Below are 232,668 nucleotides of genomic sequence, written 5' to 3' on the forward strand. Positions count from 1 at the left end.
ACAGATTCTGGATGGAAGTTGCAGTTTTCTAAAAGGTGCATCACCTTTAGACAAATCCTGAACTTGTCATTAGCCCAGGAGATTAATAAGAAAAGGCCCAAGGCCACATCTCAGTGGGCAAAGTCAGCCAGGACGAAGTGTTCCTGATTCTCAAAAGTCTTCTCTCCAATCATTCGTGTCGAGCTCTCTCTGTCCCCTTCTGATTAAATATCGCCTTGAACAACCACCAACAACTCCGCAGCAATATGCTTTTTCTTTTTTTATTCTCTCCATTATTATCACTCTTACTGTTGTTATTCTAGACATCCAAGAAAGAGGGTTCCTGTCCGATGACAGAGGTGACCCTGCCGAGGGCCCTGGAGCGCTACAAGAGTTTCTTCGAAGAGCTGCACGAGAACTGCTAGAAGGGTGCGGGGACCCAGCAAGTCGGAGACGTCTTCTACCCAACACTAGAGCCGGTTCTGATGGAAAACTGCAAAGCTGCCACAGAGCGACAGCATAACGTGAATGTGTTAGAGTGTATTATCAGATATTTATGTCTTATCGCAGGTATTAATGTATATATTTAATTTATGGAGAGCTTTCGTATTTTTTCAGAGTCCTAATGTTCAAAGAATAAAAGAACTTAAAATTATTATTTCTATTGCGGGTTTTGTGCACTATAATAATTAGAGTATATATCAAGGCTTGAATAAAGCTATGTGGGTGAAATTAATAAAATACTGATCAGAAGGCAGATCCATTACTCTGCTTTCCTGCGGACATTTACAAAATTGTCAGAATCTCTATTTTCTGAAGGCAGGAGAAAAAAAAATTTAAAAGGCTGTCTTTTAAATATGGGTATAATTAAGTTTGAAATCAGAGGTTTTTTTTCCTGAAATTCTGCAACATAATTGCAGTGCAGTATACCTGCGTGGTACGCATTCTTTGTTTATTTAATGTATTTATTGCGACAGCAGATCCTATTTATTTTAATATTACTCCAAATTTATTTTCAAACCGTGTTTATCTTCAAACTTTGGAGCAAAGAGTGAGGAATTTGTGTTTGTTGGCTCAGTGTCGGGCCAAAATGAGACCCTGAGCTGGTCTCGGGCTATTGCCGTAGAAACGTCGTAACGACTGTTGTAACAACAGAAACAACAGTGGTAGTAAGGGATGTCTAATTCGGGATGGATTTGTTGGTTCCCCCCCCCCCTTCAGGATTGCCTTAACTGACGTTTTCATGAAGTGAAGAATGTATTTGTGAGTTACTTTTCCTAAATAAAGATATTACATTTTTCTAGAATCTGAAGCGTCAGAGGAAAACGACACTTTTGCTAACGTTCGGAACTGTACGCTGGTTTCCAACTGAAACGGGGTGGATCCACCAAGCTCGCTTTTGGGGCATGAGCTACTGTGAGGACCTGCCCAGCTAGGCATTGCCTAAGTTTTAATTCAAAGATACTTAGCGTATATGTATTTTTGAGACGCCACAGGCCCTTGCTGATAAAGTAAACCATGCTGAAAAGTAATTGAGCGTAATTATGGCCAAAGAACCACCAGGGTTGTGAAGATCGTGATAGATAGTCAAGGCATGAAAAATAGAGAAATGACAGGGTGGTGCACTGAGAGGCGATTCCCACCTTGGTGACAGATTAAAGCCGGGATGAAACCAGACACTATTATTAGCAGGGTGGCAGTGGCTAATCCATTGGGTTGTGAAACTAATAAACCATAGTAAAGAGGGAAGGCAAAGGACACTCTCCCAACAAGCCAATATCCGCACCGATAGTCACTGCTGGAGGTTTAGCAAGAGCAGGTAACAGCGACACATAGAATTTTGAAAGAACCCAACACCAGAAGGTGCCTCTCCAAACAGCACCCCTCTGAGCCAGCTCCCAGGGAATGGCAGCACATTCTTGGAGATGCAATAAGCCGGGAAACCTGACCCGTACAGAGTGGGTAATAAGTACCTGAATGACAGCTTTCACGGGTAACTGTAAATGATGCGCAGCTGCTAAAATTGACGCAAGACTGGACAGCATCACTTTTTTCTTTTATTTTATGGTTTGTGCCGGCTTTCTGCATAAAGCTGAAAAATAGCAACAAAGTTGGCATTTTTACCGCGATTGTTTGCAGGAACTATATAATCTTAAAACAAACAAAAAACCCCTTTCAACCACGCATTGCTAAGTGACTGTAATGTTACTGCAGGACATGCTGAAACCACCCCTTCCCTTCCAAACCATGTTAAAACACGTTGAAAGTGTCAGCAGTAATGTGATGTACCCATGGGTGGGGAGGATATTGCTCACCCACGCCAAGCTAAACCTCACGGGGCGAGCACAGACAAATTCTACTGACAGCTTGAAAGACCACACTGGACCTTAATTAACTAATTAAGCAGGGGAGATCTCTAGTTATGTCATATTTTAATGCAACCTTGTGTAAGCTCAGCCCATACCTACAGGTGTATTCTTTCACTAGTCCTTCGCATTACCTTGTGGTGGGTCCATCCACATAGGGCAAAGCACAGGCAAATCTGTTTTCTTTCCATTTTGCTCTTCTGGAAGCATTTGACTTCCTGTGCTAGTACAGGTTAACAGAGTTTGGAGCACCTGGAATTCTCATTTTACGCTATCTGCTCTTTGGGAATACGGGTGTCAGGATTATAAGACAATTGGGAGCATTTTGAAATACCCTGAGTGGGAGAAATGGATTTTTGGTGTGCTGCCAACGCAGTGTATCATCCGTTTGCCAACCGGCCAACCTATGGAAAAGTCATTTGAGAAGAGACAGGAAAGATGTTGTCCCAAACCAGTCACCAAGGAACATAAATGAGGTTTTCAGGAGCCCGGGGAGGGAAAGGCTGTACAGGCAAGGGCAGAGGGAGTGACGAGCCTGGCTGGGCAACCTCTAAAATTCAGTCAACATACACAAGGCTGTTCAGCCCTCTGAGTGGAGAAGAAAAGCCTTAAGGCTTTCGTTCTCAAGACGTAGAGGCAAAAAAAGAAAAAAAACCTCGGGCAGAACCCGCTCTGGGGAAGGTCTCTAGCCCAATGCAGAGGACAGGCTCCTGCAGAGCGTGATGTGTGGTGTTGGAACTGAAACCCCACAATAAAAAAATCAGAAAACAAAGAAACAAAAAGCTATAAACAAATATACTGAATTGTCTAGGCGGAAAGAGCTATAATCACGGGTTTCTGAGCTCCTACCAGTTTTTGTTTTCTGGCTGGGGGAGCCAAAGGCTTTTGGAAAGCAGAAGAGATGTTGAAGCTGCCCAGAAGTAATTGCCGGGATGTGAAGAGGTGAGCATCCCACTGCTGCTCCTCTGCCTCGCCACTTCAGGCAGTTACAGGACAACAGTTTAGGGGGTTTTTTTAAACTATTCTGGTTGCCATTCCCGCTGACATTTCCCAGGAGGCTGAAAAGCTTTCCAGTGCAGCCTGGGCCAGCCAGCGGCCATGCCTTTGCTGCAGGCTGGGGCAGAGAGCGAGCCGCAGACACCTACATTTCCATTAGTTTTGGCTGAGTCCTGAGCAACAACTGGCTCCTCTGGGTCACCTTCCTTCCCCTGGCTTTCGTCTTCCCTTCCTCTGTAGGAAGCGTCCCATGTTGTGCAATGGCTCAGTCAAGCTGAGTGTGGGGTGGCATCTGACAGAGTCCCACCGCCAGCAGCGTCCAGAGTGGGATTGGGACCATGCTGCACTCCTCACCTACCTGAGCAGGAGCAGCAACAGTGGACAGCAAATGACGGAGTCAAGGCCACCTGGCCAATGTTTTTTCTTTTCTTCCAGGTGTCTTCCATACCACCAAGGAGCCTGGCAAAAACAACACAAAACTAGGTGCTTCTTGCTACGGGTCACTTTGTGCAGAACAAGGGAAAATCTGTGAAAATAAAAGGCTTGGTTAGTCCTTGCATTTAAAATCATGTATGCTTTTGTGGTGTATTTGGTAATACATACTTAATAAGTTACATACATTAATTAGTACATACTCAATAAACCTTACATACTAAACACTGTAAAAACCAGTCAGACCATCGTTCCCAGTGTACCCCTGACCCAGTCCACCTCTGCCTGGTGGGCTCCAGTCTCCCCAAGCAGAGTTAAAACTTTTCTCCCCCTCCAAAAATTGGTCAGATACTGCGCATGTTGTTCCCAGTGAGCAATCACTCCCATGGACTGTTACAGAACTGCAAACGACATTCCTCTTGACAGCCCCTTTCCTAAGAAAAGATTTTAGTTCGTGTAATTTAGGTCAAGACCAGTCTTTACAAAACTTCTCAATTTTCCCAGCTTGGGACCAGCCTTTGACCGAGCAGCAGAGCTGTTTCTGTGGCAGAGATGCTCCAGGCTCCACCTTGTGGAGCGGCACCACTTCGGGATGCTCTTCTAGCAAAAAAAAAAAAAAACCAAACCCTCTGGGGTTTATCTTTTATCTCCATTGCACGAGGCAGGATTCCTGCTGGCTGCTGGAGCATCCCAGCCTGGCTTTGCCCATGAGTGCATCCCTCGCTTTACCAGCTGCCGTGACACGGCGTGGGCAGGCTGGAAGGCAGCAAATAGCCACATATTTGTTCCCTAAATCCTGTGAACATGACTCAGGGCCTCCTGCTCATGACCTGCTGTTTGCACTCACCTGCCTTTTCTCTGTTGCTGCCTGTTAGAGGCGAGAGTGTCACTAGAGGTTAAAACAGTCTCTACAACCCCAGGAGATTGTTTGGGGTCAGAAAACTTGCCAGGATAAGAAAAAACTCCATTTCAGCCAAATTGCTTTAAACTAAGGCCCCAGAATAAAATATTATCATAGAATCAGAGAATGGTTTGGGTTGGAAGTGACCTTAAAGCCCACCCAGTGCCACCCCCTGCCCTGGGCAGGGACACCTCCCACCACACCAGGTTGCTCCAAGCCCCCTCCAACCTGGCCTTGAACCCCTCCAGGGATGGGGCAGCCACAGCTTCTCTGGGCAACCTGGGCCAGGGGCTCACCACCCTCACAGCAAAGAATTTCTTCCTAATCTCTAACCTAAATCTCCCCTCTTTTTGTTTAAAACCATTCCCCCTCATCCTATGGCTCCCCTCCCTGATCAAGGGTCCCTCCCCAGCTCTTGAAACATAACCACTGAGAGAACGCATTTCAGAGGGTTAGTAAAAGCATATTCATACTCTAATAGGAATGACAGCAGGTGGCTGCGAGCCCTCCTGGCCCCACCAAGTCACCTCCTCGTCGTCTCCAGGCATTGGGCTGGATGCGACTCAGGGAGGCAAACCCCGCGGTCCCCAGCAGCTCTGCTGTCCCAGGAGCGGGGAGAAGAGCCAGGCAGGAGGGATTCCAGCAAACCACGGCTGCAGCTTTTTATGCCGTCAACTACAAGGCACTGGCTGCAGCTGAAATCCCTTCGGGGCCACCGAGCATCTGCTCAGGTGGCTCCAAATCACATCACAACCTCTTCAGAGATGGCCAGGAAGCACTTATCTTTAACAAACGAGAGATAACATTTACTAATGAAGTTAACTGCTGAAATGTAGTTTCCAAGTATGAGATTATGTTAGTCAAAAGGTGCCCATTCATTAAGGACGGTTTAAAAAACAAGATATAGTCTCCAAAGCCGCAGTATCTCCTCACACATCTAGCCTGCCCTTTCAGATAGGGTCTTGCTGTCTCCAAAGGAAAGATGGTTAAAGAAATGAAGTCTGTTCCCTGATTTTTAGAAGTTTCCATTCCCTTGAGCCTGGCAGGCCGGAGAGGCACAGGTTACTGCACCATATCCATGCTGTGTTACATGCTCGCACCGGTACAAAAACCTTATCTGAGCATCATAACTTCACGCTTATCTAGATGAAGGAGGAAAACCACCCACTGCAAATGGTTGCAGCTTCCAGCTAATGATGCCAGCAGAAAGCTGTGAAGGTGACAGTAGCACACGATAGCTCACTAGTTCCTGTGTGCCACCTCAGGTCCACCTCTCCTGGGCACCGCGGTGTTTTAAGCTGCCATGGTTTCCACGGGGGCTGTGTGGCCCTGCTACAGCCGGGGGGGTCAATCCTGCCCCGGGGGCCGGGCAGCAAGCGCTGGCAGCTCTCACAGCTGCCCAGGCGCTGGTAATGCCCCCAAGCCAGGAGCAGGGTCAGAAAAGCTCACGCTTAGGCAAGGCCAGCACCGGTCTCGCCCGTTATGGGCTCAGCCAGCGGCCACGGTGCCAGACTGACCCGTTCCGTTCATCTGAGCATCCGCCACGTCCCTCCAGCCCCTCAGCAAGGCGCCTGCCCACAGAATCACCATTTCTGGGTGCAGAGAAGCCCTCACCCCAAGCGATGATCCCAGCTCCGGCATCAGCAGCACCCTGCACAGCTTTCGAGGTAGCTTTGTCTTCACGTTCATAGTGTCATCTGATTCTTTTTTCAATAATATTCCTGAATCAGCTATAACAGGAACATGGCTTATCACACCCTGACTCCCACTGAAATACCTTTTTCATTAGTATCAGAATTCGTGAATTCACTAATTAATCATATTATTTATTCACTTCCATACTCCTGATCATTCCAAATTCAAACTGAGTCACTTTGGATTAATCCAACAGTTTGGATTTCCACCTGCTGCCTTTTTCTCCAGCCTCCAGAGTTTCTTCTGAAATATTTTCTTTTTCCTTTTCTTTTTCCTTTTCTTTTTCCTTTTCTTTTTCCTTTTCTTTTTCCTTTTCTTTTTCTTTTCCTTTTCTTTTCCTTTTTTCCTTTTCTTTTTCCTTTCCTTTTTCATTTTCCTTTTCTTTTCCTTTTTTCCTTTTCTTTGTCCTTTTCCTTTCCTTCTCTTTTTTTTTTCTTTTTTTTTTTTTTTTCCTTTTTCCTTTTCTTTTCCTTTTCCTACCAATTCGGTCAGTGTTTGTGGTGCCTTTGCTCTGCCCGTACTCACAGACGAGACAAATTCTAGAGCTATAGGGATCAAAGGTGTACAGCATCGAGACGGTCGGGACCTGTTGCTTAACGTTGCCCTATTTTGTTCTTAACATCATCGTTCAGCTTCTTAACCCTGCATTCACATGTGAAAAAAACCCCAAACCATCCGAACAGTAACAAATTTGAAGCTGGAAGATGCGACTACAGTTTGTGTAGGGACACTGAGCCGGCTGAGAGAGAAAAACTAGCATTTGAGCAGTTCTCTTAACTCAAGCAGAACAGAGAAAAAAAAAAAGGAAAAAAACAAGGAAAAAACCCCTCCCTGCATTGCGAAGTCTGCGAAGTCTAATGATTTTGGAGTCTGTCACAAGAAGACAGAGTGGTCACACAGTGCTGAAGCACCAATCTTGTTTCCTTTGTGAGCCAGCCAAAGCCCTGCCGAAAGACCATCAGCTGCTACTGATACGTGCAACAAAAATACCCTTCAGTTCTTGGGAACTGGGAATTATCTCCCAAACACAAAAAGCCACGAAATTTTCAAAGGGAAAAAAAAATAAATAATAATTGCAGAGTTCATGCAATGTCCTGGAGCAGTGCCAGGATTTTTGCAGAAGTGGTCAAAAATCCCAAATGCAAGGAGGGGGCGGGGGGGAGGGGGGAAGGAAGGAGAGCTCTGAGACATAAAACCCATCGGCAGCTGTGCCAGGAGAGGAGGTGGGACAGATGTGCTCTTGGTGACCAGCGGCCGTGGCGCGGGGACATCCAAGGTGGGGACACCACGGCAGCGGCAGGTGGCTCCGTGGGCGATCCCTCACGGAAGTGACGGGAACCGCTGTGATACAGGACGGACCAACCGTCGGCTGAGGAAAAAGTGAAACAGAGAAATTTCCCATTACCAATCCTGAGGTCCCGCAGGAATTCCAAACCAAGCTGTGCACGGAGGTCTCCAGCGGTGGGGTCAGACCTCACCGGGCTGGTACAGCCCCAGCGCCAGCCAAAGGGGAGAGGAGGCTTTGCCCGAAAAATCAGTATGAGTTTGTGGGAGACCAAAAGAAACGAGCTGTAAAACGCCAAAAACACAGCGGACCAAGAATGGGGCTTAATATTTTCTGCTGCGTGACTTACAAATTCAGCCCGAGGGCAACTGTTAGCTCCAGGCAGGTTCTCTGCGGAGCTCCCAGCGGTGCGCTGGCGCAGAGTCCCCGTTCCTGCAAGGATATGACCCTTGGAGTTGTGTGATGGGAAAGCTCTAGAGCTAGGCATGCAACGTGAAAGAAAGCACACTATCCCTGTTCGAGACGGCAGAGCGGGTATAGCGAGAGGGCAGCGACCAGCTTGTAGGTTAGCTTGAGTGAAGCCACACGACCGCTGCTGACTTTTGACTTCCCCAATTCAAAGTATTGAGATGTTGAGGCACTTACACGTAACTGCTGCGGCACCGGGCTGGGTGCCACGCAGAACGGGGCCAGCAGATCTGCTCCAGCCCAGCAGAAGTGGGGCCGGACCTCCTGCTACCGCTGCCCTCGCCGGAACGCGTGGGCAGAAGGCAAACGATAGCACTTTTATGAAAAAGAACACCGTTCTTTTCGAAAAAGGAATCGAAAAAGGCTTTTTTCCCAGCTTCCAGGAAAGAGGAGAAAACAAGTCACCGAGTTAATTAATTTGGCCAGATAAGAAGTCACAATGCCTTCAGTGAATGAAGGGCTTGGCCCCAACCCTTGCAAACCCGCGGGGCTCCCCCCCATGCCAGTGCCCGGCTGCGAGTGGGGCAGCGGGGGCACCATCGTCCCGGCACAAAACCAACTCCCTCCCCCCCCCGCGGAGTCCGGGCTGAGACACTCGGAGCATCCCACATCCCTCCTTCTCCAGCCAAAAGGAGCCGCTTCCCTCTCCCATCCCCAGGGCCACCCTCCCGTGCCAGGGCAGTGGCTTCTCCTGCTGTAAATTAACGAATTCCTACAGAATACATGCATTTTAACAAACTTTTGCCACAGGTAGTGCACAAAGGCTGTCATTTTCCCCTTCTAGGCAGTGCTCCACATATTTTCCATGGGGTTTTGGTGTTCTTTGTTTTGGTTTTTTTTTCTCTTACACCACAGTCTTTTTCCCTCATTATCTATCAGAAGATTGCATGCTGTTATCAGAGGAGTTCCGATTTCTAGAGAAGCGCCCTCTGCTTGGTCATGGTTTTGATCATTCGATGTTTTACTGATTCGAAAATCAAAAGGCCACAACCTTATATCTTTATGATCTACTTCTGTGGAAATGCTGATGGGGTAAGGAGTTTGCCCCAAGGTTAAGTGCCAAATTTACCGGAACCTTCCTCTTTCAGAAAATCTCAACAAATGGCCTTTTTTCTATCAGTTTAAAAAATCAACTTAAAATGCTGTTTCCCTGTAGGGAGGCCATAAAATGACAAAGGACCGGCCCAGAAGCACTTACAGGTTCTCTGAGCGCATCAGGAGGATGAAGACCCATCTCTACCTTCTTTTGCTGGCTGCAAGCATCTCTGCTGCTCCCCACATGAGCAGCGTGTCTGAACTACTGACGTTATTACAGGAGATGTGGGACTCAACGACAAAGGACAATCTGGTAAGTTCAATGGCCACATCACTAATCTAGAAATCTGACAAACTGAATCCTCTTGTTCTCAAATATTTAACTTTTCTGAAAGTCAATCTGTTTATGTGACATCTTGTTTTTGTTAGCGTTAATGACGATGATATTTGAAAGGCTTAATTGATGTACTGTTTTTCAGGCTCTGAGGATTGAAACTCCAGACAACATAGATGTAAGTGAAACCCCTTTTTTAAAAAAATAAAATTAATTTTTTCATAAATGTAGTCATTGGAAATTGAAATAGCTTAAAAATTGCTATCTCCTAAAATAGTCTGTTTGCATTTAAGGACAAACAATGACTTTAAATGTAGCTATTACAAGATATAAAATGTTATTAAAGATATTAAATGTTATCATAAGATATAAAATGTTATTTTAAAAAATTGAATGTTGAGCCAAAAAAAAATGCTGTGATATAACTGTCGCCAAGGTCAGCGATTATTCTTCTTCTATGTTTTGGTAACCTCCTGCAGAGCACACACAGAGTGATTTTCTGAATCAGCTTTTTAAGCCTGGGACAGTTAGAAAGGAAAGAACAAACTCGGTCACGTCTCTTGCTTGTCCGTCTGCAAAAATACTTCTTTTTAGTCTGCTTTGTTTAGTCTGCTTTTAGAAATGGCTTTTTATACCTTTACCATCAGTATGGGATTAAATAGTTGTATTACCATGTCTTGGCTGAAGGATTCCTTGTAATTGAGGTGTAAAGCTCCCAGCTGTGTCACTTCCCTTACACCGAAAGGGTTGTCAAGCATTGGAACCCGCTGCCCAGGGAAGGGGCTGAGGCACCATCCCTGGAGGTATTCAAAAGCCGGGCAGACGTGGTGCTTAGAGATACGGTTTAGTGATGGTTTTGTCAGTGTTATGTTGATGGTTGGCCTCAATGATCTGAAAGGTCCCTTCCAGCTGAGACAATTCTACAATTCCCTCTGGCTCCTGCCTGAAGAGCTCTGTTCCCAGGCTGGGGCTTGGGCTGGGTTGAACCCTGACGTTTTAATAAGGAAAAGAGACCCTGGAATCAGCGGTGCCAGGTGCCGTCAGCTCACTTGTCCCTTTCCCTGACGAGGTCCCCGGTGGTGCCACCGCAGGCCACCGCGCTGGTGCCTGGGGATAAGAGCTGCTTCGCTCTCACCCGCGCTTTGAATACGGGGATAACGGAGAATTTCCCCATGTTTCTGTGTTTGGTGTCGGTCAGTGTCAGAAGTGAGCAGCTTCCAGGCAAGGTCACAGGAAAAATTATCTTCCTTGTCATGCAGCATCCAGGAATGACTTGCAGGAGACCACGCGTTGGTTGAGAATGCCGTGGGCATGACGCTGGCCTTTGGCAGCTGTCTGCATTTCCTCCCACCTTCACTAATGAGTTTTTGCTTCATTTTTCATCACTCTCTTCTATTACACTTCAATCTGTTCTTACCACGGGCAGTGGTGTCCTCTCCTTCCTTCCTTCTCCATCACTTTAGCTGATCTCTTCCAAAACAGCTCGGCACTGGCGAGTGCAAACACCATCACCTTTGCCCTGCTTCCATCCCGCGGCCCCTCTGGCCACCTTGCCCAGACCACAAGGTCTTGGAGACAAAACCCAGCCACTGTTTTGTAGAAGAGGACCAGTGTGCCCAGTGCATGGCCACCATTGGGATGGGACAAGGGCTGTGAGACGAGAGTGTGACCATTGTCCCCACCTCTCCTGGGAGGCAGATGTCAGCCGTCACAGAGGTTAATGCTTGGAGTAGTGTCAGGTTCATCTATTTTCTCTCTCTCGTGTTCAGACAGCTCTAGCTTCTGGCACAGAAAGCATCTCATATCCAAACTGAAGAGGCGAACCAGAATTATCTGCTGACACGAGCAGATGTAAGAAATCAAACCATTCTTCAGATGGCTGCAGAAGAGATAGAACCAAGTCTTGAAATAATTATATGGTTCCTCTGGACATTACAAAACATATCCTAGCAGAAACTATCACCTGCCAGGCTTCTGTCTGCAGAGTAAGATGTCCCTGCTTATGGCAGGGGGTTGGACGAGGTGACCTTTAAAGGTCCCTTCCAGCCCAACACATTCTATGATTCTAAATGAATGTGCACATCAGTTAAGCACGCTTGCTTAAGTGTTTGCAAATATAAGCCCAAAAGTCAATACCAATTCATTCCCACCCAGGCAGCCGGATGTAATGCAAGATGAGTTTTAATAAACTTATTGTAGCTGTAGCTCACGGTTACCAATTCTTGTATCTCAGTTTTGCTGTTTCTTCCATCTTAGGATGTGAATTGTGTCAGCACAATCTTTGAAGGAACAGAACAGCTGAAACATAATCCAGCTATGAAGAAATTCAGTGTTTTTTTCCACAAATTTGAAAGACTGAAGAAGTTTCTTGCACCAAACCTGGCCAAAGAGGTAGGAATTTATTTCTTGTGTATCAGAGATCATGCAGCAGAGATGTAATAAAATTTCACATTTCTACCTTTCCCTTGCTCTGCAAGGCCTGCAGCTTGACTCACCTCTGAAAAAAGGATTTGTATGTGTGATCAGCATATTTAAGGTTTAAGGAAAATCATATCAGATGATTTCAAGATGAAAAAGCTCTACATAATGGTTAAATACTAAGTAATTTCATTTTCTTGTTTGACTTTTCAGGGGAAATGTGATACAGAAAGAAAGACTGCAAGAATGTTCATAGAAAAGCTGATGACGTTCATCCGAAAAGCATCAAAAAATGCAAGAGCGTAGAGTTATAAGTTTCTAGAATAGCTATAAATTTAAACAAGCAGTAAAATGTAGATTTGTTTTAAAAGTACCCTTTCTTCGTGTTAAAACGTGGCAGGGCACATCTTCAGTTTCAGCAGTATTGTTCCAGTTTGTGTTTGACATGTAATCTCTGAAAGTATCAATGGCGAAATGACACCTGTATTTCCAGATGAAAATTTAAACCCTCGACAAAGCAAATCATGTAGGGGACGATGGAAGGACCTGACTAAGCAGAAAACTCTTGGGTTTATCCTGAAAAGGTCAAGTCAACTTCTGAACAGTCACAGCGAGACTGAAGGCAGAGGGATGCGAATGAAAGCGGGGGGGTCACCCAACGCGCCTCAACTGAGCATCGCCTGGCCCCCGGGGTTTCGCAAGCTCCAACTCCGTGGACCAGTTTCGGGGCCGGGGCGGGGGGGCGGGCATTCACTCTAGCAATGGAGGTTTGGGGAATCTTCTAACTTTTCACGTGTAAGGTCAAATTTCTGCTGGAAAGTTTTGCTGGTGTCGCACAACCTCAGCGCAACGGGTATTATTCTCGATAGCACATCTGGAAGAACGAGAACCCCCGTACAGACCGTTAAACCAGCACACAACGGACGCTGCTGAAAGAGGTGATTTAGCTCAGGGAACTGCTAGGGCTGTGCTGGGAAAATCTCAGCATTGTAATAGCCATCTACCATACAGAGGATTAATCAATATAATTTTACGAGCAAAACTTTTCCAGCACGGAGCTGGCTTTGCCTCTGCTTTGAAGCCAGATGAGGAAGCACAGCAAAAGTCATATTCACCCAATATTCCACCTCTTGAGCTCTGCCTGCGCTTCTCTATGTTTATGTGTATCACTGATCAGCAAGGCGTACAAGAACATTGCGCTCAGACGTGTAGGATCACCTGGATTTCGTATGCTTAGCACCCCGTCCAAGATCTTCCACAACCACTGAGAAACGTCCTGAGATTTCCCTCTGCCTGCAGCTTTGGGGCGTCAGGGTAAATTTGGCAGCTAAGGATTTGTAAGGCCATCTGGCACATGCCACTTAGAGAACTGATGTTTTTTTCTAAAGCTAACTGTGACAATAAGAATGTTTAGATCAGTATGAATTTATTTCTATGGTGTCAATTAAATTATATTTAATTTTATAGATGTAGGTATTTTGGAGAAAATATTTATTCTGTATTTTTACTATTTTTAATAAAGTGAATAAATGTTTGTCTCTGCTTTTTTTTTTCCCCCCAAAAAAATTTCTTCTGAGCTATTTCCACACTTGAGCAAATCTAGTTATTGTAAAATCTCTGATGGCCAAGGGAATGAGATCCTTGAGGTGAATGAGTGAGTGTATTGCTAGAAGCTATTTCTAATTAAAACCCAGGGAGACATTTAAAGTGCACACCTCTGTGATGGAGCTGAGCTTGTGTGTTCAGTTTTGCTTGAGCAGAGCTGTTGAGGAGCCCCTGGTAGAACATGGACTGATGGGCCACGGAGACCGAAGTGGCTGGTCATGGGGAAGGCGACTGGTCGTTCTCCCTCCTTTTCAACAACTAAAACAGAAGGGGGGAGCATCCACGCAACAGTCCAACTGCAGAACTTGCTCCAGCCTACGTAAAATAAATACCTTTTTATCAATAAGTGAGCATCTCCTCAGATTTGCAACAGAAATTACAGCCCTTGCCCTTCACAAATAAACATTGGCAAAGAAAGTACCTTTGGTGAAAAATGCTTTCACCCTCCCGGAAGCAGGAGGCTGCCATGATGAGAGCATCCCCCGAGCCGGGATCCACACCTCCGGAGCCCCCAGCGAAGCAGGACCCCCACCAGCACCAAAATGCCGTAACCGACCTCGATTGCTCTTGTAGCTCAAAACAAAATCCCAATCTGCGTAACCCCCGGGTGATAGCTTCCGCATGTTGCAGTCTGCTTGTTAAAAATATTGGAAATCGGATGTTGTAATGAAAAAGATGGAATAAAGCAGGGGACGCAGAAGCTGGATGCTGGCCAAAGGTTCCTCCCGCGCTAATTGTACGTCATCCAGAGCGAGCGCAGCCCTCCCCGGCCCTGCAGAGGGTTTTAGATACCCAGGTACGACCAGCACTCCAAGCAGGCAGGGAAAATTAATAGCAATTAGAAATGATTAGGGAAAAAAAAGAAAAACAAAACAAAAAAAGACCCAGAAGAGATTTTTCAGCATTTTGGTCTGAATTGGGATAAGACAAATTATCTAAATATTTAACATGAACAAAAACTAAGGCAGTGGGGGGGTCGCCGGGCAGGCAGGCAGCACCATGGGCTTGCTGTGCCCTCCAGCGTTACGGCGGGGATGCCCATGGTACACGAACCTGCATTTACTTCTTTCAGTTTGGGCTGTGCCCAGCCTGGGACATGAGCTCCCACTGCCGGGTGTCCCTGGGGAGGCTGAAAAATAATTTATGCCTTTTTTTTTTTTTTTTAATTGTTCCTTAGTCTCTTTTTGTTTGCACAATGGTGATTCTGCCTTTAATCTGCCTTTTATCTGCCAAGTGACCACCTGGATGCCATTTGGAGACAGTTTCAGTCTTCTGAAGATGCTTTCCAGCTTGGAATGCTCTCCCCTGCCCTGCTGCATAGTTTTTTCTGCATTTCTTTCACATTTTCTCAAGATATTTTGGTAGATATGGACTTGTACACTGACTTCAAAATATATGTGTTTAAACAGCTTCCTGACCGCCTGCAAAAATTTGGGCACAAACAGATGAAATAAATGGTTCTGATTCTTGTATCAGCTCCTAGAAAGCACAGTAGGCTGGATAACGGTCGGATGGTTTGCAAAACAGCCCGAAACAGGCTTATGAATAAAATAAAATAAATAAAATCTGGCACACAGCCTGACATGAGCAGAGCATGGAGGAGGCAGGACACCGGTAATACTGTCACTCTGTTACACTGTGCCAGGTATATTTAAAATCCCATTATTAACCTGGTATCACCTACCTTCATCCCAAATTTCATTCTTCACTGCAGGAACGGCTCCGATTTCAGCTGGAAAACACAAAGCAGAGCTCCAGAGAAACGCTTGGGCTGCCTTATAGATGGGTTTCCTTTAGCTCCCTGGATGATGGTTGCATTTTTTGCTATAAGTATCCCAGTGTAAATTAACTCTTTCTTAAAAAAAAAAAAGTTTTAAACATAGGAGAAAGGAATGAGAAGAAAACTGAAAAGAGATTTTTGGTGAGAAAGAGAGGTGGGTTCCTCCAGTCTCCTTCTAATTACAGAAAAAGCTTCCTGCAAAACTTACCGATTTTAACATCGTAAAAGAAGCAGCCTAGCATCTGAGCTGGCAGTCACAGTGTTTCCAAACTCTTGATCACATTTTTTCTGAATTTCCCGAGTCTCACATGTCCCGATGCAACATGTCAGCTTCACTGCTCCTTTTTCGGGTGCTTCCCCAGAGATCTTCGCGGAAGCAGGGGCGAGAATCCTGCGATACCAGAACAAATCTGCAGAAGTAAAACATGCTCTTGTCACATCAATACCCATTTTCCCAGTGTTTCCAAGTGTTATCAGACAACTTTTGTAATGGAAAAATACAGTTTTTCACATTACGGCTCCATAAGATGGGGGGAGCCAGCACAGTTGCTGGTGAAACAAGGATTAATCAGCAAAATTATTTACAAATTATTTGTGCAGACAATGATCTGTAAGACTTTTTTGCTAAAGGAGGAGCTGCTGCCCGAGCATTCACGCACCAGTCATGGTGTCACACACACACACGCTCTTGGGTGCGCTCCCTTCTTCTTCAGGCTCAACCCGCGGTTTCCTGCGGCAGTCTCAGGCGGCAGATTTTATAAAATAATTAATTTAATTGAGATTAATAAGCAGCAGCAAGGACAGCCCAGGCTGGGTGCCTCCAAAGAGAGAAATCCCTGGGCAATGACACCCTTGTGATCCCTCCACCTCCCCCGCACGTGCCCTTCATACGCTGTTCACATGTCTTTTAGTCCAAAGGTGATTTTTGGTCTGGGGTCTTGTAACATCTTGTCAGATTCTTTTCCTGTGTCCACTCTTGCCTTGTTGATCTGCATTTTCAGATGTCGGTTGGAGCCTCCGTATCTTCTGGTTCACCCGCCTTGTGCACCCACACTCCCTGGAGAACGGAAGAGTCCCAGAGTTGGGAAAAACCCTACCAGAACATCAGGGTGATATCAGCATCTTCCCATACTAAAAGACACAGACTGAAAGACACAGCACTGTACCAGCTGCTAGGAAAATTACTAAGAAAAATAACTCCATTGCAGCCTAAAGGCTCTGGCAAATCGAGCTACTCCTGCCAAGTAAAGCCGGGCATACAACCCAAATCACACCATATTATAAATCTAAGTATTTTATTCTAATTAAAACTTACTTATTTACATTAAACGAGTAATATCCCTCAACATCTTCCCCTCCCTGGCAGCCCCCCGGCCTCCCAACCGGAGCAGCCTCCCGTGGGGGAGCAGAGCCGGGCGGCCGGGGCTACCGGCAGGTGGCAGCGGGCGACCAGAAATGCGACCCTGACCGTGGCTGCCGGGCGAGGGGTGGGCAGGAGCCCCCCCAGACGGGGAGGGGGTCCCTCCGGGCTGTGCGGGGCCGCCGGCGCGTTCGGAAAACGAACGACTGAAGGCTGAGAGAGCTGGGGGGGTTCAGCCTGGAGAAGAGAAGGCTCCGGGGAGACCTCGGAGCCCCTTCCAGTCCCTCAAGGGGCTCCAGGAGAGCTGGGGAGGGACTCACAGCACCGCTGCAGCCTGGAAAAGCAAAAGGCTGTTTCTGAGTAGTACTCCGTAAGACGTACAGACAGCCCAGAAAAATGCCAAGCACAGCACAAGAAAACCTCCAAAAGAAGCTCCTAATGACACCAGATCTTTTAATAAGTTAGGCTTTCCCATATTTTTATTATTTTCTCTATTATTTTTTATTTTCCATGTTATTTTTTATTATCCCTTAAAGAGATCGCGTGCAGAGATGTGGACAGGATGCTATGCCAGCACAGGAGACTGTTCTCACCATATTTTCACATAGCTACCATGCTTCTTTTAATTCCTGCTACCTCTTATTCAATTAACTGTTCCTGCAAGGCAGGTGAACGCTATTATAGCCCTGTCCCTGGCTGCAGGTGGAGCAATGAACCCGCTCCAAGCAGAATCTGGCCCAGTGCTCAGATGCACTGGATCGGTCTCCCCGGCTCCAGCCTCCGCGCCCAAGCACTTGCATGAGGGAGATGGTCCTCGGGGCGATGCCCAGGCATGTCCTGAGAGCTCAGCCCAGTTATGTTTGTTACAACTAAGAAAAAAAGGCAAAGGAAGGAAAAAAACCATTTCTTCCCTTGTCTACCCGCATTTTCGTTCTATGAAGGAATGTCACGGTGGTGCTCCTCTAAGGCAACCGCCCCATTTCTCAGCGATTCTGATTTCTGAGATGAGACGAAGTCCCGTTGGTGTTCAGTACAGAACACTCCCTGCCTCCCGCAGCCTGCCTGGTGCCCACGCTGCCGCGCCGGAACCACGGCAGCCCCAGAGGAGAGCAGTGCTGGGGGGATGCCAGCCACCGCATTCATCCCCACAAACCTTCTCCCTCAGGTGTAACTGGAGCAGGAAGGATGCGGCTCCTGAAAATATAAAGTCACTGAGTAGAAAACAAGGGGGCATGAGCATAATACAACCCCTCAATACAATCATGGCATAACAGTTAAATAAAGGCAAAGGAATAATTACTGCGAAGATGCCAGGTCAGATTTCATTGGGTTTCGTCATCATTCGCTTCCCGAGGGCTGGAAAGGTGGAGAAAAGGAAAGGCCTGAGCAGCCACCAGCTGTGCACAGCTATGGAAAACACCACCGCAATGACAAGAAATGAGTGTGTAAAAAAATTTAAAAGGTCGCGATAAAACTACCTGCGACAACGACAACAAACCACTCTATATCACTTAATACGAGTCGAGCGGGACAAGTTGAGTATCACTCCAAGAAACGGGATTTTTTAAACTTTAAAGCATCCAGCAGCTCTGCCTGGAAAGCAGCCTGCTGGGCATCCTGCCCCCACATACCTGCCCCCCGCCCCCGTCCACCTGGATTCTTTTTCAGATGTAAACAGTTCCACCTATATTTTAGATATTAACTTTGACTTTACACAGAAAGTTGCAAATAATAGTCTTTTCTAGCATGCACGGGAAAAATCAGCATATACGTAACATAAAACAACACTTTTTTTCCTTAATTAACCTTTTAATACTTTACTTTTATACTTTAATTGACCCTGGTATGTATTACTCATTTCCAGAGAGTAATTCTCTATTTTTTATTACTATTATTTCTGCTGCAAATACAGACGGTGTCTATAAAATGTTGGTTTCAGAAGCCCTGGGTGGCTTGGAGAGGGTGTCGGCCACAGACTCTTCCAAGAGGGACCTCCCCAAGCACAGCTGGGATCTGTGCTGCCTTCTCTGCCTGTCACTGGAGCAGGGACATCCCTTCCCACCTCCCCATCACCTCCTGGTCCAGCTTGGCCCTGCCGGGCTGACCATCAGCTGCAAGCCCCAGACAAGACACCTACGTTCTTCAGCCATGGGGACTCCAGCCACCAGCTCTTGCTGGGGAGCCTCTGTCACCTCCTTGCTGTCACAGGACAGCCCAGCAATGGGGAGACAGAGAAAACTCTTCCATCGCGGGTCAAACACAGTGGCTGACCACTCCAACCCACCTGAAAGCCAGCTGGTGTTTTGCAGACGTTGTGCTCCTTGTTGATCTTCCAGAACACAATTAACCAGCAAAAAATCCAACCTCTGGGATGTATCCTGTGGGTACGGCAGCCCCCGCGGAGCTGTGAACCTGGCTGAAGGCTGCGCCCTCCAGGCGGTGAACCATCAACACCAGCCTCCATCTGCCAAGGGGGGGTTCTGGGGGAGATGGAGCACAGCTGACACCACAGTGGGTCGGGGGTACCCGGAGGAAGAGGGCACGGGGAGAGGGAAGTGCCAGCGGGGTCCCATAGAACCGGCATAATGGAGTCAAGGGACACGACCCGCATGCATGGATTTGGTCTATAAAGGTTTTTACCAGCATCTTTATTTTGGGGAACTCGCAAGACCTCCCCAGTTCTTTCTGGCCGGAAAGCTCCATTTCTCCGAGAAACAAGTGAAGACGCCCAGAGTTTTCTCAGCACCTCCCCCGGCCGGGGACAGGGACCCCGCAACCGCCACCCCCGGGCACCCACCGGCGGCTTTGCTCCAATTCCACCTGTAATTTCACCTTCCTGAAATAAGCAGAGATTTGTGAGACAAATTAGAGGCGCCAGATAACGACCCGCCGTAGCGCAGAGGGTTGTGGGGGTAATTAATCAGCTCATTAGCGGCGCAGCAGCCAGCGGCGGGGGCGGGCACACCGGTGCTGCTGGCACCGCTCAAACCCAACGGCTGCTCGGGGCGTTTTGTTGTTGTTTGGTCGGTTTTTGGGTTGTTCGCGGGGTTTTTTGGCTCGCCCGGGGGGCAGCGGATGGCCGCGGTGCCGGTGACGCCCCCCCGGGGCACAGTGCACATCCCGGTGCCTCGAGGGGGTTTTCCCGGCGCGGGCGGGTTTTCCCGGGGTGGGGGGGACCAGCTGGAATTCCCGGCGCATTCCTGCCCCTGACTCACGGCCCGGCCCGGCCTTCCCCCGGCCCCCCCCCGCCCGGGCCCCAGCCGCCCCCCCGGGTGTGGCGCCCCCCCGCGGTCTCGCGTGGCCCCACCGATTCCCGGAAGCGGCTCGCGCCGCCCGCGCCGCTCCCGCTGCGGGAAACCGAAACTCGCCGGCGGCGGCGAGGGGAGGAAGGAGGACACGACGCGGGAGGCGGGGCCCGGGGGCACCGGCTGCGCTCGCGGCCGGGCCGCGGTTTGGGGAGGAACAGGGTGAATCCGTTCTGCCAAAGGACATCAATAAAGAAATAGGGTGCGAACAGCCGGCAACGGCAAAAGCCCCACCCCAGGCAAAAAAAAAAAAGGGGGGGGGGGGGGGAAAGAGGGGGTGGACAAAAAAAGGGGGGGGCAGAAAAAAAAGGGGGGGAGGAGGGCAAAGAAGGGGGGAAGTAGGGCAAAAAAAAGGGGGGGCAAAAAAAAAAGGGGGTGAGAAAAAGGGGGGAAAAAAAAAGGGGGTTGAGAAAAAGGGGGAAAAAAAAAAGGGGGTTGAGAAAAAGGGGGGAAAAAAAAAGGGGGGTTGAGAAAAAGGGCAGGAGGAGCAGCCTGAGCCCCCCCACTCACTGCCCTTCCCCAGCCCCACTTGGAGCCCCACTGTCACCAGGAAGGGACCGGGTCTGCCCGGGCGGGGGCCCAGCGGCCCCCCCAAAGTGCGGACTTGCCACTTGCCCCAGCAGCGCCTCGCCAGCCCCGGCCAGACGGGAACTTCTCCATTCCAGACCGAAAAGTCAGCGATTCTGCGAGGGAACCCAGCAGGGAGTCACATGCTGCGGGGCATCGCTGCCACCCACGGCGGGGGCGTAGGGAGCAAACACGGGTGGCATGGTCTCTCCTGCCCTCCCCAAAGGAGGCGAGGGTGGCTGTGTGGCGGGGACGGCCACCCTGCTCTGAGATTTCAGCCACAGAAGGTGAATCGGTGGCTGGCGGTCTCCAGTGGGGCATCAGAAGATGTTAAAAAACAATAATTAAAAAAAAAAAAAAAAATCTGTGCTTCTTTCAGAAGAAATCACTCACTCCCATGAGACCCCCCCTGCAGTGCTGCCTCCAGCTCTGGGGCACCAACAGCAGAAGGACACGGAGCTGTTGGAGCGGGGCCAGAGGAGGCCCCGGAGATGCTGGGAGGGCTGGAGCCCCTCTGCTGTGAGGACAGGCTGAGAGAGCTGGGGGGGTTCAGCCTGGAGAAGAGAAGGCTCCGGGGAGACCTTGGAGCCCCTTCCAGTCCCTCAAGGGGCTCCAGGAAAGCTGGGGAGGGACTCTGGAGCAGGGAGGGGAGCCATAGGATGAGGGGGAACAGTTTTACACTGAAAGAGGGGAGATTTAGATGAGATCTCAGGAAGAAATTCTTTGCTGTGAGGGTGGTGAGCCCCTGGCCCAGGTTGCCCAGAGAAGCTGTGGCTGCCCCATCCCTGGAGGTGTTCAAGGCCAGGTTGGACGGGGCTTGGAGCAACCTGGTGTGGTGGGAGGTGTCCCTGCTCAGGGCAGGGGGTGGCACTGGGTGGGCTTTAAGGTCCCTTCCAACCCAAACCAGTCTATGAAATCACACCTGTTTGACAGGGGAAGGTGATGCATTTGTACAGGGGACCCACATGGGACAGCCATTCCCTGCAAGGTGTCCCCTTGCCCTGGGTGTCACACCTGGCTGGCGGGTGCTGTTTCAGGGTGTCCCTCCATTCCTCAGTGTAGAAAAGGATGCGAGGGGTCCTTGGCCCTGCCACAGACCCACCGATGTCCCTCCAGCACATGGGACATGGTCATCCGAACTACGACAAGCTCTCCGACGTCCAGCTGGGCACGTCCCTTAGCTTTTCCCTTTTCAGGGGAAAGGCCAGCACACACAGCACCCCCTTTTACAGTGTCTAAAAGCAATGCCCGAAAGTGACATTATTTTAAAATTATTTTAAATAATTATTTTAAAATTGCATTGTTATCAAATAAGGCTGCTGTTCTCACCTGTGGTCTATATTTGGAGAGAGATGTTTACAGTCAGCATGAAGGTTAATAGCCAATAAATAATAATAAACAAAACAGGGAATAAGACTCAAATATTTTAACATCTGTTGCTTGCAGCACAACATTTTCACTATTTGCTGAGGTCGCCCTATGAGGTCCTCGATACCAACCTGCCCTGGTCCCCTCCCAGTGCCTCCCAGCACAACCCGGGCTCCTGTCCTGCCGCAGGACCTAGCTCAGGCTGGGTGCCAGCCACCATCCCAGCACATCCCGCCTTCGCTGCCCCGTCCCTTGGCTCCCAACGGTGCTAACGTGACAAGCCCAGCAGCGCTTTTTCAGCATCTCCAAGGGCTTCCTTTTTTGGCAGCGCCCTTGCACAAGGCTGGGATGGAGCATTTCAAACACCCCGAGGCAGAGCAGAGGTGACACACTCAGGGGTCACCGCACTGCAGCCTCCGCACCAAGACGGCTTTTCCTGAAGAGTTACAGTAAGGTCCCATGGTGTCCCTGCCTCTGTGCTCGCAGGTACCCTGGCCCTCTCCAGCTGTCAGGCTCGGCCGGTCGGCAACAGCGCGGTGCAGGCGGGAGCTCCATGGGTGCAGTAGTGTGGAGAGGGTGGGCAGGAGGCGGGTGGTGGCCCTGATGAGCCCCCAGCCCAAGCATGGTGCGAGCGGGACCTTGCCTACGCCTGCGATGGGCTGGAGGCACAGCACCACGCGGCCGCTGGCTCTGCTGGCCTGTCCTTCCCCTTCCCACAGCTGGGAAGTTCGGCACCTTTTCCCATCAGTCCAGGAAAGAGAAAACCCTCCCAGCTCAGAGCCAGGCAAGAAGCACAGCCAGCCTTGCCCACAGTGTGCCGCTTGTCCTGCGGGCTGCGGCTCCCTTTGGCTTCACTCCTGCTCTTCAGGTGGCCGCTTGGGTGAGTGGGTTCATCCAGAGCTGTTACCTTCAGGCGGATACTCTAAGGGCATGTAAGAAAATAAACCTTTAGCACCCAACTCACCTCATTTTTCTACCGTCATCAGCCTCAGCTGCATCGGTGGGACTTCAGCAGTGTGAAATGAATGGATGCCCCATTCAGCTTCACATGGGTCAGCTACCAGGATGCCCAGGCACCTCGGGACAGCATTGCCCCACTGCTGCCCCTGGCTGGGCTGGCAGAGCAGCTCAGCCATGGCCATGACCCACAGGCACCGAGAGAGAACCCCCCTCTCTCTGACCTTTGGCAGGGAGGCTCATAGGCTGTTGCAGGTCTGCACCCTCGTTAGGCAAACTCATCACAGCTGCCAGGTGCCTGCAGCTCACAGGGCTTTCCTTGGCAAATAGGTCGTGAAAGGTCCACATCCTCCTGCAAGGTTGAGGGAAAAGTAAAGAGTGGGGGAAGTCCGGGGACACAAATCAAATTCTTGGAATTTCCTTTTTTCCCACCAAACCAAGCCCAGAAGCTCATTTTGGTTTAGTTTAATAATTCACCGTGCCATCAGTGGGGAGAATTGAATTGATTTTGGGTCCTGAGATAGGTCTGTCCAGTTCCAGGAAACCGTAAACGGCCCATCCCAGGATATATTTATTGTAGCCTATGGATCAGAGCGTTTGCTAGTATTACCTCATGCCATCTGGGCAGAGTTTCAACATTGCTGATATTATTCATTCTCCTGCATGTGCTTCAACCAAACTTCCTTTTTGTAAGAGAGGCATTTATAAGAAATGGAAACAGCTCGCAGCAAGTCCTGCACTCTCAGGGCTACCAACTGAGAAGCAGCTATTTATTTTTTTTTTGGCTTTTAGCGGTTTTTGAGGCTGGCACTCCATCTCTGCTCCTCGAGTCTGCCCTGCATTAACCCCTCTCAGCCCAGAGAGCCCAGGAGGGACGTGCGCTGGCATGAGGCTGTGACAGTTTTCGGTACTCGTTAGCAGGCAACCGTGGCATTCCCCAGGTGACGGTGAATGCTCCGCACCCATTTTGTATGCCCCAGTTAGCCATGCTGAAAAGAAATAATCATTTCTGAGTGTGATGGGGAAAGGGGAGGAAGGCAAGTGGGGGAGAAAGTGACAAAGGGTTTGCATTAGAGCGGGTTTGTCCCAAAACAGGTAGAAAGGAGGAACAAACCCCCAGCAGAGCGGGGTGTGGAAGGACTGTTGAGTGCTGGTGGGCATGGAGAGGTCACGATACAGCGATGGAAGGAAGCAGCCAGGGCCCGCGAGGAAGCAGATAAGAGGCTCTCTCTCGCGGTGGTCCCGCTCTTCCCCTCCGCAAACCCCTGCTCCATCCTGTGGCTGTTCACTCCCCCCACCCAAATACTGCCCGGGCATGCAGACCTTGGCTCCGCTCCCTCCCAGGGCTCGCTGCCATCTGCCAGAGGCAGCTTTCTGTGGCAGCCCCCATCCCCATCTCCCCATGTTCCCATCCCCCCCTCCTTCTCCCCATCTCCCCACCTCCCCTCTCCCACCTCCCCCTCTCCCACTCTTCCCATCTCCCATCTCCCCATCTTCTATCTCCCATCTCCCACCTCCCCATATCCCCTCTCCCCAACTCCCCATCTCCCATCTGCCAGTCTCCCCATCACTGGAGCAGGGATTCCCCGCTTCTCCCCAGCTTCTCCACTGGTTGGATTCAGAGTCCCGGGGCAGAAAAACCTTCAAAGCAAAGACAGCCATCAACACTTGACATTGAGCTCAAGCTCTTTCCCCCCAAGACCAAGACACCTTCGGGATTTACAACTTGAGGATCATTTGCCCTTTCCACACCTCGTGGAGCGCAGGGCCGGTGCCTTTGCTGCATGGCATGTGCAGTAAACGAGGTGCTACGGGGCATCCCCGCCCTGCCGCACACACCCCCATGCTCCTGCAGCATCGCCTCCCGTGAGGGAAGGGCAATCTACCTCCTGCTCGGCTTGGAAGGGAGGCCTGGGCTGGGAAGTTATCAGAAAGCTGAGTGATAGACTCCTATGCTGCTGCTCCGGCAAACCTGGAGGTGGACATGGCTCGGGAGTGTGCAGCCGCCTCTGCAACAGCTTTTGCACTGGAGTGTGCTGGTTTTCTCCCCTTCACTCCCCAGCTCCTCAGAAAGTATTTCTGGATGTTCAGAGCCCTGTTTGCCTGGGGGTTACCCCCGCGTTTGCCTGGGGGTAAAGCATGGAAGGTCTCATGGAAGGTCTCATCCCCACAATGGAGGAGCATCGCAGAGACAGGTGGAAAAGACGCTGCTTTTGCACTGCCAGAAAAGCAGCCTGCTCTGGGCAGTCCTGGCTCCAGGCTGGGCACCCACGGGCAAGAACGTTTGTGCCACTTGTCACTGGGGGGGGACAGCTGGGCCTTCAGCTGGAGGCAGCAGGCTGGGCTGGCGGGGAACAGCACCGCCGGCTGGGCACTGCCCGTTCCGCTGCACACGCCGTTCAGTATTAACCACCGTTTGTTTCACACAGCACAGGAGCGAAGGCATCTTGAGCTGCTTTTTATAGCAGATTAACCAACCGTGGCAGCAAAGACAGGGAACAAAGGACCACCTTGGAGCAAGTGTGCCCAGTTCCTAACCCTCCTTTCTCGTGGGCATCGCCAGGGTCTCTGCGGCCGGTGCCACGCGGTTCCTGCTTTTTAGCATTACTTGAAATACAGTCTTCCTAAAAGCACCTTATTTCAGGGCACTGCTGACGGAGACAGAGAGGTGCATGTTACCGAATAACAAATACCACTTGCTGGAGCATCAGTTGGGGATTTGGTTTTATTTTAAATAAAAATGTTATTAAATATTTCCTCTGCATTAGGAAAACAAGCCCAGACTTGGGATCTCCCTGGATCGGGTAAACGTGATCAAATATTTTAGCCATCTGTTTCTCCGTGTCTCAATTTACCATTAAACCAAGAGAACGGGCAAATCACAGGGGTAATACTGAAAAGGGGGGAGGTTAAGGGAGTTGAGAGCCAAAAGGAGGTAAGAAGGCTGTGAAATAAAGCTGGAGCAGGGCTGCAACTCTGCAGAGTGTCAGAGATGGTGGCGTTCATGGCAGCTCTTGCTGGGTGATAACCTGGGTGGAGCAGAACAGGTTTATGGCCAACCATTTATTGACTCCTTGAGGTGCATGGATTATTCCTTCTTCATACTTTTATACAAGTACATGGCAAATTTAGGTGCATATTCTTGCTACATTGCTGAAACAGCAGTGGTATAGCGGTATACATGGGAGGAAGGAGTCAGTTTTGTGAGGAGAAGGATTTGTAACCGTGGCGTAAAGTGTAAGGAGAACCCGACACACAATAACATGGGTAAGAGACAACTTGTTATTTCCTTGTTTCAGCCCAGAGATAACAAAGAAGCAAACAAACACAAGGCATCCCAGCTTGGGCAGGTCATGTTCCATGGAAACCTGCTGTGCAGATATGGGAAAGAGCACGGATATACATGTCAATTAAGTTCCACTGAGTAGGATCTCTGTGGGCTGAAGCCAGAGCAAAGAAGTGGAGGTTTAGGGCTGGGACTGTTAACCTCCCTTTGTGCGTTTCTATTCTAGGTCTATGGGTCTGTCACCGGGTGCCATTTCCTGGCAATGAGACATACTAAAACCAGCCAGTAAGGATCATAGCAGTGCTGAACTCATATATCAAACAAGCCACCGTAGTCATTTAAAGTACCTCAGATACATTTAGTGTACGCACACTTTGGCCCATCAGACCAGGAAGCTCAGAATTCATTTTTCTCAAAGCTGGCTGAGGGGGTAAAAACAAACCATGGGCGGTTGGAGCTTGAAAGGAAGGGCAACCTGATCTTTTTTGTCAATATTTAGGTTGTATAAGAGGTGTTGTGACTATTTTTGTGGGGGACATTTGCACTGGAACCTCAAATACCTTCTGTCATCTCTTTTTCAAGCTACTTTTATGTTACTTCTTCCTACTTTAGATTTCTGGACATGTTACGCTGAGGAGTGAACCTATGCCTCTCACACAGCTATAAATGTCCCCACCTTGTCTGTGCCACTCTCCTTCTTTTATTATTTGTTTAATTTCCCTAACATGTTATATCTTTCTTTACACTGAAAGCGCTCTGGCAAATGGTGCCTCACCCAGCACCAAAGCCCTGACTGGAGGACACTACCACAAGATAAAGTGTCAAGCAGACAAAAAAAAATAAGTTTACAGAAAGCACATGACACCTACAGGGTGGGTGGTTTTTTTTTTTTCTGCACTTAAATCCACGATTGGGCTTTTCTTTTATCTTTATATTAAAAAAGGAGAACCCTTGCCAGTCCAGGCAGTGTGAGTGTGTCCTGCTCTTTGCCTGGGCATCTCTCTGCTTTTCTCACAATATACCTCTCTCCTGTTGCGTACGACCTCAGACCTGCCTTGAAAGTATTGAAAATTAAAGAATAAATAAAAATGCTCTCCTATTCTGCTGGACTGAAGGCTGGATTGAAGGCATTGAGTGCAAATCTAATCTCACTCTCATCCAGATCCAGTGGATTGGAGAGAAATCCTGATGGTTTCAGTAGCCTTCTATCAAGCCACCATTTCTCTTACACGGTCTTCATCCACAAACGGTAGGAGAGGACAATACCAGTGGTCACCCTTTATGCCTCCTAACACAGTTCTTCTGGATCAGCTCAGCCCAGGCCAGGGGAAGATGGAAGAAAAAAAATTCCCCGGGTTTTGCAAAATGCCTGCCTTGCCCTGCATTGCCGTTCACACAAGAGGGGACGATGGGCAGCACATCTCATGCTGTAAGCTATTGCACAACCTATGGCAAACGCGTGCTGTGAAATCAGAGCCTCCGCAAATCTTAAACCCCTGCAGCAAAGTGACCGAGACCGGATCTTAGCTGGGAGCTTTATGGGAAGAAGCACTGAAACCAGACTGTGCTACAGCTCTAACTAGGCTGAGCAATCCCGTTTGACTGTTGAGTTTCAAACCTATGACGGAACAAGCCCTGGCAGTGTCTGGAGCACCACTTCTCACCAGAAAAGTGGTCTGCTGAGACCCTGTGGAGACCTGTGTGACAGGCCAGTCCCCTGGCTTAGGAGGACCGCGACACGCAGAGGAATTGCTCTGGTGACTCCACTGACCCATTTCTTCCAGCCTCTGCTGCCACCACTGGGGGGAATCGGGCTGACACTGGACAACTCGTTGCATCTGACCACGACACACCATGAAAGCGTAAATGCAGAGGAGATTGTCAGGAGCATTGCTCACCACCTTCATATATTTCCTTTTCTATTGACCCGACCTTCTTTCTACCACCCGTGACCCTCTAGGCCCTACCGCATCCCTTCTGCAAATTGCTAAATCTGAATAAATAAAAATACAGCTCTGTCGCTCCCTGTTCATTAGTCCTGCTGTCAATAGCAAGACTGTGCCCTTTGCAGCCGGTACCAGCCCAGAGTCCCGCGGCCATGCTCTGGGAAACCGGGCTGCTCAGAGGTGACACCGGGGCCGGTTCCTCGATGTGCTGCAGCAGGGTGACTGGGAGCAGCCCAGCTGCTGGCCGAGCTCCCACCTGGCTCACAATCGCCTCATCGGGACCCTGTTTTTCATTCACTTCCTTTCCACATTTTTGCGGGTTGCTCTGGGCTGGCGGAATGTCTGGGAGTCTGCATATTGGGATTGCCGGGCTGCATCCAGCTGCCCGGGATGTGCCTAAACAGTGGCTGCAGAGGGGGAGCATGGGCCGGGGCTGAGCCCCTTTGGGGGGATTGGGGTTGGATCCCTCGGGGGATGGATCCCTTGGCGTGATGGGGGCTGGATCCCTGCATGGGATGGGGGCTGGCTCCCTCCGTGGGGATGGGGGCTGGATCGCTGCATGGGACGGGGGGCTGCATCCCTCAGGGGACTGGGGCTGGCTCCCTCCGTGGGATGGAGGCTGGATCCCTGGGTTGGATGCGTGCTGGATCCCTCCATGGGGATGGGGGCTGGATCCCTCGGTGGGACGGGGCAGGATCCCTCCGTGTGGTGGGCGCTGGATCCCGCGGTGGGATGGGGGCTGCACCTCTCAGGGGGACAGGGGCTGGATCCCTCCGGGGGCTGGGGGCCGGATCCCGTGTGCCGGGGCCCGTCCCCGGCGGCGCCGCCTGGGCGTTGCTCGAGGCGCCCCGCGCCCGCCGAGCCGCCCCCGCGCTGCCGGAGCCGCCCCCACGCGGGACAGCGGCCAGGGGGGGCGGGGCCGTGGCGCGCGGCGGGGGGCGGTGCTCTCCCTCCCGCTCCCCCCCCCCCCCCGCGCCGCTGGTGCTACAACAGCGTGATTTCCCCGAAGTGATGCCGCCGGCGGCAGCCAATGGGAGGCGCGGCCGCCCCCCGCGGCGGCGCTGATTGGCTGGGCCGCAGTCGGGCCCGGGGCGGCGGGGAATCCCGGGCCCCGCCGCGTTATACCCGAGGGCGCGTCCCGCGGGCGGCAGAGGTGGGACGGCGGGCGGCGGTGTCGGACCGGTGCGCTCCCATCGGCTCGTCTCACCGCGGAACGCACGGCACGGCACAGCCAGGTGGGTCCCGGGGCGTCCGCTCCCGTCGAGGAGCTCATCCCCCCCCCACCCCGGCTTTGCAGCGTAGCGGGGGCTCCAGAAGAAGGCGTGCCCCGCAGGATCCCGGGGAGCGGCCGCGGGAGCACGGCACGGCTCCGCTCGCACAAGAAGGCGGGTTAAGGGAGCGGGGCTCGTCGCCCCCGCGGGCATCGGGCATCCCTGCGGCCCATTGCCCGACCCGCGGGAGGGGACGGGACGGGGCGGGATGTCCTCCCGTACCGCGGGGACGGGCACGTCCGGGCGTGGCTGCCGGAGGCTCCGCTCCGCCGTTGAGCCGCTGCCAGCGCCGAGCCCCGGGGCCGGATCCAGCGTCGCGGAGCCGCGGTCCCCGCGGGGTGACCCCGCGCCTCCCCGGGGTTGCGAGGGCGGGTGGGGGGGGACGCACCTTGTCCCGCCGCTGCCGAGCGCGTCGCTGGTGCGAGTTAGAAATGTGTTGTTTGGGAAATCTGTCTTGAAAAAAAACCACCGCAAACAGGAAATTTTTGTTCTGCAGAGGAAGGGCTGGGAGCGCCGGGCTGCCCCGCTCCGCCTGCGCGGCGGGGAGCAGGGTGGCGGGGGGGGGGGGCTGCTAATTGGGGATTCCCCCCTGCAGCAAGGCCGGGCTCCCCCCCAACCTTGCGCAATTTAATTAATAATAAACTTTTAAGAAGGCGACTGTACAGTTAGTGCGTGTCTACGGTCGCGGGGGAGGGTCCGGCAGCCCCGCACCGGTCCCGGCGGGGAGACCCGCTCCCGGGAGAACCGGGCCGGTGCTGCCCGTGGGATCCATCTCCGGGCGGGGGTCGGGGCCACGCAAAGCGCCCTCCGCAGCAGGGGCCATCGAACAGCCCCTGCGAACAGCCCCTTTCCAGGGTTCCAAGCTCCGGGGGTATTTTTGGCGCTCCCCGGGCAGAGCGGGAAGCGCGCCCCTCCGGGAGCAGGTGGAAGATGCCGAAAATGAGTTAAAATGCTGGAAAAGTAGTTTTGTTTGCATCGGTGGCGTTAGTGGCAGTGCCTGCCGTGCGGGGGGAAGGGAGGGGTGGCATTGCAGGGTGGTTAAAGTAGTGATGAGGTTTTTGCTGATCTGTTAATTCTTCCACAGACACCATGCCGGTATCAAGAATGCGCATGAGGCCCTGGTTGGAAATGCAGATTAATTCCAATCAAATACCAGGACTGATATGGATTAACAAGGTGAGGGTTGCTTATTACTGTTATTATCATTATTATTATTACTTCTGTATCGTTAACCATTCTTGTTCTTAGATTACACTAAACATTGGTCAAGATCATAAAGGAAAGAAGAACATGGAGAAAACTTGCAAACTTTCTACTTAAAAACCAGCTAGTTTTGCTTTCAGAGAAGGTAGCTCTGGTTGGTACAGAATGTAGTAGTTCCATTTTTTGCCTGGGAAATGATAAATTAAATGCAATCTGAACATGATGGAGAGCCATGAGAACTCCAAGATCTCTTTTAACTCCTGCAGCCAGCTTGAGCCAAGTCACCTGCTGTCCCAGTTCAGTAGCTACTGTTACACTCCCAGTTGTTCCCAGTTTTAAGATTTGGCCTGAAGGAAACCCTGGATTTGTCTCACTTTGCTCGAAGGCACATCCCTGTACCTGTAGCCCAGGGTGAGATCACTGGGCTAATCGAGCCAGGTCTCTTTCTCTGAGGTCTCCATATCCGTCCCAAGATGATATTTAAGCTAGGACATGTTTTTCTTCGGGTTCCTGCAGGATCTTATGGGCAACTTTAAAAAGGGATTGTCAACCAAAGTGTACCTGGAAAATATACTGTGCTTGATGATAGACTAATAGATTAGATGCAATGTATTTAAATGATTCTGGGGTAAAATTGGTACTTCTATTGTACCATGCCAGGTGTGGCTTTCCCAGTTTCAGAACTCTTAAACAGCCTCCTATGCATTGGGCAACATAGATGGATGGACCAATGGATGGACCAATGGATGCTTAATTAAGACACAGGGCAGAGGGTTCATAAAGTTTCTGAGCTGCTACTGAGAAGTCTTTGATTAACTCTGTCATTGCAAACTGGCATGTAATGCTTCTTTTTCAATTAAAATCTCTATTGGTTTAACTTCAGGATAAGATGATGTTTCAAATCCCATGGAAACATGCAGCTAAGCATGGCTGGGACATGGAGAAAGACGCCTGCCTTTTCCGCAGCTGGGCCATTCATACAGGTGCGTGCTGGCTTTACGTTTCCATCAGTCAGATCAATATCTTGGGTTTTTTGTCTTGACTTGGGTAGTTATATTAACTACTAATATATATATCAGAGAAAATAGAGATTTTTTTAAAATTTTTGGTGGGAAGAGCTAGCACAGAAAAGTCTAAACACTCATCCCATCTCTTATTTATAGGAAGATATAAAGTAGGTGAGAAAGACCCTGATCCGAAAACCTGGAAGGCGAATTTCCGCTGTGCCATGAATTCCCTGCCTGACATCGAAGAAGTGAAGGATAAAAGCATCAACAAAGGCTCCAGTGCTGTCAGGGTTTACAGGATGCTGCCGCCCCTGACAAAGGATCAGAAGAAAGGTAAGCCCTCAGCAATCCAACTGGGGTTACGCAGCTTAAACGCCACTTAAATTCCCTGCTCCACTTGGGAAGACCTGTTGGTAGCACTGGTGCTACTGGGGTTACTCACTGGTTATTGCCATGTGTAATAGTTTGCACAAATGGTTCATTTTAGCCCAGATTCTTTAAATGTTTCTAAAGGCATCATGAGGAGGAGATGGGGACTTGCTGCTGAGCGGGGCTCAAAGCTGCAAGAGCTCGCGCTCGCCTAAAATGTCAGCCCTGCAGCCCTTTCTCACACTCGTCTTATTTTTATTTAACAGAAAGGAAGTCAAAGTCTTCAAGAGAAGCAAGAAACAAGAGCAAGAGAAAGGTATGTGTCTGCAGAGGCAGCTGAAGAAGCTAGAGGTTTTGGTGGTTTTCATGCTTAAATTTTTTTCGTCTGGGAACTTGTGCATTCTTAGACAAGTCTTTTATTCTCTGCCCTTATTTTTGTAGTCGTATGAAGACATGAGGACGGAGGAGTCAGCAGAAAGACTAACCAACACTCCTCTGCCAGATGACCACAGTGGCTACACCGTGCACGACTACACGGGGCAGGAAGTGGAAGTTGAGAGCACGTCCATCACCTTAGGTGAGACTCAGTTTTTATCTCTCTGAGCAGAGTGGAAAGTGCCGTTCATGTTAAACCCACAATCTCTGCACCAAAAGACAAAGATGACTCTTGGGGCTGGGCCCGGCTGCACCGTCAGACGGGCAGGGAGAAAACAGAGGTGGTTGTGTCTTCTCCCATGAGTGCCAACTCCTCCTGGTGCATCCCACAGACCTCTCCTCCTGCGAGGTGAGCGGCTCCCTGACCGACTGGAGGCCACCGATGGAAATCACCATGGCTGACAGCACCAACGACCTCTACCAGCTCCAGGTGTCTCCCCTGGCTTCGTCCTCAGAAGGTGGGTATTTCTTTATTCCTACCTTGGTCTTTCATCGGTCTATTGGTTGGAGGCAAGGCAGTGCAGTGAAGGAGTGCCTGGAGGGACCAGGAGAGACAAGAGTTGGTTTGCAGAAAGAAACCCAACCTCCTCCTGATGGATTTGGGTGTCTGGAGCTCTCAAATGGGCCAGGTTAAAGGACATGCGCCACCTGCTCATGGGTGAAAGGTCCCTGAAATGCCATTTACTTTGCACATGTGGGCCCAGGGGCAGGCTTTGTCTCGCAGGCCCAACGTGATGGCTCAGACAGGTCAGCCTGTAAAGAAGAGGAGAGATTTGTGAGCTGGGAGGGTGGGACTGGGGGTTCCCGAAGCAGCTGGAAGTAGGCCAGGCCAGAAGCAGGACACAGTCGGGTACAACAGTGACAGCGGAGGTCACCACGCTTCCCAGTGGGACAAAAAAATCAACATGGCTGTATCAGAGTGGTTCTTAATTGGGGTGCAAGTCATCTTCCTCGTGCATCCCAAGTGGGCTCTGCTTTGGTCTCTTGGGGCGACCTCAGAGCTGGCTGGAGCCATGCGCCCCGACATGTGGGTGATGAAGGGCTGGGGGGCACAGAGCTGCTGATGGGCCTCCCCACATCAAACCCATGAGCCCCTCCTCGGTGTCCCTCATGGTGGGGGGGACAGTAAAAGGCAGTGGTGTTGTGTGACAAGAGAATATGAAGTGGGTTGTGTGGTGAAGAAGCAGAAGTGTGAGAGCAAAAAGTTGACATCTACATCTGTTTTCTTCTCTTTTTTTTTTTTTTTTTTTTGTGCTTACAAAACAGTCACAGATGAAGATGAAGAGGAAATTAATTCAGACATTTTTAAGGTAAAACTACCCCTTATGGTTGGAAAAAAGTTGCCCAAAGTTGCTGTTTGCACCAAGCAAGGAAGGGAAGCAATTATCTGATCCAGTCCTATACAAGCTGAACATACATTTATGTAATCCAAGACCCTTATTTAGTGAAGAAGCCTGAAAAATTAATTATAAAAAGAAGGCTACTTCACAAACACGAGCTGGGGATGACACATCCATGGAAATGTTTACTCTTCCTGTGAAAGTCAGAGAAAGCTGCTAGAGGTGAAGGTTGCTGTATTAGAGTCTGCAAAGGTTCTCCAGACTTTATTTTGCTCTTCCTCCACCTCTGACACAGACGGCCCTTAATCTGTGTTTCCAGACATGTCACGCTTATCCCACTGATAAAGACGGGGGTTTCATCACCAAAGGTGCTCCGGCCCTCCCTGTTTTGCATTAACTTTTTTTTTTTTAAACTGGGAGTAAAACAAGTTTATATAATTTAGCATGAGAAGATATAATTTGATCTTTTTTGATTACCTGTCCTCTAACGAAGAGAAAGGAATAAAATATTGGCAGAAGGAGCAGTTTTTACCGTCTTACTATTCTCTTACAGCTGCTCGAACCAGCCCAAGACTGGCACACCACCAGCGTGGGGGGGAAAGGCTTCCTCACCAACGAGCCGGGCACGCAGACCATGGGCACTTACAGCTACAAGGAGCAGGACAGGGAGATCGACACGACTTCAGGTAGGGATGACTTGGCTCTCGCTGATGGTCAAGGCCATGGGGTGACGCAGACGAGGGTTTTCATGCCAGATGCTAATGGGGAGGGAGAAAAGCAAATGGAGGAATTCACGCATCCCGGTGTTAGATTTCCAAGTAGCCTGTCGAAAGGCTGTGAGGAGTTTGTTGATATGAAGGAAAAGGAGAAAAATGCCTCCAGTCAGAGTTTTGTACAGATTTGTCTTAGGGTTAGACACATGCAAGTTATACCAGCTTTCAGGAGCTCCTTGCAATGTAACTGAAGAATTTCCACTAGCAATAGCTTAAATGGGATAGAATTGTAGAATCAGAGAATGGTTTGGGTTGGAAGGGACCTTAAAGCCCACCCAGTGCCACCCCCTGCCCTGGGCAGGGACACCTCCCACCACACCAGGTTGCTCCAAGCCCCGTCCAACCTGGCCTTGAACCCCTCCAGGGATGGGGCAGCCACAGCTTCTCTGGGCAACCTGGGCCAGGGGCTCACTGCCCTCACAGCAAACAGTTTCTTCCTGAGGTCTCATCTAAAGCTCCCCTCTTTCAGTGTAAAACCATTACCTGTCGGTCTTATCACTACAGACTTATCGTTTAATAGCGCTTAGAGTATTTTAGCAAAATATGAGGCTAAAGCATTTACTCGTATCTGAGAAATATCTTGATTTTTAGATATATTTATATATACACACACACACAATCTTGCTCTTGCTGCATGTGATTCAGTACTCATTCTTATTTTATTTTATCTAGGAGACCTGGAGTTCAGGTTCTTCGACCAGAAGAGCAGCCTAGACTTCTCCTGGATGGAGACAATGAGACCTTCCATGCAAGTCATTCACTGCGGGTTGTAAACTCCTGGCTTCCTCCCACCACGAACTGCTCTGGGGTAGAAACTTTGACAAGCCTGAAGAGAATGGAAGAAATTGTTTGTTACTGACTGAATGAAGAAGAAAGTAGCTTTTATATTCCGTTTAACTTTTAGGCCTGGAAAGGCTGGCAAGAAAAACCTCCATTATAAATATTAAAACAAAAAGGGCCCCCGTCTCACTAGCAGGAGCGCTGGCGCAGAGGATGCTCAGCTGCAGTACGCACCTGGTCATGGTGTCGGAGGTGAAGCGCTTGCTGGAAGGTTGTCGATGTGGGGTACCGTGGGATGGGGGGGGTTCCTGGGGAGGAGGGTACTGGCCTCCCCCTGCGAGCACTTTACCCAGGGAGTGCTCAGCAGAGACACTGCAGAGGAGTCTCTTACCTTCTAGTTTGGGTTGCTGCTTACCTGTGCAACACTGGTGATGTCGAGCTTAATGACTGTCGTTACACTTACTCAGAAAAATTGCACTAATTGGCCTGCTCTTCTTTGATTTACTGCATCACATATAGTTCACCTTTCAGATCTTTCAAAACTCTGTAAATACTTTAGACCAGTAAAATGTGAAAATTCAGTTTAGGCTTTGCTTCCATGCAGGACGTTTATCCCGGTCCACTCGTAGGACGTTATCAGCTGGTAGGCATGCCAGAGCTATTTCCACGTAATAGTTGAAGAGCTGCTGCATGAAGCCATGGGTTTTTTTGCACTGATAGGGGCAGAGCTCTTTATTTATAGGCCGTGCCTTTGTGAGATCCCATCTAGCACTCCGCCGTGATACCCACAGTACTGTACGTAGCCAGCTGCATCGCCCCACAGACCCCCCGGGGCTGGCGCGAGTTGGGGCGCAGGATGGAGGAGGTTCTAGTTGTTGGTGTCTAGTACATAAGAATCAAGTCACTAAGCTGTAATAGACTATTTTCCTGTACATTTTATTTTTGTATATAAAGTGTTGTATATTTGTTTTAATAAAAATGTTTTATATATGACATGTTTACTTGTTCTCATGGGAGAGCTCGGAGACTGCATTCCAGATTCCTTGAAAATACCCAAACAGCTGTGCTGTAGACAGAGGCAGTTGGAGGGGTTTTTTTTCATGAGTCACGGAAGCACAGGGAATTTAGTACAGTTTGCTCCCGTTTCTCCACCCCTTTCTCTTCCCAGTGCAGCTAATGGGTGGAATCCTGCTTGTCCAGATCCTCTGTGTGTGTGTGTGGGGGGGGTAGTTGCTTTGCATCTGCCATCGTCTGCAACAGTCAGACTTAACGTTACAGTCTATAGAGCAAAGTTAGAGCCTATACTATTAAAAAATATGCACCAAATCCCTGCCGTGGATCTCCCCATCAGCAACACCATCAGCTGCTGTGATAAGATGAGCAGTGAAGCCCTAGCTGAATTACAGAATGGTAGGGGTTGGAAGGGACATTTGGAGATCATCTAGTCTGACCCCCTGCCAAAGCAGCTCCACCTAGAGCAGGTAATATCTCAGGTTTGCCTAAAAAGAGCACATGCACAATTCAGAAGGCAAAAGGAGAAAGCAAGCTTGTTTCCCCCCCGTATTTTATTCATTTGCCATACTCAGGCTGCAAAGGTCTGATGTCTGGGGTGGGAGACAGAGACAAGAGTGGCTGACGCAATGTGTCTCCAGCTGCGGCCACCAGCATCTGACACTGCCTGGAAAGCCCCCGTAGGGAACAAAGCCTTTGGGGAATAACTTAATTCACTGAGCGAGGGAGGACCGAGGAGAATAGCAGGCTGCAGAAGAGGAAGACCCAACCCAGAGGGACAAAGCAGACATTTCCTACTGCCTTTGGCACAGGCTCTGCTGCGACTCAACCTGCAGACACGTGGGGACACATTTGGGTTTACCCAGGGAAGAGGGGAAAAAAAAAAAGCTGTGGCTACAGCGGGGGTGGAGGGGCAGTCCGGGGAGGGGGAGCCTGGGCAGGGCTCCCACAGCACCTGTTCATCACGAACTGGCCCGATCTCGGGGACAACCCAAAGTGGGCACTGCAAGCAGCACCAGGCAGAGAGCAGCTTCCTACAGCCCCATCCTGGCTCTGTGTGGGTGGCAGTGATGGCCTTGCTGTCCCCCCGCCGTGGTCACACTCCCCGGCAGGGTATCTCACCCCGAGGGTCCAGCTTCCGGGAAAGGATCCAGCCAGCCAGGAACCCCCCCCGAGTACCAGGGCTGCCTGGGATCACACCCACCTAAAATCCTGCACGGCCACCCCCCCCCATCATCTGGAGCAGGAACGTTTTGTGCCAAGAAATCACCCACCAGACCCGCTTTGTGCCCTGGCTACTGCCAGGGAGAGCACGGGGCTGCTGGACCCAGAGCCACCCTAGGGAGGGACAGCATCTCGGTGTCATCAGCATCGCCAGAGGAAATTGGTTTTGTTTAGGATCCGCTGCAAGTTTGTCACACACAGGGGGAGGTTAGGGGGCAGGGGAGAGAGAAGGGGAACTTTCTATGATGCAAACAGTGCTAAAAATAAAGTAGAGATTAATTTGCCCGTTCATGCGTTAAAAAGAGCAAGTTTTTCACATTTATGCTCAGATTAAAAAAAAAAAACACAACAAAACAAAAAGAAACAAAACAACCCAGCACCAAAATTTCCTCAGATAAGAGGTTTGCCCAAGACTTAGGGACAGCAGAAAACAGCAGGTTGTGCCTCACACCCAGGGACCACAGACACGCTCCGAGTGTTTTTACCGGGACAGAGGAGCCGCTTCCCTTCCTCACCTGCCAAGGAACCTGCGTGACCGACTGCACCTGGGGTGTTCTCCCAGTGAAAAGTGGTGAAATCACAGGATCGGGTGGAGTTTATCCGTCCGGTTTCTTCGCTGGGTGAATAACTGCCAACTTCAAAGTATTTTGTTGCTAGTTTTGTTGTTTTGAACTTTTTGGGAGGGGGAAGGAGAACGAACAGAGTGATGCTCTGCAGCTCGGGCGGGCTGCAAGTGCCAAAACCACTGCGCCAGCTCAGTGCCTCACCAGCTCCTCCATCACCTCCAGGGCAGGTGGGATTTGTAGAAGCTCCATTTCTTCTCCCAGTGCGAACTGAGGCGGCCTTTAGGCTGCTTGTACCCAGAGGAGCCTCACGAGCTCTTCAGGATAAACTTCCTGCAATTAAAACAGTTTTAAAACCTTGACATTGGCTTCTTCTGAACTTGCCTATCCTAATTGAGCTCTTCATAAACTTCAGCTGGCTTTCCTGTGTTGGAATAAGGGTTGTTTTCACCTTTGAGATGCTCACAGCTACTTTCAGCTGGGAAGAAATTCCATACTAGGAGAGCAGGTCACTGGGAAAGCTCACCTCTGCCAAACCCAGACAAAGGAATAAAAGGGGAGTCTTTCTGGGCAGGGCTTGAAGGGCAAAGCGGCTCTTTCTTGTGCTATGAACTTCGCGTGACAGTGAGAAAGATGTATAGGCAATGCAACTGCTGTAAAAATAAAGACAGTTCACCTCTCTGTGGTGGAAAACAAAAAGGAGTCGTCGTGTAACCTGCGCTCATTTGGGAAACGAGTGGAGCTGATGCTGCAGGCTTGGCAGGCGGGCCATCACCCGCGCCACGCTCCCACCACCATCACTGCCAGCCGCTCACCCACAAACCTCGAAACCATTTGAAAAAACAAATCCAAAATTCTCCCTACTTAGTTTCAGAGCTTCAAGCTGTCAACGGGGCAAAACCTCCTGAAAATAATAGGACAGCCTCGGAAACAGCCCCACAGCCCCAGCCTGGGAGAGCCCTGCAGTGACTCAGGCACAGACTCTGCTGCTGCAGCAGCTGCATGAAGAAGACAGACCTTGCGTCATGCCAACAGGAGATTTGCAGCGCTGCAGAGGCAGGGACAGCACACAGCTGTTAAGTGCAGCTTTTCCCAGTGAAAACCCTTCACCTATAAATAAAGAGTTGTTGCTTTTCCCCCCTCCGATCTTTGTCCAAACGCCTTGTCAAGATGCATTTCCATAATTAGAAGGGGAAGGTAACTTCCTCCCCTGTGGTCCACTCAGCACATTGCTCATCGTTTAATCGCTCATTAGGAGCAACCTGTGAGCGGCTCAGCACCAAACCAGCCTTTTGCTCTTGGTTGCCCAGAGCGGTGGCACCTTGCGTGAGCTTTGCCCAGCAGGCAGCGGCGCCTGCAATTATAGTTTCACCTTTATTTGCCATGGTGATTGAATCCTGATAATTGGACGCATTTCCAGGCAGTCACATGATTTGCGGTGTCAGGATTAGCAGTGCTTCAGACCAAAGGTATGGATTTATAACTGCAAAAAATAGTATAATATTTGTTTGTGGTGCAAAGGCAAACTATTGCTTAGATAGCAACTGAGCGTCTTGGACTGCAAACGTTATTTCTCTGCTGTTGTGCTGGCTCATTCCTCCTCTCAAGTTCCCCAAGGGTCCATTTCTCCCCCCGTGTTTGTACAAACAAAGCAAGGGCAGAAACTTCTGCAGGACTGAAACCTCTCCCAGAGGCTCTCGAGGGCCAAGGGAAGAAGTGTTGTCTGTACAAAAGTCAGGTTTAGGTCTTAGATGAGGGCAAAGCTTCCCTAGACAGTGGGAAAGGGAGGAAAGTCACATTTTCATAGAGGAATTATATCCAAGTTGTGCTTTCTCCTACACCAAGTGCTTCAGTCCACTCCATACCCTCTTCCACCACAGCATCGTCCTTCAGAGCTCCTTTTCCTCCCACATTTTTCCATCCCCTTCAATATTTCTCTCTCTATCAAATTCACCCCCCTCTCTCCCCAGCCTTCCCGCATGCAAAAGAAATGAGGCAATAATAAAAGCGCGCTCATGCAGGCAGCACGGTACGTGCAGGTCAAGCTATCTGCATGCTACCTCCCTCCTCTCCAACCTTTGCTCTTACTGTTCTGATAACGCCAGGATGCGAATCCAGCCCGCGCGGGTCCCTGCCGTGCTGGGCTGCGGGCGACCATGCTGTCCCAGCAGCTGGGAAGGGTCGGGGAAAGCTTCCCATGGCCCTTTTCAGAGCTTAAACAGGAGCATGGCGTGCACTGCCACCGAGCGGAACACGCCTAAGGGCCACACGAACCCAAGCTGGAAAACCAGCTCATCCTGCTGGCAGATAGATTTGGTCACCAGTTGGATGTCAAACCATGGTATTAAGGATTTGGGGCTGCCAGGCAGGGAGAATCATACGCTCATTCCAGCAACTGCCCCACTGACCAGGGCGAAGAGTGGTGCCAAATCACAGGCAGCACGACAGGAGTAACCAGGAGGATGGGGTGGCCAGGACGATCTGTAGCCACAGGGCTAGGAGACGATGCAGGCCAGGGAGCAGATCCCATCACCCACCCACCACGGCACCCAGGTGCCAGAAGTCACCAGGGGTGGCCTCTGCATGAACACAAAGGCAGTGAATCGTCCCTTCTGGTATATAAGGCTGGTAAACAAAGTCAGGACAGATGCATGGATGGAATAGGCATTGGACAACGGTTGTCGGTTTTCCAGGCATAAGGAATCCAGTCTGCAGGGAGCAAAGAGGAGCGCGGCCCCTGCCTCTCTCCCTGCCCTCTGACAGCGCTCGGGCTCTCTTAGAATCATAGAATCGTCTTGGTTTGAAGGGACCTTTCAGATCATCGAGTCCAACCATCAACCTAACACTGGCAAAAACCATCACTAACCCATGTCCCTCAGCACCACGTCTGCCCGGCTTTTAAATACCTCCAGGGACGGTGGTTCCACTACTTCCCTGGGCAGCCTGTTCCAATGCTTGACAACCCTCTCAGCCTCTTCAAGCTTCAGGATGATCCACCCTGTTCACTTCACTCATGATTCATATAGAAACTTCACTTTGAAACCTTTGGAGAGCCTGACAGTGGGTACCTGGCCAGCCTGGGCACGGCTGGGTGCGGCCACTGTCACCTGCCGGCGAGGGACAGCAGGCGGGGTTAGGGGCGAGATGCTGTCACAGCCCCACCTCTGCTGTCTCCTCAGCCGACAAAAGGCTGCAGGGAGGAGAAGGCCGAGCCAGCGGCATGTCAGGTTGCCAGTGGCTCTCCCCTGGCAAGCGGCACCCAGCTCCCGGGCCAGAATGGCAACACCGTGCATTACTCCTACAACACAAGCATCCTGCGCGGCGGATGCTCAGCTGTCGCACACGAGCTCACAACCTATTTCAGTATAGGAAATTTCACACTTCAAATCAGCGCTCCTGCCTCTTGCGCATCACTCCCCCGCCACGTGACCGCGCCATGGGCACATGGCCACAGCACCAACGTGCAGAAACGCCGGGGCAAGCTGAGATGCACGATGGCTTCTGGGCACCTTCCCGGGGAATTCAACCTCGTCAGCTCCACGCGACTGCCATGGCAGAAACAGCTGCCTCGCCTGCCACTGGGAGAGGGAAGGACTTTGTTTTCTGTGTTTACGTGGAACAATGGTAAAAGACACAAAAGCAAGGGAGCGGCTAAAAGGCAGGTTTTGCTGGGAGGAGCCAGGGGTAGTCGTCTGGGCAGCTCTGGGCAACCGGAAAGTCTGTGGGGGTTTTGCTCCTCTCAACGCATGCGGTGCTTTAGCAGGGATGGGATGGAGAATTGATGACAGAAAACAGCATCAGGATGCTGGCCCTAATTCAAAATGAATCCAGCAGAAGCATTACGCATATTAGCTATTTGCAAGGAGGGCTATTAAATAACAAGACGCAGGCCAACCACAGGCACAAACACTGAACGTGCCCGGTTTTAATGTCTGCGCTGCAAGAATACATTTCACTAAGTTTGTTTTGTCATGAGCTAAATACTATAAAGTTTTCACCAACAGTCTTCAGGCAGAAAAAAAAATTCATTGAGAAGCCAAGTCCAGACAGGTACAACTTTGTTTTCACCAACTGTACTGCTGAAGAAAGCAGAGGGAGCAGAGCGCGGAGGGACTGCGCTGGCCTGTTCCCAGCCTTGTGGCTGGTAAATTTCTTTTGGTTTAGGATATTTTTTAAAAACTCTGGAGGGAGATGACATAGATCACCAGTGGCATTGTTTCAAATCAGCAAGTGAACCATGTTAGCATCTCTACGTTTCGCACGGAAATAATAATTCAGCAGGATAGCCAGCAGCTGCCATTCCTGCCCAGGGCAATCCTCTGCCAACAGCTTCGGAAGAGCCTGGCTGGGGCGGCTCCAGCTCCCCACGCTTCTGGAAGGCCAGGGACAGATGTTCCCAGGGCCACCTGCCTCGGCGCGAGTGATTCACCCCACCGTTTGCTCTGCCCCACAGACCCACGCGCCTCCCACCCTCACCCCACGGTGAGGTTCCAGCTCCCGGTGGGACTGGGGACCGTGGCAAAGCCGTGCTTCCATTGCCCAGTGCTCACGCGATGGCTGCATCGCCCCAGGCTGCGTGGCAAAGCCCCCGCACAAGCTGCATCACATCAAGACATCTCATGTAGTTTGTATTTACTAATGGATAACTTCCATCAAGCTCACACCAACAATCAACAGCTGCATCCGGAGCCACAGCAAAAGCATCTTAGAAGTTGCCGACAAAATATTATCTGAACCACCAGGGTTGCAAAAGTTCTACGACAAACAGCTGCATCAGAAACGTGCTGCTTCCCTGCTGCTGTGCGGAATGCCACCAGGCTGGGCAAGAGGAATGGTCCAAACCAGCTCCGCTCACCGCCGCCGCACGGGCAGTTCCCAGGCAGCTTCTCTCATTGCGTGGCTGCTTCTCCACGAGGCAGGGAGAGGAAGGCAATCATCAAGAAGAGGAAGAGGATGTAAAAAGCCCATAGCAATTAATGGGTATGTTCTTGGACCTATTTTTAGTTTACATCTTGTGACTGACCAGATTTCAGATTGGTGGCGTCTTAAATTAAGGCACTATTACTGAAACTGCCCTTTCTTAGCTGACTTAATGTTAGCTTCCCTTTGAGCTAATGACAACAGAAGTTTTTTCCATTGATTTTAAAATGCTTGGACCCACCTAGGTTATACCCTTGCCCAGCTGCCTAATATTTAGGCCTTAATTCAGGGATCCTGTTTGCTGCTGGGTTCATCCCCACAGTTCAGAACACGATGCCGTGTTTAAAGGTGGTGGGGCTCACATTGCAGCAGGGGCATTTCCCTGCTGAGCCCCAGCACGATCCTGCACCCTGCGGTGCCACCTTCAGCAACCAGCTGCATTTCACTGCCTGGCTGCTGCGGGGATTCTGCATCGCTGGCCATTCCAAAGGGCTGGCTGAAGCCCACCTGCAGAGAGCCCCGGCTCAACTCTCCAGGGTTTCCAGCATTTGCCAAACCCACACTTTACAAATCAGAAGGTCTCTGCAACTGCAGAAAGAAGTGGCGGGAGCTGCCATGCCAGGGGACTGTGCTCCAGCTTCCCTGGGGGCCTTGGCTGGAAGGAGACGCTCCATCATAGAGTCACAGAATGGTTTGGGTTGGAAGGGACCTTAAAGCCCACCCAGTGCCACCCCCTGCCCTGGGCAGGGACACCTCCCACCACACCAAGTTGCTCCAAGCCCCGTCCAACCTGGCCTTGAACACCTCCAGGGATGGGGCAGCCACAGCTTCTCTGGGCAACCTGGGCCAGGGGCTCACCACCCTCACAGCAGAGAATTCCTTCCCAATCTCTCATCTAAATCTCCCCTCTTTCAGTTAAAACCTGATCCCTCTCATCCCATGGCTCCCCTCCCTGATCCAGAGTCGCTCCCCAGCTTTCCTGGAGCCCCTTGAGGGACTGGAAGGGGCTCCAAGGTCTCCCCGGAGCCTTCTCTTCTCCAGGCTGAACCCCCCCAACCAACTCTCTCAGCCTGTCCTCACAGCAGAGGGGCTCCAGCCCTCCAATCACCTTTGTGGCCCTCCACCGGACCTGTTCCAACAGGTCCATGTCCTTCTTGAGCTGAGGAGTCATTCCCATGACTTTTCCACACGGCCCTTGTAAAGGCAAAGAGGAAGACGCTGGTCTTCCAGCTTGTTTTGTTTTGCTTTGCTTTCAGTGCAGGACTTGGTGAGCTGCAAGACAGAGGACCCAGGTGTTGTCCCTACCACGGTTCTCCCCTGGAAGCCGAGAGGATGGCACGGGAAACCCACTGATGCCCTCCCGGCCCTGGGGTGGGCACAGCATCCACCCAGCCCTGCCCCTGCCCCCTGACTTCTTGGTAAGGGCCTGGAAGGGATTGGCTTCGCCCCGCTTTACAGAATCACAAACAACCCAGGGGCGGCTGAAGACACACCGGTGGCACAGTTTCACAATGAACTCGCTGCGGTTCAGCAAACCTCAGGCACCTTGTGTCTGAGGAACAGGAACCTTGGCCACCGAGGTCTGCAGGACGCGAGCCCAGCCCTGCAGGAAAACGAACTCACTATGGTGTCAAAAAGCCAACAAAACTCTCGAGAACCTGGCATTTGGGACGTGTCCCCCACTGCGGGTACCCTGGGCCTGCAGGTGCCACCTGAGGTACACCAGTGCCCTCTGGGCAGGGCCCAGGACAGCTTTCTGCTCTGGAAAACAAACTCAAGATCAAGAAAACTACGGAAAAGGCTAATGTTATACTCGATAACAGCTTGCTGCCTCCTGCACCTCTGCTGCGCAAACCACTGTTTCCTGAATTGAGGTATCAGGCATGAAATATTTCACATGCTGGAGCAACCGTCACCATCTGCTAAGTGACAAACAGAACTTAAGCCTTTCCTGGTATTTAATGCATAAATCAGGGCGCGTCCTGTGTGGCTGTTTGTGATTCTGTAATTGAAAACTCCCAGTCTTGCTTGGGGAGGCGGCAGTACGAATGCTCGCACAGCCGGCGTAGCTGCAGTCTAAACCACTTTCTATGGAAGCGTTTCCACGGCATGCCCGACTGGGGTGTGCGCCTGATGCTGCTGCAGCAGGAGGGTTGCAGTGGCAGCAGAAGTGCCTGTGAGCAGCAGGTAAGGCCATACCTGAAGAACCAAGGACTTGCTTCCTCGGCTATCCTCTTTTCCCCACAGCTAATATGGTTTTATCCTTTCCTTCCACTCCACATCTCACCAACCAGGTGAGTAGCGACTCGACCATTACTCATGGCCCCGTGGGTCTGGCCCGCTGATCATACGCATTTATTTCTGCTCTTATCCCTCCAGACGCTCATCGATTACCCTACCAAGCCCATACGCCAGAAGCAGATACCATTGCCTGGGGCCAACAGGCCCCGTGCAGTCAAAGTGAGAAGACAGATCTCCATGCTTGGAGAGCATTGGCTTTGCATGGTAACCCCCTACCCCCAGGAGCTCCTGGGAGGTCTCCTGTGCAAAAGCCGCATGTTATATATTGTCACCTAAAAATATGCTTCACCAACACTACACACAGCACTTGCAGGCAGCAGAGAGGAAAGGCTGATGGCTGGTGTCAGGGAGGGTTCGTGCCGTGGGGGGAACGGGACAGGTCTGGCCCTACCTGCTGCGGTCACGAGGACACAGCACTCGGTGTGTCTGATATTTATGCCCCAGTTCGGCACTTCCCCTGCTCCGCTCTCCACCGCAGAGCACCAGCTCACCTCCCTCTCACGCCTCCAGTCACACAGGCTCCGCATCGATACACACGAACAGAAGCACATGCAGCAGATGGAAGGAAGGGATTACCCCCTCCACCCAGCAGGTCACACCTGGAACACTGCACCCCCTTTTGAGTCGTGTTCCCCCCCAGCACAAGAAAGCTCTTGACAAACTGGAGCAATAAGCCCAAAAACCTTGAAGCCACCAGGCCAGCCAGGGGCAGAGAGCCCCTCCTGTGAGAGGAGGGGAAGTGGGGTTGTTCTGCTGGAAGGGAGGTTTTGGGGGGGCTCATAGCACCCTCCTGCTGGGGGCTTGTCGAGAAAGTGGAGCCAGCCTCTTTCGAGGGTGCACAGCAGGAGCACAAGAGAGAAAAACTGAAATGAGAGGTTCAGCCTGGGTATCAGGGGGTGTTTTTACCTGCAAGGACAGTCCAGCAGCGGGACAGGTCACCTGGGAGGTTTCCATCCTTAAGAGGTTTCCATCCCTGGAGGTTTCCAGGAGTCAAAACAGCCCAGGGCAACTTGGTCTGATCTTGTGCCTGAGCAGGAGGTTGAACTAGAGCCCTCCCTTCCCACATGAATCATCCTTCAAGCCCGCTCTGCTGTGTTCTTCTAACTGCAAGCAGATCATCACAGGTGGTGCAGCTCACCAGAAGCTCTTTGCATTCTCCTCCTGCTGAGTGCACTGATTTACCATCTGTTTATCATCATTATTCAATCAGCAGCTGGCTTCCAGACCACGCTTTCAGAAGAGCTCTTTTCTTGTCAAGTTTTGATTATGTTTCAGATAAGTTCTGGTAGTAAGTCTCTTCTCCCACACCTCACAGCCATAGAAACAGAGCTGCTGGTGGCTGTTCCCTCCCTTGTCTGCTGTTTCTCTGCTGCACAGAAGTGCAGAAGCATAAAGCTCCCAGGTGAAACCACCTACATCAGCTCCAACAGCAGAGCCGAATCCACTTTACATGGCATTTCCACCTAAGTCTTTCACACTAGTGATGGCGTTCTATGCACCGGGGTGCTGCCTTAATATTTGCTTTATCAAGCTCCAAAAAAAAAGGACTCTAAACTTACTATCAGAGGAAAGCTGAATCATCAGTAACAAGAAATCTGCCCTCCCCCAACCAAGAAACATCAGACCAAAAGCTTTCACTAAACTGGAATGGGGAATAACCTTCCCGGGCTGGCGGTGCTGCTGCTGGAAGACAAAGAGGTCCCTCTGGTCACACTCTTTCTGTCCCCAGAGGGACACTGGGAGAGCACAGCCAGCAATTCTGAGTCTTGAGAAGCCCTGCCTGCCCCGGGCTTTGGTGTTATTGCAGCCCTGCACAAAGTGCTTTTAGTTCCTCAGGAAGCCTCTCAAACTAAATAACCCAGATGCAGAAAACTAAAGCACAAGAGATCCCTTGCCCTCCACACAATGCGGGTAACTCCTCTGAATGCACTTTTAATGCACGTTATTACTAGAATAAGCCACAGTAGAAAACTCCTCGTTTCTTACTGAAGTATGTAGGAGCGGAGGGCAATTGGCATAGACGGGTTAGGAAGAGGCATTCGGTGCCTTGGAATTTCTTCCCTTGTTTGAATGACATTCCCATTCATACAGGGGCAGACATGAGCTGCCCTCAGGCCCCCATCCAGAGGACAGGAGAAATATCCACAGAAGTGTCCTGTACAGTGGAAACAAAGAAAAGAACAGGTGCAGTGAAAGAAAGAGAGGAAAACCCAGAAATATTGAGTAAAAAAATAGAAGAGGAAAGCCTAGAGCCGGTAGAATTTGGCTTCTGTCTATGAATGAAAAAATAAAAAAGGAAGAAACAGTTTCATTTTGTCTTACAATGCAACACGCTTAATGTGCTAGAGACACATCTGTGCACTCAGCTCCACCAGTAATGTTTTCCTCGTTTCCCTCTCCATTTCAGGGCACCCAGTAATGCTCTTCAATCGTTTCGATTTATGCCAGCCGATGATGGCCCACAGCACCCACTGCAGGGAAATGACTGTTTATTTACTAATCTTCTGAGGGTAAAATGGAATTAAACCCAAGAATGACTGCAGCAGTTTTAAGCCACGTGTAGTTCAAACAACAAGATGCAAACTTCCTTAGATATATCCCTAAAATAGGTGTTAGAAACCCCAGATCAAGAGTTATTAAATCCCAGACTCTGTAGTTTACCTGCCCTTATTTCTCAATGCAATGTCCCAGTAAATTAGCCTGGGGTCTCCTCTCTAACCCCAGGACATCAGCAAACCAGTGCATCCCCACATCGGGATTGCACTCCTCAGTTCTCTCCACCACTTCAGTAAGAAGCAATAAAAATGTCAAACAGCCTCAGAGTCCCTGGTGCAGAAGAGCTGATGGGCTGCAGCAGGGGCTCAGCCCACGGCTGGGGCTTTGCTGGCTGATAAATGGGCCAATGGACCTCCTGGCTCCTTCCCTCCCTCCCTCCCTCCCTGTGCTAGACATCAGCACCACAAAGCCCTTGCTGATGGCAGGATGCAGCCACCGCCACATGCCCCTGCCGAAACTGCCCCATGGAAAACCCCGCCTGTGGCAGACTGCTGAGCTCAGGTGAATCATGGAATCACAGAATGGTTACAGTTGGAAAGGACCTTAAAGATCACCTTGTTCCACTCCCTGCCCTGGGCAGGGACACCTCCCACCAGACCAGGTTGCTCCAAGCCCCGTCCAACCTGGCCTTGAACCCCTCCAGGGATGGGGCAGCCACAGCTTCTCTGGGCAACCTGGGCCAGGGGCTCACCACCCTCACAGCAAAGAATTTCTTCCCAATATCTCATCTAAATCTCCCCTTTCAGTTAAAACCTGATCCCTCTCATCCCATGGCTCCCCTCCCTGATCCAGAGTCCCTCCCCAGCTTTCCTGGAGCCCCTTGAGGGACTGGAAGGGGCTCCAAGGTCCCCCCGGAGCCTTCTCTTCTCCAGGCTGAACCCCCCCAGCTCTCTCAGCCTGTCCTCACAGCAGAGGGGCTCCAGCCCTCCCAGCATCTCCGGGGCCTCCTCTGGCCCCGCTCCAACAGCTCCGTGTCCTTCTTGTGCTGAGGACTCCAAAGCTGGACACTCCAGCTCCAGTGAAGAGCTCCAGCTGCCGATTACAACATTCAAATACCAACGGACACAAAAACCAGTCGCAAGGTAAACAGCAACATGCTGGATCATACCAGAACCCAGCAGCTGTACAAAAAAAAAATGCATTACGGCAGCTCTACTTCCTATTTCCTTTTCCTTACAGCTCTGAAAATAATAGCTGCAAAGGTCAGGGGGTTTTGGGACAGTTGCTCCTCACCAGGCTGTTGCTGCCGTGGGACCAGCCGAGCACCCTCCAGAGCCAGGTCCCAAAGCCCCAGCCTCATCTTTCCTCCTGATTTCCCACCTGCTTTACCATCGGGGGGCAAAGCAGCGCAGCGCAGAAGCTGGTTGATGAGAGGAGCTTTGGTGATGGTGCCCCAGCGCTGGCGGTGGGGCACGGAAATGTCCGGGGTGGGGAGGGACCAGCCCTGGGCGGTCAGGGCTGAATCTGCTCCTCTCTGGTAGCGCCTGATGAAGGCTCTCTCAGAAACAAGCAAATTCTTACTGAATTTTTACGTTGAAGCAATACTAAGGCTCCTGGCCAAAATCAACACTGAACTGGGTTATTTTCTGTACAGCTACAGGGAGCGTTCGGTCTAAGAGCCTGCGGCAGGGAAAGCACAAGCATCGTAGGAGCAAGAATTAACACCCAGACCCTGGGCGCAACTTGCACCACCAGAAAAACCACTTTCCTCCTCCCTCCTCACCATTGTGCGCTATGAGCCCAAAATGGCAGCACCATCCCTGGTGGAAAATGAGGCCCCTGGGCACAGTGGTGGAACCAGAATTAATTAAATATGCAAAACCTCACAAACTTGCAGAAGCAGCAATATAGCGCTGGGATGACGGGAGCGCGACTGGGCCGGCTCCAGTCTGAGTCACTGCCAGGTATCCGCGCAATTTTCTAATGACCTGAGACGGGCAAATTTTACAGGGTATTTGAGATTCAAATTGGTGTCCGTTTTGCTTTAATATTAAAGGACAGGGAGGTGGCACAAGGTTTGATAGAAGAGAAAGCTGGCAGAAGGGGCTAGCTAAAAGGAAGAGTGGGGAAAAGTCGGGTGTAGGCAAGAGGAGAGGAGGACAGGGATTATTTCCATGGCCAGAGCACAGCAGATCGCACAGTGTAAATATCTTACTCTAGCTTGTATTGCTTGCAGTCTTAAAGGAGGGAAAGATTTTGTAGAAAGGATTATAAATGCCCATTTGAAGACAAAAAAGCAATAGGAACATCAAAGATTTAATTTAAAATAGCTTTTATATTTATATTTAAAATAGATTTCTATTTTAATCTATATTTAAATCTATATTTGATCTATATTTCTATTTAATCTATATTTAGAATAGATTTCATTTAAAGTATGTCTTGGTCCAAGGCTCAGAAGCCCTTGATAAGCAACTGGTGAAAAGGGCCTGAAGCCAATGACAGAGGCAGTGTGAGGAAATGGGAACTGAAGCAACATCTACTGATGGGAAAAGAGAAGTGGCCAGGATATTCCTCAGCTGGTTTCACATCCAGGCACCTCCTTTCACGCAAGGTCACTCCAGCTTTACGATGAGTGGCAAAGCGAGAGGTCCGGGCCAGCGCCAGGTGTCCAAGGGTGTCAGGGTGCCCATGGAAACACACCATCGTGTGGGGGCTGATTCACGGGGCACTTCTTGTTTAAGATACCATTTCCCCTCCTGTACAAAAACTGCAATAGGGAAAGTAACCTCTTGGTTGTAAAATCTGGAGAAAAGGAGGCCGAGGGGAGACCTCGCTCTCTACAGCTCCCTGAAAGGAGGGTGTAGCCAGGGCGGGTCGGTCTCTTCTCCCAAGGAACAGGCGATGGGACAAGAGGAAACGGCCTCAAGGTGAGCCAGGGGAGGTTTAGGATGGGTATTAGGAAAATATCTTCCCTGAAAGGGTTATCAAGCACTGGAACGGGCTGCCCAGGGAAGTGGTGGAATTGCCATCCCTGGAGGTATTTAAAAGCCGGGCAGACGTGGTGCTGAGGGACGTGGGTTAGTGGGGGTTTTTGTCAGTGTTAGGTTGATGGTTGGACTTGATGATCTGAAAGGTCCCTTCCAACCCAGGCAATTCCATGATTCTATGATTCTACCACTGCCAAACTTTACTTGTTTTCTACCCAGGAGAGAAAATACTGAAAACAAAGCAATCTGTAACTTGTACTAGGTTTTAAGAACTATTTCGGATTAGTAAAAGAAAGTGTAATGATAGAAGCAAGGCTGTGGCGGTGTGCTCTCCCCTTTTCCCCCACGCGGCTCCTGCTCGAGCCATGGCCATCAGCGGGAGTCGTGATGAGTTGCACTTGAACTATGGGGGATGGCTGGCAACATAATCAAAACACTGTCTGGAGTGGGAACCTAGGTATCTCGTTCCCATGCGAATATGACTACAGGTCAATTATCTTACTCCATAAATAGTGGACAGCCCAAGAGCCCTTGGAGCTCTCCTGCACGGCAGCGGGCTGCACGCCAGGATCTCCCCTTGAGTGGGGACGCTTGCTTAAGGTTCTACTCCTCGAGGTTGAGACATTCCTTGCCGCAACAGATTCTCGGTAAGTGACTAATAGCACGCTAAACTTTGAAATCTTAGCTAAGCGATATAAAGGATTGATTGCGCATATATAATCCTTTAGACATAAACCGCTGACCAAGTCTGGGACTAGGACTGGATCCAGCCTAGACTCCTCTCTGAGAAGGAGTTTAGAAAGCCAGGGGGTCCTTTCTGAACCTCGCGACCCAACAGGAGGGTCTCCCTGACGGCGTGTCTGGCCCTGGCCTCTATGCAGTAAATAATCAAGCATACCCTGGCATCGAAACTCATAGAACACTGTCCCATTCACTACTAACTTTGTTAAATCACTGTTTTATGTTAATAAATATTTCACCACTACTCTCCTTACAAGTGAAGTTAATCACTTCGCCCGCGACACCGGTGCAGAGTAAAGGGCACTGCAGGCCCGGGGGACACGTTGCAGTTTGGTGCCAAGAGGCAGATGGATGCAGGGGGCGTTGCAGAAGTCACGGTGCAAATGAGCACCCAACTCCTATCCATAGGTACCCGACCCACGCCTAAAGCACCAGGAGGTGCCCCGGGATGCGGATGCACCTCAGGTCTGCTCATGGGGCCCACAGGGCACCCCCAGAATAGCGTAACCCCAGACTCGTGCCCGCGGGGACAGCACAAGCCAGCGCAGCAGCCTGCGAGCACTTGTCGTGGCTGCAGCATCTGCGTTACCTCCCTCACAATGCGTGGTTGTGTGGGTTTGTTCCAGACCAGCCACGTACAGGGGAGGGTTTGTGTTTCTGCTTGCTTATATTTACATACAAGAAAACACATCGATATACCCCAGCACCACAACAACCAGCTGCCTGCAAGAGGCAGCAGGGACAGCCCTGGCTGTACCCTGAGACCGGGCTTGCTTTGATTCCTAACCTAACTCTGCCCAGCAGGGACTCCCCGCTTCTTCCCCGTGTAACCCACAGCGATGTACATCATTTAAAGACGCGCATGGAGAGAACCCACAGCGATGTACATCATTTAAAGACGCGCATGGAGAGGCTTTTGAATTGCAAGCATTTCTTCAGCAGCAATTTGTCACCCATATTCTCACCTATCGGCTGCTCCCTCTCCAACTTCTTTGGATTTTGGCAACAAAGTTTAATGCGGTTAAAGTAAAGCCTCTCAAAGATTCAGAGGGAAAAAGCTCTTTGCGTTTTGGAAAGAAAGGGGTTTAAAGGGCGGTTGCACAGCTCTGAGCAGAGGCAGCGAGAGGCTGGAGGGCTGTTCTGGGCACCCTGGGCTCAGACGGGTCCCACACTTGTGGGTGACGGGGTCCCGTGCATGGGGGCTGGGGGCTCCCCCCCACCACAGCCGCTTCATCTGCCACCAGAGAGAAATCCAGCATCTCCATCAGCACCAGCTGCTGCCAAACTCCTACTGCAAAGAGGAGAGGGGCACGGCTAGAGCCACACGGTTACATAATTAATTTGCAATTAATTACCCAGTTAATTCAGGCAGAGGGTTGGCACCCACCCTGGGCTGGGCTGAGGCGGAGGAGAGCGGGGGGAGGCCAAGCGTGACCCGGATATGCAGCTCGTGGCGTGTCCCCATCTTAAAACGCATAGCGAGGATGATGCAATTTACCACAGGTCCACTTTTCACAGTCTTTTATCAGAGTCATTTAGAAACGGCAGCGGAGACTGGTGAGGCAGCGCCGCGAGGACTGAACTCACACTCACCTCGAAGCAGCCTGGGAAATATTAACCACAAACTTGAAGTGAATAAATCCAAAGCCGCAGGGTGTTTTTTTTTCTTTTTTCTTTTCTTTTCTTTTTTTTTTTTTTTAAATCTCATCAGCCATGATACTTTATAAAGGCATTAGTAATACTGCAGAAAAGGAGAACTGAGAATTCCAGAGGTGCATTTTATGCAGTATGAAATATGGTCTCCTCCAGTTTCATATCTTAAATTCAACTTTTGCTCTATTCTAGTATAAAATTCAGTTTGAAAGGAGCTGTACAATGGCACAGATGAACAAATATGTTACATGTACACAGGAGAAATGAATCCTGCCAACATCTTTGAGGAGATTTAAATGTACTATATCGTAGGTTGAGAAATGTATATGGAGTTGCACAGTTCGTTAAGTGAGGACCCAGGGCCTCGTCTGAGGTAAAACTGGTCCCTGTTTCAAACCTCCTTCAAAAAGCCTGACAACCCCAGAAGACTACCTTACCAAGATACAACATGCACATTCATTCCGCCACGTCCCCACGTGCCTGTGGGAATGAGAGCTCTACATTCCTAATACATGCAAAAGCCCCATTTCTAACAAACCAGGTGGTTCCAGGAAAGCAAAGAGACCTTCTGAAGAGAGGGATCGAATTAGTTCAGCCCAGGTTGGTCTTTGTTTTAGTGTTAGGCAGAGGAAGCCCTTGCTGGGGGCTCCTGTTTTTAAGCATTTGGCCACTGAAATCCAGAGATGGTCTGACAATGATCGTGGTAGGGTCCGAGTCTGAGCGTCAGTGAAGATAAATCAAGCAGTAACACACGTGCGAGCGAGGTCAAAACCTCCCGGTGGAAACCGTCCTCCATCCCCATCACAACATGTCTGAGTGCCAAGGCATTGGCTGGTTCCATCGAAATGAATCCACTTCTCTGGAAGTGACCTAAAAATACACACCTGGCACGCCAGCGTTCCCAAAGCTCTTACACAGAGCAGAAACAGGCCGAGTTCTGGCTCCAGAACGCACAAGAAATGCCAAAATGAAGATCTTTATCTATAACAGTTGCAAAGCACGTGGCTGTGAACCTGAATTCAGATTCAGGACTAACTCAACCGTCTTTCTTCCACTTTCCCCCATGGTGTCCCCATCTCATGTTGGACACCCGGTTGGCCGTTGCCCAGTCACTGGTGGGGAGCCCTGGAGCTGCTGGGTGTGCGGACCATCGACCGCCGCTCCACCAGAAACCACCACCACTTCCACGGCGGAGGTTTCCCATGGCTTCATCCCATGCCTCTTCTGGGTATAAACCATGTATCAAGCGCTGAAAGGGAAGGGAAAATGTTAATATATTGAATATTACTTTATATCTAGTTCACCTTATAAAAAGTGTTCCTTCTTTGCCAAAGTGTATTCAGATCTTCACATCCTGATATCTATTCTCCCTGCAAGTGTTACGGGTGTGTACATCTATCTGTCTGTCTGTCTATCTATCTATCCATAACACACACATACATACATATATATATGTTTTTACAACACTGGCATCAAGACAGCTGGCAGCGTGTTACCTTTGGTATATTTTACAAAGCTCTTCTGCAAACACTGTTGCTCTGTTGCTGAAGCAGCCGCTGACAGGTCTGGCAACACCCTGCCAACCACCCTCCCGTCTCACAACCTTATTCCGGCCATATTCCCTTCCGCTGGGGAAGCACCATCGTCTTCCTCACTGCAGGACCCAACCCGTGTGGGACGGAATGCAGGGTCTGCCTTGCAAAAAGCTTCAGCACGGCAAGACGTGAAGACGGAGAACTGCATTTTTCTAATGCTCCTACCCCAAGGTCACCTCCAAGACAAAAATTCTCTCCTTCCAGTCTGACTGGAAAATGAAAACTTAGATCAGGGACCCTAAAATTTTGTAACCCTCCACCAACAGCTGTGGGAGTCCTTGCCACAGTCTTTGCTTCCCTAAATTTTATCCATTCCAGCCTACCCAGCTCACCATGGAAAATAACTGCCCCCATTCCTCATCTCCTGCACTGTCTTGAGGTGCTTTAACTGTCTAAGATCTGCTTTCCCCATGACGATGTTCAAGCACCTGGAGGACAGACCTCACACACCATCCAGTGTGTAACCAGGACCAGTGTCTGACCGCACTGGGACTCGCAGGCTGCCCACGCCTTGTCCTGGGCGATGGCCCGGAGCACCACGAAGTGTGAAGTGACTAATGCAGGGCTCGCTGCTGGCGAGGAGGTAGCTGAAGCTCTAGAGTTTATGGCTACCTGAGCAATAAAATCCAAGCAAGTTGTGTATAATGAGAAATATGAACCACGCTGGGGAGTTGTGTGCTGCTGAAGATCTGAGAGACGGACACGGGGATAAGCTCCAGCCTCTGGGTGATTATTTCCCAGACACGCTTCACAGGGTGCAGCACCCAGACATGCTTTTAAATAAATGCGAGGGCTGGTGTGTCAGAGATGAGGGCACAGAGATGGTGTCTCCCAAACCCCGAGTCCCTCCCAGAAGCTGCGCCCCCCAGCAGCACCGCTCCGGGTGCCCGTCCGCACAGCGGCTCCTGAGGTTTCATGCAGTTCCATCTCAGGAACTCCCCTCCTCAGCTTGCTCAGAGTCTGCGGCAGCTTTTTCGAAGCACCGCTTATTTCTCTGGCTCGTACCTTTCCCACAAGCTGCTTCCCCTCGCACAGCCCAGCTCCGCTGCGACGTGCGAATCCACCACGGAAGCCCGAAGTTCCACCCCCAAGTAAGGAAGCTGCGATTCCCCCGGAGGAGGGCGGCTGGGTACAGAAATGCAAAGGGACCGAGGGATTTGCTCCAAAGTCGCAGAGGATGCTGGGCTGGGCAGGAGCGGGGCAGATGCAGCATCTCCCGACACTCGGGCCATGCACAGAGAGTTTCCCCTCTTCACACTCCATCCCCGAGCCCGTAACGCTCCATGCAGCCAGGAGAGGATGAAGGTCCACAGGGGAAACCCACTGAGCCCGGGAACGAAGATCTACCGGGGGAAAACACAAAAGGAGCAGTCTCCTGAGCAATAATTCGCATTTTCTCACAAAATAAACAGATCTAAGTCACCACTGGAATGATTCTGTCCCCTAACAAAGGAGGGACAGTAAAAGGGCTCAGGAAAACGAGGGCGCTTGCGGAGGAAAAATAGCCGATGCGAAAGAAATTTTCGCTTTGCCTCAAAAGGAAAAAAAAAAAACAACAACCCAGCACAAATGATACCTAGCTTTCTTCAGCAGAAAACCGGAAAACTTTGTCTGAAAAGCATAGAAAAAGTGGTTTGGATCAGAAGAGGAGCAAAGCAGTTTTCCACAAATCACAAAAACCATGGACAACTTCCGTGGAAAGCAGATAATTTATGCAATTACTTTTGTTGCTGAGGTCTCTTTGCTTCCCCTCACTGCTGTGGATGGCTGTGCTGGGCTCTCTTCCTGCCGGTGGGAGCTGATGGACACACAGAGGACTCCTGACCTAACCCTTAAGTCAAGTTGATGGTGGACTCCAGGATCTTGTTGACAACCACCAGAAAAGAAACGTGCTCTAATACGAAATGAGCCAGAAGCATTCCCGCGGGAAGGTAAGACCTGATCTCCTGGTGGTTTCAGTCTTGGATCTACCACTGGCATCGTCCAAGCTCAAGACCAAATCTGAATTTTTCCCTTTTGAGCTCTTGAAGCGTGCAACATCTCCACGTGAGCCATGTCTGGCGTGGGAAGCAGAACTAGAGAAGAGCCTGACATTTAAGGGCAGAAGTCACCATTCCTGCGCAGCATCTGCAGAGAGGTCTTGGCCTTGAAACAACCCTTCTAGTACAGGGCTCCAACAGCTCTGTGTCACATCAGATGGACTAATCTTCATGACCGCAAGATCAGATCCATCAAATTTATCATCCTCTTGCAAAAGAAGATAAATCTGTATTACCCTGAGACTCCTTGCTGACTGAATAAACCATTCTATCATTCTGGATAAAATGAGCCTGGTTTTTTGTCATATAAGTAAGAATTAATTTAAGTGGTGTAATTAAGATTATATCAGTGCTAAAAAATAACATCAGAATCCAAAAGCCTGTCCTTATTTCAAGACAAATACTGTGACGATGAATGGCCACTTGAAAATACCACTTATTTGTGATACATTTCTAAATTCTGTTGTACAGAGCCATGAAGTTCTGCATTACCACGATGAAAAACTCATACTTTGAAGAACAGCTGTACGAAGCAGAGGTCAAATGCTAATCCAGATACAAATATAAAACTGAACAAATAAATCAATAGGCTTGAAATAAATATTACACATTACAGCTGCAAGTCTTCATGTCCTGTTATCTTGCACATTAAAAAAACAATTACAATTTTTTTTTCTTGCTCAGCAATGTCTGCCCGTGCGTGTTGGAGGAGCAGGACGGAAGAAGTCCAACAGCTGATCTAACTGCAGTGTTTACGTGGGGGGCCAATCCAAAACGCAATGAGACAGAACAGGGGAATGATGCAGAAACTCTCCCCACCACCTCCCAGACAGCTTAGCGACAGTCTCTGAGCACCTGCGCTGCTCATCTCCCGTAATCAAATTTTTTATTTTCTTTTTTTAGCCTATGCAAAGAACTTGATTTAAAGTGTTTTATTTGATGGAGGAACAGCCCAGTCTCATACCTGCATCCTCTCCAGCACATGGGACCGCTGACACGACCGGGCAGACGGACCAGCTCCTGACCGACAGACGCTATTAAAGATAGTCCATGCGGCCACAGGTGCGTCTCCCAAAACCCATTGACTTGAGTCTGACGTCTCGATCCAAAGTCCTGGTGAGCCACCAGACTGTGAACACGTCGGGAGCTGGTTCCAGCTTCGGCTGCTCCCTGTGACACCAGCTGGACGGACGAGCCCCCAGCTTCGCCAGTGGCCGCTTCCCGGGGCAGATTTCTACAAATTTGAAATTCAATCTGTAAAACTGATGGCAATTCAGCAAAGTAGCTCCTCTCCTTTATTTCCGGCATTTTCACTCTCTGGAAAAGGGCATGTAAATAACAAGCAGTAAGTCAGATTGTTCTGGTCCTCTAAAAACTTCGTATTTGATACGTATTTCAGATTATTTTTTTTAACAGTGGTGAAGACACTGCTTAGAATCATAGAATCTTCATGGTTGGAAAGGACCTTTAAGATCATCAAGTCCAACCAAAAGATCATCGAGTCCAACAAAAATGCTTAATGGTATCCTGTCAACAGCCAGCTGGACGTTCCCCCTCCAATGCAAAACAGGCCCTTTGCATGATGCAAAACTCCTTCAACAATATTGATAAGCGACAACCATGAGACAGAATCATACTGGAAAAATGAAAGAACAAATTCTTGCAAAGCCTCTAGTTGGTGATGTCGGAATAATGATTTCGACAAGTGGCATAAAAAGGCAACCCCTTCTTTAAGGTCTCTTTCCTTACCAGTATTTCCCGTGCAGCCACAACCAGGTGCATCCGCCACCCGTTTAAACAAGGTCTATAAATCCAAAGGGATGGTACCACTTTCAGGACACCTTCACACGTATCTTCCATGCAGGAACACCGAGGTCCTACAGTGCACACACGTTCCTTGGGTTCCTCAGCCCAGCTCCTCCTCCTGTTGTCCTCTACATCAGAATTGCCCATATTCCTATTTCACAACTTATTTACCTACACAAAATGTTTAGAGATGAAAGCCAGTGTGACGGCCGTTTCAAGGACAGCCTCCAAGACTTTGAGCTGTATTACCTGTGAAAATGGCTCACAACAGCAGATGGACTTTCCTCAGTCAGAGGGTAAACAGTTTCAAAGACTATATTTAGATATTTTATTTTTTTTGGCTAGTTGGAGTAGTTACTCTGCCAGTAACAAAAGGCACAGCCGCTAAAGAGAAAGGTGGAAATAGCTGATGTAAACTTCAGGACAAGCCTTTGGAGCAGCTTGATCGCTTCTCAGCCCCTTACGTTGGGCTGGGATTGACTCATGCGTCGTCCTGAGAAGGAGCTGCAGTTGTACTCTGTATTTACAGGGCTTCAGACCACGTTTAGGCTGAATTTCCCTGTACAACAGCAGTGGCTGGTGGCAGTCCTACTTGTTTAGGTAGCTAATGGGATGTCATAGAAACTGGCATCGCTCTCATGGCATCTGTCACCTGCACCTTGCACCCAGCCACCACCAGCCAACCGGCAATAACAAGCATATGGGCATGCAGGGATCACTCCGTTACATCACGAAACAAGATGAAATCAAATACTTCCATGTGCAGAGCATTGTTTGTCTCAAATAACTAAAACAAATGTTGAAATGTGAGTTGTTTGGCACTTTGTCATCACAGCGCTTTCGTCTCAGAAAACATGACTTAGATCAGAAGGGAATTTCCCCAAGTACATTTGAATTTTTGCTTAAATCACCCCATAGAAATATAAAATAAAAATAAAGTGTTTCAGTTGTGTTTATTAAAATAAACACAAAAGAATATCTGTCTTGTTAAAATGAACAGAAATATTTAATTTTTGCTCAGCCTGACTGTGACACGTCCACCTGAGCTACCATCAAGCCATGACATTTCTGAGTAATTTTTGCATCTCCTGACTCCACTTCTGTGGTCAGAGTCCTTAACCTGACTACGCTGCTTATAACACAATCTATTTAACCTTTAATTACAACTTGGTGCCACCCCATGGATGTTCATCACCACTAATGAGACCGTTCCCATGGGATGAAACCCTGCTTCCCCATGCACTCCGCTCTGTTTTGGTGTTGAGGAGCACCGCGGTGGGTGACTGCCCCCAGAGTGGGGTTCAGTGGAGACCCTTCTTATGTTGTATATTGAAAGGGTGACTGAAAAACCTGCAAATTTGGATTTTCAGCTTCATACCTGCCATTCGTTTATCTCTGTTAATGCCCAGTAGTGCAGGCACAAGACAAGAAGAAAGCGCCGAGACCAGCAGTTACATAATACAGCTAATATTAATCAGTTGAGTCACAGTAACTATGTCAAAATTTCCTGCGGGGAATGTGTTTCGTTTGCTTATGGTTTGTATTGTTAGTTGTTTTTTTTTTTTCAAAGTTCATGCAAATACCTTTGGAACTTGTCTACAACCAAGCCAATAAAAGCAAGCTGACCTTCACACGCGCAAGATGCTGGAGCAGGTGAACTCAGGACAGAGCAAGCCCTCTCCATGAGATGTGGCATCACCTTCCTCCTGTGTCCCCCGCCCTGCTCCTCACACTTCGGCAGAAGCCGCAGCTCTCTCAAGCTTTGCTCACCACGACGCAGCTCGGGTTTTTGCAGCTATTTTCGGCACCGCCGCTGTACAGCAGCCAAGTTCACAGGCGCATTTGTGTGATTTTTTTTTTTTTTTCATAACTTCCTCCAAGTAGGTCTTTTTTCTCCATACTAAGCCCAACATTTTTACTCTTCCTAGGTCAACCAAAAGGCATCTTGTCTTGGCATCGCGCCTATCTGCCGGGGCCAGTTGCAGCATTTCTTATGAACGGTGCCAGCTCCCAGGGCGGGGAGAGCAGGCTGGGAGGTGGGGATCTGGCTTATTTACCAAAAGCCCATCAAAAACTATCTCTGTAGTGCAGACTCAGCGCCTTCAGAGCTAAAAGGGTAAGGATTTGAGTGCTTCCCCACGGGAAGGCAGCTCCCACTGGGTACACACTTTGGGGACTGAAGACAAGCTATTTTTGTTCCATTTTTATGGCTGTTGTTGAGTCCACGTTGGGTTCCCCATCCTACCGTGGACTTCACCGAGCCCCTGGTATGTGCCAAGGCTGAGTTATTGCACTGCTTGAAAGCAGAGGGGAAGGCGGAGGAAACGACACTGGCGGGGCGTTAGTGCACGAGCAGACGCATGCTCCGGATGTACGATAACAACATCCTGCCAAGTGCAGGAAGCTCTGTTTGCTGGCAGCCCTACAGCTCTCCAGCTTGAACCCCATGGTACCCAAAGTTCATGCATGGTGGTACCCAAGCTCTTGGATGTACATGAAACAGCCTCAAGTTGCGCCAGGGGAGGTTTAGGATGGATACTGGGAAAAATTTCTTCCCTGAAAGGGCTATCAAGCATCGGAACAGGCTGCCCAGGGAAGTGGTGGAGTCACCATCCATGGAGGTGTTTAAAAGCCGGGCAGACGTGGTGCTGAGGGACATGGGTTAGTGGTGGATTTGGCAGTGCAAGGTTAACACTTGGACTCAATGATCTTAAAGGTCTTTTCCAACCTAAATGACTCCATGATCAACCAAGTGCTGATATTACGCCTACACATGCCAGTTTACAGCAGCAGAGGATTGACCTCTAACCCTCTGCTCTCGCACGTTAATAAAGCACTAAGCGAAGGTTTGGAGCAGGCTGGGGGTGCCCGGCGCTGCAGGGAGCGCTGCAGCTGAACTCCGGCTCTGGAACCAGCGTCACGTCCCAATGGCTGCCGATGAGGAGTCTCTCCTAGAGGTTTTTCCCAGGTGTTAATTCACCTCGTGGGGTCCGGAGCTGCTCTGGGCTGCAGCTCCCCGCCCTGGAGAGCTCTCCATGTCGCGCAAGTTCAGAGGTTATTAATAAACCACACAAGGGAAGGGTGGAGGGAGAACGTACTTGTGCTCAGAGCATCAAACACGAGCAGACATTTGATGTACTCAAGTGTTTTTCTTCCCTTTTTCAATTGCTGCTTTGATTCTTTGACTTTTTTTTTTTTTTTTAGTATGCAAACATTACTTTCAAGCTCTTCCTGTTCTCACATCAAGGTGTATGCAGTTGGCTTTCTCACAGCAAAATTGCCCAAAAGCTTTAAAACCTAAAGGTCAGGGGCATTGCCAAGGAGAGATTTCCATGTGTACCCTCGTCTGACGCTCTCAGCTCCAGAAAAGCTCCACAGTGGCTCCTGAAGCAGCCTGGCCCAGCCTGCAGCCAACAGCCCCTTTCCAGAGATAGAATCACAGAATGGTTTGGGCTGGAAGGGACCTTAAAGGCCATCCAGTGCCACCCCCTGCCCTGGGCAGGGACATTGCCCACCACACCAGGTTGCTCCAAGGCCCATCCAACCTGGCCTTGAACACCTCCAGGTATGGAGCACCCACAACCTTGCTGGGCAACCTGTTCCAGTGCCTCACCACCCTTACAGTGAAGAATTTTCTCCTAATATCCAATTTAAATCTACCCTCCCTCAGTTTGAAACCCTTACCCCTCATCCCATCATTACTCTCCCTGATAGACTCCCTCCCCACCCTTCCTGTGAGCCCCCTTTAGGTACTGGAAGGCTGCAAGATGTGGATGAGGTGTTTGCTTTTGAGGATCGACCAGGAGAGCCTAGTTCTCAGCTGATCCCCCAAAACTTGCTTCCTCGTCCACCTTAACCAGCTGCAAACCCAAAATCTGCTCTTCTTGGATGTACACCACTCAGCCACCAAGCCTCCCCCAAAACCCAGAGCTTTCTAGTTCAATGACCAGTGCATAACAATGGTCTCAGCCCCAGCTCCTCCGCACCGCTGTAACCCCCCAGCACATGCAATCCCCCCCGCGCACCCTTCCCATGCAGAAAAACTAGCCACAACATCACTGGGGTATGAACACTACCATAAGAAATTCACTGTGATGCTACTGGAAACACACTGTGGTTACCAAAAATAAAATAAAAGAAAATAAAATATCAACAAACTGAAATGCAGAAACAGGTGTCAGGGTCTGTGCAGCCCCCAGTGCTTGGGGTAGTTGGTTGATGGATCAAAAATCTCAAGAATTGCCAACCCAGTCACGGCCCCACAGACCTGGGGCACCCACCCTTTACTTCCAGCTTCCTGAGAGACGTGCTGGGCAAAGCTTTGGCCATCGCCGATGATGCCCTTCCAGCTCCAGGTGGCTCGATCTCAATATTCCTTTATAGCATTGAATATTGGCCGCTCGAGCTCCCGGCCCAGGCTCAGCCCCGTCCCCCAGCAGCACCCGCCTGCAAAGGCTGGGCAGGGTGGCAGGAGGGACAGGGCACAGCCAGCAGCTACTGCAGCCCCCAGAAACACCCGAGTCAGCCTCACGCGTGATAAAGCCTTGACTCATACTTTCAGGTTCTTCTGGTTTTGATCAAAACGCATCTGTTGCAAATTCACGCGATGCCACGCTGTCCCATGAAACCCCCCCGCGCAGATTTGCATCATTTGGAGTAAAGCCCATCCTCCTCCCTTATTACCTAATTACCTTAATATGTTTATCACGGCGTTTCTCAGTAGCAAATGCAATTCCTAAGGTCATGTTTTCTAAAAGAGCCCGGATACCCCATGAGGATACAGATGTTGATGAGGATGAGCTAAAGCCATCGCCCACGGCTCTCACAGACGAAGCCCCCCGCGAGCAGGGAGACCTCAGCCCTGCAGTCCTGAAGGCGCAGCAGAAAGCAAAAGACAATTCAAAGACAGTTACACGAGAACAATTAATCAGAAACAGAAAGCAGCACACATCAAGGGAGTTAACCACAGGAGCATGCCTCCAGTGCTACCCGCCAGGATCACAAACACCAGCAGGTGAGCTGGAAAACCAGCGCCTTGCTGGAAGCCTCCACCAGCTTCGTGGCATTCACTCCTTTGTCTGCAGTCCTTTGCCACGTGGGCCTGATCCAGCACACAGACACACGTTCTCCTGCTTTCCCAGCAGGTTTGTTTCTATTTTTCGAGGATGCAAAAGGCTTGTAATCCCTGTGTGTGCCAACGTGCAGCAAAACACTGACTCTGAAGAAACCCCTACCCAGGCACTTCCTACGCTCCTCTGGTGTGTTCAGCATCTGCTCCTGGTAGATATTTCATAGAAGCACAGAATGGTTTGGGTTGGAAGGGACTGTAAAGACCATCCAGTGCCACCCCCTGCCCTGGGCAGGGACACCTCCCACCACACCAGGTTGCTCCAAGCCCCGTCCAACCTGGCCTTGAACCCCTCCAGGGATGGGGCAGCCACAGCTTCTCTGGGCAACCTGGGCCAGGGGCTCACCACCCTCACAGCAAAGAATTCCTTCCTAATCTCTCATCTAAATCTCCCCTCTTTCAGTGTAAAACCGTTCCCCCTCCTCCCATGGCTCCCCTCCCTGATCCAGAGTCCCTCCCCAGCTTTCCTGGAGCCCCTTGAGGGACTGGAAGGGGCTCCAAGGTCTCCCCGGAGCCTTCTCTTCTCCAGGCTGAACCCCCCCAACTCTCTCAACCTGTCCTCCAACAGCTCCCAGAAGTTGCCCAGCCTGTCGCCACTTCTGCAGGCTACCGGGGATGATGGGCAGCAGCTCCTTCTGCGCAACCTGTCAGCGGTGCACATGTATGTCCATATGCCCAACAGCATCCAGCTCCCATTTTCCCCATGCAACACACCATTTATTTCTTAGCTGCCTCAGAATTTCTGTAGGAATAGTGCTTCATCTCAGGAATGCCTGAATATCTAATTATCACCTTAACTGAGGCTTGATTCGTTCTAGCAATTAAATTAAGGCAACAAAGCAAACCCAAGAGTATGGAAGCATCTAGGCCGCCTGAGTGTCTAGCTAAGTAACTCCCAATAATTTCATTCACCTAAATCATGTGAATCAACAAGATAATGAAGGCCATCAGGGAACCGCTCGGTATCAACAGGAAGCGTGATGCGATGCTTAAAGCAGAAGATTAGCCACTATTTGCTCTTCCTCTCTATTCCGCGCTTTCATCATCTATAAAACAGGAATATTGACATTTTTCCTAGCCTGTAGGTGCATATTAAACCACTTCCTTAATGTTTATGGGGCAATCGAAGAGGTTCAGAAGAAAAGAGCTGAAGATGTGAAACCAGAGAAGGTTGGGAGTGACTCCGAAGAGTCGGTGCCAGACAAGCACCAAACCAGGGGCGAGACGTGCTCTGGAAACAGATGAGAGCAGGCAAAAAGCTACGGCTAAGCACCTCAGAAAGCGTCCCCAGTGGAATATCTCTTTTCAAATGTATTACGTTACAAGGCTGTTAGATATATCCAATGGGAAGACTTTAATTTCCCCTCGCTGCCTGCAAGTCGCACTTAACTTCAGCCATTTCTTCCTATCGCTGGAGCCTGGGACAAGAAAAGATGCTCTACGTGGCAGCTGAGAGGCTTATTATGGGGTTAAAATACTAAGACCAAAATAAAGCTAAATTATATAAATAAGTCAAGGAAATACTGGCTGCAACTCAATTCCAAAACCAAAGCACCAGCCAGATTTGTTAAATAGTCATAATTAAATCAAATAGATCTCCATCAGCAACTTACTATGCTGTAGAGCAGGATTTATTTAGCAAGATGGTTCCAATTTTTTATGAGTGCATTTTATAATACCTGGACACCAGAGCAGTTTTCTCTGTACATAGGCCAGCAGTCAAAATTATGACTGTTATTAGGCTGCAATTAGTTGGGTCGGAAGCGCTCTGCCCACTTCACCGCATAAGCATGAGGACGAGCCAAACCTTTCTGTCAATCTGCCTTTTTTTTTTAGCAGAAAACTGAATTTCTGACATAACCGTTTCCTTGCAGCCATTATTTGCTTTCCAAGAAAGCTCCCTTAACGATGTTTTTAATTTTCAGTGGGTTAAATGCTGCTGCAGCTTTCTGTAAGAGAATTAAAATAGGGTGGGGTGGGGTTTTTGCCAGTTTTCTGGCAAACGGGAACGCGTTTGTGCCCCAGTTTGGGATTGTTGCTTTATTTCTCAGACCTGCCCGGCACAGCCCATTAGCCGCCTGCCTCTGCTGCTTCGCCCTGCGTTTTGGGGAGCAATATTTCACACCCTGCTGACTCGAGGTCCGCGCGGCACACGGTAACTGCTTATTTATGGCTCCAGTGGCACCTCCCGCCCCCGTGGGTGTGAAGCGCCCATGGATGCTCCTTGACACAGTGACCCTCATCGCCATGGTTTGGGTTGGTTCCTTCCAACGACGGGATTTACTCCCAGGGTACTCCCTAGAGTTTTTATTCTCTAATTTACTCCCTAATTCCTGCTAAATTCAGGCTCTCCCGTCCCCGTGGCCAGGCGCGTGGAGCAGAGCCACGGTGATGGTGGCAGCGGGGGGTCCTGCCCGCCCGCTGTGGTACCCGCATGCACCGAGCGACTTCTCATTCCCTTATGGCCATCAGCCGGACAGGATTTGATGACACACTTATCAGCAGTAACAATCAGATCATGGCAGCAGTTATCAATGACCCAGCAGCGGTAACCCCAGGTCCATCACCTCGCCCGCCTCCTGCCAGCTCTCCCTGCTTTTACCTTAGATTTCCTTCCAACCAACGTTGAAGCCAACGCAGAATACTGCTTCATCCTTTTTTGTTTCCTTTTTTTTTTTTCTCCTTTTCCTACGCTTCCCTCTGCCGCCCCCCCCCCCCTTTTTTTTTTTTTAAATTTCCTTAGCAGGGTGTTTTTCCCAGGATCACAACAGCAGCAAAGGAAAGCTGCTGCTAACGCGGCCTCGGCCGTCAGGGCTCTCTCCGCATCGCCATGCAATCTCTTCTCAGGAGTGGCAGCACCAAGAGGAAACCAGACACAATCACAGGTATGTGCCCAAATCAAACATGTCAACATTACAAGCCCTAACAAACAAAAAACTCACGTGGAAGCTCCAGTTCTTCCTGCTCAAGGCCATAATACAGTCGTGTTCTTGGGCTCACCTTCATCGGGCTCAAAATAGCTTGAAAGTCCCCAGATCCCTGCAGTCACTGCCAGCGCCCAGCAGCACCAGCCCAGCTCCCGCGGTGGGACCGTAGGGCACGTGGGGAAGGCAAAACTCATCTCAGGGCACGCACAGGGTCAGAAACACGGCTGCAAGGTCTGCAAGGTCAGCCAGCCTTGAGTGAACTGAGAAGGTGACCCGGCAAGCCTGGCTCCGCTTCTCCAGCTGCCTCCGTTGGGATGGAGACCTGGATGCTCCAAGTCCAGCCCAAATGCCCATCCCAAATGCCCTCTAAGGGAAAGCAGGGCATGAGGAGAGGGGGCACGGGGTGTTACCAAAGACAGGCCTCTGTTTTGTTTCTAAAATAATTGTTTCTTACTAACCTTCTTCCTGTGTGAGAAAATAGCTAATTACTGACCTTCTTACTGTGTAGAAATAGTTATTCGCTGAGCTGATGTTACAGATAGCGATAATGAGGAGACAACCAGAAGCAGTTAATCACCAAGGATGGAATAACAAGAACTAGTTAATCACTCCAAGGTTCTTCTATACGCCAAGTATGTACTCCTATACCAATTAGGACAGAGTTATGGCTACTTCAAAGACCATCCTTATTAAGTTGGCAAACTTACAGCAAACATTTACTGTCCTGAGATGACTCAATACCTTAAAAGGATAACGTGAGGAAGGGTCTCCTTACCCAAACGACCACCGAGACACTCACGCTTGCACAGAAGTGTTTTGCAGACGCAGCAAAACTTGATACGCATGGGCAACAAGACTATTCGGTCATCTAATGAATATGTAAGCCTAGGTGGAGTTATGTATTAGGTAGGCGGAATAATGAGAATATTTTGTGTACAAATAACGGGCGAATATCCCCAGAAAGGTGTGCTAGATTTGTGGGGTTTCTCCCTAGCACCCAACTTCAAATAAAGCAGTATCTTCTCTCTAAATTACTTTTGGTTTCGAGGGCTTTTATTTCAGGTAACAAGGGCAATGGTCCACCCTCTGCCTGGACTTGAGGGAGACCCAAGACCAGGACTCCCACAGCCCAGAGCGTACAGCCACCAGCAGCTACAGACACGACTCCCAGTCCAAAAGCTTATCCATACTCCAGCTGCATCTCTTAAATAAAAAAAACAGTCTCAGCCACCAGGGATATTTTTTTTCTTTTTCCTACCACGGCAAAAAAACAGAGGTTTTCAAGCAAGTTTGCCAATTATAATAGAGAAAACTTGTATCATTAAACACTCACACAGACTTTTTTGTCCCTTATTTCGTGTATGCTCTTGGTTCTAAACAAAGGATAACAGACAAGATAAGTTAGGGAGGAAGATGTACTTCAACAAATAAATACACTTTTTAATTTTTTTTTCTAAAACCGTCTCGATTCTGTTTATACTGGCTAGCAGACAGCATCCTCTATTCTTCTCCAACATCCCAAACAAAACCCGAGCTAATGACGTGATTCCCGTAATCAAGGTCACGGGCCTGGTTTTGCTGGAGCATGCAGCTGGATGTTATACCCAGGGCGGAACCCAAAACTTCATTTAAAATGGGCCAAGTATCAAAAACTTAAATAATTTGCTTAGCAGGAGGAAAAGCACTTAGGGAATGCTTTTTGCTCAGAAGAAAGGAGGAGAGCTGGAAAGCTCCCAGGTCCTGTTGAGGATCCTTCTTCCATCCAGTGGACGCTGCAGGGTGAGCTGTGATGCTGCTAAAGGCAACGGCAAAGCCCCTTTCCACTGGGGTGAAACTGGGATTTTGCTCCGTCTCCTTTGGGCTACACCCAATGAGGGGGGAGGGTGGTTCGGAGAGAGAAAGGCTGGCTCACTACGCAAACATGATGTCAAAAAATAAAGCCATTTCCCAGCTGAGAAACTCACCTGGGGGATCAGAGCCTTGAAATAGCAGCAGTGACTCTGCCCTCGCAAACAGCGGCCGCTCCCTGCACGCGCCGCACACGAGGGATGCACGGGGCGGCAGACGGGCAATTTCCCTCTAAATAAGGAAATCACCACACGAGGAAGACTTGCAGACTGGGTTGTTGACACAAGAAAACCTGCCTTAGCTCTTAAGTCCATAGTTTGCTCAACGGAGAAGAAAACAAATCAGATTTGAAGCCAACAGTGCCGGTGACAAGGCGGGGAGAGCTCGGGGTGTGGATGGCGGGAGTGCGGTACCCGGGGATTTGCGCCGTGGCTGGTGGAAAACGTGTGACCGCGAGTCCATCCCTCCTCTCCTGCCAGCCTGGCTGACCGTGCCACTGCATGTGCCAGCTGGAGAGGGATGCCCGGGGCTGGCAGGAGCTCTCGGAAGGAGAGAGGGGAACGGCTGTTCTGCGGGTGATTCCAGCTTCAAGTGTTTGTGAAACGCTGTATCTTGGCACCAGACAGAGGTGGCTGGTGTTTCTCGAGGTGAGCTTGCATGAATCATACAAGGAAATACAACCATATTAACCATACATACAACTGTATACGACTGGCAAAGCTGAAACGAGTGCGGAGAAGGCAGCGTTTTCAAAGATGGGTATTCTTCTGCGCCTAGACCTATATTGGGGTGTGGGAGCGCTGTGGGACATGTCCACCCTGAGCTCTCTGCAGAAGACCACGGAGGCACCAGAGAGCTCATTACCTCTGATGAGCAAGGCTGCAGACGTTTAGATGATGAGTGTGCTGCTGCTGACTCTCTCCAAGGCAAGAGGGAAGGGACTCTTGCTCTGCTCTCCCCAATAGACTTTGGTCATGAGGAATAACAGACCATTTGAGTCATTGCCACTGATCCATCATTCAGGAGAAAAAAAAACAGCTTTCTTTTCCTTGCTGTATTGCAGCAGCAAAGATAAGCGGGGGGGGGGGGGGGGGAAAGCCACAGGGAATCCCACACGAGTTTCTTACAGTGCTCCGTACTTCAGCTATCGGAACTAATAAAAGCAGTTACAGCTGCGGGGCACGTACTCACACAGCTAGATATGAAGTAGCACAGTTGCTGCAAGGAAACACCTCGGCAGCACTATTAGAACAGGCTGCCCTTTGCTTTCAGACCAGCTTCTGGTCTTCCATTAATCCAGCCGGAGGGGCAGGAGCATCCCCTGAAGCAGCTCCCATAGTCCGTCCCTCCATGAGGCCGGCTGCGGGTGCTACCTGTGCCCACCACGCTTCCTGCACAGCACCAGCCACTTTTATTCACGCTATATTTGATATAAATCAAAGCTCATTTAGAGACAGCTCTTCCAGAGCACCTTTGTGTGCTGAGGGACCTCCCGTATTCATGCTCGTTATCGCCGGCCTGTCACACACTACATTTTTATTAACCACAATACTTGTTCAGAGGAAGATGATGCAACGGCTGCGTGGGAAGTGTCAGCTCTTTTGTACAATGCTGTTTATTGTTTCAGAAAAGAGACTCTCAGAATGGAACGGACGCTGCCATGTTTACTGACCTCCTCAAGAAGGCTTCTGGCCATGCCTTTTTTGTCCTAAGAGGGAGGCGAAAATATCAGGATGCAGAAATCAGTGCGTGCCGGCGAAGGGGCGAAATCAAGCAGCGCCATCCCTGACCCGGGGTCCCCCCGCACTGCAGCTGCTTGGCCTCCTCCCAGGGGCTGAACTCCAAGGGTTGAGCGGATAAGATGATCCTTTTTCTCTATCTAATCGCTCCCCTGGTGCGATAATTATCTCGGCATGAACACACGCTGGCTCCTCCTCGCGCAGTTCAACACCCTGGTGGGCGCAGCGGCCTCGGTGCTGCCGGGCTGTGGGAGACGGTCCATCCTCCGTCCTACACTGCTGACAAGGAGCGGAGGTGGCATTGCCCTCCCCAGGGCAAATAACACATGTGGAATTAAAACACCTGCCTGCTGTCTTTTATGCAGCTTGCAGTCACCCTTCTCTCCTCAGGGGCACAAAATCAGCTTGGCTTCATCAGTTCCAGCCACCTCCATCATCACCAACCTCACCGGAGCCCGCTGCATCCAGACATACTACAGCATACATCGACAGAGGAAGGATTTAAACCACAACGTAATACATTGATAAACACAGATGTAGGTGATAAGCAATAACTTCTGAATGTGTCAGAATAACTTTCTGAATTGAAAGCAGGTGGGTATGATAATGAATCATCAGAAGCAAAGTTGTTATTATTATTAAACAAGAAGGCAGGGCTGGACCTGGAGTCCCTGCCCCTGGCAGATGGGTTGGAACAAGGTGATCTTTAATGTCCCTTCCAATACAAGCCATTCTAGGATTCTATGATTCTATAAGCCCCTTCCTTGGCGGCAGAGCCTGGCATGGCGAGCACCGAGCAGAAAGCAGTGGCCACAGTGGCCACATTGGCAGGCGAAGCAGAGCTGCTCCGTGCCATGCCGCTGCTCCGGTGACATTAAATAGAGCCAGCAATGTAACCTTTCCACTCTACAGCCTGCCTGGGAGCCATTAGCTTTTATTGCCCTCTGGAAATCTTTAACTCTATATCCAAAAGCCTGTTGAAGGCAGGAGCAGGATAAATGGAGATTGATAAACCTCAATTTTCTCCAGATTAAAACTAAATTCAGTTTTCAGACTTCTAGTGTATTCTCACTCTCAAAAGTGGAATTGTGTGGATGCCCTTCACCTAGCAGCTGCTTAATAATCCCTTATATATGCAAAAATCACAATTAGCATAAGGAGACACAGGGAGCCAGCTGCAGGTGCAGGTTGCCTGCAGGACCTGCCGGCAGCCACTGCGGGACGTGGGCTCCTGCGACAAACGTTCACAGAATCACAGAATGGTTCAGGTTGGAAGGGATCTTAGAGATCACCTAGTTCCAACCCCCTGCCCTGGGCAGGGACACCTCCCACTAGATTCCTGCAGCCCCTCGCTGGGCTTCGGTCCAGACATGCAAGGATGGCTACGGCCAAATTAATTAAGGCATAAATGACATCACATTAAAACCGATTCCACGCTTCTAGAAAGCAACATCAGGCCAGTTCAGTGCTTCCCATCAGTGGGCATCACCTGCATCAATAACGACCCCCGGGTAATTAGGGGGCTGTCCAAGCCCACGCGCTGGCGGCTGGCAGGACCACGGCGCCTGTCCCCCGGCCTGGGCAGTCCCCCAGCATCACGGCTCAGCAGGATACGGGCAGGGGGAAACCCAGGACCCGTGCAATCTTTCATTTCCAAGGCTCACAGCCCACGTTCCCCAGGAAGGAACACGCCATTTTTCAAGCCTACAGAAACGCTGCGGGACACGGGGGTTACCGTATTCCGGTAATCCTGCAGGCAAGTGCTTCAGGCGGACAGAATACAACTAATGCTTTTCAACGGTTATCATGGGAACGCCAGCAAAAAAAAAGTAGAGGTTTAAAGTTGGACACCTCCGGATTTCCCCGTTCTGCACCTTCCACCACCAGACGAGGCAAAGGCAAAAGCTGTTTCATCTGTGGAGCCAAGAGCAGCCAAAGCTGCTGCGTGGCACCGCGGCGACAGCAGACACCTCTGATTCACACCACGCTGCCTGGTGAGAATCTGGTATTTGTGGCGATCCCTTTCCTGTAAAAGAGCGGCAGAACTGGTTTTGCAGCCCTTGGCTGGTGCTAACTCGCTGATGGAAAACAAAGTGCTTGTAAGGGAGAGTGAGCAAGCAAGTCAGTTTTATTCAGCTTAATCACTGGGTTAATTACTTGTACACCAGATGAACACCATCTAAGTTGTATAACTAGTGTAAAACCTCCTCAAGTAGGGTTCACTTCAAACAAGAGGCTCTCACCCATGAAACCATAGCCTTCCCTCCAGCAGCAGGGGACATCCATGCTCCTGACTGCTGGCAGAGGTAAAGAAAAGAGAAGAACCTGCCCTGAGGCTTTTTACCAGAACAACTGAGGTCAACAAGTCACACAAGGTGACTCCAGGGACACGTCTCAGCTGGGAGAGACTTATTTGGGCTCTTAAACTTAGCAGCACAAGGAGAAGTTACGGGTGTGTTTTGCTAAGATAAATGCAAAGGCTCTATACGGCAAAGGGGACTGATCCAAACTCCCCCAAAGTCACTGAGCACTTTTACCAGCAGCTTAATCTCCCCTCAGGCGAGGAAATCCCCCATTCCCCGCAGATTTGCCTCTCACAGCAAAGGAAACAACTCTGAGCATTGTGATGAACAAAGGTATGGGCTCCTGATGGGGGAAAAGCAAAACAGGATCCATATTGGGGGTTTACTGGGACATTGCACAGAGAAAACCCTAAAGCAAATCGGCACAGACCCTGCACTGCTGCAGATGTCTCGGCTCTTTCCCCAGCGCACAGACTCCTCCGTGGCCACGTGAGAACGGCTGCACTGGAGGAGGAATGGATTATATATCGGTGGATTTGCGGGGATTGACGGGATCCTTAGCAGAGTAATTTAATATGCTCATGAACGCAACTTCTATGCAGCAGAACATTGACTGGGCAGCAAGATGGTGGTTACAGGAGTTCTGCGTCATGATGAATCCATCTTGCAGCGGCGGCTGAATGGTATCTCTGTGAATGGAGCTTCCTTTTGTGGCCTCAGACACCAACCCCGCGGGAGGGGATGGCAGAGGACAAGCCCACAGAGGCAGGGATGGCTCCACTCCGATGGACCTCTGCAACCACTGCCTTGGCAGCCAGGGCCTGGCCAGTAACAGCAGAGTAACGAACTGGAGTCATTTTTATTAATCCACTGCAGAATGACTGCACGGTGAGCGTATCTGAGCTAGGGAGGGAAGAACTTCCTCATCCCTTCCTCAACCACAGCGTGCCAGCGAGGGCAAACAGCACTTGACATCTCCTTTGCCTGTTTCTTCAATCAAATCCACCTGGATTTTCTCCACCAGATCTGGCCCATTGCTGCAAACCCCTCTGCTCCATCTCTCTTCTACAAATCATAGGATCCTAGAGTGGTTAGAGTTGAAAGGGACCTTAAAGATCAACTTGTTCCACCCCCTGCCCTGGGCAGGGACACCTCCCACCACACCAGGTTGCTCCAAGCCCCGTCCAACCTGGCCTTGAACACCTCCAGGGATGGAGCAGCCACAGCTTCTCTGGGCACCCTGGGCCAGGGGCTCACCACCCTCACAGCAAACAATTTCTTCCCGAGATTTCATCTAAATCTCCCCTCTTTCATTTTAAAACAGTTCCCCCTCCTCCCATGGCTCCCCTCCCTGCTCCAGAGTCCCTCCCCAGCTTTCCTGGAGCCCCTTTGGGGACTGGAAGGGGCTCCAAGGTCTCCCCGGAGCCTTCTCTTCTCCAGGCTGAACCCCCCCAACTCTCTCAGCCTGTCCTCACAGCAGAGGGGCTCCAGCCCTCCCAGCATCTCCAGGGCCTCCTCTGGCCCCGCTCCAACAGCTCCGTGTCCTTCCTGTGCTGAGGATGCCAAAGCTGCCTGTAGTACTCCAGGTGCGGTCTCACAAGAGTGGAGCAGAAGGGTAGAATCCCCTCCCTCAACCCACTGATCACACTTCTTCTGATGCAGCCCAGGATGCGGGTGGCTAAACCCCCTTCCAGGTCTCCTCCCGTCTCCAGAGCTCTGCCTACATTCAGCATCCAGTGATTCCCCCGCAACGCTCTGTAGCAGCTATATTGAAAAGCCTGGAGCATTTTTTAAAAAAAATTACTGTATTTGCTTTTTTTTCTTTTTAAGCTATTGTAGCTGCGCTGGCTCCAGCATGGGGCTGTGTTTGGCAGATGTCCATGGCTGCTGCGGAGCGATAAGCGTGGCTGCCACAGCAGCTCGCCTTCCCCCACAGCAGCTCGCAATGAGACAGGAAGGGGTGGGATGGGTGTCAGCTCGAGAACAAGCTGTGACAAACACGAGGCAGGAGACCGAAACTCCCGAGATGCTGAAAGGGCGACCGCAGACCTCCTGGCCCACGAGGGAAAAGGAGCCCTGCAGAGCTGCCCGGCACGCGTTATGGGTCCCAGATCCAAACCCAGTTGTGTTTGCCGTGCCTTTCTACACCTTTCTCTCCAGCCATGCTGCAGCCGATGTAAAAGCTCTCTACTGTCATGCCGTAGACCTCAACTTGACCTCCAGCCCTGGAGATGAGCTCAACGTGGGGGTGAAGCCAAGGGTTTCCGTGCAAGGGTCCCAGGACAACAAGGAGATGTGGCTCCCACACCGCAGCTTAAAGCCAGTGCTGGAACCTGACTTTGGCTTCCAGAGGGAAAAAATGGGCTGAAACAAAATGAAACCATGCCCAGACTTTCCAAACTGGGGCTGGCAGCTGGAGGCCCCAAGGGCGAGAAGGCCATTGTGGGCACACGCTTGGCAGGGGCTGAGGGAGGACAGCAGAGACTCCCTCGCGCCGGCCAGACAGCGTGACTACTGTGTACAGCAATTACTGGGATTAAATTAGAACAGAGAAATGTTCTGCTGAGGAATAGTGATGACTACAAGCTGCGCTCCTAGCAGGCGAGAGAAAAGAAGATGAGGAAAATCAAGTGCAGAGAAGGGCAAAAAGACGGGCAGTAAACCACAGGCTCTTCCAAGTGCTCGAGGCAAAGCTCTGTCACAGGATTTTGATCACAAACAGGTAAAACTGAAGTCAGTACATTCATTTCTTCCTGACAGCTCTGACAGGACCAGCAGCTCTCTGCCCTCATCCCGAGATCTTCCTCTAAGACCTGTCAGAGCTGCTGATCTTCTCCCAGGACCCCTCAGATCTGGAGGCTCTTCAGTGTGTCCAAGTCCCCCAAAGGCAACAAGTGTCGGGGTCTCCTCACTGACCTCCTCCCTCAAACCCTTCCTTCAGATGCAGATGTGGAGGCTACTCTGAAGAATCAGACGACGGTGGGTGTCTCCAAGGTCTGAGACCACATGGACTGCATGACCACGGGCGCTCCTTGGTTGCCCTTTGAGCATCTTCCAGTCTCTCTGCCTCCTCACCCACATGCTTGTGCCCCCCTCACACCCTGCCCAGGCAGACGATAGCTGCTGCTCCCCTCGGTATTTCTGCATGAGCCATCAGCACCCGCAAAGAGAGCCCGAGACTGCCAGGCCCCTCATCTCTGGGGAAAACGGGCTCTGTGTCTGCTCTGCAGCTGTTTTAACCCACACCTCGCTCCAGGCACTCGGAGACTCCTTCCCATGGGAGCTGGCTCCGGTAATCACGCCACCGGGGGAAGGAGAGAGAAGGCAGGAGGGAAGGGCGCGCTGCACTTGGTTCACATTGCTTTTTGAGCTTTGCTGATCTCGACTGCAGCTGTTTCTCATTCCTGCGGACAGATGACCGTGTTTGCCATCGGGGCAGCGTAAGAGAAGCATCACGGAGGTGGAAACTCGTGTCTTGAGTGGATGTTCTCCACTGCCCTGGCCGGGAGGGATGGCAGCCCAGAGGCCGGGACACCAGGGCAGCCCCTGGCAGCCACCGGCAAACCCCAGGATGTGCAGTAACTTGCAGAGACGCTGCAGGGGAAGGTGACCCCAGCAGAAAGATGGAGCCCAGCAAGCGATGCAGGGACCCGCACTGCTGCCCAGGACCACCCCAGGGCTCCCACCCTGCCTGCCAGGACCTGCCGCGGGGCAGCTCCTCCAGCCGGCACCCAGGGCCACCCGCGCTTCTCGTGGGTGCCACTGCCCTCTGCAGTCCCCAGAGGAACACGCAGCTCACACCCACGCAGCCGGGACGTCCCTCCGGCGTCCTCCTCTCCTTCCAGCCTCACCTCACACTCGTTTCCCTAAGAAGTCCCAGCCCAGAAGATAATTAACCTGAAGAAATGCATTTACCCACAGTGGGACCATTGGACGCGGCGCTGGGGGGAAGCAAAGTCCCTGACCCCCCACCCCATGCATCGCCCCCACTGGGAACTCCCCACCCCAGCAGCGGTTCCCGCAGAAGGTGCCAAGGAATGGCCGAAAGCCCCAGCAGAGAGCTCACTACCCGCACCAATCCCTCCACCCCTGTCTTTTGCAGGAAAACTTCCCTCTTCCAGCCAGAGCCGAGAATGCAGCGAAACCCACCCCATGCATGCAAGAGCAGAGCTGTGACCACGCGCTGCCTTTGGTCACTTAGTTTGGGACATGACTGGCTCAACATGGATGTCTCCGTCTACACAAGCTGCTTTAGGCTGGGTTTAGAGTCAGTAGAGACTCAGCGGAGTGTAACACACACGGCTGGAGCTGAAAGCGGACGTGGGAGCAGTCGAGGTGAGGAGGTGGAGAGCTGCACCAGGAGGGAACACGCTGCGGAGGGACAACAGCTTTGGCAACTCATGCGAAGGTCCTTCTTGAAGCTTTCTGGACCGCTGAGACCTAGCTGGGTCCGATCAGGGCAGGACAGAGGGCTGCGCGGTGACAGCGCAGAGGGAGCCGGCACATCTTCAGCCACCTGTGGAGATGCATGGCTCCAGAGGCAGGGAACCATCATCAGGACACCTCCAGCATCCCTCCGGCTGGCTGCTCAGGGAGGGGACAGTGGCTGGGAGCTCCCAGGGAGCCGCAGGGGATGGTGCTGGGTTCTCCCTTTTTCCAGGCATTGGGATCATGAGGTCTCAGCATCTCCTGGGCTCCCCGAGGCTTTGGGGAATGTGGCATTAGGCTGCTGCCCACCAGCCTTGCCCCGTCCTGCCCCGGCTCTGCCATGGGGGACACTGCCCCTGCACAATTCCTGCTCCTTCTGCCCAGGGCTGGTGGGCCCTCTGCAAACGAAACCCAATCCCTCCCACCAGCACATTCCCGCTCCGCAGAGCAGGGCTCCGCACACTTGGCAAGCCTCACGGCTTTCTCCTCATCCTTCTGCTGCAAAGACACAATCCCTGCGGTGCAGCTGAGAGCGAGGACCATCCTCGGGAGCACCCCTCTGAACCCCCACGCTGCACGGGGAGACCAGAAGTCCCCAGGAAGTCCGCTAGCTGCGGGGGACCGGTGTTGGAGGTGTCCTGGGAAGCCTGGCAGGCTGCCAGCCAGGATGGACCTTGCTCTGAGCACGGTGGCCATGCTGGTGTGCGAGCAGCTAGGGTTTGGGAATAAACATTTCTGCTTTGAAGGAAGGCTTTTCGTAGTAAGCCAGTCAGATTATTACATCTAAAATCTACACCTTCATGCAAAAAGTGGAAATTAGAGCCTCTTGGTCTGTGTGTGTATGGGCACAAGCGCTGAGCAGCGTTTGCTTTGTAGCAGCAAGTTAATCGAAAAAGCCGTCTGGTCTGCGGCTTGTTTGCGAAACGGAAAGCAGAAGATAAGAAAGGGCATGGGTGCCAAGGGCGCTGGCACCACCAGCTGCTTTCTCCATGGCTGGAACAGGGACTAACACCGCCCCCGGCGCCCCCGCCACTGCACCCGCCACCCCCACCCCCAGCCCTGCATCCCCCGCGCAGTTTTAAAAGCTCTGAGAATATTGCTGTTATAAACACGATACAGGTAAGAAAGACGGTGAAGCTGGGCTGATTCCTGGGGGAGAAGTGGAAGAAGGATGTTCCCTGCCAGAACTGGAGATTCACACATCCACCACCGCCCCCCGATCCCAGCGCAGAGCCCTCAGGTCCCAGTACCATGCACTGGTGCCAATAATCAAGACCCGATAAGCTGAACAAGAGCGCGTGGGCCAAATTCATCCAAACTTTAGCTCTGTCAAAGCTTGTACAGTTTTACCAGCGATGAATTTGTATCTTTAGGTACAGAATCTTGAGTGCTCTGGGAGCAATGTCTCGATGGAGAAACACCACCACAACATCACAAACTCAGACTCCGAACACTGAAATCCCCCAACTCGCATCGTTACAAGACACTCAGGAACACAAACGTGTCTCTGCTGTCGCTCAGCCATTCCCTGCCACAGATGAAAGGTGCAGATGAACGGTGCTCACTTGCTGTACACTGTTTCTCCACGCTGCTGTGGAGCCCGGCATTCTCTACGTGCTGGTAAAACCCTGATCTGAGGACAGATCGCATCGTCTCACCAGCTCCACCGAGGTGCCCATTGCCAGAATATTCATTGCGTGATGCCAGGGCTTGGCCTCACAGTCTCATTTCTTATGCCGAGACAGAGCAGTGACAATAACGCTGCCATTTTAGTGACTGACCTAAACCACATAATTTTCACATGACATTGACAGGCACTTTACATACACAAAGCTCAGCTCTCTCTCAGCTCCGTGGCTGCTCCGAGAACTCGGCACTTCCAAAGAGCGACTCCCCGGCTGCTGCTCCTGCTGCACTGTCACCACCAATCACGCTGGGACAGCGGGTCAGGCTCGGGAGACATACGCCGCCTCCAGCTGCAGCTCCCTCCATCCCCCCTCCTGGGCATCACAGACATGCCAGGGACAGGGATGTCGGAGCAACCTTAACTCTACCACTGCCTGGAGCGTGCCCGTGACCCCGCTGTGGCTGTGTCAGTGCCAGCACGGTACCTGGGGCCAAGCACGTACCTGAGGTCAGCACACGCACTTGGTTTAAAAATAAGCCCCTGTGAGCACACGGTGACAGCCAGCGGTGGGAATGGTGGCTGAACACAGACTGCCTCTCCAAACACGGGAATGGGATTTTCTCCCCATTTCTGCTTGCCCCCACCGCCCTTTGCCGGGGCAGCAGAAGGATGCTACTTGCTCTTCATTAAGCTACAGCTGGGTGGGGGGAAAGGCAGGTCCTGCGCACAGCTGAGGAGGTGCTGAGGGCTCTGTTCTCAAGGGGAGAGCAGGCAGAGATCACAGCTCCTGCTGGAGGAACAGACTGCATTTCGTCTGCCAAAGGAAAGGGTGAAGCCTGGGGCGCTCGGCTCCCGCAGCGGCTGCCTGCACGGGGACCCTGTCCCCAGGGGTCTCCATCCTCAGCAGCTCTTGGTCCAGTCTTGTCCAGCCCCAGCCTCACCCCCTTGTCCCAGCCCCCAGATCACACAGTTCCACTGCTCTCCTCTAAATCCACGTCTATTTTTCATCCTTTTCAGGTTCCTGACCTTGACCTATTCTTCCTGCTGTGGCACCACCAGCAGCTGTGTGTGCCACAGCTACAATTAATAAACTTGACCTGACATAGAACAGATAGAAATTAAGCTTTTATTTTATTATGATGTCTTTAAATCAGCTTATATTTAGGCAACAGATCTTCACAAAATCCGTTCTCCCTTCCCAAATGCAAATTCCCTACTGGGAGCTGCTGGGCGGGCAGCGCTGCTCCAAGGAAAGGTCACCAGAACTATGGCCAGCTGAGAGACAAAGGTCAAGCCTTGGAATAAAATAAATAACCACAAAAATGAAAGCCAAGCTGAGGCGGACATCCAGGACAGAACATTTTCAGCTCAAGCAACTACAGTTATCAGAGTTCTAAGCAACTGGGAACTCGAAAACAGGAACTTGCCGTGGGATAAACCGAACCACCGGAGCGAGGGGCAGCAGTGCCCGGCTCCTCAACAGCCTGTGGGAACCTGCCGTCTCTGAGAGCACACGCACCAAAGAAAATTCCCAAATTATAATTGAAAAGTCAGCCTTTCAGAAGTGCCAGCTCCAGCAGGAGCTCCCAGCAGCCGGACAATCCGGCCCTTGGGGTGCAGGGGGACCACCGGGAGCAGACGGACGGAGGCGGCGGGGACGGGGGAAGCTTTATCACTGTCTTATTTGCCAAATACGCAATTATTTCACCCAAATTCGCACCTGCCCACAGCAGAGAAGAGCACCGAGGAGCCAAGAAGGGAACCGGAGGCAGCAGCTCCCCTCCATCCCCGGCAGCGAACCCTCCCCCGCCCCGGCACCCAGCCCCTGCGCGGAGGTACCTGTACATCCACATGCGCTGCCTCCCGCCGGGCTCAGCCCCGCTCCCCGGCCGCACGCAGCCCCTTCCCGGAGCATCCCGACCCTCCATTCCCCACCCCCGGCTCCCCCCTCCCTGGAGCCCGCGGAGGATGCCCGGGGACCGGCGAGAGCAGGCGCTTACCTCCAGCTGCCGCGGGGCGAGCGGGGATGCTCCGGCGGGGGAGGATGCTCCGGGGTGGGTACCCCGGGGGGGATGCTCCGGCCAGGGATGCTCCAGGCGGGGTGCTCCGGAGGGGTTGCTCCGGCCGGGGATGCTCCCGGGGTGATGCCCCGGGGGGGATGCGGTGCCGGCCGAACGCCCGCCGCCCCCGGCCCCGCTCCGCAGTGACACCGCGCTTCGCTTTCGCTTTCCCTTTCCCTGCAAAGAAGGGGCGGCCCCGGCTGCCGGCCGCCCCCGGGAAGGGGCTTGAGGCGGGTCGGGGGGGGCGCTCGGCTCTCGCACCCCCAGGGGCTGGGCTGGGGGAGCCCGGGGGGATGAGGAACCTGAGCCGGGGCCAAGGGTACCCAAGGTCAGTGGGCAAAGCGACTCCTCGCTCACATATTACACGAATTTATTTCTTCCCGAGCTGCCTAAATGCGATGATTCCCGTGACTCGCAGCACAGCGGGTAAAGAGGGACGTTAGCTCTCCACCAAAGAGCCCAGAGTCCCCCCAGGTGTGACAGAGCTGGCCCCCACCAGGTGATTTCCCGCGTGGGGCTTGAAGCAGAGGTGACTTCCTTCAAGGGAAAGCAGTCCCGTACCAAAAGAGAGCTCCTTCTGACCAGCCCCTCTCTGCAATCATAAGCAGGAGCTGTATGGACACTGGTAGCTTGGAAAAAGCTCTCAGAGCCACAAGATTTCTGATGGCTGAGGACAATTAACAAATAAGTCAAAAGGAAATTAAGTTGGTTCACCCCAGGGTCAAAGAACGCTCCAGGTGGTCGCAATTAAAACGCCTCGAGAAGCCTCAATTCCAGCAGGGAGTCAATAGAGAAAGAGCTTCCCCCCAGCAACACGGCCATGGGGAGAAGAGCTGGGGCTCTCACCAGCAATTAGCAATAACCACGCACCTCATCAGCTGCTCGGCTTTAGCCCTCCTGCACGGCTGCAGCTCCAGGAGGGAACCTGCTGCTACAGGGAACGCACACTTAATGACTGCATGATATATAGCTATTTTCTTCAGGAATTTAATCAGTTGCCTGGTTTTCTTGGGTAATTTCCTGCTCATTGCTCTTATTATTTACCTTGCCTCAAAGTGAAGCTACTAGAGGAGCTAGCAGCAGGTACAACTGCAGGGCAACAGAGCTGGTGAGGGGTCTGGAGCACAAGTCCTGTGAGGAGCGGCTGAGGGAGCTGGGGGTGTTCAGCCTGGAGAAAAGGAGGCCGAGGGGAGACCTTCTCGCTCTCTACAACTCCCTGAAAGGAGCGGGTAGCCGCGAGGGTCGGTCTCTTCTCCCAAGGAACAGGCGACAGGACAAGAGGGGAGGTTTAGGATGGATATTAGGAAAAATTTTTACACCGAAAGGGTTGTCAAGCATTGGAACAGGCTGCCCAGGGAAGGGGTTGAGGCACCATCCCTGCCGGGTAGATGTGGTGCTTAGAGATACCGCTTAGTGATGGTTTTTGTCGGAGTTAGGTTGATGGTTGGACTCGGTATCTGAAAGGTCCCTTCCAGCCTAGGCAATTCTATGATTATTATGCAGGTGGAAAAACTGAGCTGTGGGAAATAAGAACTTCCCAAGGAACCAGCCCTGGAGCCCCCAGTCCTGATCCAGCGTCCCATGGACTGCACAGCATTCCAAGAAATGCTTAAGTGACCTGGGAATCCCAGGCACTGCTGCAAAGGTGACTTGCTACCCCAAATTCTAGCTGCTGGGGAGGCTTCCTGCAAAACTTCAGTTATCTGAATCATATTTGAAATGTGGTTCATGGGAACCAGTCGCCCAGGCTGCTACTTGCCTTGGCAATACCGGGAGATGCCGCCTCGGGGCTGGGTTTGGTCCTGGCCCTTGTGCCTTGGAAAGGTTCAGATCCAGACCCAAGATCTGTTCCTGGCTGCCAAAAGATCTCCTGGTGACACCTGGTGCACGGCTCAGGTCTCTGCATCTCTACAAGGCTGTTTTAACCTATATCCTTGACAGAATTGAAGGGGAAAATAGAGATCTTGGGAGCAATCGTTTAGATTGCTAGATGCAGAAAGTGTATTTTATGATGTATTCATAAAACCCTCAAAAAACTTGTAGTCCTGCTTTACTTGAGTCACGGTTCTAGACTTCTCCAAATATTCAAGGGTAAAGCACCCTATTCCCTCCGCTATCGCCGGTTCTCAGGACAGTGTCTTCCTACCATGGGAGAGACACAGGGCCATGAACACGCATCTCATCGTACGGAGATGCTCGTGCCCCCTCTGAAATAAAAGCCAGATCCCTTCTACGGCGTAGGAGGTTTGTCTCAAAGACATGCGTTTCTCACCACGCCCCAGGATTTCTGCACCACTTCATTTGTTTTAAAGAAAACAAAACCGAAAATAAACCAGCCCACAACCAAGCTTTCACATATCGTCGCGGGGGGGAATGTCACCCCTGTGCCCGTCAGAGAGGGGGATGCCCACCCTCACCCCCAGCCTCCATGGTCCTTCCAGACAAGGGGGGCGTTTCTTGAAAGCCAACTGGGAACCAGCTCTCCAGGGGCCCTCCCACTGGATAAAGGCTTCTTCTCCCCTTCTGCTGGCCTCATCTCCACCCCTCCCTGAAGGATTGAAACGAGCAATTTACGGCCAGCAGGGGTTTATTTGTAGACAGCCACGTATTTAGGTCTGTAAACATCTTAAGCAAATTCCTGGTGCCCCATCATCTCACTTTCACACTTCCTCACCGTTTTACTGAATTTTTTTAAAAGGAAGAAATGACCCAAAGATAGTTTGTAGAGGTTGGTCCGAACTCAGAGGAGCTATTTCTTTCACAAGATGAGCAAAGATTTTTACAGATAAACCAGACCCACGTGTCCCACGTACAAGATGGGCCAAACGCTAACGACTGAGTAAGAAAAAGCAGGCAGAGTCCCAAAATTGTTAAACCTCCCGGTATATCAAACTCAGCCGGCCTTGCCAGCGGTACTTCTGCTTACCTAGAAGCACACAGCTGAACACAGCACGTGTTGGGGAACACCCAAAAAACCCCAGAGACTGAATCTAGGGGCTATGTTTGCGTGGCTCCTTGTCTCGGGCCAAATGAAAACTCCCGTACAGTTTTACACCAAACACTTAAGTAGCACCTCAGAGAAACTCCTTACAATTTTTCAACAACCTGCCATTTCTAAATAAATGTTGAATTACTGGTTCACTGCCTTGCTGACATTTGGAAAATGCTCCAGGAGAACAGGACCCACACGAAGACCTTTCGGCAGATCATTCTCCGCAGGGAGGAGGGGAAGTCAGTGTCCCCGCTGTGGCTCCAGCACCCACCTCCCCGTCACCTCGTTCACAGGCAGCAGCCACAGGCAGCGCTCAAGTCAGGAAGACCAAGCTTGGAACAAGTATTTAAAAAAAAAAATATGAAAAAAAGTCATTATATATAACACAAAATTAATCAAGGTAAAGCCTACAAGTTCATAAAATACAAAGCAGCTCTGTTATAAAAAAAAAAAACCCTTAAAACACGAAGATATAAAAAAAAAAATTAGAATACTTCATTTTAAAGGTAATTCAGATATGATTTTATTCTGAATTTTACAAATAACAAGCATTTTTCTATAAAAAAACTAGGGTAAGAATCAATTCAGTTAGAGTTAGGAATATTTACATTCTTAGAAGAAACTTCTATATCTTTCGATATACAAGGCTGTGGCTGTTACTAGTTTAAGGTACCCCCAAAGGCATTTGTAAGTAAGGCATTATGGTGCACGAGCCGATTTGATGCTTTGAGAAAACCGTTCACAACTGCCAAGACTGAGGTTCTATTCTACAAATACTGAAACACAAGTTTCTCCGCAGAGACAGTCCCATCAGGTTCCTCACATCCACGTGCCCCTGGAGAGCGTTAAAAGAAGAGCCCTCTGGGTGAGGCTGTAAAACGGAGCCGGCTGTAAAGCAGAGATGGGTAGAACCCACGTTAATCTCCAATTCCATCAGATCAGCAATACAGTGTTAGCATCCTTCTACCTCAAAATGAAAATCCTCTGAACAAACCAGTATTTTTACAATGTAGTTGGGTGCACAGTGACAATGTTCAGTAACCTCTCACCGGCAGCACACCACAGGCAGTTTTCTGTAGAACTATGAAGGGGTTGTGCAATTAAAAGAATATAATTAAGCATTCAAAACCCAATCCTTGCTTGATTTACTGCAGTCCAATTCCCTGGGCAATGCACCACCTCCCCACGTGTCCTTCTTCCAAACGGTAACTTGGAAACGGGGGAGGAGGGGTTCACACCTCCTAACAAAAATAGCATCAGAAATCATCCAAAGTTTCCCGTTTCCGAAAGATGAAATACTAAATGGTGCTCACATGAGCGTTACATTCACCGCCAGGGGAGTCAAACAGAGAATCTTAACGGATACAGACTGTGGAGCGTGAATATCACAAGAAATTATGTTGCCTTTTGAGTCAACGGCATTTCCACTGGCAAGCAAAGAAACTGAAGTCACGGGATTAGGCAACATGGCCAAGGTGACGAAAGGAGCCGGTCTGAGAGCTGGAAGGCAGACATGGTGCTGAGGGACGTGGTTTGGTGGTGGACTTGGCAGTGCAACGTTAACAGTTGGATTTGATCGTAAAGGTCTTTTCCAGCCTAAGGGATTCTGCGATTCCATGTTGGCATGTCACCCTGTGTTATGCTGCTGTGCAGCAGGACCGGCACTGACTCTCTGATCTTCCGCTGCAAACAGACCACTATGTAACTTACATTTTTGAGACATGTTTCACCCACCCCCGCAGAGCTGTTGTGTGAGTGTTGTGAAATGAGTCACGGTCCACGTGGGAGATTCTTCTCTTGGCCTCATGGTGAGTGAGGGATGCACGGGAGAGCCTTGAGTCCCACCTCACATACAGATTATCCCTTCTTTAAAGGGTTGATAGTTTTTAGTACCAGTATTTTAATGCACCTAAATACCAGTCTTGCCTAGCGTGCTGGCTTGTGGTGAAGGACCTGCTCTGCTGTGCTCTGGGAAAGCCAGGGCTTTTCATAGAATCACAGAATTGTCTTGGTTGGAAGGGACCTTTCAGACCATCAAGTCCAACCATCAACCTACCACTGACAAAAACCATCACTAACCCATGTCCCTCAGCACCACGTCTGCCCGACTTTTAAATACCTCCAGGGATGGTGCCTCAAACCCTTCCCTGGGCAGCCTGTTCCAATGCTTGACAACCCTTTCAGGGAAGGAATTTTTCCTAATATCCATCCTAAACCTCCCCTGGCACAACTTGAGGCCGTTTCCTCTTGTCCCATCGCCTGTTCCTTGGGAGAAGAGACCGACCCCCCTGGCTACACCCTCCTTTCAGGCAGTTGTAGAGAGCGAGAAGGTCTCCCCTCGGCCTCCTTTTCTCCAGGCTGAACACCCCCAGCTCCCTCAGTCGCTCCTCACAAGACTTGTGCCCCAGACCCCTCGCCAGCTCCGTTGCCCTTCTCTGGACACGCTCCAGCACCTCAAGGTCTTTCCTGTTGTGAGGGGCCCAAACCTGGACACAGCACTCGAGGTGGGGCCTCCCCAGAGCCCAGTACAGGGGGACGGTCACTGCCCTGGTCCTGCTGGCCACACTTTTGCTGACACAGGCCGGGATGCTGGTGGGCACCTTGGCACACTGCTGGCTTGTATTCAGCCGTCTGTCGACCAACATCCCCAGCTCCTTTTCCGCTGGGCAGCTTTCCAGCCACTCTTCCCCAAGCATGTCTATTAATTAATTAAACAAACATGTCTATTAATGAAACCATATGTCACTTAGGAGCTGGTCACATCTGAAAATGTGACGCTCGGCAGGCACCTCCCAAAGCCGGTGCTTGGTTCTGCAGGTCTATCTGCAGCCACGCTTCGTACTGCCAACCCGACCTCTAGGACGGGCCAACAACTGGATCAGGTCCTTTTATCTACAGCGTATCTGCACAGATCACATCACCTACCCATATTAAAATATTCCCCCAATTTCTTTTGGAAATACCTGTTAGCTGGATTCTGCCTACCCACTAGAACAAGCTCCTTGTTTTAGAGACAAACTTGCAAATACAAAATAACTCAGGATGCTATATTAAATATATTCTACATTTCTGAGTCATACTTTTTGTTTTTTAAAAAAAAATGAGAAAGGACAAAAAAAAAAAGTATTTTTTTGACACAAAAGATTGCCATTATGTTTTGCAGTATGTCATAACCAGGAAGTTCCCCAATTTGTCTGGATTAACAAAAAAAAACCAACAAAAAACCAAAAAAACCCACAAAAACCTTTAGTAAATATTAGACTATTTAAACATTCAAGAACAAAAGTCTCACTGTCAAGGCACATACCTGGATAAAACAGTGGATAAGAAGTTACAGCTAAATCAGACGTTAATAGGACTCTGCACTTCAGGACAGGAATTTCCATACTAGATCATGTATCAGGCAAGCACGTATCTTACATTTCAGGATATTTTCTGAAACAGTTTACAGGAAGAGACTTATGGGACACAGTTGTTTACATTGGCAAACGCATTACAAGGAAGCTGCAGTTAAATGTGTTTTGTCTCAGATTCCTGCGGTTATCAGATAATTCTTCTGCAACACACAGAATAAAAGCTGCTTCTAAGTGTTCCAGTTCCTAGAAATAAGGTTTACAAAGAAAAATGTCTGCAACAAGTCTCAGAACATATTCTAAATGAATATTTCAAAAAAAGTGATAAGCCTGACAAATTCTATCATGTCTTTTGGGCAGGGAAGACTGGCTGTTACATGCACTCTCCTGACACATATTTGCTCATGTCAAGGCTGTTATAAGATGTGCAGCGAGGCTTGCAAAATCCAGATTCTCATTTTTTGCACTGGCTTCAAATCACATGCTGCATTTTAAACCTGCCTGCCAACGCCCCGTCAACCCATCAAACAGGAGTGACACCGAACCTGCCCAAACGTTGGGATTTTTCTTCTTAGAAGAGCTGATGGTATGAGAAAACTATGTTTCTGGGTATCATTCTCTGAGCCGGTAACACTGGCTAACTTCCTGCTGCATCCACAAATTAAAATACTAAACGAGTAGGTAAGACAATGCAGGGAAAGCAGAGCAAACCGTAAAGCTCAAGACACTGGTAGGAAGAGTTTAAAAAAAAACCCAAAACACCACAAAACCCAAACAAAACATTATAGTCTATGCAGGTTTTTTTAATTTCTAGTTTTTAAGAGGAGCTGCGCACACACCAGCACATCAGTCCCTCTACTGCAGCCGGTTCCCATGGCCAGAATCCGGGGTATCGCTTAACAAAAGACTAGAATCAGCCGACGCTACCTATTTAAATACTGTCGGAAAAAGCCACAGCAGAGAGTAAGGCCCCTAAGCTTTGGCTACAAAGGTTTAGGTTCTGTTTATTAGGTCTCTACAAGATAGAACAAAACACAAACAGGTGCCACAAGACAAATCTTTCGCCACTCACATCTGTCAAAGTATAAGCAGAATAGCACAAGCGAGACTTGCTGTAGGCATATACTGTATATATTTAAAGAAACACAGGTAATGCCAAGGGTGCTTCCACAGCCCAAGGAACAATTTCTTGGCAGATTGTCAACAAGATTATTATTATTATTTTTTTTTAAGCAATTTGAAAACAATTCAGCGATATATGAGTTAAGTGAAATAACAGACCTCACAGAGATCGTACAGTTGGCACTTGAGAATGGAGAGCCAGAGGTCAGAGATGTATTCTGAATTCTGTTCTCAGGACATTCCACCATGAGGTCAATGCACTGGCATAGATTAACACAAAAATTTATCTCTAAATACATTAATTGTGTGCGTGTATATGTGCACGTGTGTGAAAAGCGCAGAACAAAGACCGGAGAATTGTTTCCATCATTCAAATGGCACAGAAGACATTAAAATGATTCAGACGTAAAACTTCCACCACACATCGAAAGAGAAGAACCCCAAATTAACACCGCTCCCTCCACACACAGATGAAACCTTTTGCATCATTTAAAATAAATACAGTGCAGGGTCAGATGTAAACAGCTTCACCACATGGGTACAGTTGAAAACCAGCATTGGAACCAAGTGAATTTTACGAGCAAAACTTCAGTGCTACAAATCCTTTGTGCAAGACAGCCCTACGTTGAGTTAAAACACAGCAAGTCAGAATTAATTCTCAAAATCTTCCTTTGCATCTTTCTGAATTTGGTAACAAATTCAGCATGTGCAAAGTCATTTGAGTAAGATCACAGGGAGGCACGTTCTCATAACCTTTGCTCTAATAAATAAGTTTCCTGCCCAGAGACAGAAGTCAAGGAATCAAAACCAATTAGCAGCTTTTTCTGGCAATTTTTGCTTGTTGATGTCCATTAGCTCTGGAGAAGGTTCACTGAGAAATCCAGGCTCCCTGCCAGCCCTTCAACTCATTTTCAAGTATCTTTCAGCTGAACTATACACTTAAAATTACAAAGGATTGATCAGATACTGTTCCATGTTACTGCATTAAAACAACTGGAGCTGAAAAATCTCATTAAAGGCTATACAGTATTTATCTTCATATAAAAAGAGAATGTACAGAACACAGTGTTTAAATTAATAAATAAGGTTAAAATTACAGGAAACAAAGTGTTGCCACTAGCCCTTTCTAGAACGAATTTTAGAAGAAAAGTCCATTTAACTTTCAGTCCGCCAGGAAGTACACAGGAGTTCCATCAAAAAGCTGTGCTTTTAAAAATCTCCGGATTTTCTTCTTCCTCCTTGGAATCCCTTGTGCTACTAGATGCAGGCCTGTATTCTAATCTGGGTCAAAAAAAAGAAAAAAAGAAAAGAAAGAAAAAAGAAAATAACTTAAAAAATAGATGAGAGAACAGAGGAAAAAGAAAACATCTTGGGTCGTCTGAGCCCTACTTGACATTACAGCTTCCTAATTTGAATATCCCGATGACTTCCGTGGACACGTCCCTTTCTTACACCAGGTGTGTGGTTATGTGCCATCTTCAATCAGAGCCACGGCAAAGGGTCGAACGCTCTCAATGCCCTTTTACGCCAGTTGAACTAAATTGCAAGAGTTCAGCCCTTCACCTTGCCTTATATGACTTTCAGAACCTAGAAAGATAGATTATAACCTACAGAGTGTCCCTATGCATTTACCAAGCAAGACGCTTTTACAAATGCATTCCTCGTATCTACTTCTATTCAGTCCTCAGAGTCAAATGATAAATTCGGAGCCGAGAGATGTACAGACATACACACTTGGGAAGAGGGACCAGGATTCCAGCCAAGCTCTTATATCTTCAGCAGAGCACTAACCACACTACCGAAACCAGCCCCTCCGTCTGACAATACCTAACTCAGTCCACTCCTCAGAACAGCGAACAGGCGTGTTAACATCAGAAGGCGACACTTACCCTTTCACCAACAGCATTTGCTCGATTGTGTCCGGAAGAGGCCTGCCGTAGCTTTCTGGCAGAAATAAAGTCAGAATTCCTGACAGCACAGTCAGGCTCCCCATCAGGATGTAAGGCAGGAATCGATCGTAGGCACCTAATAGAGTAAAAAAAAAAAAAAAAAAAAAAAAAAGTGCTCGCATCAGCTCTAAGTTTCTGATAATGTTTGCACCTAGGTACAGGGCTTTATCCAAGCAAGATTTATGCTTTCAGTGAAAAACCAACCAAGCAAGCCCCCTCACCGTCTAGCACTCAAAGCATGTTGCTATAAATGTGGTTTTAGGAACTCGAGAGACTGGGAAACAGTGGCTATAAGAGCTGTCCCTTTTGAGTCAGTAAGATGGTGAGTCTTCAGAGCACCTCTTCAACAGGACACAACCCCCCATTTCTCTGCAGTATGGCCATTCCTCAGAGATGCTGAGACCCTGCCGCTACCCGCGCTTTCACAAGACACCTGCACCTGGAAGCAGAGAACAGCAGAAATGCCCAACGACCCCCAGAGGCAAGGCACCGATCTGGGTAAAAGCCATGGCTTTCCAACCACCTGCATCTCCCCCGCACATGCACAGACTCGTTAACTTACCGAGGTAAACGAAGTAAGGCGAGAGGATGCTGCCCAGTCTAGAGGCCATGGAACTGGCTCCAACTCCCATGTTTCTCACCACCGTTGGGTAGAGCTCAGCAGTATAAACATAAACCATTGAAAAGGCTGACGTGATCCCAAATTTCCCTAACATCACCAGCAGAATAGATACTGCACGAATATCTGAAATCAAAACACAGTCAGGACTTCAATAAAGTTCTGATAATTCATGGTAGCTCTTAATTCCATTGTGTTTGTATAACTCCTGCCTAATTAATTCCACTATCTGGTGTCCTTTTCCCCCGTACATGTCCTACAAGCATGGGCAACATTTTTTATTTTCTTTTAAAATTACTAGGATTCAACATTTTCTTTTCCTCTTGAGGATGGGCTTCCTGCCAAGGAAAAAATGAGGAGAAGAGAGGAAGAACTGGAGAGATACTCTCAGATTTCAGGGGCCAGGTCTCTGCTATCGCAAAGAATGCCATATATCCCTGTTTAATAAAGCGAACGAAGTTAAACATTTGAAACAAGTTATTTTTGGTTTCCTGCCCTGGTTTCTCGTTAACATTCCTAGCTACAAGTCAATAATTTAATTATAGGAAGGTGGGTTGACTTTAGCTGGGAGGGTTAGATTTGAAAATCAAAACAGATCATATCAGTGCCAACTGACTCAAAGGACATGAGGGGAAAAAAAAAAAAAGAGGATATAACATATATTACCTATATAAAATACGCAAGGCAGTACTTGCACATTCTCTTCTATTCTTTGATTTGTAAACAAGTGCTAAGCAACAACACCTCCCCCATCACATTCATTATCAGTAACAAGTCCATAACCCTATTAATCTGACTTAAAGATAGATATAGTGTGATACCCAATAAATGTTATTTTGTCCTCTCTAGTTGTGAAATATTATTTTAACTATCAACACTAATTCAGCACAAGCAGCTTTGCTTATCAAAAATGCCTCTAGAATGACTCCCTTGAATAGAACTGTTTAAACAAGCCATAAACAGAGAGTCGTCAACTGCTGTTTGGGAAGCGAGTTCTGCGGCATCTTGGTAACCTCCGCTCACCAAGTTCTGGTTGGTCTCATCCTCGTTTTACACTTAGACGTTACCAGGGTCCAAGGGATGTACATTAAAGCAGAACTGGACTACAGAGCTGACCCCAACAGACCACAAAGCCAATGACCCACCTTTAAAAATATATCTGAATTGATGTGTTGTGTGAGCTCCCTGTGCAGCAGCACTGAGAACCATGGAAGAGGGGCAAAGATAGGGAACAAATATCTGTATTTAGTCCCCTCAGGACACTTTTCCTCCACATCTGCCCAGTGCATGGTACTGCACTTCACCTATCATACATATTTGAGATCAACTAACGATTCCATACGTGAAGGCACCAGCTGAATGAAGAGAAGAACACAGCCTCCCAAGAATAACGCGGCAGCCATTGAATACCGTCGGGGCAGGTTTCGAAGCAGCAGCCAGGAAATAATGTAGGCTGGAACTTCAATCACTGCCGAGAGGAAGCAGTTCACAAAGACATCTCCGTGCAAGTTAGGTGTGTCCAGAGAAAGTCCAAAATAACCAACAGAGATTATCATCCTGAAAGAAGCAGAATAACATGATCAGATGAATTCCTCTTCTTCCTGAGGTTGCCACGAACCTCTTTTAGATCTCTGAAGCAGAGAAATCACTATGTAAGGTAAATTTATCATGTCAATTTGTTCACCTCAGAAGCATATTTTAAAAAAATAATTAAAATTCCCTATTCAGCATTAACACAATTAGATAACTCCAGAGCCGAGGCACAGGCCTACAAGCCCATGGTCATAGGTGGTGGATGGTCCTGCAGCTGTAGAGGTCACACTTCTTTCCTGATGCCATCCCGTGACTTTACAACTGTCCATCCCGCTCTCATTCAGACCTTGCAAGGAAGCTCTGGGTATTTGTCACTTTTAGACATCGCATTTGTCTCTACAAGTCACGCTGCTGCAGAGGGGCCGGCTACTTCTAGTACCTCTGCATCTCAGGTCACCCCTGGGAGGTAAGCGATGATCATTCCCAAGGCAGTGACACAGCACTTCCTATTACTAGTAGTTATAGCCTTAGCCTGAAAGTTCAGACTACTGAATCTTACCCCTGCCGAGGCGTTTTCATTATGTTTACAAGGGAGCTCTGGGTGGAGAACATTGTTTCTGGGTCATTACCCTCCATGCTCTGTGTTTAAAGTCAGAGAGGAGGAGTATGGCATCCCAGCAGACCCGAACAATGCAGGATTTTCTCTGCCATGCCCCAGGCTGGCTGGGCAGCATTCAAGTCACATTTGTGTGGCTCAGTGCCTGGGTCGGTCGGTGTGGCAGGACAGGCCTTGGAAGCCAGGAACGCTGACATCTTAATTGTGCCGCTGCCAGATGAGAGCTGGCTTCCATGGGATCAAGGGAAACACACAACTGGCCCTGGACACAAATCCCATCCTGTCTTGGGAGGAGCTGGGAAGAGAAGGTTATGCTTCACCAACGAGTAACACACGGTAAACAAGGGAACAGCGGGCACGGGATCAGGACGTTCAGCCTGGAGAAAAGGAGGCCGAGGGGAGACCTCGCTCTCTACAACTCCCTGAAAGGAGGGGGTAGCCGGGGGGCGTCGGTCTCTTCTCCCAAGGAATGGGCGACGGGACAAGAGGAAAAAGCCTCAAGTTGCACCAGGGGAGGTTTAGGATGGGTATTAGGAAAAATTCCTTCACTGAAAGGGTTATTAAGCATTGGAACAGGCTGCCCAGGGATGCGGTTGAGGCACCATCCCTGGAGGTATTTAAAAGCCGGGCAGACGTGGTGCTTAGAGATATGTTTTAGTGGTGGTTTTTGTCAGAGTTAGGTTGATGGTTGGACTCGATGATCTGAAAGGTCCCTTCCAACCGAGATGATTCTCTGATTCTATGACGCGTGAGGTGTGACAGAGAGGCACAGAGCACCCAACACTTCATCTCCTTCAGCATCTATGTTGATAACGAAACCTCGAGCAAAATCACTGCATAGCACGAAGCAGATCACTGACCAAAGATTAGCTCTTCCTCCTCCTCCTTACTTCACACGGGAAGAGCCTTCACAGTCCAATTGCTTAAAATAAGTTGCCTGGTGTACCTGGGAAGGTATGAAGTCATACACTAGAGGGTAACCCCCCCGCTGCGGTGTCTGCCCTGCCAGCTAACGCTATTCTTCTCAGCGGTAGTTCTGCAGCATTTTCCATGATGCCGTGCAACATGCCCAGCCCTGTGCTCCCAGGAGTTATTGTTATATACAATGAACTGTGCTTGATGGAACTCACTTTCAATAGCAGTTTGCCTTAGCTGATCACCTTGGCAAACTTTGACACAGTTATATATTTTCTAGGAAAACTTCAGGGGTATTTACACATCTGAAGTGTAAATAGAGTGAAGAGATGCCAAACTTCCTCCTCCCTGATGCAAACCCAGCAAAGGGATTAGTTTAAAGGCCTGTTACTTACTCAAAATTAACAAAACACTCAGCAATATGTAAAGGTGATATAACCCTTTCTGCAACCATCTTTTTCTACAGAGCTTCTTTCATGAGGTCTTTCAATTCATAATGCAGAATATACCACGGGTATCCTATGGGTTGGAAAACATTTCTGTGAGTCAGCACAGGATGCTTTATATTTTGGGAAGTTAATTAAAAGGAGGTTAGGCAACTGACATACAAGGCAAAAATAGTGGAAAAATTGCCCAAATCAACTGAATACTCTTCTGCAAGAGGAGATAAGATTGTGTAAGTCAGCTGCACGTGTTTGACTTGTCCTCCCTATCATAAAAATTCATTTATCATGTGGTAAGAAGCCCTCCAGCACATGGAATGAATTACATACTGCCACGTAACTCTGTTTCTCTGAGATGTTTGTCCTACCAGAAATGCTGTTCAAGCAGGTTCTGCATTTGATTTCTACAACCACATATGCAAAATTGGCTGTGCCTAAGAACTCGCTACTGATCTAAGCCATGCAGATCAGAAGTAGGGCAGTCTCAATGCTCTACCTCACTTCCAATTAAAGGTGAGAGTCAGCAATTGGAGTTGGAGGTAAGACAACAGTACATGGAAACTGTATGGACATCTCTGAAAGAACCAGCATTACTTTTGGTTTTTGAGCTGTCTTCTGCTCAAGTTCCTTTCTCAGTGCGTTTATAGCACTGTGCTTGGTAATGGGCAAAGGAATCTGGCTTAAATATTAGCCGAGTCATCCTTTGGCCCAAAAAGCCACATCAGCTTGTACGCACTGGCAGGTCAGTGGACTGAACTACAAAGCTTTGCCTCACCAAAGCATAGGAACATTATTCAATGAGGCAGTAAATAGACTTAGTTAGCTCCAAAGCACTCGAGGGACCTTCTTGGTTAGGACACTGTAGGTACATGCGCTAATTAAACCTCACTTTTATAGCCTCTGGCAGGCTATAAGTTACCCTCTCCATTTCTCTCTTCTGAGCAATTACAGACAGCTTCATTGAGGTTTGCAGTAAAAGAAAATTACAACCATTTAATCAAATTGAGCATAAAGTATGGCTTCAGCTAGTGCAAAACCAAGCTGAAGATGGCAGGTAGACAGAACAGCTAGCAGGAAAGTCCAGGGAAATCTCAGATTAGAACTTCAAAGGCAGCTTTATCCCTTTAAGAGACAATACAAAAGAGACTGGAAGATTCTCCTGGTAAGTCAGGCTTTGCTGTGCTGGGACCCCTGGGCAGCATTCTCTGATTGCAGGACAGGGCATGACTCATTCCTCTTAGAAGACTTCGTTACAGTCAGATGAGGATTCCCCAAGGCCCAATATCAGGCAGGATTCCCATGCATCACTGCCAGCTGATCTGATTCTTGCTCAGTTCAGGATACGCCCGACTGCTTCAGAAAGACATAACAATCCAGATGTGTTTCTAGACTGTTACTGAAACGAAGAACCTACATCACCAGAATTTTGCGGCTTCGGCCAGCAGGTCGTTGGGTTTTGAGCTGCTGGTTTTGTCCATATCTCTTCAGAATACCTTAGTTTTCAAAGAACAGTTTTTGTTTTGCTGCTTTTGTGCTTACATACTCCAGAACCACACTTGCTTACCAAAGAATCACTGACATAATTGTGATAGTTAGGATATTCCGGGTTCTCATTAGATCCAAAATGGTGTACGTCTGCTGCTTCTGGGAATTCATATCTTGCAGCTGGAAATAAACAAACAAACCAACCATGGGAACATTAACTTCCTGCGAGCAGAATTAGTGTGGAAATAAGTCTCCCCCAACTTATACATCAGTATTTTGATACGCTGCAGAGCTGAAACAGGTGCCTCACTTTTAACCAAACGCGTGTAAGCTATAAGAGCCAACTACCTGTGAAAGTAGTTGCTCCTCCCTAATTTAAAGTCACTTAAAATTTAGGCGGAAATTTGTCACCATTTTCTCTGCCTGAGGCTCCACAAAGCAACTGCTTATTGTTACATTGATATTTGAATTATAAAGTGACAATGCTAATTCACAATTTATATGTTACTACTGGCGGGGCTCTTAGGTGCCGTCCGTTTTGAGCAGCGCACCTTGAGGATCATGGAAATCAACTGCACCCAGGCAAGTGGAGAACAAGGATGATGAGGCATTTGAAAAATGTGTTCTGTAAACACAGAGGGTTTATTTAGCCCCAAGACCAAGAATGGTCTTCAAGGACCAGCAAAAAGAAGTGATAAACTGTCCTCTATGTCCACTGCATACAAGGCAAGAAATAAGACTAAACTGCAGCAGGACAGATTTAGTAAATGACTCCTCATGCTGAACCTAACAGTAACGTATTTTAAACTGAGACAAACTGGCTAATGAGCTGAAAAATCCCCATCATTATCTAGCCTGGTTTTCAGATCTTCTTCTAAGATTATAAGCAAAAAGACAACAAGCTTCTTTCCTCATGAAACTTTCCAGCTCCTCAAAATAAAACCACTTCCATGTAAACAATGCAAAGAGATTCACCCAGGAAGCACGCAAACAAGTTTTGTGCTCAATAAGACTGCAAAAAAGGAAAGAATTTAAGTTTGTTTTTTTTTTTTTTTAATTTAGGACTTTAATTTAGACCCCTAACAAGGGAGAGATTTTTTCAAAATATGTAAAAGGTGATCTAAGAGAGCAAGTTCCACTATTAAAACTATCAACTCTGATAAAGCAAGGCTATATGGCGGAAGAACCACAGTTTTCTAGACATGTCATATTTTTGTTATTGCAAAAGATGGTATGCTTTAAGGATTTAGCGCAGCCTACTTACTCATCAGTTTAATGGTATTTTTAACAGTCTTACAGTAAAAGCATTAACAAGATTTTGATTTTACAATCTTCCACAGAGACTCTTTTTCCTGATATTTGAGGACTTCTCCTTCCACAACCAGAAGAATCACTCTTGTCTGACAGACCTCTATTATGTGCCAACACAATAAGCTGTATGCAAAGATTACTTCCTCCCTTGATTTTTTTTAAGTCAGCGTGACCTGAGAACGTCAAAATAAATTTTAACACTTTTAAAGACTGAATGCCTTCTGTTGGCACTCCTTCATGGTATGTACAAATCGTTATCAATAAAAGTAAGCTATGATTGTAGCTTGAAAACAGCGCCATTAAAAACTTTTCTGAACTCTTTCCACCTAGTCTAATATACCGTCCTCTACTCTCTATTAGTTCAATTTACAAGACTTTTTTCCCCTAAAACTGGTCCAGCAGAGGTAGCTGGATGTATTGCAGGACACAACACACCAATAACAAGACAAAAGCAACCATTAGTGGAACTTAATTCCTCATCAATCTCTCTTCCATATTCAGTTAGTGATGGGTTTTTTTGGCAAGTTAGTTGATGGACACCGATTTGGGGCCCTCAACCTTGTCCTTCAACTCAAAATATACATCACCTCCTTAATATCTAGTAAACTGTATCTGAGCTAATGGGAACATGAGGTTTACGTAACTTCGGGTGAAAATTTTTTCTGAATGCTATTTTGTTCTGATGACACAGAGTATAAAATAGCAGCCTGATGCTCGTGCAGGCCGAACTTCAGTGTATTTATTTTCACAAGTCTTCATTTTCTAGGAAAGGCAAACAGTTCTTTACATTTGATAGCTGTAATTCTGCCTGAAGCCAACGCTCCCAGCACACAGGCAGCTTTACAGCTCACAGCCCCTTCTCATAAATCACATGATCTTTCCTAAGCACTCTCCAGTTTTGCCACTATTCGTTTCCAAGAAACCAGCAAACAGGAAACAAAAAAAAAGGAGAAACCCCAAACAAACCACAAAACAAAACCAGGAACAGTAACATGCAGAGAGTCACAGCTGATGAGAAAAAAGGACCCTGCCTTTTAGGAGCTGGATAAGGAGAGAATGGAATCCTTAACAGACAGGTTAGAACAAGAAGCTATGAGGAGGGCAGGGAGGGGAAAAAGATGATTCGAAAATAAACCTACCATCCAAACATTTTTATCCCCCTCGCATGGGATAATTTCAGCCAACCAGGCCCTATTTGTGCTCTGTAGCCTGTTTGGGACTAGTCACCTGCTGGATCCTAACTGGTTTTGAAGCCTCTGGAGCCTGAATGTTGCAGGTGCTGCTCTCAGCTGCACGGGGTTGAGGAACGCTCTGAACATGAGCTCAGGGGGCTCCTACATCCAGGACTCACATTCCAACTGCAGGAGGGGGGCCAAGGGCCAGCCGGATTTCTGAGAACCTCTCTGCAGCGTAAACATGCTTCCTAAAAACTCACGAGAGGCCGCAAGCCTTCTGCTTTACAGCTGTCCAGAACGCAAACACAAGAACAGCATAAACAGACCACTGATGAAGAAAAGTTTTGCACAGATTTTTTGGTCACTGCGTTACTTTTACCTTAAAAAGTAAGAAGAGGGATAGGAGTTCATCATTTAACCAGTGCCTGCTCATCGAGCTCATTTTCCTTCCAGTGTCACAATGTCAATCTGTGCTTCTGACAGCTGACATGCAATGATTTATCCATAAATAAGCACTGTGTTCTCCACCCCACCCTGCTGCAGAAGTCCACATTTCCCCTCAACCAGTGTTCCCTGGGGTAACATCCCTACTCTTGCCCCTGCCTTCTGCTGCTTCGTAATCCAACCCCGTTCAGAGATGGCAAACAGATCAATATTTTGTTCTAAGAGCGGGAGATAGAGGATTCCAGGGACAGTGACCTTAAGCAGATCTTGGAGCCAGAGCTTATTTTCCATTCTCCTGCTGTAGTGCTGGCAATGGGTGAGTTTTCATGCCTACAGCATAACGAAGGGGAAAAAAAAGGAAAAAAAAGCATGTTCTAATGAAACGCCAGGGTAAAAGCTATCATAAGAAGGTCTGGGTTTTCCTGGCACTCTCACTCAGTTCCAGCAAGAGCAAAATGTCTGTCCTACTACCTACAAACAAGTCTGGACAAACAGCTTTCTTTGCACCTCAGCTAACTTCAACCCAAGAGAAGCCGTTTCAATCCCAATAGCAAACACACTACAGTTTAACGGCTCACCATTTTCCTTAGTCTGGTACAGATGCCTTGTAAAGCAAGTGAATATGCAAAGTATTTTCATGTAAATGACAAGACAATGTCAACTGCCAACCAGAACACAATTAGGCAACGGCCCAGACAGTCTCTACAGATCTGCCTGGAGGTGCCCATTCTCCTAGATTATGTAAACAGTTTGTCTGTCTGCCCTTTGGAGGTCATGTTTGAATGAATGTGGAACTGCTTCTACATCTTAAGGTCACCAACAGCCCAGGCAAAGGGGAGACACCTAGAGGAAACAAGAAGAAACCGATGGGGAAGAAAAGCTACTGCTCACCACTCCACCCGAAAGGAGCTCAGGTTTTGCTCTCCTTAAGATAGAGTAGAAATTGGAGCTGAACTCTGAATTGAACTAGAATGACATTCTTTACACTACCACTGGCCAGGATGAGTCCTGTGTTAGACTTTTATAGAACTATATTAGGCTGCGCAAGCATAAAGTCTGCTCAGCGTAAGTACTTAGATCACAAAGCAGTAAGTACCTCAAATTCATTACCTTCCCCCAAAAACTAGAGTTTAAAAGGAAAAAGGCGGCCGTAAACTGGATCAAAACGATGTTTGCATTAGAACGCATGTTGGCATTCCCATGGGAATGGGACACCAAGGTCTTTACAAATCTTGGTGAAGTGGGGAAAGGATATTCTGCTTTTCAGGAAAAGGTGGACCTTTTACCCATTTGAGAAGTACGTGATACACTGCAGGCATAACTCAATTCATACGTCTGGAAATTAATCACTTTACATGGTCATCGATAGGTCCAGCAAACAACTGGACTGCTAAATGACTCTTACCTCACTAGGGTCAAATATAACATCTGGGGCTGTAATGCCATTAATTTTTGCGGCCTTTCGGATGATGTCTTCTGCCTCTTGAAATCTTCCCTGGGAGATCAGCCACCGCGGAGATTCCGGAATGATCCTGAAAAAAAGGTTCAGAATAATGAGGCTGCATTTCCACAGAAAGCACTGCTACAGGCACCCACCGATACACGCTGTTCCAGGCACAAAGAGCTCAAAACTTGCCATATCTTGCACACGTTAAAGCAATCACAACAGAGGTCAGATTTACAAGAGCAGACTAGCACACCAAACAAAACCAGATTAAAAAGCCATTGTGGATTTTAGAAATACTACAGAAATAAGCAATGACTCGGAAAAAAGAGCAACCAGAGCCTTCAAAGTATGGCAAAACAGTTTAATTAAATGAATTCAGAAACGTGAATACACAAGCAGCACACTGTACATTAAGAAGCATATCCTTAGAGAATAACACTTATAAAATCACTAATTGTAAATACTGTCATATAAAGGCAAGTCAGAAAGTAGAATTTGCCTGAGTCATGCAACTTCGGAAGAAGCTGGATGGAATCACAAACAGATATGTTGCTGTAAGTGAAGAAACACCACCACCATGTGGGCTGTTTAAACTTTACAGCCACCTAAAAGTAGTATTTCATTAGCTATAGAAGAAAACATGGAAGTCTCACAGACGTGCATGTAGGGTTTTGTAGCTTGTCATATCTATGCCACCCCAGCATCGCCCAGGTTCCCAAAGCAACTGGTTTCTCCTTGTGCCTTTAGTTAGTTCAGGCCTACTCTTTGAAAGTTCATGGATTTCAGCTGGTGTAGAAGGATGAGGTTTTTTGACTTTATATTTTTTTTCTTTGCATGTGCATCACTTCATTTTACAGAAGCCTACAGAAAATGAAGAACAGGCTTTTCAGGCCTGAGTCAGATCACCCACGAAGCTATGGACTTGCAGCGAAACGACTGGGAAGAATAAAGGACACAACGTCCATCTGTCACCTGCCTATTCCTGAATTTCATTGGTAAAAGCTGGTTGGCATGGAGCCTGGATCTTAAAAATCTGCAGACAGGATCTTCTAAAGACTAAGGTCTTTTAAATTAGTTATACTCACCACCAGAGCGGGATGCAGAGCAGCCCAGGTAAAGTAAGCGCCAGCAGCAGCATCCGCCAGTCTCTGATGAAGTAAGCAAACAGGGGCAGCAACATGTAGCCAAATGCATAAAATATGCAAACGCCCAGCGTGCAGAACAGCACACGAATTGATTTGCCAAGAATTTCTGTGCCTGTTCAAAACAACAGAGTGAAGATTAGTATTTTACCTTAATAGCAACCAAGTAACTTATAAAAATACCTGTAAAAAATGGCTTTGAAATGTGCTACCCCGGGTAGCTACAGCATACAGCACACTCTGCCAACCAATTTTAGAGGCTCCGCACATCTGCTTCATGCAGTGATCCTGCATCAATGCACGTAAATATTAAAGGAATCAGGCCATACAGTATTTCTGTAGCCCAAAGTAGCTAAAACCCCTATAATTTGGTGTTTTTAGCATTTCCCATTTTACTTAAGGAGCTAAAACCAACCTAACATGCTACACAACGCTCACAACACTTAACCTCAGCTTGATCTCTACAGGGTCCTCTCCAGCTTATGGAGCGAGACCAACTTCTTTAATGGATAATTCAGAGATGCCTAAATTAGGTTCCTGACCCGTATCACCTTCTAAAGGACTATTTTGCTATTAACCAAAAATTGTGCATTTTTTTTTGGCGTATACACGTAGAGGGTCACTAACAAAAGCCAGGCTACTGAGAGAGGAATTAATGCACTAACCCGAGCCAATGCTTCCCTTTGAAATGCTTTGGGACCCGCAAATCAAGAGACGTTGTAAGAGATATTATCTTCCTCATTTCCACAGAAATGGAGGAAGACGGACAGAAGTTGCAGCAGGATGTCTGCAGGGAGGTTAGCTAAACACTGCTTCCACAGCTCAACTGCTCCTCTTTGGCCCAAAAGGAATTCTTGCCAACATTTGGTACTTTGTACAGTGAGGCCACTGCAAATAACATTAATTTAAAAAAACCCTGATTTTTAAAAAAAGTCTCAGATTCATAAGGTAATTCACGTTTCCATCTGATCAAATACGGTCGTAGTTAAATTGAAAGCAGACCAAGCAGGAATCATTATGCTTTTTAATTTTTTACTATAGGCTGTTTTAAGGAGACTTTATAACACTTACTTGATTTTTTTTTCGTTTACAAGTTTTTACATCAAATACGGATTTAGGCCCCAAAATGGACAACACAAATCCCTGAAAAATCATGTCTTGCTCATCTTAACTTTCCATCTGGAAGGCAGATTTTTGTTTTGACTGACCAGTTTCTGGTTTTTTGCCTTTTTAGGATGGTAAGCCACCGATTTAATTCAAATTGAGCTTCTATCAACTGGAAACTTCCAAGGAGAGCATGAGTTATCCATGTGTGGTGAGGACACACTCCTAACAGTGTTGCCTGGCAAAACAAATCAACCCTAAGCCAGTACTGAAAAGGAGCAGAAAAAGCACAAGACTAAAGAACACATCCTGTGCCCAGCAGGACTTTCATACCAAGAACAAACGCTGCCACGTAGTTAGAGATCTGTCCCATGCCGACCAGCACAAAGAACACCGAAAACATCTCCCAGCTGGTAGAGAAGACCTGTACGAAGCTGAAGCCAGTCTGCATTGCCAGAGTCGCAAACAGCACATTTTTCCTGCCAAACCTTCCACGGACAGATTAAAAAAAAAAAAAAAAAAAAAAAAAAAAGAACAGAAAAAAAATGATTATACAACAGCATGAACGAAATCTTCAGAAACAGAAAAATAAGATTACTCATATGCATACTTAAGGAGATACAAAACATCTGCAAAAAGCAGAGGTTCAGGAAACGTGACACAGGCACAACTATTCTAAATACATTAAAAAAATCCACTGCCCAAGAGAAAATAATATTCCAAGGGCTGCTAGTGAAGTTGCCTTTAAGTATGTGCTGGAGCACTATTCCTTTCTTACTGATAGGATGAGCAGGGAGACAAATCATCGGGAACAAATTATTTAAAATGCAAGAGTATGAGACACTCCTTCTCCTCTAAGGAGCACACAGCTCATGACACAGATCAGCATGTTAAAAAAAGAAAAAGAAGGAAAATTTCTGAAAGAGAGGTAAAACTCAGCTTTGTAAGACACTATTATCAGTAAGTGATCCCAGGCTACAGTCTTCATTCCACTTGGTTGAAAAATGAATGAATTTAAGGGATTCTAACAATTACACTGATGAAGTATTAAAAAAAAAAGAAAAGAAATTAAACTAAACCCAACTCATCGAGCTGCTCTAAGAGCTAATGCCAATGTCCTGGGCAGCCCCACACAGCAAGCAGACTTTGTGACCCAGGACAGGACATCTGCTGAGCACGGGCTGGCACAACCCCACTCCCAAGTTAGGCTTAAGCAGGAGGTCTACAAAAGCCTCAGGTAGATCACAATGCATTAAGAACAGAACTTGAACCTGCAAAATATTTTGTCAATCTCACTGTCACGTCTGGCTCAGGCTTGTCACAGGACTTTCTGTACCAGATGGGCAGATGGGAGCAGCAAAGCACCGCACACAGCCTTGCTGGAGTAGTGTCTTCACGGGGCTGCTGGATGTACTCAATCTCTTGACCATGAGCTAGCTGCAGGTCAGTGGCTATGGGAGGGACTGGATGAGCTGTGCTGATGGCCTCCTCAGCTGCACCTGGGGCACTTGGGGAGGATCTGAGTGACCATGTGAAGAAGGAGCTGCAAAAGGAGACTCCCATGATGGAAACTCATGGCTTCTGGCACCAGAAGAACCGCTCCCGCTTCACCTGATGGTTAGTCACCATGGAAGACACTCGGCATCCTCGTAGCAGACGAAGGGCTGAGAGCTCTGTTGAACGAAGCACCCGAGCCCTGCAGTAGCACCGGGATGAAGCAGTGGGAGACTCTCTGCAGCAAACGGAAAAATCCCCCCTCCCGTGAGAGAGCAGCTGGAAGGCACAGAGTTCTGCCTGGGGATGGATGACGACCCAGCTGAGAGCTTATGGGTCAGGATGGGCAGGAAGACCGATGCTGGCACTGCTGTGGGTGTCTGCTGCAGACCACCCGATCAGAAAGAAGTAAACGAGACCTTCTTCACACAACCAAAGGAAGCCTCATGTTCAAAGGCACTGGAGATCATGGGGGACTTCAACCACTCCAATACCTGCTGGAGGGACAACACCCCAGCATTTTCTGAAATGCATCAATAACAACTTCCTAACACAGATGTCTGAGGAGGTGACAAGGGGAGATGCTGCTGGGCCTTGTACTTGTGTTTGGGGATAGGAAGGTCGGCAGCAGCCATGACTGCTGGCTGTGCGATGGTGAAGTGCAGCATGGTGAGGGGAGGAACAAGGCAGAAGGCAGGATCACAGGGAGAACAAACACTGGCCTGATCAGGGATCTGCTTAGAAAAATCCCTTGGCACAGGGCTCTGGAGAGAAGTCCAGTAGCACTGGCTGATTTTCAAGGATCATTATCTCCAAGCTCAAGATTGGTCCAACCTGATAAGCAGGAAACCACGCAAAGGACCTGCATGGATCCTACAATCCCTGTGCCACAAATCTTATGTTTCAAAGAAATATAAACTCCACAAGTAAATCAGCACATTAGATGACCACATATTGTTCTCTGGGAATCAGGAAGACAGCACAGCAAATCTCAGGGAGATATCAGAAAACCTGAGCTTTAAGAGAAAAAAACAAACCCAACCCCAAATCCAACAACCTGTCAACATCACAAAAAATTCATGGTGTCTTCCATTCTTTCGTGTTTGTACTGATAAATAAGAAAGCCGGTGTACTTTGGGACTAAAAATTAAAAATAAATGTAAGAAGAAAAGAAAGCCTTGCTTCTCTGAAGTACAGCTGAACAGCATTCATGCTTTGCAGCTTCCACAAACACAGGTCATTGGACTTAGATGCGGTATTGGATGAGGAGGAAAAGAAGCTATGGGTTCTCTTCAAAAAGAGAATTTTAAATTTGACCTCAAAAAAAAGGAAAACAAGCTTCAGGGAACTCTCTGTACATAGTCCAAAGTAATTATAAGAGAATGTCACTGTTCTGATTTTTCCAGATGAAACTTATCTCCTACACCTGTTTTCTGGCATAAAAAGTTTGCTCCAGGAGAGAGTTCACTGAAAAAATAAACAGATAAAGGTAACACTCACTAACAATCTTTGTAACATCCTGTTCTACTTCAGAACATTTATTCTATACACTCTGTGTACGTTCAGATTAGACAGTGACAAAACAAAGACATGTTAGTAGTTGCAGAAAGACACTTATAGCAAACTTCACATACAAGAATTGCTTACAAACAGCATCAAACAGAGAGCCAGCAGCTCTGGTGTATATACTTTACTTGTCTGAGAGCTGTCCTGAGACAAAAGATCCAAGCAGGACACCCACGAAGAACAGGGAGGTGCTGAGGGGTCCCTTCCAGTCGTTGTCACAGACCAGGTTCCACTGTGGGGAGAGAGAACATGAAAGTCTTCTAATAAACAGGATTTTCCCTCCTTCCTTCTGAATGCCTTGGCTAAGCCCAGATGAAAGTGTATCCTTTGGGCAGGAAACCTCCACAGCAGAGTAGCCAACCCACGGGACAGACGCAGCCCCATGAAATGACAGGGGGGGATGCTGGGCAGCAGAGGGGGAAAAGCCACCCGCCCTGAGCCACCTCAGCAGCGACGACCCCGAGGCCCCAACACCACCTTCAGGTGTGACCCCTGTGGCTTTCTTTACACAGTCCGTAGCTGTGGTGTTTCCCCTACACGCATATGTGAGTGACGGTAACTAATAATTTCATGAAGCACTTGGTTCAGCTCCCTTTCAAAGGCTCTGCTGCCCCTTAAACTGTGGCAGTTCTGCTGGTTTTGGAAAGAGCGAGAACAGACCCCAAAACTTGATTTCCCTGCACACGGGAAAGTTTGCCATTAAAAATTCACATTTCTAATTTAAGAGAAATTAAACTATACAAACAAGAATACAGCAAAAAAAACCCACAGCCTCCTCCTCTATTACATTTTAATATGATTTTGAGAGACTGGAGACTGCTCACTGGGAATCTAACAAACAATTATAATCTGTGGTATATAAACTGAAATACACACCAAACAAACCAAGATTTCCAAAAGGAAAACAAAAAAAGAAGAACAAGATATTTATTAAATGAAAACGGCAACAGTTTCCAATCTCCTGCCGGCTTCAGCCTGATGTTTTTGAAACAGCCCTGGTGTTATTTTTGTATGCGCACCAACAGCTATTTATTACAAATAAAACTTCACTTTATTTTGGTTATCTGGGGGGAAAAAAAGTATGTAAATATTAGAAGAAAGGAAAAAACCAAGCCTGTCCTGCCAGGCTCACCCAGCAGCCTGCTGGTGGAGGGCAGGAGGTGCTGCAGCCCCACCGGAGAGGAATTTGGAGGCAATCAGTGCTTCTGATGTGAGGCCAAAGCCTCCTGAGCTCAGTTATTCAAACAGCTCCCACAGGGCCCCTCCTGATGTTTTAGGGATGGAAACTTTTAAGTTTTAATCACTATTAAAAAAGTTGACACAAAAAGAAAATATTCACCTTGACCCCAATAATTAATCCCCCTTGCTCCCTAGTAACAAATAGTTAGGTATGGTGTGTTTTCCTCTTAGTTTTTTTTTTAAATTTGTACTGGAACACCCCATAAGATCTGTCCCTGCAGCTGCTGCGTGTCCCAGCTCCACCATCCACCCCGTCTGGGGTCCCACACGTGGGACACCACTGTTCTGCTTTGTCTGGCATCACTGTCCCCTTAGCATTGAGCTTTCAACTCCAGGAATCTCACAGCCCCCAGTCTATTAACAGTTCAGACCACAACTACCCCCAGCATGTGTTTTAAGGTTGGGGGATCACTAAAAACCCTGCACTGAATGAACAACACCAGCAAGGGGCTTCCACCACCAGATCCTCGTGGCAAAACTCAACTGAACCGCCACTGCCTTCATGAAAGAACATCCAGCTTTGAGTTACAACAGGATTTTTTTCTGGAGGTGAATGATGCTCATTCATACAGGCTGCATTCATTCTCATCGGCCTTTGTGTAACTTTAGCTGCCAACCCTTAGACTATCTGATGAATTCATCTCATCATTACTAGTTTTTTGAAGGTCATGGGAGCAAACAAAATGCACCTTTTTCCAATTTATAACCATATTCAAGCCATTTCTTAACCTCTCCTTTGATAAACCTCTCCTTTGATTGTGGGTTTGTGTCTGAAGCACCTCCCCTTGTATCAGAGTTCGTAGTCCTCAACGTTATTCTTGTACTTATTCCCCAAACCTTCCCAGCCTCACACCACCTGCAGCCCCGGCACCAGCACCTAACGCAGGGCTCCAATAAATCCTACCGACACCATCAATTATGCATCATTATGGATGCAGATTTCAGAATTGTGGGTTTCTAATGTGCTAACAAATTTATAGCACTCCTGTAAGGGGCTTAACTTACTATAGTTATCAATATGATTTGGATTAAAAACTGTAATTAACATTTATAATTAAATCTGTATTTATTAAACAAAATCTGTACTTCATTATAAAGAAAGCTTGAGCAGTTCTGTGACAGCCACAGAGGCTAATCCAGCCAGAAAGCTTCAGTAAATCGTGTCTGGCACCTTGGAAATATGCAGCAAACGATCGTTATCAAGTTTATATAGGCCAAGGTTTCAGTGGTTATCATATGCTTCACACGGTGACACTTGTTTGGAGAACAAATACCATTCCCAGTACACATCCTGCAATAAGGAAGACTTTCCTACTCACAAAGAATCGTCTTTGTATCAGCTACTGGAACCAGACATCTTCAATAACACAACTAAAATCTAACTAACCAAATATCTAGCTCAGTGATTTATAGTCTGTTGTTTTCCAGCCGATCACCCTGTCTGTGATTTAGCCGTCCCCTCTCAGCCACCTCACGCTGTACTTTGGCACAAGGCTGCGTGACATGTGGCTTTCCAAACACTGGCACGTTGTTGTGCCCAGAAACAAACATTTTCTCCAGACCACTGAGGTAGAGACATTGCTTGGAAAAGTTCATGGTATTAACATGTTTTGCAGTGTTCTGCCAAAAGTTTCTTGCATTGGCAAGGTGGAAACATTAGTTCTTAAAATGTGGCAATGACTACCAGCTTGTTTTTCTGTCTGCTCTATTAAAGCAATGTTAGGAGCTGTTATGCTGAAAATCACTTGAACCAGGCCCCAAAGTGGACTTCAATATCAAATTTCCAAGGGAAAACTACCTTGGTTGTGCAATACCAGTTATTTACAGGCTCCAGAGATGGACAACAATCAGAGAAAGGGGACTTTAAGGTCTGTTACCCCTTGCCCCAGTAAATGAAGGCTGAAGACTTCAACTTTTTAATGACTCACCAAGCGGGTCTTACTGTATTGCTTGAGTGATGGTGGCATCAGTCTTCCAGAACCATTCTGCAACCATACCCTTCCCTCAACTGTACGTTGCCCAAGAAGTAGTCACCAAAGTGCCACTGTTGGAAGACCAGCATTGCTAAGAGCCAGGAGTAGTTACTGATTGAACCCTGCTGCTGGCACTGCTGTTTGGACATAGTATACCCTGACCCAGTGCTCTAAAATCATGTGCTATTTTCACTTCTTAGTATCCTTTGAGGTAGCCTGCCAGCTCTAATGGCCTTTGCCCCAGTGAATGAGATAAGGTTAACGTCAGCAAGGTACGGACTGGGGCTCCAAACAGGAGAAAAAGCTTCCAACTTTTTTCAAACAGCTGCTGATATTGCAAGGCATCGAGCTCCTAAACGCTGGTACCCAATGCTCAAGGCACAGCACAGAGCACTCTTGCCCAGTTCTATTACAACTTTAGAAATGACATCTTTCTATTGCAGTTCAAACTTATCTCCTTACTCAAACAGCCTGCACATACTGTGGGCTGTAGCTACTTCCCAAACAGTTCATCCGGTCAGGGTGATGTCTTCATCAGCAGCCTCATGCCTACCAGAAATAATCGCTTATGCATCGGAGCTGAGATGAGCTCCACCCCTCCATAAAGGATTCCTGGATGAAACCAGCCACTGGTGAGGACAGGTGGGAAGAGGGGATGGGGAAAGGAGGACAGGCTGTGGAGATGGCCAGAAAATGTGGACAGCTTGGGGGAGAAGGCAGGGGGATACCACAAGGGAAAGCGACTGAAGCAGTTGCTTCTTGAGCACAGAATATGAAACAATCCCAGGTATTTACAGTCATCATTTGAGCATCTCTTCAGGAGAAGACTTTCCAAGTTCTGCTTCATCTCTTACGCGGCAAGTCAGGTACCCAGAACCACAACCCCAAACCCCTTGCTATAAGGCAAGCCCAGTTAGGAAACTGAAAAGAATAAAAAACCTCGACTACTCCCTCAGACCTCTTTCTTCCCCCAAACACAAGACCCTTACCAACCACATTTTATTGGCTTCCGGCCTTTTATCACAACACAACCTAAATAAGAAGCATTACTGCAGGTTTAGCTAGAATTACACTAAGCAGCATAGGGAGAAGTATGTGCTCAGTGTCAGGGCAAGCGTCAGGCTGGCTAGACTCGTATTTCCTGCACTCTGTCTTACGCCTTCCTGATATTAAACTGAACTTATTAATGTAACACCTCTACCCAAAAAGAAAATGAGCCTACAATTTTCACACAAACCACAATCACAATGAAATTCAGACCCCAGAGGAAATATTTGAATTCTTTAAACTGCAAACCACAGGACAACATTCAAAGCATAAAACAACGGTATCAAACTGAAACTGGAAGGCAAGTTTAGGCAGACAGGATGCCACGAGCCCAGCTGAAGATACTGCCATACCACAAGTGAAAAACATCATTCCTCTAAGCTCTCTAGGCACTTCAAAACCTTCAGGGGTAAAGACTAATTTCTGCATAGAGGCTCTGCATCCACCGCCCTTGCAGAATACCACTTGCCTCGAAAGGAGAGCCGGCACTTCATGAATTACTAACAGTAAATCCCGCAGGGGCTCTCATCCAGGCATCGATGCAGATCCCTCATCCTGCTTCACTTTCACTGCAGTTTTGTCATCTCTTACAAGATGGTATAACGGGGATAACAAAATTCTAGCTGCTAATAATTAGACGTCTATATTGTTTGAGCATAACATTTGCCCAATATTTTTAATGCATCACAACATGGAAATCACAAGTCCAATTACAGGGGAGCTCTTCAATATGTCAAAAGTTCTTGCAATACAGCATCAGAGCAAACAAATATATACCACTGACAAATATACACCACTACAAAATATGTTTGGAAAATTACAGAGGTAGCTGCAAGGCCACCAAGAATGTAATTTAGGACCTCACTTGAAAAAAGTGTGTTTCTCAGATTACAGAGAACTGTTCCACCGCAGGAACACTCACGCTTCCCTAATGCCATTACTAAAACCCGAAACAACAATCAACTATGACAAATACTAAACACTTTGAGATCCTTACGCTGTTACACCCTTATGATACAATGAAGAGCCTTATAAGAAAAGGAATTTTTACAGCTACATCATGTCCTCACACTCCTGTATCTTTTTTTTTTTTTTCAAAAGAAACTGTTTTCTTCTCTTGTGCAGAACAATACACACAATTGAAAAATGAAGTGGGATAGTCCCACGTGCTAATATTTTCTTTTTAAAAATCAACATGTTAGCAAGAATTTTTGAAGTTAATCCGACACACTGTATTCTCTCCTACCACTTGCTTCTGTCTGCAAATAGAGACAGGTTCTTCAAAAAAATCTCGCAGTCTCACAACTGACTACCTAAGACCTTGATTCAGAATCTGGTCTTGTTTATACCCATATAAATATTCTCTGCATACTTGAGAGCTATGAGTGTTATTAAGCACCCTTTCCTCTGAAAATGCATTTGTATATTCCAAATACTTAGAAGTTCCAGATGTTACCTTAAAGCTTATATCCAAATGTAAACAGAAGTCTGTATCTACAAAATATACAATCTGCTCAATTTCTCCCCTTGTAGTTGCTTTAAATGTTTACAGAGGTAAAACTTGCATAGAACAGGAAGGAAAGTGCCAAATGTTTTATAATTCCAGTACAGAAACTTAACTCTCCCCCATACATCACATTTTTGAGATGTCTGAAGAAAAAGGAGACAGGGCACTGACATGAGAAACTGAGAAACATGAGCTAAGTTTTAATGTAAAAGTAAAGACAGCGTAATGGGAACATTACCCTAATTGCCCATGGTACCTCTAAAAGAGCATCGTTTCCATTTTAATGATATCAGCTGCAGGCCGGCCTACCATTCTTTAATAATACTAACTCTATTTGATGTTGCAAGGTCAGAAGTGTCTGTACTTTGTACAATTCTGAAGAGTCATGCACTATGTGCTTCTTAAATCACACCTTGAAAACCTCAGCATTTCAGAAGTGCTTTCGTACATCTGCCAGCCATTTATATTTACTTATTAAATGAAAACTAGACTTTTTTTCCTTCTTCTGACAAGACTATTAATACTAAGATTTCGTACCTGCAAACCACCTAAAGGTCTTTCAACAGCCTTATCAGCTCCTGGGGCTAGAGAAGTTGTCAATAGAACTTCAGGCAGAAAAACAAGCAGATGGTAATCTACAGCAAGACAGAGGATGCACTGATTTTAAAGGATGAAGAATAACGGAGGTGACTTCTTGTCTTTGGGGCCACTGCACTAACATGAACGAAGAGATCAAGAGCTGGACCTGGATGACACGGGCTTGATTTGCACTTCATCTGCCAGCTGCACTCTTAGAAAAGCCCATGGAAATTACAACGTCTAGCATGAGCCTCTTTTTTTATTTTGGTAAAGCAAAACAATAGAATCCTCTTTGTCTTCCAACAGAGAGTGAACATCACAACCGTGAGTTTGACAGCCACAGTGCCCATTTGCGTCTTTCCAGATGTCACCACTGCAGTCTCCACTTGTTTCGTGAAGGTCTCGCATAACCCACTGATAGAATCACAGCATTGCCTAGGTTGGAAGGGACCTTTCAGATCATCCAGTCCAACCATTAACCTAACACTGACAAACCCACCACTAACCCATGTCCCTCAGCACCACGTCTGCCTGGCTTTTAAATACCTCCAGGGATGGCAATTCCACCACTTCCCTGGGCAGCGTGTTCCAATGCTTGACAACCCTTTCAGTGAAGGAATTTTTCCTAATATCCACCCTAAACCTCCCCTCAGGGACAGGGGTCTGACAGCACAGCAGGGCGCCTCAATCCCTGGTGTAAAGGGAATGGAAACCTCAGGGCACTAATACTGGCCCAGAACTTTCTCTCCCTGCATGTCACACAGGACGGAGTGCCAGCCCTGCACCAAGCCTCTGCACACTCGGCAATTCCCACCATGTGCATCCTTCCTCCGCAAAAGCCAAACAGGCCCTGAAGCTTGTTAAGAGCACGACTAGCATAAAACATGCAGCTCTGGAACACAGCCCCTGCACTGAACTGATTTCCAATCGGTGAACAGTGCAACATATTTTTACAAGTTAAGGATTAATATGTGTATACAAAATTCACCGTCTACTTATGTTTCAGCATGTAAGAATTACTCCCGTATGGGCTAAAACATTTTGAATGCCATATCATCTAACATCTCATTAAATCGTATTTCATGCTCTTAGTAACTCCACTGCTCAATTCTATTCCCACTTACTCAGCATAGCCCAATAACAAACGACTGGCAGAAGTTGTTAGCCTTTTCCCTTAATTACCCCTGGTTTTATTCCTTTTACTACCACGTATGAACTTTTATTGCTCCTACATTCTTTTTTTTATGGGACTTACAAAGGAGTAAAAATGACACAGATGGCTTCTGGAGCCAAAGCAAAGCTTTTCTTATTCCCTGAGCTCCAGCATTTCAAAAAGTAAAAGACGTAAAGGGATTCTGTCACACGGGAGCTGGTTAAATACTGCAGACCGGCTAATAACAACCTTCTGTTGTTAGTCTGTGTGAGAAAAGGAAGTCTCTCTTCAAATGAGAGGGAACTGAATGTTTTAAGTCTCCCCTGAAAAGCAGAACCATAACCAAGAGCTTTCTCTAGAATCATGAGAGATTCAGCAATAAGCTTTCTTAAAAAAAAAATTTCCCCCTTCCCCCTCCCAGTGCCGGCTACAGAAATCTGGGACAAAGGTCCTCATGACTATTCAACAAGTTAGAGATATGCAACCAAACACAAGATTAGTGAATCATAAAAGCAGCAGCAGCAAGCCAAGAAATTAAACCAGTTTAACACTGAAAACCTGCAAGTATGTGAAAGGCCACAGCTCTTGCAAAACTTGCTCAGAAGCATTAATATTAAAAGGAAAAAAAATACTGCCTCAGTGCATGATGTCTGGGCAGACAAACATTACCTCCCACAGACACAAAACATCTGCCAAACCATACAGACAACAGGCCAGAGCTGCTGGGGAATCTCAGCAAAATGTCAGCAGCTCCTGGTTCTTATAAGAAAACCTTTTATAAGACTCCTCAATGATACTCTGGTAGCTCAAGACACTTTAATTTCCACCGAGACAATGCTCAGTGATGAAGCTCCAGAGACAAAGTTCTGCCTGAAACCATGTCTAAATCAGGTCAACCATTATATTAAGGTGCTGGGAACAAAACCCGTATGTTCACCTGTGAATGGGACTGCCCCGAGAAGATGCCAATTGCCTTACTCTGCCCTAAGAGCGGCTCAGCCTTTCACAACAGTGCATTTCAGCAATGGCCAGGGTCTAGAAATCCAGAACGGCTTTCCTCTCCAGGAAGCCAGCAGTTCTTCAGAAGCAGGTGAGGCAAGGCCTTGTACCACTTGTCAGAATCACTCGTGCCCCTGCTGCTGTGCCTGTTCAAGGGAAGTTTCCAACAACGCCAGTGTCACCATTTCCATGCCTCCCTGTGCTGCCGCGGCTCCCCTCCCATACTTCCTTCCTCACCCCAGTCCTCCTGAGGAAGATTTCTGTGCTCAGATCAGCTTACAGTGATCATTAAGTACTCACACCCATCACTATCCAAACACCCATCACAACCCATTTTTCCAAAGCAAGGAATAAAGCCAAATATAGTTACAGCTTTGTAAAACTCGTCCACAGGCACAATCAGGCAATGGGACCGCACAAATGGTTTGTAAGCCTGCTTGAAAAACTTATACAGGCTTTGAAATTCAAGTATTCCCTAAAACACATGCCCTTGTATCTTAAGTCATCCAGCACCTGTGGGTCTGTACAGCTGCCACCTGAAAGAAGAGGGACAATCCGCACAGCTTCACCTTTCCTGGGTTGCCCTGACCAAGGACTTGACTGGAGGGGTGGGTCTGAGCAAACGAGAACCTGACCTGTCCTGGCAGGTGAGTGGGGAGACCAAAGCAGTGGGCACGACCAAACCAGAGGCGTTGTGGGGACACAGCAAAGTTCAGGGTCCCTTTGGACACAGCATCAAACCAGGGCCCCCTGACTGCTGCACCTTGCACAACTCAGGGTGACTTCAACTGCCTTTTTTTTTTTAATAACAAAAGGAAAAAACAAATGCTTCTGATCTCCTGAGTTCAAAGAAACATCTCTGAACCACCGGGCGAGCTGAACCCATCGATCCTGACTGTCCCTTGCTTCAAGCCACTTGTACAGATACCAGATGAAACCCATTAAGCAGTTATGGTACACATGCTGCGCTAGTTAAGGAAAAGTGCTGTCTTTGGAGATTACTTTTTGCAAGTGGAATCGAACAAAAGATCTCAAAATAAATTTAGCGTGCCAGACTCAACAGCATGGTGATGCCCAAGCAGGGACTGTAGGCCACGGGAAAGATGTGATAACCACAAACTTAGAATCATGGAATCATAGAATGGTTCAGGTTGGAAGGGGCCTCAAAGATCATCCAGTGCCACCCCCTGCCCTGGGCAGGGACACCTCCCACCACACCAGGTTGCTCCAAGCCCCGTCCAGCCTGGCATTGAACCCCTCCAGGGATGGGGCAGCCACAGCTTCTCTGGGCAACCTGGGCCAGGGGATCACTGCCCTCAGAGTGAAAAACTTCTTCCTTATATCTAGTCTAAATCTTCCCTCTTTTAGTCGACAGCCATTACCCCTTTTCCTATCACAACAGACCCTGCAAAAAAGTTTGTCCCCATCTTTCTTATAAGCCCCTTTAGGGACTGGAAGGGGCTCCAAGGTCTCCCCGGAGCCTTCTCTTCTCCAGGCTGAACCCCCCCAACTCTCTCAGCCTGTCCTCACAGCAGAGGGGCTCCAGCCCTCGCAGCATCTCCGGGGCCTCCTCTGGCCCCGCTCCAACAGCTCCGTGTCCTTCTGCTGTTGGTGCCCCAGAGCCGGAGGCAGCACTGCAGGGGGGTCTCCCCAGATTCAGAGGGGCAGAATCCCCTCCCTCGACCACCCCCCTCCGGGACAACCCCTCTCCCGCCGGCCCCCGCCGCCCCGCACCTGGGTGACGATGGTGGAGCGATAGACGTCGCGGCTGTACTCCCAGCCGTCCAGGCACGGCTCCTGCTCCAGCGACGCCAGCTCCACGTCGAAGCCGGGCCGCAGCCCCAGCGCCGAGAAATTGGCCAGCGCGGCCAGGCGGTACCGGCGGCAGCGGCTCGGCGCCGCCTGCCCGTCCCGCAGCTCCAGCGGGATGCTGGCGTTGCGCCACTCGCCGCTCAGGTTGGCCCCGCGGGGCACGGCGCAGCGGTGCTCGGGGGTGCCGGCCAGGAAGACGATGGAGAGGCCGTTGAAGCCGTTGGGGACGATGCTGGCGCTGAGGAGGAAGAAGACGAGGCGCTGGAAGCGGCCCCACTCGCCCAGGAAGGCGGTCACCTCCTCGTAGTCGCGCATGGCGCAGCCGAGCTGCGGCCGCCGTTACCTGCGGGCCCGACTGGTGTGGGCAGGAAGCGGCCGCCCCGAGCCGCCGCGCAGCCCGCCGAGCGCCGGGCCATGGGCCGGGCCTGGCCGGCGGGGGAGCGGCCGGGGGTGGGGTTTGCAGGCGGAGGCCCCTCAGGTGGGGCCGGCCGCCGCCACGGGAGAACCGCCGCGGCCCTGCCCTGCCCTGCCCTGCCGCCTCGTCCCGGCGCCGGCGGCTCCCGGCATGCTCTTCGCCCGCCGGCCGGGAGGCGCGGCAGGGGCTCGGCTACTGAGGGGAGGCCGGGCCCGGTGCCGGCTCCAGCTCCAGCACCAGCGCTCTCAGCGCCGCTGCCATGGCCGGGCCGCGGCGGCCCTGTGAGGCTGAAGGGAGGGCCCAGGCCTGGCTCCGGCCGGGGTTGTGTTCCCGGCGGCGGCTGGCGGAGGCGAGCCCCGTGTGCTGGGAGGTGCCGGGCACACGCCTGCAGGCAGAGCTCTGCCTGCTCCTGCCTGTGCTCCCCGCCTGCCGAGGGCTCGGCGGCGGGCTCCGGGTGAGCATCTGGGACTGCAGCATCTCTGTGCTGAGGAAAGGCTGAGAGCCCTGGAGCTGTTCGGCCTGGAGAAGGCTGAGGGAGGATCTCATCAACGCTCAGCAATACCTAAAGGTCGGATGGCAAGAGAATGGGGCCAGACTCTTCTCAGTGGTGCCCAGTGACAGGACAAGGGGCAACAGACACAAACTGGAACATGGGAAATTCCGCCTCAACACAAGGAAAAACTTCTTTACTTTGAGGGTGGCAGAGCACTGGCACAGGCTGTCCAGAGAGGCTGTGGATTCTTCCCTGGGGTTATTCAAACCCCACCTGGACACATTCCTGTCCGACCTGCTCTTGGTGACCCTGCTCTGGCAGGGGGTTGGGTGAAATGATCTCCAGAGGTCCCTTCCCACACCAGCCGTTCTGCTGCCTGCAGCCCCCAGGGGGCTACCCGTTTCAGGTAAACCAGCCCAGAGTTCCTTAGTAAGGCCTTGGTTTGGGTCACGAACCACGTATGAGCCAAGACCCTCCATCCGTCGTTCTGCTCCTTGCAGGATCAAAGGCAGGCGGCTTTCTGCGAGTCCGAGTGATAAATGGTTCCTTGCCTTGTTTCTGTCCACAGCGGCACATTCCCACACCTGCCGTCATCACTTCAGCAGGATTGGTTGGCTGTAAGAAGTATTTGCTGACAACGATGCTATTTTCTGAGGGAACATGTACTATGTGTTTGACAATTAATAAACATTATAATTAATATTCTAGTCTTTGGCCAAAAATCCCAGCTTATTACTTAGTGGCACTGTCAGGAAGATCATGTCTCTGTGGTGTTACAACCCCCCAGCTCCTTCAGGCCACTCGGTGCTTGGCGTGACGTCCCTCCCAACTCGGGCCACAGAACAATACCACGGACCAGAATGTAACATCATGGTCTGACATGAAAGAATTAAAAGGTAGAGAGCAACAGAGCAGAACACAATAGTGTGCCTGGTCCCCATGGCTCCTACCGTTTGAAGATAATAACTATAGTTCATCACTCCTGACAACAGATGGATCATGGCCACAGAGGGGGGAATACCAGCATCCCAAGACCTAGCAAGCTCTGGGCTTGCGTAACCGGTAGAAAGTTACGGAATATTCCATTGTCTGAGCTGGGCCAGAGTGAAAAAGCATCTGATGAAAGTCAGTTATCTCGAATCCTATAAGTAATGATTCTAGTAAAGACCCTTTGAGCTCTTCTGGATGGCTGCGGGCTGTGGCCAGTGTGTCCCCTGAGCTGGGATGCTGCTTGGGCTGACACCTCCAGACCCGAGCGAGAGAATCCTTCTCCAGCCTCAACTACCACCCACCAATGCATTGTGAGTATTTACCCTAAATTCGAGTAAGGGAAATTCTAACTATAGGCTAGTCTCTCCATCTATATGCTTGTGATACATATATACATTAGCTTTATGGATGTCCATGCACGTGTAGGACTTAAAGTTGCCCACTGTTAAGAAATTCCTGATTTTAGCAATCAGAGACCTTTGTGTATGTGTGTACATGCACTTATATTTTGCTCATATGTATTAATTTGAGATCTGTGCTTTTACCCATATGTATATGTATTGATTTGGGATACCTTATAGTAAGTCAGTGTGAATCTTGCCATCTTCAAATCTGTAACTGAGACACTGTTCAATTACTTCGTTCACTCACTTTGTAAACCTCTAAATCAATTAATGATTAAGTGCTGCCAAAATTCAACCTCTAAATCTACCATGCACCATTAATAAATTTTGAATTGCTACTAAATCATAACTGTGCCAAATATTTCCATCCATGGCAGTCTCCCATAGAGCTAAGTTTAGAAGTTGCATGATTATCCCTGCAGAAATTGGCCCTGCTCTCCATAAGGCTAATTCACGTTTCCGACTGGCTTTTTATGTCTGATATTTTCTTCACCTCTATTTGAGAAAAGCCAAACGTATACTGTTTACAGCATTTTTGAATGCTCGTATTTAAAAAAAAAACACCTTCTGTTTCATTTTGGAACTGCACAGCTGTGAAAAATCTCAACAGTGGGAAATGAAATGGAGAAAATAGAAGTTTAACCTCAAAATCATCCTTGAGCCTGGCCAGGGTCTGCATCAGGGACTGTGTCAGACCCCAGAGTCAGGAATGAACCATCTGAAAGCCAGGAAAACTGTACTACCATAACAGTCTTCCAGTGTGGAAAAGCTTATTTTAGGGGGTTATTTTCATACTTTATCCATGCTAAATACATTTTAAATTGCTTCTTTAAACTTCTTTGCACAAAGCATTAAAGTTAGGAGACTTTATTCTTCAATTACAATCCACACAGAAAGCAGGTTATACAACGCCAGCACACAGTTTTATTACAATGAAGACAGAAGTTAACGAGTGACAATTACTAGTTTCTTGTATGCTTTAGCAGACCCAACAAGCCAGCCGAAGATCAAAGGTTGCACAGAGAGACCCAAGTAAAGGTGACAGATGAGGCACGGTGACATGTCCCCTGCGGTCAGTGGGAATGATCCAGCTGGCGCTTCCCTCCCGTCCTCGGGGCAGAGCCTTACAGGCACCCCCGGCTGCAGGTGAGCACCCAGCTCCCGTCCTGAGCCCCACCGCGCATCTGACACAGAAAACTCACTGAAGATGGCAGTGAGAGGCTGAAACAGCTCACTAGCAATACATTTCATTTTCACCAGTAGCCGTTTCCTTCAGCTTTACAATTAAAAAAATAGTAACTTGCCAGAAACGGGCAATCCTGCCTTCCAGCTTCGTCCCTGTTTGATTCTTCCGTCAACTGTTGCTCTTTGATCGAGCCTGGGAAAGGTACTGGCAGAGGACTGAAATTCTCCTTGCAAATGCTTTATCAGCTGAGTCACCTTCCTTTTCTCATTTTTATTGTGCTCAGACGCCGTAAGGCCTTATAACAACACACACACTTTTCAGAAAGGCATTACACTCTTGTGAAAGGTTTCTTTTTTTAAATCTGCCACTAAAAATACTAAAATGTGACGCTAGCGTGAGATCAATGGTATGAGCAAGAAAAATTAGACTGATTAAAACAAAGTATTTAAAAAAACCCAACCCTTCTTCTTATTTAAAAAAGGAAAACTAGGTTTTAAGATGCTACAAAGTTCAAGAGTACAAAAATATTTACCTTTTAGAAATACCCAAGCCTACAATCACATAGAATAAGTATCAACCTAATATAAAAATCTTCATAAAAATACGGCCACCTATATTTAACCAAGTCCTCAAACCTGTCCTACCCTGATACAAAGGCTCTGTTGAGAAATTTAGTTATGTCTGAACAGCTGTTCTGTAGATTAACTTTGTAATAAGTAAGAACAAGATTAAATAATTAGAGAAATTCCAGCTTGGGAAGGGATGAGAACGTCAGGGGTCACAGGATAATGGTTGCCTCATGCCATATTACATTTATGGCAAAAGCATAACTGCTGCAAATTATATATGAAAGGAAATAGTATTTCCGCATCCCAAAGAGCAGCTTGATATAATTGCACGAGTTCCTTGCATTTAAAGGTTATAAAGCTTTATATTTGTGCTTGAACTTCCAGGAAGAGCCTCATTCCTCTGCCAAGTGCCAGCACAAGACAACTTGCCCTGAACTCTCACATTAGAGATGAGAACAGTGTGCTTTTGGTGGCCCTTACAGAAGGTACATCACGGCTAATAGTTATTTATAGAGGATAAAAATCAGTCTACCAGGTCTGATAGACTTTATGTGGCCAAGAAGTGCACGTACAGCCAATAAATAGAAAAATAAAAGGTATTACACTTTTTTCAAAGTCTGTAGTGTTCATAAAACAGTAGTAGCACAACTCTAAGCTCTACATTTGAGTTTTCATCCAATCTAGCTTTGCTGAACTTTTAAAAAAATGCATACATAACCTGTAGGATTTGAAAAACAAAACACTGGCTTTGTTGGTGTGGGTTTTTTTTTGTTTTGAAAAAACTGTGGTCCCAAGTTAGCCCTTTTGCGTCTTTAATAACTGCAAGCGAACATCTGCAGTGCAAAACGTGAGCTTTTTGCTCATCAAATCCCCTTTAAATTTGTAAATGGTACAAAGGTTTTGCAGAGGCTTTTGAAACTGCAATGAGCTTTCTCTGAAGGTACAAAACAATGCGGTGTATAGTCAAAGGAGAAATTAAACGCTTTGAAAAAAAATCCCAAAAGATCTGAAAAACTGCTTATGCCAATATACCATGAAAAACATGAACGCTGAAACGGCATGGCACAGGATAGGATCACTGACTTGCGAAAGCCCATGTATCTTTTGAAAGCGGGCACGGCCCATCAGGTCAGCAAGCTGTGCTCATTTCTGCATTAAAGGCTGCCCCTGTCCCCAAAGCCGTGGAACATTCATGAAGCCCAGGGATGTCAGTGGGCTCAGGCTTTATGAAAAAGCAGCAGCTTTTACAGGGACAAGCGGATCAGAAGTGGATCCCAGGTCCTGGGAAAAGCAAGCCGCATTGAAAGATACTCCGATGTCTTGTTTAAAAAACATGTCCTTACAGTGAAACCTACGTCTGCTTTGCTACAGCTAAATCCTGATCCCACTTGGTCCATCGGGCTTTGGGCACAGATTTCAAAGGAAGCCAGGATCTTTTCTTTAGGGGCATGTGCTGAGATTTTCAAAGACACCCAGCTCCCCTTCATCCAGTCAAAATGCACAGTGAGAAAAAACATCAGCATTATGTTTTCTATATTTGTTTTTTTCTTCAAGCAGCTTTCATTGAGAACCTGACTGACTGGAGTCATTCTGTATTATTCCTAAGGCTCATTTCTAGCTTACTCCTCAAATCAATTGACTTTAGCATAGGCAGGCCCCCATTTCTCAACAGGGACTGTATCTGCTGACAAACCCCAGGTATCAGGATGCTGAATTACAGACTAAGAGTCCTATGGGAGTAGACAGCATCTGTTCAGTAAACTATGTATTTGGGTACAGTAGCACAGGGGATAATATCTATGGTGCAGTAGCATTGACTGTTGGGTTTTGTTTGTTTTCCTCTGGCAGAAAATGCATTTTCAGAAGATCTTGTTCTTCTTACAGCCCCTCTGAGAGCGTGCATCCTCCTTCACAAAGGTGTTACCAGAATTTTAGGACTCTCCTTTGAATTCCTAATGCCAGTGGTTTGTTGCTCATTTCTGAAACTGAAAGCAAGTAAAAAACCTGAGAAGCTAGAGAACATTTTGCAGGGTGACACCAGACACTTCCCCCTCCTAATCAGCACTGCTAAAATAACCAGGTTACTCACTACTAATATACTATAACTACTAATACAAACATTAGAAAAAAGCAAATGCTCTGTAAAGTTTGCCTTTCCAGAAGGCAGAAGCAGTGCAGCAAACAACACTTGGAACTTGAATGCAATTCAGTGACTGTAATTCAGTTACTTCAGACTGTTTACACAAGAAGCCCGCGAAGGGAATCTGGTTCGACTCTAGGATTTCTAGCTACCGTTTGTCCACTGCAAAGTCGAAAATCCACAGGTCAGACATATGAGAAGCCCCTAATTGTGATAAAGAGCAGCATGCCCTTCTCAAGGAACCTGGCCTGAGAATTCTTCTTATTCTGGAAGCATAATGACAGCTTCTTATACCAACCAGGGATTAGATACAGGCAGCTTATACTATTGCTTATAAGGGCACATTCTATTCAGTACAAATTCTCGGTAAGCTGGATGGCAGCTGTGCAGCTGCACTTTGGCTAATTCAGTTTCCCTCTGCTGCTCCTAAGAGTTTTCCTCCCACGATAGTAACTCGCAAACTCCAGCCATCTCCTCTGCACCAGCACTACAATGTACCTGCACAGATTTCAGTGGAGGTGTTTGCTCAGCGTACCCTAAGTAGCAACGGTGGGGGGGGCAAGAGAACTGTCGTTGCTTACAGCTAAACCAAATAAAGCAAGAGAAAAGCTGTCCTGGCATGACTCTAGCCTCCCAAATGAAAGAGGCCAGAATACTGAAATCCTGTATTTAATTTGGAGTAGTACCTAATGAACTTGCACTGAAAGAGACGAGTGTTTTTAAATGTAAACCATCCTACTAAATGAATAGTTTAAATGAAGAGTTAAGGATAGTGAGCAATTTAAAAGGATGGAAAGTGTTGGGAGATATGAAGCAACAGCTTCAAGGTGATGTGAAGGTCAGCCTTGCTTTGAGAGAGCCCACTTCCATGCACATCAGCTCTCAGGTTCAGAGATTCTACAGAAACTGCGTAATGTCAACATCTATCAAATTAACAACCAAAAAAGAAATATCTAAAGGGGACTTTGAAAGTTTTGATGTTTTGCAGCGGATCTGATGAAACATGTTTACTGATTGTGAAAAGGGACTATGTAGAAAGAGGTCCTGAATTCTCATGAAGCCTGGGATGAGCGTAAGCTGCCTTACCATTTCACCTTCAGCATTTGCTCAAAGCTCTCGGGCAGGGGACTACCGTAGCTCTCTGGGAGGAACAGGGTAAGGATCCCGATCAGCACAGTCAGGCTTCCCATCAGGATGTACGGTAGGAATCTGTCGTAGGCACCTGGCAGAACACAGGACATGACAAAAGTACTTAATGCAACAAACCCAAGTGTAAAATTTATATTCCAGACATTGCTGTAATGCAAAATTAATTTGGAATAATTAGCTGAAATCTTCATAAATATCAAAGGTGAATCCCAAAGTGAGTTACGTCTGTTATCTGCCAGCAAACAAAGGGATTTTTCAATTTTAAAACTACAACGTGCGCTCTAGGATGCTCAACGCCTATCATCAGTTTCACACCGTCCCGCGCATTTGTGTAGCAGCTAAACAGTTTTTTGGTACATCTTCAACTGGGACAGCCAACATCTTTGCAAGGTAACAACTCTGCTGGGATCACTGCTGGAGTCTTCAGCACTACACTGTCAACGGGAACCAAATCCTCCCTTAAATAATTCAATGTGAGGGAACAGAAGTGCTCATAAGCAACCAAGCCCATCAGCTGCCTAGGACTGTGCATCCTGCTGGGTTTGTGCAAAAGAAGGGAAGAGACTGATGGCAGCTGAATCGGACAGTTTCAGGCTAATAGGCCATTGACGGGGGGAATCCTTAAATACCTTCGTTATTGCACGGGGAGAAAGCATCAGGCCTCCCGTAACAGACAAAAGGCTCTGACCTTGGTCTACTCAGAATATTATTTTGGACTGGAAGGCAGCGGCCCCTGCCAGCAGCCTGAAGCTAGTGCACAAGTGCTTGGGCAGGATGCAAGATCTTCAGAAGTCACAATAGCACAGCAATGAAAAGGTCTTTCAGGAAAGGGATTAGCTAGGATTTAAAGTATTTAAGGTAGAGAAAATACCAAACTGGACTTGACAGCTTTATTTTTTAGTTGGGATAGAGCAGCATGCTTTATAATGTACGGAATAAACTAGGATTAAAGTGAAGCCCCCTGCATATTTCACATCGAGCCAAAGTTTGTGATTTGATCTCTTCTGTGTTCATGAGCTGGATGAACCGCGAGGTCCTAATTTAGCTGTAGCAAATACCAGCAGCTGACGAGTTTCTCCTAAAACCTCCTAAAGTTTAGGAAACTATTCTGATGACTGGAAGATCTTTTTTTAAAGGTTGAGCCTATGGAAACCTGGGACAAACAAAAAAAAAAATACCCCAACAGTAAAAACTTTATCCTGTCTACATCTCTCCATTACTGTTGCCTGTGCTGCAACAGAGACTGAAGACCTGAAGAAACATCACTGTCCTGCTGTCCCTTTTACTTTAGGTTTGCACTGTACAAGTACGAAATAAAGACAATGTATTTTCATCATTTTTGGTACAGTGTGTTAGTGTCACACTGGAACGTAGAGATGAGCTACAGCTAGTAGTCTCCTCTCCCCGTTCCCGGCATGGTGGACCAGATTAACCCCTTAGCTGTACACCAGCGATGCTCCGCCAGAGTCAGCAGTCATCCTCATTTCTTATCAAAGGTCTCAGCAGGAAGCAAAACTCATTAGGCGCAGGGGAGAGCTGAGACGGGTCCAGTGATGGTAGATGGAAATGTGTGATGTGTGAGCGACAGAAACAGGAGATTGAGTACCCCGGACTGAGCAGCCGGTATTCGCAGATACTTCCGCCCTTAATCCCCTAATCTCTGTCACCCTTCCCTGTCTGCTACATGAGGATCATTTCCGTGTACTCCAAAAAAAAAGAAAAAAAAAGATTTATCAATTAATATTTGTGCAGCACACAGAACGTGATGGTAATAAGTGTCAAAAAAAGCATATGAGGAAATCAGTAATTCTGCTTATAGAACAAGGTGTGAACAATAAGAAAAAGCAAAATGAGTGCTGAGGTGCCTGGCTTAATAACTCAAAAAAAATCACTTCATGAAGGTCACAACTAAACATGCTTTTGTGCTGCTTAATCTGCATATTTTCCATGGATTGCTCTGGAAAGCACAGATTCAGGGGATGTTTGGATTCCCACCTGGTTCCTGACATACCCACCTCGGGATGCGCATGAAGAGTACAATGCAATGGATTTCCTCCTGCTAGAGTTCCTTAATTGCAGTATCACTTCTTGTCACGCTCTTCTTGGGAAACTAACTGGCATCCCAGGAGTAACACCCATTGCCAAGATGTGACCAGTTATCATCCCAACCGCTCCACTTGCATGGTTTATAAACACCATCACTGTCTTGGAGCAGCTCTGCCCACTCTGGTGCCGTATGAACGGTCCCTACCCTCAATGAAGGACAAAAGTGCCTGATTCTTCTGTGAAACCCCAAGACCTCTGCTTCATTTTTACAGCGCACGACTAAGAACTCAGACCCAAGGTGAGAGAAGGGACTTAAAAGACAACAAATGATGGGATTTAAAGCTGAGCCCACACTGCAGAAGCTCCAATAACGTCTCCCGGCAGTTGTGTAGTGCAAGGCAAGAAAGGCAAGATATCTCACCCAGGTACACAAAATAAGGAGCAAGGATGCTGCCCAGCCTGGACGCCGTGGACGTGGCTCCGACTGCCATGTTCCGCACTAGCGTCGGGTATAGCTCTACATTGTAGACATAAAGCATTGAAAACGCAGCTGTGATGCCGAATTTTCCGAGCATCACCAGGCCAACTGACAGGACGTTAAAATCTGGAGGAGAAGAAAAATAAAATCAAGGTGAATAAACAACACCCTGCACTTATTACTTGTATTTCTTTTACATCCCAAAGAACATATCGCTGTTTTTAAAGAACTTATCGCTGTTTTTTTCCTAGCTGCGTGTTCTTTTGTTTTTGTTTTTTTTAATTATACAATGTATTAGCCCCATCCCTAGATGACTTGGCTCCGAACTTCCCACTGAGCATAATGTTGATGCTCAGGTTATTTGTACCTTTCAGATTTTCGTTGTCTCCCAGAAAAACAGCATTCTTGAAATGGAACAAAATTCCAGACATTATACAGCAACAAAGCACAAGCTCAAATCCACCCCTTTTTCACAAAATCCCAGAGAGATTTACACGCAGTGAAACCTGGAAGACTTGCAGGGTTTTTTAGCCTGTATGCACACCCAGATAAATCACAGTACACTTTTGGTTCTCATTTTACAAGCTGGTTCCCCTGGACTATAAAAAGCTCAGTAATTCGACACAATAAATGAGAGCCGTGCATGACTCAGCATATGCATACACGTATCAAAAAAATAATTCATGCTTGCAAGTGGTCAGCATAAACTTGACCTCAAATTCTAAATTTGATCATGGTTTCCAGTAATTTTACAGAAATACTAGATAGTATCGTAAAATATTTCTAACATTTTATATACTTATGTATTGCATTTTGTACCTGCAGGAACCAGCTGAATGAAGAGCACAACGCCTCCCCCTAAAAACAAGGTGCCAGATACGGAGTAGCGCCGAGGCAAGGAGCGGAGGAGAAGCCAGGCAATCACATATGCTGGAACTTCAACAACGGCCGAGAGGAAACAGTTGATATAGACATTTCCATGCCAGTTTGGAGTGCTGAGGGACAGGCTGAAGTAACCAACAGATGTGAAAAACCTGAGAAAAGCAATAAAACCAAATGATTCCAGAAACACAAGCCTCTGAACGCCTCCAGTGTTGCCTCAGATGTTGTTACAAAAATAGGATGTCACAATGCATTGCCACAGGCATCGTGGCTTAAGAAAAATAGCGGCAACCCCATCTTTCTAATTCTGTCATCCCTTCCAGGGATCATATCCACAGCGGCTTGAAGAGACCTCTGATTTCTCTGTCCCTCTGTCCTTCCTGCATACACTACACCAAGTAAAAGGCTTTGTGGAAGACGTTCACAAAGGCTTTTCACTGCAATGGACTTGTTAACGGCACAATGAAATAACTCCTGAGAGCCTCCCATGCCAACTACGTTCCTACTTGTAGCCAACTCCAGTGACAGGATCTCCCACCCTCAGCAGTTCCATTACATCATATTTAATCTTCATGAGAGAGCTGGATGTTCAGGTTTCAAAGCTCAAGAGTGCCCTGCTATGGCATGCCAAGTGTGCTAGGCTGTTCCTTTCTGGGGGAAATATGTACAGAAAAAGGTCCTGGTTTGGCTATATGGTATTATTGGGTCCTCATTCCTTGTGGCTGCCCAGGCAGGGACCAGGATCTCACTGAGATGGGCACTGCACAGAAACACAACACAACCGCTGGCCACGGGTCTCGTTCTTGTTACATTACTGAGTTGCTGCCTCTGCTTCAAGAAGGACATTTCTCTTCAAATAGAGATTACCGAGATGGGAGCTTCTTTAAAAATCAAACCCAAGAAGCAACAGAATTCAAAATACACAAGTTGTTACATATAGTTTCCTAACTATTTTACATCTGAGTCAAGGCTCCATACTTGTGTATTAATGCAGTGCAGGTGCAAGGACACTGAGGGCCACGAACTGGCCAAGGACCGTGTGTCGATGGGCTTCGAGGCTGAGACTTATTATCTAAACCTGTGGCATGTGCCCTCAAATCAGAAATTGTTCTATTGCCTGGGTACTTTAGGAATACACATTTCCTTACCACAAAAGTAATGACATAATAGTAATAGTTGCAATGTTTCGGGTTCGAAATAGGTCCAGAAGGATAGCCTTCTGCTGCTGCTGAGGCTTCGAATCCTGCATCTGAAGGAAAAAGGAAAACAAAACCAAAAAAATTCCCACACACCTAAGAGCAAAACAACCTCTGCACACCCACGAGTCTGGGCAGTTAGGAAGTTACCACTACATCGGGGGACAACCAGTCAGCCCAAGCGCCAGTGCTGCACCAGCGAGGGTGGTCCTTAGGTAGAGCTTGTCTCTGCACCCAGCTGAACTCCGCAGTAGTTTCCAGTTTTTTGTTAAAAAAAAAAGGTAGCACCGAGACCCTGCAGCACGCTGACTAATTAAAAAGGAATATCAGCTGACAAGAAAGAGGCATTAACACTTCCTTAAGGATCTAACACAGTACTTCCAGGAGTAACCTCATTACCAAAGGCATTTTTCTGCGCACTGGCCACGCAACTCTCTTCTCTCTCTTCTCTTCAACCTTCACAACCGACGTGAAATAAATGCAGAAAATCACCCGGTTTTGCTGCCTGCCTGCCAGTGCCCTGCCAGGGAGGGGGACAGATGCCAGAGCTCGGCGTGGTGGCCAGGGCATATCGCGGGAGCATCCATCACCCCAGATCGGAGACGGAGGGTCAGTTTGAACTTGAAGCAGGAATCCTCTGGGTGGCCCTCTGCCTGCATGGAGAGCCCTCACCGCGGCAAAGCCAGCGCTCGTGGCCAGGCTTCTCCCCAAGAGCGAACCACCCTGGCCCTCCCTATGGGGCTACCTGGGAGATTTCCTTTCCTAGGAAAAGAGGACGGTTTCCGAGGAATGTCTTTCTAGCAATGTTTGAAAAATACTTCCAACGGAGGGCTTAACGTGCAAACATCATCCTCAGGCTTTTGTGGACGGACGCTTTGGCACACAAGATTCCCATGAAGTAAAGGACAGCTGAGCTGCTGCTTGGTCTCAAAAATACGCAGGAGTGATGAAAAGCAAAAGTCACGCGCTGGAGCCTGAAAAAGTCATGTTCAGTATGAAAGACATTTGAACTCTGTCTGTGAAGTAAGGAAAGTGCTTTCCCATGGTTTCTGTAGGATGACCTTCCCGTAGCTGGAACATGCACTTCAATTTACACTAGAACATACATTTGGAAAAGAGATCTTCAGCAGCTCAGCCAAAATGCAAGCATGACATTCAAGAGATGGATCCTGCCCACAGGAGGTGTAGCACCAGCATCTTTCTCCTGCAAGTACTACGAAGGAGCACGCGGTGCTTTGCTTTCTGCTCTGTCAGGAGACATCAGGAGGCACCAAACGCAGGTGCTGGTATAACGCAGTGAAGTCAGACCTGACATACAGACACACGGTCGTTGCTGACGCAAGGCTGGAAGCGTTGCTGGTTTCTTTGCACAAGAAAAATGTTTGTGCCTCTTCAGCAGAAGCTCCGTCTAGGGCAGAGCCACTAGAGGGGGAGATAAGCACAAGCACCAGCTGTCCCCGATGCGGCCATGCTGCACGCCAGCTTGCTTGGGGTGCTGGCTTTGTGTTAGGCTTTCTCCTTTTAACCAATAAACATGAAATACGAGAAAAAAAAAAAAAAAACAGACCCGAAGAAGAGCTTAATTAATGTTCTTCACCGCCTTTGCTGCTGTCGTGGTTTTCAAGTGCCCTTGTAGCACTTGGGCGCTTTGGCTGGTTTGTGCAACCTGAGGAGTCCCTCGGGCTCCATGGAGCCCCGGCACACGTGGGTGCCGATTTAGGTTCCCCTACACAGCCCCCCTGTGAAGGGCTGCTCTTAAACTGCAAATTGCTGATACCACACCAGGCTGAAATGGGGACAAACGCGTCTTCCTTGGGTCTTCTCAGTGCCCAGAGGATGGAGCAATCTGGGTCACCCTTGCTCTGAAAACCACAACCGACCACTGCCGAGGCAGAGAATTTTACCGTAAAAAACAAACAAATAAAAAACCCCTCTGGCTTCTCCTTTTGAACTCGCTAACCCTGCACTTACCTCACACCAACAGTCACTGCCAGCCTCTCAGAGCTGCTGGTGCAAGCCATTTCCCTGCTGGCATTTCCCAACAAGTCAACTGGCCAAAGGGGGAAACTGCCAGCGAGGTGAAGTACCAGGATGTATGAAACATACCTCCGCGGTGTCGAAAAGCTCAGCTGGGACTGGAACGCCATTTATTTTTGCAGCCTTTCGGATAATAACTTCTGCCTCCTTATATCTTCCCTGGGAGATCAGCCACCGAGGGGATTCAGGAATGATCCTGCAATAAGTTTCAGAATAAATGACTCAATGCTTTCACAAAAGTAAAGAGTTATTAAAACCACATGTATCATTTTTTATGAGTTATGCTCTCATCTCCCAGATTGCTTGCAGCAAGAGACAGTCAGCACAGATGCACGTGGGCAATGTAATTCATGGATTTGTCCCACTGGGATCAGTGGGAAAATTCAAATATATGGGACGTGTTTATTCTCGTGCAGAAGGAGATGCACGCTTGGGCCCTTGTCCTGGGTGGTTGGTTTTTAAGGAATAATTGATGTCCACCAGAAAAAAACCCTGATGTCACCAGATAGACAGCAAAGATGGGGGTAGCTTAGCCAGTGTTGAGCAAAAATATTCTTAGGAAACTGCACACAATATGGAAACGCTTTAAATATGCACAGGGTATATTTAAAGGCTCTGTGTCATAGGAATCTCATATACAAACCTCATACCACAACTCTGAGGCAGGCTCTCCCAGGCAGAGGACGCTGGCAGTGTCCCCTTGCAGAGCTGATGACATTTTCTAACCAATTCCAGGCACACGTTGAGTGAATTAACACCAAACACAGGACAGAAAATCTCACCTTTCCTTAACTAAATCCTTTGAGCTTAACAGTTGCTACCTTCCTCCCTTTAGCCAGCAGCACTTTTTCCTCTCCTTGGAAAAAAGCAGGTCAGACACTCTATGTCTGATGAACTCCCTAAAAGACTGACCCAAAGCCGTGTCAACGGTTTCGACCATCAGATGATTCATAACAGATCGTTCAAGCACTAACGTGACCTTCTTCGAGGCGAGCTGTCTCCTCTGCTCCTCTTTTCTGGGCAAGCCGCGGAACACAAGACTGCAGAGATAATGCTGGGAACCTTCTGGAGAATTTGGAAGAGGAATAAATAAAAAAGCAACTATGGCACGGAGCAGTGGGATGTGTGAGTCCCATCGCCCATGGAAGCAGTGGGTCCGGATGCCCAAACACCAGCTAAAACCAACCTGCCTCAGCAGAGCTTTGCCAGTGCACCTTGTTCACCATCTACCACCACATTGGCCCCAGAATGGAAGTGCCATCCATGGAAATTTTTGTCATGCTTTACAATGTATGCTTTTAAAAAGCATGGAAACTCCCAGCAAATACATTTCAAAGCAGGAGTCTGAAGCCATGCCTTGAGGACAAATTTCATGTGCCTCATAGTGCCTGTTCCATAGCAGGTATCTAAGAGGCTTCCACTCAAAGCCAACCCCCCCAAAGAGCAGCTGCTTGATGCAGAGAAAAATGCCGCTGTGTTGAAGGAGTCTGAAACATTTTGAGTTGAATAAGCAAATTGACCCTTAAACAGAATCAGACTATCTTTAAAATCAGATGATAGCAGAGGTGGAGCTGAAAACCATTTTAAAGGTTTGGTTTGGTTTGATTTGATTTAAGACTAAGATAAAAAAAAAAAAAAACAAACAAACCAAAACGATCAGCAGAGACTTCTTACAAGACTGAGATCTGCAGGAGGTCTTTTAGACTTCATAGAAGAGTGGGTCTACATCACTTAACTGTTATAAAGACATTAATTTCTTACTTAGAGGTATAACTCATTCAAGATAACAGGAAGAAAGGAGTTCCCCAGACGAGACTAATATGAAAGAAAGGAATTCTTTTTGGTGTAAATTACCCTTATTTTAAGAGCATGAGTGATACCTTGCCTTTCCCTTCCTATTTTCTAAACATCTTCCTCTTCAGAAAACAGATGACCAAGGCAGCAATAGAACAAGGATATCTGCCCTTCTTTAATGCCTCTATCCAGCTGAAAAGAGCAGGGAATTTTCCTAAACTATTTCTCATTCCACCAGGGCTGAGCACCCATGGCAAGGAGGGGATGAACCGATGTGGCCACCAGTGCGTTAGAGCAGGGGTGGGTGAGTGCAATGGAAAGACGAAAGAAAACGTGGACTCAGCCACCAAGAAGACAGCGTGGGATGGCTGAGAGGAGCATGGTGAGGAAAAGCCAACCTTTGGCTTAGCCAGAGTTACTATGGGCCGAAGGAGCTCCCAAATTGAAGTCCTGCTCCAGCAGCCAAAGCAAAGCCTGGGAGGACACATGCCTCCCGGCACGCAGAGCCCATGGGACAGGGCTGGCCCAGCAATCTCTGCCGGCAAACGCCTCTGCTTAACAACATGTAGTGCAATGAAGTGCTTAATGACATCGAGTGCCATAAACTGCCAGCTGCTGCGCGCTGAGTGACCGGGCTCAGCCTATCACTGAGATTATAGTACCGACCAGCAGGTCAATCCGCGTTAAAAAAATCACTTCAGGAAAAAAGGAAGGAAGAAAAGTTAGAACAACTCACCCAGTGGTACTACAGGGGTAAAACTAGAGGCGATTAACAGTGTCCAGAGTTAGGAGTCAAACACAGAATTCCCAAGCAGCTCTGGAAAGCCAGTGGAAAAGCGGCTTCAAGTGCAGGGCCAGCACCAGCGAAGCTCTGCAGGTACTTAATTTGACTTAAAACTGGCAAAAAAAAACCCAAAGAAAAAAAATCCCCCCAACTCCTGCCTCAAGGCAAAGCCTCCTCATGTGGCAAATGGGAAAAAAAAAAAAACAAACTAAAGAGGAGAAATGGGATCCCTCCCGCCCCCCAGCACCGGGAGAGGGGAGGTGGGGAGCGTGGCCTCGCGGCGCGGGGGGCACTCACCACCAGAGCGGGATGCAGAACAGCCCCGGGACAGTGAGCGCCAGCAGCAGCATCCGCCAGTCTCTGATGAAGTAAGCAAACAGGGGCAGCAACATGTAGCCAATTGCAAAAAATATGCAAACTCCTAACGTAGAGAATATAATACGAACTGATTTGCCAAGAATTTCTGTTCCTGTTTAAAACAAGGGAGGTTGGATTAGCATTTTAACTCTTTCTATTCAATCACGACTAAATACTTTACTGCATTCACAAAAAAAATAAGCTAAACAATCTTAGAAAAGAGCAGTTTCTTTTATAATACTTAAAGGGACACTTCCAAGGAGTAATGGACCAGGAAATGATGATCATCACAGTGATATGAATCTGGCGGGAGATTCCTCCAGATTTCTGTTGTGCGTCAACCCTGGAGCTGCCATTGAAGCACCATGAGACCAGCACCATCGGGGCTCTTCCAGTGCCCCATCAGTCCAGCAGAGTCTCATATAAAACCGGTTTCAATGCTAAACATAGCTGTAACAGCAACATCCAGTTTCTCTGTTATTACCATCGTTATTTGCTCACAGGTCTAGCAGAGAATTCAAAGACCCGCGGCTCAGTGAGTTCCCTAATGCAAAAGTTGGCAAAGTAAAAGAGAAACAACTGACAGTGGCCTTTTAAATGAAATCGTCTTGTTCACGTCTGCTGGGAGTTTAAGTGTGCTGGAAACAAAAAATTAAGGCCATGGTGTGGAAGCACACAGCGCGTGGTGAACCCTCTGTGGTTTGCTCCAAGGACACCAGGATGAAGGACTCCCAGTCCTGGCTGATGGAGTGCCCAGTCCGGCTCCCACCCGCAGTCAGAGGCACGATGGTACCGGCAGTACTGGGGGGACAGGACCGAGCCTGCTGGTCACCTACTGCAAACAGGCTGAGCTTGGAGCGCAAGGGTTTATGTCACCTTTTTTGTCCTTTGTTTCAGCCTAGGAACACGCACCCGGACAGTTAAAGCAGCTCAGCGGATGGGCAGTCACTTGAATGTATGTTTAAAGCCCAAATACTGCGTGGCACTGCAGTACTTCCTCACGAGCCCTGTACATTCCAGCTGCATTAAAGAGCTCATAACATCCCCTCCACACGGGAAGGACGGAGCAGAGAGGACTTCAGTTATCCCCATTAGCCTTATCTCCAAAACACTGAACCCCAGCACTAACCCCACGCAAACTACTGATGAACTGAAAGAGTTGTGAGGAACCGAAGGCGCTATACTCCTCCCCAGTCCTTTTTCCTGCCTGGCAAATCTGCTTCTGTCCCAGGCAGCGGTCTGTGGGGTGGCAGAGGGTGCCCGCGGTGCCCCACCAGCGACTGCAGAGTCACCTGCGGCACCGCACTGACCCACCCGGCACAGAAAAGCTGCTGGGGTTATCGGGGACCTTCAGATGAGGGAGCCACTTCTGTTTGCTTTGATTAATGCATTGTCCGAGACAGATAAGGGCAGGCACGGGGAACGGCAGACAGACTTCCAGGAGCCTTCCCGACATGCCTGGCTGGGACACAGCCTGCTCCCCCCTTAGCCCATTGGGATTTCAGGTGCTGAGCGCTTCTGGAGGAGAGCAGCTCTGCGGATGGCGGACTGACACGGGTGCTTTGGGATGAAAGGACGTGAATTTACAGTGAGGTGAGAACAAATTTCACATTTATTTTTTGGAATAGAAGGCTGGAATGTTGTAAAAGAAGTTCTTTACAATGAGGGTGGTGAGACACTGGCACAGGTTGCCCAGAGAGGTGGTGGAGGCCCCATCCCTGGAGACATTCAAGGCCAGGCTGGATGAGGCTCTGAGCAACCTGATCTAGTTAAAGATGCCCCTGCTGACTGCAGGGGGGTTGGACTAGATGACCTTTAAAGGTCCCTTCCAACCCAACACATTCCATGATTCTATGATTAATGTCAGACCAGCACATCATGGGCTGTGGGACGCAACCGGGGAAGCTGCCATCTTCTAACAACCCTGCTGCTCCAGCACTCGATGAAAGCATCCTACAACTCCTGCGTCACGCGCAGCCTAGTGCCATCCTAATATCTAGGAATAAAAATTGAGACTGTTGTAAGCCTTCAAGAGCACCTAATGCCTTTTCCGATAAAATACCCAGCCATTGCTTAACAAAATCCATGGACACCCTCAGGTCCACCTCACTTCTCGCTGAGCTCTCAGCCCCGGGGCTACAGAGCTCTCCTCTCCATCTGGAGCACCACAAGTTTGACCCGGACTCGATTAAAAAGCAAATAACACTGAGCGAACAGGAGGGTCTCAGGAAATCTGGAGAGTGTATTTTGGTTATGTAGCATGGTGTAAATGCCAGCATTTAATATTGCAGAGAAAATGGAAAAAAATACCCAAGACTAAAAAAATAAATCCTATTTGACAGCTACATGAATTTTCATTTTAGGAACTTAGAGTAACTGAATAAAGTCACAGCAAGAAAGCTGAAAATAAGAACTCCGAGGGACTGAAATGGTGTGTGGGGATAAGTTGTATCATCTTTCTGTACTGACTGCTCCTGTTTAGAGGGGCTCTCCTGAGAGAGGTCTGATACTGGAAACATTGGTTTATAGCTATTAAATGTTATGTTATAATTTGTGGCAATCCAAAGCCCATATGAGACGACATGTTTCAACTACAATTATCTTCTCTCCTGCCTCTCCTCCCTCGTTCTGCCAGCCAGGAAAATAACAGTTCTGGGATGCTACCAACATGCCTTCACAAATCTATGTTGTGTTTTAAACTCCCAGAACTTGAACACAACAGCTTTAAGTGCTGAAAACAACCGAGACCTAAAGCTAAGGAAAACAATGCAGAGAGAAATTTCACAGGATGTGGTTGAAAAAAAAAAAAAAAAAAAAGTCAGTCTCTACAGAGTTTCACCAGCAGGTTATGGGGAAAACTACTGTCATGAAGGTGGGCAGCCACAGAACCAAGGGCAGGAAGGGCCCGGGTGGACGAGGATGCTGGAGCAGGGTCTGAGCTGTGCACAGGGAGGGGACACGGGTTCAGATGTTGAAAGCTGGAATGACAGGAGAAACCTGAGCTCAAGTGGCCACTCAAATAAGAAAAACCTCACTTGGGGACAGAGGGTGAGGGCTGCAGCACAGCCAGCGTCAACAAGGACTGTATTCATGCCAGCGTCACTGCTCCTGTCCTGAGCCCCGACTGCCGTTGGATGAAACAATGGAAGCATCTCCAGCACATCCATAATCAGGATGGGCTTTCTTAAGTTCTTTTCTTTTTACGGGTATATTCTTCTATCCAGCACCTCTGTTGCGTGTGGCTCCCTGGAAGCCTTGGGGTTTGCCTTGCAGGGGACAGGGCACTCGTTGGGGCACAGCGACCACGCAGCTACGCGGTGGTGGTGGAGGATGGGGAGGACCATGCTCCATTCTTGCCTCCCTCCTTACTGATGACTCACTTTAATTAGGAAATCAATGTCTAAGTTATTTTAGATAAATCCTGCCCTTAGTAACAGCCTCAAGGCTATTGGGGGAACGGCCAGCACGGCAAGTGCCCAAGGCACCCGCTCCTCTGCTGCCAGGGAGACATCACCACTGCAACAACTCCAGAGATAACAGGATGGCGGAAGGGACAACACAACGGGTAAAGTGTCAGCAAACTGCAGCCATGCAATTAAGGCAATCTAACATTGTTTTGGGAGACCCAGTCCCCTCTCTCAGTGGTGGGGACATTTGGCCAGTGGGGTGCTCCGGGCCCCCCCCGCCGCAGCTTTGCCTCTGCCGAGTGCCGAGGCAGCACCCCCATCTGCATCCAGCGCTGCCCCGCTTTCCTGGGGGAGCTGCGGAGCGAAATTCCTGCCTGAGCAGACCCCACAGTTGTGCTACACAAACCCCACGTGCTTCTAAGAGGGTTTTCAGCCAAACCAGCGCTCCTGACCCAGCGCCGGACCTCCCAGCCTTCCCACGGCCGGTGGTCGCTCCGGCTCCCTCGCTCCGCACTGGAGTTAACTGCCAGGATGAAGGGAGCAGTGGCAATGGCAACGGCAAGGGATATCCCTGACGTACTTATCCTCCCTCCGCCACTCGCAGCGGTGACCCAGGGCTGCCTGGGGACACGATGCCATATCCCCTCCCAAGCACTGATGTCACATCAGGCTCTTCTGCTCTATTTTCACCCCCTGTCAAAGCCTCACAGGGGTAGGACAGAAGAGCATTAACTATTAGTATACAGTTTTAATTTAGACTAGCTCATCTGCAAATTATAATTGTGACACCATTGGTTTAAAAGCTGACATAAACGCATACGTGCATATTTTAAAGACAGCTCTTGCAAGTGCCAGCTCCCCTCCGAGGTCTTCATCAGTCATCCCAGTAATTCACCCATGCAGTTGCCTTTCCTGAAAACCCCATGACTAGCGGGAGACGCTGCAGGGTCCCCTTCCCCACAGGGTCCCCCCTTCCCTATGGGGTCCCCAGGCAGCGACCACAGCCGTGCAGCCTCCGCGCAGCCGCTGGCACTTTCTTCCTACGCTCCCCATAGAAAAAAACAAACTTGGTCTCTAAAGTTAGGGACTTTATCGCCAACCTCAGCACTGGGACCAGTGACTTTATGGCTCATGGGGCTCTGACACCCACCCAGCTCCTCCACTCCGGTCCCCCCATGTTGGCGGTGCCTGGAAAGGCGGGTTTGCTCCAAGGCTTTGCACCTGGGAACGCACCGACCCCTCTGCAACGGGGCGCAGAGGTGGGGAGGGACCCAAATGCCTTCTCCGTGTCAGACCTGCTGCTGCTAATAACAAACCCTGAACGCTGCCTTGAACTTCTTCCCCAGAGAGGGAAATGAATGTTTACTTAGAGTCATCCTGCTCTCTTTTTCTTCTCTAAACCTATAGAAAGTATAGGCTTGAAATATCCAAGAGGAAAAAAAAAAAATCATGCTGGCCTAAATTAGGAATTGTACCAGTGAGGATATACCACTGTCTAATTAAATGCTGCCCGTTCAGAGTAAAAGAAAACAAACAAACAACAATACATTAAGGAAGCATTTAGCCTAACGCAGACATATTCATACCCAGTATGAAGGCCACCACGTAGTTAGAGATCTGTCCCATCCCCACTATGAGAAAGAGCACTGTGAACATCTCCCAGCTGGTAGAGAAGATCTGCAGGAAGCTGAAGCCCGTCTGCACAGCCATCGTCAAAAATAGGATATTCTTCCTGCCAAACCTTTTGCAAAAGATAAAGGAGATTATTACTGAAACAGCATTTATTTGTGGAGCAGGTCTACATAAGAGAGCAGGAGGGAGCACACATATCCAGCCTCAAGAGATGCAGCTTAGAACAACCTGAAGTTTCATTCATTTTAAAGAATTTTTGTCATAAGTGATAAAAAAATATAAAGAAGTAAAATTTCCAAACTTCCAAGACCCAGGAAATAAACCAAAGAAGACAAATTAAGAGCAGAAACTTCAGGGAGCCACGAGGCAGGGACTAAAGAGACTGGACAACAGTACACAAGCGAGGGAGACAAGAAGATTGCAAACCACGCAGCCGACAATCAGGAAACGATGGCGTTCAGGCTACTGGCATCTATACACTGCAACACCTTTACACTCTGAATCACGGGATTTAGTGATTATCTCGTCTCCTTTTCAAACACTAACACCCACTGACTTCTGCACCGGGGGCAGGAGTCGGGAGATTAAATTCAGATCACATGGAATTTAATGCCGGAGGCTTCAGGATTAAGACTGCCATCGAGTTTTGAAACCCCTCTGCTTAACTCCCAGCAGAGCGCGGCCGCTCGTACGAATTCCTCACTAACAGGCAGCAGCCACAGCCGTACTGGAGACCCCACCGTAATGACATGGAGAAAAAGGCTCAGGGCTCCATAAAGAGGGAAGCAGAGACTCGTGGAAGAAATTCTGCATTCAACACTTGTACGGCCAAAATTTCAATACTGCTGAGATATTATCAAACGTCTCTAATGATTTTTTGATATTTTACATCTACTTAGTTAGATGGTATGACATGACTGCTATCCATTTACGGGTTATCTTTTTTTCTTCCTCTTGGCTATGGTTACCAGCAAACCACCTCTTCTAAGCAGAGCTTCCATTCAAAGGACAAGTTTCTATCCTGCAGCTCTAAGAATGGCCTGCCAGTTAGTGTGTGACAAATAACATCACCTTTTAAACTACTAAAAAGGCCGAATAAAGAAACAAACGTGGTATTGAAGTGAAAACCACTACATCAATCTGCAAAGCATCCATGTGGGCTCCTTGCGGAGACCAGCTCTTGGTCTCCTAAAGCATCCAAGAAGCTCTGGGCTAGATCAAGGTTGGGATTTTTAGGATCTTTTTGATCAGAACTCAGAGAACTGGACATTTAACTCCCTTACACCAGCCGTGGCAGCAGGTCTGCCCTGCTCTGTGTTACCTGTCCGAGAGCTGCCCCGAGATGAAGGAGCCGATGAGGACCCCCACGTAGAAGAGGGAGGTGGTCAGGGGGGCTTTCCAGTCGTCCTCGCACACCAGGTTCCACTGCAAGAGAAAGGCTCGTGCTCAGACACAGCTGCAATGCCGCGTCCAGCCTCCCCCAAGCACAGGGGTTATTGGCTGGAGACACACACATCTTGCTGTGGAATTTCATTTAGTTTCCCCACACCCGTGTTTTTGCCCATCGCTGGCACCAGCGCTATTTCCACAGTGAAGGTCGCTGCCAGGATGCCCTGCTTAAAGCATAACAAAAAGGGAAAGCATTGCCTTCCCCGGCAAGCCCCATCAGGCCAGAGTTCCCCAGAACACTAGCAGCCATCTTAGGGGACGGCAGAGCCCCCCAAAACACTGGCAGCTGCCTGATGGGACCCCATCACCTCTGAAGTGAGCAATGCCAAACCCGACAGGCAGTCAGTGTGTGCAGCCCAGGGGATGCTCCAGCACGAGCTCCCCACCAGGTGCCCACCAGGCCCCCCGAACACCCAGGACCTGGCTCCCCACCAGAATAGCAGAGCGATGGAGAAAGCTGAAGGACCACCCCATCCCCAGTTAAGGACAGTTTCCAGTTTACCTGACCTCTGCCAGCACAAAAACTGCTGCATTTCTACAACTTCTGGGTTTGATGAAACATAGGTGGCTGACACCCCAGAGGGCCATGCTGCCATCCAGCGTGACCTAGGCAGGCTGGAGAGGTGGGCAGAGAAGAATCTAATGAGGTTCAACAAAGGACAAGTGTAGGGTCCTGCACCTGGGGAGGAAGAATGTCAGGCACCAGTACAGGTTAGGGGTGAACCTGCTGGAAAGCAGCTCTGAAGAAAAGGGTCTGGGGGTCTTGGTAGACAATAAATTATCCATGAGCCAGCAATGTGCCCTTGTTGCCAAGAAGGCCACTGGAATTCTGGGCTGCATAGGGAAGAGTGTGGCCAGCAGGTCAAGGGAGGTCATTCTCCCCCTCTACTCTGCCCTGGTGAGGCCACAACTGGAATACTGTGTCCAATTCTAGGCTCCCCAGTTCAAGAGAGACAGGGAACTACTGGAGAGAGTCCAGCGAAGGGCAACAAAGATGACTGAGGGATTGGAGCATCTCCCTTATGAGGAAAGGCTGAGAGAGCTGGGACTCTTTAGCCTGGAGAAGAGAAGGCTGAGGGGAGACCTTATTAACATTTACAAGTATCTAAAGGGTGGGTTTAAGAAGGATGGAGCCAGATTCTTTTCAGTGGTTCCCAGTAACAGGACAAGGGGTAACGGGCACAAGCTGGAACTCAGGAAGTTCCAAACAAATATGAGAAAAAACTTCTTTACGGTGAGGGTGACAGAGCACTGGAACAGGCTGCCCAGGGAGGTTGTGGAGTCCCCTTCCCTGGAGACTTTCAAGACTCACCTGGATGCAGCCCTGAGTAATGTGCTCTGGGCAATCCTGCTTCAGCAGGGGAGTTGGACTACATGATCTCTAGAGGTCCCTTCCAACTCTGAAAATTCCATGATTCTGTGATAGGCAAGAAGATGCATGGAATAAAATCTTTTTTCCCCCGCACTGATGTGTTTCCAAATTCCTTTTCATCCCCACAACCTGCAGGGCTGACTCACTGCCCATCGCTCAGCCTCGCGACCGGATCCGGCTGGGGCGGGAGGCTTAGGACAGGAGCCAGCATGGAAACTTCCACCTAAAGCCATTTGTAACCCCAGACAAGGTTTAAAAAAAATAATAAATAAAACCAGCGTTATGAGTCTCTGTCCACAGAAGTTACGGCTGAGCATGTTTCTGCCGCGGCTTGCACCCGTCCCGGTGACTAATCTCCTGGTGAAGGGATGTCTGCCAGGAGAGCTTATGGATAGACTTCAAAGATGTCAGTCCCAGATCAGATAATTCTACCACAAAGATAATTAGATCACAGATCAAAGTATAGCATAATTTTAATAATTAGCCATGCTATCAGAGAGTGGTGCCTGCACCAGTGCTCACCCTGTGCCCGGGGATCGGAGGGCCCCGAGCCCAGGCAAAGGCCGGGGTGGTGGAGCAGAACCCCCTGCTCTGGGCTGCTCTGGCTCCTCCGCTCAGCTGCAGGTGACAGCGAGGAGCAATTCTTGCATTACAGAGAGACCCCGGTACCATCTGACAGCACCGTGAGCCCAGCCCAAACCAGATGGCCAGTGAGTCAGCGGTTGGGCTTCACTTCTGCTGCAGAACAAGCAGAACTGAACCCCAAAGCAAGGCGGGGATGTGGTGCGGTTCCATGCAGTTTGCTCCAGGCTATGATTTAGGAAAGCAATGCAATCACTGCCTATTTTCAGGCAGAACGAAGGTACGCTGCCAGCGGCGGGGAGCTGGGTACCCCTGCCCCTCAGCCCAGCCTGCAAAGTAACACCAGCTACGGGGCAAAAAGGGATGAATTGAGTTTAAAACTGCAGCCCATGCCTCTTCCTGCGAAACACAGAGGCTTTAACACGGGAACACGGAGATTTGAGGGCTGAAACGTGTCTCCAATACTTAAATCCGATTAATAACAAAAAGAAACCTATGGCAGTTGTTTCTGTAAGGTATTTTCTGGTCCCTGCTGGGAAGGGAGGGTGGCCAGGTGGGGGCTTATCTTTGCTGGATGTGATGGGGTGGATGGGAGCATGGGGGTCAGTGGGGCTCCGATACGCTCAAGGATGCTAGTCCTGCAAAATATACGCTGGGATCTGTTTCACGTGTCAAAGAAAACTGAGATTTCTGTACAGCAACCTGGTGGACACCAAGCCCCCTATTTAAAAACAAATTAAAATTCAGCTTCAGGAAACACGGCATTAAAAAGAAGAGTTTCTCTACAGAATGCAAGGGGGGAAGAAGGAAAGCTGGCGGAGGAGCAGCCTCTGCGAGCTGTGGCAGCTCCACGCCAGCCCCACGCTACAGAGAGGTTCTGCCGTGTCCTGCTGCACCTCCCTTTCCCCGCTCCGGGAAAGCTGATGGCTAACGAGGTGCCAGAATTTACAGCCGATACAGACTATTATTAATTATCTGGGAGCTGAGCACCCCGCTCTGGGGCTGCACCCGCTCCTGGACCTTCAGACTTCAGTCCCTTGAGGTTAAGGGTCGGTGTTTTTAAAATGCCTCCACCACGCCAAAGGCACTTTGGCTGCAAAATAAACCCAGCTAAATAATAACTTGCCCGTGAAACTCAATTGCTTCCTGTGTTTCCTCAGTGCCAAATGCCTCCTGCCCAGCTGTTCACCCTACCTTTTCCCATGACATACTGCACAGACAGCAAAAATGCACGATACGGGGTTGAGTCTTCAAAATTTGCGGGATGTGGTAAATGGCACGCAGCAGCCGGATGGCTGGAGAGCGGTCACTGTCTATAGGAAGTCGCTGTATTTGACCAGAAAACACACAAGCTCATGAAATCCAGCCAACTCCAAGTATAGCTGAAGCTGCTGAGTGAAAACACCACGCCGCCTATTCTAGATCCCACATCACACACATCATGCAGGACCCAGGGATGATCTATAGGCCCCACTCCATAGGTACACCCCATCTTCTCCCGAAATTCCAGCCTCCCCACCCCAAAGACGCCCACCCTGACGGAGGCTCATGCCCCAGCGCTGCATAGGGATCCAGCGTGTGTCGACATGGTAAGATTTCGCTCGGGCTTGAGTTTGGAGGGCTTTAAGGTATTCGCTGCATGCTGACTCCTCGCAAGCTGTACTTGGGAAATAATGAAATTTAGCTTAATTGGCCTCTTCCTCAGAGCCTGCCTCCATCATAGCCAGCACCGAGCACACCACGGGCACAGCCCGGCCACAGCTAAACTACCTACAGCAACTTCAAAACTGTCCGTACTGGACTAATTATTCATTAACCAGAAAATAAGTCATTCTGTAATGTCCCTGACTAAGCATACTGGAGAGCAAAGTTCATGTAAGCTTCCAAGCAAGTGATCTGAACGCTAGGAGTAAGAGCTGCTCAAGAAGAACACTGTCAAATCACTTTAGTACCATCAAATCCCTCTGACCTTTACCCATAAGCTCGCAGCTACTGGAGGAGCCAATTCTGCCGGTGGGAATGCTATGGATGGACAAGCTTTCCAGAAAACTGAAACTGCTGGAGAAGGTGCCCTGGCTGCCTGAACCAACCCTGCTGCCTGCGTTCTCAATCAGAAATCACTAATTAACCATCCGGAGTATCAGCCCGTTCACATCAGAGATGCAGAGCCTCGTGTAAATGGCCGAGGCTGTAAACCAGGGAACATCTGACCTTGTTTCTAAGAGTAAATCTGAAGATGAAGAGCTCAAGAGATACTAAAAAACCTCCGTGGGTTGCTCGATGGCAGCAGCAGGGTGAGCTGCACCGTGGGCACCACGTCCAGCAATGAGACCGGCTCCACTCAGTGCACAAGTGACAAGCGCACACACCTCCGTGCCCAAGCACAGGGCGGGCTACCAGGGTTGGGTAGGGCTGCTCACTGGAAAAAGCCATAAGGGAACACAAAAATCCTTCGGATGCCTTCAAACCACAGCAGTTCCCATCTAGCTTCTCACCTCTGCCAGGCCCAAAAGTTTCTGGTTTCTGCCTTGCCTGAGAAGTCAGGGGCAGGGCTGGGACAGGGGGGCTGAGGAGCCACAGCAAAAGCCGCCGGCACTCGCTCTGCCCTTCACAGGGGTCTTGCGAGGGGCCGGGGGGACGTGCCATGCCCTGGCAGTGGCCAGAAGCCCAGCAAGGGTGTCCCTGGGGAGCGGTGCTGGGAGACAACCCGGCTCAAGGGAATTAACAGGATGCTCACACCTCGCTCCGGAGAGCAAAACTGGTGCTGGAACCTCTAATTACAGTCAGATCTCAGCGCCGTTATCCGGAATTAAAGCAGAAGTAGGTTAAGTTCCAGACAAACAAACCCAATAATAGAAATATGTATGTTAATGTTTAAATGAATTCCAAAGCACAGCTGGTAGAAAGCGGGAGGGTGGTGAGAAAGGAACGGCCCCGCTCTGGGGCCAGGACCTGCTAGATGGGCTCAAGCCCTCTTGTGCAAGCACAGGTGGCACCAACGGGACACAGCGGCCACCCGATTAGGTGGAAAACAGGGATTTTATGTCAGGACACCTGTAGAAGCTGCAGCAGCCAGGGAGCTGCTCAGGAGGCGGGGGGGGGTTGGCTGGGCCAAGGGGTTCCTGTGCCCTGGAGCCCACCGAGGCGCCCAGTTGAGCCATGCAGAGCAAAAGGGAACGTTGCAGCCCTCTCATCTCAGCCGTGGGATCACGCCCAACCCCCACTGGCTCCCCCCTTCCACTGACAGACTCATTCCTATCACCCCAGCCTGACGATCTCCTTCTTCACCCGCACTGTGGACACACTGGCTTCTCCGCCATCACCTGCGTTTTAAGCCCAAGGAGAAGACTGAGTCTGGGACCCGCTGTTCCCGGGGTTCAGCACGTCCCCGCAGCCCACGGCACACCGGTGCTGAGCTGGCATCCCCCAGCCTGTTCCTGTCAACAGCAGTAATTACAGGATTTGATGCAACTGCACAAATCAAAACCTCCAGCGCTTAATCCTGTACCATCAAGTTTTGCTCCTCAATTGGGTTCTTGAACTGAAGAGGTTTTTTCACTGAGCTTTCCCGATGGCGTGCCCTGGCTTGTCTTTCCTAATACAGAGAAAAGTGTTGGGTACAAAATTAATCATCTCACGTTTAACTGAACTGCTGCTTTTCAGCGTTTCATCAGCGCCTGTTTTCCTTGTTTCAAAACCAAAATTCTGTATTTTTTCCAAATGTCCATGACAATTTTAAAACAAAACAAGTGTCCTTTTTTCCCCATCTGGCGTACAGATGGGAACCTGGCACTTGGTTTCCATCTCTGAATGTGCTGTTGCCTCTCTGGCGTGCCCCGGGCCTCGTGGCAAACCCCACCACTGCATCCCATCCCAGTCCGGCACAGGACGCACTGGTTTGGCATCTGCCAACACAAGCTGTTTGCTGGTCATTAAGGAGGAATAACATTTCTCCTTGTTTTGCTTCATTTATTGTCTCCCTTAGAGCAATTGCTAACTCCAAACCCCAGATTACGATTCCATGGCTGCCCTGGAATAACCTCCCTCCCTCCCTCCCTCCCTCCGGCAGTGAGCCCTGCTGCACAGCCTGTACGGGGGCTACCAGCCACCCACCACACGGCCATGCCAGCCCCCGGGTTATATCTGCATGCAGCACGTGGGCTGCAGCCGTGCTGCTGCTCACCCAAAGCTGGGAGTAGGACCAGCCTCCCAATCACCCCCGCCTTCATCTGGTGTTGCGAGAGATTCCTGGCGACCGAGCACGACCGCCAGCGCAAATGGCAAGAGACATGCACGCACAGGCATCATGCGGGCCGGCGGCTTTGCTTCGGGCATGTAAGAAGTAGCTGGTGTCCCCTGCCCACACCCTGCCCCCCCCAGCCTGGAGCCGTTCCCTGCTCACCTCCGCCCCGCACGCTTCAGCGAGGCTGAGCCCGTGTCTGCACAGCCCTGGCACAGACCCTGGCCATGCCCGGGGCACAGAACCTGACCGTGTTCCCGGGGCACGGACTCACAGCCACGTGCCTCTCGGTCGGGACCTTTCCTGGCTGTGCCCCCATGCAACGTTTTTTGCTGGCAGATGTTGCTGCTGAGTCACAGGGACTCAGGACAAGGGCCACACACTCCCTGCCGTGCCCCCCCCCCCAGCGTGAACCATTGGCATCCCTCAGCTACCCGGGACATGCTGCTCGGCCAAACGGTGCCCGTCAACTGCCAAACACCCACGCTGGATGGAATAAGGATGAGCCTGTTATTCCTTAACCCCTCTCACACAACACAAAAGAGCAGCAGCCCCGCAGCTTCAGGGGAATCGCGTTTCCATCTCTACCAGAGCTCCGTGCTCCCCGCCAGCCGGGGCAGACAGACAGCGTGTCCCTGCTGCAGCATCACGGCACAGACAGAAAACCCAAACAAGTGCTTACACGACCTGTCACCGTCGGCGTTCCCACAATACACTCTGTACAAACGACGCCACTGTACAGTGTTGAAAACCCAGTGGCAGCTTGGCCACAGCCTGGGGCCAGGCTCAGGCAGGAGCCTGTCACAGCACACCGGTGGCCATGCACCGCGAGCAGCCACCACGGCACCTACCTTGCACCAGCCTTGCACCAGCTCACCTAACCCAGTGACGACGGCCACCAAAGACACCAGTGGCAGCTCTGGCACTGGGTGCTGGGGCCAGCAAGGGCCCACCACTGCTCTAGAGCCAGCCAGACTGTCTGTGTGGTTACCAAAAAGCGTCCATGTCCCCATCCAGAGAGACTGGGAACAGGGATTCCATCAGATGGAAAGTTTGCCAGGACAGTCAGTGCGCCAGCAGAAGGAAACTACTGTGCTTCTATTTTCAGCCTGTGCCTCCTCCTCCCCAGAAAAACCCTCCCTAAACAAAACAGGTTGATGTTTCAATGGAAAATACAGTGAGGGAACACGGATGGGCAGCCCTTCTGGGGCCATTCACTCCACATATCCCCCTGTCTCTCTGGAGCATCGTGCCCACCTGCACCCCCTCCCTGCTGGCTGCTGCTCCCTCATCATCCCCACCCAAGGCACAACGAACCCTCAAAGCCCAGCACAGCCTCCCGGCAGCTGCGCACCTGGGTGTCGCTGCCCAGCTTTCCTGGAGCCCTTTGAGGGACTGGAAGGGGCTCCAAGGTCTCCCCGGAGCCTTCTCTTCTCCAGGCTGAACCCCCCCAGCTCTCTCAGCCTGTCCTCACAGCAGAGGGGCTCCAGCCCTCCCAGCATCTCCGGGGCCTCCTCTGGCCCCGCTCCAACAGCTCCGTGTCCTTCTGCTGTTGGTGCCCCAGAGCTGGAGGCAGCACTGCAGGGGGGTCTCCCCAGAGCGGAGCAGAGGGGCAGAATCCCCTCCCTCGACCACCCCCCTCCGGGACAACCCCTCTCCCGCCGGCCCCCGCCGCCCCGCACCTGGGTGACGATGGTGGAGCGATAGACGTCGCGGCTGTACTCCCAGCCGTCCAGGCACGGCTCCTGCTCCAGCGACGCCAGCTCCACGTCGAAGCCGGGCCGCAGCCCCAGCGCCGAGAAATTGGCCAGCGCGGCCAGGCGGTACCGGCGGCAGCGGCTCGGCGCCGCCTGCCCGTCCCGCAGCTCCAGCGGGATGCTGGCGTTGCGCCACTCGCCGCTCAGGTTGGCCCCGCGGGGCACGGCGCAGCGGTGCTCGGGGGTGCCGGCCAGGAAGACGGCCGACATCCCGTTGAAGCCGTTGGGGACGATGCTGGCGCTGAGGAGGAAGAAGACGAGGCGCTGGAAGCGGCCCCACTCGCCCAGGAAGGCGGTGGCCGCGTCGTAGTCCCGCATAGCGCGCTTCATTCCGCCGCTCGGCGCGCGCCCGCGGAAGCCCCCGCGCGCCGGCCACGCCCCGCCCCGCCCCGGCCCCGCCCCGTTCCCGTTGTTGCCGGGGGGGATGCTCCCGGTCCTCCCTCCCCTCGCCCCGCAGCATCCACCCGCAGCCGCCGCCCGTGGGGAAGCAGCTCCCGGTGGGGTCGCCCCGGAGCCGGGCGGTGGCTCCGCCGCCCCCAGTCGTCCCCCCCCCTCCGAGCCCGGCATCCGGCCCCCGCCGGAGCCCAAGCGCGGCTCCCCCCTGTAACGCTGCTGCAAGATGGACGAACGCCACCGCACAAGGCGCTCAAAGCTCGGAGTCGCGATAATCGTTAATAGATCGGAAACTGGGGCGGTTATCGGGCAAGGCAGGGGCTGGGGGGGCTGCTGCGGGGGTGGGGGCACAGCCGGAGGGCAGCGGGTTGTCTGCCCCCGGAGCTCCCCCGCAGCAGTGATGTGATGTGAGCCCCCCCCCCGGCACTGGCACAGGGGAAAAATAAGCACCAGACGCAGCTTCAGAAATCAAATGCTCCCAGCCCCCCCCCCGCCCCCGACCCGTCCCTCTCTGCAGCCCGCGGCTTTTCCCAGCAGTGTTGGCTCCGCGCAGCAGCCAAGGTCAGGGGAGGCAGCTCTGAAGAAGCCCGTACCAGCTCCGGCCTCGGGAGAGGAGCTTTTTATATTCCGGTTTTCCTACCTGTTAACGATTATTGCTGTACATGTGACTCTCGGCTTTGCCCGGAGTCAGATGCGCAGATAGCTGGGAAAGTCATTTCAGAAATCTGAGCAATGCTGTCATCTTCTGAAATGAGTCAAGGGGCACTCAGAAACGCGGCAGGGTTTCAAATGTGCACTGTGCTTGAATTGTTTGGGTGATACAGTGATCCCGGGGGGGCATAGCAAGGTGCTCGCCCAGGGCTGAGGGTGCCTGTGCCGGTGGCCGGCAAGGGCAGGCCGGGATAGCACCTCTCCAGCAGAGATGATCAGAGGGTGACCTGGACGGTGGAGGCAGAGATGGGGCACGATGGCTGCGGCAGTGCCCGGGGAGGAGAAGCAGATGGCAGCATTTATCCAGGCCAGGCAGAACCCGCTGCTGCTCGGGATGAGAGATGGAGAGCCGATGTCATGCAGAAAATGGGGAAGGTTTAGATCCCTCCTGCTCGGAGAGAGGCTGGAGGTGGCATTTCCACGCCAGGCCTGGGCCACCCCACAGACGAAGGTGTCCCCAGTGATAAGAGTGGAGCCGGAGCCGGGGTGGGGGCCGATTGGGGCAGATCAGGGGCTGGCAGGCGGCTGTGGCCTGCCCTGCCCTGCCCCGGGGCTCCGCAAGAACCGCGGTAAAAACAGGCCACGCATGCCTGCTCCTACGAGGAAACAAGGAATTGGGAATGTATTGTCTTAAGCATTAACATTAATGCAATCTTAATAATTATTCAGTCATCAGTAATTGTTTACAGAGGAATAATTTGCAGTGCTCATAAATAACTGTGGTTATGCTGCAAATTTAGCGTGTTAAAAGTAAGCGGTAGGCATGTATGACGTAGTCAAGTTTACCTGGTTTGCAGGTGAATCCTTACTGTATTATAAATTCCATGTGTTCAACAGGAAAACACCATGGGGTTTTCTCTTAGATTGTGAATATCCATAAATGAGTAGTTATAGAAACACCTCGTGTTCTGGCCGGCTCTGCCCCAGCACCGCTGGCTGCTGCATACCATCAAGTGAGCCCAGGGCGATGCCGCTCTCCTGCCAGCCTTTGCTGGGTGCTCCCCAGACTGCAAACCCCACTTAGGAGCCGACAGCAGGGATGCTTCGAGCCAGGCACGGAGATGATGGAATTAGCGGCCAGTAAATGGCTGGAGCAGCCATGGAGCAAATTGGCTGCGGAGGAAGGTCGAGTCCCAGTTCTCCCAAATGACCCCTCTGAAAGTGGCCGGTACATTTCACCACCGCCTTCTCGAGCACACTGTCGGCTGTCAGAGGAAGAGCAGCGTCTGGGAAACGAGGTCGGGGAGATTCCAGTAAAGTGAAATGAGATGCTGAGGAGCTGGCGGAGCAAAGGAGGAGCACCTCCGTCACGGGAGGAGAAGGAGAGAATCTTCGAATAGCTGAGAAACCGCCACTTGTGCAAATACTTTGTTCTTGTGCAAACGGATTTTCCAACATGGACCAAACCGGTCCGGCAGGGGTCGGCTGGGGCAGCGGCACCGACGGGCTGCAGTGATGCTGCAAGTGGCCATGGAGCAGCCCAGCTCCTGCTCGTGTGCGGTCACATCACACTCACCCTGTGATACGGCCACCAGCATGGATGTCACCAGAAGCCCTGGTCTGCTCCGGGATGGGGTGGTTGTTGCCCACAGTGGCTCCGCTCTTCCTCTTCTGTTTGGGCAAGGCCCCTCTCCAGGGATCCTCTGCTGTGGTGGGACTACCGTGTCACCCTCCCAGTCGCCATCTTGAGAGCTGGGAATTAACAAAACACGTGGTAATTTAGACTTTTGTAGTTCTGTGCTGTTTGCGTAGCACTCGGACCATGTGGAAGCTTGCTTATTGATGGGGCGAAGCAGAATCCATTTTGTAAGTGTGTGTGCTGAGTCCGCAGAGTGTCCCCTGAGGGGGTCCTTGTGCCACCCGGCGAGAGCGTGGCACAGCCGTGCTCTGCCCAAAGCCCCATTTTCCCCCCACCTGCCCGCTCTCCACCCTGCAGCGGCTGGAGCCGGTGATCGTGTCCTTTAGGGTCACATCCCACCAGGCTGACGGCATCTGGGAAAAAGTTATTTTCGGCAACTCTTGGAAAGGCTCTTGACTCATTTCAGCCCCGCTGCTCTCCCAGCAATGCCGTGCATGTACCCATGGGGCCGTGCTGAGCATTGCCCGCTGCAAGGCTCACTTGAAACCATATTAATTTACGGGATGTAGAGCTATTAGGGGCGGTTGTGGCCATCGCTTCCCAGCTGCTGGCAGTGGTGTGTGAACTTTTCCCCTCCTGAGCAGAGCTGGGCAGACAAGCACTTAGCGCCATTATTTTTCAGGCAATTTGCGGTAGAATTTCAGGCAATTCAGATATTTGTGGTAGAAATCCCATAAAAGAGATGGAGCCAGGGTGCCTGCCTGTAGCACATGTGTGAGGATTTGGGATAAAAAAGCCCAAATGCACCTGCTTAAGTAGCGTCAGCTTTCCCAGGACCATCCACCACTCACCAAGGACTTAATTAATTTTACCTGGTGCAATGTCACTCCAATCAAGGTAAAATGCACCAGTTTGGCCCTGCTGGCTAACAGGGCACCAGCACTGGCTTCCAGCGCAGCCCTGCAGCAGGAGTGGATGCACTGAGGTGCCCTGCGCCGCGGAGCAGCACCCGCACCCTGTGGCAGCACCACCCCGTCCTGCTCCCTGGCCCCTCAGCCTTTGGGTCAGGGCACAGAGATGTGGGTCAGGGCAAGGAAAAGCTCTGGCATCAGAGCAAGGAAAAGCAATGGGTCTTGCCAGAGACGGGCCGAGATGTCTGGCGGCACCCAAGCGCCCAGGGGACAGGCTCAAACCCATCGCTGCGCCTTCACCCGCCTCCCCCGGAGCATCTTTGCCGGAGGTTTCCAGAGGCGCTGCCCCCCGGGATGGATTTGGCTGATCCCACCCGGGACCCACCCCCACAACGCCGGCAATCCTCACAGTGCGGTTCTCTTCCTACCCAGCCTGAAACCGCTGGATATTCCCGTTTCCAGCACTAGGTGGTGCCGGAGACAGGCGCAGCGCCCGCGGGGCCGGGCTGAGGCTGGGCTGGTCCCCACGGCCCTGCACCCCGGGCACCCCCTGTGTCCCAAGCCACCCCCTGTACCCCCATTATGTGGCAACCCCCAGCACAAATCCGGGCTGGGGAATGAAGGGATGGAGAGCAGCCCTGAGGAGAAGGACTTGGGGGTGTTGGTGGATGAGAAGCCCCACATGAGCCAGCAACATGCGCTGGCAGCCCAGAAACCCCCCGCAGCCTGGGCTGCATCCCCAGCAGCGTGGGCAACAGGGCGAGGGGGGGATTCTGCCCCTCTGCTCCGCTCTGGGGAGACCCCCCTGCAGTGCTGCCTCCAGCTCTGGGGCACCAACAGCAGAAGGACACGGAGCTGTTGGAGCGGGGCCAGAGGAGGCCCCGGAGATGCTGGGAGGGCTGGAGCCCCTCTGCTGTGAGGACAGGCTGAGAGAGCTGGGGGGGTTCAGCCTGGAGAAGAGAAGGCTCCGGGGAGACCTTGGAGCCCCTTCCAGTCCCTCAAGGGGCTCCAGGAGAGCTGGGGAGGGACTCTGGAGCAGGGAGGGGAGGCATGGGACAAGGGGGAATGGTTTTAAACGAAAAGAGGGGAGATTTAGATGAGATCTCAGGAAGAAATTCTTTGCTGTGAGGGTGGTGAGCCCCTGGCCCAGGTTGCCCAGAGAAGCTGTGGCTGCCCCATCCCTGGAGGGGTTCAAGGCCAGGTTGGACGGGGCTTGGAGCAGCCTGGTGTGGTGGGAGGTGTCCCTGCCCAGGGCAGGGGGTGGCACTGGGTGAGCTTTGAGGTCCCTTCCAACCCAAACTATTCTATGATTCTGTGATGATTCTACATGCCCCTGTGCACACCAGCACCCCCATGCACCCCTGCACATCCCATATAGCCCCATGCCCCAACCTCAGGCTTTCCCAGGCACCCCCATTTACCATATCTACCCCACGCGCCCCATACATTCCTCTGCACATCGTGCACCCACCCGTGCCCCCCCCGTATGTTTGGAAACACCCTGGATCAGTGCCTGGGGAGCTGTGAGTCTCCATCCTGAGGATAGACTGGACATCTCCCGTGGGACACGGGTGGCTGGCACTGCCTGGGGACAGGAGCAGGGAGCAGGTGGCCTCCTGCGGCCCCCTCCAGACGGCTTTTCCAAGGATGGTGCCCACTGTCCCTCGTGTGAGCCCCAGCCACTGCTCGCCCCTGGCCTCCTGGCACCTCTCAGGTTTGGGACTGAAGAACTAAAGTGTTTCTTCCAAAAAAAAAAAAAGTAGTTATTTTCATTAAAAGCCTGAAGTGTGCTCGAGCACCGTCTTTGCACAGCAAGAGAGTGACCCTGTGCACATCAGCTGCCCGAAGCAGCAGCGTGTGTCCCCCCACCGTCTCTCCCTGCACGAAGGAGCTGCTTTAGGCCTCCGTAAAAATTCAGGATATTTCAATGTCCCAGTGTGAGAAGCTGCTCTGGGGCTGGGGGAGCTCCGTGGGTGTTTCCTCACAGCCTGTGCTTTCCCGAGGAGACACAGGGAGGCAAAATAACTTGCAGATAAATTCCCTTACAGTCAGGAGCAGTTTTGTGTGTTTTATTATACGTGCGGGGAAGATTTTTTTTTCCCTGAAGTAATTAAAAATAGCCTCTTTCACACATGAGAAAGGGAGGAGAGGGAACTTTTCCAAAGAGCCTCTTTCCCTCTGCATCCCCTCCTATGTCACAAGGACTTTTACCCTAATACAGATGGACTGGCTGAGATTTTTGTTTAAGGTCCCTGGGGCAGCCATCCAATAACAAAAGCAAAGTTAAACAACTCCGAACAAAAGCAGCAGAAGAAAGGGGGTGTGGTGGTGGAAATAATGCCCGGCTAAGTAGGAAATTTTAATGATGATACATGGAAAAAGTTAAACAATTAGAACCTGAACCAGTTTGGCCCTGCTCCCGCCTCGGTTAGTTAATAAACGGTGCCCTTCGTCATCTTTGATCTCAGGAGGTGTGTTTTCCCCAGCAGCGAGGAGCCGGGGGAGGCTCCCGGGGTTGGGCAGGTCGGACGGCAGCAGCTGCATGAGCCGGGGCTGCCACGGGGATGGGGGGGCTCTCTGGGGGGCCCCAGGGCTGCCCAGGCACCTTGTGTCCCCCACCTCCAGTCTCCCACCCGGGGATGGGCCCCCAGAGCTCGGCCGTGGGGCTGGAGCCCCACAGCAGCGGTGCCCAGGGAGAGGGGCTGGTGGCTATAGCATATAAACCCACCCGACTATGTATGCGTTCAAGGGTGAATAGAAAAATTACTAATTGGAGAGCCATAAGCATGTTAATTATTTGCATATGTGCACTAATTAGGCATGGAGTTACACAGACCCAAACCGTATGTAATTCTTTCTTGCCACATGCAGATCCTCAGAGGCTTTGTCGTTTAAAATATTTTAGGCACATACAAGCAACAACTTCCATATAGGAACGCTTTTCAAATAAAGCTGTTTAGATTAAATATCTTTTGGAGGCACTTAACTCGCATTACTTCTGACTTTCCCACGTACCAGTGCATCAAATACCAATCCACCATTAAAACCAGCCCTATCGGGATCTACCTACAGAAGCAGACACCCCTCTCTGGTGCAGCTGCTGCACCCAGCGCGCCTGCCCCCTCCCTCCCCATCGCCATGCTCCTGCTCCTGCCCTCTCCCTCCCCATCGCCATGCTCCTGCTCCTGCCCTCTCCCTCCCCATCGCCATACTCCTGCCCTCTCCCTCCCCATCGCTATGCTCCTGCTCCTGCCCTCTCCCTCCCCATCGCCATGCTCCTGCTCCTGCCCTCTCCCTCCCCATCGCCATGCTCCTGCCCCGGCAGGTTCCTGTGGTTGGAGTGACAGCAGCGACAGGGTGGAACAGGGCTTTTGGGACCGGTTTTGCCCCACCCTGTGCTGGTGCGGTAGCTCCAGGCTCCCAGTGCTGGTTCATGGGGAAGGAGACATAGCGGAGACACAGCCGGTGCCACGTGAGGGGATTTTCTGGAGCGCTGTTTGCTTACAGCTGTACCGCTGTTTACATCAGCCTTGGGGAGAAGGGTGTTTTCCAGCTCAGATCCCTCCCGTGGTGACAGCACGGGCGACATCTCCAGCCCCGCAGAGCTGCGGCTCGGCATCCAGTGAGAGCCCGGGCCACCAGGCAGGAGAAGGTGCCTTCGGGGCAGCACCGTGGCTGGGAAAATGCTGCTCATTAATCCAACCCCTGGGCCTTACGCAGGGACAGCTGCAGCAGAGCTGTGGCCGCCACAGGATGAGCTGGGTCACAGCGGTGGGCAGCAGCCGGGCACCGGTGGCGGTCACAGAACGGGCAGTGACACAACAGCCCATCCCGTCCCTGCACCCGCCGCGAGCCAGGTCCCAGCAAGGTCTCGGGAGTTAAAAAACCCAACCAACATCCCGCCAAAACACAGACCAAAACCTCAAACAAGGCTCTCAATGCACAACGCCGTGAGAAACGCAGCTCTCTGTCTCCGAGACACTTTTTAAAGTTTATCCAGTGTCCCCTCACCTGGATACCGAGGGACCCCCGCACGCGTGGACACTGCCATAGGACAGACCCAGCCGGGAACCAGGCAAAGGCCAGACATAAAACATGAGACATAAAAATGACAATACAATTTTATTTTGTATTTCATACAAACGGCACCCTCCCCACGTTTTGCAGCGTTAAACAGCGTTACTCACTGAGAGGGGGGGCTCCCAGCTCCTGCAGCCCCTGCGACGGCAACGGGGTGGCCTGAAGCCGGGAATCCCCATGCGCCAGGATGGGGTTGTGCGAGGCGGGTCCAGCTTTAGGCTCCTTGGGGGCAATCAAACGAGTTGATTACTCCTAAGGAAGGGTATCACGAGACAACCGTGTGGAAAAATTGGTTTGTGGGAACTTGCTTTCAAATTAAAAAGAAAAGCCCAGTGCTCCCACTGCTGTACTGGTACAGCGGCCGGGCGAGACCACCAAGGATGCCCTGTGAGTAGCCCGCTCAGGTGTTCAAAATGAGGGTAATTAAACAATTTAGGAATTTCTGAGGTGTTCCCTGTGCCAGGGCGACAGGATGCCTGGCACCCCAGCAGGACGCAACCGCCACGCAGATGGAGTCGATCGGGGACAAGAGCTGCAGAGTGAAACACAGCCCCGGCTAGCAGCGGCCGTCAGCCATGGTAAATGGGAAAAGCCCCCCTGTGCCATTCATGTCATGAGTTTTCCATTGCTCAGCCGAGCTGGATTCAGTCCTGGGTTTGGGTGAAGCCTGAGCTTTCAAGCTACAGGCACCGGAGCTCAGCCCAGCAAGGCAGGAGGTTAATGGAGGAATTCAGAACAAATGTTTCTGACAATGACACCAACCAGCTCCAAGCAGGGGCCTGCAAAGAAGGGCAGCAACTGCTTCCCACCTGGTTATTGTTAGTCTCCTCATCAGTTACGGTTGTCCCAAGTATTCCCCTTCAGATGGTCCAAACTACTGCGCAAGAAAAACAAAGCTGAGCGCTGTGATAAAAATTTCCACATTTCTTGTACTTTAACAATTAAAAATCCTGATGGCAGAAGGAGGGGAGGTGGATGTTCTGCTGCTAGCAGGACCCGGCAGAGCCAGCATCCCTCCGGCTGCGAGGCTGTACCCAGCGGGATGCAGGAGCGCGATGCAGCCCTGCGGGACAGGGCAGGAGCTGCCTAAATCCCTACCTATAAGGCACCATATAAGAAAAGGTCTAGATGTGCCCCTGTAACACCCCAAAATCCTTAGTCCCTCTGGGGTACAGCACCCGTAGGAAGAAATTGCACGCCCAGCCCCAACCGGGATAATGCTCCCGACCCTCCTCCAGTCCCGGATTTCTCAGACCCCTGTTATGGAGAGCCAGAAGGGGAAGAAGTGCTTTGGCCATCACTCCATCTCTTATTTTCTTTTCCATGGAAGAGAAGCGAGCGCAGACATTTCTTTTTCTCCCCTCCATCCTCCCTCTCTGAATTGAGGAGGAGGAAGCAGAAATAACCTCGTGGTATCAAACACACGGCTCCTACCTCTACCCGCAGCGGCACACAGCAGCTGGGTGACTCAACCCTCTCTCTCCTCCAACCACTAACGTGAAAAAAACATTTCCCCAACAAAGCAACATCCCAAGATCCTCAAAATCATTTTCCTGGCAAATAAAGCGGGCAATGGAGCTGGCGGAAAGCGCAGCCTTGGGATGGGGGTACAAATCCGCACCCGCTGCCCCTGGATGGGGGCTCGCAGCTGGGTCACCCCTCGCTCCAGTTACTTCTTTAAGGGCCTGGAGGGATTTCATCGCCGCCTCCCGCTGCGGGGCAGACCCCATGGCAGCAGTCTGGGGATCTAGAAATAAAGGACTGCAAAAATATAGCAAAAGCTGGGGAAGAAGAGTCAGAACGGCCAAAGCAGGGACAGCCGTGAGGCAGGAGCGGGGAGGTGGGAATAGCCGAGGTGGGCTCCGTGCTATTTCAGTGTCCTTTGAAGGTGCTGCTCGGGTGATTAGATGATAGAGAACAACTGGACTAGGAGTGAGGGAAGGAAGAAAAAAAGCCTCGTCGCACGCGCACTGTGGAGATCTCTCGGGGAACTCGGATCGGTCCGTGTCAGCCTCAAACTGCAGTGCCCTGATCCAGGGAATTTCACAGCGAATACTGTTTTAAGAGACCGCCCTTTCCCCGGCACATCTGCTGGGATGGGGCTGAGCTGGGGACCCCCAACCTCCGGTACCGTGTCCCAGACTCCTCGGAGGGGTCGGTTTTTAATCACCGGGGCAGCCGGAGGGCAGGAGATTAAGGTCAGGACATAGGAGTCAGCTTCTTTTGTTAAAGTGCCTTATTTTCTTTGAGCTTTTAAAACGTCTTCCTTGCTTTTTCAGAAGAAGAGAGGGGAGAAAAAAAAAAAAAAAAGGAATACTGGTTTTATATGAAACAAAGTAGAGAATTAATCAGTATTTACACAGATCTTGGATAAGGTTAAGGCACAGACTAATAACCCAACACAGCAACCCAAAAAGCGGAGTGTCAAAAAGAAGGGAAAAACCTGTTCGTATGCTTTCAACACCATCCCCCAGGAGATCCCAAGTGTAAACGGTTTTATCTAGGAAAAAGGCATTTTAACTTGGGCTTTGGTAATCGGGGTTGATTGTAGCCACATTGCGCAGCCGGCGGGGAGGACGTGGGTGGGCGCGCGGCCGCCGACCTCTCCAGAGCGCAGCCCGGGGTTTAGACGAGTTCAACCTTGGCGTTGGGATAAACAGCCACCACGTCATATCCCTCGGGGGGCTTAACCCTCTCCTTGGCGTGCGTCTCGCAGTACAGCTGCTCTTCAATGAAGAAATAGCCTCTCTGCTTCAGGTTGAGCCCACAGTCGTCGCACATGAAGCACTCGGGGTGGTAGAGCTTGTCCCGAGCTTTGACAATGGTGCCCCTGGTGAGAGACGGGGAGAGCTCGGCTGAGATGGAGAAACAAGGAGCATGAACAGCTTTTACAGCTGCCTCGAGTTAAACAGATTCAGTGAAGGGAAGCGGCGTGTCAAGGCACGCAAAGATGTTATCCTGAGTTCCCGTCCCAACGTCTCAGCCCACCCAGAGCTGCCACCCTGCTCCAGGCGTGGCTCCACCATAGAATCCCAGAATGGTTTGGGTTGGAAGGGACCTTAAAGCCCACCCAGTGCCACCCCCTGCCCTGGGCAGGGACACCTCCCACCACACCAGGCTGCTCCAAGCCCCATCCAGCCTGTCCGTATTTCCATAGGAAGGGATGCTCCATTCCCCTTTGTCCGCACCTGCCCTGTGGCACCACTCCATGGCTCAATGCCAAGCGGAGCCTCTGATGTCTACGCTCAGCTCGGACCCAAACATGGGAAGCCAGCACCCACCATGTGCCACACGCAGCCACCGCGGGTGCTGGGGCACCCACCTCAGCTCACAGCACCAGCAAGGACCCGGGGACAGGCGCCTGCCGAGCAGGCTCTCAGCCAGCATATCCGTCTGCGGCACAACGGGAATTACCACAGAGCATAAATCACAACACAAGGGAGCAGAAAAAGGCCTATATTCTCTGAAATCAGACCCAAACGCCATCCCTCGCAGAGGAAATCTTCAACAAACAAACAAGAATAACCCGCAGACCTCTTCTACTTGACCCTAGAAGCGTTTCTCCTTCCATAAGGTAGTGAAAGAGTGCCAACGCCGCCAGTGCTATTCATAGTCCCCAGGCAGTTACTCTGATAAGCAGGACAGAAACCATCCCATGAATCATCCCTGTTTTGCTGCGAGATTCCCTTAAAAGGGGTAATTCAAACCGTATTCCTCAATTCCAGGTTTATATATACGGTTAGCAAAACAACAGAAAGAGATTCAAGGTATTCCGCTATGAATTCAAGGTGTTCTGCTATAAATTCGAGGTGTTCTGCTACAAATTCTAACCCGCGTGGCTGGCAGGATCTGATCCAGCCGTGTCTCCGCGTTACCGTCCCCGCCGAACCGGAGGCTCCGGGGCGATGCGACACTTACACGATGCCGTTCCCGCAGCGGGTGCACTCGGGGAGCATCTGCAGCCCGGACATGGCACCGCCAAGCTTTGACACCGGGGACTTGACGTTTCGGGGGTTGCTCAGTTTGTCGAGTTTTTCACCTGCCAAGAATTTGAAACAGACACAGATTGAAAACTCGTCCTCTTGGGGCTTTTTTTTCTTTTTCTTTTTTTTTTTCCCTTTATTTTTTCCCCCCTTAAGGAGTCAGATGAGTCTCTGCGTGTCACAACAGAACCCGCAATTTGCTTGTAAGGAAGTAAAAAGCAAGCAGTGAGACCAATTATCTCAAAAGTCACCCAGCATTCAGGTTTGCAGATGATGGCAGGACACATCACTGACCCTCTCCTCATCCTAACGAAGCACGGATTGTGGCAGAAGCCCTTGGCTGCATCAGCAGAGCATCTATCCCTGTACTGTGATAGCACCAGCTCAGTAAATACACCTTATCAAAAGGCAAAGCAGCCTTATTCTACAGATGAGAGATTAATTTGGCTGCAATACTATTTAGTGAGTTGAGAAATATAAATAGCAAAAGTCTCTGAAATGCTCCAGAAAGAAGAGTTTCTATCACACCAACACTTCAGCTGCACTTTGTAGATCCACCACCAGTGAAGGAGACAAAGATGAAGGCCTTCTGGAGAATTAGGCAAATTAAAGCAAACAATAACAGAATTACATGCATTTTTCTCCTTAGAACAATCACTTAATCTAAAATAATCTAAAACAAAACATTGTGATAGAAGATAAGGTGTTCTGGGGCACAAAGCCTCCTTTCATAAAGGTCCAATGACAGGAAAGGAAACACTGCAAATTTTGGGCATATGAACAATGTCATGGCAAAGTTTTCCATGTTGCAGCTCTTGTCCCTACAGACCATCTATCATCTGCCCTGGCGCTTCGGACAAGACAAACGCGCTTGTTGCCAACCACTGGGACACTTAAAGGCTTCCAGTATTGACTGCATGGGTTTTCATGGCTCACAACTGACTGGTCTTTTGGGAATCTATTGATCTGTGGTTTCTCTGTGATGGCCTACAGTTATAGAAAGGAAAAGCCCATGAAGAAGAACAATGTGTTTTATTCCGTTAGCTGACACAGTTTGGAAAAGCAGCAGAGGAGCTCTCGGATTCTTCATTCTTCAGCGTTGGGGCTTCCTGCACTCCCTGAGCTTCCAGAGCACTTCAGCCCACGGTCAATCTTAAACATGCGCCTAAAGCCCGCGATGCCCAGGAGGTCTCAGCAGGGTCCCGGATGCTTTCTGACCCACGTGTCCATACGCACTGTGCTAGTTTTGGAAACTTCCACCTGGATCTTGCTCTGAAGTGTCCACCACAGCTCCAGGAACATCTCTGTGTGAACTGTTAGGACCTAGAGACTAGGAGGCTGAGGGGAGACCTTATCAATCTCTACAACTCCCTGAAAGGAGGGTGTAGCCAGTGGGGGTCGGTCTCTGCTCCCAAGAAACAGGTGATAGGACAAGAGGAAACGGCCTCAAGTTGCACCAGGGGAGGTTTAGGATGGATATTAGGAAAAATTCCTTCACTGAAAGGGTTATCAAGCATTGGAACAGGCTGCCCAGGGAAGGGGCTGAGGCACCATCCCTGGAGGTATTTAAAAGCCGGGCAGACGTGGTGCTTAGAGATATGTTTTAGTGGGGCTTTTGTCAGTGTTAGGTTGGTGGTTGGACTCGATGATCTGAAAGGTCCCTTCCAACCCAGGCAATTCTATGATTCGGTGACCTGGAACCGCTGCATCATCGCTGGTGGTTGCTCACAGATCCCGTGCAGGTTCACACGGTACATTCTGAAGGACACTGCTTGGCAGAGCTTCCCTCCACAGAGACATCCCGCTCCCCCATCCAGCTCGGCTCAGGACCAATGCTGTGCTGGGCTCGGCTGGGGCGGAGGGAGCATCCGACCCTGGCCCTCGGCATTACCCTGGGGATGCGCAGGTGTCCTCACACAGCAGAACCCATCTCAGCCATCATCTCATCTCATCTCTGACCCAGAGACCGACGCTGCCAATGGTTCTTGCCAAGCGAGTGAACACAAAAGGACTAATTTCCCACCAAAGCCCACTTTCCCAAGATACAATAGGATGTTTGGAAATGCTGAGAGCCTTGATATGTGTGTGACTGCCTGCCCAGGATGGACTGGGGCTGCTCCAACCCGGGGTGCTCCAGTGGGCTCCAGCCCAGCTTGCCTGCCGAGTCCTTCCGCTGCCTTGCTGGGAACGAACCAAAACAACTGCTGGAGCTGTTGGCTTAGCCCAGCGTGAGATACGGCGTGCTTAGACTAGACACGCTCATCTGCCAACATTTAACAGTTAAGCTGTCACTGTCTGTCAGACGGAGCGCTTGGATAAGCTGTTTAAAAGAGAGGGCGGGGGGCAGGAAAGAGATTTCACAGCAAAACCAGCCCTGCAGAGGGCTGCTTCCCATCTTCCCAAATGACGGATCATTTCCTTCTATTTACCAGCCCACCGCCTCATCGTAATTTATGGTCCTCAGCAAGGCAGCGAGATGCTGTAACTCCACAATCCCAACCATCGCCATCCTCGTTTGTGGCTGCAGGGCTCATCCGTCCTGCGCTGAGGGCACCTACGGAGACGACTGCTGTGATTCCTCCAGCCTCTGCCGATCCTTGGCACGAAGCTCCTTACAGGCATGGTACAGGGCTAGCGATGCTGAAGAAAATACAGCTCCCAGTAGAAACACCTTCCATATAAGACAGCTGGCTCCTCGGGAGAGGAGGTCTTGACTTTAAAAGGACAACGCACAGCAGGCTCGGGCCAAAATGTATAATTTTAAGCTTAGGGAAAAAGGAGCAAGGGTGGAAGCTGTAAAACAACCTAGCAGGAACACTCCTGGGGATTTAAACCACGCTGAGAAATCACAGAGCTTTATGCCAGGAGATGCTTTTCACTTAATTTCTCATCCTTTATGAAATAAACAGCATCGTAATGACTGAGGCATGAGCAAGACTGTGCCCGCAGCCGGTTACACATCCTCTCTGCCCGCTGCACAGCGCAGCTGAGAGCGAATGGGCCAGTGGAAGAGCTCTGGGAGGTGGTGGCAAGGTGACCTCTCCAGCCGTCCACCACACTGGCTGGTAGCCATCAGCATCATCTCAGCCCCAGGCTCTAAACACGCGGTGCTACATCGGTGACGGGCTGGTGCTGAGACACTGCCGGGGTGAGCAGACATCCAGGACTGGCTGGGACAGCCCCAGGGTCTGGGGACCATCCTGGCACCTCTTTGTCCTCCCCTTTTCCCGTCCTTTCCTTTCTCCCGAAGGGCAGCGCTGGGTTTCTCCCACCCCAGGGCCATGGGATGCAAGGGGAGGCAGCAGCAAACCAGCAAAGCTTGTTTTGTTCCCTTTCCCTGGCACAGAGAAGGCAGGAAGGCAGCAGCGTTATTAATTGGGATTACCACAGTCACTTCCTATTTGCTTCTTCCTAACGAGGAGACCTGGGGGTGCAGGAGGCACCTCACTGGGAAGGCGCTCGTTCTTGCTCTTGCTGAAGGACCTGAAGGTACAGCTGGAACTTGTAATTAACATCACTTTTCCTGCCAGCCTCAAAGGGGCTGCAATATTTACGCCCAGTGAATACTTCCAAGGCCGATCCCATCTCATGCTTTGCGGACGTGCCTAAGTACCACTGAGTAAAACTGGTAGAAACTCTTGATGCTCAGAAGTTACCCACGATCGTGGTTCTTCTTGTGAAGCAAGAAGCAATACCCTTCTAGTCAAAGAATATCCTTTGCCATCATTTATATACACAGAGGTTGAAGTGCAACAGCCCGACTTGCTGCCTCTTGCAGCTTCGTAATGAGATGTGCAGTAGCTGGTATTTTCCCATAAAATCTAAGTTCCTGGATTCACATGATTGGAGTACGAGGCTCTTGGAAGGAAGCAGAAAGAAGAGTCTTGCCCTAATGATTGTAAAGCGAAGCCTGAAAGTTTGAACATAAAAGCCCCAATGGACTTAAAGTTGAAAGGCAAATAAAAAGAAGCTGAAATGTATGGTTTGGGGATCTTATTATTTAATGCTCGGAGTTGGCTCCTGCCTGCGTTAACGACAGAGGCAGGAAGCTGTGACAGACCTGAGAAGTGAGCCAAGAGCTCCTGATCTCTATCCCTGCGTGTCTGAGGACCATCCCACGTCCTTATGCAAATGCCATTTACTTAAACAGGCCTCCGGTTCTCCACCCGTGCTCTTACACAACCGCTTTAGGCCATTGCATTTCACAAACCGTCTCAGGAAAACAGCTGCTGTGCAGAAGCTCTTTGCAAATCCAATTTTCACACGATGCTCAAGTGGCCACAAAATTTGGTAAGCCCCCAGATGCTGGCCCGAGCCTCTGCCTTGAGCATCTGAAACCCTGATTTGAAACCTGCCGCCCGGGTGTTCCCCTTCGCAGGGCGCCTGGCCCTTCCCGTGGGGCCGAGCTGCCTCAGCACCCAAGCGACGTGGCGTAAAACTATCGAGAGTGGGGGAGTTTGCAAACCCACCCCGTCAGCTCTCGCAGACAGGTCCTTTAGAGGCTTTTCAAGCTTCTGGACCTCAGCAAGGCAAAGAGAAGGAGGTTAAGTCTGCAACTCGGTGGGTGTGGGACCACAGAATGGGGTGCAGAGGGACCGAATGATGGTTGCAGCCCCGCAGCAGTGCGGTGCCGCAGCCCCGGGGAATCGCGGGGAGACCCTCTGGGTGCCAACCTCCTTACCGTTCTCACCAGCCTCCAACATGCCCTGCAAGTACCGGAAGGATCCGGACTGCTTCGGCTCCGAAACGGGTTTTTCATAATCCTGAAGCATCTTGTAGACATCTGACTCCACATCAATCCCGTTTCTGTTCCGTGGGAGAGACTTCAAGGGGTCGAGGCTTTTTTAAGGAAAAGCAAGAAAGGCTCAGGTCAAATGGAAACAGAGATTGTCAGCTCATCAGGGAGGTACTGAAACCTCCACATTCCCACAGAGTCAATTAAACACCTCTCTGTTCCCATGGGTTTCTCTGCCTGGAGGTATGTCTGTCCCAGGAACAGCCATTGATCCAGGGAAGTTGAACTTGTTCCTGTGGGGCTCCGATTAAGCAACACAGTTAGGGCTGGCCCAGTTACCAGATGCCCCCAGGAAAGAGGGCAGCTGCTTACAAGCACTGTAAATTGCTCAGCCACACATGGAATTTATGGAAAAAATGGGTAAAACAATGCATTTCATTAATTACATCGGGCCAGGGCTTCCACCCACCCCTTGTACTGCTCTCAGGGCAGTTCTGCCAGGCAGCAAATCCCCTTCCCATCCAACAAACGCCTCTACTGAAGTTAGTGTTTCTGTAGGTGACTGCATTAAAAGATACATTTGCCAGCCCCAGCCCACGGCCGAAATGGGAAAACCACACCACGGGGCTGCCCAGCCCCAAGGACGGGACACGAGAGCAGCCCCCTCGTTACCCCTGGCCACCTTCAGCACCCAGACCTGAAGCTGCTCCTTGTCCGTGTGCGCCGTGACTGGCGTACAACAGACAACAAATAGTCATTTAAACCCTTTTTCCAGTTCATTCGATACATCAAAACATGAAAAGTGTACTTGGGAATCAAAAATATTTCAGGTGCGCGTTTAGGCGTCCTGCTGAGTAGAGACGGATTCAAGTGCTGTTGTGCTTCGCTGCAGCCCCACAGCCCAGCAGGGCTTCGCGGGAAGGGGCTCCTTTTCCTTTTTAAGGAGAAGGTCATCAAGGTCATTATAAACCCAATAAAAATAGCAAGAGCCCTGAATCCCATCAGACAGCTTCACACACTTTAGCCATCATCTGACTCATTTTCTCCACCAGCATTATATTCGTACCCGCTTAGGAAAAAAATAAAAAAAAATAATAAAAAAAAGAGAAATAAAATTCACTTTCACAAACAAAGGAAAAAATAAAGCTCTGTTTCCTGGGAGTTACCCACCAGCTTCTCCTGCGGCTCCGACCTCTTGAGACAAGGGGCAGAAGTGCCGCTGCCACAGGAGGGGACCAATCCCTGTGCCTCCGGCCAGCCCAAACCCTCCCCGCGTGCCCCGAGCGCCCGCCTGCCCTGCTACAGCCCCCTCCTGCATCGATCCACACCTTTTCACTGAAAAAGGGCAGGTTTTGACCAGTCCTGCCCAATCAAGCCCAAATTCAAAAAGAATGCACTTCTGACCCAATTCCACTCAAACACCCAAGTTAATCTCCAGCCTTTTGGCTCACACACAGATAACATCAGATTTTGTTCTCCGTGGTTTTTTGTGCTGTTCTCTTCTTTCCAACTTCATTAACTTTCCTGGAGCAGCACAGGGAATAAGCTGGCTCACGGCGTCACTGAAATATGAATTCTGTGCAGGCACAGAGTTCCTGAGCTGAAAAGGAACTCTCTTCCCTCTTTGTATTTGATACAGACGTTGCTTTCTTGCAGAGTATTTTGCCAGTCTGGAGGAGCATAAATCATCAGCAGCGTAAGCTGTGCGACAGCATCCCAGCCCACAATCTGGCCTGCCTCAAAGTCCCAGTTATCCGCCCAAACCGTTCCTGGCTACACAAAAGCTTTCTCTTTCCTACGAGCGTTATTTATTTCCCAGCCTCCCGGAGAGCTGCATGGAGCAGATCTTAACATTTCTAAACATCCCGAGTTTATTGGGGTTAATTTTCTCTGTGGATCCCTCCCGCTCCCAGGCCAAGTGTTCGCTCTGGGGTCCGTGGAATTGTGATCCCCGGTCCTAGGAGGGCAAGCTTCTTCCATCCTGCCTTGAATATACACTTTGAAAAAACAGGATACTAACGTCTGTGACACTCCCTGGCATTAATCCCAGCCTCAGGACTGGATCTGATGCCGCTAATCCACCTACCCCCATCGGCAGCGGAAGGATCTTATGTGGATCTGGAAAACCAGCACCTGCACCCATCTCTGAGATAAATGGTTGAATGTTGCCTTCAGCATCATGAGCTTAAATTCAGCGTGGCAGTTGCTACATACATACGTGTGGCCATTCTGTTCCAAACTTGGCATCTCCAAAACCTCTATTTTTTTGGCTTTTTTAGATTTTTTTCCTCCCATCTGCGCTTAGCTAATGGAGCAGGAGCTGCACCCAGCATCTCTGGAGCTGTGGGAGCACCACAGCCTCAACAACCCCCACCCGAAATGGAATTTGCACCACCAGCAGCGATACCCAGAGCCTGGGCAAGGATGTCCTCCTACCTCTGGGCAGGGGCGATGTGGAGCCCGCTCAGCTGGCCCGGCAGAGCCGCCTCGGGGCCGCTGTTGGCGTAGAGCCGGGTTGGGTGGTGATGCTGCACGTTCACCATCTGCTTGGTCTCCATGGGGTTGCCCCCAGCCCCATGGGGCATCGGCCTCCTGCTCTGGGCAGGCCCGTTGTCCTGGAAGAGAAGAAAAAGCAGAAGAACCTGTGAGGTTTATAGTTTTTAGTACGATACACATGGAGAGGCTGCGTTGGGACGTGCAGTTCGCAGTAATATTTTATATGTTCTATGGAAAACAGAGATATGCAGCGGGACAAGGAAAACTCAGGCTTGACCTGCAGTTAAATCTTGCTGAATCTATGCAGCTTTCCTTGGTTTTCCACCAAACGAACTTGCCTGTTTCTCCCCAGCGAGCCGCCGCCAAGTATTCCGCATTTATTCTCCTGTAAAAGCATATTTGTTATTTCCGCAAAAGAAAGGCTGCGAGTCTGCTTCTCATTTCGCCTTACATCACTCCGAGAGCACTTAGCGCTCTCCCGACTGCGGGGCAATCGCTCCTGATTTATATTAGCAAAACGCGATAAACCCCAAGCTCTGCAGCCACGGGTACGGGCTGGGCAAGACCCGGAGCCAAGGGGCCACTCCTGGTTATTTTCCCTTATTTCCAACTACCCTCGTCCACACGCATCCCTGTTCATTTTGGGGAGGTTTTCTCCCAAAATAAGGTCAGTCCTTAACAGTGTGAGAAACGCACTGGTTTAGCTTGGGATTCATATTTTCATTGGCTTTTTAATTCCCAAGGCAAACTACGGAAATATTTTTGCCGTATGACCTCAAGTCAGGAACTCAGATGCCATTAAAACGCAAGTTTTCCATATTATTTCACCGACGTAAAACATTACCTATGTGTTTTTCCAAGGCTTTGTTCGCCAGCCCGGCACACACCCATAAATCCAACAGTACCTGCTGCTAATCTTGCCACAAACCACCCGGCTCAGCCTGGGGAGCCACCAGCACCCCCTTCCCCAGAGCGGGGCTAATTCCAGCCACCGGGAAAAGCAGCCGAAAGCTGGACCCAGCCTAAGGACACCCTGCTATTTCCAGCCACGTGGGCCAGAAACATGCCCAAACCGAGGGAAGAAATAGATGCTTCTATAAGAGGCTGTAATCTGTTTAATCTGGATTAATCTTTGGGGGCAGATCCCCCGCGATGCTGCCTTGCACCAGTTTTTCAGTAGACTGGAGCGCATGCAAAAACCAAGCAGAAAATGAAAACACCGTCCTGTGAACAAATAACAAAGTGCATATTGCGGGGCTGTGATACAAAGCTTACTTTTGACTAAAATAATCCAATAAATACTAATTGGAAACAAATGCCTATCACTGGTGCAGAGCAGAAAACACTAGTTCTCCCAAGCCTTGTGAAAACGAGCGGCTAACAGAAATAAAAACCAGATCCTGCTAGAAAAAGATCTGGAAAGTCCAATCCTTCAGTTCTTCCTAAGGCAAAACTCCCATTGATAAAAACCGGGCTTAATTAAGAACTGCAAAACAGTGCCTTTGAGGTTTTTTTTTTTTTTCTTTTTTTGCCTGCCACCAGCTGAAAAACTGCAGACTCCGACAAGCTCCTGCACTGCCACCGCCTCGGGAGCCCCCACAGCCGCCCCGAGCCCTCTCGGCGCGGCTCCTTCTGCGCCGTGCACGCACACACACGCAGGGAAAGCCGCTTCCAACAGAATAACTTCAAATTATCTATTAAAAAAGGAATTTCGCTGCCAGGAATAATGTAATTTTAACTGTTCCCCAATTTATATTCTTTGGAAAAAATAATAAATATACACATACAACCAGGCTATGGGTTTCCAGTTCCCAGATTTACATTGCGATTTCAAGGGAAATAAAGAAAACACTTTCAACTGTGATGCAGAGGGGAAAAGAAGGATCATAAACATTTCGGGGAAAAACGCAATGGGCCGTGCTGCCTGGCAGGCCATTGTGAGCTAGAGAGTTATGCTTTTAAAAAGCCATTATTGTTAATTAGCTGTGCATCAGGGCCCAGTCCTCTGCTCCTGCGGGCTCCTCGGCATCATGGACACCCCGAGCCTCACCAGGGAGCACGGCAGCTATGTCTGGCAAGAAAACCTCCCCCATCAAAGGGCCTGGAGACCATAATCTCCATGAACTTGCCTTAATCCAAGGTAGTGTGTAAAGCGTTGGCCATTCATTCCTGTTAAACTCAGCAATTTGTCCATGAAGAGCAAATGTAGCTGTAAAGCTAAAACTCATTGCTTGGGTGCTCTCCAAAAGCCATGAAAGCCAGGTGATGGGATTGGGGCGTTTCGGAGCCCTCCCTGCACTGCCGAGCTGCTCCTCATCCCTGGTCACCACCGGCTGCCGTCCCTGCAGGAGGAGGATGCTCATGGTGGTGGCATCTCACCCCTATGTCTGCTCTGCCATGCCATGAAGCCACAGGGGACCCAGCAGCATCCGTAGGGATCAACGGGCTCCTCCTGATTGACCCCACAGCGCTCCTGCTACCCCAACACCTACCAGGCCGAGACCATGGAGATGAAGCAATGGATGTCCCTCGGCCTTTTCCACCAAGTTCTTTGCAGGCTTTGGAGAGCTGTGTCTCATCTTGGGGGCAGCTAATGACTTTATGGGAAAGTATTTACCCCTCTGAGAGCACACCGGTCTTTGCCTTCCTTCTCACTCTTGTTTTCTGTGCTACAAAACTTCCCTGTTGCACAAAAGCTGTTCCTGGGACTGAGCTCCATCTCCTTTTTCTCATCCCAAAGCCTGTTTCAGCGTTTTCCCATGAGACCTCTGCAAGGCTTCGCATTGTGCAAAACATTCATGCATTCGTTCTTGGAAACCTAGAACCAGATGGATTTCTTTTCAATTCTCAAACTGAAGATTAGAAAAAAATTTCCCCCCTTCAGGACCTAATTTGCTTTTCTCTGCTGGCTTTTATTCCTGCTTTTTATGGTGTCTCTTAAATTAAGAGGGTTTGCAAACCCTTCCTAAGAGCTGGCCTGCGAAGTTTCACTGAGGAGAAGCCTTTTAGCCTACGAAACAGAAACTCACAATCTGTTTTCTCACGCTTGCCTTCTAGGACCATCAATTACGAAGCGTAACCAACCTCCTGACACGCAGCATTTGGAGCTCCTGGAGCCCAGGCCTCCCCGCTCCTGGCAAACATGATTCATGCAGCCATCCCACGCCAGATAAACAGGAGGCAGAGCTAGAAAGGAGCTGTTTGAAGTCCCGCTTCCTGGGAGCAGGTGGGTTTTGGGGTGGTTTTTTGTGCGGATGCAGTACGGGAGGGCAGCACGATGTGCAGTGAGTGCCCTTGGCCAGTGCCCATCTGGACTGACCTTCTCTGGTCATCACCTTGCCGAGGACCCCCAGCCTGTCCCTTCCTACCGGGACAAGGAACGACCAGAGGAAAAGGGATTATTTAGAGGAGAATGAACTAGAGCAAACAAAAAAGATGACCTGCCTTGGCCACCCCTTGCATGGCCCCATTAAAACCCCTCCTCCTCCTCCTCTTCCAGATACATTTATCAGCACTGCACAAGCCCAGCCCATGTCTTATCACGCACAGGTAAGGGCTGCCCTTACTGGTACAGTATTTATATCCTGACAAACTATTTCCAGCAGAAGGAAAACACGACCCGGAGGTGCAGGAGCCCAGGCGGGCGTGCAGACGTTGTGGTGGCACGTTCTTGGGTGCCAGCATTGCTTAAGATAAGAGGAAAGAGAAATTTAACTGGTTTTCGGATGCCCCCACCACACAACACAGCATCAAGAGCACAAAAGGAATGTTTTTTCCTTTTATATTTAAGGGAAAGATGCTGAATGACAGACTGTTTGGATTTAATCCTGGGAATTCCTCAAAGAGCCAGAAATAGAGAGAGCTTTTTTCCTTCCTTCCTTCTTCTACAAGCACTTACTCAACTTCTAGCAAGTCCCTACTTATTTGCAAATCTCTTTTCCCCCATATCAGCTGAAGGTATTTCATTTAGCTACAGCGGGATGGCCGGACACGGCCATGAGCATGATCAGCAAAGTAATGAAGTTCAGATGCTTTTCACAGGACATATCGTTTCCAATTTCAGGAAACGTACAGGGGAGCATTAAGAGAAGCAAGCTGAAGATTCCAACAGAAATACAAATGCACTCCATGGCTTCACCACGCAGAGCTAAGGCGGACTCTAGGTACCGAAGATGAAGACAAGCTTTGCCCGCTCGTTGCAGTTGTGCCCCTGACTCTGCTGGAGACACTTTTCGTCCCTCAGGGTTTTTAGTCAAACCTGTAATGGGACAGAAGACTCAAAAATTAAATACTTCTATCAAGATAATCACTGCTGCAGTAAGTCTTCCCATAAGTAGGAAAACATGTGGCCAACCAGGAATTTTCAAAAGGTTTGAAAATCAGTCTCAGAGTCTCAGTCCCTGTCTCTTTTGGAGAGAGTCTATCATAATTTGAAGCCACCTCCTTTTGTAGCATCAACAAAAAGCATAAATCTTTTCAGATTTTTAAAATACAAGTTTTTAAGGCGAGCGTGCAGTTTCAGCTGCCTGCTTAGCAGGAGTAACGTTGGGATGCAAAGCTGGGAAGAGTTTAACTCATGGATTTAAGCCTAAACCTGTCTTTTGGCAAGCAGAAGTCCCCCGTGCTCACCACCTCGGCCACACTCTGAAGAGCTGCAGGAGTTAATTGTCCTTCGCACTCAGAGAATATGCTCTACCAGACATGGTTTCTTAAGAGAGTTTTGGGAACTCACGTTTGTATTCTGATACACTTTGGTAAAACACATCCAACCTTACTTTTCTAAAGTTTGACTCATTTGCTGCCTCAATTTTTCTTATTCTTAAGGGGGAAAAAAAAGGATTTTTTTTTTTTCCGACATTTTGCAAAATGCCCTATTTGTCCTTCCAGCCTTTTTAAACTACAAGTCTTCACAGGTGTTAGACACAGCTTTACAGAACATCAGACTTCACGTTCTGATCCAAAGCAATTAAAGCTCATCCACTTCACAGTGTTTTAAATTAGAGTCTTAAAAGGCTAGAAGTACAAACAAAATAATTCACTTCATTTTCCAGACTATCAGACAGAGATTAAAATTGAAGATTGCTAATTTGAGAGGCCACCGTTAGCTCCTACAACCTCCATGCGAGCACCTACACCATCTGGAAGAGCTTTGAGCAATGGCAACTTTGGCACATGAGAAACCTTCCCCGGGAGCAGACCCACCAGCACAGAGCCCAACACATCTCCGGAATCACACCTTCCAGCCCCAAATCCATCTTGGAGCCCAGGCGTGCAGTGGGAGATGATCCGCAGGGACAGGACCAGCTGCCATGGGGATCACCTGCAAGATGACTATTTTCCTGAGCCAGCCCTGAGCCCCTTATAAAAACACGCCGCGTCAGACCTAAACAGAGCTGAAGGTCATTAATGGCTTGGCTCAGTCCAAAGCAGCTTTCTGTTTGATGTACTTCAGACCCACTCTCCTCCTAAATCCAGAACACCATCAGTCAGTGTCAGCCAGACATTTGCTGCCAAAATGCTGAATTAGGGAGGCGAGCGCTGCTATTTGTGCTCCAGGAGGGCAAAGCATCCTGTAGCCGTGGGTTCTCCCGGACAGGGCACCTTTTGTGAGCACTTCTGGTTACTTTTGTCCATCCTCCAGCAGCGGCAGGATAAGCCTGAGCGCTCCAGCTCCTCACTGGTGTTTGACTTCTCTTTCCCTCACTCCGGGCTCGGGGAATTGAGCCCAGCTGAGCTCCAGGAGAGCCGGCCAGCGCTTCTCCAAGTCTCTCTGCAGTACATGGCCGAAAGCTGTGTCCCTGGCTGCGGTCCCTCAGCTGCCTACCATGGAAGAGAAGAGGGCAAGACCGCATTTCTGCAGAAGGCGGTAATGCTTGTCCGTTGCTATTATCGTTATTAGGACATCATCAGAACAGCTGCCTCAATAGGTAGACCCCGAGGAAGGTCGGCTTAGAGCCATCATGGTTCCTGCCAGGATGAGCTGCAGTTTGAGACCCGTCCCCACCGTGCCTGATGTCCAACATGTCCAGACAGCCTGGTGATGGACTCCTGGCTTCTCCAACGGGAGTCGGGCACCGCTGGCTGCCCAGGGCTCAACGGGACAAGCTCAGAGCTGGCACAAGAGAAAGGGAGAGAGTACGGGCAAGGATAGTTTTAAAGCAAAGGTGCAATTTCTGCCCGTGGCTGCCTTGTCTTGACCCAAGGGGTACAGTTGGTCTTCAATGACCTGATTCTGATCTCTCCTGGCACCGGGCTTTTTGTAGGAGAGATTTTACTGCCTTCAGGGCTGCAAGTCCTCTTTCATGCAAATGCGACAAGCAATTAAGCCTGAAGACATAACCTGGCATATCCCAACAGCCTGAAGACTGACAGGCTTTAAAAACTTTAAAAATCTTTAAAAACTTTAAAAAGCCCTAGTAAGTACGATCCCACTATTTAGCTCAGCTCAGAAGATGAGCTGATAAGAAAAAAGGTGGTCTGTAGTCTGCTGAAGCTGGATGAACAGAGCGTGTGGGTTATTTTATGAGATGGATTTCAAATATTCTGCCAAGTTCCTCTTTCAGCATATACCACGGTCTGAAGAAAAACTTCATCCATCATGTCCATCTTACTACACTCCTTTCACAGTCGTCAGCTAAACACCAAATTCGTTTTTCAGATCTCACTAAGTAAGAGATCAAACCCTTGAGATCAGATGGTCTTTTAGTTAAAAGGCCGCAGCCAACATTGACGTGAAACATGACTCAAGCTGGAGCCTGGCTGAGCCCCAGCCTGCCCCAGGAGGGTCCATACTCCGGGATGGGTCGGCTGCTAGTGCACCGCGGTGAGATCTCGGGACAGGGGCTCAAAACGAGCCCCAGGGCCTCATGCCGGGTCTTGGACATGCTGGAAAACACCCGTGGGTCACGTCCCAGCGGGCAGAGGTACAGCCCCTGCAAGCATTGCTAAAGTGGTCTTGGACCCAGCAGTCAGGCTCATTTTAAGGCTCTTATTTAATGCTGCTGCAATTTCTGCTGAAACCCCTGCAAGCTACAGCAAAAGCATTATATGAAAGTCTCCATTGCCTTCGATTTAATTGCTGTTATGGCAGTGAACAGGCTGAGGAAGACGGGCTGAGAGAGTTGGGGGGTTCAGCCTGGAGAAGAGAAGGCTCCGGGGAGACCTTGGAGCCCCTTCCAGTCCCTCAAGGGGCTCCAGGAGAGCTGGGGAGGGACTCTGGATCAGGGAGGGGAGCCATGGGAGGAGGGGGAACAGTTTGACACTGAAAGAGGGGAGATTTAGATGAGATATTGGGAAGAAATTCTTTGCTGTGAGGGTGGTGAGCCCCTGGCCCAGGTTGCCCAGAGAAGCTGTGGCTGCCCCATCCCTGGAGGTGTTCAAGGCCAGGTTGGATGGGGCTTGGAGCAACCTGGCTGTGGCTCACCCTGCCAAGAGCACCGGATCAGGAGTGACAGCACCAGAGAGGTAAAAGCTGAACATTTCCTACTAGCTTTAAATTATGGGATCATTGACTGGTTTGGGTTGGAAGGGACCTTAAAACGCATCCAGTGCCACCCCCTGCCCTGGGCAGGGACACCTCCCACCACACCAGGTTGCTCCAAGCCCCGTCCAACCTGGCCTTGAACCCCTCCAGGGATGGGGCAGCCACAGCTTCTCTGGGCAACAAATGATGTGTTGCTTTTGACACTTTTACAGCAGCCTTGACAAGAGTCATCCAAAAGGTATTTGCATGGACAGGGAAGTTTCTAAACCATTTGTAAAGGGTGGCTGGGAATTTCTTAACTTCCAGGAGGAAGGCATCCATCCCTCTCTGAAGGAGAGCTCTCACAAGAAGCAGCTCTGGGATGTAAAACGAAGTATTATTTAAAAAAGTGAGTTTAGGCTAAGCTAGGAAAATATTCCAGCTCTACATTTACACGTGTTCTGCACTATGTATTGTACAGCATACATCTACCCCAGTGGATTACAATTAGAGAGAAAGAAGCTACACAGACCCTTCTTAAGGAGCAAACACTTTTCCACCCCGATGCAGTCACGCTGATGGCCACCAGTGAGGCTCCGGTGGCTGCTGGCCCCCCGTGGCTCTGGCAAACAGCTTCACCCCCCGGAGCAGCCACAGCCCTCGTGCGACGTAAAGAGCTCAAGAGGGATTGGACCTGCAATGCCACAACTTTATCCCTTAAGCTACCTGGCTCCCCAGTGGTCTTCTAAAAATCCACGGCCATGGAAAAAAAGTTACCCAAGACCGGCAAGAATGATTAAAATGTGTTTCCATTTATCTCGCCTGCTCCAGTGCAGAGGGCATGTTTTTAATATCAGTGGTGCAAGGGGGTGTTTAACAAGCAGACAGAGGAGGGCTTTGTACAAATGTCTTGGTTTTATTAACACTTTCATAAAAAAGGAAGATAGCTGGGGCTCATGGGCTCTGCTGAACTGGAGGGCACGGGATATACTGGCTGCGTTTTCAAAACAACCTTGGGCACAGCTCTGCAGCCAAATGGGAGATGGGAATAGGTGCTGCATTGCAGTCCCAGAACAAACTCAGGCTAGCCGTGAGCATCTCCAGCTCTCATAGTCCTAAACCAGCCTCGGTTTCCCATGCGAACACAACTAATATTCACGATAAGTAAATTTAGAAGAAATTAGAGTAGGTGAAGAAGCCAAAGAATAAAAGAATTTCTATGTATCCTATAAGCAGTATTTAACTTTCATGCATACAAGAAAACCTAATGACCACTAATAGAAAATAAACATCAGTGAAACCTCAAGGCATTTTTGCAATACAATAACCCTGGATAACAAAGGTAGAAGAGCCTCGAAATTTCCTCCTCGCTTCAACAGCAGAGCCCTCCTGCCAGATGACCCTCTCTAGCCATAGCTAAGCTCGATGACAGTCTAAACCCTAGAAGGGATTTTTTCCCTGCTTCCCAGTGCTCAGGGGCCCCTTTCCAGCCCAGGAGCAGAGAGCTGTGGCGCAGGAGGGCATTGCTCAGTGCAGGCATCAGGCTGATGCTCCTGCCAGCGCTCCGCCTTGAGCCGCCCCCGCCGAGCACGGGCCGCTGTGTGTGTTGGATCAGCCTCCCCACCGATAGAAAATAATCCCCCACTACAGAGGAAAAAAACCCCAAACCATCACAACAAGCACCCTCCCTGGCCTCCCACCTGCTCCCCCTCCTCTTAGGGAAGATGCTGCTGTTCCCATCCAGTGCCACCTGACCGAGCCACCATTAAGTCACTTCTCTCACCACCTGGTATTTGGCTTAAAGAACAAACCTAGTGAGCTTAACAGCAACAGGCAATGTCCTGATTTCATCCTTTTCAGCTTATTGTCTCTCTCCTCTACTCCCAGTTGGGGGAATTGTTGCATTTTCAGATGTTATTGTATCAACCTTTCTGATTTTCTTTCCATAACCACTAACAGGAGATAACAGGGAGAAAAAAAGCATCACTGGCAACAAGCTAAGCTTCCCACTACAGAAATATTACGTGCTTAAACCCAAAAGATGCCTACTTCGCCAACGCGGCTTATCCGAACGTCTCTTTCTGTAAAAGCCAGGGCAAGGCATACAAGAAAACACAATGAAAGCAATATGATATTTCTGGTTTTCATTTTGGAATGACCCAACCTTTTGCTTTCAGTCATTAATGAAGAAGATGAACTCAGCTCGAGTCAAAAATGTGTCTCTGGCTGTCCTACTAACAAACATGCCCCGGCCGGCAGTGCCTGTGGGACATCCCAGCCCTCGGCGGCAGGAGCAGCTGCTGCAGCCCTGTCATGCCAGGGTCTCGCACACCCTGGCTGCCATTTGCCCACCTCTCCTGCCAAAGAGAGTTTTGGGAGCCGCTCCCTGCCCTCGCCCCATCTCCTTCACCCACTGTGCTGGTGGCCTGTCTGCGCTGTGTCACTTGGCTGGCTGCAAGGAGACTGGGGGACCATGAGCATCTCTCCTGCACCCAGCATGCCCCTGCTGCACCCAGCATATTCCCCCTGCACCCAGCATCCCTCCCCTGCACTCAGCATCCACCCCCCGGCACCCAACATCCCTCCTGCACCCAGAATCCCTCCCCAACACCCAGCATCCCTCCCCTGCACCCAGCATCCCCACCCCGGCACCCAACATCCCTCCTGCACCCAGAATCCCTCCCCAACACCCAGCATCCCTCCCCTGCACCCAGCATCCCCACCCCGGCACCCAACATCCCTCCTGCACCCAGAATACCTCCCCAACACCCAGCATCCCTCACCTGCACCCAGCATCCCCACCCCGGCACCCAACATCCCTCCTGCACCCAGCATATTCCCCCTGCACCCAGCATCCCTCCCCCCACACCCAGCATCCCTCACCTGCACCCAGGATCCCTCCTCTTCACCCAGCATCCCTCACCCAGCATATTCCCCCTGCACCCAGCCACTCGGGGAGGGCTCTCTTTGCATGCTCTCACCCCAGCAGGTCACACAAGTGACTGCAAAGGGCAATTAATTCCTCTTAAGTGAGCAACAAGGAAAAATGAAATGGGGCGAGGTATTTTTCCCGATGGATAAGAACAGAAACACTGAACTACAGGTGTGCTCCAAACAAACACTTGGCATTTCTGAGTACACAAGCAGTTTCCTTACCTGTGTTACCAGAGTCATCGCTGAAACTGATGTTATCAAGGAAAATAACAGGGCATATAATCTGTGTGAGCTCCTTATCCAATTTTCTATTTTGTCCTACATCAGCCGGCATCGTTAGTATTTTAATAAAGCTCCTATTTATCTTCAATAAAAGCAAACTCTTCAAGTTTGCTACCTGGACAGAAGAAAACACCATTTTGAAGTTTTGAAGTTTCCACTCCCATTTTTTTCCCCTTTATTCTAAGATTGTTTGTTTCCTCTTTCACATACCAGCATTATTGAAGCTCACTAATAAGGACTTCACATAAAAGGTTACAGAGAGAACAGTTTGACACGTTACAGTGGCACTGAGAAAATGCCTTTGCTTTCAAATGATTCAGTATTGTCCCACAGGAAAAAAAATACACACAAGTGCACACCAACATGTGTGTAACCTCTTCACCCAGTAAATCAGCCTGTCAGAAATCAGATTTTGGTGGTGCACAAACCCTGATATTTGCGTGTGAAAGGCGGCTTGAATACCCACAGTCCAAGGCTGACGCTGCCTACAGCGGCCGTCAGGATCCAGCATGTTTCTGCTATTAAATCAGCCCTCAAACAACACGCTGGGAGTTCCCATGCAACGGGAACCCGCTCCCGTGCCAGGGCATTATCTCATCCTTTGTTTTCCCAAAAGCACGAGGCAGACGTTTTCCCCCCAGTCCGCCCCGAGAGCCCCATCCGATGCCCGCGCGGGGCTGGTGGAGCTGAGGGTCCCAGCAAGAGCTTCCCCAGGAGCGGTCGTGGCCCATCCCGAGTTGCTGACCAGGGGAGGAAGGAAGGTCGGTCACCCCAGGAAAGGAAATTCCACCTCTCCAGCGAGGAGGCTTTAACCCCCCCTTTCACAGAAATAAGGCTGGCCTATGCCATTTGCTGCTGCAAATATTAGATGGAAGTGTCCTGCACGAGACCCTCCCACTGAGAACTTAAAGCAATACTCGGAGCCAATTAATCACATAAGGAGTTCTTCGTCCTTAATAAAAAAGTAATGATAATCTACTGAAACAAACAAAAAAATAAATATGAGACTATTTAGGATATTTTTAAAGCTGTTAAAATCAGTGCTAAGGGACACATTAGCACCAAACCGCCCTCCCTGCCCCACTGTGGGACACCACTGCGGTCCCCAGGTGCCCTGAGCTGGGACACCAGAGGCTCGGACTCACACCTGAAGCCCATATGTGACTTATTTATATTTTTTTTAATTAGGAGCAAGTATGATCAGCAGTATAGCAGACTGACACTATTATGGGGCGGCTACTTCTGAGGTCAGGGCAGGTATGAGAAGCTCATGGGAACGATGCTGGGAAACGGTTTTAAACTGAAAGAGAGAAGACTTAGACTAGATATAAGGAAGAAATTTTTCACTCTGAGGCTGGTGAACCCCTGGCCCAGGTTGCCCAGAGAAGCTGTGGCTGCCCCATCCCTGGAGGTGTTCAAGCCCACGTTGGACAGGGCTTGGAGCAACCTGGTGTGGTGGGAGGTGTCCCTGCCCAGGGCAGGGGGTGGCACTGGGTGGGCTTTAAGGTCCCTTCCAACCCAAACCATTCTAGGATTCTATGTTTGCATTTCCATTGGCCCGGCTGACACGTGGCATTGGGTTTCTTGCACTATGTGGTTCAGGCTGCTTGAACAGCTATGGTAGAGGCAAGTTGGCCCCAGTTCCTCCTCTTCACCCCATCCTGGTTGGTGTTTTCACACGGCAAGCTGCCTGCCTTGCACCTGGATTTTAGTCAGAGCAAACTAACATGAATCCCTAGAGGCTGAGAATTTGGTGTCAAGCACAAAATAACACATTATAGAAAAAACCTTAAGTGACAAGCAGAAACGTTTCATCCTTCCTGTGCGACTCCCCTGCGCTATGGAAGGACCAGCTCTTCTCCACGGCTCAGAGCTCACCCCTCAGTCAATGGTTGGTCTTGGAAAGCCCACAGGGTGCAGCACGAGAGAGGACCAAGGCAAAGGGGACCGGGAGCATCAACCCACCCTCCCCATCCCTGCCCCAGGACCCACCCGGATGCCGCTCTGCCAGCCAGGTGGCACTGGGATGCCATTCCCGCAGGGACGGGGATGACGACCGCCTGTGGGAAGTGCCTCTCCCTCTCCGGGCGGCCAGAGGAAACCCAGCCTTTCACCCCACGTCGCTTATTTTAGCCAAGCATCCAGGTTTGCAAGGACTCACATCCTATTTCAGCTCCAGCTACGTGCTACCAATTTAATTTCTGCTGCAATTATTCTCCCACCCAGACACTTGATCTACTGTCAATTAGCGCTGACGGGGCTCTGCCCCACAGCTCAAAGCCCTCGTTTCCAGCCCCCCCGGGCCAGAAAGCTGCCAATTCTGGCAGTACGTGAAGGGTCAAGAAAACAAACATCCTCTCCCTTTATTAGCACCACATGGCGGTATTTTGACTAGCGAGCTCATGCTACAAGAAGCTGAAGACAGTGGGATTTCCAGGAACTGATGGATTGGTGCTCCCGCTCTCCCTGAATGCCAGGGAGGGATGGCCAGGGACGGTGCCCACAGCGACGCCGGCACCGGGCAAACAGCTGGCGGCCAAGCACGACCAGAGATCCCAACATGTCAGCAGCGATGTCATGTCTGCGTGATGGGAATGCTGACTTCAGGTGCTGGCAGCATCCCCGCGGGTCCCACCATCACCCATGACCGGGTTCGACAAAGATGCAGTCCTTCGTTAGTGAGGACGCAAGTTTGAACGTCATTGAATTTGTATCCTCCTCCATAGACCCTTGCTGTTAAGGACAGACCTGCATAGTGTAACTAGCTGATAACCAAAGTCTGCTTTAAAAAACCCAAACCATTATTTCACGAAGGTGACTCACTCGCATCCTGTTCAGTGTCATTTCTGCTCATTGTGAACAAGCAGCTCTCTCCACTTCCAACTTCTTCAGCTGCAAGGGCAGTTATTCCCCCCAGTCATCATATTAATCAAAGTTTTAATAAGGAGGATTGATTACATTCTTGGTCTCTGAGCAGGGGTTTTCCACAAAGCGTAACTGTCAAACCACAAGAGATTTAGCAAGAGGAGAGCTCAGCAGCCGCTCCGTACCTTCCAGCCTCCCTTGCACAAAGAATAAGTGCAAACCTCACTGCCCTCAAGACAAAGATCGCACCTAAATAAACTAAAATGTAATTGTAGGGCACGCGCTTTCCTAGAAATCACACGGATTTAGTCTAGTATGAATTGCTGCAGTCACAAGTCAAAAGACTTTCAAGACATCTTTGCCCAGGACGACGGAAAAGTTGATAGAATAAAACCCAGAGGAAGGAAAGACTTCTGCTCCGTGTTACTGGAAAGGCCACTTGGGGTGAAACTCTCAAAACCCTTTCAAGGCACAACCCCAAACCTATTTTTGTGATTTGAGGGCAGAATTCCAGCAGATTTTTTTCTCCTGTGTTTCAAAGCAGACGGCTTTTTTCCAGATGTGAGGAAGTGCACCTCAAGGTTGCACGCTTTGAGCCAAGCTATTACTTCACAATGAGTCTTTTCTTTCTCACAATCTAAGAGGTGCTTTTGCTACAGGGACTGAATGAAGACAGCACAGGACAGCCCTGGGCCATATGGCATTGCTCCACAGGGATCTCCAGCCACGACCGGGATCTCCGCTCCCGGGGGACGGGATGCCTGCTGCAAGGGTCTGCGCTCTTGGGTGCTGATGATCGCCCTTGGTGTCAGGGGACATCTGCAATAACACAGGGGTTAGGACAGCTGCTGGCACGCGTCCTGAGCTATCAGCGTGAGCCACGCTCAAGGCACAGTCCATTTGGGGAAGGAGAAGGGTCAACCAGCACATCTTGGGTGCAACCCCAGCAAGCATCCTCTACTGTGGGCATGGGGCATGGAACCTCCTTCACCTCCTCCCCGGGAGGCCAGAAAAGCCATTACACAAGACAACGTGGAGATATAGCCATTGACAAAGACAGCAAACGCAAGAATCTGCTGTCTTTACCTCCTTCTTCTCATTCGTACGGTGCCTTGCTGCAAACACGTCTGTTTTACCCACCAAGTACTCCCCAGATTTAGACATTTCCAGTGTAGGTCTGGATTCAGGAAAACTCCACCCCTGCCCCCCTCATTATATTCTTTGTAACTGCCTAATTTTTAAAAAGATCCATCTGTAACATATATTAATAGTCAGATTCAAATCCAATCTGCATTAAACCTCAGAAATGTTGTATCTGGCAGTAGGACTGCTGCACATTTGGTCCTCATTTAATATTATTCATAGGGTTTTGGGCACATCAAAGTCTATTAAGAAAAAATATCTGTCAAAAAAGATTGCTGTAATTGATGAATGAAGCAAACATGGCCAGAACTCAAAGCCCAAGCAGACAGATCACACTGCTCTGTCAGTCAGGGCAGGAAAGATGAGCAGACCCACCAGTCACTCGTGTGCGGTACTGGGGCGGGTTTGCTGGTGCTGCCATTCCACAGTGCCAGCAGCAAAGCCCCTCTGCCCGCTGTGCCCGGGGGGGAATGCAAAATATTTGCAAATTTCTATGTGGTTGCAAAGGCTGATAAATTCACAGGCGGGAACTGGCTGAGAAGAAGCTCAACACAAGCCGGCAACGTGCACTGGCAGCCCAGAAACCCCCCGCAGCCTGGGCTCCATCCCCAGCAGCGTGGGCAGCAGGGCGAGGGGGGGATTCTGCCCCTCTGCTCCGCTCGGGGGAGACCCCCCTGCAGTGCTGCCTCCAGCTCTGGGGCACCAACAGCAGAAGGACACGGAGCTGTTGGAGCGGGGCCAGAGGAGGCCCCGGAGATGCTGGGAGGGCTGGAGCCCCTCTGCTGTGAGGACAGGCTGAGAGAGCTGGGGGGGTTCTGCCTGGAGAAGAGAAGGCTCCGGGGAGACCTTGGAGCCCCTTCCAGTCCCTCAAGGGGCTCCAGGAAAGCTGGGGAGGGACTCTGGATCAGGGAGGGGAGCCATGGGATGAGGGGGAACGGTTTTAAACTGAAAGAGGGGAGATTTAGATGAGAGATTAGGAAGGAATTCTTTGCTGTGAGGGTGGTGAGCCCCTGGCCCAGGTTGCCCAGAGAAGCTGTGGCTGCCCCATCCCTGGAGGGGTTCAAGGCCAGGTTGGACGGGGCTTGGAGCAACCTGGTGTGGTGGGAGGTGTCCCTGCCCAGGGCAGGGGGTGGCACTGGATGGCCTTTAAGGTCCCTTCCAACTCTGACCATTCTGTGACTATACAGGTCAGCTCTTTGTGGGGTTTGGAGAATCTCTCCCCCGTCCTCATCATTTGGTGGAGTCTCTGCTGCCAGTGCTCTCTCCTCACTCCTCACTGATGGGAAATGAGGCCAACACCACTCCTCATAGCACCATCCCACTCTCTTCCTTCCTTGCAGGTCTTGTGTTCCTTCTGGACTGAGACGAGGAAGGGCTGGGGGGACCCTGGGACCCTTGTCAGGACACTCAAAGAACCGCCTCTAGGAATGAGCAGCAAACCAAAGCCAGCAGCATCTGCAGGGGGGCACTTTGTGAGAGTGGAGAAAAGGCTGTCATGAAACAGCCCATAACACAAACAACCTTTGTGGAGAAGGAAACCACATGAGCAATATTTGACCTCTCAGCATCAGCGCAGGAGTGCTCCCACGTTGCTGTGGCAATCACAGGAGGTTTTTTGTCAGCCTGAACTGATCTACTTTTGTTTTCCAAAGCTTGCAAGCAGCTGTGGTGGCTCTGCTACTGCTCTGGGAGGGGTTTGGCCAACCTGCAGCAGTGAGAAGTCTCAGCAGGCTTCAGTCCTGCCATCTATTACCTTGTGTGCCCTGGCAAAGCTGGCAGCATGCACACCATCTCAGAGGCCATCCGAGGAGGAGCATGACAGCAGGAGCTCCCCTCTGCCCTGTCCGCTCTTCCTGGTCTCCATCCCTCATCATCTCCTCATTCCCCTGATACCTCTATACCATATATCATGGACCAGCACATCCAAAAACCCAACAGCCAGCTAACTCAGAGATAGAAAGGGAGGAGCGAACACCATTCCTCTTCCCTTTGAGGAGCCCAAAGGAGAACAAGAGTCATCTTTGACTTTGATACCAAGCTATTAGTCAAGAGATGGGTAGGAAGGATGGAAGCCTGTTCAGGTCCATCCACCTCCTGGTAGCAGGCAGCTGCTGGAGACGATGCTGCCCTTGCCCCGGCTCTCGGAGATGACGGGGTGGGAAGGCAGGGCAGGCAGGAGGGTGGAAGGGAAGAGATGAAGGTAGAGGGAAAAGTCAAGCAAAACAGAGAGAAGGAAGAGAAAGGAGTGAACAGAAGGGGAAAAAAAAAAAAAAAAAAAGAGACTGTCATCACACAAAAAAAATAATCATCCACCGCCACGTGACGTGACTCACTGCCACAGGATTAGGAGGGTGCGGCGGATTTTGGAAGCAGCCGAGATGGAGGCACGGCGGCCGAGGCAGGTGCAAACAGACCCCGGCTGTGCTGCACTCCAGGACAGGCTGGCGTCGGGCAGCACCCTTAGAGCTCCCAACAGTGACCATGGCCCCGTGGCAGGTCCGGTGCTGGGTGCTCCCCCCGTGGCACATCCCAGCCTCCTCACGCCGCTGGCAAACGATTCAGTAACGCCTGACTTGGGCGGAGGGTAGTCACCGAGCTGGGTCTAAGCCAGATCAGTTCAGGACTCTGGATCACCACAGGAGCCTGGGCTCTACCAGCCCAAGGAACGCACAGCAGAGAAAAGTCTAACAAACACAACACTTTAAAACCACGTATAGAAACTCCTTAACCCCTGGAAGGAATGCAGGTGGAGCAGAGGGCTTCCCAGATCCCAGATCTGGATCTCCCCTCCCCAGAACCGCGAGCTGGGAGAGCAGCTGGGGCACAGGGCTGCTGCGGCTGTACCTGCGGTTCCGGCTCTATGTTGATCCGGTACGCTTGAGCCTTGCCATCTTCCAGAACTGGGGGGGACCAGGTCTTCCCTTCGGCTCTGCAAGGGGAAATTAAACAAACTCACCTTAAATTGATTTTAAAAGCCCCAAACCCCCCAAATCCTCCAAACAACAAAACCCCAGACTTCTTAAAAACCAAACCCAAACATATATATAGTATATAGGCCTGCCAGGGAATGAAAATATATATATATGTTTGCCTAAAATTACCCTAAGAAATAGTACAATGGTGAACAGAGAAGATGCCAGTTCCGTGCTATTAAAACCATGAAGCTGAAAACCATTCTTCAGGATTGACCTTAGCGTGGAGTTTAAGACACAAACCTATTTCAGTTGAAGAAATCAGGAGACAGACTTGGGGTGGTTCTTGTTTGGCTGGCTTTGCCCCTTTATTCCGGCCCTGAATCCTGAAATGCATTCAGATTATGTGTATATCTATATATCTTTTTTTCCCCTTCCCTGGCAGGCCTACGTACTAGGACACTGCAGCAATTCTATAAATGCCTTTCAGCTACAAGGCTTACGTGACCCTGCATGAATCATCCTGACCCTTTCAACACGGGTGCTGGATAGAAAAAGTCCTGAAAATAGAGTTTCCATTCACAAATGCACCTTCAGTCCTGCCAAGCCAGAGCAGGACGCTGCCACTGTCCAAAGATTTTCCGTGTGCCATATCATTTTTTCCCCCCAGAGGCATTCAGGGGCATGGCTGGGATGCGATGGCCAGCATGGGGCACGAGGGAGCTGCAGGGACCCGGCAAGGTCCGGCAGACACATACACCGACTTTTCTGGATGCTGAGAGGTTGAGCTGGGAGATGGAAACTGCATCACGAAGTACAAGTTTTCAAATGCAAACTATTCCATTTATCATCACCGTCCACGTACACACCACTTCGGGAGAATAGGTCTGGTTCTGCCAGGCAGGGATCACTGCCTGCGGCCAAGCATCCTTCCACGGACTCTGGCCCCTGCCACATACCACACTCCGCTTTGGTTTAATTATCTGCAGAGTCCAAGTTTGAAAAATAAGGAGCACGGTTTTAACCCAGGAATCCTCGAGGTCATTTTTTTTTTTACCTTTGGTATTTTGCATCTAAAGCAGTGAGCAAACAAACCAACCTTTCCAAGGGCAGGGTCTGATCCAAAACCTATCAAAAGCCAAGACTCCCACTGGCTGTAACACACTTTGGATCCATCCCCTGAGGATTTAACCTTTTTTTCATTGCAAACCATTACTCGGTACTACCATCACAGCTTTTTCAACAGGGAATAACCTACTCTTTCTCATAGCTAGATGTCTTGTTCTGATAAATTACCTTTAATGTAATTATTTGATTTTAGGCTGGAACCATTCACTTTAAGCTGGTCTTTCCAACTGTTTTTGGTGGGACAAAGGAAACCAGCCTTCCCAGGAATGGCAGCATTCCTAGCAATCCCACCTCGCTTTTTGCCACGATCCAGTGCTGTGGATATTGCTTCCACATTAAGAATTTCATCTGGAGGCCCAGAACAATGAAAATGCCTAATTACATTGGCAGAGACCATCGTTATAATTTCCGTGCTTTTTTCCCCTACACTGACTCAGCCCGATGTGTGTTCCCACTGCCCCCGAGACGGGGCAGTTACGACATTCCCCTTCCCTCAGCTCTGGAGCCCACATGCCAAACACAGCTAAAAGGATCCCTGAAGACTTCAATTTGCCAGTAAATAAGAACCGAGATTCAGAAAGCAATTCTGATTGCAGAAGATAAGAGCGACAGCAGTAAATTTGTTTTACATGAAGTTATAGCATTCAGTCACCAGTACTGCCAGCACTTTCCACTTGGACTGTCCCAGTTCCCATACCCCTAAATGAACAAAGATCACACGTGCTGTACCAGAAAGCAGCTAAACTTGTGTTTTTCACAATTCTCATCTCCCCACTTAATGAAAGACACGGACAGCGTTAGGTTTGCACGTAGAAGCCGACTCACAGTTAGTGCTTTTAATGATTAAACTCCAGGCTTCACCATCAGCTCTCTAGAGAAGCCAGAAGTCCTCGGTGTAAGCAGCACAGCCTTGTGCACCTTCCAGCGCTGGCCTGAGCAAAGCCAGGCTCACCCCAGCCACCGTTTCCACCTGGACCAGCTTCCCAGGTTAGGTTGCCCGGAGAAGCTGTGGCTGCCCCATCCCTGGAGGGGTTCAAGGCCAGGTTGGACGGGGCTTGGAGCAACCTGGTGTGGTGGGAGGTGTCCCTGCCCAGGGCAGGGGGTGGCACTGGGTGGGCTTTAAGGTCCCTTCCAACCCAAACCATTCTGTGATTCTATACTCTGAAATTAAGCTGATGTGGCACAATTCAGGTTCTATTTGGCCCTTTTAAAGGCAAAGGAGAATGGGAGAAACACCAGCCCCACCAAATAGAACTGCCAGTTGTAAGTCTGATGAGCATTGATGCTTACACAAGGAGACCCCCCTCTTTTCCACGGGAACAGTGGACTACGAGATAATTCAAAATAATTAAGAAGTGACTGCCTAAGAGTCCGATGCCCTGGGCACCACTGCAGCACGGGGGATGCCCAGATCTCACCCTGTGCCCACATCCCGGCAGGACCAGCAGCAGCGGGGTCCCCTGCAGCCCCCCAGACAGGGGAACCAAACGAGCCCCAGAGCAGCATGGCCACCCCAAGCCACCCTGGCAGCAGGTTCATGCTACCAACAGTCACAGCTTTGTGTTTGGGCACCAGCAAAAACTAATCACGCTTTTCTAACAGAGTGGGTAAGAGATCCGACGTCGCGCTCAAATGTTCCAAGTCATTTAATTTACGGCTCAAGGACGGGAAAAGTGTTTTCAGATGTGTTGTAGGGGATTAAAGTCAGCTATGTGGAAATCATTACCCTGCGCTAACAACGCTCTACTCTATTTTAACGGCTGCTAGGACAATCCTAAGAAAAATAACTTGACCTAGGTTAGTGCCGGGCCTTCAACACGGGGCTTCGTGGGAAACGCACCCATTAACAAGACATAACTAAAAAATAAAGTTGCAGACACCTTTTATCCCACGATTTGTTTGCTAAAAGACACAACGTCATTCTCAAAAGATTACTTGCATATGCTCACATACTTCACCAAAATGTTTTTTCACCTGGTAATGATCTGCAAGTCTTGCCCTCTACATTTGTAGAGCTGCTTCTAAGTTGCAAGAATTCCTGGGCCTTATTGAATTTCTAATTTCTCCATCCCCTTATAAACTAACAGTTAGCACTTGGGAAAGTGCCAGACTGGACCCGGGATGCTGCTGTCTGCTACACAAACCTCCAGAACAAGCCTATTGCAGGATTTCACACCAATTTGTATAGACCCTTTTGGGGGTGGGGGTGACTGCAGGTTCCTGCCCATCTCCTGAATGCTATTCACCTCCCTGGTGGCACATGACTACGGTCACCACTGATTTTTATCACTGATATGGCCGTAAGCCTTCTGGGAGCTGAACTGAGACTAGGAGCAGCTACAGATGATGCTTCCACTTGCCCAGGACTGGGAACCTCACCGTGGTGACCATAGATGGATCCGTCCCCACAGCCTGATGGAGGGTTGTCACCTGCTAGGCAAGGCTGGTGAATGGCACGGGCGCTGGGCTCGGCTGAGCACCCCGATGGACCCGGCTCATCCAGGGTACGTGAAGGAGAAGCCGCGGGATTTCTCCTCCTTCATTCCTCTCGGCTGAAACCACCGCTGTGCATCCAGGCTCTGGAAAGCTGCCGGTTTTCCTCTCTATTAGTCCTCAAGGAGCTCCAGAGGGGAAGCTGTGATTCACTTTTCCAGTTGTACTTTTACTGGAAACTTGAGAACATCATACATTGTCATCCTTCCCATCTTCCAGCAGCACGGCTTGCAGTGAACGCACCCCGGCAAAACCTCCACGAGCTGGGGGGGCGGGAATGGGGCTCGGGACAACATCAGCTATGTGAGGTTCCAAGGACTTTTGGGGCTACACGTCCAGCAGAGTCATTGCTGGACTTTCTCCCACAGAAACTTCCAGAGAAGCTCCGTCTCTGTCCAGAGGGCAGGAATAAATAGAAAATCTTCATACTCAAAATCTTCATACTGAAATTCTCCAAGCAGACTCAGCAGGGCTGTAACGGCGCTTGGGTCCGCGTGGGCTCCCCGCACACGCCGCGCGTCCGCTGGGAAGGGGGTTCAATGGCTGCGAGCTCTGCACCTGGGCGGCTGCTGCTTCCCCCGGTCACTCGGGCTCAAGCAAACGAGAACAAACCTGGCCCGCGTTCGTGCCGCTGCCACCTATAAAGGCATTTGGGTTTTCACAGCCCATCCCCGCTGGTTTGCTTCCTCCTCAGCCCCTCGTCCTCGCTCTGCCAGGGCTGCACAGAGCAAACCACCCCCCCGCGCTGTGCAGGGGGTGCTGCTAAATAGCAGCCGCTATTTAAAAAGAAAAATTACTGTCTCTGAAAAACCCTCCCTCCACGGGCAAGTGCCTGGCAGTGCCGCCCCACCAGCGCGCACACCAGGTGGAGGGGCAAAGAAACTGCTTCCAGGATTTATTGTAGACAGAAGGAACCAAAGCCAAAACTTTGCGGATTTATGCTTTGACACCACAGTCAGGAAACAAACACAACGCAACAACCCCGGGGGCCTCGGCCGTGCCCAGGGTCAGGGAGATGCTGCCAGTCCCCCAGCACCCACCTGACCCCACACACAAACAGCCCCAGTGCTATTACCAAAAAAAAAGGCTGTAATTGTATTTGACTGGGAAGAATGGCATCAAATTTCCTTTTTTTTTTTTTTAAAAAAAAAAAAAAAAAAGGTCTCACAACACATGTGAATTCCTCCCTGCACATCACAGGAACATGAACATGTTAGTGCTGGGGCGGAAGAGCCAGAAAGCACACTTCTTGCTGGATAAGGAATTTCTTAATTTGTGTAACTTAGAGACAACAAGAAAAAAAAAAACAAACAAGTTTTACCATGTGATCACCCTTATCCACACATTTACTTTACTTAAAACTCTGAAATCCCTGGCCGCCAGTCAAATGCATACATTTGGTGGCTAAATACCAACACCTCCATACCACATTTTTGTGAGTAATAACACATGGGGCTGCTTAAACACCCAGGATCTCCTCCAGCCAGCAGCCACATACCTGCCCTCACCCTCCCCTGCAGATGCCAGTACAGCAGGAGAAGCAAAGCAGCCCCCAGCTTGGGATTCAAGAGCTGGGAAGACGATGCTGGAAGCGGCTGATTCATCCTGACCCATCCTGCTAAGCCTTCACCAGCACCATCGCCGCCTCCCACCGCAGCCCAGGTGCCAGGCGCTGCTTTACTAAGCCCACTTGAACTCCTGGCCTCACATTTTGGAGCCATTAACTACAGTTTGAATGCCAACCCCCTGTCACAGGGATACCCAGGTAGCGCCTCACACATTACATCAGAGCATCGGTTACAGAAATCAACTCCTTTCATAAGCTGATGAGGATTTTCCTCTGCTCCATCTCAAAACAGAAAGGCCGCTGTGCTGCTTTGCTTTCCATGCTGCCCAGAAACAGCCCTGCACATCTCGGTTTTACACTGAAAGAGGGGAGATTTCGATGAGATCTCAGGAAGAAATTGTTTGCTGTGAGGGTGGTGAGCCCCTGGCCCAGGTTGCCCAGAGAAGCTGTGGCTGCCCCATCCCTGGAGGTGTTCAAGGCCAGGTTGGTCGGGGCTTGGAGCAACCTGGTGTGGTGGGAGGTGTCCCTGCCCAGGGCAGGGGGTGGCACTGGATGATCTTTAAGGTCCCTTCCGACTCTAACCATTCTAGGATTCAACGAAAACACAACCCGCTGAAGCGGGGGACAAAACACTCACTAAGTTCATAGGAAGAGGAGTCTAGCAGAGAGAGGCATCAGAGAAGGGGAACGTGAGGAAAGAGGGACTCCAACAGCACTTACAGACCTCGATAAAAGACAGAGTAGAGATTTTAGAAAAATAAATCTATGTTAGTACAGGCTGAGCGCAGGGACAGCCTGCCACATACCGACACTGCCTGAGCTGCAGGGGACACAGGGGAACCACAGTCCCCAACACACTTAAAGCTGCAGCACCCCCTTCCCAGCAGCTTCCCCCACAAGGGCTTGGGACCAGCTCCTCCAGGAAGGATGCAGCTCCCAGCTGGCAGATGGCAAATGCTTCAGAGCAAGCTTTGGGGCTCGCCTTCCACCACTGGCACGGCTGGGCAGGTCCGGACAGTGCTGCCGAGGGCTTTTCCGTGGTGTGCGTCAGCGGGAATGGCGTCGGTGACGCCACGAGGTCTCTTGTCCAGCGCCCGAGGTCCTTTGCGCGCTCAACCCTCTGTTCTCAAGCAGTGGTTTCAGCAAAGCATGGCTCCAACCCAATTTTACAGCTGCTTTTATTTGAATCATGACTCGATCTGAAGTAACAAGTCTCCCCTAATAACCAGGGCTGCAGCATAACCAGGAGAGATGTTAACATTCAAAGGAGCTGGGAAGGCTTTCTTCAAAAGGGATAAGAAAATACACAGTAATATGTAAGGGAGGAGAGGGCAGGCTGCACTGCCGAGCTGGTTATCGCTGGGCCCCAGGCCTCCTGTGCGCACTTGCCTGGACACTGACTGTCTTCCAAGATAAGAAAGGGTTGATTGCGAGAAATAACATTGATTTCAATGCGCAAGTACTTGTTCACATGAGTGTACGTCAGTACAGAGAATCCAGATGCGATCTATCAAGACTGTGTTGCTGGATCCTTTGTTAGTGTTGGAAAACAAAACAGCTTTTCCCTCCGAGGTGACCGCTGTCTGGAGACAGAAGGCCCAGGCTCTACCAGCTTCTCCCCACGCTGAGTGTTCTGCTGCCGCTGCCCTGCAAACACTGTCTCCCTCATCCCCCCTAAAGTTATGGGAAGGATCAGATGCAGAGCTGCCCTGAGCCCTGCTTTTCTTTGCAAGCCACCAGAGCTCATCTTCAGAGCCACCTCTTCAGTACTGCACCCGCAGCCCTGTCTCCTGCAGGATTCACAACAAGTCCAGGGAAACCAGAGCGTCCCACGGACAGAAAACCAATGTTCCCGCCGTGTCCCAGGAGCTGTCACGCAACCATGCCAGATACACTAGGAAACAATGCGGTTCCTTTTTGCCCACGCAGCCACGCCATTTGCACCATGGATCTTTCCCGTGGACTCAAAGCTTCACTTTTCCAGGGGTCCCAGTGTCACGGTCCCCCCACCCACCTCCCTCTGGAGCTCAGCACAGCCCCCAGCAAGCAAAGCCCCAGCAGATGTGCTGCCAACATCTGGCATGGTCCTCGGGCCAGCAGAGCCATGGGGAGGAGTGCCCTGGGTGCTGCTCTCCATTACGGGGTTTGGAAATTATATGTTCACATCTGACCAGGAACTCTCCGTTTTTCTCCTTCCAGAGCGACTCAATGAATGGATTCTGCCATGCAGCCGGGTAAGAGAAAAACCATCAAACCCGCTGTGACGTTCCTAATGACAGACTGTGCTAACGACAGATGCGCCCATCTATTTGCAGCCCAGCCACAGGGTCACGCCTGACTGTGGCCAAAGTTTGGATCGTGACAGAAATCCCACTTATTTCACTTGTTGCATCCCAAGTACAGGGTAGAGATATCCCCTGCATGGGAAAGTTTCACACTCTAATTGTTTATTCCACCCACAAACAGTCAGTCCTCCTGGCTCTTTACTTGTTTCCCCACTGCTGTATCCACATGTCTTAATGAATTTGATAAACAGGATAATCAGCATCTCCTCCCAACAAATTCAATGGTCTCTCTGCATCCTCAAAGCCTCCGAAACCCAGACGGGCCACAACGATCCCAGGACATCCCGTCAGACCACACAATGACTCCCCCTTCTTGTCTTCCCTTGCACATTTTCCCCCTGTTCTGATTTTCCTACTGAACTTTCTTGTCAAAGGGCATTTACTGACCACAGTTTGCAAACAAAACCGGTCTTGTTCTGTATCTCGGTAACGCATAATGCCAAGGGTTCATGGAGAAAGGGCAGGGGATGGAAGAAGCCCAAAGGGCACCAGAGGGCTGGAAGCCCTTCGCTGCCAGGCTCGTTGCCCAGCTCTCTGCCCTCCTTTGGCACACACGCCTGGCGGGAGGGAACCTCCTTTGGCAAAACAGAATTAACATCAAATTTCATATGTCTTCAGTAAACAACAAACAAGCTCATTATTTCAAATATATTTCAAATGCACTTATTTAAAAAAAATATCTCCTCCTTGTGTTGATTTGCAAATTATATCTTGTTGAAGGCAGCGTACAGAGAGGACGCTGCTTGGAGAGCATCCTTCTGCCCAGGGAAGGAGAAGGTGCTGATGCCCAGCTCCGCATGTGGGGCTTTCCTGGGGCTCGGGGTGCTGGGCGGTGATCCGCAGCTGTGACAAACAGCAGCTGCTGGACATCGCACACAAACCAACAAAATCCCCCATCACTGCCCCGGGATGCAGTTCCAGCACCAGGTCGGGGTGACCTCCAGGTGCCGGGTGCTCTCCAGGAGGCCGGTCCCGGAGCAGGGATCGGCTCACACCGAGGAGGCAGCGCCAGACACGCTTCCAGTGATGAGTAATGGCTGGGCAGAGTCATCTGGATCCAACAGGTCACTCGGGAAGCAGGAGAGAGATCCAAGAGCCATGTCACCGAGCACTCGCTTTGGGCCAAACTAAAAATAGACCTAATAAAGCGTTGCTGGAGCTGCTTTCCTTACCGTAGAAAAAATAAACTATTCAGTTTTTCCTATCAAGAGAAAGGCGACTCCCAGGGATGTCTCTGGGCACACCTAACTGACCCAACAGTGTGATCTCCTTCCCGAGAGCAGCCACCCCACGCTGAAGAGTTCCTCACCGCCACCAGCTCCTGTCCGTTCCTGGCTTGCAGAAACCTGAGCATTTATTTTGCCTTTGAAATCTACATTTATGAAGGCTTTAAGGCCCGACAAAACCACGGCAATCCTCTTGCCTACCTCCTCGCCTAGCAAAGTCCAGGCCACCTCACCCACGAATCACACACCACTGCAAGGCTGTGGGCCATCACCAGCAACATCCGCTATAGAGAACCCACCGCTCCTCTGGCCACCTGCGAGGTCCCACAGTTAAAAATATCCACCTCGGTAGGTGCAGTTGGGCAAACCCAACCTGAAGCTACAGACCCTCCATTCTGCTGCCAGAAGTCTTCCACACAGCAGCTTCCAGACCACCGCAAGGTCGTTAATGACCATTTCTGCATCTCAGGGAAACTAAACAGGCAACAGATCATCCCTAACCCCACCAAGGCACATTCCCGCACTGCTGTGAGACCTCTGTCCACTCCCCTCGCAATGGCGCGGAGCTGTGCCAGTGTGACAGAACCTCTGCCCTGTGTCCATGCAAGAAGTCACCTCTTAGGAGAGGAGATGCACCTTCATGGAGATACCGCTGGCACCACGTACACTGACACGGCAGCTCCCACCACCAGTATGGTCACAGCTACTGCCAGCAATATCCAAGCACCACTTCCTAACCATTAAGACCAGGTGGCCACCAGCAGAAAGCTGGGCACATACTGCATGCCTCCCATGAAGGAGGAGTACCCAAGGGTCCCATCTCAGCCAACAAACAGACGCCAGTTGATACTGGTGGCTAAAATGAGGTGTAAAAATGGGAATTCAGCCCACAAATTCACAGAGGAGAAACCCTCATACATGAGAATAAAATGCTGCCACACTGCAGGAGAAAGCTGTTTTCAGTAAAACTTTATTCTAACTCCTGACAAAGTTGTTCTACTGCCAAACCACCTGTGCAGCTGGTAGCTCACCAAAACCTTCCCATCACTACATGAAGATTCCAGCCTCTTCCAAGGAGAGCTCCACCAGCCTGCGGATAGCCAGCATGGGAACCCTTGTCCTGCCTGGGGTACAGCCCCTGTTTGGGGTTGAAGACCACCCAGTCTCCCTAAAACTGCTCCAAACGGAAAGCAAAATGCCCCTCCTCCTTGGCTATGGGAAATTCTACCTGCATGACGGGTTTTCTTGTGGTTTTTTTTTTTCCTATCCTAACACTGAAGCCACATGATCCCTATGGCACGGGCTGAGCTCAGGGGACTCCGCTTCATCCGGGCTGCTCAGACACCACTGTTGGATGAACCATAAGGAGCAACCAAGGCTCTTCTCCATTTACGGCAGCGCTCCTTCCCCGCTGCCCAGGCTTCCAGTCAGAAACTACGTGTTTTCCAAGAGAAGTATAAACAGTAAATGATAGCTCTTTATAGCAGGAAATGCCTTTTTAATCTGAGGTGGAAAACTGTATAAACTTATTTAAATCAATTACAGATAACATTAGTCATTTGTGAGCCTTATAAGGAGCACTCATTTTGCCTGGATAATTTGTGATTTGTATGAGGAACCTTTAGCTACAGAATTAATTCCAATGGAAAGCAAAAAAAACCCAAGCCGTTGTTTTGCTTTGAAACATTTGAAAAAAGTGAGTTTGGCAGGACCTTCAAATGTATATTCATTGAACAGATGTTTAGGAAAATGACAGGTGGATGTTAACGAAGTGGGAGGCTTTGCCCAAAGGAGATGTAGATCCCGGTGCTACTCTTGCTTGAGTCGATAAAAACTCCATTGGGTTGAAGGATCTGACCCAGCTCACAGCCTGGACAAGCCTTGCAAGGTACAAACGATAATCCACACATATAAGTGAATTGAACCCATTTTTGTACCAGTGATCTTTTAAAAACAATTCTGTTTTACTGTTTTTAAAAACACAGAACAATTATGCAGACCATGGGGATGCACCAAGAACTGAGCCTGAGGGCACATCTGCCCCCAGGCCGGCCACAAGCCTCCTGCAGAAGAGCCAAGCAAAGCTGACCCAGGAGCACATCAAAAAGAGGAGGACCTACCTGTTGAGGGAGAGCAGTAGCTGGTCCATGCACGCTTTGATCTTGTTTTGTGCTTCTAGGTGCGTCATGTTCTCCGTGCTCTCTCCATTAATTGCCAGAATAATATCTCCTGGGCACAGGTTTGCCATGGCTGCTTTACTGCCAGGGTTAATCTAGGCAAGGAAAAAAACAAACGGTTATTTAAAAGAATGCTCTTTTTTAAAAAAGTCCAGTTTCTTGGAATAAGGAGCAGATAAAGGGAATAGTGATTTCTGGAGAAGACACGTGCTTTGCCTACACCAATAGCATCTACCAGAGGCTGGATGTCAGAGCAGGGCTCTCGGGTCAGCCCAGTTCTCCAAGGGCCATCCTCTACAACAATGCTCTTTTAAATCAAGAGATTTCTGCCAGCGTGTGACCAGTTCCTCTCCTCAGATTTGTCTCTTGCTTAAAATAATGCAATACTCTCTTTCAAGAGAGATGCTTCGGACTCCTTTGGCTTGCAGGCCTTAAATCACGCTGTGAGAGTCAATCCCTAAAGAGCACGTGCAGCCCTCCTCTTTGGCTAACTACGTAATTAGAAGATGAGCGCAGTCACCCTAATTGCTTCCTGCAGAGAGGTTACATTTGACATCAGTTTTTCCTGACCATTATTCAAATGACCTGTCTCTTTCTAGCCCTGCATGGAATATCACACAGCTCGTTAAGTCTCCACAACTCTTTCCTTCTGGTTTTGTAGGAATGCCAGAACCTTATAAAACTCATTTCTTTCCTGAGGAACTAATGACAGGTCCAGGTACTGTTTGTGGTCAGCTGTAAGACCAATCCTGCAGCCCATAAAAGAGTTTCTTCAGAAATTACCGTTTCGTTTACATCAGAACAAATGTGGGTTTAATTTTTGCAATAATATAAAAAGATGCAAGGCATTGGCAGGACAGGTAAATGTGTCTGTTTAAACTCTTAATAGCTACGTGCTTGCCCTCTAATTTCCTCTTCAGTCATTCAGATCATCTGCTAACGCTGCACTAACCAACCATGTGGTTTCTCAAGTGAGAAAGTGCAGCAGCTCTGACTTTCAGTTATTCATATCTCACCGTACTTAGAGCACAACGGTGCTTTGATTCTGTTTAGTCTTGATTTACAGAGGAATAATTCCCTGTCTCAGGTGATGGGTCTCTGCTCCATCACACCCTGCTCGAAAGACTGAGGCAACAGGATCACCGCTCTGTCCTCCACCTCCCCTCGGACGCAGCTTACGTCAGTGCATGGGGACAACCAGACACTAACAAACCAGGCAGGGTTTTTCAGACAGTTTGAGATGAAGTGCTGGCCATCTGCTCCATGATGCCCACAAGTTCCCCAACCAATGCAGGCCACCATTAAACAGGCAGTCATTTAGAAAGGGAAGCATGCACACCTCCCTGTCATATCACAGAATGGCTCAGATTGGAAGAGACCCTAAAGCTCACCCAGTGCCACCCCGTGCCCCGGGCAGGGACACCTCCCACCACACCAGGTTGCTCCAAGCCCCGTCCAACCTGGCCTTGAACCCCTCTAGGGATGGGGCAGCCACAGCTTCTCTGGGCAACCTGGGCCAGGGGCTCACCGCCCTCACAGCAAAGAATTCCCTCCTAATCTTTCATCTAAATTTCCCCTCTTTCAGTTTAAACCCGATCCCTCTCGTCCCATGGCTCCCCTCCCTGCTCCAGAGTCCCTCCCCAGCTCTCCTGGAGCCCCTTGAGGGACTGGAAGGGGCTCCAAGGTCTCCCTGGAGCCTTCTCTTCTCCAGGCTGAACCCCCCCAGCTCTCTCAGCCTGTCCTCACAGCAGAGGGGCTCCAGCCCTCCCAGCATCTCCGGGGCCTCCTCTGGCCCCGCTCCAACAGCTCCGTGTCCTTCTGCTGTTGGTGCCCCAGAGCTGGAGGCAGCACTGCAGGCGGGTCCCCCCAGAGCAGAGTTTCCAGTTCTATTTTCATAGGGAACTTGAAGAGGGTTTGGCCTTACCACCAAAGCCCTTTGTGGATGGCCCTGGGGCTGCTTACAGGACGAGGCGGGTAAAAGAGACAGCAAGAGGCACATGGCACCTGGCATAACATGGACCCGCTGCACTGCTCCCTGCGTGATTACAGCCACGATACCGCTGAAACATGAACCTGAAGGTGTTTGAGGAGCTCCCAACCCCTTTTTGCGTTTAGTAGAACTGGCAGCCTGAATTAAGCCTTTTGTTGCATTGTCAGAATAAATTAGCATTTGCCATTTGCTCTTCAATAGTTTCAGCCGGGCTATTTTGCTCTAAAAAACCTGCCCAGCTTCCCTCTCCCCGGTTCCCGGGCTCCCAGTGACTCAGCCCAGAGCAAACAACAGGAGGTATTTCTGAGCACAGCACACATTACCTGTAAAGCCCTGACACAGGACATTTCAACCCGGGATAGGTTTATTTTTTCCCTGGGACCTGTTTTGTCCAGTTGCATTCATTGAACCCATGTAAGACGACAGGGAGTTCACCGAGAATTAGGGTCCTTCTGCAGCCACAGAAGCTGCCAGACCCACCAGAAAGTCAACCAGAAGCTCAACCAGCACCTCCAAGGAAGCATCTCCATGTGCTTGCCTGTTGCCCTCCACTTCCCCTGGTGTTCGCCCCGCAGCCCCCATTGCCAGCAGCCTTTTGGATTAATAGACCTTCAGCTTGACCCAGGACAGCTGTATTTTGTTCTTGTCCATTCAGTGCTGTCTAGATGTCTGATGGATTTTTTTCTCCCTGCACTGATCTTAACCAGATTGTAGCTTCCCTGGAGAATAAGCTGTTCATAAATGGGGCTCTTAGCTGTTTCCTATTTTTAGATTCTGGTTTATTTCATATTATTTTGGCAGTATCTTCATATTAGCATTTTATGTTAGCTGTAGAGATGACTGAGGGCTTGAAATGGAGCTGTGCTCCAAGAACTCATTAGTTTGAGATACAGCATTGGTGTCACGGCAGCTTGGGAATCAGTATTGTAATGTCTGTCAGATCCAAAGTTTGTATTTTAGTGAATAATGTTTAAAATACTTCAACCCAAGTTCTCCTAACTCACAGCTGTGCAAAGCCATTGACAGCAAACACGCCACAGAAAGCCCTACGAGCCTGGTTATGGGTCAAAGCTGCGTCTGAATCCTCATGCAAGGGTCCTACTTGCTTCGCTCCGTGTGGATCCAATGCAGAGAGCCTACTCTACAGGACCTCTATAAGGACAAGAATGCAATTTTAAATACAGTAATTTCTGTAACAGCGCCTATGCTTGGAGTGAAACACCCAGGAAAGATGACCCTCTATTGTCACGTGGAAATGAACAAATACACGAGGAAGGAGCAAGAGGGATCTGGGTGTCTCCTTCAGGCGCCCACCAAGCTACAAGCAGCCAGCACCCACACCCAGGAGCCATGGGCTCACCCAGGATGCTCCTCAACCAGCCAAGACCAGCTCCTGCCCAACGAGCTGCTGAGCACCTACAAAAAACCAAGTGGTTTTTTGTTCAAGTGATAATAAACCGTGTTTTGCATATTAGTCCGTTCTCTAGGGTTATGGCTAAACAACATATTGCCGTGGGTCTCTCCAGGGCAGTGACATTAAAGCCCAGCAGTGCAGGGAGGTTTGGGAACAGAGCTTTTACCAAAGAGTCCTTGGCTCTGCTGTGAGCAGGAGCCACGGCACACGTGACCTGAATGAAGCCTGCACGAATTTGGGATACCTTATGAAGTTAAAAACACTGCAAAGAAAATCTGCACTGAGTTACCAAAGGTCTCAGTTTTTGAAAGGGCCCTGCAAAGGAACTGAGGTTTGAGAATAGAATAGGCTTAAAAAAAAGCTCATCACTCATTTTCTTAAGTTCTCCATCAGTGCTAAGAACAAACTGCTCTAAAATCAAGGTAGGATGAACACAGACCAAGACAAGATCAATGGATACGCAGCTCAGGGTGGTATAAGTGGTCTCACCGGGACGAGGTCAGGTGGTTTCTCCCCACCGCACGCTGCCTTTCTATGGGCAACACCAAGTCCCAAAAAGCAGAGCCCCAACTCAGGGGCTGGGGCCAAACACGGCCTCCGTCCCACAGTGCCTGCTTGCCCTGCATGTGCCATCCTTCATCTTGCCCACGCCAGGCGCCTGCCAGGATCCAGGCCGTTTGTCTGTGTCTTCTCCAGCCAAGAGCTCAAGAAGGGCAATTACGCACTAGCAAGGAGCCAGCCTGGTCCCTCACAGCCTGCCAACCCCCAGGGCTGCAGGGCACAGCGCCGGTGCTAGTGAAGAATCATGCGGGTGGACGGGGCGGTTTGAGCCCTCATGGTGTTGGCAGCTCACTGGGTGTCCCTCCCTGCGAGGCACCCAGCTCCCCAAGACCTCTGCTTGTGCCGCGGGGTGACATTGACATATTGACAACCTCAATACACATTCAGAGCAGTCAAGTGTACGGCACCGAGAGCCAAACCCACAGCAAACACCGCGGGCTTAAAGAAATGTAAATATTTTTAAAGTTCCCCTTAAGGTTTTTCTTTTTCAAGTAGACAAGAATCCTGCCTCATTTGGAAGCGCCGAGCTCCCAAAGCCACAACTTCATACAGCAGTGAAGCAGCACTGATTGAACTCCCGGCCACCCATTAACTCACACTGCTGGTTATTGCCCTGCACTTGGAGATACTTCCCCACCAACATAAAAAAAGCCAACTGATGGAGACTTGGGGTGAAGTTACACAAGCCAGCTGACCAACCCCACAGTTCACCCATGAGAGGAGAGAGGACCTTCTCTCTGTACTTCCCCACTGCTGGGTGCCATCCAGCCCTGGTGCTCAGCAGGTTATTAAGCACAGCCTGGGATCTGCTGGGATGTCCAGTAGAGCTGAATGGTTTTCTGAGAGCAAATCAGAGCAATGGGTCCAATGCACTGGACTTGACATCTGGGACCACGGGAGGGATGGAGTTAGCTGGTGGTGAGCTCTTCAGGATATGATCACAGAATCATAGAATGGTTTGGGTTGGAAGAGACCTTAAAGATCATCTCATTCCTCCTCTCCTGTCCTGGGCAGGGACACCTCCCACCACACCAGGGTGCTCCAAGCCCCGTCCAACCTGGCCTTGAACACCTCCAGGGATGGGGCAGCCACAGCTTCTCTGGGCAACCTGGGCCAGGGGCTCACCACCCTCACAGCAAACAATTTCTTCCCAATATTTAAATTAAATCTCCCCTCTTTCAGTGTAAAACCATTCCCCCTCCTCCCATGGCTCCCCTCCCTGATCCAGAGTCCCTCCCCAGCTCTCCTGGAGCCCCTTGAGGGACTGGAAGGGGCTCCAAGGTCTCCCCGGAGCCTTCTCTTCTCCAGGCTGAACCCCCCCAACTCTCTCAGCCTGTCCTCACAGCAGAGGGGCTCCAGCCCTCCCAGCATCTCCGGGGCCTCCTCTGGCCCCGCTCCAACAGCTCCGTGTCCTTCTGCTGTTGGTGCCCCAGAGCTGGAGGCAGCACTGCAGGGGGGTCTCCCCAGAGCGGAGCAGAGGGGCAGAATCCCCCCCTCGCCCTGCTGCCCACGCTGCTGGGGATGCAGCCCAGGCTGCGGGGGGTTTCTGGGCTGCCAGTGCATGTTGCTGGCTCATGTTGAGCTTCTCATCCACCAACACCCCCAAATCCTTCTCCTCAGGGCCCCTCTCCATCCCTTCATTCCCCAGCCCGGATTTGTGCATTGAGGTTGCCCTGACCCATGTGCAGCACCTTGCACTTGCCCTTGCTAATGATGAAGCAGATCCCACACAGCACTGTGCATGGAATACCGACTGCCCATCGCCTGATCACTGCTGCATCTTCAGTGGGAGGCAACTGTAAGAGGACAACAGACATGCAGGACCAGTCAGCGCGCTGGGGATGTCACTGGCACTCGTGTTTTCACAGCTCCTTTTATGCCCATCGAAGCGCATTCGCATGTACTCTTCCCGAGGGGATCGCGCAGGCACAGCACAGCGTCTGCTCCGGGAAGGCAGCATAAACACGCATCATTTCTAGTGCTCTCCCAAAATTAAATAAAGTAAATACAGAACAATGCTCTGCATTTAACCCCGCCACAAAATTAAGCAACTGCTTCTTATTTTCTCTCTCTCAAAAAAAAAGAAAAAGCAGATGCATAGGAATATTTATAAATAGAAAATACTAAAAGAAACAACAAGCATGCACAGCTAGCAGTATCATAAGAGCAGGGCACGTGGAGGTTTGCAGAGCTTGTGCCCCTGGTGAGCAGCTCCGGGCTTTCAGGAGCAGAGTGGGCTCTCCTCGTGCAGTGCCTGCAGAGCGCGTCTCCTGCAGGAATTCGCCCCAGTAGGAAGCCATTTTTTTTCCCTTTTCTAAAAAGCATATTATTCTCCCTAATCCCCTCTGGACAAGTCTCATTTGTGATGCCTTTGTACATCCTCCACATAGCACTGGGCTTCAAAAAATACCGGAGACCCAATATCGGCACCTGTCTCAGTCCTTTCATACTATTTCAGCAGGAAAAAGAGAATTTTAAAGAGACTCCAGTAAACGGCCCTTCTCTCACCGTCCTCTGCCTCCTCAGTCACCACAGGAGGTTTGGTCCCAGTGCTGCGAGCATCACCCCCACGCTGGGGATAACGAGGGGAGATGCGACCCACCAGCTGTAGCACTGGACCAACACCCCATAACTCACCACCTCCTTTTCCCAAGTCATCAGCCAGTGAACTATATCTGCACAAGCACAAACCAATTTTTTTAAAATAAGTTTTCCCAATTATTTTCCCCAGCACCTTTCCCAAAATGATGACCCGCCTCTCTCCTCTCCTCCAGGGAGAGCAGGACCAACAAGCAGCCCCCTCCCCAGCCAAGCAGATACTCTGATGCTATGGAACAGACTGGAAATCCCCCAAAGCCAGCGGCGGCTATCTTATCTGGAGCCTCATTAGGATTTATGGAGTGCTAGCATCTCACACCAGGCCAATAAAATAAAGCACATTAAGGCAACCGTTGTCCTGAGCCAGTTGGCGTTGGAAGCCATGCAATCTCATTTACTAAGCAAGATTACTCGCAGTGAGAGCAGTTGACTCGTGAAACACACATAGTGTTATACTTTCCCTCCCCGGAGATGGAGCACAGAAGCGTGTCAGGGCTGCGAGATCCATCGGTGCAGAGCAAACCTTGGGGGGCAAAGTCCCCCGTGCCTCGCCATGCGCGTCCCGCTGCCCACGCAGGGATGACCCCGCACGCCGCAGAGACGGCCCAGCTCAGAGCTGGCTTTGCTCAAGCCATCTCTAGAGTTGGGCCAACACCACAATCGGCGCTTAAGCGAAGGGATAATTTGTTACATTAACCCCTTTTTTGACTCTTTTCCCCAGAATCCTACCCCTGTAGCATCACCCGTGTCAGCACCCAAGCAGGACTGAGCTGGGGACACGGTTCCTCCTCGCTGCCTGCACAGGGCTCGGCACAGCCATCGGGGAGGAGAAATTAGTATTTATTCTCCCCGCAGTTTTTACTCAAATTAACAAAAGGTACCTATTCAGGCCAATCCCACCCACACAAAAAAGGCAGTTTCCTCTCCCAGATTGTCTTCGCTTTCACTCTTAAGAAAAAAAGCAACTGTAACAAAACACAACGCATCCCCTCAATTAATGAAGCCATTTTCCCAGAATGTAATGGGTTAAAACGTGCAATCCCATACAAGCCTACACAGACCGCACCACTCTTCTCTTAAATCAATGGTAGTTTGTTAAAGGCAAGTCTGGGGAAATTTTCTGTTCTGCAAGCGTGATCAAAAGGGCCTGATTAAAGCCCTCCAGAGGCTTTCAAGATAGTGTGACAAAATTCTCAGCTTTTAAACAAAGCAAGGCTGTTCTAATATCAGGAAGCATGCTCTGAGGCAGCAGATGATCTTACGGTAGCAATATCTTTGCAAACAGGAAGAACCGAGAGTTAAATGACTAACTAACAAAGATAAATTCCCCAAATCCTTGAAGCATTCTTTCCAGGGATTCTCTTCAGCTTTTCAAAGCATCGTGCCTTGAACTGACATACATTCCTTGCCAATCTATTTGCATTTTTCTAATTGCTCATAAAAAAGTTCAACGTATCAAGACATTATTTAGGTACGCTGCACAGCCCAGCAAATGAAAAGCACTGTTTATGCAGCATGGATTCATTTAATAGTGAAGAAAACAAGATGAAACTTAAGAGCATAAAAGGGAAAGAACCAGAGCACGAGCGTTATAATAGGCGAGACGCTTGAAAATCCTTTTGAATCCAAGTACTAAGGGATCCAGACCCAAATTTAGAATCAGATTCGTAGTGCAGATCCTAATCCAGGTCAAAGGCTGAGGTTTCTATACAAAGAAATGGCCGAGAATCAATGAAATCGGCTATGAATTTTAGAGTGACCAACCACGTAACCTGCGTGCAACCCTCAAAGAGCTGACTGAGAGAGGCACAGGTCGTTCAGACACTCACATCTGCCTCATTTTGCCGAAAGCTTGCCTTGCTCAGCCCAAGGGCACCCAGAACTCTGGCGGCACATCACACTGCCTGCCCCATTCACGATCCCCAAGAGCCCTCTTACCCTTTCTTCCAACGAGGAGCTGCAGATACACTGCTCCGCTACACAGAATCACGGAATAGTTTGGGTTGGAAGGGACCTTTAAAGGCCATCCAGTGCCACCCCCTGCCCTGGGCAGGGACACCTCCCACCACACCAGGTTGCTCCAAGCCCCGTCCAGCCTGGCCTTGAACCCCTCCAGGGATGGGGCAGCCACAGCTCCTCTGGGCAACCTGGGCCAGGGGCTCACCACCCTCACAGCAAAGAGTTTCTCACATCTAAATCTCCCTGCTTTCACTTTAGAAGGGCCCCTCTTAACTATTACATCTGCTGTTACTCTTCAACCTGCTTTATGCTCGCTCTGCCAGGTTGGGGAGCAAGGCCAGGGTGGGACATCCCGCCCAGGGGACCCCAGCTAACCCTTGATGTAGGTGTGCCTGGGAGCATCACTGCAGGCCCTCAGACACCGCACCATTGCATGCCACTTGGCAAACTGGATTCAACAGCATCAGAGAAGGTGTTTATGATTATTTCCATGAGATGTTTAGTGCTCAGCTCCCCTACAAAGCCTCCCCTTCTCAGAGGTCTCACAGCAGGAGCGGGGGCCTCCTGAACCCCTGGCTGGGGAAAGCCCTGGGCGCTTTGCAGAGGACGCGCAGGAGCTGCCCGGAGCTCTCCCTTTCAAATCACTATCCTCCTCAGCCAGGAAGGTGGGCTGATGCTTCATTTCCTATCAAAAGGAAAGCAGCAGCAGAGGTATCTCCAAAGAGAAGAAAACCCTCCAACACAAAAGTTTGGGTTCAGCTGGTGAGCAAACCTGAAGCTCCTCTCTTGTGGAACAGGCAGGTGTTAAACTCGCACAGGCCGCAGGGATTCATGCCTTGGCAACGTGGCTGCCTTCTCCCAGTTGAATTGCAACCGCTAGGTATTTTGCGGGGTTTAGTCTTTTGTATCAAAAGCTTTACACGAGTTAAAGGCTTCTGGGGAGCGTTTGGTGGCTCACGCTGAACGATGGCCCTCAGCCATGGCGTACTGGGAACCTCCCAGCTGAGCTTCTGCTCGTGGTGCCTGCTATAGAACAGACCCGGATTTCACTGTTCATGACAGTTTCTCTCCTAGCTGTGCGTTGCCCGTATCTGATAATTAAGAATAATTACTTTAAATAATCTTCCTTAACCTGGTATATTTTGCTTTCTTTACAGCTTGTACTGTAAAATGTCACTCGCACGTCATCTGCTATCAGTCCAACAACATGTAAAACCACTTAAGGCTTAACGGGCGTGAATTGGAGTTGCTCTGCTTGGCAGGAAAGATTGAGCGTGGCACGGGCCTTTGAGGCATCTTTATGATGTTTGGAAAATTCATTGGCTGAAATACTCTTGCACAGCAGTTGTTTGTTGTTTTGTTGTTTTTTTTTTTTAAAAAATAGAGCTGTATTCTCCCTGGTGGGAAAGCAGGTTTTACTCTAGGTCTCTGCTGGCTGGAAAAGCTACTCGAATGCCCCACTGCAGCTCAAGAGTTTTGCAATTGCACCAAGTCACCCAACGGATCCTGGCTTTGCTTGATGGTTTTTTGTAAATCCTGAAGTAGAAACCAAACACAACCTTATCTTCCAGGGCTTGGGGCAAGCGTGGCATTAATGGCTGTGGACAAATCCACCCCGTGAGCCAAGCTCTGGCCAGATAGACCGTGGTTCACTTGGGTACACATCCAGCAGCACCACTCCAACGACAAATCAGAGGAGTTTCTGTGAACATGTTTGTTTTAGCCTTTTTTTTTTTTTTTAATCAACGCTACCAGATCTCGAGAGATCTACTGTTTTCTTTCACACTCCAGCACCTGTGGTCACAGATGACTTCAAAAATAGAAACATTTTCACTAAGTGTTTAGGTATCTAAGAACCCTGAGTCGATGCGTTTTAAGAGCTCAGAAAGCAAACAACAAATTTGGTCAGAAATACTGTATTTAAGAGCACTTGTGCCTTCTAGGATCTGCCACGTGACTCCTGCAGACTTGTGATATGCACTTTCCCCCCAAGCTACAAAAAAAAAATAAATAATTGAATTGCAGTAGTCTGCACTAACTCCACACAATCCATGATGGTATATTTGTATTAAAATTAAAGGACTGATCTACCCCAACAGCAGGACCAGGCTTATCACCATCTATTGTGCTATACAGCAACAAAAAGTTTAAGAAAAAAAAAAAAAGAAAATTCCACTTATTTCCCTTGTACGCTTCCTACACGAACAGGGCTGTGTTAGTAAGCCTGCTACCTAACTTTATTCTCTTTTATCGCTGTATCAGGTAGCGTACAACCACGCACTTTTCCAAAGTAACTCTGAATACCTGTCCCAACAGGCAATCTTTCAATCTTCAAGAAGTCAGAAAATTGACATCACCATCATTTAAAAGTAAAAAAGAAAAAAAAAAGAAAAAAATGCCCAAACCACAAAAACCCCCTTCGTCCCAGCTCTAACCCCCCAGTCACACAGAGCCCCTTCTGCTTTGTTCAAACCTGGCAGAGGCCCACCCTGTTTTCAAGGGTGTGCTGGGTTTATTTTGCTAAACTCGCCCCAAGGTCAGACCTTGCATGAATGGACCTACATGAATCATCCTTTCCGCCTGCTTTCCCACTCCGGATTATCTGTGTGCTCGATTACGGTAATTAGCATTAGGCTTTCATTCCAGCATATTCTACCATTACTGCCTCCTGAACCAGCACAGGCATTTATTCTTCTCTTTCTGTTATTAAATAAAGCCTCCGTGATAGAATAACTTCAGCAGCAAATCTATCACATACATACTTTCCTTAGTTCTTGTCTGTAGTTCAGATTAACTGTTCAGTGCCAGCACAGCTTCAAGCGTAACCACCCAGATCTCTTGCCCCAGACCTTACAAGCACCAATCACTGGAAGAACAATGAGGACAAAAAAAGAATGACAGGCAAAACTATTTCCTTCCACTTAAAAAAATCATCCCACTTGATCTATTACATTCTAACAAATGTTATTATGCAACCAAATGAGAAACGGTAGCATCACTGAGTTCTACAAAGGCAATAAAGACACCAAAGGTCAGCAGAAGTCAGCTGGTTTTAGGATTCATCAGCACAGAGCAACTACTTCAGTCCGTTTGGGGGGTCTAAGCAGAAAGTGCATAATTTCCATTTAATAAACAATCAAATACATACAAGTTATATGTAAAAATCAGGAAAAAAGCTTCTGGAAAGCAAAGAGAAAACCCCGTTCCCTTCGGTGGCACCTCTGGTTCTCGCCTTCTCCGCCAACACAGGTGGAGCTCCCCGGGTAGCCACATGCGGCCCCAGCCCTGCCCCGCCAAGCTCTGCGGAGCCCCCCGTGCTCTGCCATCCCCCCCCACCAGAACAAGCCCCGCAGGCCACCCCAGGAGATCCTCCTCCGAGCGGGTACCCTCTGCACTCCAGTGGGATCACAGCAACGCGCTGGGGCATTTGCCGGCTGCCCCGACAGAGTCAACACGACAACTTTTACTGGAATTCCTCCCTCAGCAGAATTCCTTCTTGAGTGTCCCAGCCTTTAACAGGACATGTATTTGCTCAAATACAAAAGCTACTTAAGTTTAAAAGTCAACCTTAATTCAAACGATACCTGGATAATGGATTACAGACCAATTATTTCTCACCCTTCTTGTGTTACAGTTCCAAGACAACACCGAAAAATGCATTTTTGCTGCTCGGCTAGAGACTAGCGGGTAAACTAGTGTTGAAGCCAACAGATAAACTATAGTAAAAACTTTTAAAAAAATACTGGAATCAGTCCATTTTTTAATTATGTGTTTAGCCAAGTAATTTTTCTATGACTCTACAAGCAGCAAGTGCTTGGATTAACAATGGCAGAGTCGGGTTGATGACGACACTGACTGCTGGAGGAGCTGGACAAGCGAGTTCGGGTGATTAAACGCACTCAGCTCCTCTAGTTACACTAATGACTGATTATCTTTTAATCCCAGGCAAGGGGTAGATCAACTGTGATCCCACACAGAACCGCAGCGCTCGCTGATGTGGTTACAAGCACAACACAGAGAGCAGCTGAGTAAGTCATTCCATTTCTGCTCCTGAACCCTCGTTGCTGGTCAAAGGTGATGCTGGCCCGGCACTAAGCCCCCTTCCCACCAAGGGCAAAGAGTGCCCAGTTGTCAGCCTGCCCAACCAAGGAAAAGCAGCTGTCAGCTAACAGAAACTTAATTAAGTCTTAAAAGCTCTTTCTATCAAGTCATTAAGGCCAACTCAGATGTTTTGGATCATTCCCCTACCCCTATAAATATCACTAGGAGGAGGTACCATCAATTACATGATGTATTACACCCAGCGTTAGCTTACTGTAACCGTGGGTATAAAAGGAGTGGGTTTCTTTCCCAGTGCACAGCCTTGGGCTATAATTCCCATCTCAGCACTGTGCTGACAATGCACCAGCGTCACCCCTCTGTGCCCCAAAACCAGCCCAGCAAACTCCAGCCCCGCTCATCCGGGTCCCCCAGCAAATGCAAGAAGAAACAGGGTCGGGGGGGGGGAAGCTAGGTATAATAGCCACACAAGAAAGATGCCCTAAGCACACCCCCCAGATTTACATTTCTCTTTCCACACCTTTAATACTGAAGAACTGAGTACCCCAACTCCAGCCCTGGCCCCTCTGGGGCAATGCCCAGCAGCAGCTGTTCCCAGGCACTTGGGCAATCAGATCTTTGCCACTTAAGATTGATCAAACCACAGAGGGAAGTGACTGGCTTTCAAGAAGAATGGATCATTCCTTGATTTCATGAGCATATTGGGAACAGCTGCAAGGGATGGGCTCGACACCACCAGCTGCACCTGGAGAAACTCTGTGACCCCACAGGGGGCTCAAGGCTAAAGCAAGTCCTGGTGAGGCAAGTCCCATTCCAGAGCAGGACTGCATGATTGTTATTTTCCTTGCTGCCAAATCCATATTTTTTTTCAGGTTTATCCCTTGACAATACTGTCACAAGCCACTTTTGGGGACTACCTTCAGGTTTCCTTCCTGCCTCACGCCAGGCACCTCCCCCTGCCTGGTGTTCAGCCGCATCATGGTGCCTTCCTGGCAGCTCCAGTCACACTGATGCTTCATTATTTCCCCTCCAGCAGTGACACTTGGGTTTCAGGCCCCACAAACGCCAACATTAAGGAACTCTGCCCTCATTTAATCCAGTGTAATGACACTCAGAGAGGCTTTGGAGAAGAAGCTGCACTCTTCTAGGGTCCCCCCGGCAGACAGCAAAGCATTGCTCGCTGTGGCTCCTGGGGCAGCGACATCTCTGTGCTGGTATAGTGAGGGAGAGGTCTGGGGAGAAATTGTTTCTTGTAGCAGGCGCAGCACAGAGTAGAGAAAACCAACATATTAATGACCGAATAATTATTTTTTCAACCCCTACACAGATGAATCTGTATTCTGTAAGTAGGCAGCCAGCCTCTGGCACCCAGACCTGAATGTGGGTAGCTTTTGGATGCTGTGAATCCCAAACTACAACCTTTGAATTCCCACTGTAGGATGCTCGCAGAGCCATACAGCCCAAACACCTTGTGGCGCGTTGGTCCTCAACCCGCCTCGGGCACAGGAACCTGCATCCCTCGGGGAGCCCATCCCGCCGGGAGCACAGCAGCATCTTGGGCTCACAGCTGGAAGCAGCAGTCCCAGAGTCTGGTTCTGCCTCCCAGTGGAATTTCTGCTTTTCAAAACATGTTTGTAATTTAATGGCATTTTAATATAAAACCAATAAAATAAAAATAAAAAAGCACTTTGAAGGAGGCAGAAGTCAGCCAAAAGCCTCAACAATTAGGCTACATACAGCAAGAGGCTCCGTCCCTCCTGCAGCGACCCAGCCCAGGCAAGGGGGGAGCCCCCAGCCCCCTTGCCTGGATTTCAAGCTGAAAAGAACAGATTTACTGGTTAGACAATTACACTAATTGTCTAACTAGACAATTACAAAATAAAAGTGAATATGGCACCACACCAACCACACTCAGCCCTCTGCAAAGAAGCAGGGTGACACAAACCCACCACTGAGCAAAGCCCTGGCTCCTCGGGGAGCACCCCCAGCCCCTTCCTGCACCCCCATGGCCAGGAGCGGTGGCAGAGGCCAATTCCTCCCCAGTTTTAACATCTTCAGGTACTATTTGCAAAGCCAGCGAGGTCTCTTCTTGTGTTAAGAGACCAGAGCCCAAGCAGAGCCCCCTACACCCGTATTTATGTTCCCAGCGAGCCGTTCATCACCCTCCGGGAGCAGCCATTGTGTACAGAACATCGGAGCATCGCCCCTCTCTTCAGTGGGAGCAGACTTTTAAAAAGGATCTAATTTAAAAGGCTGCCCTGCTATGGAACATGAAATAACACCCCACAACTGCTACTTGTGTTACAGCTCCTTGTGATCCAAAGCAAAGACCGGCCTGATGAGAATTATCCTCACACCTCCCAGGTTTGCTGAATCAAAGAAGGAATTTGGCAAGCCACCTGTCTAGGCAAAAGCAGACTTTGTTGTTTCTTGTTTAATGTTAAACCAAACTTTTTTTTCAAACTAACAGGAAAACATGCTCCCTCTGCTAAATTACAATGTTCATTTTCACAACCGGAATGTTTTTACAGTCACTGAGAGGCGATTTTGTGTTTTGGTGTGATGCGTCCCACATTACCGGGGGAAGAAGAGGACTTACCCGTGGCCACGAGGCGCAGGCTGAGCCCCAAAAGCCGAGTGCCGCCCCTCGCAGCGCAGCCCCCCCAGCTGTGTGTGCACCGCAGCAGCACGGCCAGCCCCCCCGGCTGCTGCTCCCTCCACGTCCCAGCCTTTCCCGGGCTGGGATTTCCCTCCTCTCCATCCACCTCCTCCTGCTACTCCTCCAAAACTGGCTGGAACACTTGGGAAGGGACAGCCCAAAGTGAAAACAGAGCCATAAAGCTGTGTAATAGGCGTGTTCGAACTCAAACACAAACCGAGTCTCTTTAAAACACGCTCTCTTCCATAATTATTTCTTTAAAACTCAGAGTACATGTTTTCCCTTTTCTGTCACAGCTTTGGCAGATGAATGAAAAGACGGCAAACAGCTTGTATGCGTTACAACAATATTTTTAAGTTATAGCTCTTTTCAAAGCCTTTCAATCCTCGCAGTGTTTGCTCAGGCGCCGCAGCAGCTGCCCAGGAGAGCTCGGCAGTAACACACAGCCCCAGCAAGACCAGGCAGCTGTGGTGTCCAGCCCTTTCCCAGGGCAGCCCGCCGGCGATGGAAACACCAGTGCCCACAGGAACGTGCCCAGCTCGGGCACAGCACCTCATCCATCACTCCACCTTGCCACGCTCCTTCCTTGCACGGGGGACGCTTTGTTTTCATATATATCCACGCACAAAGCCTATTTCAAGCTAGCCGCGGTGTCTTCGCAAAGAAGTTTCCAGAATACATCTTGGTGAGGTTAAACTCAAGTGTGAGTGCACTTAGACAGTAATTACTACCAGCCCACAGGGACCCCATAACACAGCAGCCTGCGCGGAGGAACTTCTTGCTGACTTTACTCCTGCCTTCCTAAAAAAAAAAATAAATACCCCAACAGCCTGTGAACTCAGTCCAGGGCACAACTCCAAGCCCTCTGTAGTACTGAGCACCGAAAACTCCGACAGCGGATCTTTATGAATTAACATCCGAAAAAATAAACGCAGCGTGGAGAACGCTATCCGCTCTGCTGAAACGGTGCTGCGGTCAGAGGGGGAAAACCTTACTTGCGTGTATTTCTGTGTGTATACGTAATAATAGATAAGTAAAAAGACCCCAAACGCTGCCCCCCGCCGGTCCCGGGTACCAGCGGACCCACCCCGCTCCCATCCCCGCCGGTCCTTCCCCCCCCTACTCCGTCCCCGGCTCACCCTGGAGATGGTCAGGGGGGCGCTGAAGTCTTTCCCGCCCACCAAGCGAAACCCCCACGGCGAAGGGCCACGCAGGACCACCGAGTGGGACATGGCGAGGGCGGTGGGGCTCTCCCTGCCCGCTGCGGCTGCGGCTGCGGCTCCGGCTCCCACTCGCGATCGCGATCCGAATCGCTTCGCGCGTCTCCGAAACGCCGGGACGGGTCGATCCCGCCTCCCCGACACGCCCCGCCACGCGGGGCGTGTCGGGGAGGCGGGATCGACCCGTCCCGGTCGTCGTAGGGGGGGAGCTTTATCATGGATTTTCTCCCCCGAATGTTTTTACCGGTGGGTTTCGGAGCGAGCGCTCGCGGTAGCGAAGTCTGCGTTCGGCACGCGTTCGGCGCCTTCATCCTCCGGAGCGGAAGGAAAACGATGCAATGGGTCGGTAAACGTGTGGTCACAAACTGTTTTGTTCATCACAAAGCGGCAGGTTGAAGGAGAAAAGAGGAACTTGCGAGAAAATGGTCGGGTTGGGTTTAGAGCAGTTGGGAATCTTTCATTGTTATCGCTTGGGCGAAAGAGAAACTTCCAAGAAAATAGCTTGGGTTTAAAGCAGTTTGGGAATCCTTCATGGTTATCACTTGGCCCCAAAAGAAACTTCCAAGAAAACAGTCAGGTGGGTTTTAAGGCAGTTCGGGGCTTCTTCGTGGTTATCATTTGTCTAAAAGATAAGCTTCCAACAAAATAGGTTGGGTTTAAAGCAGTTTGTGAATCCTTCATGGTTATCACTTGGCCCAAAGAGAAACTTCCGAGAAAATAGTCAGGTTGGGTTTGAAGCAGTTTGGGAATACTTCATAGTTATCCCTCGGGCAAAAGAGAAACTTCCAAGAAAACAGGATGGGTTTAAAGCAGTTTGGGGATTCTTCATGGTTATATCCCTTGGCCAAACGAGAAAGTTCTGAGAAAATAGTCAGGCTGGATTTAAAGCAGTTTGGGAATCCTTCATGGCTATCACTTCGCCCAAAGAGAAACTTCCAAGAAAATAGTCAGGTTGGGTTTAAGGCAGCCTTGAGAAATAAAGGCTTAGGGGTGACCTTATCACTCTGTTACAGTATTTAAAGGGTGGCTACAAAGAAGATGGAGACCCCCTTTTTAGAAACAGTCACATGGAAAGAACGAGGGGTAATGGGTACAAGTTATCCCTGGGGAGATTCCAATTGGACACAAGAGGAAAATTGTTCACAATGAGAACAGTCACCCACTGGAATAATCTCCCCAGGGAAGTGGTGGATTCCCCAGCACTGGACACTTTTAAGATTCAGCTGGTGGACAGGGTGCTGGTCTATCTTGTCTAGACTGTGCTTTTGCCAAGAAAGGTTGTGCCAGAGCATCCTTGAGGTCCCTTCCAACCTGGTATTCTATGATGCTCCGATACAGTTTGGGAATCACTTGGCCGATGCACCCCAGCATCACTGTGTCTTTGCAGGGGTCTGTAGGGCAGCACCAGGCACTGCAGGGCATCCCTGCTTCCTCCTGGTACAGCAAATCGGTGACCATCAGGGCATGCAGAAGATGTCCACGCTGCGGAGGGTGTTTACTGTGATGGCTTGTAGGCATGCGGCGGTAGCTTGGAGGTGGGATGGGTGGGCAGCAGAGCCGCTCAGCATCTCCCCCAAAAGCTGAGAGCAAATCTCAAAACGTCTGTAAACCTCCCTCTCTTCCTGGAAAGGGCTGGGCTGGAATATCCCACTTCAAAAAACGACATAACAAAGGATTCATTGTTTGAAAAGTCCAGTTTCATCAAGTACCTTCTTGTTGCCCGGTTTCTGTGAGTTTGATTTATGTGCTTTTTGCGGTGCATGCTTTTTGCATGCATTTGCTCGTGACGCGGGAAGGTTTGTGTGACCGTCTCACCGCTGTGCCCGTGTTACCCGGGAGGCTTCGGCGTGGGACGGGGCTGGGAGCTGAGGCTTTCAAACACACTCCCGAGCTGTGCTGCAGCCTTGTGATTTAGCAATGTGAATACAGCGCGCGCACAGTGTTATGAACCCCAAAACACAATAACCTTTGTTTGCTTTGCTAGAAAGGTGCCTACACAGGAGCAGCTCGGCTGCAGCTGGTACCCGCAGAGCTTTCGCCCGGACTCTTTGTTCCACGCGAGCGTTGCCTCCATGGAGGGCGGCTCTAAAAGCTGACTTTTGCCTGTGCAACTGGGGATGAATCATACCTCCTCATTCCTGCATGATATCACCCAGCCTGCAGAAGTCTGGGAGTAGGCTGGCCTGAGGTTTCCTTGCTTGTGTTAGAAAATCCACCCAGCCAAACACTGAAATTTGCTTTGCTGGAGGCCTAGTTTACGTCCCACCTTCCCTGCTCTCGCTGTTTGGTGACGAGGAGCAGTTTCCCGAAGGACTGAGTTAAATACGCGCACAAATGCGGTGTGGCGGCACTGGCATCTCCTCCCTCAGGAGGGAAAAGAAAAAATCCTTTCATAAAAGAAACTAAGTTTGCTGGAAAGGAGCAGCAATACAAGCAGAGAAAAGGGAAAGAGCAGAGAAAAAAAATGGAGACCGCAGATCAGAGGAGTCAAACACTTTCTGCTGGCATTCAGCGGGGCTTCGTTACCAGGGTCGTTTCTAAATTACACTCAGGCTGTGAGTGACAGGCTCTGCCGCCCAGCAAACTGTCGGGGTTTTCGAAGTAATTCGCTGGCGTAGGTAACAGCTGATCAAAACGCAGAAATCCCCACTCTTAAAGTATTCATTCCAAAAGCTGATGGGAAAGCGGCTGGCTCCCAGGGACTTTCTCTTCAAGGCCTTTTGAACGCTCAGCCCAAGTTACCCCTCACATAACTTAAGGCTCGTCGAAAACTTAACCCAAGTAAAATACAATTAGAACTAGCCAAATTGGTATAAACTTGTAGGTGTGGTTAATCGAAATGAGACTATATTCCAAAATACATTAAATAAATAGATTCCTAACTACATTAAACTGAGGCAGTTTTACTCGGAGTGAAAATGTCTGCAGTAGAATTGCTCCTGATGGAAAGTGTCCATGTGTAGAGCAGCCCTCAGATTTCGGAACTCCATCAGGAATTAATTTGGCACTCCTCTATCAGCGATAGATGTTTTTTTCCCCAGGATTTGGGGAATGAGAACATTAGCTAAAGAGCTCCACATTTCACAGGTGCCTCATTTTCCTTCAGCTGCCCACACCTTTTCACATGTGCTTTCTTTGAGCAAAGCCAATACAATTTTGCAGCCTCCAAAGGCCCCAAGTTGTATTCTCACTTCCATCAAAGTAGGCTCGTAAGTTTCTGGTTTTCTCTTTGATAGCTTGAGAATCCTTAAATTATATTTTAAGTAATTTCCAAAAAGTAATTGGAGTTCTACTTTTGGAACAGAACTCAACGCAACCAACAGAAGATGTCCTGAACCCTGCTGTGGGAGCAAGCCTTAGCACCCAGCTAAAATACAGGATCTCCAACACGTTCTTTCTTCCACTGAGTGCTGAAACACGAGAGCAAGCTCTAACAAAGACCACACATTATTCAAAGGAGAGGTCAAACGTGTTCATGAATTCAATCTCATCACCCCATTTGCTTTATCTTCCCCCCTCCAATATTTTCCTCGGTGTTTGTTTCCAGTATTTTTCCACCCTGAAGTCTTATCACCTCTTTGTTTCTGTTTTGAATATTCCATTCTGGCTCTCCTTCGCTGCTGGTGACACTCTCGGTTTCCTTCCTTTGTTATCACAGACCGACTGGGTAAGCTACGGATATTCAGCTTTGTGTCCCATTTTGAATGAGCATGCAGGTTTTCCATTTGCCACCCCCCCAAAACGTCTAGCAGAGGTCCCACACTTATCTGGGAGGCCTGATAATAACCCCCCAATGCTGTTTTTGAACATCTGCCCACATGAGAGTGATTTCAAGCACCATTATGGCTTCATAGTTCTTCTTCAGGTCAGGAGATTTTCTTGCTCGACAAATTGCTGCCTTCTGGACTGTGGCTGTTTCTCCTTAGAGCAGTTTTAGGAGGCTGAAGTTACCCATGAGTCCTCTATAGCAGCAGGCTGGGTCTAGTGGAAGTAGATAGTATATCCTCTGACATTCTCACATCAGTTTAAGGGTGGTAAGTTGATGTATGGGTTGTTATGAACATTTTATTTCATGTTTTCCTTCTTATTAGAAGTTAGTCATTTGCAAATTGCTTCATAGACACAATTTGATTATCAGTCAGTGATAAATCGCTGTCCTCTTTGCACTGACCCCAGGCCCTTCATAAAAGATTTTCTTTTTAGATTGTGAAAAAAAACCCTGATAAAACCTTGTAAGTTCAATAAATGACTGCATTTGTCAGACAGATCTGCAAAAGGCTTGCTAAGATAAAGCTGCTTTGTTTTTCAGATTAAGGTAGAATTTAGTCGCGCTATAGATGGGTTTTTTTTCTGATGTGGGGCCTCAAAACATCTACCAGTAGAACTGTGATTGCTAGAGCAGGGGCATCTCTCTTGGTTGCGTACAGCTCAACTTGACAAGATGCTCAGTATATCATCACGCACTTTCAGCTTTCCTCCTGGAGGGCACAGCTTGGGTTTTGAACTGGCTTCATAACGTTCACGTGGCACTTATGACTCCCCGAAACCAGCAGCATCTTCTTGTAGAATCACCTGAATGTTTATGGAGTCCCCAGCATGAGTGCTGGCACCTCTGTTGTCTGGTAGTTACATCACCTACCTCTCCTTTTCTTGCTGGAATATGTGTCATTGCATGATTAACTATTCAACAAGGATATGTGACCTGTAACTGGGAATGTGCTGGGAGTTACAGTTTTCACTCATCCATCAGTCATGCCTAATTTGCCTTCTAGAAAGGGCACATTTGGAAACACTAATCCAGAACATCGAGGGAATGGCATCTGAAGAAGATGAAGTTGACAGTTAGGTATTTTTTGGCCAAAGACATAGATTAAAAGGCCATCTGAAGTGTGGAAAGGTGGTTATTTGGTACAAGTCCAAATGACTAAACTGCAAGAAGTTTTAATAAGGGTTCATTTGGTAGGTCCCTACTTCATGTAGAAAGCTAGTGAGAAAAGTATTAGCTGAACGTCTGATACATTCACACGCCTTTGGATGAAGACAGGTCTGTAACGTATTTATATTACAAAGACACCCCTCATATTCCTGCATAACGCAGAGATGACCTTTATCAACAGTGGGTTCTCAGTGGAGTCCACACAATGCCCGTTCCCCTCCCCTGGTCCTTCTCCTGCTGCCTTGGATGTCACCTTCAGCCAGACCTCGAGCCAGAGCTGGGCACGGCGCAGCTACAAGCAAGAGGGGACCCAGAGCAAGGCAGGTGGGAGAGGGCACTCGTGACCAACCAGCCCAAAGACATCCTTCCATTATACACCAGGAAGTGCAGCTCCCCATAGCGCTCACTGAAGTAGCAAACTCCTGTACGATAAAAGTTCATTTTGAAGTAACATTAATCATGTTCAAAAATACTTCTTGCAGCTTATTTACCCAGAGGTTCCAGATGGATGGCTTCCTGAAAGAGCTTTAGTTGCACTGACGTCTAATGTAGCAGATGTAAAATTCCAAACTCCCGTTAATTTTATCACCTGGGAATTTAAATACTTCTATCATTAAGGTAAAACAAAAATTTTTATAGCCCATCTGTTTAAACTCGTGGTGGTTACCCAAGGCACGAGATCTTTCCCTTTCAGCGTAGCTACTGTTGGAAATATTTTAAACTAACGTACATATATGTTCCACAGGATGTGCTTTTTAATCCATAAAAGCATCCATACTTAATTTTTAAATGAAGGTGGGAATCTAAGCTAGTTTCTTGGCTGCAGAGTGGAACAATCAGTAACGCCCCTTTAGAACATTTGTGAGCAGTTTAATACGGACATTTGATATTTAAAAGTAGGTTTAAGCGCCAAACTTGATGTTAGCTCATGGGTTGACCTTCCCAACAGCCGCACTCCTCTTAAAACTGGGTTTCAGATTCAGCGGCTCATGGTTTGTGTTTGGAGCTCGTTTGTTGTGAACAGTCATTCGGAGGTTCTAACGCTGGCTGTTCCTCTCGGTCTTTGTGACTGGAAACGGTGCCTGGAAGTGCTGCTCATCCCATGAATTCGGAATTCTTGTGGGAGTAAAGCCTCCAAGCAATGTTTCATGGCATTTGTGCGATTTGCCCTCCAGTAGTCAGTGTTTCTCAGAGTATAGCTTCTTCTCCTTTCTTACATTAATCAGCAGTCTTTGACAGCTTCATCTCAATTTCTATCTCCATTGCCTAAATGAGTCCTTTCTGGTGCCTTCCTGACCCATCAGGATTCACGTACAACAGATTCTTAGCGGGTTTCGGTTTATTTCTTTACTTAATAGTTGAAAAAATCAAAAAAATCCAAAAATATCCAAAACATCCTGTGAAAACAGTTAATTTTGAAACTCATTATTTGGATTAAGTCCAGGCAAATCTCAACCCTGTGGCGGATTTAACTGCAGGTTTCCAAAGGATTACTTAATTTATAGGCTTCGCAGGATCTCTCAGATCTGAGTTATTATTTTGGCTTTTAAAAGTTCCTTGGCGGATGCCCAAGGGTTGGGAACTGTCATTCTGAATTCTATTGAATTCATTTGTTTGTCTAAATCATTTCTAAAAAGCTTATCTTGGGGATCTAAGCGTCCCACAGAGAAAAATCCAGCTGTGATAGAAATCATTAGGATAATGAAAGAAATCTCGTTGGCCCAGTAGAATTTCTTGCTCTGTAATTGCCTTCAGGTGGAGCAGCTGCTGCCTTGCCTCCCAAGGCTTTTTCTGGATTTGTGGCATTGCTACGGAGAAAACTGTACGCGAGAAGCTGTCCTGTGCAGGGCCAGCTCCATCTTTGATTCTCTTAAACACCGTGCAGCAGACGCACATTCACAGTAAGGACAAAGATGAACCCTTTGTCTTGGTAAGATGTCTGCAGGGGGTACAATGCAGCAGGGCTTGACCCAAAATGCAGTTTATCCTTCTGTTCTGGCAAGTATTAACAAGACAATTTTTACACATTACTCTAATCCTTGCTCATCAGACTACCAGTCATCCACCAGAACTTCCTACGGCTGGGGTTTTGCAACCCGCTGAAGAGCAAGGATAAATCCTGCCTCACAGACGTCGCAGACTAAACACCCGATAAGAGGCGGCGGATGGGTTTCCCAAGGAGGAACACCGGGAAGGACGGCACAGCGTGGTCGGCTCCTGGCGGAGCACAGCCTGTTCTTGATGGAGGGTGACATCAAGGAAGGCTGTGGAGGAGAAGGACAAGGCAGCTCGTCAAGGTTCATGGAAAGCTCACAAAATGTTCCATCGTACTGTTTACAAACAAAACATGGTCTTTGTATTATTTACTGCTTCTTATCAATTTTGCTGAAAAAATTAATTGGCTCCGTGTTCAATCTGTTCTCAGTCCCATCTTTTATCTGTCCTGGTTTGAGCATCACAGGACTAATTTACGTTCTAATGCTTGGGAAAACTGCACTTTTAGAAGACTCTAGTGTCTGAATTGGTGAAAATATCTACTTCATAGCCAGCTCTGGGATGCGGGTTTCAAGGTCTCAGTGTTTTCGAGCTCACCAGGTGTGGGGATGAGGAGGAGCGAGACCTGGGCACTTGACCCAAGCTGACACAGGGTTATTTCATGCCATGAATGTCATATTCAACAGAAATTAGAAAGTTTGCTGAGGAGTTCTCTCTCTCCCTTGATGGCTGTGATCCTGAGCACTCCTTGCCCCAGTGCCGGAGCCTTGAGCCCTCCCCTTCCTCCCGAAGCCACAGTGCTCACAGGGTCCCACATTGGCTGTCCCTGCTGGGGGAATGGGCTGGGTATAGTCTTTGTATATCTTATATTGGCATTGGGATCAAATTGGTTCTCTAGTATTATTAATGTTGATTATTTAGTCTTACTCTATTAAATCTGTTTATATTTCAACCCTTGTGTTTCCTTTTTTTTCCCCCGATTCCCCTTCCCAGGTGAGGAGGGGTCATTGGGTGATAGAATAATTGTCTAAATGACAATAAATTGTGGTGGGTTTCTCAAACCATGACACCGTGTCAGGCAGCAGAGCACACAGTTGAGCAAATGCCTGTCAGCTTGGCTCTAATCTTACTCCCGGCTGGAATCCGCAGAGCGAGACCAAGCCGAGAAGGAGCCTGGACAGGGCAAAGCGGCCGGTGAGGACCCTGCCACCACTGGGGACGTCCTGCAGCCGCACCCCAGGAGATGCTCAGGTCCTTTCCATCTCACCCATGAGGTAGGGAGCCCGGAATATATTGATGAGGTGCAAGGAGCTGGTCTGTGTGCTTTGGGGGTGCGTGATCTCCTCCCCACAGCTTCATCTGCTGCCTGACGAGGCAGGATTAACCCCGGCTCTTCCTCTGCACGAGCTGTAGCGTCTTTGCTGGCACGGCAACCTGACCCACGAGCAGCAGTTGAGAAAATATAAGAAGAAATATTGGCATAATATTGTAAGCAGAAGACGAGATTTACAAGTGATCTGCTTTTTCTGTGAGGCTAATTGTTCCCATTATGGGATTAAATTGATTGATTTCCCGTCAGAAACGGTGCCTGGAAGAACAAAGTCAAAACCTCTGCTCTAATGTGAGTCACTTCACCGAGCAGCTAAACACTGAGCTTTTGTGTTTTTTTCTTGTGAAATCATGACAGATGTCAGCTGTTGGTATATTCCGCAAACAAATTTGGTACATTTTTAGTATCATGATTTCATACAGTAGAAACCAAGCGATTGAACCTATTCAGCAGAGGAGGTCCCCAGCCTTTCTTTGGGATTTCAGGATTTATCACCCTAACTCTTGACTCCATTGATAGCGATGCTTCCTTTTTTGGGTGTTGTACAGCTCTAGAATGCAGACAACTGGAGAAAATTAAGCCGAATGTTCCCAATTTATGCAGGTCAAGGAAAGTTTGCCTTTTATCGTCCAGAGATAAGTACAGCAAACTAACTGTTTTTGAAAAGCTGAGTTCCACAGATGCCGGTATTAAGCTTCCGTAATCACAAAGGTTCCTGGAGGTGGGTTTCACCGAAGCTTCCCCATTCATTTCAGAATGTCCCACAGCCTTAAACTGGTAGGGACAGAGGGTCAAACAGTATGCTAAAAAATGAGGGGATAAGCCTTGTGATGTCTTATCCCCTGTGTTCTGCCCGAATTAATGTAGCCCAATCCATCAGCTGCTGTCTCACTCCATGCTAAGGAATTCACCCTGTGCCAAGGGTATCCGATACATTGCCGAGGGACAATCGGGGTGAGCAGTCCCCATCCACTCTAAAAAGGCTGCACGCAGCAAAGTGTAAGCTTCATTCATGGCAAGGGCAAAGCAACGCCCATAAAATTGCTTCGGGCGTGAGAACAGGACGCAAGGCACAGGGTTCAGCTCAGCATAGATGCTTCCTCCCTCCTCTCAGGCTGTTCATCACTTCCAGGACTTTTATCTACTGAGGCACAAGCATCTTCACACCACGGGTGAAAACCGCTAATACACAGTGAATCCCAACATCACTTCTTATTGCCTTGGTGGAACTGAAGGAAACATCCCCTAGAAATAAATGGAAAACACAGATTTGATGGCGTTCATCCTGGATGTGAGAGGTGCATTTAACAATTCAAACTCTCCCAATTTCCTGAGTTCATCGCATTGCTGGAGGAGGATTTCCAAAAATGCTTTGGAAAAATATTTTGCTTGAACTTTAAGGTGAAACGCGATGAGGTGCTCAAGCTAGGCAGAAGAATAAGCATTCATCATCATCATCATCCACGAGCATGAAGTGAAGAAACTCAATAACAGTAACACCAAATGAAGACACTCCCTGCTGATGTCCTGGGCTTTAGCTCAGCCGTCATTTTTCGATTACTGTAAAGAGACAAATGGACTAAGCCTTCCTCTCACCACCAGGGCCTGTGGGCCAGAATTAAGACGCTTTGGTCTCCAAAACCCTGCTGTTTCTGGGAGTGAGTCTCCTGGGCACCAAGTGAGACCAAAAGCAGGCAAACTGTATGCAAATATAATTTTCAAGATTGCCATAACAATTCAAGATCGGTCTTTTAAATTACAATGTCTCTTGCCTTATTTCTCTCTTATTATTCCCTAAGTTTGCATTTGCATGCCCAGATTACACAAATGTAACAGCACAAACGCAGAAACCCTGAATACAGGCAGTAACTAGGCAAAAAATGAAAGTAATTGCCGATATTTATATTCTAGCACATAAGGAGGAATTCATAAATGCTTGCAGGAATGTAACAAATCAACCTCCTTAAACAGCCGTATCCTGTTTCTTTTGTTTCCTTCCCTGCTTTTGCAGTGACTGTTGCTACAACACCATCCATCACTGCTCCTTTCATCTGTCAGGCCCTCCGGCCGCCCGCCCACAGTGCCATACCTGCCCCTCAGGTCTGAGCTGGCTGGATTTCCCCCGTCTTTGTGTCTTTGTCGTTTCAGGGTGTAGATGCCTGTCCTTGTCAGCTGGAGCTGTGTGGGCGACGGAGTTATCCCCTCTGGTTCCTCAACACCCTTCCCGTACCTGCTCGGCTGGTTGCATGAATAGGTTTCAGTCAAACAAGATCAGTTTTAGTGGCTTTCATCATTGGGACTGAAATGATGGTTAAGGTGGGCATGGTCTAGGCTGAGACCGAGAACGTGACGGCTGCGATCAGAGGACAATGCACATCGACATGAAGTTCAAGCATGTCTTTGTCCATCCCTTTCCTCTGATATCATTCTTGACACGTGATAATGCATTTAATAAGCTACAGGCTCCTGCCAGTGAGGATGCTCCTCTGATCTCCTCTGAATGCTATGAACCATAGCACTGTGCTAGGTTACCTTCTGGAATATATCCCTTGGAGAAAATAATTCGGCACAAATGGTAATTTAATTTTCTTCTTCCCCTCATTCCAAGCATGCAGTTATTCAGACACGGAAAAGCTGAGCCTGAAACAAACGTTAGAAGTATCTTGAAGGATTTGTCATTACGCAGAGAAATAGGTCGGACTTTTAGTGGAGCTCAAGGAAGTGGAGAGAAAGAAATGTGTTACTCAGAAACTGCATCAGCCGGGCCAAGGTTCTGCCTTCGGCTGCATCTGGGCAACTCATTTAGGTTGAGAGAGCTGCGTTGCATGATTTGGAGTAGAATTTGCCCTCAGAGTTTAAATAAATAAATGACATTTAAGAACCTGCAAGGCTGTTTGTTAGGTAATATTGTACAAAAACGTGCCTAACAGCATTGAAAACTTTGATCCAATATTCAGTGATGTCGATAGAAAAGGTCCCACCAGCGACAGCAGGAATGTCATTTCAACGAGCAGCTTGGTCATTATCCTGGGTGTTTAGTGGGCGTTAGGGTAATCAGCGATTCCACCTAATAAAGAGTCTGATCTTGCTATTTCTTTTTTAACACATGCAGCTCCTTATGTTTCCCAGCCTTCCTCTGGCTTTCTTAGGAAAGGGTATGACCTGACTGTGGAGTAAAAAAGTCTTATGTTCCAGAAAAATAACAAAAAACCACTTAAAATTTAAAGAGCAAATGTTACAAACATTTGAAACATTTGTCTGTTTCAAGCACAGTATTACATTATGGTAATGAATCTATATCTCAACTTTAATTTATTATTAAGAAAATAACTCCCATCTGCTTCTCTAACCGAGGCATTTGAAGGCCTTTTGCAAACATTATCTCCAAATTTGTCCTCGCAGACAGGATAAATAATTTTTCTAAGAAATGAGTGAGACTGTGGCATCCAATGGTTAAATAACCAGTTCTAAGACAAACAGGCAGCTGGTACTAGAAATTGTGCCCAATCTTCTAATTCCCTCTCCTGAGGTTTAAGCAAAAGATGGATCTATCTGAAAAACCCATGGAGGACTAAGGGTCCTCTTCTGGCCCACCATCACCCTGAGGTCCCATCTGGATACACCACCAGCTACCAGGGAACTAATGGTATTCCACCAAAAGGAAACTACTTCATCTTTTAAAGGTATAATACAAAATAATGCTTCATTGCCAAAGAATATGGTATTTTTGTGGAAGTTTAGGCATGCAAGGTGAGGTGTCACAACACCAAGCAAATCCTAGCAATTCCAGGGGCTCATAAAATGTGCAGGAAGGATGAATTGTTCAGCCTTTTTAATTCCTCCATGCCTCTTTGAAGATTTAATATGTGGTTTTTTGTTGGCTTTAAATCGTAATGATGCTCTAAAGGTCGTTATTTTTTCTTGGCTACACTACTGTCGATCTATTGATGGTTCTGCCGTGCGTGGCCAGCGGCTGCTCTCAAGCCGCAGAGCAGCATGGCATGGCTTGCGCTCCCCTGTTTTCAGGAAAAACTCATCAGGCCCAAGTTGCATCATTTTTTTTAGTTCAACCCAAGAACTATTTGCTCCTTTTTTCGATATCTTAATTTCAGCAGTACTTTTACAGCACTCAGTGTTGCTGCTGAGAGAGAGAGAACACAAATACTTGGCACAGGTCAGTATTTACTTTTCTGTTTTCATGGACGCGGAGTCGATTGTGCCTGTTGAGAGTGTCTCGGGAGGAGCATGAATAGTTTCAACATGTGTTCAAGGAAGCTTTGGAGTTTATGGATCCCCAGGTATTTTTCCCAGTTGTGTTTTTGTAGAATTTCTTCAATAGGTATACTATTGCTCTTATAAAAGAGACTGAAAAAATAATTCTGGACAGAAGAAATATTCTTTAGACCGTAGTTTGCAAAGGCATTGACGTTGCTGAGTGAGTGCAAGGGGCACCCAGCACGGCTCCAGCCCCTCACCACCATCCCGGCACCGGTGTGAGGCACAGCCCGGCCACACCACGGCCACCGGAGCATCCCTGCGGCACAACCTCCTCACGCCTTCCAGGTATGTGTCCATTGAGCATTTCTCAAATCCTCTCCACAAGCGGTCAATGTAACCTTCTGGGGGAAACAAAAACTCATTGGATTTCTTGTGTAGTATCAGTGCAACGGTTTTAATTTACAGCCAAATAAAGAGGTTACTTTGGGGGTTGTGTTTTCCCCCTTGTTTCACTCATATGCAGAAACGTGTTTGGGTAGGTTTTGCCGCAGTTTTGCCCGTTGCTTTGGGATGTCTCCAGTGGTCGGTGGCCCAAAGGCAGCAAAGCAGCAGAATGAGGAACGGACAGCGCTGCAGGACGGTGCTGGGGATGTGCCCTGCCTGGGAATGGCTGCTCCCAGCCCTTCTCCGCTCATCCCTGATGGATGCTCATCACGAAGGCTCGATTAGAGAAAGATTTTACAGTTATACAGTTATTTTGTATTGGCTAACTCAGTCCGGGAGTGTAGTGCATCTGTAGCTGTAGCTGTGGGAGCCCAGGCCATGGTTTTTGTCTGTGCTACAGCCTTTACTCACACTCGCCTTTCAGAAAGGTGCTCGTTAGCATATGCTGGCCAACATGCACTAACGAAACACCTTGAAGAATCACAGGGCACACGAGGCTGGACTGGACCTCCGGAGGTCATTGGATCCGAGCTCCAGCTCAGAGCAGGGCCAGCTCTGTAGTTAGATCCCCTTCCCAAGTCAGATGGGGTCTGAGGAGAAGAAGGAGAAGGTCTGAAGGAGAGATGTGTAGTGCTCGTGAAACGCCGCAGAAACCTTGAGCATCTTGATGATTCCTAAACCAGAGCCGGGATGGAGCAGGCGCATAGCTGAGTGCGACAGCAGAGAGGTTTCTCTGCATCCCACAGTCGCGGAGCATTGGCTCCTGATGACTCATTTGGAAATGATTTGTTGGCAGCGTGTCCCCATCCAGCGTGCAGCCTCTGGCTGAGCGCTCCCCCAGACCCCCGCACTGCACACGCCGTTTCCCGGCTGTCGGGCAGGGATGAAATCCAGCTGACAGCAATAGATACCGGGGGGGAGAAAAAATCCCTAAAAGTTTCTGATCCTGTAAGGGATTTGACAAAGGAAATAGTGGAAGTCCCTTTGCTGAACTTGGCAAAAAAAAGTTTGGACAGTGCTGTCAGGAAAATATTCTTCACTGAATAAGTGAGGCAGCTTATTAGGTCTTCTCTCTATTTCTGTGACTACGAAGACAGAATTAATGAGTAAGAGGCCGTTACAGCCGGTGTCCAACTGAATAGTTGCAACATGCTTAGGGAAGCACGCTTTTCCTTTCCTTTTGGACAATCAGACATGGTATTTTTAGTGCCGGTCAGAGCTTTCTCCTCCGTAATGATGCAAGGTTCCTGTTAGCTCATCAGATTGGGTCGCTCACTGTAAAAAGCTAAAAAGAGACAAAATTGCACAGCCCATTAGGTCTGAGCATCAGCTGGAGGCGGGATGGCGGGGAGAGATTTTCCGCTGCTGAATCGCACCCAAGCGGTGGAGCGGGCAGCAGGCAGGAGCCCAGACAAACCGCAAAGCCTGATCCTGGTTTGAACTGCGCTCTCGTTAATTTATCTCCATTTATGGAGTTATTGTATGTCAGACGGAATATTGTGCTACTTTAAGGCTGCTTCATTTGAGTCAAAATATGTGATGACCTAAACAAATACCAAAATCCCCAAATTATACCCAGGTGGCAAATTTATTGTTCGTGTTTTTAAAAGCCTTTTTCACATAATCCTCCTCGTGGGCGGCTGATCAGCGAGGCTGGATCTCTGGCTGGTGTCAGCCTGTGTGGCTGTGTCCAAGTGTATTCATCTCCGCCACTCTACGCCAGCTAAAAGTCTGCCTCTTATATTTTCATGTTCGGATACCAAGAAAACTCTTAACTTTAGTTGTGATGCCCAAACCATGACAGTGATAAAGTAATATCTTAATTTTGTAGGGGTGTGAGAGAGGGGGGAGGAGGCTGTCTCGGTCGGAGCTGGCTGGGAGCACAGCAGTCCCCGGTGGCTTTGTGGTGGCAGAGACCTTTCGGTCCAGCCCTTTGCATCTCCCCCTTCCCGCATCCCAGCATCTCGCTGCTCTGGACACGGCTTCTCTGTAGCTGGAGGTCTCTGCTTCTCCCAGGTCGCACCCCCAGGGTTGTGTAATGCCGCTATAAAGTGCTCTCAGAAGGTGGGTTTTTTTTCCGTCTCCTGTTTTTTTCCTCTCGTAGGCAATCAAATCACATTCACCTATGCAAGAAACTAAAGTAATTTCCTTTGAACATTCATTTGAGGCTTGTTCGTTTATAAAGAAATCTGGTTCTCTTCCCTCGCCCTTCCCAGGCACTTCCTCCGCATTCCTGGCTGGGTGTCAGTAGGAAACACAGGTACCTTAACCTTCGGCTGCTGGCACCCGTTGCTGGGGGAGAACAAAAGTGTGAAGCTCTGTGCCTTGAACACTCAGCCCAATGATTTCCTAAATCCTTCCAGCATGGAAAGCTTGCAGCTCCTAGTTGTAGATGCTAAGTGCTCCTAAAAAAAATAATCATTCTCCCATAGATTTATGAAATACATAGCGTTAATTCCTCGGGCGCGGTGAGTCAGCGTAGCCTTGGGGACTTAACAAATGGCTGCTGTGCCCTGTCCTGCATGGGGACACTTCCGCGGTGCTTCCTATAAAACTCAGCTTTTCCTTGTCCCTCCTCGGCTGACCCGCTCACTGAGAGACGCAGGACATTTTAGATGGATGGATGCAGACATACACACATTCCAGGTGATATGTCATGCCCGGATGCCCCAAAACAATTTTGGGGTGTAGAAAAGACCTTTCTGGCCCATTGGAGGTGCCTGAGAGGGAAGTTTCTGAGCAAGACTGGAGCCTAAAAGGGATTTACTTCTGCTGAATGCACTGAGGGGCCCCTAAACATTTTGTGTATTGGCTCCGACCCAACCCACGTGAGCCTTCCCGTCACTGTGGCTTTTCGGAGCCGGCCAGAATAAGGAATGGATTGCTTGTGATATTTCCCAGGCATTTGCTTTATAGTCACTGAAGACAAAATGTATTTGGTTTCTAATGAAACAGGGATGTTTCTAAGCATAATGAAGTTCTTGCCTTTGTTTTGCTTTTCATAGCCCAGCATTATGTGACGTATAAAACCACCCCATTTGTTTTTCATTGCCTGTAAGTAAATTCCTCCATAAGACCACCACCGAGCAGATACTATCGAGGAGACCAGCCCTGCTCCCCTGGTCCCGTCTCCTGGGCTCAGCCAGACCCTGGCCCCACCTCACTCTGCCGCAGAGCATCAACCGCTGGGTGATGCTGTGTCTGCCCCGTGCAAACACAGTACACGCTTCCCAGCCATACAGGATACAGGCACAAGACCCATCTGTATCACGGACGTGTCACAGCACATGTTTAGTCCTAATTTCCATAGGCCTTTTTCAGCCAGATACCCCCCATACTCCATCCTGCAATACGGCTGGACCAGCAAATGTGTATAACATTTTTAAGTCAGTGCAAACACGTTTGCTTTGTTGAGAATGGTGCTTCGTCTCCTCCAGAAGAAAACACTCCCATGTCATAAAATATGATTGTAGTGAATAAAGGCATATGGTGGAGGTGAGTAGGATACTGCCCTCCGGCACCAGCAGCTGGGGGTAAAACCAGCCAGCAGGACCCAGCACCGGTTAGGAGCTGGTGTTTCCCCCTTGCTGGTATTGCTGGGGCTATGGATGGAGGCTAGAAATCTTGCTGTGAGATGGAGAGAAGGAAGGGAGCCCCTCTGCTGTGAGGACAGGCTGAGAGAGTTGGGGGGGTTCAGCCTGGAGAAGAGAAGGCTCCGGGGAGACCTTGGAGCCCCTTCCAGTCCCTCAAGGGGCTCCAGGAAAGCTGGGGAGGGACTCTGGATCAGGGAGGGGAGCCATGGGAGGAGGGGGAACGGTTTTACACTGAAAGAGGGGAGATTTAGATGAGAGATTAGGAAGGAATTCTTTGCTGTGAGGGTGGTGAGCCCCTGGCCCAGGTTGCCCAGAGAAGCTGTGGCTGCCCTATCCCTGGAGGGGTTCAAGGCCAGGTTGGACGGGGCTTGGAGCAACCTGGTGTGGTGGGAGGTGTCCCTGCCCAGGGCAGGGGGTGGCACTGGATGGGCTTTAAGGTCCCTTCCAACCCAAACCATTCTGTGATTCTGTGTCTAATACCTTTTTTTCAGGTTGCAAGGCTGAGACTTGCAGAAATGAAGTGACCTTACAGAGGCCTTTGGGAACAAAAGCACAGCCTGGGTCTGTCAAATTGCAATCCTGTGAATTCAAACAAACGCACTCTTTCTGCTCCCCGTGTGGGTTGTAGGTGCCCCTCAGTTGCTGGAGGAGCCGGCACCACTCCGGAAGGAGCAGCGATGTGGGAGCAGCGGACGGCAGGAGCCAGCCCGGGGGTGTCACGCCTGGAGCGGCCCGCGGCTCCTCCCCCCTGGCGCTGGCTCCTCTCCCACTTGGGTATTTCCACAGCACGGGGAAAATCAAGCATGCCGCGATGGATGCTTTCCACGTGAAGTCTGCTTGCCAGCGCTCATGGGCTGCTCTGGGTCTTCATTTCCTTCGGTGTCTGGAAGTCACGTTAGGAGCACCTGCTTCTCTTCACGGACGATAGCTAACACACAGTCCTATATTTCTTCTGCATTTAATGAAGGAATTACTCCCCAAAGGACTCAGTACAAAATTCCTGTGCTGTTAAAGATGTGCCAGCGTTTCCTTCACAAATTTTTGGTTCCCACCAAAGTTAGTGGAGAGACGTCTTTTAACTTGCTGTGGCTCGGTTGGGGCCCTAAAATGGGTTCACTTCAGGATAACCCTGAGGAAACCTGTTGTTTTCTAAATGTGGAAGAAATCATATATTCCGCTTGCTGTGATTGCCAAGGAAAAAAGAAAGTAAAGATTTTTTTCTGCTTTAGGCTTTTTGCTTTTATTATTTATGACCAGGGGCTCAGCATCGCGCGTATGTACCATTGGTGTGATGCTGGTGTTAATAACAATGTGACCAGGAAAATAATCTGACCCTGTTAAGAAAATACGTTCCCACAACTCGTAGTGTATCTTGTGTACCTTGAGTTGAACTCAGCCAATCTTGATTAATTTGAGTTTGACTACCGAACACACTCTTGTAATTGAATTCAGGGCAGCAGCAACGCTCTACAGAATCTGGGTTTCTAATTAATTCATATAGATGTTCCATTAAAGTGAATGGATCTTCTGCTTGGATGTATCAGCTCTTCCTTATCACAGTGCATAGCGAAGGAGAACATACAGCTGCTAAAATCCAACATACATTTGCGATTGGTGCCACAGACAATCTCTCAGGCATGTGAGATTTTTCAGGATACTCTCGCTGCAATCAGTTTATAAACCAGCTAATTTATAAATCAACTGATTAGTAATCAGATTAGTAATCAGAATCTTTGGCTGAGGGACACCTAATGAACGTCAGCTCCTCCTGCGCTGAGCACCAGCCCCAGCATCAGGGACCCACACAAGACTCGTGATCCTCTGGCCCAGAAACCAGGGAAATGTCTCTGGCTTCCCCTGGAAAACGCCTGGAGATCCACAAAGAGGGAGCAGCATCTTGGACTGTTGCTATTGCTCTGGGCATAAAAACCTCTCTGAAACAGCCTCTTTCTTTTGGAGTCTGCCACCCAGAATAAACCACAGTATTCGGGATTATTAGCTCACTTAGAAACTCCACGAAGACACTGTGTTTCAGAGAAGTTTTAAAAGAAATTGTACTTTATTTTATTTTTGAAATAGGCTCTGAGGTTCATAAAGATCTGCTCTTTATTTATTCCTTGAGCCCAACCGACACTCTTTTGCTCTTTTGCTATGTGACGGTGGCCAAAACACCAATTACAAATCTGGGACCGCAGCGTTTTGTGAGTCAGTGTCTGGTTTTACAGCAGAAGGCAAGCTAGGGTTCCCATTGGGGTTGTTTATATGGAATCACGTTAATTAATTGCTGAAGATATGCCTTGGGTTTACATCACTTCATTGGTATTGGGTTCTGCTCGTCCTGGCTACACGCGGTTTATTTTCAGCTGCTGCCCTCTTCTCCCCGTCCAGCTGTCTGCGTCGCCATGCCCCGGCGTGAAAGACACAGCGGTGTTTTAGCCAGAAATCCCAAATTCCCGTCACCACCTTCACGGTGGTTGCAGCTGTGAGTCCTGCCTTGGGAGAATGACTCGGGGAGGCCAGAGCCGGCGGTGCCCAGAGCCAGGAGCCGTGCAGGGAGCAGCTCCTCCGCAGGGAGAGAGTGCCACCCAAGTATCGCCCACCTGCATGACCCACAGCGTGCTCGGGCTCTCTGTTTGCTTTAAAAGTCCGGAGAGCGCCTCTGCTAACGAAGTTTTGCCAATTTGTCTCAGCTGAGCTTCTGGCCCCATGAGCTGATTGACTCATTGCTAATTATTCATTTGGGGAGATCAGCGGTGGTTCTTTAATGTGGATTTTTCCTGGCAAAGACAGCACAGGAGTCCGCATGCTCAAGTGTTTCCATTTTACCCAGAAACTCGGACGTGGCAGAGAGGACAGGCCTGGCCAAGCACCACGATCATGGCGAGGATGTCCGTTTGGGTGGACAACAAGCAGGTTTCTCAAAGGAGCCCGCTGGGTGCCCGAAGTGGGGACAGGACGGGCTGGGGGAGGCAGAGGCACAGCCAGCCCTGGCTGCTTCCATCAGGGAGCGGGGACATGCGCCCTCCCTTGTCACTGCTCCCCTCCAGGGCTGGCATCCCTTGTCCCAGCTCCCCTCCAGGGCTGGCATCCCTTGTCACCACCCCCCTCCAGAGTTGGCATCCCTTTTCCCAGCTCCCCTCCAGGGCTGGCATCCCTTGTCCCAATGGCGTTTGGTTATCAGCTCCGCTGCAAACACCCCCTTCTACAGGCAGCTCCACACAGCTGGGCTCCTCCATGCTGTGCCTGGGGCAGATCCCAGCCTTTTTGCCCTGCTGCCTCCTCCTCCCTCTCCCTGTGGGACACAGGGCTTTCTCATCACCCCCCCCCCCATCCTCCTCCTCCTCCCTCTCCTCCCTCTCCTCCTTCTCCTCCTCCTCCTCCTCTTTTTCCTCCTCCTTCTCCTCATCATCCTCCTCCTCTTCCTTCTCATTCTCATCTTCTTCCTCATCCTCTGCAGGAGCAGAGCAAGGGCTCTCCTGCCTCAGCTCCGCACCCTGGTCATTCCCCACTCCTCTCTTTGGGGCTGTTCCCTGCCTCGTTTCCCAGACTTCTCTTTGGTAAAGTCAGGAGGATTTTCAGGATCAGAAACGCACTCGGCTCTCCCTCCAGACTCAACACCACGCAGATTCAGGAGTGCTGGGGCCGTATTTCCGGTCTCCACGGTGGATGGCAGATGTGAGCAGGGACTGCAAGCTCTCCTGATAATTTAGCGTAATAATGGTGTTAGAAAGGGCCAAATTGCTAACGTGATTGTGAATGAAACTAATTACCCTGCCAGAGCATTGCCACGAATACTTTAAGACCAATGAAAACATACTGGCCTAGAATGAAATCCACTCATTGTATCAAAATGACCATAACATCTTGTGCATATTTTTTGCCAAGTATGTTGGCTTTTGGGTTCTTTGACAAAATATGGCCTCAGCTGCTCTCTGCTCTTTGGCACCGTGTCAGGAGACCATGGAAAACAGGGAATCCTGTTCCACAGGCTTTTAGAAAGGAGGTGAAAAAAAAGGAAAAGAAAGTCAACATAGGGTATTTTTTACAATAATGTCTTAATCACACAAGCAAGCAATTTGATGGATTTCGTGTGATTTCTATTTCCTGGCTACAAAGAGGGGATTTTTTCGTGGGGGAGGGTGTCCATAAAGCCTCCCTGCTATTTATCCCTTTGACCTCTGCATTACCCCAGCTGTGGCCGGGATGACAGATGTACACCCCTGCGCTTGGAGAAGTGAGGTTAAAAGAAAAAGTGACTCATCCAGCATGAAACCCCCAGGAAAATAAAAATCCCTCTGGATGGAGAGAGGTGTTAGACCAGCAGCTTGATTTTGGCGACTCACTGCCTTCTTGCTTGACTGACTTTTGGGTTAGTACCATCCAACCAGGGCTGCTTTAGGGTAGACTTTCTGGATGAACTCCTTAACAGCACGGGCACTCAGGAGGGGGTTTGCCTGGCTGTAGGTGTTGGCATCTGCGTGTAGGTCACCCAGAAAATGGCCTGTCTCCAGTGGAAGGGAGGAACAGCAAAATCCTCCAGCCTTGAGTGCCCTTATGGAAAGACAATCATAGAATCATAGAATCATAGAATGGTTAGAGTTGGAAGGGACCTTAAAGATCATCCAGTGCCACTCCCTGCCCTGGGCAGGGACACCTCCCACCACACCAGGTTGCTCCAAGCCCCATCCAGCCTGGCCTTGAACCCCTCCAGGGATGGGGCAGCCACAGCTTCTCTGGGCAACCTGGGCCAGGGGCTCACCACCCTCACAGCAAACAATTTCTTCCTGAGATCTCATCTAAATCAATGCATTAAGCGCTGTCCTGGCTTCCGCCAAGAAGAGCTGGAGATGACACAGAGCTGGAAGAGGCTGCAAACTCCTTAGGGAGAAAAGTCTGAAATGAGAATGGTCCTGCTGAGTGGGGGCATGTACCGAGTACAGAAACTGCACAGCTGCAAGGCGAGGAACAACCACTGCTGATGGGAATAGGTGGAGGGGAAATAAATCACCAGCTGCACGAGTCCTGCCGGGACGCAGACACCGTGCTGGAGCGCAAGCAGGGGAGCTTTGCACCAGAGAAGTGAAGGAGACATCGCTCCGTGCCTGCTGCGGGACAGGCCCCAGCTGAGGTGCCTGTGCATCAGGCACGCTGACGCTTTTTGAGGCAGAGCCACGAAGCAAAAGACCTTTGGCAGCCTTTCGTCAGCAGTTCGACTTTTTGGCACACTGGGCA

At 49.5% G+C, this 232,668-nt stretch overlaps 6 protein-coding genes and 1 long non-coding RNA gene across 8 annotated transcripts; 2 read left to right on the forward strand and 5 right to left on the reverse strand.

Annotated features, from left to right (window-relative positions):
• The first annotated feature begins 9,344 nt into the window (after window positions 1–9,344).
• LOC134522141 (interleukin-5-like) lies at window positions 9,345–12,215 on the forward strand. The gene is made up of 4 exons (XM_063349454.1): window positions 9,345–9,470; window positions 9,637–9,669; window positions 11,748–11,882; window positions 12,123–12,215. The coding sequence occupies exons 1-4, from the start codon at window positions 9,345–9,347 to the stop codon at window positions 12,213–12,215; spliced, it is 387 nt and encodes a 128-aa protein (XP_063205524.1).
• Window positions 12,216–16,186: 3,971 nt separating this feature from the next.
• On the reverse strand, window positions 16,187–19,986 carry LOC134522089 (uncharacterized). Its single transcript, XR_010072945.1, has 3 exons — window positions 19,295–19,986; window positions 18,939–19,134; window positions 16,187–16,351 (listed from the first exon to the last, which is right to left on the reverse strand). It is a non-coding gene; the product is annotated as an uncharacterized LOC134522089 (long non-coding RNA).
• Window positions 19,987–29,113: 9,127 nt separating this feature from the next.
• IRF1 (interferon regulatory factor 1) lies at window positions 29,114–36,241 on the forward strand. Its single transcript, XM_063348901.1, has 10 exons — window positions 29,114–29,318; window positions 30,439–30,530; window positions 31,441–31,540; window positions 31,721–31,897; window positions 32,200–32,249; window positions 32,375–32,510; window positions 32,701–32,826; window positions 33,635–33,678; window positions 34,262–34,394; window positions 35,154–36,241. Exons 1-10 carry the CDS (start codon window positions 29,114–29,116, stop codon window positions 35,252–35,254), a joined length of 1,164 nt encoding a protein of 387 aa, XP_063204971.1. The 3' UTR covers window positions 35,255–36,241.
• A 13,984-nt stretch (window positions 36,242–50,225) lies between these two features.
• LOC134522142 (uncharacterized) lies at window positions 50,226–81,535 on the reverse strand. Its single transcript, XM_063349455.1, has 5 exons — window positions 81,531–81,535; window positions 80,601–81,012; window positions 57,759–58,028; window positions 55,761–56,098; window positions 50,226–54,409 (listed from the first exon to the last, which is right to left on the reverse strand). Exons 1-5 carry the CDS (start codon window positions 81,533–81,535, stop codon window positions 54,403–54,405), a joined length of 1,032 nt encoding a protein of 343 aa, XP_063205525.1. The 3' UTR covers window positions 50,226–54,402.
• Window positions 81,536–84,173: 2,638 nt separating this feature from the next.
• On the reverse strand, window positions 84,174–116,206 carry LOC134522031 (organic cation/carnitine transporter 2-like). 2 transcript variants are annotated; one of them, XM_063349247.1, is made up of 10 exons: window positions 115,602–116,206; window positions 105,499–105,602; window positions 102,644–102,798; window positions 101,150–101,321; window positions 100,023–100,149; window positions 95,767–95,867; window positions 92,038–92,252; window positions 90,639–90,821; window positions 90,017–90,152; window positions 84,174–89,403 (listed from the first exon to the last, which is right to left on the reverse strand). In XM_063349247.1, the coding sequence occupies exons 1-10, from the start codon at window positions 115,992–115,994 to the stop codon at window positions 89,385–89,387; spliced, it is 1,605 nt and encodes a 534-aa protein (XP_063205317.1). In that variant the 5' UTR covers window positions 115,995–116,206; the 3' UTR covers window positions 84,174–89,384. The 2 variants fall into 2 exon arrangements, with proteins under 2 accessions (XP_063205317.1, XP_063205316.1); XM_063349246.1 differs by having other exon boundaries at window positions 84,174–89,408; window positions 115,602–116,204.
• A 2,641-nt stretch (window positions 116,207–118,847) lies between these two features.
• On the reverse strand, window positions 118,848–147,432 carry LOC134522033 (solute carrier family 22 member 4-like). The gene is made up of 10 exons (XM_063349248.1): window positions 146,964–147,432; window positions 138,960–139,063; window positions 137,593–137,747; window positions 132,540–132,711; window positions 129,734–129,860; window positions 127,580–127,680; window positions 126,369–126,583; window positions 125,493–125,675; window positions 122,963–123,098; window positions 118,848–121,721 (listed from the first exon to the last, which is right to left on the reverse strand). Exons 1-10 carry the CDS (start codon window positions 147,366–147,368, stop codon window positions 121,646–121,648), a joined length of 1,674 nt encoding a protein of 557 aa, XP_063205318.1. The 5' UTR covers window positions 147,369–147,432; the 3' UTR covers window positions 118,848–121,645.
• A 7,350-nt stretch (window positions 147,433–154,782) lies between these two features.
• Window positions 154,783–211,054, reverse strand: PDLIM4 (PDZ and LIM domain 4). Its single transcript, XM_063349388.1, has 7 exons — window positions 210,840–211,054; window positions 194,404–194,555; window positions 183,457–183,541; window positions 165,867–166,045; window positions 163,377–163,534; window positions 158,631–158,751; window positions 154,783–157,542 (listed from the first exon to the last, which is right to left on the reverse strand). Exons 1-7 carry the CDS (start codon window positions 210,930–210,932, stop codon window positions 157,338–157,340), a joined length of 993 nt encoding a protein of 330 aa, XP_063205458.1. The 5' UTR covers window positions 210,933–211,054; the 3' UTR covers window positions 154,783–157,337.
• Window positions 211,055–232,668: the final 21,614 nt, after the last annotated feature.

The sequence above is a fragment of the Chroicocephalus ridibundus genome, chromosome 11 (assembly GCF_963924245.1).
Source record: "Chroicocephalus ridibundus chromosome 11, bChrRid1.1, whole genome shotgun sequence".
Classification (NCBI taxonomy): Eukaryota; Metazoa; Chordata; class Aves; order Charadriiformes; family Laridae; genus Chroicocephalus; species Chroicocephalus ridibundus.

Coding starts and splice junctions, on each gene's coding strand:
- LOC134522141 (XM_063349454.1), top strand. CDS start 9,345: ATGAAGACCCATCTCTACCTTCTTTTGCTGGCTGCAAGCATCTCTGCT. Junction 9,471..9,636: donor CAACGACAAAGGACAATCTG/GTAAGTTCAATG, acceptor ACTGTTTTTCAG/GCTCTGAGGATTGAAACTCC. Junction 9,670..11,747: donor AAACTCCAGACAACATAGAT/GTAAGTGAAACC, acceptor CTTCCATCTTAG/GATGTGAATTGTGTCAGCAC.
- IRF1 (XM_063348901.1), top strand. CDS start 29,114: ATGGGAGGCGCGGCCGCCCCCCGCGGCGGCGCTGATTGGCTGGGCCGC. Junction 29,319..30,438: donor GCACGGCACGGCACAGCCAG/GTGGGTCCCGGG, acceptor ATTCTTCCACAG/ACACCATGCCGGTATCAAGA. Junction 33,679..34,261: donor TTAATTCAGACATTTTTAAG/GTAAAACTACCC, acceptor ATTCTCTTACAG/CTGCTCGAACCAGCCCAAGA.
- LOC134522142 (XM_063349455.1), bottom strand. Junction 58,029..80,600: donor TCGCCCCGCGGCAGCTGGAG/GTAAGCGCCTGC, acceptor TCAAATTTGTAG/AAATCTGCCCCGGGAAGCGG. Junction 56,099..57,758: donor ATGTGCTGGAGAGGATGCAG/GTATGAGACTGG, acceptor TTCCCCCGGTAG/ATCTTCGTTCCCGGGCTCAG.
- LOC134522031 (XM_063349246.1), bottom strand. CDS start 115,994: ATGCGCGACTACGAGGAGGTGACCGCCTTCCTGGGCGAGTGGGGCCGC. Junction 105,603..115,601: donor GCTCCACCATCGTCACCCAG/GTGCGGGGCGGC, acceptor CTCTCCCCACAG/TGGAACCTGGTCTGTGACAA. Junction 102,799..105,498: donor TCAGGACAGCTCTCAGACAA/GTAAAGTATATA, acceptor TGTCCGTGGAAG/GTTTGGCAGGAAAAATGTGC.
- LOC134522033 (XM_063349248.1), bottom strand. CDS start 147,368: ATGAAGCGCGCTATGCGGGACTACGACGCGGCCACCGCCTTCCTGGGC. Junction 126,584..127,579: donor ATTATGTCATTACTTTTGTG/GTAAGGAAATGT, acceptor TGCTTTTCTCAG/GTTTTTCACATCTGTTGGTT. Junction 121,722..122,962: donor CAAATGCTGAAGGTGAAATG/GTAAGGCAGCTT, acceptor ACTTGCTTTCAG/TTTCAGAAATGAGCAACAAA.
- PDLIM4 (XM_063349388.1), bottom strand. CDS start 210,932: ATGTCCCACTCGGTGGTCCTGCGTGGCCCTTCGCCGTGGGGGTTTCGC. Junction 163,535..165,866: donor CACATCGCCCCTGCCCAGAG/GTAGGAGGACAT, acceptor TCCTTAAAAAAG/CCTCGACCCCTTGAAGTCTC. Junction 157,543..158,630: donor CGCTGCGGGAACGGCATCGT/GTAAGTGTCGCA, acceptor GTCTCTCACCAG/GGGCACCATTGTCAAAGCTC.